General features: G+C 36.7%; 1 protein-coding gene across 1 annotated transcript; it reads right to left on the bottom strand.

The window, feature by feature from the left end:
* Nucleotides 1-71,919: 71,919 nt before the first annotated feature.
* Nucleotides 71,920-195,462, bottom strand: LOC306849133 (leucine-rich repeat transmembrane neuronal protein 4-like; the record flags this gene model as incomplete). The annotated part of the gene is made up of 2 exons (XM_079383976.1): nucleotides 71,920-72,141; nucleotides 193,885-195,462. 2 exons carry the CDS (start codon nucleotides 195,460-195,462, stop codon nucleotides 71,920-71,922), a joined length of 1,800 nt encoding a protein of 599 aa, XP_079240102.1.
* Nucleotides 195,463-288,358: the final 92,896 nt, after the last annotated feature.

Below are 288,358 nucleotides of genomic sequence, written 5' to 3'. Positions count from 1 at the left end.
GAATGAAACATTTTTGAAGTTTCAAAATAAGTGTCCTCTGTGGACTAGAAAAGTTTGTTTTGACTTCTGAATATTAGAGTATGTTTACATAGCTCATCATAACTCATTTATTTGAAAAGATCAACAGCAAAATCCTGAAAGGATATTCAAAATGATATTTTGTCATATGGCCTTATTCATGGCGATATACAGTAAGATGATTAATCAAATCCGGTACAAAGTACAGTATCAAACATTTACAAAACTTTGCAAAGAAATGTTTTGAAAATATACGTGTGGACTGACGTTAAAAGATGACGGCGTGTCAGAAGCGATGTGGGCCATGAGGGAAACTCTCACTTACAAGTGGAAACAGAGACCTATTTTTCAACTTCTGTCAAAAAAAGAAGAGAGAGGGAATAAAAAGTTGATGTTATAGTGCATGTCTCAACAGCGGAAAATGAAAGTGTGTGAGCTGTCAGGGCAGCATAAAGAAAATGGTTTGCCTGAAAAAGACTGTGATGTTTTTTTCTTTCTTTCTTTCGGTTTAGTTACACAAGAAACAACAGCAGAGGCACTGCTAGACTACAACTCTGTTTCTAAAGGTCTTTGTCTTATATTCACCTCTAGATTCTCAAACATATTTCAATACAGTGTCACTGACAGCTGTTGATGCGAACACATTTTTATGCAATTACAGTAGATACTTTTCTGGAACTAATGAGCGTAGCAACCATTACAACAGACTTTGGTGTTCTTCAGGTTTTTGAGTAATTGAGTAAGTGTCCTTATTGTTAGCTAAAACAAAATGATTAAAATAGTTAACTCAAATAACTTTGAAAACACAATGAAATCTAAATGATAAACAAATTGAATTTTAATATATTAGATTAAAAAAGAAAATTAAATAAGTTAAAGTGCTACAATTATTAAAACTAAAACTGACAATTAAAGCTAGAAAGAAAAATGAAAATGACAAATACATATAAAAACTAAAAGTAAAATTAAAAAGAAATAAAAAAATGGGGCACATCTTACTCTATTAATATGAAGGAATTTTCCATATTGATTTTTTTAAACAGGTGTTTTTCTCGTATTTTGAATTTTGCACTTCATTGCATTGTGTTTTAGAGCTAACAGAAATGTCTGTAAAATTAATGGATAATGCCCCTTTACAGCAATTAATTCTATAATAGAAACCAATAAATTATACTAAAATAACGCTAATAATTATTACATTTTAAAGGCTTTGTTTTGGCCGTAGTATGAAAAAATATTTTAAATGAATCGCAATTAATCACATTCATGTTGTTTATGTTCACATAATATATGTGTGTGTACTGTGTATATTTATTATGCATATATAAATGCAAACACATGCATGTATATATTTAAGAAAATATGTAATGTTTATATATTAAATATATTTATATATAATACAAATTACGTGAATATAAATATATACATTTAAATACATGTAAATATTTTCAAAATATATAATGTATATGTATTTATTTATATATACATAATACATACACACAGTACACACACATATATTGAGTAAGCGAAAACTTTTATTTTGGATGTGATTAAAAGTTTGACAGCACTAGTTTTAAAATATTTAAAAAAAAAATTAAATACAAAAAGTTACACTTTATTTTGTGTCCTTGTTACAGTGTAATTATACATTTAAGTACTGTGTAATACTAATTAACTACATGTACTTACTATATGAGTAGGGTTACGATGAGGGTTTGGCTTAGGGTTACTTGCATGTAATTATGCATAATTTATTGTTATTATAATAGTAAGTACATGTAACCTGTAAAAAAGACACCTTAAAATAAAGTGTTACCAAAAGTACTTTAAATTTAAACATATTTATTTTATTTATACATTGTATTTATAAACATTATTTATACATCATTCATGGAATTATTTTTTTTAGTTTTAGTTTTAGTAATGTTCCCATTATATTTTCAAAATTATGTAGTGAAATTTTACTTATATTACTTAAAAATTATATTATTTATACACTGTATTTATAAACATGCATCACTCATGGGTCATTTTTAGTAACATTTCTATAATGTTTGCAAAATGATGAAATAACCAATAAAAACATTTTTAAAACATTTAAAAAATGGACGATTTGAAAATTTAGAGAACATTTAGAAATCAAATTTTCATAACATGAATAAGAACGTTAGCAAAATGTTCTTTAAATATTTATATTTACACATTATATTACTTATACATTGTATTTGCAAACATTTATACATTGTTTAAAGAATGTTTTCTCTAAAACATTTTAACGTTTACTTATATTCAGTGAACATGAAAAAGTAACGTTATAATAATATTTGCAAAATAATGGAATGAAATGTTACCTTAACGTTTGCATAAACAAAAAGTTTTTAAAACATAAAAAAAAAAAAAAAATCCGGAAACTGAAACATTCAGAAAAAAAAAAAAAAAAAAAAAAAAAGCTAGCTAGGATTGTATGCCTCAATCCCAACAGTGGCTAAAACAGTTGCCTGGTGTTCCTATCACTTGCTATTTGCATCACTAGTCTCCAGGGGGCTGTAGTGAGTGTGTTAAGCATTCCTCACTTATGATTACCTGTATTTTAAATATATGCTCTCTGGTTTTGGCCCTATGCTGCAGTGTTGCTATTGTTGTCGTATATCTTCCGCGGGCGGCCCGCTGTAATTGATAGCATCACCTTAAGTTACACTCGCCATTTGCCTCAAATATATGTCCCTGTCCTCCTGCAGCCAGCGCCGTAAAGCGATTAAGGAGACTTAAGAAACACTTCCACAACATGCAGCCCAAACATATGAGGGGCGAGAAATTGCATCGAATAATACAAATAAAAGACATTGCTCTCTGTCCAGGAGAAGAGTGCTTAAGTTAATGCATTTTTGTATGCTGGGATGGGCTCGAATCCAACAACAGCAGCAGGTAAAATGAAATTGGACACCTTTTACAGATGGAAGCGAAGCAAACAGCAGTTTTCTCCGCTCACGGATACATTAAGAGACTGCAGCGCTCCGGTTTGGCCACGCTCTCCCGGAGAGCCGAGACAGATGCAGCGTTCTGTGACGGCGCTAGCATGCGGTCTCAATATTCAAAGTCACCAAACAACATAAACATGTCAACAACAGGAGCTTCTGAAAGACGACAGGCTGCACATTGTTCATTATTGTGTGTGTGTGGAATGAGATGTTGTTTAGAAAGGCTACAACTGAATCTCAACAGCATGTACATAATAGTATCTGCAGCCATTTCTAACAAAAGACTCTGTCTGGCATTGTTAGTGTGTTTACTAACAGAGCTATTAAAGGAAATGACATGATTGTCATCATTTACTCACCCTCGTGTTGTTCTGATGCCGTATTATTCACTTTCTTTGACTGGAACACAAAAGGAGATGGATGTGGTTTGGAGAATGGATGGGCGGATGCGGTTTAGAGAATGGATGTGCGGATGCGGTTTGGAGAATGGATGGGTGGATGCGGTTTGAAGAATGGATGGGTGGATGCGGTTTAGAGAATGGATGGGTGGATGCGGTTTGGAGAATGGATGGGTGGATGTGGTTTGAAGAATGGATGGGTGGATGCGGTTTAGAGAATGGATGGGTGGATGCGGTTTGGAGAATGGATGGGTGGATGCGGTTTGAAGAATGGATGGGTGGATGCGGTTTGGAGAATGGATGGGTGGATGCGGTTTGAAGAATGGATGGGTGGATGCGGTTTAGAGAATGGATGGGTGGATGCGGTTTGGAGAATGGATGGGTGGATGCGGTTTAGAGAATGGATGGGTGGATGCGGTTTGAAGAATGGATGGGTGGATGCGGTTTAGAGAATGGATGGGTTTATGCGGTTTGGAGAATGGATGGGTGGATGCGGTTTGGAGAATGGTTGGGTGGATGCGGTTTAGAGAATGGATGGGTTTATGCGGTTTGGAGAATGGATGGGTGGATGCGGTTTGGAGAATGGTTGGGTGGATGCGGTTTAGAGAATGGATGGGTTTATGCGGTTTGGAGAATGGATGGGTGGATGCGGTTTAGAGAATGGATGGGTTTATGCGGTTTGAAGAATGGATGGGTGGATGCGGTTTGGAGAATGGTTGGGTGGATGCGGTTTAGAGAATGGATGGGTTTATGCGGTTTGGAGAATGGTTGGGTGGATGCGGTTTAGAGAATGGATGGGTTTATGCGGTTTGGAGAATGGATGGGTGGATGCGGTTTGGAGAATGGTTGGGTGGATGCGGTTTAGAGAATGGATGGGTTTATGCGGTTTGGAGAATGGTTGGGTGGATGCGGTTTAGAGAATGGATGGGTTTATGCGGTTTGGAGAATGGTTGGGTGGATGCGGTTTAGAGAATGGATGGGTGGATGCGGTTTGGAGAATGGTTGGGTGGATGCGGTTTAGAGAATGGATGGGTGGATGCGGTTTGGAGAATAGATGGATGGATGCGGTTTGGAGAATGGATAGATAGAAAACAAACAAACATAAATAAATAACAGCAACTCTACAGATGACAAGTGGTTTGAAGAATAGATGGATAGATTAATTAATTAGTAAACAAATAAACCTAAAGAGACAAGCTATTTGCCAGTAAATAAATAAATAAACAAACAAACAACCCTATAGAGGTTAAGTGGATTGGAGGAAACAATAAACGTTTGGAACAATAAGAGGGTACGAAAATAACTTTGTTATTTCTTGAACTAAACAGACTACTTCAACTTAACCAGTTTAATGTAACCTACATTGCAGCAGTGGATGTGTGGAGAGCAGAAGCAGCAGCAGGTCTGTGTACAGTAGCTCAGGGAGCTCCGTCAGTCAGAGAGGTTGGGGTTTCGCAGCTGTTGGTCTGGAGGAGAGACGGCTGTGTGGAGGACGAGGTGAGATTGGGGCGTTTTCAGTGGCGCCTCCAGGCCTGTATTCCACTAATTTGTTCAGCACCACTGGCTTAATAATTACACCTGGGAAGGGCAGGTAATGGGTCGTATCCACGCAATTACGGCTCCACGCCAAAACACTCATTTATCTTTGTCATGTCGGGCCGCCTTAATTGGAGTCATCGGGGGCAGTGTTGGGTGGCGACTGGGGGTCTTCGGCTGACTATCCTATTGGAGCCTTTGACAGAGGTCACTTTCAGGGTCGCGCCTCTGCTACTGTACTCACGACTGTAGGCCGGCGGTGTGCTGGAGCTCAGCCGAAGGTCACTGGAAACAATACAGTAACATGAGGGCATAACAACACGTCAAAGTTATTGTGCTTACTGTCAAATCGGGTCACACGTGCCTCTGTTTCATTTATCGAAACTAGTGCTTCAGGGCATTTCCGGCTCCCTTATTTTTAAAAATCATTGTATGTTTTAACATTTGTTGCTGTCACAAATGAAGAAATTTCACACATTTCTATCATAAAATCATAATCAGTTTTGGAAAAGCTACTCAAATCAAATCAAATCAAATCACTTTTATTGTCACATCACCACAGCACATGTGCCTTCGTGAGTGAAATTCTTGAGAGCGTGCTCCAGACAGTGCAGAAACAATTTACATATAGACATTACCATACATACATACAGACTTATACAGATGACAATGTGTAATATACACATACATATACTCAGTACACACAGTGTACTATTAGACAGACATACAGTTACCGATACACATTATACACAGTATGTAGTACACATTCTACGTTATATACACACAGTAATATGCGAAGATGCAGCAGATTATATATAAACCGGATGTGCAAATGTCATGGATGTGCATTGGATGGTATCCAGTGCTGGCAAAAAGATTGTTGTATGTGTACTGGTAGTCCAGTTTGAACTGTATGGAATTAAAGTGCGGTGCGTGGTATACTGTAAGGTGGGAGTATTATATTTATTATACTCATAAATGAATTAAAATGAAAACGTAGTCAAACTAACCTAAAGCGCTATTAAATGTAGCTAAAAGGTAGCTACATTAATGCTATTAAAGGGAGAAATTTGGTCAAATTTAAAATCAGAGCAGTATTTAACAACAAGAATCACAAATAAGGTAACAGAAAGTGCTCAATAAAAATAAAATGATAAAAAAATACAGTGAACGAACAGAAACATAAATGCTGAGGTTAAATATGAAATGCAATTAAAATGTGTAATATTAAATCAGAACATGGACAAAAACTAAACTGAGCAATTCAAAAATGTGAATGAAATAATCATTATGGAAATGAGAAAAAAAAAAATGTTTACTTTACGTTCAATTTCTCAAAAAATATTGAACGTCTTAAAAGAAACTAAGTAAATACAGTATAGTTCAAAAGTTTGAGTTTGGTAAGATTTTTAATGTTTTAGAAATGCTTTATTGTAAAATATAACGAAAAAAGATCACATTTTGAGTTATTTTATTTAAAATGACTTTTTTTTGCAGTAATATAGTTTAAAATGTAAATTATTCCGTGATGCAAAGCTGAATTACTTAAGTCTGTGTCACATGATCTTTCAGAAATTTTAATATGCTGATTTGATGCACAATACATATTTATTTATTATAATTAGTCTTTTTTTCTAGTTTTTTTTCCTGCTTTGTATTTTTGTGGAAACCATGATGCGTGATGAATAGAAAGTCCAAAAGAACAGCATGTTTTTGAAATAGAAATCTTTTGTAGCATTATAAATGTCTTTAAATGTCTTTCGGGGTTCAGCTGCTTTCATATCCCTGCTCTAGATAAATACAGTAAGTGCAAAAATGACAGTTTAGAGAGCACAGATATTACAGATGTTACATGCTGATATACCAGCCATTATTCTCCCTAACGCTGCGGCTTTCATTCACACAACTTGTTTTTTTTTAAATTGGAGATATTCCTCATATAAATGATGGTGCTCATTTTGGCTGGCGTGCTAACTGTTATACATGAACAGTGCATGCTTTCTAAAAACGAATGGAGCCGCGGTAATGTTCAACATTTTATTTACAAGGCAATTGGCAGGACTTCATATTTTTCCCATAAAGACTGGTCTCGGCTGACTAATGCACGTACGCAGACACAACACGAGGAAACGCTGACCTGAGGTGAGGTTGCTCTTTTTCTGAAAATGAACTTTCGGGAGCAGGTGAGCTCTGTTGTCCATCAGAGAAGATGAAACGAAGCAGAAGAGATTGTTTTCAGACTTGATCTGGCCATGTCTGTCTGCCGTCGTGGTGTAAACATAACAGGAGTACTATTGTTTTTTGCCAGCAGGAAATCACTTTGTTGAGGATGTGTGGTTTACGGAAACTATAACCCAACATGGGGTCTATCTCCGAGGAGGTTTGTGCTGCTGCATACAGAGATCACACATTGGATCGTTGGGTGCTTTAAAGTGGTCATATCATATATTTTTATTTGGCTTTATTTATTTATGTTCCCCCTCTGGTCCACTTGGACTATTAGGCAAGGTTTATAGCACCAAAACAGAGCAGAAACAGATCATTTCCTGACCCTAAGGGCTCGTATCAAGGGGAATTATATTTTCCTTGCCCTTAAAAGTGTTCCTGAGGGTTTGAAGTACGATAAAACATGCGGTAACTTCCTCAAAACCGTAACCTCAGTCCAAAATAATCATTTATTGAAGCTAACCTGCAAAAACGACTCATTTCTGATGTCAAATTCATAAATTTATGTTGTTCCAAATTTGTATGCTGTTATTATTATTATTATTTTTTTTTTTTTTTACTGGAACACAAAATGAGATGCAGTGGATCAATAAACATCAATGTTAATGTGATAATAATAATAATAATACAGTTAATAAAAATGTGTAACATTACATGAGAACAGAACATTTAATAAAAAATTATGAAAGTGAATTTTTTTGTGATCGCTGATACTAGTACTCTACTGAAATCTAATACTCAAGTTAATCTGTTTTCACTAAAAATATTATTTGCATAGATATCATCTATTTGAACTTTTAGTCTAAAATTTATATTTTTAAATTATTATTTTGTAAAGATAATGTATCATTGCCTATATAGATATATACATATAAATAAAGAAAATAAGTGAAAAAAGACATTAAAAAATATTGATTGTTTATTTAAAGTTTTCTTTAAGACTTCCAGTAATTTTAAAGAATGAATCATATAGTAAATACACTATTGCCCACAAGTTTAGGACTGGTAAGACTTTTTAATATTTAAAAAAAAAAAAAAAAAATGTGTAATTATATTATAAATTATTATCATTTAAAACATCTGTTTTCCATTTGAATATATATTTTTATTTTATTATATAATTTATTCTTGTGATGCAAAGCTGAATTTTCAGCATCATTACTCCAGTCTTCAGTGTCACATCCTTCAGAGATCATTCAAATATTGCTGCTCAAGAAACATTTCTGATTATTATCAATGTCGAAAACAGTTGCTGCTTAATATTTTTGTTGAAATAGTTTCTTCAGAATTCTTTGGTGAATACAAAGTTCAGAAGCCACACGATAAAGCATCCAAATCATTCCAAAATAAAAACTTACTAAGCAAAACTACAAAAATGGCTAGTTCATGAAGTCGGAAACTCAAATTCATGAATCCATGTCATTCAAAATCCATATGCTGTTATTTTTTAGTGGAACACAAAATAAGATGCATCTTCATGCAGCTGTTTTCTATACTGACAACATCTGTCAAGCTGCAAAAATGACAAGAAAGCAGCAAAAATAATCTGGAATCTTATTGCATGGTGGTTACATCAGGTATAAATATCTTAAAACTTCTAGATACAGCAGAATGACAAATACAATCAGTTCACCTTAGTGTTAACATACCATCTTTCTTCATGCGGTGGTTCTGTCACTTCAGGGCAAAAACTTCCTTCCAGGTGACGGCCCAACTCTTTCTTTTCTCGGCTAAAGTCACCTTTCCTGTCGCGGCAGCATGGAGAGTCATCCAGTAACACGCTGCCAGGTATTAAGCTGTTTTAATCTCTCTTAATCTCCCTCGCGTTCGAACCAGCCCTTCAACTTCCAAGAGTTTAAACTTCCATGATTTGTGATTTGCATTTACGATACCGCTTTTATCCTGAATGTTCGCCACGGTCATAAAAATGCTCAATTTATTCATTAAAGGAATAGTTCACACAATATTGACAATTTGCTGAAAATATACTCCAAGATGTAGATGAGTTTATTTCTTCATGGGAACAGATTTAGGGAAATGTAGCATTACATCACTTGCTCACCAATGGATCCTCTGGAGTGAATGGGTGCCGTGAGAGTCCAAACAGCTGATAAAAACATCACAATAATCAACACCACTCTAGCCAATCAATGAATGTCTTTTGAAGTGTAAAGCTGTGCGTTTGTAAATAATCCATAATTTTTAAACTTCAAACCACCATTTGTGGCCAAAATAGTCCATAATCCATAATAACGCTTCCTCCATTGAAAAAGTCCATCTCTTGTTGTCCTTTCATATCAAAATACACCCACATATTTCTTTAGAGCTCTTTTAGATTGTTTTCGCTTGTAAATGGTCTTTTACTTGTGCAATTTTCCCTTTTGACTCAGACAAGATGATTTTTTGGATTATTGTGATGTTTTTAATCAGCTGTTTGGACTCTCATTCTGACGGTACCCATTCACAGCAGAGGATCCATGGGTGAGCAAGTGATGTAATGCTACATTTCTTCAAATCCCATGGATTTGGAAACTGGATGACCTAAAGGTGAGAAAATGTAATTTTTTTTTAAAGGGGTCATCGGGTGCCCATTTTCCACAAGTTGATATGATTCTTTAGGGTCTTAATGAAAAGTCTGTAACATAGTTTGGTTAAATTTTCTCAATGTGTAAAAAACACCTTTTTAAACCTGTCAAAACAGCTCTTGTCAGAGCAAGCCGTTTTGTAGCATTTTCCTTTATATGTTAATGAGCACTGCTGACCCCGCCCCTCTCTTCCCAGCCGCTCTCTGAGGGACTGTTTACTTTAGCTGCATTCATTGTGAAACTTGCTAATAAGCACAATATTAAGAAAGGCGATTTGCAAAGATTCATTAAAAACAGGGATCACATTCACAGTCAAGTGAAACTAGATCAGGGGGCACATTCCCTTCAAAAACAAACATAATCCACTGCGTCTTCATCGGCTCAGATGTCCGAAGTAAATGACGACTGCAATATTCATTATTACATCCAACAACAGAACGCCTCAATCGCTTAATCTTGTCTTCCCCTTCACCAGAGTCGTCACAATGGTGGACAGCTCACTCAGGGCGGGTCTAAGGTAAGATGGTCTTGTCAATCAGCTATCGTGGGAGCGGTCTGTAGAGAACTACGTCATTCTGACAGGAACCTCAGAACAGGCTGATTTGAGAAAGGAGATTTTAAAATACAATTTTATAAAAACAACTGGATGGATTTTTATCATTATAGGATGGATGTGTACATACACTTCCAACACTCAATTATGTTCAAACAACTTGTAAAGTGAATTTTGCATCCGATGACCCCTTTAAGAAGAACTATTAAAATAGGACAAGGAGGAAGTGCTGCTTTGACCTCAGGACACTGCTGGTTTCATGTTGGTTTGTCAGTGCTGGAATCCACATCTGTTTGGCACATGAATAAAATACAGCACTCAAAAATATATCCTTCAATTACAGCCCACTCCCTTGTCGACCTCAGTCACTTTGTTTGCTTTCATTGATCGGATTGCTATCTAATTGGATCTGAACTACTGTAGTATCAGTAAAAACACATGAAGTGGAAATACATGGAAGTGTTAAAACATGTAAAATAATAAATAAATTAAATGATATCTGGGAAATGTTGCTAGGAAACTGGGGATGTTGCTGTATATTAAAGCTCTGGATGTTTTTTCTCCTTATAAACCTCATTTGAAGGTCACAACCTACATCACCGTTGACCTTTGCTTTCACTGTTCATTCTGTGCGGTTTTTCTAAGACTGATTGCAAGAAAATGTTAATGTTTCTGGTCCAAGTTAAAGCATAATATAACATCAAGTATTCTTATTAAAATCAAGCATGTTTTATGTTTTTAAAAAAGATGGCTTACATGCACAGTAAGTGTAGAATTCTTAATATGCGGTGAATTATGCAACGTTCACATTATTATTTGGAATTAATTAAATTAGCACAGTTTGAAGAAGATTGTGAGCTCTGAGATGACATTATTAAAATGACATTGAACCTGATAAATAATACTTGGCCAGTTATGAATAGTAAATTTGCATGGATTACTAGACATATATTTATTTAAAAAACAAAACAAAACAAACAACAACAACAAAAAACCTTTATTTTAAATTACTGGATCAGCACAAATCACAATAACTGTGCATATACAAATATATCAAATGTATTAAAATCTTATTACATCATGTTAAACAGGTTCAATAAAAAATACAATTAAAATATGCAACATTAAATTCATCAGAATAGAATTTTTAATAAAAAAGGTTTAAGGAAATAACAAAATATGTTGCCTAATACTCTGAAGAGAACTAATAGTCAAGTGAAACTATTTCATGACAGAATTTAACTGCATAGCAATGTTGAGGAAAATCACATTTAGAAAAATATTGACACATTATTTACTACAGCTCTTAAAGGAAATTTTTAAAGGGGTCACCGGATACAAAATTCACTTTGCAAGTTGTTTGAATATAAATGTGTGTTGGAAGTGTGTGTACACATCCATCCTATAATGATAAAAATCCACCCAGTGTTTTTTTTTTAAAATCCCTATTTTAAAATCCCCTTTCTCAAATCAGCCTGTTGTGAGATTCCTGTCAGATTGATGTAGTTCTGCACAGGCCCCTCCCACGATAGTTGATTGACAAGACCATCTTACCTTAGACCCGCCCTGAGTGAGCTGAGAGCTGTCCGCCTCCGGTGCAGGTGAAGACAAGATGTCTCCGATTAAGTGATTGAGGTGTTTAGTTGTTGGATGTAATAATGAACATAGCAGTCATCATTTACTCCCGACACCTGAGCCGCTGAAGACGCAGAGTATTAACGTTACTTTCGTTTTGAAGGGAATGCACCGATCTACATAAATGCGTCTGTTCGCACGAATCATTAATGATCCAGCTTCATCTAGAAGAAGTGAGTATAAGGGTTATTTATGAATCTTTGCAAATCGCCTTTCCTAATAACGTGCTAGTTAGCCAGTTTCACGGCTAAAGTAAACAGTACTGCTCGTCACCCCACGGAAGAGAGGGGCGGGGTCAGCAGAGCTCATTAGCATTTAAAGCATCATGGACTAGAATGGCTTGCTAAAGACAGAGCTGATTTTGACATGGTACAAAAGGTGTTTTTTACACTGCCACTGAGAAATTTTAACCAAAGTATGTTATAGACTTTTCTTTAAGACCCTAAAGAATCTAGAGATGCATTTAGTGAAGAATACATACATAAAGTACATCAGGTTTTCAAGTGGTGTACATCAAAGTTCCATAATCAACATTTTGTTAAGGGCAAGCTTAACACAATAAATCAGCAATTTAGAAAAATAAATAAATAATGTTTGAAATAACATTAAGAAAATGTAGGTTAAATGTACACGGTTCAATGATTATCTAGGATGATCTGCGTAATGAAGGCTTAAGGCTGCCAGCTGGTGTTTCTTAATCACTGATCTGATTAAACACTGCTTTATTCTGCTTGTATATAATCATATAGTTAATTTTAGACTAACAATCATCAAGCTAGAGTCGGCCTGCCAGAGTATGACATCCGTGACATCATTCAATGGAAAGAAAAGTCTCTTTATGTGTATCATCAGCCATTTCCAGAAACACACTGAACTGCTGAAGTGTTAAATGTTCCAGAGTCAAGACAGAGAGATGAAAAGTTAAACAACACTCAACAAAACGTCCACGGTGAGTTTAAAAGTGTTTGGTTTGATCAACGATTGATGGCCTGTTGGATGGTCTGCAGTCAGAAGTCGTATTTGCTGAAGATCAACTATTTTCTTTTCATTTCGTGAGAGGAAGAGGGAACGAAAGGGTCTCAATCTTTCACCTTGTCAATATTTCACAAGTAAACAGTGACAGACAAGAAGTGACTTCCATTCAGAGCTTGGCCGGCTCCCCAGAAAACATTGCTTCTTTAGGAATGTTGAATCAACCTTTTCACGGCTTCCTTATTTTCCTCCGGTGATGCAGCATCAAGATGAAGTCAGAAATGGAAACTGAAAATAAGTGTGATTAAAAACTTTCTTGCTTTATTTGTTTCTTTCTCTGATCAATCGCAGGCCTTTAGGAAACCTGTTTGGAAACAGAAATGTGCACTTGATTTTCTTAATAAATAATAATTTTTGATAATTAAGCACATTTCTCCCCAATTCTTATTACCCTAACGCCATTTTTTGTTTTTGTTTTAGAATATTTAATTCAGAACATACCTGATATGAAACATTATTGTAGACCAATCATATTTCACTGAGGGTGGGGCTTGAGAAGAAATGTGTTAAGCTGGTCTTCAGCAGGAAAATTCAATTAAAAATACAATTAAATAAAAATAATTAATTATAAGTTATTACAGGTTTTGTGGGCCACAAATAACTGTTAAAATGTAATAAATAAAAAGTAATACATAAATATGTTCTTATTCATTAAAGGTGCGATAGAATGTATTAACACAATATTTGAAATTGTTCTCTTATATCTACATTGTAGATATTTTGTTCTTATTTTGAGGGAAATCCAGCCTTTACGCAGCGCGTCTTCTTCCAGAAACTAACAGTATAGCCGTGATGGGAAGAAGGGTCTGGCTGCAGACTTGCACTTGCACTCTCAGACACCTGCACTTCCGCAAGTGACATCACTTGCAGTATTTTTAAAATTTTATTTTGAATTATTTTTAAAATTGAATCTCTCAACATTTTACACAAGTAACCAGGTGGTGAAGACAAGAAAAAATAAACTAAACTACAATGTCACTTGCAATCGCCGCTTGCTCTTTTTGCTACCTGTGACGTCACTTGCAATCCACACAAACCGTGCGTGTTGCCAATGGAGACAAGACACCGTGGTGGTTAAACGATTAAAACTAATTTAATATCATATCATACAGGGTCCTGCAAGTCATCTGTAGGAGAAAAAGACAAGACCCACACATTCGCGGTCACAGAACAGCAGAATATGAATGAACGCAATGTGCAAAGTCTCTCGTTAAGTGCTTTTAAACCTCCCGTAGAAAACCATAAACACTTAATATGGCTTAATGTGTTAAGATTATTATTATTAATTACACAAGAACACATGAGTAACGCAATATTAGCACTCTAGTAACTAACAAGATACTCTGAGTAATGAATTAGTAAGTAATAGTGCTTAGTTGAATGTGGTAGTTCACTATTAGCTAATCAGTAACTATTATTTTTTCATACCTTTCTAAGAACTACTGTATGCAGGTTCATAATTAAAATGAATAATACATAATGTATAATTGATTCTAAAGTAAAGGTCATGGTAACCCACTAGTAACGACTGAAATCATTGTAAGCTTTTGTAAAGCATTGGACAGTAATTATTCAGGTGTTACTACATCCTTCTAAAGCAATTACACATTTTTTGGATCAGTATTGGGTCTTCAACCCTGTTCCTGGGGACCCACTATCCTGAAAAGTTTAGCTACAACCCTAATCAAACACACCTGATACGGCCAATCAAGCTTCTCAAGACTGCTTGAAAATTGCAGGCAGGTGTGCTGAAGCCGGTTGGAAATAAACTTTCCAGGAGAGTGGGTCCCCAGGAGCAGGGTTGAAGATCGTGATAACTCCCTAGTAATTACTGAAGTGATTGTAAACTTTTAAGGTTTTTGTAAGGTCCTGGTTAGTAATTAATTTAGCTAGATTTGGTAACACTTAAATCATTACTACTGGGTTACCATGAACTTCACTTTAGAATACTGATCCAAATAATTATTAGTTTCTTCAGAAGGATGTAACACTTGAGTCATTACTATCCAAAACCTAACATACATCTCAAAAGCTTAAAATGACGTCAGTCAATATTAGGGAGTTATGATGCTTTTCACTTTAGAATACTGATTCACGTAATTAGTAGTTCCTTTCTAATTCTTGAGTCATTACTAGTGGGTTACCATGATCTTCATTTTAGAATTAATTATACATTATGCATAATTCACATTAATTATGAACCTGTATACAGTAGTTCTTAGTAGTTCTCCAGGATATATGACAAAATAGAAGTTATTGATTAGCTAATAGTAAACTACCAGTTTCAACTGAGCGCTATTACTTACTAAATCAATAATCATAGTTTCTTGTTAGGTAATAGTAGTTACTACAATGTTAATAGTGCATTAGTGACTTGTTTCTGTGTAGTTATTCATTAACAAAGGATCAGTATTCTAAAGTGTTACCATTATTTTAAATTAATGTATTAAGTGCTATTAAAAGATCAAATTCAATATAAAGTTTATTAACATAATGCATAGTGTTTTCCTCCCATACCGCAAAACGTGGCATAACGGACTAAGATTATAAAGACCAAACTTAATATGCTCCTTTTCATTATTAAAACATGTAGGAAAAGTGACCGTTTGCTCATTGTGTTCACGGACATATGCTTGCCTTGTAGTACATTAAATTAATAAACTATATATTGAATTTGATCGTTTAATACAAAAAAAAAAAAAGTGCAAGCGGCGATTGCAAGTGACATTGTAATTTAGTTTTTTTTTTCTTGTCTTCACCACCTGGCTACTTGTGTAAAATGTTGAGAGATTAAATTTTAAAAATAATTAATATATACATTAAAATAAAAAAGACTGCAAGTGACGTCACTTGCGGAAGTGCAGGTGTCTGAGAGTGCAAGTGCAAGTCTGCAGCCAGACCCTATTGGCGATGGGCGACCTCCTGACTCTGTTTATGTTGGGCGTCTCCATGTGCGTGTGCCGCGAGGGGCACTCATGATTGTTGTAATCGTGAGTGTACACAAAAAAAGTAGACACTTAACAATTTCGATTGATGTATAACACTTATTTGTGTGACCAAAATTAACACAATATATTTAGTGTCTTTTGCACTGATCTTAAAAAAACCGAGCTGGTAAAAATCTCACTATCCACAGAATATCAAACAAGAAATATTTACACTTTATTTATCCCTAAATGGTATTAATACCTTAAAAGTATACATTATTATCTTTTGAAAGGGTACTGCCCCAGTGACAGATTTGTACTTTTTTTTATTTTTTCTCTTCCTGAGAGTGCATAATAGTATCTCAGTGATTCTAAAATAACACTGCTAGGGAGATGTACACAGTTAATGATAAACATTCAGCTGTACACATATAAAATGCATCACAGTTCTCACATTACTGGAGAATAAAAGCCGTTCAGCAGATTTGTGTGGTGACAGGTGTGTAAATGATCCTCTCTGTGTTTAATCATACACGTGGGATTGTACCCATTCTGTTAGGAGAGATTTACGAGAGAACAGAAGCAGAGCTCAGAGCCGCAGTAAACAGAGAACACAACAGGAGCGTGTCTTACGACCCTGATCTCCGGTCAGACCCTGATCCCTGCAGGACGAGTCCCAGTCAGCAGACGCCTCTGAGCTGCTTGCCGCTGTAATATGCTTTAATAAGTCCACTGATGTTAGAAAATACAGCCCGGCTGGTTTGTGTGTGTGTGTGTGTGTGTGTTTAGATCAGTGGTTCTCAACTGGTGGGTTGCAAAAACTGAAAATGGGTTGCTGTTTTCTTCTGGTAGGTTCACAGGAATTATAAATATGGTTGTTAATAATAATAATAATTCATTCATTTCATTGAATGCATTTTAGTCTTGAGAAATATATACAGATTATTAGTATTATTATTAACCATAATATATTAACAAATTTAAATTTTATAGTAGAATATAGTAAAAATGGAATGCAAATAATAATAATAAATAAATACAAATATTTTTTTCTGCTGTTTGTGAATATAAATAAAACATGCAAAAATAAATGTTAAATTGTGTAATATGAAATATATAGGTAGAACATGTAAAATAGCAATATTAAATATTTATGTAAAATATAAATGTAAATGTATTTACGTTTGATCAATTTAATGTGTCCTTGCTGAAAAAAGCATTAAAAGTAATAATTAATACAATTAAATTAAAGTATTATTTTCTCTAAAAAAAAATTCTTACTGACCTCAGATTATTACATTTTTGTGCATATTATGTATATATACATGTCAAGGTTTTAACCTATTTATTGTTTTATCTTTATTGCAGTAGAGGTGTTTGCTGTAAACATGTGCTCATATGCCTCTGTGCTTGCCCTCACTGCTACATCCTGTTGTAATTTTTCGCTCGGTAGATACGCCGTGCCAGACGACAGTACCCAGTTTTCTTTTTTTAGTAATGTCAGGGAAATTTGCAGCCGTGGCAAGGCGAGTTGTTTAATAAATCAAAAGTTTGTGGCAAGCCCTGCTGCCTCTGCCGTGCAGCTCAGCACATAAACAACATGTCGCAGCATCTGAATTTTGTCACTTACGGATGAGACAACAGCTCAGTGTTGGACGAATGCCTGTCCTGGACAGATGCTGCCTTTTCTGTAGCGATGACAATCACAAGGAATTTAAGTTCAGATTCCAATATAACACATAATTAATACATACTGTACAAATTTTCAGCAAGGATTAATTAAATTGATCAAAAGTATCAGTGAAGACATCAATAATCTTACAAAAGATTTCTATTTCAAATGAATAGGCAAATAAATGCAGATTTCTATGCATTCAAGAATCCTGAAAAATAAAATGATGATTGATGAAAATGATGATGAAAATTAATGATGCTGAAAATTCCGCTTTGATCACAGGAATAAATTACATTTTAAAATATATTTAAATATAAAACAGCTATTTTAAACTATAATTATATTTCACAATTTTTACTATGTTTTTGATCAAATAAATGCAGCCTTGGTGAGCAGAAGACAAATTATACCAACCCCAAACTTTTGAATGGTCACTCACACAAAACGCAGCATGTTTCCATTTGGAGTTGACAAAACTAATTATTTAAGGTTCAGTAAATAAGAACCACTCTGACTGATTCAGCGAGTCATTTGACCGAATCAAACAAATGCATTAATTCATTACATGGTTTGTGATTTTTTTCTGAAATCGTCAATCAAAAGTCAGACTGTGCGTTTTGTCCATTTGCAGAAGGTCAAGAACGTCATTTTATTCAAGTATTTTTCAGGCCAAATCTTTATTTCCAACCTTAAACCTGAATATTCATTATAGGTCCAAAAGCGCTTGTTATGTTCTCCCGCCTCTGAATGCCTAATTAATATTCCTTGTCTCATCAACGCAATAAAACTAAATTAATTCCCTTGTCATTAATGTAATAAAAGCAGGCGAGAACAAGTGACTGGCTAATCAGCGATTGAATCTAGCAGTGGTCTGCAGGGGAAAATTAATTCCTGTTTATATTTGTCATACAGTAATAGCGGCCTCTAAACTAACCACGGTATATTGAGAGGGACAGCTTGTGGAGATAACATGAGAGTTTACGTGAAAAGAGGAAACAATGAGGAATCAATATGGTGCTGGGACTATCGAATGTGTCCAGATGTCCCGTGAGGAGATTCATCACGCGTGCAATATATATGCAAGGCGTCACGTATGTGAGGCTCACACAGCCACTGGGTATTTATTTTTATACTAGAAACAGAAAAAGCTGATCAAAAACTCTGCTTTCCTTTTGTCGGGATTGCTATGGCAATGGCATTGTACATGCAAAATCAATTTTGATTCATGAAAATGTAGCCGGCTGAACAAGTGCTTTTGACATTGAGCAGAAAAAGCTGATGACAGAGTGTATTGTACGAGCATTTGCTTTCACAAAGACTGATCCAGACAGCACTAGCTCACGCTATACTTACAAACCACTATAGCTCTCAAGGTCTCTGCATTTTCCATGGGATGTCAAGTGGAAGAAACAAAACAAGAACAAAAAGAAAACACTTTGTGTTGTTTTGGCCTGCTAAATAATGCAGTGTAACATACAGTCCTCATGAGCCAGACTCAAAGCCGGCTGGGTCAGAGCATTGGCTGCTAGTTTTATGGTTGGCATTAATGATTTTCATGCCATGATACGATACTATTCTTTATGGGTGTGTGGAAAGAGCATACACTGTACATACTTTACACTGTAGTGTTATATACACTGTGCACAGTATGCAAATGCTCTGAATGCATGTTTGGGATTCAGAAATAAACTACTGCTCACTGCATACTGCACAGTATACACTAGTGCGGAGATATTTTGCATTTTTAATCCAGGTTGGTGTGAAAGCATGCAATTTTTGGAAGTAAAGTCATATAATGCATCAATTAGGTTTTAATATTTGCATACACAACTGAGTTTAAATTCAGCATGTGTATGCATGTCTGGGATGTAGTACTAACTGCATACTGCACAGCATATATTGGATAATACTGAATAGTCTTTACTACTCGTCAATTATTGCATCGATTATGTTATAATATTTGCATGCACAAATAAGTTTAAATATAGCATGCACACGAGTTTAAATACAGTATGTGGATGCATGTTTGGGATGCGATACTAACCTACCACTCACTGCATACTGCACATCATATACTATATAGTGCATACTACTTTTTAGGGTGGCTTATGTGAAACTAAATGAGTTATTTTGAATTTTTAATCCAAGTTTGCATAACATTGTGTAACTTTCGGAAGTCCAGTAAAATACTGCATTAATTATGTTTTAATATTTGCATGCACAAATGAGTTGAAATTCAATATGTGCTTGTTTGGGATGCAATACTAACCTACCGCATACTACTTGTTAAATATAGCATCAATTATGTTTACATTTTTGTATGCTCAAACAAGTTTAAATACAATATGTGCATCCATTTGCAAAGATGCAAAATAAAAATGGCATTTTTTTGTCCAAGTTTGTGTAAAAAGTGTTACTTTAGTTTTGTCTACTTTAATATCACATCATTTATGTTTTAATATTTGCATGAACAAATGTATTTAAATATAGTGCATGCTTGTTTGGGATAAAATACTAACGTACAGTTCCCTGCATACTGCATATATACGTGACCCTGGGCCACAATACCAGTTATAAGGCTCAATTTTTTGAAATTGAGATTTACACAACATACATACATAAATAACTTTCCATTGCTGTATAGTTTGTTAGGATAATATTTGGCCGAGATACAACTATTTGAAAATCTGGAATGTGAGGGTGAAAATAAAAAAAATAAAAAATAAAAACAAATATTGAGAAAATCGCCTTTAAAGTTCTTAGCAATGCATATTACTAATCAGCAATTCAGTTTTGATGTATTTACGGTGGGAAATTTGCAAAATATCTTCATGGAACATGATCTTTACTTAATATCCTAATGATTTTTGGCATAAAGGAAAAATCGATTATTTTGTCCCATACAATGTATTGTTGGCTACTGCTACAAATATAACCGTGCTACTTGTGACTGGTTTTGTGCTCCAGGGTCATATATAGTGCATACTACTTTTTTTTTTTTAGGTGGTCTATGTGCAATAGAATGCAGTAGGCAACAATACATGTTTTATAGTATGCTATCTTGTTAATCACATGATCAACACATCCAGTCAGATATTGAATCAATTATAATTGATTCAATGTGTAATATTTTCATGCACAAATGAGATTAATGGGTCGTCCACAGTATTTAGTTTTTAATATTTATTTTATTATAATATGTAGTTCCAACTCTGCCATTTTCTTTCTTCCAAAATTTAAAAACACAATACATTGGGGAAAAAATGGTGTGGGATTTACTTTGAAAATTTTTTCACTCAGAAATTGCTAGTAAATTTTACATAGAAACAAAATAACACATTGAATTAGACATGAAAGTTTTGATGTAAAAGACTGAAATACTATTTTCTTGTAAAACATACTTCAATAATCTTTGTTTTGTTATATTCGAAAAATAAATTTTACAATGTATAATGTGTAAATAGAAATCCTCCTTTTCTATATAATATCTCCTTTTGCCATACAGATTATTTTATCCTTAAAACATGCAACCTGCAACAATGTAAGACACTACTGTTTAAAACATTTGTAATTTTCTTTAAAAAATAGGCAGTATTAGTGCAGTATGTACTAAGCTGTATGCATTCATTCTGAACACATTCAGTGTCTCCCACATTTAACCTGGAAGGACAGACTGTGTGGACTGTCGAAGGTGCTTTGAATTCTCTCTCACCCACCTTGATGCCAGATGCATAGTGAAGCCGTGTCAGTCTGCATCTCCAGCCCGACACAATGACACTGTGTGTGTGTGTGCGAGGCCAACTGTCAGCAGGCGACACAAATATCAGCGTGACCAGAGAAGCCAGCATGTCCTCTACAACCTCTGAGTCCGCATGCCACGACGGCACCATGTGGGGTGGACCCCAGGGAACGAGGAGGATGCATATGGTAACAGGCTGGGACAAATTGCCTGGAGGAGTTTGAGTCTTATCCGAGTTGGTGCCATGACCCGGAGCAGCTGGGATCAGTCCAGCCGACACATACACACATTTAACATGTGTGCTGCTGCTACGACTCCTACCTGCTTGATGTGTTCAGTCCGGACTATGCTTTACGCCTTTGTGGTGGAGAAAGGTAATTGAAAATAAAATAAAAGAAAGAAAGGACGTGACATGTGGCCAAGTATGGTGTCCCATTCTTGGAATTTGTGCTCTGCATTTTAACCCATCCAAGTGCACAAACACAGCAGTGAGAAGTGAACAAACACACACACACACACACACACACACACACACTGTGAACTAGGGCTGTAGTACTCGAGTCCGGACTCGAGACGTTTTTCTGTCGTCTCGGACTGGTCTTGGACTCGTTGGTATTTGGACTCGGACTTGATCATTGGACTCGCCAAATGTTCTAGTTGGTTTCGACCGTCCAGCTATATATGCTTTTTTCTCTCTTTCAAAACAAAACCATTAATCTGGCTCGCTTGTTCGGAAAATGGGTAATTGGTTTAATTTACAATCCATCTAGAACGGGCATTGGTTGCCTGGTAAGTGCACGCTGTGTCATATGCCTGTGTGAGAGCTGCGCAGAGGCATGATTAATTTTTATTTTGGCCACAGACACAATGTCGGCAAGTTACATAAAACAGTTTGGTTTTACAAAGTTCATTGGAGTTTTCCCTCTCTTCCACCTGACTTTCCTTCGCTTTTATATATCTTATAAATGCCTGTGCGCATTTTACTTTCACTTTCAATAGCTCAATTCCACTTCAATTGCTTATCTATAACTTACAACGACAAATTTTCTGCAATAAACATGGGACTTTTATTAACAAAACGAATACACCATATGCTATAAGCCTAATATAAAATAACAAACTTACAAATGTTTAAAAGAAAAAAAAAAAAAAAAAAAAAAACGCTGTGGAACCAAATGAATAAGAAACAGAACGAATAAGAACAAAATGAATAAAGCCTGGAGGATCAAACACCCTGATGGAAAATAAAATAAATAAATGACACCAAATTTAAATAAAGTAAAAATAAGCAAACACTGGGGCTATGGCTGGGCGATTTTTCAGATTTTATGGATTAATTTGATCGAATTTAATGTTTTGCCACAAATGTATTTTTTATAAATCGAGGAACCGCGATTTTGAATAGAAATATCACCAAACGCTAGAATTAGACACTTTGACAATAACAGTAAAGAGAGAAGAACCATTCAGCGCACATGATTAACCGCTCTCTTGTGATGCTCTCTTATGCCATTCACACAGAATATGTGCTATTGTGTTGACAGATGCGACGCGGGCAGTGGAATAGGAAAAAATACAAGAAGATTGGAGTTAAACATCTTTTAATAACTAGAACGCCTCGTTTTTAGAAAGCCGTTTCATGCACGAGCCACTGCAAGAGACGCGAGCGCAACAGTCAAACACGTCCATGTTTACATAGACAAAACAATGAAAAACAGAATAATCGAATAAAAAACCTGTGAAGAACTACTACTGTATGTCTGATATTTCATGTTGGCATCAGGGTGACAGGCTGAAAACTACTGTTCATTGTTTTTACAGAGCATTTATAGTTAATAATAGCACTCTAGGTGTTATACCTTCAGTCATTTTGAATTTGAATAACTTGAGAATTTTTTCCTGTATTATTTCTGAACATATAATATGCATAAGAAAAGTTTGTACAAGATGTAGTTCATGCATATTATCTGCAAAGATATTTAGTGATTTGTTTGACATTTACATCATGATGACAACTTCATGTGTGTGGTGCACTTAGAATAGAATGTTCTTTAACTAGAGGTTTAATAAAGAGAAGTTGCTTGAATCATGTTGTAGTTTTCAAGTTGACTAGTTAAAATTGTACAAAATCGAGAATTGGTCAAATATTCTATGACAATCTTTTTTTTTTTGCCATATCGTCCAGCCTAGAAACAATAAAAAAACCTTCCAATTTTTAATTTCTTTAATTTTTCAATCTTTAATTGTCTGTTCTCTAACTGAACTAAATTATTTTTATTTCTACTATTAACAATGGCCTCAGCTTAACACCTGTAATACTGTCTATATCCCCCTATCTCCGGGGGATATATATTGCACTTATATTATATGGTCTAAAGTAAACAGCAAACAAATGCCTGCACGGCCACACACAGACACACAGAGCTGAAGGTGTTTATATGCTACACAGCCTTGCTTGGGAGGGTTACATTTTACTATGGTTTCTTTAGGACAGGGGTCTCAACTTGGTCCTGGAGGGCTGGTGTCCTGCAGAATTCAGCTCCAACCCTTATCAAACACACCTGAAACAGCTAATCTAAGCATACTAGAAACTTTCAGGCAGGTGTTTTGAGGCAAGTGGAGCTTCAATAAATAATTGAAAATTCACACAATTTAGAGACTCTTTATTTTGTAAGTGAAGCAGATTTAAAACAAACCATAATTACATTTAAAAACATAAGAAGACTAACAACAACAAAAAAGTAAAATTACAGAAGAAAATGAACAAAATGCACAGTTATTTTCTATATGCACTGCAATTAACATGTATTTTGAGTTTTTAAGGTACAAACACTATGCATCCATGTATATACACTGAAAAAAAATCATATTAAATTAAGATCTCAATCTTAGTCTTGTTTTGGATTAAAAAATATATCTGCATCCTTAAAGGAATAGTTCACCTAACAATATAAATGACTTACATTTTTCCCCATCCAGCCACATCTTTTCTTTTTCCCTGAATCATGAAAGATATTTTTAAATGTATGAAAAAGAGGCCACAATATGCATTCAAACAAATAACTTTAAAGAAGCCCTTTCTGAGGTCATATGGGAAAGAAAGCATCTTTTGTGTTTCATGAAGAAAAATAAGTCAATGTTTGGAAGAGCATGAGTAAATGACATTTTAATTTTGAGATGAACAAGTCCTTAAAAACATTATGAGATAGGTGATGTTTAAGGTTCAGAAAACAAAAGTCATGCAGATTTGGAATGAAATTAGGGCGAGTAAATAATGATGACAGAATTTACATTTACAAGACTTTGCAAAGTGAAAGTGACATGAGGCCAAGTATGGTAACCCATACTTAGAATTTGTGCTCTGCGTTTATCCCATCCAAAGTGCACACACACAGCAGTGAACACACACCTGGAGCAGTGGGCAGCAGTTCGGGGTTCGGTGCCTAGCTCAAGGGTCTCACCTCAGTCGTGGTGTTTAGGGTGGAGAGAGCGCTGTACATTCACTCCCCCACCTACAATTCCTGCCGGACCTGAGACTCGAACCCGTGACCTTTTGGTTACAAGTCCGACTCTCTAACCATTAGGCCACGACTGACCCTTAGATAGATAATGTATCTAGAATAAGTATATTTTGTCTGGCTCTTTTGGATGACAGTTTTGTTTTGTTTTTCCTCTTAAGTTTAGAGACATTTCTGTTTAACTTTAAAACAAGAAGCCAAATCTTCAAACACTTTGTCTAATGATAAATTTTTCTCATTGATGAGTTTTTCTCATATAAGCTCACTTCTGAAAATCTGGTTGTCAAAGTCCCCATGGGGTCCAGATCTATTTGTTTTTGGTGGAACAGTGAAAGTGATTGTCCTCTCATAAATTCTTTCCACCGTGGGTGACTGAACCTTTGGCTATTTTCTGAGTAGCTTTGAGCAGTTGTTGACCCAACACACGAAAACCTATTTCTTATATGTCACTGTGATTCGTGGAAAGCTCGGCCATACTATTACGATGGCCCAAGAGGACCACAACGCATAAATCAAATGACTCATTGGAAACAAGAATCTTTCTAGCTTGTGCTGCATTATTGTGTTGCATTATTCATAATATTGGACAGAGCAGACAACAGGATGGTGTTGTGTTCTAACCTGAGGGTCACATCAAATGAGAGAGCCATTTAGTTTAGTTTGTTACATACAATGTTAGTCATTAAACATGAATTACCGGTAATCTTTAATTAATTACGATAATGGCAATATAATCCAATCCAATCCAGAATCTAATCTAAAAAAAACATGTTGTTTGTTGGAATTCTATTGTTTTTATAAATATTGTTGTCCATATTCATATTTTAAAATGCGATGTTTGTGATTATTATTTTTAAGCTGCTTCCCTCACAAAATGTCTAAAGAGTCTAAATATATATAGAGAGGGACTATATATAGTCTTTAAGCTGCTTGCTACAATTTTGATTCGTTTTATTGTGTATTCATGTTTTTAAATGCAATTATGATGATGACTATTTTAATAAAATATGATTACATATATTTATGTACATATGACCTGAATGAACCTTGCCATGTCATAAAAGGGAACAAATGATGTATTGAGACTTTTTTTTTGTACTCTTACACATTCCTCATATAAAAATAAGTCTTTTGTTTTGTATGTATTACGACTGTAACGTATTCTGAATAAATGAAAAGATTCGAACTAATCATTACTAACCCAAAATCTTGTGTAAAGCCAACTAAAGTGACGTCAACAAAGCAAAAGCATGAAACAATCTTAAGAAATACTGTATGAAATCAAAGATTAAAAATAGCATTAAAAGCCATGGTAATTACATAAGAGCGGCTGACAGCAGGTGGTTTTGACTATGATGATAATAACTGGATAAGCGGCAGTTAACCATGTTTCCACCTGCAGACAGCAGGAGGGCTGTTTCCATTACATGGGGTTTAGGAGGACAAATCCCGCTGTGCTTGGGATGGCATGGGCGTTTTATGCATGAGTTCCACTCCGTTTCAGAGAATTCACCTTATGTGTGCTGATGCTCCAAAACCACAGAGCTGACGACAGAAAACAGAGCGGTCTGAACCTACGAGTGGAGATGTGCTCATAAATGTTGAAATATTCCCTCTTGGCTCTGAGAGGTTCTGGTTGGGCTGTGAATTCACTTATTCTCATATTGCAATGTCAGAATTCTTTATTTAAACTAATTTCAATATGGACAGTTTCTCAGAGGCCTGTTTAATAAAATCCAACATGCTGAGAACTCTGGCATTTGTTGCGTTTTGGATGCTGGATGTCATTATGGGATGTATGCTTCTCCAATGTTCATAATAGGTGTACAACCAACAGGAAACATCACAAATGTAATATCTTCAACAGCCTATCTTGAACCAAGAGAGATCTCAAAGTCTCACACTGTGCTCAGATTTGCCAAAACATCAAAAGTCCAAAATCTCATTATGAACCCATTTCTCATTCAACTCTTTGATCAAATGATCTGAGCTGCAATCCACATATCATTTTATAGCTCTTTACTCTTACAGCTACTCGTGTGATATTGCGTTTATACAACAGTTCGACAGCATGAGTGTGTAAAGTATGGAAATATCCTATTTCTCACTTGAAGTACTGTGTTGTCAGAAAGAATAAAATGTTGCATTCCAATGGTTGAAAATCACAAACATTCACCGCGCTAAATAGTCAACTTGCTTGACGATTCTGGAATTTCTGTCAAATACATGCTTATTTCACTGTTTATAATACATACAATACCCTTACAAAAATTAACCATGGTTTTATTGTAGTTTTTTGGCGTATTGATTACCATTGAAAACCACAGTTTTACTACAAATAGCATGGTTAATTTGTGGTTACCATGGTTTTTTGGTTCTACTTGGAGCTGTTCACACCCTTTGGCTCAGACCTGGAACTATCACACTATTAGTGCCTAAGCATAGCGCCTAATGAATCTGAGGTGGCCAGGTAGTACAAGTCGTATCTCTCAGAGAGCTCTCAGTTCACAGTTTGTAATTACAATTTCTACGAGGACGTGAACGCTTTTTACAAGTTGATACCACGTATTAACGGTAATTACAATATGGCGTGAACGCATCTTTATCTTAGAGTTTCCCAGTAATAAATAAGACTTGAGAGTCCGTCCATGTCTAATTTCCAATTAGGAAACTCGTATTTATGATAATTCCGATAGCACGTGAAGGCAGCATAAGAAACAACCAAGGAGTGCCTTGAACCCTTTTGTGTGCGGAACTACTTCCTTCCGCCACGAATTCAAATATAAAGTTGACAGTAACGTAGGCTTGGGCTCATCTGTTAAATTATGCTTCATTTAAATTATATTATAGGTATATTTTATTATGTATAGTAGAGAGAATTTGACTGAGCAAGTGTGATTACCTGTATGGGACACAGCATTTCTTTCTTTCTTTGAATGCCCGCTGAGAAAAGCGATATCTTTGTCATAGTATTCTTTCAGCTGTTAAGGGGATTTCTGATGATAACGCTGGTCAATAAATTTGTTAGCTGCATCTTACAAGGTGTTGTTGAAAGTAAAAATATCTTCCTTGTTTACAACCCTGTTTCAGTCACTTTAAATATAAAAGTCTTTACTGCTGACTCACTTACAAAAATGGTCTCTTGTGGCCTTTTAATGGCAGAACAATGTAACTAAATCACCATCACTAACATACAGACCACAACTCTCAATACCAATAAAATTTCTTAAAATATTATTGAACAATAATATTCAATAAACAACAATAACCATTATAAAAGTTGCTTAGCCCATTTAAACCCACTGGTAACTATAGTTGCCGCAGGTTATAGTTGTCATTTTCCTTTTGTAAGTATTTTTCTACATGACTAATCAAGGAACTTTGCAGGCACAATGATATTGTTAAGAGGCATGAGTCATAGGGATCCATTTGCAAGCTTTTATTGACAAACATGGTCAGTTAACAGGCTAGGTCAACAAGAGCAAACAGAGATGGCACAGGCAAGACACAAGGGTAAACCTAGGGCAAGCGTGGGTCGACGATCGGCGTACAGTATCCAAAGGGCTAGACTGAGGGGTAATCCAATAGCGGGAGAAATAATCCAAGCAAGGTGCGAACAGAGTCCAAACAGCAAGGTAAAGGAGTTGATCCAGGAAACGTGGGCAGGAATCAAAACACAGGAAAACAGGCTAGGCAAGACTGGGAATGGCTTGGTAAAGTAGCTATCGACAGAAACTGTGATAAATGCTGAATAATACTCGGCAGTGACAGAGAGGAAGCCCAAGGCTTATAAAGCATGTGTGATTGGGTGATAGTTCTCAGCTGTGTGTGTGTCGTCAGTGTAATGGATGATGGGAAATGGAGTCCAATGTGCTGTGTAGTGTGAAGGTCCATGTGGTGAGCGGGTGACCTCTGGTGGTGAACAAATGGAGGTTCATGGCCAGGATTCGTGACAGATATTACGCAGCGCCTGAAAGTAGTCCCCAGCTAGGTAACTAGTTATGATATAGCTGGGGACTACTTTCAGGTGCTGCGTAATATCATTGCGCCTGCTGCAGCCATGGTACGGCAGCAAAGTTCCTTGATTATTATGCCGGAATGAGAGTATAGTTCCTAGCCATATCGGCCTAGAAAATCACAACTTTTCATTTTCCATCGGTCTTAGTACACGATGTAACTACAGAGGGGGTAAGCTTTAAATATGAAAATTATCTTAACTCTTTGGTCATTTTTGAGCGAGGTGCTAATGGTCTAATCCGATTCAATGATCTATGCTAAGCTAAACCAAAAGTGCTATCGCCAGACCCGGAGATCGGCTGAATGGATTAAAAAATGGTAAAACTCAACTGTTTAACTCTAGGGGAGGTGTTCCTTTAAGGATTGTGTAATTTTCTTCTGTGAAACAAAAGTTAAATGTGTTCAGAAAAGTTATCATAATTTTAGTGACAATGACATAAATTATAAACAAAGTATGAAAAATGTCCAGAGTTTTCATGTTATTAGAATAAAAAAAAAATAATAAATTAAATTTGTACCAAGGGGGCGTTTTACACCCCCTATGGGGCAAAACGCCCCCATGGGTGGGGTAAAATGCCCCCCAGTCTGACAAAGCAATCTGCTTTAAACATTTAGCCTACAGGAAAATCAGAGTACATGCAGTTTTAGCTTAAAATTAAAAATAATATAATCAATAATTATGAATTATAAAATTATAATAGCCTATTTGAAACATTTTGTTAGCTGATGCTAACTGGCTAACTAACTAGCTACCTGATGCTAACTTGAGGTCATTTTTAAATATAAAATACAAATGTTTTTATTCAACCAACTAGTTAGAATACATTTGATATAAAAACGAAGGATTTGATGTTCAGAACAGAATAACTACCGTAATAACCCATTACCCCCTGGGGGCGTTTTACTCCACCTGACAGGAGGCGTTTTACCCCACAGTCGAGGAAAAAAATCATGTCATTCTGAAAATATAATTATATTTTTATTAGATAACACAAAATCCCTATATGCAGGCCCTACTGTTTTCATATCATATATACCTGTGATGTTATACAAAACAACAAGCTTTAGATCATTTACTGTGAAATCCATTTTCTCTCAGGTACATCACCAGTGTAAGCTTCATAGTGAATACTTTTTTTCAATGTAGTCCATAGGTACAATAAAAATTTATCTTGTGGTTATTTTGGGAAAAACAGTAAGGGGGTGTTTTACCCCACTCTACACTATGTTACAGCCACTGTAGTGCCGAGGTTGGAAATGTACATATCTATTTATTTTCATTTAACTTTTTGATGCACAATGCCCTGTTGGATGCATGTTCCACAGCTTTAAGACAAATGGATTTGTTGTTTGTTGGGTTTTCATATTCAAGAGATTATAAGCTAGATGCAGCTTTTTTGGGTTCGCATCGAATGTTCTTCGACTTTTATTCATAATATATTTGTTTATGAATAAAGAATGGTCTTTTGAAAGCAGTTATTTTGAGTTAGATTCCAAATGTTCTCCTCCTATTCAAATTTGATATTGAGGGGTGCATACAACATATTTGCCCACCGGCAACTATAGTTGCCACACATTCAAATACAATTTTCAAGAGAAAAAACTAAACAAAAAAACCTGGGGAAAATAAATGCAGAACATGTTCACATAGGACACTATTAACATGACTATATGCATGAAACCATTCAGAAAAATTTGGGCACAAATAGGTTAGTAATCTGGTTAAAAGTACAAAATCAGCACTCTACAGTGTTATATAAAAATATAAAGTTATGAAATTTTGCCCTCAGCCAAAACTATTTGCTCTGGAACAAATAACAGATTAATGAGACCAAAGACTGCCAGTTAGATTTACCCAAAACAAATGATCTTTCATGTTTAACCACTATAGAGACATCAGAGCCAGTGGCAAATTTCAGAATAGCTGGATGAGGTGAGGCTGCTCTCGGCAGGTTCATGAGCGCTGAATGACTGCTGATGACCTGGAAACATCAAATTGGCACCATCTCTATCAATAAACCTCATATTTGAAGTCTAATTAATTATATTCTCACCTAAAAACTTGTAAAGCTGCATTCCATTACACAACAACAGTAGTATTTATAATATTTTAGTTGGTTTGGGCATCCGCTGTGACGCTTGCTGTGAGAAATACCACAAGCGGAGTGATACAAACGGTGAAACGGTTCCCGCAGCGATACTCATAGAATACCTAATGGGGGGAAAGTCCTCTCAGCCAATCAGATTCGAGCACGAGAAAGAACTGTTGTATAAAATATAATTATGTATGCCTGTTTTTATTTTTCTGATTTTAGGTGTAACATCTAAGACAAAATTCACATAGATATAATATAATACTAAAAACAGGTGCTAAACACCAATTAACCTCTCCTGAGATATGAGAAAAATAATGTGGAATCTGGTAATGAAGGAATTATCTGTGTGATGGTGGAAAAGGCAAGATTTTGGCCTGATCATCTTTCAGTGCTGTTCTGGTTCCAGGTCATCTGCTATCATTGAGTCATGGGACAGCTTGCATTCCCCTCCCCTCCCTTTCTTACAGGTGTGCACACACAGGCTGCTGAAGCCGAGAGGATTTATCGATAGTGAGAGTGAAGCTGTCATGTCGCGCTGGTGTTTACCACCAGCACCATACTCTGAGCGCAGACCGGGTTTGTTTTGGAAGGGATCTCTATCGCATCCTAATGAGCTGCATCCAGCAGATGGGAGAGACCACACCACGCTTTCACACACACGGGACCGGAAAATTCAACAGACCACCAGCCCTGCCTTACTGCAGGCTGGAGAAACAGCCTCTCAGGGTCACATTAATGTCAGGAGCGGAGCAGCACTCTAGTGCTCATGAGAAACATTTTAAGATGAAAACACTGAGAAAAGTCATTATTCACCAGTATTCTGACTTGTATTCCAAAACCGTGTAAGATACTAAGACTTATTTTTAGAAAATATCTTATATATAAAATTTTCACTTTTTTGTATTTATCTTAATTGCCACATCAGCGTTTCCAGGTATGTATGTGTGTGTGTGTGTATGTGTGTGTGTATGTATGTATGTATGTATATATATATATATGGCAAATTGAAGCAAAACTGTATTTTATTTTGTATTTTGTATTGTATTTTTTTTTACTCAAGTAAATCAATAAATCTTTCTTAAATATGACCTTGGCACATATATTTTTGCTTCTCTCTCACTCTCTCACACACACAAATTAATATCAAATCTACACATTAATTTAATAATTAAAGTGTGTTAATCATATAACCACATAACACATTAATACATAAAATAAAATTATATTTTATATTATTATATATTTTTGTTAATCACACATACATGCACATTAATTTAATAAAATATTTTTTACATATTATATTATATAATTTTTAGTTGTATTACTCACATAATCACAAATGCATTACTAAACAACATATAATTAATATCTATCATATATTAAACTTTTTGTTAATCTCTAACATATATAATATTTTTTTATACAACATTTTTGCTGTATTAATCATACACAAAAGTATAAGCAATATTTCACACAGTTTTGCATATTGGGTAAATTTATCATGTTAGTAAATGAGGAAAATCTGAACATTATTTAATATTTTGATCAGAGCTCTTTATCAGGCCCAAAATTGATCAGATTTCTAGAATGTTTAAATGGTTTAACTGGAAAAAGTATTGATTATATATATATGAATAATATTAAGAACAGCTCTTCAAATCTCAAACTAATTTTTCTTGGCAAAGACTCTGGTTAGTTTAGGATTTTATCTATTATTCACTGTTAGCACTGGCGCATGCATTAAAAGCCCTCTCCATCTATATCAACTCGCAGCTTTTTGCCCAAGCCTCAAATAAAAGTGCACCCAGCCAGGCCGCCTCCATCAATCTGCTCATGCCATGTTGATTTACATTTCCCTGACAGAAAGCAATTTATGGCATGCAGAAATCCAGAATATTTAACCTCGCCTTCTTCTCTTTCCCTCTTGATTCTGAATACATCACAGGTGATGGGATCAAAATAAAGGCACGGGAAAACGAACTCAAAGAGAGCCATTGATCACAACACGTCACCCATCAGATCGTCTTTTAATCTAAACGGAATGATAATTTGCACTCAACTACATAAAATCTTTGACTTTGAGATTACTTTTTTTTTTTTAGAAGAAGAAGAAGAATCATCTGAGAAAGAGGAGATGCTAATAACAGTCTCTATTTGCTATTTCACAGGAAATGCATGAACTTGAACAACGGCATATCTTGAATGCAATGTAAGCTGCTTTGGATGAGTGCATTGGTGAATAAAGTGGTGATTTAGTTAAGCAGAGGACTTAAAGCAACAGTAATATGATAAAATATGTCTATAATTCATACAAGCATCACATTTCTGCTAAAAGTGTGATTTTTGTGTTTACATGTCAAAATAATTGTTTGTGGATCATTTTTAGAGATTTTCCTCAAATATTTTCACAAGTAATGTAACAAACATCTACAGATGCCATCTAGGCCTGACAGGGTAACGAAGCGATTTATAAGTGTATTTGTTAATAAATAAACTGCATAAATATTTGTTTGAAAAAGTACACTATCCTTAAAAAGGGTTTCTGCATGTGTATTGAAAGTAAATTTAAGACCAAGTTAACAACAACAACAAAACATGCTTAAATACATACATACATAAAAATATGCATACATTAAATTTACTTGAGAAACAAGGTGACTTAAAAAAAAAAGTGATCAAAATTAAGTGAGTTTACGATTAAAACAAGAACAAACATCTGTCAACAGGCTCAGAGAAATCTGTTTAATTCAAAGGAAAACCAGTTAATTCCCCATTGACAGATATTTGTTCTTGTTTTAAGAATAAACTCAATTCATTTTGTTCAATTTCTCAGAAAACAAGAAGAGCAGAAACCTTGATAAATGTTTGGAGTCAACATAACATTAAATATATTATTAATAATAATCACAATGCACAATTCTTCTATCAATATAGTACATAGCAGTATAGTAACATTCTGTATTATATCATCTAGCAGATAGATGGCACTGACTAAATTTGCTTAAATTACATTTTATAAAAATTTGTCCTTAATATTTTGGTAATGTAGCCACCATTTCATGTGAGCTTAAGGCAGTGCTGCATTGAGAATTTAATGACCGCTGAAGGCCTCTCTGCTGCTTAAATTAGCCTGACTTTGACTATCAATGCTTTTGAAACTTGTATAAATGTCTATAGACGTAACTACCAATATTTTGCTCATATCTCGCAAGAAAGCTGAAGGAGATGCTTTAATTGAAATAAACATTGTTTAACTGAGAAATTACTTCTAGGCTACCGTCCAAAAACCAGTACACAAAGATATAAGAAATGACAGATGCACTTTCCGAATGCTTTTAAGCTTTTTTATCCTCCTGAGCATTTACTCTCACTTTTTGCAAGTTCCAAAAGATTTGTGAACCAGTCATTTCAGAGAAATTGACGCACGCAGCTGGGCATCGTAACTGAACGCTCGCTTTGATAGAACTGTTTGAGTTTCGCATGCAGCGTATTTCACAGGGAAAATCTGGAGAACCATCTTTGAATTATTTAGGAGTCTGTTGATTTTAAAACGTCGCATATTTGGCAAACATGAGAAAACCCGAATACGGTTACAATTTTTGCTACTGTTCTCCTGAGAACAAACAGTGCCAAGAAACTGAAGGCATTAATATTGATATCAAAATCACACGCTCAATTCAAACACTCTCTATGATTGACTCCTGCTATCTGCCATATATAATCCTACCGTTTGCGGTAACTGAAACGCAAGACAGACAATAATTGTATTTCTACATAATTAACACATTACAATGAATTTGTTTTGAGCCATACATCAAAACAAAACTGTGTACTGAATGGATTTAGAGTTTAGTGAAATAGCTACATTCCAACCAAAGCACTGACATAAATCAAAAACACTGGATAAATACAAAGTTGTTCATTTTAAGTTGTTGGTTGTATCTACAGACACATATTTAAGTTCATTGCAAAATATGCATACATATAGCCTACAATTAAGGTATACTGAGAGCATAAATCATGGAGTGGATGGAGCTAAAGATCTCTTTTTCAGTGCTTTGTTCGCTGGGACTCTTGATTGGTGGAATTTTCTCTACAGCATCATGGGTAATGTAGTTTTGCCACCACAAATTCTGCTTTCAAACACAATTAAGTTGAACACAAAATAAGTTTAATTAATGTGAGCGGATGGCTTCAACAAAAGTATGTTTATCAACCTCGGAGCTCACAAGACAGGTCTGTCTCTAAAGTTTTATAAGTTATTGTTAAAAATCTATTTCCCTGTGGAGAAAATGAATTGAGTTTTTACTTCTGGCTACTTACAAACTTCTGGCTACTTACAAAGGTGGACATTTTGACATATAACACTATTTGTGTATCTGACTGTTTAGGTGCGTGCCTGGAACATGAACATGCGAAGTGTGGTTTCAGTGGTTTGCACCCATGTCCCACGTTGCACTCTTTCCTTTCTCATTCATTCATGTTTATTTATCACTAAACGTGTTGACTTTAAAAAGTCCTGCCTGAACATGATGACAAAATATGTTCACATATGGACATAAATAGACAGATTTTTTGAAAAGTACAATGGGGGGAAAATTATTTGATCCCCTGCTGATTTTGTACGTTTGCCCACTGACAAAGAAATGATAAGTCTATAATTTTAAAGGTAGGTTTATTTGTACAGTGAGAGACAGAATAACAACAAAAAAATCCAGAAAAATGCATTTCAAAAAAGTTATAAATTGATTTATATTTTAATGAGTGAAATAAGTATTTGATCCCTTTCAATCAGCAAGATTTCTGGCTCCCAGATGTCTTTTATACAGGTAACAAGATGAGATTAGGAGCACTCCCTTTAAGAGAGTGCTCCTAATCTCAGTTTGTTACCTGTATAAAAGACACCTGTCCACAAAAGCAATCAGTCAATCAGATTCCAAACTTTCCACCATGGCCAAGACCAAAGAGCTGTCCAAGTATGTCAGGGACAAGATTGTAGACCTACTCAAGGCTGGAATGGACTAAAAGACCATCGCAAGCAGCTTGGTGAGAAGGTGACAACAGTCTATGTGTTATTCACAAGATTATTCGCAAATTGAAGAAACACAAAATAACTATCAATCTCCCTCGGACTGGGGCTCCATGCAAAATCTCACCTTGTGAAGTTTCAATGATCATGAGAATGGTGAGGAATCAGCCCAGAACTACACGGGAGAATCTTGTTAATGATCTCAAGGCAGCTGGGACCATAGTCACCAAGAAAACAATTTGTTACACACTATGCCTTGAAGGACTGAAATCTTGCAGCGCCCGCAAGGTCCCCCTGCTCAAGAAACCACATGTACAGGACCTGTAGAACTGGGTGAAAGTGTTGTGGTCAGATGAGACCAAAATCAAGCTCTTTGGTATCAACTCAACTCGCCGTGTTTGGAGGAGGAAGAATGCTGCCTATGACCCTAAAAACACCATCCCCACCGTCAAACATGGAGGTGGAAACATTATGCTTTGAGGGTGTTTTTCTGCTAAGGGGACAGGACAACTGCTCCGCATCAAAGGGATGACACACGGGGCCAGGGCATTGAAAATGGGTCATGGATGGGTATTCCAGCATGACAATGACCCAAAACACACGGCCAAGGCAACAAAGGAGTGGCTCAAGAAGAAGCACATTAAGGTCCTGGAGTGGCCTAGCCAGTCTCCAGATCTTAATCCCATAGAAAATCTGTGGAGGGAGCTGAAGGTTCGAGTTGTCAAACGTCAGCCTCGAAAACTTAATGACTTGGAGAGGATCTGCAAAGAGGAGTGGGACAAAATCCCTGCTGAGATGTGTCCAAACCTGGTGGCCAACAAGAAATGTCTGACCTCTGTGATTGCCAACAAGGGTTTTGCCACCAAGTACTAAGTCATGTTTTGCGAAGGGGTCAAATACTTATTTCACACATTGAATGGCGAGAAGATGGCGCCTCTGATGTCCGCAGTTGTTTTTATGTTTTTGTTAGTTTGTCCTGTCTTTAGTCATATCCCTGAAATCAGTTTCACCAGAGAGGAATTGCTGGACATTTGGAAGTACACACCACCCGATTTTTTGACTGGTTTTCGTCTATTCTGATGTTTTGTTGGACATTATAGTCAGTGGAGCAGCGGTGCTGTTTAGACGCTTCAGGACGCGCAGACGGGGGAAGCGAGCCGGCGCGCTCGTGAAGCTCAGACAGTGTGGATTCTGGACAGCACTGCCTATCATCCATCTAGCGAATCTCCGTTCTCTACCCAACAAAATGGAAAAACTCCTTCTGTTTTCCCGATTAAACAAGGATTTTTCAAACTGTTTAACGGAAACCTGGCTAAATGGCGCCATTCCAGACAGCGCGCTTTATCTTCCAAACTTTCATCTGATCAGAGCAGATAGCGACGCAGAATCAACAGGGAAATCGTGCGGCGGCGGGACGTGCTTTTACATCAGTGAGAGTTGGTGTACAGATGTAACAGTGTTAAAGAAGATGTGCTGTTCTGATCTAGAAATGCTCTTCATCAACTGCAAGCCGTTCTACTCGCCGTGGGAGTTTTGCTCGTTCATTCTCTTGAGTGTCTGCATTCCTCCGCAAGCGCACGTGAGCTCAGCTTTACAGAAACTCGCTGATCTGATCACAGACACAGAACAACATCCAGACTCTGTTTTAATCATTCTTGGGGACTTTAATAAAGCAAATCTCTCCCGTTATTATTCTGACAAGCTAAGGATCCAATTCTCTTCCAGTGACTCAGCATCAGTGGTCAGTGGTCAGTGATTTCTGTGGTCATCAAGTCATTTGAAAAACTGGTGCTGGCCCACCTGAAGGACATCACTGGATCCTCTTCAGTTTGCCTACAGAGCAAACAGGTCTGTGGACGATGCAGTCAACAAGGGACTGCATTATGTTCTGCAACATCTAGACAGACCAGGGGCTTATGTGAGGATCCTGTTTGTGGACTTCAGCTCGGCCTTTAACACTATCATTCCAAACCTCCTCCTGCCCAAACTAACTCAGCTCTCCGTGTCCACCTCCGTCTGTCAGTGGGTCAACAGCTTCCTGACAGAGGCAGCAGCTAGTGAGGCTGGGAAAATACACATCCAGCACCCGCACCATCAGCACTGGAGCTCCTCAGGGCTGCATTCTCTCCCCACTGCTCTTCTCCCTCTACACCAACGACTGCACATCTAAAGACCCCTCTGTCAAGCTCCTGAAGTTTGCAGACGACACCACACTGATTAACCTCATCCAGGACGGTGATGAGTCTGCTTACAGACAGGAGGTTAAGGAGCTGGCTGTCTGGTGCAGTCTTAATAACCTGGAGCTCAACACACTCAGAACAGTGGAGATGATTGTGGACTTCAGGAGAAACCCCCTGCTCTCCTCCCACTCACCATCATGAACAGCACTGTGACTGCAGTGGAGTCATTCAGGTTCCTGGGCACCACCATCTCCCAGGACCTGAAGTGGGACAATCACATAGACTCCATTGTGAAAAAAGGCCCAGCAGAGGTTGTACTTCCTTCGCCAGCTGAGGAAGTTGAACCTGCCACAGGAGCTGCTGAAACAAATCTACTCTGCCATCATTGAATCCATCCTATTCACTTCAATAACTGTCTGGTTCAGCTCAGCTACCAAATCTGACCTCAGAAGACTACGGAGGGTAGTCCGGACTGCTGAGCGAATCATTGGTACAACCCTCCCCACTCTCCAATAACTGTTCTTATCCAGAATGAGCAAAAGGGCTGGCAAAATCACTCTGGACCCCTCACATCCAGCACACTCCCTCTTTGAACTGTTACCGTCTGGTCGACGCTACAGAGCTCTGAGCACCAGAATGACCAGACACAGAAACAGTTTCTTCCCTCAGGCAATCCATCTCATGAACACTTGACAATAATTATGGTAGACACACTATTTACACACTTATTTATCTAACACACATACTTAGTCTACATTTCAATTGCACATAATATACCTGTACATACAAAAGTGTCTACTGTTATATACCTGTACATACAATTGTCAATTTGTATATTGTTATTTTTTTGTTGTTATTCTGTGTCTCACTGTTCAGATAAACCTACCATTAAAATTATAGACTGATCATTTCTTTGTCAGTGGGCAAACGTACAAAATCAGCAGGGGATCAAATAATTTTTTTTCCCACTGTAGATTGGGAGCGTCTTCAAGATCAATCACGACACAAAATCGTCAGATCGCTCACCCCTAATCAGAATACACATCTACTTACAGTAATAGAATGGAACAGTATGGAGAACGGAAATAGTATATAGCTCTAGCGGAGAGAAAGTTCGGTTGTAATTGCACCACAGAGTGAAATACTACATTTACAGTTAAAAGTCAAGGCCGGAGAGCAGAGCTCGAGTTCTGTTTTAATGGCTTTCCTTACTGAAAAGTTGTGTGGTGAAAGCAGTAAATTGCCATCTCTACACAGCTCACTATTCAAAGCCTCACCGAGTGAAATAGACGACTTTTAAAACCGCTAAAAATCATAAACGCCGTGTTCAAGGTTTGATACCGGGAACACACAGTTTCTGATAGATATATTTGACATCACATTGTCTTCACATCTCTTACAGCCTGTAGAGTATAGTTATGCTCTTTGGAAGGAATGAAGCGGCTTTATTGAGAGGCATATGATTAGCACAGAAAATAATTCTCACTTGTCGCTTATCTTGTAAGTGTACAACCAGTTAATCTGCCCAAAACAGTAATAGTATCACTAAAAGGATACTTTAAACAACTTTACAGCTTAGATAACATGGTTCTGCTATGGAAAAAGACACTAATGAAAGTACAAGCATCACATCATTCTTCTTTTAATTCCTCTGGTTCATATGCGTGTAATTGTTGTTTGTGTTTACATCCAAAGGAAGAGCCAAAATTATTGTTTGCATTAATCATTTTTAGCAGTTTTTCTCAAAGATTTCCACAAAATTAGCTTATAAAATGTGAAAAAACATCCACGGATAACATCTGGGACTGAATATGTGCAAGAAAGAGATTTCATAAATAAGATTACATACACTACCCTTTAAAAGTTTGGAGTCAGTAAGATTTTTTTTTATAATAATAATGCTTTTATTCAGCAAGGATGCAATAAATCGATCAAAAGCGACATTAAAGATTTTTAATTTTTTTTTTACAAACAAATTACATTTCAAATAAATGCTGTTCTTTTGAACTATCTATTAATCTAACAATAAATAAACAAATGAAAGTCATGATTTCACAAATAAAAAAAATATGAAGCTGTTTCATAGTAAGAAATATTTCTTTGCAATCACAGGAATTCATTCAATTGTTTTTAATATATACAAATATAATTATTATTTTTTTTTTAATTGTAGTAATATTTCACAATATTACTATTTTATTTTTGACCAAATAAATCCAGTCTCATCCAAAACAACTTAAATTGCATTTCAGATACATATTAACAGTTTATGTATTTCCTGGGAAGCTAACCCATAACCTTGCTAGATGTTGCTGACCATGCTCTACTGTTCAGAACACTATTATGCTTTTTATTTATCAACACTTTATTTTACAAACGCATTACCTCTTACACTTGTCCTAGTAATTTCTGTTAGTCCTGCTGAAGCATCACGCGCTGAAGCATCTGAAAAAGCAAAAGGTGTGTGAGGATCAATGAAATCTCATCCCAGTGAAATTTTTTTAAGTTGCAGTATTTCCATTCATTCCAGAGAAAAAGCATCAAGGAGAAAATGTGATTCAACACAAATCCGCTAGCGTGCCAAGCACAGCTGGGTTACTCACGGCGGTCGCGGTCACGACAGCTGTTGACACACAGGTTCCATCCTTTAATCTGTTACTTCTCTCTGTGTTTATGCCATTAGATCAGATTTACACAGCTCTCCCAGCATCGCCTGCTGTATAAAATATATTTTTGTCAAGCAAACAGAATATTAGAGGCCATCAACACTGTAGCTAAGTGGATGTTTGTAATATTGAGTTAAATTAAGTGATGGCATAAGCATAAATTCTCTTATGCTTTAGTGCTCATCAAAGATGCATTTATTTGATCAAAACTGTTAAGTAATGATATAGTACTGGTACCTCAAGTACCAAAGAAGCACGTCAAACAAACAAACATGTTATAATCATGGTCATGATCTTTTGTAACATTATAAATGTCTCTATTGTCACTTTTGCTCAGTTTAGTGCGTCAAGATTACAAAGATTCCATCAATTCCATCAAGTTCAACTCATGGTCTTTATTTGAAATGGAAACCTTTTGTATAGGGTGACCATACGGGCCATTTTTACAGGACGCACCCTTGCCAGGATTTCTATATTGCCTAAAATATCCAAAGTAGTTTGACCAATAACATGCAGGTATTGTACATAATCGACCAATCATGGCACGTGAGAAGGTGAAAACGATCAAAGCGATGCAAATACATGCACGTGTTTGTTCGTTCGTTTCACTTGAAGCTGCACACCGATCATTGTATGACACCACCATGAGAGCGATTTGAAAGCATAAGTCTGTTCTGCTCTCTATAGCTCTCGTGAAATAATGTCATACAACGATCAATCTAAACGGTGCAAACAGCCAAATCCTGGATGTTTTAGGCAATATAGAAATCCTGGCAAGGGTGTGTCCTGTAAAAATGGCCCGTATGGTCACCCTACTTTTGTAACAATACAAATTTCTCTAAATCCTTGCTATATACCTTTTATTTAAATAGACAGTGGTGCTTGAAAGTTTGTGAACCCTTTAGAATGTTCTATATTTCTGCATAAATATGACCCAAAACATCATCAAATTTTTGCACAAGTCCTGAAAGTAGGCAAAGAGAACCCAACCAAACATATGAGAGAAAAATGTCATTTATTTATCGGAGTGTCTATTTACACTAAGTGCAAATAGCCGCTGCCTTTATTTATTGAGAAAAATTATCCAGTGTTACATATCTGTGCGTTACAAAAGTTTGTGAATCTTTGCTTTCGATATCTGGTGTGACCCCTTTTGCATCAATAACTGCAGGTAACGTTTCTTGTAACTGCTGATCAGTCATGTACAATGGCTTGTAGGAGCTTTAGCCCATTCTTCAGTACAGAACAGCTCTATGTGATGCTGGTGGATTTCCTCCTACGAACTGCTTGCTTCAGGTCCTTCCACAACATTTCAATTGGATTAAGGTCTGGATGTTGACTCAGCTAATCCATTACATTAACTTTATTGTTCTTTAACCATTCTTTTGGGAGAACGACTTGTGTGCTTGAGGTCATGTCTTGCTGCATGGCCCACTTTCTCTTGAGACTCAGTTCTCAGACAGATGTCCCGACATTTCTCCTTAGAAGTTGCAAAGTTTATCAACGATGGCAAGCCATCCTGGTCCAGATACAACCATGGTACAACCACCATGTTTCACAGATGGGATAAGGTTCTTATGCTGGAATGCAGTGTGTTATTTTTTCCAAACATAGCACTTCTCATTTAAACCAAAAAGTTTTATTTTGGTCTCAACCGTCCATTAACCTTTCTCCATTAGCCCTCTGGCTTGTCCACATGATCTTCAGCAATCTGCAGATGGGCAGCAATTGTATTTTTGGAGAGCAGTGGCTTTTCATTTATTCAGTGTTCTTTGAAACCTTGTGGACTATTACACGTCTTGTTTTTGAAGTGATCTTTGTTGGTCAACCACTTAAAGTGGTCTTGAATTTCCTCCATTTGTACACAATCTGTGGATTTGTGGAGCCCAAACACTTTAGAGATGACTTTGTAACCTTTTCCAGCTAGATGAGCAACATCAACTCTTTTTCTGAGGTCCTCAGAGATCTTCTTTGCTCGTGCCATGATTCACTTCCACAAACATGATCAGAGTTTGATAGATCCTTGTTCTTTGAATAAAACAGGGAAGGTTCTGACACCTGATAGTCATTACATTGACTCTCTGAACAGATGGACTCTACTTTCACCTTCAAATTAACTGCTAATCCTAGAGATTCACATCCTTTTGCCACTCACGGATATGTAATAATAGATCATTTTCCTGAATAAATAAATGACAGTGTCATTTGTTTGATTGGGTTCTCTTTGTCTACTTTCAGGGAAAAAAAATCTGATGATGTTTTGGGTCATATATATGCAGGGGAAAAAAATGGATTCACATATCTTTTTTTTTTGCATTTTTGTGTCAGTGGAATAACACTTGAGATGTTTTGAAATTGGTTGTGATATTACAAGAATCTTTTTCTCATAAAAAAAAAAATAAAAAAAAAAATTAAATTTAATCTCTGTACTACATTGAGAAAATATGGAGTTAATAAATTATTTTCAATAGGTGGTCTAATAATGTCCACAGTTAAAGCATGCACTGTTGTAATTGTTTTAACATATTATCTGTGTATGACTATTAGACGGAGACGCCTGACCACAGATTTGATGGGGAGTCAAAAGCATGTCGGTGCTAATTTTCCAGTTTTAATGCAGTCACAAATGCAGGCTGGCCTGATTTTTTTTGTTTTTGACACGTGTTGGAGTGACCTTGGAAAATCCAGCAAATGTTTAGTCACACTTTAATTCACACCGCTGTGTTCTTTGCTGCTTGTGTTGTGCTGCGTTTGCCCTCCGGAGGCCCAAAATGATGAAAGTGGAAGCCGTGCTTTCTCCTCATCAGAATAACAATGTCGGCTTTGTCTCGACGCCTTACCCGCAGTTTGTCAGAGATTGCGTCTGAAAACCCGGCGAGGCGGCGCTACACAGAACCGGTTTAAGTGATTTAAAATGGCCTTCCTTCAGGAACCAAAGAACGCTTGGCGTCAATAATGCAACAAACTCTGGAATGTGATAAAAGAGAGTTATGATACTGTCACACTGGCATCGAGCTAAAAAGCGAGATGAAATGGCCAGTTACTCTGCCTAGATTTGTAACTGGAAAAATATGATGACTTACCTTATGACAGATCACAACATTTCATATAATTCGAACTTGTTTTGCAGAGTTCTTCACTTCTAGTCACAGTTTCTCACTGCTTTATTTATACAAGGAACCTAGGAATTCTCTTTTCACTGGGTTCCCGTAAGGAGAATCATCAAAATAGACTGGAGTAAAGCGCTTTATATGATGGGAATTGGCGTTTAGTGCTTACCTTGGCACAAATCTGGTGTTCCTCCTGCTTTTTGTCTTTCCAAAGAGGAACATACTAACACTCTGAAGTATGTTTGCCTTCATAATTCATCTAAGCTGAATCTATTTGTTCTCATCCTGCTGGCACATGTAAACAATTATTCATGCATATATTTAAAGTCTTATGAATTCGGGTTTGGCAGGAGTAGAAACACAAAAGATTTCCAAGTCTTCCCGCATGCCGGAGATCAAATGCCAAGCTGTTTGTGCGATCAATCGAGCTCTACATTCAAGGGTGAATCTAGTAGTATGTTCTTATGTAAATGCCCTTAGCATCAGGGTTGTGTCACAGTGATAATGCCTTTGAAATTCCAGATTAGTGAACGTTAAGGCCTGAACTTGAATCAAATTGTTTGATCAAAAATACATAACACGATATTGTGAAATATTTTTACAAATCTAAAATAACTTTTTTGTTTGAATGTATTTTAAAATGTAACTTATTCCTGTGATCAAAGCTGATTTTTTATCATCATTACTCCAGTCTTCAGTGTTACATGATTTCTAGCTGTATACCATTTTTAATTGTAAATTATAATAAAAAAAAAATAACGCAAACTCAAATACAAACAGGTCTTACTCGAAGTCACAGACATTTGAGAATCAACTAAAAATAAATTAGCACATTTCACTAATAATATTAAATTCATTGTGTCATAGATTAAATAATTTTGCAGATTTTACATGATTTACACAATTTTTTTTATTTTTTTCAGGTAGATTCCATTAAAGAAATGAAGGCTTACAAACTCAAAAATATAATGGGTAATATTGTTACCATATTTTTTTTTTTTTTTTTAAGTAGATAGCACAACACATTTTTTACAGTGTAGAAGAACTATTTTTGGTTACCCAAAGAACTATTCAGTGAACAGTTCTAAAAAGAGCCATATTTTTCTTAGTGTGAAGAACATTTTAATAATCTAAAGAACCTAATTCTACTTTAAAGAACCTTTTGTGGAATAGAAAGATTCCATGGATGTTTTGGTTCTTTATGGAGCCATTGATGCCAATAAAGGTAAAAAAAAAAAAAAAAAAACGAGAGTGGAAAAATTGTTATTTGGTCATTTAAATGTTCTTCTCACTAAGCAAAAAATTGGTTCTTTTTAAGAACTAATCACTGAAAACAGAGATGGCTCTTCTATGGCATGTCTGGAAAAAAAAAAGACCCTGTAAAATTCATAACGTTTATTTTAAGTACATTAAAGTTTCTTCAAGGAACCATCAATGGCAGTAAAGGAACTGTATTTTTAATAGTGCATAGCACTTCAAAAGATCTGCTTAGCTTATAATTCTGTGCCATTTTTTACATTTTCAAATCTGAAAGCTAGCTTCCATTGCATTTTTGGATATGTTACAATCTCAGCAGATGACGATATTGCTCGCCTATACGGTTTCTTGAATACTGTGGATTCAGACATCCCGCTTATTTAACATACAGCATTTTGCATGCTTCACAGTAAAGAAAAGTGCATATTCAGACTTCCAACTTATGCATTAGACGAGAAACCAATTCTTCAATTATGAATTTTACCTGACCCCGTTCTGGATACTATTTTTATTAATAATAGGTCAAGAGGTCTGTATGCTAATAAGCGTGCTGGTAACAAGCTTTGATGTTGCAAATCAACTGTCAGATCAAAGCCTGGCCTCACAGACCCATGAGGGTTTGGCAGCCACAGTCTCCAAACTCCCTGTTTTCAGAGACCAATTAACACCTGCCTCCATCTAATTGCCTGATGCCCTCTACACAGCAAAAATGCTTAGCAGGTGATTAGCGTTGCAAAATAGGTGCTGGCGAGACCAGTCATCCAAAGCCTGCGTGTTTAAAAACTCCTCTAAAGTTGAGCCAATCATTCGGGCGGCTGTTCCTTGGGCAGAGCTCTCGGCGTGCTAAAAAGAGGTCAAGATGAAACCTGCCGAGTGGATTCTGAGACTCCACAAGCCAGCGTTTGGTGAATTAAGATGCAAAGGAACATGCACTGTGCACGACGGTGCAGTTTTGGACTATCGATTAACATCCTTTTAAAACAGCAGGTGTCGGGTGAGTTTTATTGCTATATCATGTAGAGATCTGAACATGTTTGAAAGTGTGTAGATTTACTTTGATTCATTTATTTGTGGGTTTGATTTTAGTTAAATGAATTAATTCATCATCATCATCATTTACTTAATTTCACGTAGCTCTTTTCCATACAAGTCAGCATAAAAGTTTTAAAAAGCAGCATGAAATTAGTCCAAACATCTTTTGAAGCCATGTGATACCTTTGTGCCAAACTTAAGGAAATCGTTCATCCAAAGAATTTCAGAGGTGTCATTTACTCACCTTCATGTTGTTCAGAAAACACAAAAAGATTGTTCAACAAATACATTTTTGGGTGAATTTAACCCTTGTGCTACATGCTAAAATTGTTCACCTAATTTAGTCAAAAATTGCATGTAAATATTATCACCAAAGCTTGGATTCAATCTCTTTGTCGACTTCTTCTCTTTCAATTAGCACAGGTTTTGAGTGAAAAAATATTTATGGATAAATTTACTTTACTTACTTTTACTTTTGTCATTTAGCAGACGCTTTTGTCCAAAGCGACTTACAAATAAGAAAAAGTAACTAAAACTAAAAAGTTACAACTCTATAAATACTATCTACCCACATATTTAAGAAAATAAAGAAATTAAATAAAATTAACACATGCATATAACAACAACATTTCAATAATAAACATATCAATGAAAAAATTAAATAAAAAGCTACTACTATCCCTTGCCGGTGTCCCTGCCCGGTGGAGTCGCACGGTAGAGTCGATGGTCTTTACACTCTTTACTTTTTTACTTTTGTCATTTAGCAGACGCTTTTGTCCAAAGCGACTTACAAATAAGAAAAAGTAACTAAAACTAAATTAAAAAAAAGTGGAAATTTTCACTCACATGATTATAAAGCACTTTGGGTGTACAGCAATGCACAAAGCGCTACATAAATGCTTCATTCATATATATATATATATATATATGGGATGGCATGAGGTTGGAAAGGATGAAGTTTCCTTTTAATCCCTTTTCCTGCAATTTTGTGTGTGTGTGTGTGTGTGTGTGTTCCGCTGTGCTGAATTTTAATTATCGCTGCACTATATGTGTTTGACCTGTGTCATTGCATTTTGTTTCGTTTTCTCCCTTTAACCAAATTTCTGTATATCTGTCAGAAAAAAAGCACTTCTACTTGAATACTTGAATACAATTTAAAGTAGTACTTTTTTACTTTTACTCAAGTATGTTGTTGGCCAGATCCTTGTACTTTTAATTGAGTAAAATTTGAGTACTTTTTACACCTGTGGATCTGTGTATATTTCTCTCCCAATTCAGATGAAACCACTTTTTCTCCGGAGAAAGCAATATTATGGATAGAGCACTACATTTTAGCCTGAAGCAATGGTTTAAAGTCAAAAACATCTTAACTGGATGGCCTGAGGGTGAATTCATTGTTCAGTAAATGTTGATTTTTTTTTTTTTGGTAAACTATTCCTTTAAATGAATGCAATGCTAATATTTCCATTAATTGTCACAAAAGACTGTTGTGATCTAGTTTTAAGTTCTCGTCGCATGAATCCAGCGCTGTTATAATGTCAAACGTGCTCTTGGTTCCTCAACCCGAGGTTGATTGAAGTCTTCTGTCATGGTAATTTAAACGAGCGATATAACTTAAGCTTTAATTAAATCTTCAGCAGATAGACCGAGAATGGAGAAGCTGTGCCATGTTTTCAGGTGGTGCGAGCGAACAGCCATTTAACTGCATGATTACAGTTCATAATTAGACACTGATATTGCAATTATGGGAGGAGCGTAAATCTCACACATCACAGATTCACTTCTGGATTTACGGCCTTCCCTCGCGGTGCTTTGCTTCAGCGTTAGCATTGATTGAGAAGAGAGGCTCCGTTATGAAAATGAGCCTTTTCATTTCTTTTTGAGGATGTTGTAAATCCGTTCCGGCAGTAACTCACTGACATCGTGCGTAAGTAAGCCTTTTAGGTGCGATTATGTAAATTGTGTCTCCGATTGTAGATTACGTACTGATATGTTATTGCTCTCCCCATGGGGACTAAAGCATCTAACCAGAAAGAAATCCTATCTGGAATTTCTCTGAATCTCATTATTGCTTAAGCAAACTTTTATCGGGTACTTCATCAAGGCTCAGATACCGGCTAATGCGTTACATTAATTAGAGATACATTTCATTAGTATCTATGGATTGCTGGTGGAGAGCAGATAATGGAGAAGGACACGATGTGTGTGTACGGGAAGCACGTTCAAACCGAGGAGGTCTGTAATACCTGGAGAAAGTGATCCGTCGGCATTGCCATCCATCTCGACTGGCACAGGACACATCTGCCAGATTCTCTCACAGGCAGCCGGGTCGTTTTGAGCCAATCACATGAGCTGTCAATACCATGTGACTAATCACTCTTGACCCGCAGCAAAAATGAAATTTCTTTTGGAGCTGTGACATCAAGGGCAACAGAAACAAAATATTAGTCATTTCACTACTTGAAGTCTTTGGTCACTAGTCAAAAATCTACAATTATATAATTACATATTTGTCTTTTACACTTTTACACAACAACAGCAATAATCAATCATGATGTTGTTGTTATTATCCATATAACAATTACAATTAATAATAATCAAAATTATTGTAATAAAAAAATTTGAATTACTATTTTATAACGATTATTATTAATATATTTTATAATATAATGTAATTATTTTATTAACTTATAACTTAATAATAATAACTTAAATATATTACTATTATTATATTATTAATTTATATAGTAGTAGTAGCCCTAAATGCAATTCTTAATACTGTTAATTTGTTATTTCATCAAATAATAATAATTATGAACACAGTAACAATAACAATTACACAATTTAATAATATAATAACAATTTAAAAACATTTTTGAAATAATAACATAATAATAATAATGACACAACCCTAAACCAATACACTTGCGTAAATAAATGAATGAATGAATGAATCTTCTTTCTCCTCTCCTCCTTTCTAATACAGGTGCATCTCAATTAATTAGAATGTCGTGGAAAAGTTAATTTATTTCAGTAATTCAACTCAAATTGTGAAACTCGTGTATTAAATAAATTCAATGCACACAGACTGAAGTAGTTTAAGTCTTTTGGTTCTTTTAATTGTGGTGATTTAGGCTCACATTGAACAAAAACCCACCAATTCACAATCTCAACAAATTAGAATACTTCATAAGACTAATAAAAAAAAAAACATTTTTAGTGAATTGTTGGCCTTCTGGGAAGTATGTTCATTTACTGTATATGTACTCAATACTTGGTAGGGGCTCCTTTTGCTTTAATTACTGCCTCAATGCGGTGTGGCATGGAGGCAATCAGCCTGTGGCACTGCTCAGGTGTAATGGAAGCCCAGGTTGCTTTGATAGCGGCCTTCAGGTCATCTGCATTATTGGGTCTGGTGTCTCTCATCTTCCTTTTGACAATACCCCATAGATTCTCTATGGGGTTCAGGTCAGGTGAGTTTGCTGGCCAATCAAGCACAGTAACACCATGGTCATTGAACCAGCTTTTGGTACCTTTGGCAGTGTGGGCAGGTGCCAAGTCCTGCTGGAAAATGAAATCAGCATCTCCATAAAGCTTGTCAGCAGAAGGAAGCATGAAGTGCTCTAAAATTTCCTGGTAGATGGCTGCATTGACTGTGGACTTAAGACAAAAACAGTGGACAAACACCAGCAGATGACATGGCAGCCCAAATCATCACTGACTGTGGAAACGTCACACTGGACTTCAAGCAACATGGATTCTGTGCCTCTCCACTCTTCCTCCAGACTCTGGGACCTTGATTTCCAAATGAAATGCAAAATTGACTTTCATCTGAAAAGAGGACTTTGGACCACTGAGCAACAGTCCAGTTCTTTTTCTCCACAGCCCAGGTAAGACGCTTCTGACGTTGTCTCTGGTTCAGAAGTGGCTTGGTAGCCCTTTTCCTGAAGACGTCTGAGCGTGGAGACTCTTGATGCACTGACTCCAGCTTCAGTCCACTCCTTGTGAAGCTCTCCCAAGTGTTTGAAACAGCTTTGCTTGACAGTATTCTCAAGCTTGCGGTCATCCCTGTTGCTTGTGCACTTTTTCCTACCCAAATTTTTCCTTCCAGTCAACTTTGCATTTAATATGCTTTGATACAGCACTCTGTAAACAGCCATACCTTTCAGTAATGACCCTCTGTGACTTACCCTCTTTGTGGAGGGCGTCAATGTTCGTCTTCTGGATCATTGCCAAGTCAGCAGTCTTCTCCATTATTGTGGTTTCAAAGAACAAGAGATACCCGGAATTTATACTGTAGGGATGGTCATTAATTGAAACTCAAATGTAAATATTCTAATATTTTGAGATACTGATTTTTGACTTTCATGAGCTGTAAGCTCTAATCATCAAAATTAAAACAAAAAACTTTTGAAGTGTTTTACTTTACATAATATATATAATGAATCTAGAATATATGAAAGTTTCACTTTTTGAAATAACTTACAAGAAAAAATGAACTTTTTCACGACATTCTAATTTATTGAGATGCACCTGTAAATGTGACACCGTTTACAGTGAATATTGTTGGCTCTGAGAAATTCCTTATTTTGATTATGCTCCTCTTATAGTCACTTTAGCTAAAAGCATCTGTCAAATGCATAAATGTAAATAATCATTTAGTCAAAATGCACATATACCTTATAATGGTCGTCAATAAAGAAATTCACTCTTTACAGTCAGATGTGTCAGTACCTCCAACAGCTACCAGCAGTAACATGAGTCCAACCTAAAACGAGAATGATGTTGACTGCCACTGACTAACAAATATTTCATGGCTGTGAAGTAAACAACAACAACCACAACAACAACAACAAAAACCGTAATAGCTTTGATATGTCATCTCAGCTTCCAGTTTCAATAGGATATGGATCAGTACAGGAAATACATATAAAAGTACACTTATCAAGCCAATGCATTGTTGAGTATTTACTCACCCTCAGGTCACCCAAGCTGTAGATGAGTTTGTTTCTTCATCAGAACACATTTGGGGAAATTTAGCGTTATATCACTTGCTCACCAATGGATCCTCTGCAGTGAATGGGTGCCGTCAGAATGAGAGCCCAAATAGTTGATAAAAACATCACAATAATCCACAAATATTCCACACCACTCCAGTCCATCAGTTAATGTCTTGTGAAATGAAAAGCTATGTGTTTCAAAGAAACAAATCCAGGATTCAGATGTTTTAACTTCTAACCAATCGCTTCTGGACAAAATAGAGTCCATAATCCACAATAACGCTTCCTTTCACATCAAAATCTACCCACATAGTTTAGAATTATGTTGGACTGTTTAGTAAATGGGAAGTCGTGGCCTAATGGTTAGAGAGTCGGACTCGTAATCGAAAGGTTGCGGGTTCGAGCCCCCGGCCGGCAGGAATTGTAGGTGGGGGGAGTGAATGTACAGCGCTCTCTCCACCCTCAATACCACGACTGAGGTGCCCTTGAGCAAGGCACCGAACCCCCAATTGCTCCCCGGGCGCTGCAGCATGGCTGCCCACTGCTCCGGGTGTGTGTTCACGGTGTGTGTGTGTGTGTGTGTGTGTGTGCATTTGTTCACTACTCACTGCTGTGTGTGTGCACTTGGATGGGTTAAACGCAGAGCACCAATTTCGAGTATGGGTCACCATACTTGACAATACGTCACAACTTTACTTTTTTACTTAAATGGTGATATGGACAGATGACTGTTTAACAGTTTGAAGTTGAACACGCCTTGATGGATTTGTTTCTTATAAAAACACACAGGTTTTCACTTTACAAGACGTTAACTGATGGACTGGAGTGTGGATTATTGAGATGTTTTTATCAGCTGTTTGGACTCTCATTCTGATGGCACCCATTCACTGCAGATGATCCATTGGTGAGCAAGTGATGTGATGCTACATTTTCCTAAATCTTTTCCCATGAAGAAACTAACTCATCTACATCTTGGATGGCTTGAGGGTGATTAGATTTTCAGATAAAATTCATTTTGGGGTGAGCTATTCCTTTAACTAGAAGTGATATCCACAACGTATGCTGCACCATTTCAATGCAAACTCAATTATCTTTCACAATTGACTTTCACTTGCTTTGAAAATCACCCTGCCGCTACAAACCTGTTGTCAAAGCAAATTTCAAACCGCTAGCGCGTGGCATCTAAATGACAGATGGCCGTGCGGCTCCCCATGTGTTCACATTAGCAGGGGAAAAGGCTTTGGCATTTACGCTCTTCACAGCTCTTCAAAGAGTCCCATGTGAAATTTTGTCCAACAGACATTAGCGGGGCTTTGTAAACCGAGAGCACGAGGGTGTCTCGCTCCCTATTGCACTAGCACACAGCAGGCGAACGGGACACAGGGCAAAGTGCTCTTGTGCTGATCCATCACAGATATAACAATAAAGCCTCAGTGCAAATACTGTACCTGCGCAGCATCTGACTTAATGTTCTCTTCTACTCTCATTTTCACTTTCCTCATATCAAGTCATCTGCTTTTCAAAGAGCCTCAAGAGGAACTCATAATCCCCCTGGGACCCACAATTCATTTTTGTCCTCTATAGAGGACATTCGTGTGAGTGAGTGTGTGAGAGAATTTCTCTGAGAGTTTTGTGCCATTTTCAGAGATACCCAACATTTAAAAAAAAAAAAAAGGGAGACATCACAATTTAAGTTCATGGAAAGAGGAACAGTGTGTCAATAGGGATGAGGTAAAAATATATTCGATATTGCAAAGTATTGTGTGATTGTATTTTATTATTTTTTTCTCCACATGAATATTTTTGGCCAAAAATAAAATAAAACATTGCAATGTATGTTTGTTTTTAATTATACTAAACAAACTGATTATAATTAAAAAATAATTCATACAAACACAAACACATAGTATATAATTTACTCATTAACCACACTATAATTTATTTAATCAAAAATACAGTAAATATGCAAAAAACTTAATGACTGTTTTCTATTTTAATATATAAAAAAATGTTTCAGATTTTTTTCTTAATATATGTTTAATGTTGAAAGCAGTTATGCTGCTTTTTTTCAGTGGCAACTGATAATGCGCACCCCCCCCCCCCCACACACACACACATTATATATATATATATATATATATATATATATTAATTTCAATGAAATGTAGCCATTAAATGGCTACTAAAACAGTGCTTGAAATAGCATATCAATATTACAGACATCATTTTATACACACACAGACACACACACACACACACACACACACACACACACAGTGTATATATAGCCCAAAAGGAAATGAATAAGTATTATCTTAATGATGTAATATAATTTAGTGGAGTGTTTCATGTGGCAAAATGCTGAAACACTCACATTATAATAAAATCATTACAGAGCCTGAAAGCAAAACAGATTTTTTAATAAAAAACATACTTACTTGAATAAAAAAAACATACTTTTTAGGTGTCTTCATTTTCAGGATAAATGTAAGTGGATGGTTACCACGAGGAGAGTTGTGGTCACGATTCCCTCTCACTGCATGGGTCTGGAACTGTTTGAGAGTGAATAAATGATGACAGAATTTTCATTTTAGGGTAAAAATCGATTTAAACACAAGCCTAAAACGGATGAAATTGCTGATCCTTCATACGGAGGCTCTGAGGGGCTCCTCAAACCTTTGGCTGGCCAGAAAATATTACAATTTCACAGCTTTATTTCATTTTGGTGACTCTTGGCATGCTTTAACAGAAGAGCCACTACACTGCTCTCTCCAGCTGATGGGGTTAGTGACTGTTTTTTTTTTGATGCTATACTCTGCAATCTGATTTAGGGGAAGGTCACTGAGCATCAGTGGCCATCTCCAGATAAGAGCCACAATGGAGGAAAGTTAGCATAATAAAGTGAGTGACTGCTGCACGCACTGCCAAGGACACGTATCTGCACCAGTGAGACGCGGTCCACGTAGAGCTTCATTAAGATTAATGCAATGCAAAGTTCTCGAATGAATGCGACAGACGAGAGAGATAAAGAGACAGATTCTCTGTCACGTATCCAGAATGATGTCCCGTGGTGCCAAACACTTCTTCAAAATAGATTTGAACCCTTTCTCTATACGAGCACCGCTTTGACCATGAGGTTTAAATGTAATAGGATATAATCCTCAATATTATGAAGGTGCTTAGCTATTAAACTGGAGCATTATTTCCTTGTGCATGACACATCCTTGACCCGCAGGGCTGCCTGTCTTTGTGGAGGAATAAGAATTAACATTTTTTAGGTTAATCTCTCTTGAGCTTGAGTTTCACGCAGAGCACAACAATAAAATCATGTTTAAAACCACCATAACAAATCGATATACAGTGATAACACATACTAATCCAGAAATGATTATGAAGCTATTTCATAGCAATAAGACATATGCTATGTAAGCTTGTTTCTGCCACAGGATTAAAAAAAGAGGAAATTAATGGAAATTATCTGTTTATATCTCACAATACAGACTTTTTTTCTAAGTCAAAGTTATGAGAAGAAGAGTCAGAATTGTGAGCTATATTAAAAAAGACAAATGTAACAAGGAAACTCAGAATTCAAAGAAAAATTAAAAAATTGTGAGATATAAACACAGAATTGCAAGATACAAATTCAGGATTGCAATATAATCTTGCAATTCTGAGAAGACTGGGATTGTGAGATATAAACTTGCGTACATTATGAGAGAAAAGTCAGAATTGTGAGATTAAGCGTCACAATTACATTTAAAAAAATTTATTCCATAGCGGGAAAAAAAATGTGATATGTAAATTTAGAATTGCAAGAAAGAAAATTTGAATTCTGAGTTTATATCGTGCAATTCAGATTTTTTTTTCCTTGTAATTTTGAGTTTATATTCCAAAATTCAGACTTTTCTTCTCAGAATTGCAACTTACAGTATACAGAGCAAGTAGTATTGCATGATAAAACATCGGAATTACCTGTTTTGTTTCTATTCCATAGCATAAATGGGCTTCCATATATATGCTTAGAAGACACAAGTATAATTTAATTACATTTTTTATTAAATAAAATAAATAATTTAAAAAATCTATATTGAAGCAGCACAGCAGCATTAGCTTAAATAATAGTGTAATTTCAAACAGGATGTTCTGTTTGTCTAACTAATGGCTCATGGGAAAATCTGTTCAAAAAATAATCATTATTAGTTCCATTTTGAGACACTATAGCGCTGAAAGAACACTTTAACTTTGATATATGTTTGTTTTTATTCCTCTCAGTATTCCTGCCATTTACTGGAATCCTTTCCTGTTACTCAGTCCTGGTATAAAGGATTTTCTTTGCCTTCGTCTGTCACTACGTTTCTTTTTTGCACATACGCAATTACATCTCAAAGATGCATTGTGTGTGAAAGAGAAGATGACTTTTACTAAATAGACACTTTTGCATTTCTAAAACGCATGCTAGACTCTGCCATTTGTTCTGTGAAAAGCTGTTTTTTTTTTTAACCTTTCTTTTTTTTAATACTTACATCTACTTCTCACTTTTGAAAGTTTCAGAGTGTGCATGTTATGTTGCGGGAAAGAAAATCAATTAATCTTGAAGAACATGAAGTAGTTTGTTTACAGGAACAAATCTATTGACGCATCAAGACATTCTTCTCGCTTTAAAGGATGAGTAATTTTCTGTGTCAGTATCACACCGTTTCACACCAGACACAAGGTCTTGATGGAACAAAACTCAACTTCAGATAAAAACACTAGTAGGAAGTGTCCACAAAAAAAAAAAAAATAATAATAAAAATAAAAATCTCTCAATCCATTCTTATTTTTCATTTTGGCACGCACTGTCCTTTTTCCTCCTACGGACACAGGGTCACCATCATAGAACCTTTAACATTATTTTATTGTTATTTATCGATTAATATTAATTAATATGTGTTTATTATTATTATTTATGTTATTTAATTGATTTATTTATTTAAGTCTACCAAGGGGTGGGATGGGTTTTCAATTTGTACAGCTGATTTTTGTTTTGTACTACTGTTCCACAAAATAAAACTCAAACAGTTGTTAACAAAAATAACTTTTAACTATTTACTGGGTCAACACTACTTCATAATACAGACCCATTATGGAAATTTTATAAGAATTTATCTCTCTAAAACATTTTTGGATAATATACATCATATAATTAACTTTTTTTTATGAAATGAAAAAGAAAATGTGTATATATATATATATATATATGTAGACGTATTTCTCGGGATTTTTTGTGTCATTGTCACCATTCTAAATAATTCTCATTAGATTGCTGTAATACAAATAATAAAAAAAAAACAATGACTATTTAAATTAGCATATTTTTGTTAATTTAAATAATTGTAATATTTAATATATTATGTATAAATCTTATCTGTAGTCATACATAAAAAAAAGATCACATTATACATATGCTCATTAGATTACTGTAATAAAGCAGTTTATTAATCAATGACTAAATGAGCATATATTAAACATTTTTTACTATCTAACTAAATAATTAAAATTCTTAATATATTGATTTTATATATGTACTGTATATATCTTACATGTAGTCATACATTTTGATGACTTCATGTATTTATACTAAGGGTGGAACGGTACACGGTTCTGTAAGCACCTCGGTTCGGGGGTCACATTTCAGTACAACAGGAAAAATAAAAACAAAAACAAATCTACTATGCTCTGTTTCTTTTCATTTGTTTTGAACAGACAGTAGTACAAATTCCATTTTTTTTTTTCACCTAGATGTGAAAATACTAAATATTATTACATTGTTATATAATTTGCAGTACATAAAGGAATAAATTCTTGTAATATATTTGATTTAGTTTACAGATAAACACGGGAAAAAAACTGTGCGACACGTATCGTAGCCTAAATATGGTGAGTTTCAATTTATACAGTGATGCATTATTGATAAGACAATAAGTGTTTAAAGTTGATTCTGCTGGTATAAGGAAACAGTTGAAGTGATCACGCTGGAGTACGGAAGTTCTAAGCGGCCATGCATTATTATAATTTTTCTGTCTTGTTTTCTTGTGATCACGACATAATGAAAGTTATTTTGTCGTTATCACGACTTAATTTTCTCATGATCTCGACATAACGAAAGTTGTTTTGTTGTTATCACGACTTAATTTTCTCGTGATCTCGACATAACGAAAGTTGTTTTGTCATTATCTCGACATAACGAAAGTTATTGATCTCAATGTAAAAACCGTTTTCTCACGACGTAATTGTAGCTATCATGAGAAAATCAGGGTCGCTATATTGTCTTCGACGATAAAGTTGCAGACCCGACAGCCTCCTTCTCAAGTGTCGAACACTTATGTGTAAGTCGTCAATCACTGACAGACACAGAGCTATTTCAGTTTGAGTGAGTCCCTGATCAAAGTAAAAGCGAATACGATCATCCATAATGCTGCAATGATGCTGCTTCTATAGCATTTTCTCATGCCGAATACACAGAGAAAATTAAGTCGTGATAACGACAAAACAACTTTCGTTATGTCGAGATCACGAGAAAACAAGACAGAAAAATTATAATAATGCATGGCCGCTTAGAACTTCCGTACTGGAGCGCACACACATACAAAATATATCAGTTCCAGCTTTGCTAACTTGACAGCGCAGTTGGTACTTTATCAAAATAAAATACAGTGAACCAAACATCAGTGCACCCCGCCTCTGTGTCACCGTTGGAACACGACTGAAGAACAAAGCAAAAGTCCCCGGATGGTCTACTATTTCAGTGTGGATCCGTGCACACTCTAATGGCTAAAATTGCCCACAATCAATTGCGCTTTAGCGAAGGATTCGATCCAGAGCTACAAACACATATAAAACGCGTTAGAAAAACTACAAACGTGGTGGATGCGCACGATCGACTGTTAGGTAGTGAGGTTTTCAAAAAGGGGTTTGAGTTACTAATAATCAACATTTAACCTGGTAAAAAAATATTTATTTATTGTTATCCATGTTATATTTCATCTGCAACCGCAATGTGAACTTTTATAAACATCCATTTGGTCGTTAACTTTTAAATGCATCATTATGCAGATGATATGAGCAAAGTACTCCGCAGGTGTGTAACAGGTGCGACAGAGGTCCGGTAAAGACGCAGTTGTGTGACGTGATAGTATGTCCCAAAGCTTGCCTACTCTTCTACTACACACTCAAAAGTGTGTACTTTTTCTTCACCAAAAGAGTACATACTTTAAGGGCGTAGTATAAGTAGGCACATTGGGATGCAGCAAACAGAAGGGGGCGGAGTCAGCAGAGCTCACTAGGATTTAAAGCAACATGGACTAAATCAGCGTGCTGAAAACGAAGCTGATTTTGACAGGTTTAAAAACGTGTATTTTCCACTACCATTGAGAAATTTTAACCAAAGTATGTTATAGACTTTTAATTAAGACCATAAAGAATCATATCAACTTGTGTAAAATGGGCATCCGATGACCCCTTTAAAAAACACGACTTATATTGCATTCAAGCTTCACGTCCTAAATATTTTGCTTAGTTTTTTTTTTTTTGGGAGGCAAAATGTTGCCGACAAGTTACATGAGACTTGTCCACTAACTAACCTTGGCTCTGAAAGGTATCCAGACAGTGACTCGGACAGAACGAGGAGCCTTTGAAAGAGGACAAGGGCCTGTTCAGATAAGTTTAAAAATAAACCTGATGGAAGTAGGACTAGTGCCATTCTGTAGGTCCACATCCTGTCTGACTACTGCCCTGCAGAGTAATCGGAGAGGTGCTTCTTTTAAATAAACTAGAACACTTTGTTGGCATTAGTGGAAGTGCATTAGCATGGTTCAAATCGTACTTATCTGAACGCCATCAGTTCGTAGTGGTGAATGAAGAGGTATCATATCGATCACAAGTGCAGTACGGAGTACCTCAAGGCTCAGTACTAGGGCCGTTACTTTTCACGCTTTACATGTTACCCTTGGGAGATATTATCAAGAGACATGGTGTTAGTTTTCACTGTTATGCTGATGATACTCAGCTCTATATTTCTTTGCGGCCCAGTGAAACACACCAAATTGAGAAACTAATGGAATGCATAGTCGATATAAAAAACTGGATGACGAGTAACTTCTTACTGCTAAATTCTGAAAAAAAACAGAGGTGTGAATTATCAGACCTAAAAACTCCACATGTAATAACCTAGAACACTATCTAACACTTGACGGCTGCTCTGTCAATTCTTCTTCATCAGTTAGGAACCTAGGTGTACTGTTTGATAGCAATCTTTCATTTGAAAGCCATGTTTCTAGCATCTGTAAAACTGCGTTTTTCCATCTGAAAAACATATCTAAATTGCGACCTATGCTCTCAACGTCAAATGCAGAAATACTAATTCATGCGTTTATGACCTCAAGGTTAAACTATTGTAATGTTTTATTGGGTGGTTGTTCTGCACGCTTGATCAACAAATTACAGTTGGTCCAAAATGCAGCAGCTAGAGTCCTTACTAGAACCAGGAAGTATGACCATATTAGCCCGGTTCTGTCAACACTGCATTGGCTCCCCATCAAACATCGTATAGATTTTAAAATCTTGTTAATTACTTAAAGCCCTGAATGGCTTAGCGCCTCGGTACTTGAGCGAGATCTTATCACATTATAGTTCTCCACGTCTGCTGCGTTCTCAAAACTCTGGCCATTTGATAATACCTAGAATATCAAAATCGACTGCGGGTGGCAGATCCTTTTCCTATTTAGCACCCAAACTCTGGAACAATCTACCTAATACTGTTCGGGAGGCAGACACACTCTGTCAGTTTAAATCTAAATTAAAGACACATTTCTTTAACCTGGCTTACACACTAATACAGTTCTATTATTCAAATCCGTTAAAGGATTGTTAGGCTGCATTAGATCAACCGGAACCGGGAACACTCCCCATAACACATGATGTACTCGTTACATCATAAGAAGAATGGCATCTACGCTAATATTTGTCTGTTTCTATTCTGTTTCTCAGTCCGTGTCCGGATCAGATGGTGGATCGGCACCGGGAGATGATGTATGTGGCCCTAATCGTCGGCGGAGGCCGGACACCTGGATGAGCCCCGGGGACATATCCCAGTCACCTTAGCCACCCGATCCAGTCTGTATCCAGATCAGATGGTGGATCAGCACCCAGAGATGACCTCTACAGCCCTGAACGTCAGCGGAGACCAGGACACCGAGATGAGCACCAGAGACAGATCCCCAGTGAGGACCCCGCCACTTAGACAGCCATCGGGAAAGACCACTGGAACCAGTTGAGCCCTTACAATCTGACTTTGCTGCAGTTGGAATTGAACTGCTGGTTCATTTGGCCAGAGGAGAACTGGCCCCCCGACTGAGCCTGGTTTCTCCCAAGGTTTTTTTCTCCATTCTGTCACCGATGGAGTTTTGGTTCCTTGCCGCTGTCGCCTCTGGTTTGCTTAGTTGGGGACACTTCATTTCCAGCGATATCATCGACCTGATTGCAAAGACACTATTTAAACTGAACTGAGCTGGATGATGACATCACTGAATTCAATAATGAAATGCCTTTAACTGAAAATCTTTTTTTTAATCTTTTAATTTTACAATTATTGACACACTATTTTCCTTTTTTGATATTGTGCAGTTGCTTTTACACAATTTACATGGTTAAAAGCGCTATATAAATAAAGGTAACTTGACTTGACTTGGCAAAGCATTCTTGCTCTGTCTTTTTTCCTTCAGCTTCCCCAGGGAAATCAGTGGCCCTGCCTGGAGTCCCGTCCCCGTGGCTGGCTGTGACAGGACCTCGAACCCAACCATGAGGCAGCAGAGACTGGGGAAGAGACAGCTGACTTCCACTGCAGACTGCAGTACACCATCTAAAAAAAACAGAGCACCATCCACCCGGAGCTGATCCGAGCCATCAGTCAATCTGTAGATGTGCACTGAGCTCTGAACCCATCAGACTCCAACTGCTGCATCCTAAATAACTCTCAACAGCTGTTTGCGATAAAGGTAGTTCAACCAAGAATTAAAAATTAGTCATCATTTACTCATGTAGTTTCAAACACAAGTATCTTCATTTGTTCAAACGTTTGAGGTCAATCAGATTTTTTTAATGCTTGCTTTTATTAAGCAAAAAATTGATTAAAAGAGATGTGAAGACAAAATTATATATATATATATATATATATATATAGAGAGAGAGAGAGAGAGAGAGAGAGAGTTTATTTGCAAAAACTTTTTATTTTATTTTCAAAAATCATGTTTTTTTTTGTTATCATGTTTTTATTGTGTTAGTTGTATTTTTTAGTTATTTTTAACCTAATCAAAATAACCCAACTGCAGTTTGATTGAGATTAATTGAAATGCACAATGAAAAAACATGATTTTTGAGAATTGTTCAAATCGGAGTTATCTGTTTTTGCAAATTAACATATATACAACCCGAATTCCGGAAATGTTGGGACGTTTTTTTTTTTTTAAATTTGAATAAAATGAAAACTAAAAGACTTTCAAATCACATGAGCCAATATTTTATTCACAATAGAACATAGAGAACACAACTGTTTGAACTGATAATTTTATGCACAAAATGAGCTCATTTCAAATTTTATGCCTGCTACAGGTCTCAAAAAAGTTGGGACGGGGGCATGTTTACCATGGAGTAGCATCTCCTCTTCTTTTCAAAACAGTTTGAAGACGTCTGGGCATCGAGGTTATGAGTTTCTGGAGTTTTGGTGTTGGAATTTGGTCCCATTCTTGCCTGATTTAGGACTCCAGCTGCTGAGGAGTTCATGGTCGTCTTTGACGTATTTTTCATTATGATGCGTCAAATGTTCTCTATAGGTGAAAGATCTGGACTGCAGGCAGGCCAATTCAGCAGCCGGACTCTTCTACTATGAAGCTATGCTGTTGTAATAGCTGCAGTATGTGGTTTTGCATTGTCCTGCTGAAATACACGTCAAATGGAGGGGAGCATATGTTGCTCTAAAACCTTTACATACCTTTCAGCATTCATAGTGTCTTCCAAAACATTCAAGCTGCCCTTGCCGTATGCACTTATAAACCCCCTTACTACGCGGGAAGGTCTCCCTCCTCTTTAGCCCGGAGGACATGGCGTCTGTGATTTCCAACAAGAATGTCAAATTTGGACTCGTCTGATCATAGAACACTTTTCCACTTTGAAACAGTCCATCTTAAATGAGCCTTGGCCCACAGGACACAATGGCGCTTCTGGACCATGTTCACATATGGCTTTGTTTTTGCATGATAGAGCTTTAGTTGGCATCTGCAGATGGCACGGCGGATTGTGTTTACCGACAGTGGTTTCTGGAAGTATTCCTGGGCCCATTTAGTAATGTCAATGACAGAATCATGCCGATGAGTGATGCAGTGTTGTCTGAGGGCCCGAAGACCACTGGCATCCAACAAAGGTTTTCGGCCTTGTCCCTTATTCACAGAGATTTCTCCAGTTTCTCTGAATCTTTTGACGATGTTATGCACTGTAGATGATGAGATTTGCAAAGCCTTTGTAATTTGACATTGAAGAACATTGTTTTTAAAGTATTCCACAATCTTTTTAGACACTCTTTCACAGATTGGAGAGCCTCTGCCCATCTTTACTTCTGAGAGACTCTGCTTCTCTAAGACATCCCTTTTATAGCTAATTATGTTACAGACCTGATGTCAATTAACTTAATTAGTTGCTAGATGTTCTCCCAGCTGAATCTTTTCAAAATTTCTTGCTTTTTCAGCCCTTTGTTGCCCCCGTGCCAACTTTTTTGAGACCTGTAGCAGGCATCAAATTTGAAATGAGCTCTTTTAGTTGATAAAAGTGTAAAATTTCTCTGTTCAAACAGTTATGTTATCTATGTTCTATTGTGAATAAAATATTGGCTCATGTGATTTGAAAGTCTTTTAGTTTTTATTTTATTCAAATTTAAAAAACGTCCCAACATTTCCAGAATTCGGGTTGTGCATTATATATACATAAATATAACCTTCTTAGAATAGTAAATATACACATTCAAATAACATTATATGTTGGGTAAAAATAAAGTTATTTAAATGTTGTAAGAAATGTTTTTATAACCTAAATTAGAATGATATCTGAAGGATCATGTGACACTGAAAACTGGAGTAATGATGCAGAAAATTCAGCTTTGCATCACAGGAATAAATCATATATACTTACTGATTTCACTGAATTTTTTAACAAATAAATGCAGCTTTAGAGAGCGGAAGAGACTTCTTTCAGAGACATAACAAAAACCTTACCAACCTCAAACTTTTAAATTTTAAGGTAAAGTTCTCTACAGCATCAGTCCAAAAAGGACTAAAAGCACCAAAAATGTAGTTCATGCACTTCAAGTATTCTGAAATATAGACTAAAAAATGTTGCTTATACTGTGATGCATGAGGTTTGACACAAAATACAATGCACTATTTATATGAAAAAAATTGGTCATACTGAGCTGTTCATCTTTATTATACAAAAAAAAAAAAGATATTGAAAATCTGTCATTTTGTGTTCCACAGAAGAAAGTCAGTCACAGGTTTGGAACAATATGAAGCTGAGGACATGATTAATCAACAGTTCCCAGGTTACATTCCGTGAACTATCCTGGAAATGCATTTACTCGTTTAATTTTCTGGAATATATGTACATTGGAAACTAACATCACACACCTGTAATCCAGAATATCCCGGTTTTGCTTGCCAAAGCAGCACTTGCCTCATCTGCCTAGCACATATGCGGCCCTGAGGCAAACCTCTGCCAGGAGGAATCTGTTTAAGAAATATGCAGGGGCCGTTGAGCCGTCTTACCTCCAGCGTCCTCGAATTATTCTTAGAAAACGTCCATATGACATGACATGTTCATAATAACATTACACACTCGCTATGCATAACTGGGGTAAAAGTGTCACACGTGCTTATGTGAATGCGATTAGATGAATAGCATCAGTATGGCCTAATTGTTCCATATACGAACACTTTAAATGTATGATAGTGCGACTGAAGAAACAGACAATGTTTGACACCATGTGGAAGGGAATCAACTTCAACCCAAGTCCAATTCATCTCACGGCAAGAGCCCGGAAACAAGTTAGCCTGCAAATTAGATCTGCTGCATTCATATCTCGTAATATCTTGTAATATGCATAATATAGACTCAAATAGCTTTCGCCTCACAATTACATGATAGAACGTGTCTGCCACGAGTGTGTAGCGGAAAGTCTCTCGTCTTCATTTATATCAGTTGAGCTTTCCAATTTAAGTTTTTCATATAATTACCTTGACTGATTGTAAAAAGGAGAATGTTCCAAGGCGCTGAATTAAACTATTTCTTATTGCGTTTATGGCAAATGTAGTCAATGATGCTGAAAAGCCAGTAAAGCATCTTGTGAAAAAGCTGTGCCCATTAAATTTCAGAACTCAAAGGAAAACAGCTGAGGCTTAATTTGGAGGTGATGAGAACAGCAGAACTTATGCAAGATAAAGGAAGTTTTGATCCTATTTTAACAAGTTAAGGGAATAGTTCACCCAAAAAAAGGAAAATTCAGTCATTATTTACTCACCTCTTGCCGTTCTAAACCACATGAGGGTTTTTTTTTTTTTTTTTGTGAAACAAAGAAATGCTGAACCATCTTTATATAGATTTTTTTTTTTTTCTGTTCAAAGACATTTTAATGAGTTACAAAAAACACATTAAAACAAACATAAAAATGGTTCAAATTACCTTTTTTAAAGTATAAGTTTGTGTTAAGAATAACACAAAACCCAAATAAATAAATAAAAAACTTATATACGTCATGCGTAAACCAGAGTAATTGTTATTAAAATAATATAGAATGTTACTTTAATAAATATGTTTTATTATCTCAGTTGTACTAAAATAACACAAACAATGACAGTTTTTAATTTTGTTTGAACTTTTCTTTTAAGATTTTGAAATGGTGTTCAAAGGGATCAAATATGCCTGAGTTTTCTCTATGCCGATATCTGGCATGAAACATTGCTTTTTAGCACAGTTATGAAGACATTTTACAAACAAACTCACTTCTAAACAGGCACACCAGGCTGTAATGAAAGAAACATTTTGTAAAACTGCAATGTGGTTTCGGAGTCATCTGGGGCAAAACCTGAGCTGTGTTGAAAGCCTTGACTATTGTATCAGCTCCATTCGGCTTGTGATCATCTCCACTCATACCGAAGCATTACAGACAGTGCTGAATTCAGATGAAAGTCTCAGGGTTTCAATCGCTAGCTCTCATAGTGAATAATTACTCTTGCTTTATGTTTTGCACGGTGCTGTGGGTCTAAATCCAGAAATGATAAACATGAAATGCAGCAATTATTAAAGGTGATATCTATGACATCAGTTATGGGAAAGCACCGATTTATGGGAAAATAAAAGTACCATGAGATAAGAGAGTTTCAATTATGATCAGTAAAAAAAAAACTGGTGTTCATGCATATGCAAGTAGGAACATAAGGGGAAAAATCCTACTGAATAAATTCAGAAAAGAGAAAGCCTTGATTTTTCCCTGTTTAATGTCATGTGAAGGGATAAACGAACAGAGAAATTGAACAGAACAAGAATGATCTTGTCCTATGCATGACCATTTTTTTTCCTGACCAAAATATATATTTTAAATACATGCGAAAAAGTGCAGCTCAAAGAAATATATTTTTGAAATGGAAAATATATTTAGTTTCAAAGTTTTGTATACCAAAATATAATTAAAAATGCATCTCAGGTGCAAGAAAATACATTTTCATTTAGGCTAGAGATCTATATATATCTACATCTATACATCTATAAATATCTATCCATCAATCTATATAGATAGATAGATAGATAAAACAATATAAAAATTATTTGATCCCCTGCTGATTTTGTACGTTTGCCCACTGACCAAGAAATTATCAGTCTGTAATTTTAATGGTAGGTTTATTTGAACAGTGAGAAACAGAAAAAAAAAACCATTTAAAAAAAGTTATAAATTGATTTGCATTTTAATGAGTGAACTAAGTATTTGACCCCTTCGCAAAACATGACTTAGTACTTGGTGGCAAACCCCTCGTTGGCAATCACAGAAGTCAGACATTTCTTGTAGTTGGCCACCAGATTTGCACACATCTCAGGAGGGATTCTGTCCCACTCCGCAGTTGTCCTGTCCCCTTAGCAGAAAAACACCTCCAAAGCATAATGTTTCCACCTCCATGTTTGACTGAGGGGATGGTGTTCTCGGGGTTATAGGCAGCATTCTTCCTCCTCCAAACACGGCGAGTTGAGTTGATACCAAAGAGCTTGATTTTGGTTTCATCTGACCACAACACTTTCACCCAGTTATCCTCTGAATCATTGGCAAACTTCAGACGGGCCTGTACATGTGCTTTCTTGAGCAGGGGGACCTTGCGGGCGCTGCAGGATTTCAGTCCTTCACGGTATAGTGTGTTACCAATTGTTTTCTTGGTGACTATGGTCCCAGCTGCCTTGAGATCATTGACAAGATCCTCCCGTGTAGCTCTGGGCTGATTCCTCACCGTTCTCATGATCATTGAAACTTCACGAGGTGAGATCTTGCATGGAGCCCCAGTCCGAGGGAGATTGATAGTTATTTTGTGTTTCTTCCATTTGCGATTAATCACACCAACTGTTGTCACATTCTCACCAAGCTGCTTGGCGATGGTCTTGTAGCCCATTCCAGCCTTGAGTAGGTCTGCAATCTTGTCCCTGACATACTTGGACAGCTCTTTGGTCTTGGCCATGGTGGAGAGTTTGGAATCTGATTGCTTCTGTGGACAGGTGTCTTGTTTTATACAGGTAACAAACTGAGATTAGGAGCACTCTCTTAAAGGGAGTGCTCCTAATCTCAGCTCCTTACCTGTATAAAAGACACCTGTGAGCCAGAAATCTCAAATACTCATTTGACTCATTAAAATGCAAATCAATTTATAACTTTTTTTTAAAATTCGTTTTTCTGTATTACCTTAAAATATCATATTCAGATGGTATACTGACTTCTGACAAGGCGAATGGCACATTTCTTCCCCAAATGTAAGTTTGGTGAGTGGGTACGAAATCTTGCAAAATGGCGGATTGCTTTACGGCAGCAAAAAATGCATGTGCAGAGCTATTGTCATGACAGATTACACTCGCTTAACGGCGGCTCCAAAGTCACAAAAATACACAAACCTACATACAATTGCTTTTATCGTTTGTTGAGTTTCAAAGCCGTTTCTCCCATCACTGCTGTACATGTGTTACATCAGTCGGGCTGCTAGTGTAAGTTTTATCTGAGTTTTGCTAAGCTCTTAAACTGAATGTTCTCTTCTTCTATCTGTTTTTCCTCATACATCACAAGGATTCACTGTGGCACAGCGGTCATGTTTTTGCAGAGATACAGACTCTTGAATTAGTCTCTGTCTTTTCATGAGATGGTGAATAACGGATCATTCTGCAAACACCATGACAAATATCCCTTGAGTTTTCATGAAATTTAAATGTTCAAGAAACTTCATAAAAGACACCATTATACAATAGCATTTTATTAAATTATATACAATGTTTGTATTCTATATTATGTTTATTGAATTGATTTAGCCTGGACTCTTAAAAAATAGCCTGGTTTCTTTCTATAGTTTCTATTTACAGTTATTGAGTATGTATTTGTGTATGTAACATATGTATTTAATTTTATTATTTTACTTTAATTTACCCATTTTCCCAGGATAGAATTAGTGTACAAACTTTACCGTGCATGCAAAAACCACACATAAATAATAATAATAATACTAATAGCTGTAAAAAAGGTTATTTTGTCATTATTTCTTGTAGCCTAATTAGTGTTAATGTTAAACATCTGTAGGCTATTTGGAGAATACAAGAAGTCCAAGCTTGTAAATATAGATTTTGTTAGTCAAAAGTGATCAAGATGGAAGTTATCAAATTAAATATGACACATATATGTATGAAAATTATTAAATAATAATTAATGAAATTATGTGCATAATCTAAAATGAATATTTACGAGCCAATTTCGTGATGTCATAAACTGTTTCCACAACTAAGTGACATCAGTGAGATGCTGTGAGTCGGTGGAGGACAGAAACTCCATTTGGCACGAATCTAACAATGCACTTGTTTGTCCGAACGCCTGAGAAAGACACTGATGAAACAATTTCTGCTGTGCCAGGATTCGGGAACTTTTTTCCAATTTCTCTTCAAAACTAGGTCCTGTGAATAAAGCAGAGGCAAATTGAAATCTAATAGTCAACAGGGACGAGGCGCTTACTGCCTATACAGTACAAAAGACATTTGTTAGCGTGCTGCTGTAAAGGCCTTTAGCATCTTTACAACATGGGTTCTTTTCTCTCCTGTCCTCTCCGCTTATGGACGCTTTGCACCATTGACGACTGCTTCCCTCAGGAATAAAACTTAATGGGCGAAGAATTTGAAGTCTCAGGGTGAGAGCCCAAATGTCAAATTGAGCGAGTACAAGCGTCCGTGATTGAAGGTGATCAAACTGACAGTACAAAGCCGAAGGTTTTGATGGATGCACACGCTATAATGAACTGTAATAGATGAAACGCCATACTGAAAAAGGAAGAATGCATAACCATTCATCACCGACATGCCGTTTATGCTTTTAACTTTACTGGAGCGTACTTCTGCTTCTTTAAGCTCCTTAATGTTCTGGATTGGTGCGTTTTTAGCTTGCTGTATTCATTTGCTAGTTGTATTTTTTCTTCCTTTTCTTTGCGGAACGAGTGAATGAATGAAAATATCTAAATTGGACAATGACATGTAAGGGGCTGTGCTAAAATTACATACAGATGTGCACAATAGACACATTAAAGGGATAGTTCACCCAAAAATTTAAATTATGACTTCTGTTGAAAAAACCAAACAAGCGAGGATATTTTGTAGTATAATTTGTAACCAAAAAGTTTTGGTTCCCATTAACTTCCACAGTGGAATATTTTAAAGTGGAATATAACTTCCAAATGAATATTTTACATAGTAAGTTTCTCTTTGAACTTGCTGTGGCATTCTAAAATATGGTGCTCACAAAAAAAACAACAACAACACAATGTAGACATGTAAACAATCTGTAAACAGCCAAAAGCCGTCTATATAATAGCATGTTGGCATGTTGTACATGGCACTAGCTCAATAGAAAATAAGACACAGTCAGACATATATAAAAAAAAACGAATTTACTCTTTATAACTGTTGAATAGACAAAATGAAATATTTTGACCTCATTGCTAAGATACAGGGAAACACAATCAAATTCTTAAAATAATTATCACAATCTTGGCATCATTCCGCTCCAAAGACGCAAGTATTGCATTGAAGGGGTCAGGAGAACGTAAAACGTAAAAGTATATACTGGTTATCATCTTTTTTCCCCACATAAATACTTGTATAAAAACATTTGGTTGGAAAATCACTGTAATCATTATTGGAGGACAGGTGTTTGATGCACCATCCCACCTGACAGATGCATCGAACATATGTTGCAATTATGTAAAATCGCAAAGGAAAGTAATTTTTTTTTTTAAAATCAAAGCTATTTTCAAACAGCAGGCTAATATTTTAACACAGCCATCTTCTCTGTCTTTTTCCATTCGCACTTTCATGCATCCACACACACACACACACACACACACACACACACACACACACACTCACATAGACACGCACACAAAAACACGCACTCACACACACACACACACACACACACACACACACACACGCACGCATCCAATGCATGTATGCTTCCTCCTGGATTAAAGATAAGGCTCTTCTTCTAGGTAACAAGATTGTGTTTCTGTAGAAGCAAAGACATCCTTGTTTTAATTTACATAATATGTACAAGACAGTTAGTCCAGTCTGGGAAGTCTTTCACTTTATAGTGTCTCTAAGTCACTCCCACTGTCTTTATTTGTACAGCTCCAGCTGGAATGTAAGTTGTGGCAAAACAGAAAAGGAATCCATTTCCATGTCATTTGATGGCGCATCCGAGAATCTCCTAAATACAGCACAATGTCCAATGGACGATGATACCAGGACAGAGGTGCAAGATGATGATGATAGTAGAGTTTATGGTACTAACGTAGTACACCACAACCTACATCCACTTTCTTAATGGGTATAAAAAGGTAGGGTATCCATATGTCCTCGTTTTCCATCCAGGATTTCTAAATTGCCAAACATGTGCTGGTTTTGGCTTTGTTTTCATGTTGACGTGCTCTCTACAGTTTTCATACATTATATGGACACATATTTGCATTGCTTTGACCATTCTCTGTACATCCTGCCTCTCGCACACCACGATTTGTCGATTATGTACAATGCCTGCACGCTATTGGACAAACTGCTCATTACCTTCAGCAACTATGAAAACAATAGCAAAACAAAGCCCATTTAAGGCAATGTAGAATAAAAAAAAAGAGGACGCATAGTGACCCTAATATAGGATACGGCCAATAGGCTTCAAGAACGAATGTGGGTCATTCCTGCTATGCTGGACATTTTCATGTCCTTGAAAAATGTTAATTGAGTCGTTGCTTTCAGTACTGTTGTTTGTGCATAAAATTCTTGTCATCATCCTCCAGGAAGTGACATCCTGCTTGACTGATCACAAAAACAGTGTAATATCAACAGTTTGAAAGAAAAAAAAATCTCCTCACATACAGTTTCTCTCCATAATCTTGCAATAATCATGTTATAATTAAGTTTAAGTGCCTGATGTCAATCTGAAAGTCTTCAAGACCATTTCATAGAAGTACTTTGTGAAATTTTAGCATATTCATATGTATTTTTAACAGTTCAACAAGGCCTAACAGGAATGACCCAGGTGTTAACATCCGAAAACTGAAAAGAAACTCAATATGAAAACTTCACCGATTGTGTCAGACATTTTCCACGGTCCGTGTAAAACAGCATAAATGATGTCACAGCTGTCAGTGATTTTCAGATTAAAATCGGCATTGCACGATGGGTTCTTTCATCGTAATACCGAATGATCAAGACTCATTTTAAAGATTCACAATAGAGAAACCGTCAAGTGAGGGTCATATTATCATTTACAATTAAAATTTGCCAGCTCACCTTGAGGAATTAAATTTGGGCAATTTCATATAAAGCAATTATCGCTGACTTCGCGGGGCAGGAGTCCTTCTGAAAGGCCTTATTAGAAAGAGATGAAAGAGATTTTTATGCTCAGAAATTCCTCAAATCCATTTAAGGGGCGCTGGTTTACGTTTAATTACTTCTGGATACGGAAGAACACCGAACTAGTGAGTATGCGTGCTGTTGAGTCAATAAAACTTGATATTTATTTCCCATTTGAGACGTTAGCATGATGCTTTTGAAACATTTAGAGGGTTGAGCTCACAAAAAGCCTGAAATACCAGAATAAATTTTTTTTTTTGCCCCCAAAAATATCCTGTTTGATTGAACACATCGATCGTACACTACAATGATGATTCTTGCGAATGACAAACTAGAGAGTGTTTAACCCACTTCACGACAAAGACAGAGTCCTCTTCTGAGAATCTGTAGTCCATCACGCTGTCCCATATATCTGTGATTCGGTCTGGCGAAGGGTTCATGTTGGGGATTGAGAGTACGCCCCCGGGGATGTTCGTGGACGGGGACGACTCCATCTCCGGCTCACTGCGGTAGGGTGCGGATGTCTGACAGAGGGGCTGCAGGCACGGAAGGAAGGAGGCCAGCGGATGGGACGGCGCAGCGTTCTCGTGCCCCCAGCCCCTCCAGGGCCTGGGATGGGGGCTCAAAGCTCCTGTTCATGTGCAGGGGCTGGTGAGCCTGGCAGTAGTCCACAATGGGCTGCTCGTACCTGTAGAACGCCAATGTGCCCATCTGTTGAGGGGCCTGAGAGAAAAAACACAGAGAGGAACATGGTTAGCATTAATGCTGGATTTCAGAAAGAGATTTTCTGTAGGATCAAGGACGACAGATGTATCTTGTGTGTGGTGCTGCAGATTGTTAATGAATTATTTCATCAGGCATTGCTTTGCAATCATTAATTTTTTTTCATAAATGATTTGTTTTATAATATATATATATTTTTTAGAAATTGTTGGTTGTTGCACACACAAACACACACACACACACACACACACACACACACACACATACACATATATATACACACTAAAAATAAGTTCTGCTGTCACCAATATAAAACAATCTAAATAAATAAAATCTAATACTCTAAATAATAATAATAAGTACACAGTGATTTCTGTTGTCATCAACATTTAAAGTTATTCAAAAAGTCTAATTAAAGTCTAAGTCTATTATTATTATTACTATCTAGGCCATTTGGTGGTAAATTGACTGTTATTAGGCTATGTATCTTGGTGTATTCATGTAAAAACTCAGTCATGCCTTGAAAGAAAGTATATCGACAGAAAAAACAGATATGGATCTGTGCCTTAGTGTAAATGCAACCTTAAAATGTGTCAATGTCCAAGCGAGTGCAGCGCGCAAGGATAAAACCTATCTAAAATGTGTGAAATGTATTTTCAGTGGAGTGCAAATGAGTTCCCCTCTCTCATAATAGGCCCATGAGCTCTGCAATCAACCCCATAAATACATTCTCCATTTGCAGCAACAGGCCAATCAAAAGTTTAACACACAGCAAATGGAATGAGATTGGCAAGCCGGCCACCCGCTCACTCTCCTCTACGGTGCCAATGCAACCAGCATTCGCAAATAACAGGAAACGCATCTGCCAGGTGGAAGACGGTGGGGAATGCTAATAATATTAGACATGGCATCAAGATCAGAAGATCACATTGAAAGGGTGTTACAGTTTCAGTAATTAACATCATATTCACATTCAGATTTTTTCCTTCCAACAACCTTCACAAAAGCACCGTAATTACTCCTTTGAGTCTAATTTGGCGGTAATTAGTACCTTTGGAATGTAGAATGTGATAACATCATTTAGAGTTCATCATTAGGGTAACCAGGGCTCACCAATGAACTCGCGCGAAGAGGTATTGTAACACGTCAAACATGCTTTTGTGATGCTGCAATAAAAACACTGAATGAAAATGATACGCCTACTCCAGCACAAAACAGCGGCTGAAAATGTGAGCTCGTTATTTTAAAGGGATGGTGCTCCCTTAATGAAAATTAGTGGAAAACAAAAGATGTTTTGTAAAACAAAAACAAACCAGCCCAAACGACTAGTGTGCTTTATTCAAGTCCAGTCACATTTATACAGATTGTTTCAGCAGCTTCACATTAAACAGAAAAAAAACAGTGTTCATGTTGTAAAATTCTGTATTAAAAATAATTCCAACTACAAATTAGCTCTACAGAAGACAGTAGTGTCATAACTCAGCTCAGTTCAGTTCAATATTGTTTCAATACAGTTCGGTATCAATGTTACAAAGTTTATTTCTAAATATAATAAAAAAAAAAACATAAACTAAATATCATAAAAATAAAATATAAAATGCAAGCAAAATAAAATAACACATACTATCATATTTATTGTCCTAAAATGAATAAAAGCATGAACATCAGTAAATAATTCTGATTTAAACATGAAAGTATAATTTTTCAATTAAAAAATTAATTTGAAAAAAAAAATAAAAATCAAATTTAAGAATTAAAAACAATATTATTTACAATATTATATTTTTAATTATAGTATTCATTTTTATTAAGAAATGATAATTATATAATAATATTAATAATACATATTATTATTATTATTATTATAAGTAGTAGCAGGAAAGTCGAGTCAATATTATTTGTTTAGTGATTTTAACAATGCAAATTGTGTCAAAGCAGCTTTACTTCGGCTTGATATAAAACTGGGTGGATTTATATCAGCTTTACAGTATTTAGTATAGTACAGGAAAGTACTATAAAATACTATAATATTAATATAAAAAAGATGGCATAATCATTCTTACATTTAAACAGCATTAACCCCCCCCCCCCTAAAAAAAAACAACAACAACAACAACAGCAAAAAACTAAAACAAAAAAACGAATAAAAAGTAAAAATTAATAAATAAATAAAACATAACATATAATAAATTAATAATAATAATAATAATAATAATTTATACGATTTAATAATAATTATTAAATCTATTTAAGATATTAATATTGTAAAAACACATTATAATCATATCAGAATTAACCAATTGGTAGGTGTCACCAAGTAAAGCAAAACATAAGTGTACTGCAAATTATATAAAAGTCATTGCTGAGTATTTGGCAGACTGTTTCCATTCTCCCCTGAGTGTATGTGTGTGTGTGTTGTTGCTGGGAAATCAAGGATAGCGGGCCGAACTGCAGTACGTTTGACATTTAAAGCACAGAAAACACGCCATAAACAGGGTTTAGCACACACACGGACATACGTCTGTGATGCACACATCTTCATAAGCAGCATCTAAACATGGCAGCGGTCGGCGGGCCGCTCTGAGCTGATTTATATGCAGTCCCGGGCTCCAGAGAGAAAGTGCTTGCATACCACTGCTTTTATTCTCTTAAATGGAGGGCTTGACTCCATTAAGTGGAGACCACTTATTGCATTACAGCCATTTTGCTGATACTGTGCGTTTGGCTTCCACCGTCCCAACCTCTGCCTCACCGCTGCTTTGAATTGTATATAATTATGTGCTAATTAAGTAATATTAGCTCCTGACTGTTTTAAAGGAAGCACACCCAGCAATAATGTACAATAATGTGTGAGATAAGCAGGTAAGTTTGTGAACATTCAACTGCACAGGCTGATGCTTAGTATCTTAGTTTATTAGGAACAAATGAACTCTGTTCTGAAAGAAAATAGCTGAAAACATTACGGAGATAAACGCAACCTGCAATTCAATGACTGGTGCAGCCTACCTAATGCACATCATGCTAATGACACAAACGCTGATATAATGGGTATTGTCAATTATAATTGTATTGTCAGTTACACCATTTATTGCCTTAAATTCCAACAGGTTTTATCATTTGCAAACACTATATAAAAACATAAAACTGTTTGGAATAATATATATATATATTTTTCCCCAATTTGTTTTTAAAGTAATCTCTCATGTTCAGTTCCGCCGCTCCCTATACGCAGGGTACACCGTTTGCGTAGGGCACTAACTCCAAGGGGGGCACCATCCCAGCTGCTCCAAAAATAAAATAAATAAATAAAACTTTAATTCTATATTAATATTAAAATGAACATAAATAAAAATATAAACATGAACACATATATATATGTGACTGTAGGCAGTAGGCTAAGCACAAGTGACCGTTCATGCATCCGCGCCTGTGACCGATCCACCTCATGTTTGCGGCTCAATGCAAATGATCATAATTGATGGGCAACTATGCATGTGAAAACGCATCAGCAATCTGGTGCCGAAAAAAAAAAGGAAGAAAAAAAAAAAAAAAAAAAAAAAAAAGATGAAGCCTGTGCATTACTTTCAGGTTCATAATCCTGTGAAACGTTTTTGGTTGTTGACTTTAATATTGTGTTTTAATGTCAGTAATAATTTAAACGCATCTAATATTCTCCCTTATGAAAATAGCCATGGCTTTACTTCGAATACAACCAAAAATCATGGTTATTGTAGCTAGGTAACTACAAATTAACCATGGTTTTGTTACTTCAAATAATAGTTTACAAAGAAGTATTAGGATAATATTTCTTGTGGTTATAAAATCAGCCAACAACAGCCTTTAAAATGACTTAAAATGCATTATATAAAAACGATGATGCAATAATGATTATTATTACAAATGCATGCAAAGGGAGCCAAAGTCCTGGTAATTGCTGCTGTTATATTTACAGGATGATCATATCCTTGTTTAATATTGACCAAACATTTCATTCAAATATCCACTTAATATTTCATTTTTGGCCACCTCACAACATCACACGACAACACAACCTTTACAAAAATGAACCATGGTAAAACTGCTTAATTTTCTTTTGTATGATTTCTGAATGCTTGAGACTATAAAATCAGACTGTATTAATACAATTAGAGCCATAGGTAACTACAATTGTGATTTGTAAATAATATAATTTAATTACAATTTATTTATTTATTTAGCCTACTTTTACACTCCATTAAAGTTCTATTTTGACCCCTATAGTAGGTGTTTTTTTTTTACGTCCATAATATTTGACGGAGGGGGCACAACAGTACAATTCTGCTAAGGGCACCTATTTGGCTAGCAGCGGCCCTGCTCATGTTTGCCAAGGTGGCATTTATTTGTTCGAAAATATAGTACATTTAAATTATGTTTAAAAGAACTGTTTTATATTTGAATATATATATATATAAAAAAAGTTATTTCAAAAGCTCATCATGAAGATCATGTGACACTGAAGACTGGAGTAATGATGCTGAAAATTCAGCACTTCATTACAGGAATAAATTGCATTTTAAAATATATGCAAATAGACAAAAATTATTTTAAATTGTAATAATATTTCACAATTTTCCCAATGCAATATTTATCATTTCATTTAGCTCATGTTAAAGTAAAAAGACTAAAAATGCTAAAATAAAAATAAACTGAAAAAAGCTATATAGGCCTAGACATATTAAAAATACAACTAATAAAAATGACAAAATCACAAAAAATTACTAAAACTTTAACTAAAATTAAAATGAAAACAGAAAATGTAAAAATAAAATCTGTAAAGAAATAAAATAAAAATATTACATTATTCATTATGGTTAATTGCATTGTAATTATTATTACTATTATTATTATTATTAGTTAAATACTGTAATATTAATATGTTAACAAAAATGATGTCATAAGCATGACTTTATTCAGACATTATTAAAATGTATAAAACATAATTTTCCAATAACTGATATACTGTATATATATATATATATATATATATATATATATATCAAAGTAATTTCACTGGATCATCTAAAAGCATCATTACACATAAACTATGAACTAAACTAAAAAAAACTATGGATAAATGCATCCTGCAATGCAGAGACTGGTGTGGCACATCAAATTCGCAACAAGCTAATGACACACACGCTAATGTGAACAGGGACTGATATAATGCTTTTGTCAATTACACCTTTAAATGTCTCAAAGGACATCACAGGAACAGGTTCCTCTGAGCGATTAAGAAAGACAGAGGAGCGTCTTTCCAGAGCTAAGAGAACTGAAACTCAATCTGCTGCGATTGATTAGCAGCACCATGGCCATCTGTGAACTCTCTAAACCGATTGTGTTAAACTCACGGATGCAAAACCAGGCAAACACTGCAGAGCCGAGACGCAGCATCCAGAGACATGCTGCATGTTCCATCAGCCCGCAATTGGATTGTGCTGCATTACCCAACAGAAGACAGATCGATTTACGATGAACGCTTGTCAGATTAAATACGGCCCTGCCGCCCAGTTGCAATGAAGGCCACTGAGATATGTTTATGAAATTGACTTTAGGAAGTGGGCAGAGGAGTGTGTGTGTCTGTAATGGCACTCCATTTGTGTGTTTGTTTCCGTTTCTCATTCTGATTCATACAGCATATGGCATTTGTAAGTGGAGCGGACCCAAAAAGTGTTTAAATACTTAAAAACGAATGGAGTGCATTAGTGTGAAGGCATACAGACATTGTGGGCGTGTTGTCAGGTCATTTTTAAATAAATTATATTTGCTTAAAATATTAAAATGGGGGCATGAAGTGTCTACAAGATGTCCTGCTCCAATGGAAAGGCATGTGGCGTCACACTTATCAGGATTTCAGATAAAGATATTGAAGTTTTAAATGACAGAAGAATAGATAAATTGTTCAAGATGTGAAGGCAAGATGTATTTGTTAAAGCCTCTTTGCTAACTTCACTTGTCTTTATTTTTGCTCATTGTCTTTGCATCAGCTGGTGTTTTGGTGATTTCTGGTGGGTGTATGAAGTCAGAGGAAGCACAGGTGCACAGAATCACATTAACTATCCACTTGTTCACTAACAAACAGAGTCACTCAATGCTTTTTGTTGTAATTTTCACCTGATTTATTGTTGTATCCTTTTCAACCTACAAAAAATCCCCCAAAAACAACAACCTTGCAAACACCTGGATAGTTGTGGGCAGGTGCGTAGGCCACAGTGAATTAAAACAAAACAGAAAAACTCCCACACGCTTGATTAACATTATGAAAAAATCAAGATAAATATTTTATTTAAGATTAATATCATTATTGTTGCTGTTATTGTTATTATTATTATTTAATTATATTTAATAATAACATATATATTTATTATATTATAAAATTAGATTTTTATGATGTCTGATGGCATCATATTTTTATGTTATAATATTAATGTTATAATATTTTATAGTACAACTAAAAACATAAATGTATAATATTCTTGAATAATATTAATTATTAATTCATTATTATTAGTTAAATAATTATTTTATTACATAACTATTATTCAATATTATGTAATATTTAATCATTGATACATATGATAATATTAAGTAAAATATATGTATTTTTAATATGTGTGAATCAACATTATACTCTATATAAAACTTGAAAATGTGCTTGTGCTATTGTATCTTTAAAATATTATTTTTTAATATTTATTTTTTTCTTTGCATCTAATTCAATGACTGCCATACATTTTTTTTGTGTAACTTACGTGCCCAAATACCTTTCAGGGCAACTGTATACTGTAAATGAAGAAAACGATTATGTAAATCTGCTAAGTAGGGGGTCCACATAAAAGGGCCTGTAGAACGACTTCAAGGCTCAGTTTGCCTAATTACTTCGATGGAAATAAAGAAGTGAAAATGTTGTCTTAGAAGCCTTTAAATGAGCATATGGCTCTATTGTGTTGAACAAATTACCACCTTTGAATGCTACCGCGCTCGTATGCATCTAATCGCATCTGATTGTTTGCATAGGTGCAGATCAGTGAAATCCACAAGGTTAGATTCATCCTCATGCAGGCGTATTCATCTGGGAACGAGGACTCAGAGTTAGTGATCATCGACCTTTGCTGGATACAAACCCCATTTATACAGCCTTGTCAATCCTATTTCTCTGTTTAATGGACTGCTTGAGCGATCATTTGGTATCCAGCTAAGCAATCAATTATCTATAAACGTAAATGGGATTAAAGCTTAACCGTTCCCTTTCCTTTTTAAAGAGCAAAGGGAATAACAGCCGACAAAAGAGAAGTGTAAACTGTACATTAAAACAGAATTTCTGATCACATTCCTACTGAAGTGTTTGACTATGGTGTTGTTTCCTTCACAAACACCCTTCTGCTCCCTTTCCTTCTGAAAACAGGATTAAAGATGCTTGGGAGTGATGAATATTTTAAAAATAAAAGGCTTTTTGGCTTCGCCGACCCGTTGTCCATCCCGGTTTAATCACAAATATTGGGCGCTTTTACTTTTGGCTGCTGCGGTTGGAGCTTTTAAAGATGTGACTCATAGCGGTTTGCGTCTGGGTTCCTGCCAGCGCTCTGTGTTAAGAGCTAAGTGCAGTTGATGCACAGGATCGCACGCCTTAGAAACTCCTCGTCTTCACAATACACAGCTTTGGAGTGCATATCCTCTATGCTTTCTATTGCATTTCTATTTGAGAGCTGAACGCACAACAAATAAAGGTTATGTATGGAATGGATCCTACTGCTTACTACTAGGAGTGATATGACTACAAGCTTATATCATGGCAATGAATATTGTTGCAGGAAACATTTTATATATGTAATATCTGGGTTGTTATCGATAACGAAAACTAAAACCATAAAAAACTGAACCTTTGTTGTCGTGAGACGCCACACGCACAGAAACTCAAAAAGGTCTGTTCATGACTGTTAAGGAAATAATAGCCATATAGTGAGGCATTTTTGGACAGTTTAATTCGGTTTTCTTGGAAAATGTCTCATGAAAATGAAATGATTAATTCAAGGACTTTCAGTAATAACTTTCTCTCTCTATGCTGCCCCTATCAGGCTGCCACATTCAACTTTTCAGCATTGCAAATGATAAATGTTAGAAAATCTACTTCAGCTGTGTGCGTCTCTTCAAATATCATTGGCCACTCTCTAATTACACAATGCAACCATTAACCAGCATTAGAGACCTGTAAGCATGTGATTGTGCTGTTAAATTAGTTAAAATATTAACTTCCTCAGAGATATTTCAAGTAGGGTTGCAAAAGGGCGGAAAATTTCCGGTAAATTTCTGTGCTTCTGTATGATAACAGAAAACTGGCTTGCAGAAAGAGCATCACAGCTTGAGCTAGCTAGCACATATATCATAATTGTCTAGCTACTGTATAAACACTTTTTGGTGTTTACTAGTTAAACTTGAATCCCATAGATCAAATATATTTAGATGTAGTCTTTGGGCTCAAATGCAGCAAGTGCTGCTTGGGAGAAAGCAGGTGACTAGGGGGGATTGTGTGTGGGGGAGGGTCATTTTTTTTAATTATTATCTCACCTAATTGTTTTTTCAGTGTATTTGTTTTTACAATGCTTTAGTTGCACAGTATATTACACACAGCACTAGGAAGTTTTAAACAAGTTTTTGTAATATTCATGTAATTTACATGAATACTTACCAAGATGGGCATTTTGTGTGCAGGATTTAAGAAATGATCTGTTCATGTTATGGAGGAAAGCACAGTGCATGTAGGGGGTGTGGCCTAAATAGCCTTGCACTAAGCAGCGTGCTGTGTGCGTGTGATTGAGCAATGTGCAGGGTAGAAATTCAACTGAAATTGCATTAAATCTGGTTGTTTTAACCAAGATTATGCTGCAAGATTTTGTTCTCAACAACATTTAAGTTTCCAGTTCCTGCAATTTTGCAAATTTCCAGTTTATTCCCATTAATCCCCATGGAAAGTTTCCAGTCTTGAAAATTCCCGGAATTTTGCAACCCTAATTTCAAGCAAATATTTGATTTAAAGGTGCTTGGCTGACACAAACATGTTTGGAAATCCCTGCATTGCATGACAAACATTAATAAACACCAAACAGCAATGACGTTCAATGCCCAAAGTCTTCCAGGTCTGAAATATTTTTGACTTTCAGAATCAACAGTTACTGAAGATAACTAGGATCATACGGTTTTTAGAAAGGGAAATGTAAAAGAGAAAAAAAATGTTGCATAATTTACTGCCATTGTGTGAATGTAATCCATAAAAAGTAATCTGTAATTTGATTATTAGCAAATTAAAAAATTTAATATACTCTAATTAGTACTTGATTCTGATCTGATAACGTAATCCATATTACATGTAATCAGTTACTACCCACACTGAACACCTCTCTTAGCAAGCACTACTAAAAATAGCATTCAGTAGGCCTACACATATAGTGCAGTGTGCTATTTCCATTTCAAACACAACTTGTGTACTCTATGTCAAATATTTGATATTTCTAAGCAGATGTCCGTGTTTCTGCTAACATTCCCTTTCAGATAACACCAGCTTCACCCTGGAAGCACCTTCATTCATTCAGAGCGCTCATCTCACAGCGTCAGACGGTCCTGTCTGAGTCATTAGTATGCCACGCTGCATGCTGGGACACATGATGGCCAGTGATTCTAATAGCAGGCTGTCCAAGTTTCCTCGCTGCTGCAGCGGACAGGCCCTACACATGCAGAATTCTCCCACCAACAAAGGTACGCCGCAGTGGACCGTTATGCCAGTGTGGCGGCCGCGGGAGAACTCGGATTCCTTTCTGCCTTTTTAGCCCGTCCTTTATTACCGATCTTCTTCCTTTAGCATTTCTCTTAATCACTAGGCATATGCTCACTGTCTCTCTCTCTCTATCTTCACCGCGGGAAAGGCGTTCAGCTGAGGCCTGACCCTTGATGCAGCGCAGAGGGAAACGATCTGAACGAGCAGTTTGATAAGCAATCTAAAACTAATAGCTCAGAAAATGGAATTAATTATGTTGCACAATGACATTAAAGTGTTGATCGCCTGTGGTCTCTCGGGTCCACATGCAAATCTACACATTGTTATTTTCCTTTTCCGCTACTGACACGTTGACAAATCTCTCTCTTCTGCTCACCAAGGCTGCATTTATTCGCTCAAAGTACAGTGAAATATTATTATAATTTATGATAGTGGTTTACCATTTGAATATACTGTAAAATTTTATTAATCTCTGTGATGCAAAGCTGAATTTTATCATCATTCAGAAAACATTCTAATATATATATATTTTTGTTGCTCCAAAAACATTTTGATTATGATTATTATCAATGTTAAACACAGTTGTGCTGCTTTTTATTTATTTTGTGGAAATCGTGATGTAAATTATTCGGAAAATTAATCTTTGCACCACAGGAATAAATTACATTTAACAATATATTTAAATAGAAAACAGTTCCTTTAAATTGCAATAATATTTCACAGTTTTGTTTTTACTATATTTTTGATTACTTAAATACAGCCTTGGTGAGCATAAGAGACTTCCTTCAAAAGCATAAAATCTCTTGATTATATAGTTTTGACCAGTATAACACTTCACTTCAGTAAGGTTTATATTGCAGTCAGCGTTTATTCACCATCATGTTGTTCTAAATCTGTATGATTTTCCTCTTTTCATGGAATACAAAAGGTGGATGTTGAGGATTTGTACTCAAATGCATATAATTTGCATAGAATTATAATGAATGAGGAAAACAAAAAAAAAGCATCATACTAGCATCATAAAATAGTCAATATGACAATGTGCACTGTATTTTAAGTCATCTGAATCCAAATGATAGCTTTGCGTGAGGAAATATTATAATTTATTTATTTTTTTCTGATGCTTTTGAATCCTCTTTTATGCCTTTTTCTAAAACAGTTAAATTTACCTAAAAATAGGGCTTAAAAAAAAACCAAACAAAAAAAAAACCTGACCTACACTTGTCTCAAACAGAGCATTCTGTTCTTGTCTTGAGCAAGATAGCATATGATAACCCTATCTCTAGTGTGTGTTTTCTGCACACTGAAGAACAGATGGACAAACATGCGTGTACAGATACTGGCCTCATGCTGGATTTGATAGTGGGACTGTATTTACAGTAGCTGATAACTCCATATAGCCCCATCACTGCAGGTTTCTGAAGGAAGCAGTTCACTCATAACTGAAAATTCTGTCATGATTTACTCAATCTGCATCATTCAAAATTAATTCAATATTTTTCCAACATCATCAATAAGAATTATTTTTATAATTACCATTATTATTGGAAAATGTATCATTTACAATAATTGATGTATGTATATAAAGTTAGTAGAGCTCCGGGAGGCAGTGGCATGGCTCGTGCAAAAAAAATGCAACGCTCAATATGGCTCCGCTATTGAACGAAGCAAAAGAGCCAATCAGAACACTGAGATGTGCGCTTTGGACTGCGCATGCGCACTGGCTGGTTTAGCCTGAAAAATAAGCTTTTTTTCGTTATTTGAGCAAAACAATCAACACAGTTCTTTGGTGATTTCAAATATGAAATTTACTCGTAAGCTTGAGGATGTTTCCCCATTCAAAGAGATAGGAGTTGCACTTGCATGCCTGAGAGGTGTTTCAAAGATGGCCACCGAGTGACATAACTTGCCTTAAAGGGACTTTGGTTGAAGTCAGGTCAACTTTATGGAAATGAGCTATGACGTGGTTCGGTGGCAACCAATCAGAATGTAGAAGTGCTCCGCTTGAGAGGATTCCAGAGAATGCAGTCCTGTAAACTTTGGTTCCAACCACATTAGTTCCCAAGCATTTTTGCACTAGAACGCTTGTTTTTCAACGGGAATGCAATTCATTTTCTCAAAACAGCACCGATTTGACCAATTAGGCTACACTTCAACCAGGTAAGTTTGTATAGTAGGCTTTGCACAAATTAATGTTAATTAAAGACAAAGGCTAGTAAACGTCTATAAACTGCATGTTGAAATTAGACTAGCACTTTACCATGAACACAAAAGCCACACCACACAAATGGCTTTTAATTGGTTTATACGGTGCCTGGGAGGGCCCGTCTTCGGTTAGTTTTGTCGTGGCCACGACATATTAAGTCGTGGGAACGTGATATTATGTCGTGGCCACAAGATCGTTTTGTCGAGGTAACAACATTCTTATGTCGTGGCCTCGAGATGCTATGTTGAGGGAACAACATCCATTTCTCTTGGCCACGACTTCTTACGACATATTTTTCTCGTGGCCACGAGTTTAATGTGTAAACAAACCTACGTGACCATAGCAAACTGGGATTATCAGAGATGGATAATTTTTTTTTATTAATATTAAACATTTCATTTAATATTTGTATATTATTATTATTAGGTTATATTAACTTGTTAGGGCTATATTTTATATTAATCGTGTATTGCTTTACCTAATTAACGTTCTGTATATTTATGCTATTTGCTACCATATATTTTGCAAATACTGTAAATACCTGACAATTATGCCAATGCTTTATGATTGTTGGTTATTTATGCCCGTGCATGATGATGAATGAGTGTGTGAATGATTCATTCCTCAACGAAACACTATAGGCAGTAGACTATATTATTAATCATTATTAATTCACAGAAAAAAAGAAAAGAAATATATATTAAATTCAACCTTTAAACTGCATTTCCAATAGGCTATAAATTCCAGTCAGCATAATCAAAGCTTTATGTCCAGCATTTACAGGCTTACAAAACTGCTCAAAACGTTATGTAAGAGATCGAGTGACCATTCTGTCAAGTTCAGATACAAAATGTGTAGTATGCACTACGTCATGCACTATATATTTTTGAAGAAATACATTTGTTTTGTGTGAAGAATAGAGGCACTGAAAATCCTGTCTTATGCATGGAAGAGAGCAGAGTGAACATGCATTAAAATATTTCATTTTGTGTTCGACATAAGAAAGCCACACAGGTTTGAAACCTGATTTTTAGTTTCAAATTGATGACAGAAAACCATTGCTTTGAAACTACCCAGCAGTGGCTGCATCTATGTTCCTGCCATGCTTAAATATTCAGGCAGTGAATGAGTAAGTCTGTGAAACCAAACAAAGAAGTGCCCACATTTGCCAAAGCCCCAGAGAGAGCATGTCATGTATACTCACGGCATGCCAGCAGAATGAAAATGCAGGTCTGAAAGCTGTTTTTTTTGTGTTTGTTTGCTTTATTCTTTACTGACAGTCTCCTTATTTTGCTCCTTATATTAATCAGGCAGATGGTTCAATATCTTTAAGTGGCTTTTTGTTATTTCCTAAGTAGATAAAGTGAAATATATTCCAATAAATCAGAAATCTCAGTAGAATACACTGAGGTGGCAAAATATCATCAGAAAACATTTGTAATTGGTCTTGCTACATGCATTGCTGTATCTGCAGATCTTGTTATGAAGTTTATTAGCCAAGATGCAGGCGGCAGCGTGAGGATATTTAGTTTTTTGTTGTTGTTGTTTTTCCCTCTATGGTAGTTATGAAAGTTTTTTTTTTGCTCTCGCTTTTGATGCATTTGTCCTGATATAATATGAAGGCAGAGGAAAAGTACACCAACTGATCATTTCATATGTTCTGTTTGACTTTCATATCCCACAGTAAATTGATTCCAGACTCATATTTTCTGTTCCATCTGCTTGGATTTGTCAATATCTATTACTTCATGTTGTGCAAAGGCCAGTGAACTTTTTTTTGGAAAGTTATTGTTAAAGTTAAAGTTGTATATATATATATATATATATATATATATATATATATATATATATATATATATATATATATATAATTACTATTTCATTTGAAATTCTGAAATTATCACACATTTTGTGCCATGGAAATGCAGGACTCAAAAATAAGGGTTTGTGTATGGTGTACAATAAAATTAGGAAAAATTATATCCATTTCCAGACTTTAAGATGATTGAGGATCACTTACATTCATTGGAAAATGAAGAAAAAAGAAAGAAAAAGAAAAAAGAAATTAAATAATAATAAAGAAGAAGAAGAAGAAACAAGTTTAAAATATGTAAGAAAAAATGTGATAAAGAAACAGTAGTAAACTACTTGGTTGTCACATGACCTCATTATCTTTCACATGACATCTCACAACTTAATTTGTAAAATACTCAAAATATTACTATGATAATATCAATTTCTGGTATAGGACTAGTATGTTTGTATGCCATTCAGAATACAGTCACTGTATGAGTGCACTGCTGACCATTAAGCACATGCAGCAATAGCTCCCTTGTTGCTAGGCAATAACATGAGATAATGAGAAGATAAATAACTTACACCTAAAATGTAAAGCAGGCTGCTGCTGGGGGGCCTCATTTCTATGATGAATATATACAGCATGCCCTTAGGTTCACTGATTATTGGAGGAACAGCAATCGATTGTAAAACACTGAATTATGAAACTTAATATCTGTAAAGATCTGTTTATATATATATATATATATATATGTGTGTGTGTGTGTGTGTGTGTGTGCATGAATACATTGCATTAAATATTTTATTTATTTTAAATTAATTAGTTAATTAATTGTATAATTAACCCTGTAACGCCCACTGTTGGAATATTACAACGTCAGTTTTAGCTCCACTAAATTAATAATTGTAATAATAAAAAAAAAAAAAAAAAAAAAAAAAAAATATATATATATATATATATTCTGAATATAATCATTAAAGTATTAAATTATCAATAATAATAAAATTATTATCTCAAATTATTATCCATATAAAATCATATTTAACAATCATTTAAATCTATTATTCAACACAGACAGATACAGTCTCCTCCTATACCCAAAACCTTTTAGTAAGCTTTTCCTCTTATTCGCCACAAGATTATAACAAACATATGATATGCTTTTTCCGTTTTTCTGCTTGTAGATTGCATCGGATTGAATGTAATGGACGTCAGACTCTATAAACTCAAAAACATGTGCCAGATAGCATCAACAGTTGACCTTTAACCACAATGAATATTGTCTTAAACTCATGGAGGTAAACAGCTGCGTCCTGCTCACAGCATGCGCTGCATTATTGCTGACATGGCTGCTTTTTTAATTCACAATTTGATTTGAAATGTCAAAGTGGCTTTAATCCGTCAGATGGGCAGGTTTATCTCCCTGTAATGCCGTTCATCCAATTTACAGCTCGCCAATGTCACCAAAGCGCAACCCTGCTTGACCGTGCATGCTGGTCCCACCGACACGGGATGTCATCCTCATATTTCAGCATCCCTTCAAATTAAATAATCCATTTTAAAAAGCCAAACGCTCATACTTTTAGAGATCAGGATTAAACTAATTTCTTCAGCTGAGTTTCTATCTATCTATCTATCTATCTATCTATCTATCTATCTATCTATCTATCTATCTATCTATCCATCTATCCATCTATCCATCTATCCATCTATCCATCTATCCGTCTATCTGTCTATCTGTCTGTCTGTCTAAACTGACTTGATGTTTTTCATTTGACTTTCCTTTGATCTAATAAAGAAAATATTTTATTCTTTTTATGCATATGCAAACGTTTTGTCAACTGTGTTACTAACCAAACACATTATTGTTTTGTATCATCTATCTATCTGCATTTATCTACATTCAAACTCAAACTGAAATTCTGCATTCAACTTTCTACCTCAATTAAAATTCATGAACTGAATTGTAATTTAAATGCCATTCTCAATTCATTCTGAATGTTGCACGGACACCCACACCCACACACATAAACACTTCAGTGTTTACGGCACGCACAAGGACACACACCCCCCTGTGCGCCCGACGCAAATGACACCGGCAAACGCTGACTGGCAAGACGCAGCCATTTCATAAATCTATATAGATGCCTCTTTAGCGAATGGTAATTAAAATAGCCCCAATCCACAAATCCCTGATAAATATTTCATTAAGCCGCTCTTGGTGGCTGTTATTGTTATGGTGCAACTATATTTCAAAGGCTCTCTCGCTAAAATAATTCCAAACGTTGGGTGGGCTAGAGGGGAATTAACTTTTGGGTGAATCGAGGGTGGGCGGCTGTGATTTATTCGGTGCTGGAGAAGGGAAAAATTCAGTTCGACCTCTTACAAAATAATGAATATTCACAGACCCTGGCAATATATTACCGACGGCCTAAAACCAATGAACAGAGCACAGACATTTATATATAAAAAACACTTTTGCATTATTTATTAAACATCTTGCCTTTAGTCCGATTCATGCAGTGGGCAGCTTTGCAGGGCCTGACTGATGCAAGAACTTTTTATCTGCATAAAACATGACAAATATAATACTATCTGTCCAGAGCATAACATTGTCCTCCCATCAAAGAGGTTCTTGTGTGTGTTTCTTATATTGTTCAGCTCTAAGAATGTACTTTTGTAATTCATAAATCTCCACTGCCCACTCATGACATTTTGCATACACACTAATGTTTTATGCACACTACTCATACACAAAAAAACAAAGAGACGGTCCTGACATTCAAAGCAGTTCTGGTTAACGAAAGCCTCCACGGTCTAAACTTTTAAAATATATCAAATACTCTCATGCATCAAGAATAAAAGCTTTTTGTTGAAATACAGTTGTGTTTCGTCTAATATTCTGGTGTCTATGTCCAGTGCTGGGTAGATTACTTACAAATTTTAATCCGTTACTGATTTCAAATTACATGACGAAAATTGTAGTTAGTAACATAATCTGGATTAGTCTGACAAATTTTGATTACTTTTAGATTTCATTTGAACTTGTTTTTAGGGGAAGTCGTGGCCTAATGGTTAGAGAGTCGGACTCGTAATCCAAAGGTTGCGGGTTCGAGTCTCGGGCCGGCAGGGATTGTAGGTGGGGGGAGTGAATGTCCAGCACTCTCTCCACCCTCAATACCACGACTGAGGTGCCCTTGAGCAAGGCACCGAACCCCCAACTGCTCCCCGGGCGCCGCAGCATAAATGGCTGCCCACTGCTCCGGGTGTGTGTTCACGGTGTGTGTGTGTGTGTGTGTGTGTGTGTGTGCATGGTGGATGGGTTAAATGCAGAGCACGAATTCTGAGTATGGGTCACCATACTTGGCCGTATGTCACTTCACTTCACACACTTATCACATAGACTTGAATGTGATATTGATACATGATTGTACCATACTGATTAAAAAAAGGAAATAAAAAATATTTAATTCTGTGTTATCAATATCATGAAATGCATTAAACATTACGTTACAGCAGGGTTTCTTAAACTGGGGTTCATGAAAAAACAAAAAAAGTGTAGGGTGTTGATGAAAAGCTAATAATGAATGAAATCATAAAAATGTCAAATTAAAATTTGTCAGTGCCAATGTGACAATGTGTCCACTGACATCAGCGAACTTTGAACATTGCAAATATGTTGTTAAATTATTGAAATCTCAGAGGCACATAAGCACAGTAAATATTTTAGGTCAGGAGCTCGGCACACAGACAAAAAAAGCTTGAGAATACCTACATTATAAAAAAATAAAAAATAAAAAAAATAATGAAAACATGATATTACATGGCTAAAGTCTTCCAGGTTTGAAATATTTTTGTCCAGGCTTCCGATAATAATTAGTAAATGTCACTGCTATTTCACAGCTATTTACTAACTAGCATAATTATTAATCTCATGTATATAAATGGTAGGTTTGTTTAGAAATGAAGAAAAAAAAAAAGAACTGGGGTGAATCAGCAAATTATAAATAATTTACTGCCATTATGTGAATAAAATGTAATCATGCAATCCATTAAAAAGGTAACTGCATCTGATTATGAGCATTTTAAAACTTAATATAATCTAATTACAAGTATTTCATTTTTGGAATCTGATTATCCAGATTATATGTACTCAGTTACTAGCCATGGTACATATAATCTGTATAATCAGCACAACACTCGTTATGACTAACTGAAAGTTTGTTTAGTCTGTTTTATTGTCTGCCAAGCGAAAATCAAGTTCAGTTGCTTAGAAAAGTAATAGCACACCTCTCCGCATGATTTGAGGTATCACTCAAGTTCACAGCAAAAATGGTGTGGGAAGTTCAACAGGGTTTTGTTGGAAATTGCATTAGTGCCTCAGCTACACTGCTTCAGTTTTCATATGCAGTTTTTGCACCGTTAGGACCGCTAAAACCCATGAATTACCCAGTGAGAACAGTGTTTATGGTAATGTTTGGATTCTCATGCAAATATGCTACAAAAGTACAAACTCCCAACAGAATGTTTAGTTCTTTGTTTTTTTGTTTCATTTCACATTCAGTTGGATTCTTTGATGCTTTTCCTCCATAGAGACGTGAACGCTTTCTGGAATATTTCAACTTGTTGTGGGAAACCACATCTGTAGATCAACCTCTTCCTACTGCATTCAAAATCTGAAATAATGCATAATATAAGATTTTGCAAACACTGTATGTCAACACAACAAATCTATTCAAATTATGATGTATACAAACTTTGTGACAAACATAAACTGCACATTTTGAGATTCTGTCACAGACAAAGAATGAACAATTCCTTACTTAAGCCATAAAGAGACATTAAAGAACCTGTCAGATTATTTTCTTTCCATACAGATGGTCTTAAAGCTAAAGCTGAAGTACTAAAAGCCACAAAACTTCACTTTTAATTTCATGGGATCTTTAGGATAACAAAAATAAGATGTGTAATGCATACATATTTACTATCCAACAGGCATGCTTCTTGCTCTCAGTACTAATATAAATCGGATTACACCAGTTATGAAAACTGGAAAATTGGCCCAACTTTCTATAATCTTTGCCCATTTCTACTTTGAAAGCATGAAAAACCGATGTGAACGCACAAACATTAGATTATGACTAATTGTTACAAATATTACTGATATAATATTTTTTTTTTACGCTTTCTGGACCAGTTGAGGATGCACAAGTGTTTACAGTGACACATGAGTGACAGTCAAACAAATGTTTGCATGATACAATCACATTCTTATACTGCAATATGAGTAATTTAATGTCAGAGATATTGTGTATATAACTAAATAGCTATTTGTACAGATATTTATATATCTAACCAAAGATATTTTGAGGGTATTTTAAAAGATTTTGAACAATGTTGGTAACCGAACAGTTAATACGAAAAAAAGTTGGTAACCAAAGAAGATATTTTAAAGAATGTTGGTAACCAAAGAAGATATTTTAACGAATGCTGATAACCAAACATTTGCCAGTAGCCACTGACTTCCATAGTATGGAAAAAATGGAAGCGAATGGCTATTGTCAATTGTTTTGTTTTTGTTTAGCAGAAGAAATAAATTAATTAGGAATGACATGAGGGTGAGTAATGATGTTTTTTTTTCCCTTTATGATGTCAATTTCAGTAACAACAAACATCTCACATTTTTAACTTATCATACTGGTTGTGGTGATTCACTTTCATCACACAAAAGGCTTATTTAAGGGTTCAAAATGTAATGCTTGACTGATTAGTCTCCTTGCACTAACACCATACCATTTAATTTGATGCTGTTATGTTTTATTCCGTTCTAAACCTCCAGCACTAAAGCTAGACACTATCTCTGAATTTCAACTAGACAGCAAGAGGAAGAATAACCAGTCTCCTCGGACAAGGCCAATGAATAACGCTCAGCATTCAGGGAATCGGAGTAGCTGTCCGTCTTGTCTGTTTTATCTTTGAAGGGCCCTTGTGAAGCAAATCGATAAATCTCGAAACCAATTTTGCAGGGATAATAATGTTGTACTTGAGTGCGCCTCATTTTCCACAAACACACATTATCCTTTGAGTAACTCTTTCACGGTAGGATCTTTGCATGCATGTCCTGAAAAGTTATTGCTTGAAGTTTCTGACTTGATCAAAACAAGGTTCTTGGCACGAGTAAAGAACACAAACCCCAGGCGAGCAAAAAACACACGCCGAGCTCTCTTCGTTCGCATTTCCGCACAGACAGAACAACGGCAACTCTGTAACTTTGTGCCGTTACTCAGAACGAGACGTCCTGGGTGAACCTGAGAGCTAACATCACATTACAAACTGCTAAAAACAGCAACAGTGAGAACCTTTGATTCTGCTTAAACGCTGTTAAAGTGCTGATGCATATGAAGGCGGCTGATTGCAGGAGAAGACTAGCATAAGGAGACACAGCGGGAAGCATCGGATCTCCCCAGACTCAATAAGCAGCTCAAGGGTAATGGAGATATCGCTCTGACACCATTATATGCACTCAGACTGCAGATTTCAGTGTTTATGTGGCCTGCAATGCTGTAAATGATAGCAATAATAGCAGCATGACAATTAAAATATATAAATATTAAGAATCAATAGAATATTATTTTACTAGTACATGTTTCAGTCTCAAATAAACTATTTCAATAATCGTGTGAAAATGATTCATATCAATTTCCAGTGAATGGGTGCCGTCAGAATGAGAGTCCAAACAGCTGGTGAAAACATCACACAAGTAATGCACACCACTCCAGTCCATCAGTTATGCCGGTGCATTTTGATATTAGAGGACAATAGACGATTGACTTTTTCTTGAACTCTCATTCACGGTTCAGTGGGGAAGTCGTGACCTAATGGTTAGAGAGTCGGACTCGTAATCGAAAGGTTGCGGGTTCGAGTCCCCGGCCGGCAGGGATTGTAGGTGGGGGGAGTGAATGTCCAGCGCTCTCTCCACCCTCAATACCACGACTGAGGTGCCCTTGAGCAAGGCACCGAACCCCCAATTGCTCCCCGGGCGCCGCAGCATGGCTGCCCACTGCTCCGGGTGTGTGTTCACGGTGTGTGTGTGTGTGTGTGTGTGCATTTGTTCACTACTCACTGCTGTGTGTGTGCACTTGGATGGGTTAAACGCAGAGCACCAATTTCGAGTATGGGTCACCATACTTGACAATACGTCACGACTTTCTTTCACTTTCATTCTGACGGCACCCATTCACTGCAGAGGATCCATTGGCTAGCGAGTGATGCAATGCTAATGCTGAAGCAACAAACTCATCTGGCCTGAGTGTGAGTATACATTTTTGGCAAAATTTCATTTTTGTGTGAACTATATTTGTTGGTTTAAAAAGATAAGAGATTAAAAAAAAAATGCTACAAATTGCATGTATGTCCACTGTTAGACATAATTATGGAAACTAATTGAACTAAAACTGTATTTTCTGAAAAAAGGCACAGAGCCAAAAGCGGCCATAGATAAAGAAACAGCCAATTAATGAAGCATTTATGAGAGTGGACCCAGTGAGATAATTGCAGGTTATGTTAAAATGCTCAGCATTAGTATACAACTCTTCATCTGCACAAAGTTTAGAAAGTTAACTGAAATGACATCATCTTAATTTGATTCACTTACTGTAAATACTAAGGCTCATGTTGTGCTTTTAGCGTTGAGACTTATCATTAAAATGTATAAACTTTTGGTTCATTCTTATGCAGTTTATATGAATGTTAAAAGCAACTAAAGCAAACAGAATAAGTAATTGTACTGTTTCTCAGGAAAAAAAAAAAAAATCGTATTTTGCCCATCAAGTGCACATATATTTAACACTTCTTTTTGCAAGTTTTTTTCCCCCTCATCAAAAACAATGTTATTTGAAGTTTTATATTACATTTTGCTCCTTCTCTCAGACCGTGGCAATAAAACAGGCTGTTTTTGCTAATCTACCCTTGAAACTTTTAATTCTAGTTTATTATAGTTAACTAAAACTGAAACTACAACTTTTAGCACTTCATATATATATATATATATATATATATATACATACTGTATTTATGTATATACAAACTGATTCAAAATATGAATTAAAAAACATAAATGAATGACAATATTTTTTTTTTTTTTTTTTTGCTTCATCATTTCACCCACCTCTGAATCCAAATGCTTTAGGTAAATGGAGGCAATTCGATTTCCAATGCATTGGCAATTAGCTTTAGCAAGTCAATTTGCAACCTAATGCAACATAAGCATCCTCCTCTGAGCTGCTCCGACCAGAAGGCACAGAAATCCAGCCAACAGAATCTCCATTAATGTCAAAGCAACATTGATAATGCAATAGGCCCAGTTCCATCTGAAAGAGCACTGACTGTCACTACACCACATTCATGCATAAAATGAAAAGGAAAAAGCCATGTTTCCAACATCAAAGCTTACAAAGGTGCAGCAGAGGAGTGCAAGGAACACGCTTTCCTCCTATACCTTTCATCCCTAGATATCTTTTTCATTACCACCTTTTTTAAAAAAAATAATAAGTGCGGACACATATATTTGCCTGTTCTTCTAGTCGACACTTGGTTTTGAAGTACTTTCAGCTGGGCAACGCTTTAGAAATAAGGGGAAAAAAGTGTTTCCGCCTTTTGCTTGCTAAATGCTCGATCGCTGCGTTACACATAAGACGTGACTTCCTTTGAAAAGGGCATTTTGTATTGAATCATGTTAAACAGCCCTTTGGAGCTGGTGATTATAGTACTTTAAAATGATGGCCGGGGTTGAAAGGCAGCTTTACACGTGTAACTCAGTACAGAAGCGCTTTACAAATGCCGTATTCACAAAACTATTTCACATCTATCGTGTCACTGGAGCAGCATTATGCTGCCATCATTGTGGACAGACTGATGTGTTTTCTTTACGTTCCAGCCGTCTGGTTTTCACAAGAAGCACAGGCAATCTCTGATCTAGCTTAGATAATCGCATCGCCCATTGTACACGAATACAATGTACATCTAAGTACATCTAAGATGTACTTCTTAAGAGGTTTGCGAGACATTTTAAAATGTCTTCTCGTCTGCAAAAAACACCAACAGTGACCATTTTGATGTCCAATTGAGTGAGTGACAATGTAATTCTTCTAATTTAAAGTTTTTTTTGCGTGTGTTTGTTGTGGACAAATATATTTTTGAGCTACAGAGTTTATCGAAACCTCCCTGAAGATAACTTCAAATGGTAGTTTTTAGCATTTTAGTCAATTCCTGCGAGTTCTGAGGTCATCTACAAAATGTAAACTTATAGCAGATATTCATAGATATATAGAGATATTTTTTTATTATAGGGAAGCCTAAATCAGCAAAGATACATTAAATTGATCAAACGTGACAGTAAAGCCTTTAACTTAAAAAAGATTTATATTTCAAATAAATGCTGCTTTTTTTTTTTGCTTTCTATGGATCAAAGAATCCTGCAATGAAAAATGTATCATGATTTCCACTAAATTATTAAGCAACACAAATGTGTTCAACATTGATAATAATCAGAAATGTTTCTTAAGCAGCAAATCAGCATATGATTTCTGAAGGATCATGAGACACTGAAGACTGGAGTAGTGATGCTGAAAATTCAGCTTTTAAATCACAGGAATAAATTAGATTGTAACACATATTTCCATAGAAAACACTTAATTTTGCTGTTTGTAGTGTGTATCTATCAAACAAATGCAGCCTTTGTGAGCATATTGCATATATATGATTGAATTGCATAAATTGTGTGGGCATACATTTGCTTTCTCAAAATATCAGTCAGTTTAGGATGAAACTGGTACGGAGCTGTATCATATATGATATACCATAAGAGTCTTTGAATGATTTCCAACCTTTTAGCATTGACATAAATAATTTAGGCCCCGCATCCTTAATTCCACAGCAAACCTCCCCTACGCCAGCGCCACAGCTTCATCCCGCAGTGCATCGTATTAAAGTGATGGAATGTCGCAGGTATACAGTGGGCTGAAATCAACTGGTTACGTTCCAAAACACGAACATTCAGTTTATATTTGCAGAAGCACACAGGAGAAACACATGTAGGAGGCTTGAATGCTGGCGCTTTGAAGAAGCACGCAGAATCACCTCATGCTGCTAGTTTAAGTGCTTCTGCGTTTTTGAGCTGTCAGGAATGTCTTTTGGCTATATTCATGCGTATGAAGTGTCCACAGGACATCTGATGCTGACAACCTCTGCATAAACTGCTTTAGTAAAACACATTCTCGAAGAAATAACACACACCAACACTTGTACATGCATAAATAGCCTAGAATTTGCGTTATGAGCTGTACACTCTTAGAAGAATAGGTTCTATATAGAACCTAAAAAAGGTTCTATCAGGCGCTTCATATATGGAACCCCTAAAAGGTTCCATATAGAACCCTTTAGGGGTTCCCATCATGGGATCATTCTTTGGATTTATTTTGGATTTATTACATTTTAAGGCTTAAGCAGCTCATATAACTAATTTATCAGTAGAAAAACTGAAATATCCATAAGCATAACCAGTGTTGGGTGTAACGCGATACTAAGTAACGCGTTACTGTAATTAAATTACTTATCCACTGAAAAAGTAAAGTAAGGGATTACTGTTCATTTTTAGGTAATTTAATTACAGTTACTTATAAAGTACTTGCATTACATACAGTAAATAATTTCAACAGTTCTAAAAGCAATATTGAATTTGAAATCTAAATTTACCGTCTAAATATTGAATGCAGCGGCTTTAACCCTCCGCGTGCGGGTGCGTTCACTTTCAGATTTTCCTGATTCACAGAGAAGCCTTAAATACTCAAATCAGGGCCGGCACCAAGAGGGGGCATTCGCGGGCAGAGTTACGGTGCCCCCCACTTTCCATCCTCTCCCCTTCTTGCTGAACGTGATCGTTTCGAAAGCGAAAGTGAAACCGGTAAAACAGCGCACATAAGAAAGCGATTGCACGCTTTAGCGAGCGTCAGAAACTGCACGCAATCACAGATTGCACGCTTCCCATCCCACCCCGACCCCCTCCCACACACACACACACACACACAAAACGTGATTTGTGCCCCCCCCCAGAAATTCAAATGCCCCTCTGATGGAGGTGCCCTGGCGCCGGCTCTGACTCAGATACATATAAGACTAAAATCAATAGAATCTAAAAATCTTGAAGTGTCTACTTGACACTTGAACGAATTCAAATTAAAAACTAATGTTTCTGATTATGCAACTAAAGCAAGGTACAGTCTTTCCCGTGTCTGAGCTCATTATATGCAGTCACCTGCGCGCATATGCCCTCACCTAGATACAAATTTTTTTTTAAAATATTAAGAAAAAAAAAAATCATCTAATTGTTACGGTGCTGTGCGGAACAACGGACGCACGACAAGTATAAACAATCAACTTCTCTTTTAATCAGAGATCCAGGAGCAGATACAGACACAGGAGTGCACACACATCATAATCGAAATAATAACCGACAATCAGACATACTAACACAGGAACTTATAAAGGGACAGATAACGAGGATGGACAGGTGCACACAATGACTAATTAAACTGAACTAGGACACAGGGGAAAACAGAAAACCCGACATGGAACAGTCACAAAAAAACCCAACATGTAACATATCGCCCCCTCCCCGCAAGGCGTGGCCTCACGCCGTAACGTAACAACTGAGGAGGGCGGGTGGGGGCTCTGGAGGAGGATGTGGAACAGGGGGGTGACAGAGAAAAGGCCTGGAGTCCAAACAATAAGTCCATGGGGGAGTGGAGGGTGGGAGGAGCCAAGGGGGAGCCAGGAACAGGAGGAGCCAGATGACGACCCAGGCCACAGTCCAGATGGTGGCCCACGGGGGAGCCGACGGAGGGAGGAGCCATGGTGGAGGAGGGACCGCCGACTCCATGGGGCCGACCAACGGCGGCGGAGCAGGTGGAGCCCGAGGTGGAGACGGAGAGTCGAAGAGCCAGGGTGACGCCGAAGATCCGGAGGTCCGAGGCGGAGCAGATGTCTTCGGCGACCTCGGCGCAGATCCGGAAGGCCGCGGCGGAGCCGGAGCGACAGAGGACATAGGTGGAGCAGGAGGGAAGGAGGAGCCCAACGGAGCCGGAGGGACGAAGGGACGGGGCGCAGCCCAAGGAGAGTAGTCCTGAGGTGCAGGTAGGGGGACGACTGACCAATGCGGAGCCGGAAGGACGAGGGAGCCCGGTGGAGCTGGTGGACAGACGGGATCCGGTGGAGCCGAGGGAGCTTGAAGGCATGGTGGAGCCGCAGGGTCGCCGGACTGAGGCGGAGTCTGGGTCTCGGAGGCTGAGGGCGGAGACGAGGGATCCTCCAGACTCAACGCCAACAGAGCTGGAGGTCGGCAGACCAGCGGCGAGCCCACGCCACAGATGGTGAGCTGAGGGTGAGCAGAGGGGCTGACGAACTCCAGTGATGAGGGTGTTGGAGTAGGAACCAGATCAATGAGAGGCGGTGGGAGAGGGAGGTCGGGTGGGATAATTTCCCAGAAGTTCAATACAGGAGCTGGCTTAAGGATGATCGTGTCAGAGTGGAAGTCAATGAGGTTACCCAGGTCCAGTTCATGCTCACCCTCAGCGGTGGCGTCGTGGGCGGGGCGTTCCATCGCCCCCGCGATCTCCACAACTTTCTCCACCGTCGGATGCACTGCCGGCTCTCGCACCTGGTCAGACGTTTGAGGCTCGGGCTCCGGGACGATCGGCAGCTCTGTCGCTCCTGATGGCGATGGCTCAACGACCGCGGCAGGCTCTGGCTCTCCGTCTGCGGTGGGCTCGGGCAGCTCCGCGCTGCGGGGTGGTAGTGGACTGGGCGCTGGGTCCCGAGTGGGGCTGGTGTCATTCTCTGCGAGGTCCACGGTGAGTTGCGATTTGCAAGACACCAGCACCCACTCGATAAAGGCGGCGAGGCTCTCTCGAGGACCGTCCCCGGACAACTGCCCACGTGTGGTGTTGTTCAGTCCAGCTTTGTAGAACGAGCAGAGGCAGTAGTCCGGGAAGTGTGTTAAGTTGGCCAGGAACAAAAAATCCTCTGTGTGGTCCTCGAGAGAGCGGTCCCCCTGCTCCAGCAGGATGACGAGGAAAGCGGGATCCATAATAACAAATAAAAAACTTGACAAAAAACGGGAAACAAAACAGGGAAAAAACACGCCGCAATCTTACTGTTTCGGTCGGTTATTATGTTACGGTGCTGTGCGGAACAACGGACGCACGACAAGTATAAACAATCAACTTCTCTTTTAATCAGAGATCCAGGAGCAGATACAGACACAGGAGTGCACACACATCATAATCGAAACAATAACCGACAATCAGACATACTAACACAGGAACTTATAAAGGGACAGATAACGAGGATGGACAGGTGCACACAATGACTAATTAAACTGAACTAGGACACAGGGGAAAACAGAAAACCCGACATGGAACAGTCACAAAAAAACCCAACATGTAACACTAATATTCATCATTTTTGAAAGAAGACCTGCTATGAGAAATTTACCTCATAAGAACAGCGCGATCTGACATTATTCAGCAGAGAAGATAATTTCTGTAATTTATTCTTACCTAAATTAGTTAACGTGTTATTTTGACATAAACCTGTACAGATTTTACTAGTTGGGCTTTTCCTGAACATCTTGCCAAACTGAAATGTGTATATTGTTTAACTTTTAAGCCTTTTTGTTATTCAGATATTTTGCAGAGTATTTCTATTTGTTAACCAAAGGTGGTTACATTTTTTTCATAAAAATGTTTAAGTATTACAGTTGTTTTAAAGCTAAAAGGCTAAACTATTCTATGTTTGACTCGAATTGAAAGAATATAGAGTTTAATTTCTATTAAGGTTTATAGGGATTTTAAGATGTAGCCTAATTAGCGATTTGAATAATTAAGTTACTTATTGAGTAACTAAGTTACTTTTCAGATAGAGTAATTAGTAAAGTAATTTAAATACAATATTGATGAAGTAATTAGTAACTGTAATTAATTACTTTTTGAAAGTAACTTACCCAACACTGAGCATAACACATCAAGGTTTTGTGTGATCATTTAAGACATTTTTATTAGCATTTACTGTGATAAGCAATATATAACACAACAATTCATAGTACACCAGTTACAGAGATTAACATAAATCCATGTTTCTTTATTTATTCATACTTTTTCAAATCATATTTACCTGTCTAAAATAGCACTCTCCATTTTAGAAATATTTTTTCAACCCCCTCCACCTTATCCACCTCACCCATCCAACATGTTAGTCACACCACAAAAAAAACAAAAATAAAATATTATTATTATTATTATTTTTGAAAATAAAGACATAAGTAAAGTTAGAATGAGAAAAGTTTGTCATCAAATACCGGTATATTAATGACACTCTTATTTTGCGTCTCACCACCAGGTCATTGCCCTTTACCTTAAATAAATGTCAAGCACTTACTCCACAATCTCCTATAAACTTATAAACCATGTAGTCTGACTTTTTTTTTTTTTTTTTTGTATGCTGCAACTTTCCCAAATTCTGTAACCCATGAAAGATGGTGAACCACATGTTTCTGAAAAGGGAGCTAAAAGACTAACTATAGTATTGTTTTTAAATTTATAAGCATTAAATATTATTTTTACATTCAGATAAGCATTTAAACAATAAAAACAAAGGACCCACGACAATTTGAGCACTGGGAAGGGCTAAATAGTGCTGACTGAAATTAACCGAGTGATGGCTTTTGGATGCTCCATACTGAACAAAAAGTAGACCGCAAACAGATACTTCTGGCATCTCTGTGTTATCGATCAGTGACTCATCCATCTTCATGCTAACTCTCCTTGCAATGATTAGGCTTGACATCCTAAGATACAAGTCAGAGAAACATTTATTAGACCTATGGAGAGTACAGTACAACGGGAAAAAGAAAGGAATCTCTCACAATTAAATCAAATCTTAAAACTTACTTGAATTAGATAGGAGTGTGGTGTTTTCATCTGTATGTTGATGAACAAACAAGTAATGCTGCTCTCCAGAGTCCAGACCTGCAGTGACAGTGCAAAATATTAATTTATTTATCAATCAATCATAAGAACCTGCATGATAAAAGGTGGAAAATAGAAGGAAAAAAAAAGTTATCAGTAACTTCAGATTAGCTGATTGATGAGTTTCAGATGGTACTGTGAGGAAAAATAAATAATGTACCTTTTGTGTTATTTGTGTTTGCAGCAGGTTGGCCATGTTTCCTCTGACTTCCACTTTTCAACCGTTTGATAAACTGGTGGTAAAACCTTTAAAAGTGCTCTCTGAGTTAGAAGAACATCTACAACAACCAAATACAGCGTGTTTAGAATAATATACAATTACTTCAGCAAAACAAATAATTACATTTTACTATACTATAACTGCAAATACTCACAGTTTTCCACAGAAAAATGGAAACAGCTGCTTCTCTGTTTGTTCTTCTTCGTCCTGAATTCATGTTTATAGGCAGTCTGACGTGATTTGACCGAAACTTTGTTTCATCTTTTCCTGCAACGTTATGTATAGGTCCAATACAGTCCACAGGGCAAAAAAATAAATAAAATAAAAATGACGTTAGACTATATCATGAACTCTCGCCAGCATTATTAATCAATTCACAACCGTTTTTAATCAAGATAATTTAGGGATTCATGATAAAAATGACAAACTTCCCGGAGGAGAATTGCGGAGGCCTAGACAATGCGATAAACCACCTTTCTTCTTTTAGCTTCTTGAAATAAACGTGTAACGTTAGGCTAACAAGTGTTTAGGTAAAAGTAATTAAAATAAGCTCAAATGAATAAATTTTCTCACTTACCAATGTAACCGTCGTTCTCCTGAGCGCAGTCAGCGCACCGTGAACTGTTGAAGTTTAAACAGCGGCGCCCGCGCGATTTTAAGTGGTTACTCTCGCGAGAGGCGCGCGACTGAAATACGACGCTGTGCAGACGGGACAAAACTGATCAGCGCATAGACACACGTTCAAGTTGTTTGCCGTTTATGTCAAAGATCGTTTCATGCATCTGTTTAGAGGGATGAGTAATAAGAAAAGCCTTAGAATCTAAATGAAACACTGAAACTCCATATGAGCATGTTGCTTGTCAATAAAAGAGCTGCACGGCATCTACTTGGGTAAAGTTGGTTTTATATTCGCACATTCGGACTTCTGCATTCAATTACTTTGTTAATCACACTGCACTGTGGACATTCGCAAGTAAATATGACATTAAAACAATACTTGCCCAATTTGATCGATTGTGAAAAAATGTCGTAGATTGACAATGATGTCGCTGATTAGAATTAGCAAAAAAACGAATTTACTGCACATGTAATTAGAAAGTTATTGAACGCGGAAATGTGTGAATGTTGTGAATGTGCGATTATAAAACCAACTTTACCCAAGTACGGCATCTTACATGACATGATAGCCAGAACTTGCATTCATGTTAGTGTGCTGATTAAATAGAAGACTATCCTGTACCTATTAATAAATAGATCAATCCGTCCAGATTGCTATACACTGGTAGAACACATGTATTGGAGATGTGCTGAAATCGTTTGGTCTCGTACTGTATCGCGTCCCTTGTCAGTGTCGGGCGCTTGCTTGGCCATTTGTTGTGGTAAACAGGAAAGTGTGTCCAGCTGAATTGGAGTAGTATTTTGTTAGATGGGTATAAAAAAGCTTAGTTTACCATGGCAGCCATCGTGTGAAGACTGAAGAGTAAAGACCATGGCTTTACCGTGTGATATAACTCAGAGAGCGCTTTTTATTTTTCCTCTTTCCTACTACTTGTTTCACTTCTGTTTCAGTTTTATTTTTATTTATTATTATTATTTTTTTACCATTTCTTACTGTGTAAGTAAGTTGTTGTTGTTGTTTTAAAACGTGTGTGCTTGGCTCAGTGTTGACGTCTGTATAGGTTGTATTTATTCAGTTTTAGTTATTTTAGGACTACATGGAAATGAAATAATATATATATATTTAATTTATTTTTATATGTATATGTATATGGCTATACATACACAGTTGTTTTTTGGTGTTTGGCTTAGTGTTATGTTAGAAGCATTATTATATGCATACCTTTTGTTGTTTTCATATTTTTAATTGTTTTTAGCTTATGTTTTTTTGTTTTCATTTAAATGTTTAGTATTGAAATGTACTGTAGTTGTATGCATTTGTCAATTTTATTAACAGTTCGTTTAAATGAACAGTTTCTTTGCTCTGTTAATCAAACAGTACATTCAAAACACCCGCATGGGAAATTTGTATGATTTCTCTCGTTCCAGGGATCCGACAGTCAAAAACTTCGTATTAACCTGGTCACACTTACATCTCTGAAGTGGCGGAGGATCTGAACAAGCTTCAGGCTTTCTGCTGCGAGCCTAAGCCTCTGAGTCAATATCAATACCTCTCTAATATTGAAGTGTTTTTATGAAATTCCTCTCACAATTCAGCAGCTGGAAATGAATTCTGCGGCGGGCTGAGATCGGCACAGGGCTCAAGGAGGAATTGCAGGTCTCTCATCCTGTCTAAGGCCTGTTTGGATGGGTTCCTCTCCTCTGAAATAGTGCTCTCTGAACCAGAACGCAGATCCAAAATTGAACTCTCAACATTTCCAATAACCCCTGCCATATTTAATCAGTCTATAGCGACCTGACGCCACCTGAGGAGGAATGGTCTTTCTCTCACGTGAAAACGATGCTTATTGTGCTTTGGGAAGACGTGGTAAATGACTAATCTAAATTTAGTTGTCTTTGTTTGTCCTGGGAGCCTGTCAGAGCGCTGGATGGAATTATAATAATGATAATCGATAGCAGGCAATGCCATCACCCACCCAACAAAACTACATTGTGACTCTTATTTTCCACATTTTTGATCATTTCAGAAGTCTAAAGTCTTAAATGATTTTAACTGTTGGTTAACAACTTTAATTATAGTTTTTAAACAACATATAGAACCATTCAAAAGTTTAAAATTGGTACGTTTTTTTAAGTTTTTGAAAGAGGAATCTTATGCTCACCAAGGCTGTATTTGTTGGATAAAAAAATCCAGTAAAAATAATGAAATATTACAATTTAAAATAACTGTTTTCTATTTGAATATATATTGAAATGGAATTTATTCCTGTGATGCAACGCTGAATTTTCAGCATCATTACTCCAGTCTTCAGTGTCACATTATCCTACAGAAAACATTTTAATAGGCCGATTTGCTGCTCAAGAAACATTTCTGATTATTATCAATGATGAAAACATGCTTAATAAATGATGCTTACTTTATTGGAAACATATATTTTATTTTTCAAGATTCACTTATGAACAGAAAGTTTAAAACAACAGCATCTATTCGAAATATAAATCTTATAGAAAAAAAAAAACTTTTTATGTGTACTGCGTTAGGCTGACCAAGACTTGTAATAGCACTTGCATGTTGTTGCTCTTTTGTTGGTTTTGATTGCTTCTAATGTGTAAATTTGTAAATCGCTTTGGATAAAAGCATCTGCTAAATGACTAAATTAATAAATAAAAACTAACAATGATGTTATGAACAAACAATGAACAAACAATGATGCATTTATTACACTATTTATTCATCTTTGTTAACGTTAGTTAATAAAAATACAGTCGTTTATTGTAAGCTCATGTTAGTTCATAGTGCATTAACTAATGTTAACAAACAGAACTTGTGATTTTAATAATGCATTAGTAAATGCTGAAATTAACATTAACTAATATTATTAAATGCTGTAGAAGTATTGTTCATTCTTAATTCACGTTAACTAATGTTAGCTACTGAACCTTATTGTAAAGGGTTACCATCATCTTAATATTATAATGTGTCTTTACTGTCACTTTTAATCAATTTGCATCCTTGCTAAATAAAATGATTCATTTCTTTCCAAAAAAATTTAAAAGTTTATCATTGGTAGCCATAAAATCTTTCAAATGAGCTCCTGCAGGAACATCAAACCACAAAATGATGATCTAGTTATAGTGAGCTGAGAACAATGCAGGTGTATTCATCTATGGAGTGAGAGACAGAGAGAAATCAAGCGAGATTTTGAGAGTGATTGGTGTGTAATTGAATGGTTGTTCTGGAAATTTCCTGAGCTGGCGCCATCATCACAGAGATTTCATTGTAATGCATTGCTAACTCCTGCCATAGCAGGACCTAATCAGAATTAATTCAAACATGGTGGCCTGCAGAAATGAAAGCTGCTAGAAACCATCAACATTTCTCTTTCGAGCAGAAGAGACAGCTGTCGAGAAAACAGGACGCTTTCTCCCATCAATATACGTGCTTCCTTGCCAAAAACTGTGGACCGTTCCACATGAACGGAATGGAAAAGAGCGCTAACATCTTCAGATTATTGATCTTACATTATGGCAGACATTGTGTGGGTTGCATTAATGACAGATAAAGTCCATCATATGTCAAATAACCATCTGTCCGATTAATTTTACGACTCAAAGTGCTTTGACGACCAGCTAAACTTGATCTGCCATCTGTATATATAAACAAAAAGCACGCTTATGTTCAGAGCTAGCGTACTGCTAATGACATACATTACTTTTAATGCCAATGAAGCAAAATTTAGCCCCAAATGCTCACACCATAATACATCAGGACCTTTTATTTTTAGGATGACTGACTCAACTAGTATAAATTACAGTACAACACATACCACGATGAAGTAGTTATGCCTATATGATATTATTATTATTATTAAATGTGTCAAATGGACAGGTTAATGAGATTCACCCATAATCGGTATACTGCAAAGCTTTATTTTAATATTTTATTTTACATAAAAATCAAAGATTAAAAACGAAACATATTACGGATTCAAAATACAATTGTTACTGTAAAATACATAATTACATACAATAAATAAAAAATATATTTCATTATCATGTAAATTATAAAATTAAACAGCTAAATAAAGAAATATATTACTATTGTGCTGTAACAAACAATTAATGTATAAATAAAATTAGGTAATTGTTATTATTACTTTATTTTTATATTATAAACATTAAACGTCAAAGAAAAATAAATATATTATGGTTTCAAAATAGAGTTGTACTGTAACATACATAACTACATTAAATTATAAAAAATAAATAAAGAAATATATTACAATTGTACTATAAAAATAAACAATACAATTAACATAAAATAAATAAAAATGAGGTTTTATTATTATTATTTACAATAATAACTTTATTTCTCAGAAGAACAGTAAAATTACAATACTAATATATTTGGCTGCCTTAATTTCTTTGCTTTCTAATGTTATTAGAATGTTATTTGTTTTTTTTGTTTTTTTTGGAAAACCAGATAATTTATTAAACCAAATATTTTTTAATACTTTTACTAGTGCTTAAAACATGACGTCTGACCTTTGGGTGTATCATTCTGAGGCTGAGAATGAGTGATATTAAAATATTTACATGATTGCCACAAATCATGTATTGTTTCAACATGTATCATAAAATGCCTCACATTTTAATATTTCATCAAACTCACACATTTGAGTTTTCATTGTCCAATGGCCCTCGAATCTCCCCTGATGCCCACTAAAAACAACACAGTAAGCAAAGGAAGCAATTAGCACACACTTGTGCAAAAATACAGTATGTACAATACCTTCCCACTGTCCCAGAACCAAACCAATGCTCCTAACCCGTCACTCTGTGTGTGTGGGAGGTTTGTCCACTGGTGTAGTGCAGGAAAGCGTCCCAGCAGGCAAAGGGAAGTGATCCGGGTGTCACTCTGTCAATATCTGACACGCGTCACACCGCCACTTTCCACCTCAGTTTCCATGGTGATGACAGCAGACTGAAGACTGTATGTCTAAATCTATGGCAATAACTCTCATAGAAATTAGTGCTGGGTGAGGGTGAAGGATTGAAGAGGAAGAGGAGAGAGGAGAGAGGAGAGGAGGGGCCCTGAACCGCCGCCAGCCTCTCTTGCTTCCTGCTCGGCTGCATTAATGGAGTGCCTTGTGCGCTCTGAGGAGGCTTATGGAAGCTTATATCCTAATGTATTTATCCTTCATGCAAACCGCAATATTTACGCAGGATTTTCACGCCAGGATCCCACTCCAAGCCTGCTTTACCCACTGTGCTCAGCTATTTAAGAGCTGATCCTCTGCGTTCCCACCTCTAATGAAAGACACTTCCTGTTCCATTACAACAACAGGGACTCCAAACAAAGTTTCATTCAAACTCTCCAGTCTTCAAGTTGACAGGAAACTGCATTCACGACGCCAACCCATTAACTGCCATAACGTGACGCACTTCAAGTGTATTACATTGAAAGAAAGAAAGAAAGAAAGAATAAATAATAATTAATTCAAGAATAAACTTGTAAAAAATATGTTTATAATAAAATAAGAATAAAATAAAAAATGAGAGAATTTAAATGATAATGTTGCAAGAGCAAAGATGTAAAATTATTCAATTCAATTATATTAATAATAATTTTGTATAGCAATTTTGACAATGCATATTGTTTCAAAGAAGCTTCATAAATACTAAATAAAATAAAAATAATTATTATTAACATTGCTATATTTTATTTTATAGATTAAATTACAATACAAATATTTTTGGCCGTGTTAACTGTTTTGTATTCAATAATTTCAAAGAAAAATAAAATCATCATTTTGTGCGAATAAAAATGGTGTTGCAAGAATAAGAACTTCAAATTAGGAGATTAAAGGCATACTATTACAATAATAAATAAGTTTTAAGAATAAAGATAACATAAACAACAAGATGACTCAGTTCAATATTAACATTACAATTCAATGAAATTTAATTTTGCATACATTTTTGTAGCACTTATTACGATGCATATCGTTTCAAAGCAGCTTTACAAAAATGTATGTTTTAAGACATGTCTAGTAATAATTTGTGGACAAAGTGAAAGTCATGAGAATAAAGGTTATTTATAATGTTATTATAATTACATTTTGAAGAAAACATTAAATATTAAAAGAACAATAAAAATAAAACAATAAATATTGAATAATAATACAAATCACAAAATGATATGGAAATTGGAGGATTTAATTATAATTCTATCATCATTATGATATTTAATTATTATATTAATTAAAGATTACTGTCAATGTCAAATAAGGCCTATAAGTCTCAAAACACTGACTTTCTCAAAAACTATTTTTTATTAATTTTTTTATTAAATAAATACCATTTTGACAAAACATCTGTTTTTAAGAATGACATGCACCATTGAATCATTGACTATGAGCAGGAAGGTGAATTGACTTTGGGTACCAATCAAAACGAACAGGGTTCAGCCTTAAGTCAGGAGGAAATATGGCGCTCACTGTGATGCACACATGGGCAAATGTTCTCAAAAGGGCACAAAAAGGTTGTACTTAAAAGCCAGGGACAGATGATTGTTGATGCGCCGTGTGAAATCTGCACCAAGCTGACGCAAATAAGAGAACGAGTTATTAATGTAAGTGAAGCGTCAATAAAAAGCCTGATCTGGAGTCTGAAGGTCAACACAGCTGTGCTTCATAATGAGCCAACGCTATCGAGCTGAGACTTTCCTACACTACTACAGCCAAATCCATACACCAGATCTCAGGGTTTTATGAAGGTACATTTAAAACTTTTTTTTTCTTTTCATGACCAATTTACATAACATGGAACACAACATATCGAGATGTTCTCTGGCAGTTCTCAAGATGGTCAGGGAGCAGACGGAGAGCGACGCTGCTTGAAAATATAACTTATTTTAGCATATTAAGATACTTTAACATTCTGAATTAGTATTTAATTTTTATACTTTGTTTTCATTTTAATTTTAGTTGTGTGTTTTAGTTTTATTTAAAAGACTTATTTTAGTGTATCAAGGTAAACTACCGAAGAAGAGAAATATTCTCTTGGCAGCTTTTAGTATTTTATTTTATTTTATTTTTTTATTTTTTTATTTTATTTTTATTTTTTATTTTATTTTATTTTATTTTATTTTATTTTTTTATTTTATTTTATTTTATTTTATTTCATTTTATTTCATTTCATTTTGTTTTATTTTTAATGTTTTATGTTTTTTATATTTAATTATATTATATTTATATTTATATTTATATCTTTATTTTATTTTATTTTATTTTATTCAGTTAATGTTTATTTTATTTTTAAAGGTTACATTTTAACTAATTTTACAAAAAACAAACAAACAAATTAAAGTTTAACTATACCTAAAAATAAATAAAAAGAAAGCAATTATAATTTATAAATAAATAAAATAATAGCTTCACTAGAGTTAACAAATGTCTGAAATTTCTTAAATCAAGACACATTGAGGGAGTTAAAATGACATAAATTTCTCATAAAACAAGACTTCTTATTTTATCAAAATTAAGTGATTTTATGATTAAAACAAGAACAAATATCTAATAACGGGCTCAAAAAACAACTTCATTCAAATAAAAAATAGATTTCCATGCCTCAATGACAGATTGTTCTTGTTTTAAGCACAAATTAATTTAATATTGTTCATTTTCAAAGGATGTTTATACATTATTGGAATATTGGAAATCAAGACAAAAAAATTGAGGAAGATACCATTTTTTTTTTTTAAATATATGAAACATTTAATACCATGGCTATGACTGCAAGACTTTCTGCTCTGATTTAACACCTCTTAAGGCCTTAAACTGTGGAAGGGTGAATGAAGAGCTTTTTAAGACCTACAGAAACCCCGATTTCTACAGTAAAGCCTCACACAGCTGTTTCTGCTGGACGGGAAGCGGCACCAGAACCCCCTTCATAATATTGATGTGGCCGAAAACCAGAGCAGACAGGAGATGAAGCAGCCAGATGTCCTTGTGTTATGATATTAGCACAGAAGAATGGGCCGCTGGAGTGGATTGTGATATGGACGCATGGATGCATGGATGGATGGGCTGCTGTGGGATTACTGTGAACAAAAAGCTTGTGTGAACAACACTGAGAGAATGATGGACCAATTGAGCTCCTTCTGGAAACACATTTACATTACGTCAGCGACACATTAGATAATTATGACCTATGCGATGTGGCACATGAGTCATGCTACCATTACATCCACCTACAAACCAGCAACACGCATGGGAAGCAGCATCTGACAAGCCTTCAAGAAAACAATGGGCTGCATATTTCCCTCTGGCATCATTTAATGGATGCTGTTTGAAGAGGCATGGAGAACATGATGCTGAATTCCTCTGCACCTTCACATTTAAGCCCACATAATGAAGCATCTACAGAAAACAACAGTGACTGACAACAGAACGTATTAAAGTGCTTTAGAATGTCTTAAATGTCCAATATCAACACATATAATTCTATTAATGATATCTGATGAAGCACTCCACTGATGGCCATTCAAAAGCAGCCATGTTTTCTGACTAAAAACATCATTTGCATGTATTTTTTTTCTTTGATATAAACCTCAGTAAATGTTCTAGTAATGCTATAAAATAACAGCTTAATGCATATATCTACACTGCCAATTTTTATTTAATAATGGCCCAAACATATGTTGTAAAAAAGCATCATATTGTGTTTTTCAAAACTGAAAATTACCTATATTTATAAATAAAGGATAGGAATATTTATTTTATGATAATATGGAGTTTCTAAGAAATCACAGGAGATAACTTATCGGTTCTATCGCTTGTGGGTGGAAAAGTTATTTTATAATAACTGCTATTATTATTTAATGTTCTCTCAGCCCTCAACACTTCATGCCGAGCTTCTTCAACTATAGCATTATTGATTCGACTCGACACAAATAGCTCTAGAGAGGAGATGAACTTTATAGAAACCGCCGATGTCTGGTAGAAAGAACTTTGTAACTGCTTTCTGTAACACTGTCTGCATAATTTCCTGCTGATGTGAGATTTTTGTTGTTGTTGTTTTGAAATGAAAGAGTTTGAGATGATACGTAGTCTACATATTGAAAATTTATTGAAACTAAACAACAAATATGCATTGAGTAGCAATCTTCATGGCAGGCCTAGTGAAATCACAACCATCAGCTTTTTAACATATGACCTCATATATTTACAAAACAACACCTATTGGAAAAACTCTAGAGAGATGGTAAAAAAAATAAAAATGAAACAACTAAATTACAACTGATTTATGAACAAAAAACTGAATAAGTGGGGAAATAAAAAGAGCAGAATGTGACCCTATTCAAGGCAAAGAGCAAATATTGTCTTTTTCATGCTTGACTGTATCTTCTGTATTAATCATAATACAGTGCACTGGTCATGATATGAGCCGCACACATCTGGTCATCCTCCCCCCGTCAGCTGCTGTTCTGGCCGCTGGCGTTTCACTGCAGCAACCTAAAGCACAGCCTGAAGGAAGCTCATGGAGAAAACACACCTGTACTGAGCTCAGAGTTCACACCACCGTCTCATACACAGCTCGTGTCCAACTCAATCATATCATACACACAGGTCACAATAGCAGCGACTGACAGACGCTGTGACGGTCTGGAGATTCTGTGCTGTTTGCCAGCTCTAAATGTTAGGCTTTATGTGTCAGAACCACAGCCAAGTGCTTAGTGCGTTATCTGACTCATCTCGTATTCAACATAGATATATACACTCACCGGTCACTTTATTAGGTACACCTGTTCAATTGCTTGGTAACATAAATTGCTAATCAGTCAATCACATGGCAGCAACTCAAAGCATTTAGGCATCTAGATGTGGTGAAGACGACTTGCTGAAGTTCAAACTGAGCATCAGAATGGGGAAGAAAGGGGATTTAAGTGACTTTGAACGAGGAATGTTTGTTGGTGCCAGACGGGCTGGTCTGAGTATTTCAAAGTTTACAGAGAATGGTCCGAAAAAGAGAAAATATCCAGTGAGCGGCAGTTGTGTGGACGAAAATGCCTTGTTGATGTCTGAGGTCAGAGGAGAATGGGCAGACTGGTTAGAGATGATAGAAAGGCATCAGTAACTCAAATAACCCCTCGTTACAACCAAAGAATGCAGAATACCATCTCTGAACACAAAACACATCGAACCCTGAAGCAGATGGGCTACAGCAGCAGAAGACCACACCGGGTGCCGCTCCTGTCAGCTAAGAAAAGGAAACGGAGGCTACAATTCACACAGGCTCACCAAAATTGGACAATAGAAGATTGGAAAAACGTTGCTTGGTCTGATGAGTCTCGATTTCTGCTGCAACATTCAGATGGTAGGGTCAGAATTGGACGTTAAGAACATGAAAGCATGGATCCATCCTGCCTTGTCTCAACAGTTCAGGCTGGTGGTGGTGGTGTAATGGTGTGGGGGATATTTTCTTGGAACACTTTGGGCCCCTTAGTACCAATTGAGCATCGTTTAAACGCCACAGCCTACCAGAGTATTGTTGCTGACCATGTCCATCCCTTTATGACTACAGTGTACCCATCTTCTGATGGCTACTTTCAGCAGGATAATGCACCATGTCACAAAGCTCAAATCATCTCAGACTGGTTTCTTGAACATGACAATGAGTTCACTTTACTCAAATGGCCTCCACAGTCACCAGATCTCAATCCAATAGAGCACCTTTGGGATGTGGTGGAACGGGAGATTCTCATCATGGATGTGCAGCCGACAAATCTGCAGCAACTGCGTGATGCTATCATGTCAATATGGACCAAAATCTCTGAGGAATGTTTCCAACACCTTGTTGAATCTATGCCTCGAAGAATTAAGGCAGCTCTGAAGGCAAAAGGGGGTCCAACCCGGTACTAGCAAGGTGTACCTAATAAAGTGGCCAGTGAGTGTATATGTATGTATGTATATATATATATATATATATATATATATATATATATATATATATATATATATATATATATACACACACATGCATACATATACACACTCACTGCACAATGCATTTTTATTTTTTTTTTTTAAGTTTCAATATATGTTCAAAGTCTGGACTATGCATCACCTCAAACTCTTCTGTTTCAATACAACAACACAAAAGGATTGATATCAACACAAAAGGATTGATATCAACACAAAAGGATTGATATCAAAATTATGCAGACAGTGTTACAGAAAGCAGTTACAAAGTTCTTTCTACCAGACATCGGCGGTTTCTATAAAGTTCATCTCCTCTCTAGAGCTGTTTGTGTCGAGTCAATTATGCTGTAGTTTGAGAAGCTCTGCATGAAGCATTGAGGATTGAATGAACATTAAATAATAATAGAAGCTATTATAAAATAACCATTCCACACACAAGAAGAACCAGTAACCTATCTCCTGTGTTTTCTTAGAAACTCCATTATAATAAAATAATAGAATAAAATGTTTCTGTTTTTTTGTTTATAAAAATGTATAATTTCCATTTTTGCACAAACACAATATTTTATTTACGTTTCTTTTTTTTTCTTCTTCTATTTTTCTCAGTCAGTACGAGCAAATGGGTCATTTTTAACAACATATTTGGGCCATTATGAAAAATGTATTTATAGTGACAATAATAATAATAACACTTTAATTTTATATTAATTCATTTATATTGTATGTATATTTATTTATATTGACAATAATAATAATATTTTTTTCATAATTTTAATGTAACCTGTGTGCCATTTAAAATTGTATTTAAAAACATAAAATTAAACAATTTAATTGAATACAAATAAACGTATAACTATTTAAACATACAAACAAATAAATAAATATAAATATATATTTATTTATTATTCTTGGTCTATGTATTAGGGATGGCCAGTGTCATACCAATCCAGCTAAACAGGCCGACTTAATGGAACATTAAAATAACGTCATTTCTGACATATCATTTTCGCCAACAGTGCAACTTTTGGTTAATTAACCTTTCCCTTTAATTAATTGATAGTATTCATATCAGTGACACACATGCAAATCATTAACGCTGATAAATGTCTCGAGTTGCATGGAAAGTCTGAACTAAGGCATGCATGATCCTGCACCTTTGATCAATGTTCACTTTATTCAATGCATCATCCTTCCTCTAATCTAAGACGTGGCCACAGTTCAGACTAATTTAGATGAAGGAGCAGGATGGATATTCTGTCAGGCCAATTCACTATTAGACAACGCTGGGAGTGGTCGACATCGATGGGCTAAAATAAAAGAGTCATAAACGTCCCGCCCACACAGTCCAAATCAAACCATGGTTGGCCACTTCACCTGTCAATCATACTGACTCACCCCACACTTACTAAACACAGCTACTTGTTCTCTTCGGCCACAGATGCGCTTCACTCTTTGGAGAGGCTCTTGATGCGGAGGGATGGCAGCTGAATCAGATTAATTAACCTCAGCCGTTTGATGGCCGGATCTGTCATTCTCACTGTGACAAACACCTGGCTATCTTTCGCCCCAGACTGGCAGTCCCATCGTGCAGATATGGTCCACCGAAAGGTCAACACGAGTGTAGCAAACATAAAATCTTCCGGCGTACTGTATGACACATCCGTATCTGTGTGTGTCTCTGTCGGGATACCTGCTATCAACACCAATGCAGCGATGCGTCAGTCTGACTTATAAATAGCCTCCAAATTTAACACAAACCAATGCGAGTAAAGGTGGCTTTGGCAAGTACATAAAAAGTTGCATTGTTAGAAACTGCAACAAAAGATCTGAAGATTTGTAAGAACACTAGTCTGATGTGAACAATTTGAACGAATCAAATCAAGCAATACAAACAGTCTACTGTTACTTCTAACACTTGCATTATTCATTTTTGCAATCAGAAGTTTATCCAGGATGATTAAAGGTTTTCATGTTCTCCAGAAATATTCAGAGTGACGCATATGTGGAAAATTTCACAAATTATGTCACCAAAACATACATGAATGGAGCAAAATCACGTTTTTTTAATGTGTAGATTCTCAGAGATGGAGACTGAGTCATATATGACACACACATATGAAAGGAAAATAGCTAGATAATTCAACTGTCATATGGACAGAAATATATTCTTTATATTGTAATAAAAGACACACACACAGAGACACACACACACACACACACACACACACACACACACACAGTACACATCATATTACAAACATGTTTGAAAAAATTATTTAATTTATTAATAATTAATTTATTCCTGTGATCCAAAGCTGAATTTTCAGCATCATTAAAGAAACATTTGCTCAAGCTGCTCAAGAAACATTTCTGATTATTAGCTATGTTGAAAACAGTTGTGCTTATTAATAATTTATGGAAACCACGATACAGTGTTGTTGTTTTTTCTTTTCCTTTCTTTTTTTGAAGGGCAAGAATGGCATTCATTCATTTGAAATATGAATCTTTTGCAACATTATAAATGGCTTACTGTCAGTTTTGATCAATCGAATGCGTCCTTTTTGAATAAAAGCATTGTGTTTCAAAATAAACAAATCTACATGTAAATAAAATAACAAAATATCAATTTTACTGACCCCAGACTTTTAAATGGTAGTCTGTTTGCTTATGTATTTATGTATTTATTTATTTCTAAAAACACAGCTCTTGTGCTTAGCAAGAAACATCATTGAGAGGTGAATCAAAATGTACATTTTTGTCCCTGCTTATAAAGTTATGCACTGAAAACCAACTTTCATGTACAAATACAATAGCATCTCTAAAATTGTGAATGGAAGATCAACTAAATCATGTAGTCTTTTGATTCATTAATAACTCTGCATATGTTTTCAAGCTTCATCAATAATAAATCAATGTATTATTAGTTTTTCGAGGCTCTACATAGTAGCTCAACCCATATTCATCCATTTTTAAAGATTTGCCATAGCCAAGTGCAAATGGCATGATTTGGGTTAGATCTTATTTCCAGTGTCAACTCTTTCCCTTTACGCTTCTCTTTGGCTTATTTCTCTCTTCAAAGACGATTTAACATTCTGACGCCCTGCAACAATGATGTTCATATGGCTTCTCAGTTTCTCATTTTCTGCTCCCGTCCTTGGAGAATTATTCCAACTATTCAAACCAATTTATAGGAGCTCAACTTGCATTTATTCTCAAACTAGTTTCACTATGATGAAATGAACACAAATTATCTCCTTTGACCTTATTTTCCCCCCAAAACCATCTTAGAAATATTAATTGAAACCCTATAATAGAGCATTCCATCCAGGAAAAAAAACCCTGCTGATGTAGGTCATTAGAAAACGTCTCGATAAATACGAATTATGCGAAGATTAATGTTTTTCATCCTGCGTTCTCAGGGAGGGTTTCATGCGGCGATAGAGCATTAATTGCAGTAAAAGCGGAAAAATGATACACCATAATTTCAATAATCACTGAAGTTTTCCTGCTTAAAAGAGCAGCCGATAAACGTAAGACAAAGCTGTTACAACAGAGTCCAAATAAGCTCTGACAAAATAAATTATTTCAGTGATGGAAGGCCAAAGATTAATTGAAATATGTGTATGTGTGAAGAAAGTCAATGTCGAAAAAATCTGGAGAATTAAGGCTCAGTGATAATTTAAAGAGTAAAGAGTAAAGAGACTTTATTGTCATTGTAGTTATACAACGAAATTTGTTTGGTAGCTCACAGAGGCCAGCAGCAGTAAAACAAGAAAGTAAAAAAAAAGTAAAAGTAAAGTCGTGACGTATTGTCAAGTATGGTGACCCATACTCGAAATTGGTGCTCTGCGTTTAACCCATCCAAGTGCACACACACAGCAGTGAGTAGTGATCAAATGCAACACACACACACACACACACACACACACACACACACCGTGAACACACACCCGGAGCAGTGGGCAGCCATGCTGCAGCGCCCGGGGAGCAGGTGGGGGTTCGGTGCCTTGCTCAAGGGCACCTCAGTCATGGTATTGAGGGTGGAGAGAGCGCTGGACATTCCCTCCCCCCACCTACAATCCCTGCCGGCCGGGGGCTCGAACCCGCAACCTTTCGATTACGAGTCCGACTCTCTAACCATTAGGCCACAACTTCCCCTGAAAGCAGCACACAGAACATAGTAAATGTAGTAAAAGTATAAAATTACTGTATAAAATAAAATAAAAGGCACTTAGTATAATAATAGACAAGATAAATTTAAGGATAGAAATGTAACAGTATTTACAGTATAGTAGTTGAGTGCAGACATGAATGTCCCATAGAGTGTCTAGATAATAAAATATAACACTATTTACAATGTGGTAATTTAGTGCAAACATTAATGTCCAATAAGTGTCTTACTTGGCAAATGCAAATGTCCTGAATTGTAAATATGGCTTTGGTTGCAAATAAATAGTTTATATAAATGCATTCCAAGTATTTTAATATTGTAGCCGGTGACTTTAAAAATGCTATATTTGTGTTAAAGCCAAGTGGAAATGGCTTGATTTGAGATAGATCTTATTTTTACAGTCAAATCTTTCCCTTATGCTTCTCTTTGGCTTATATCTCTCTTAAAAGACAATTTAACTTTCTGACGCCCTTCAACGACGATATTTTACTTCAGCTTCATACACTTCACTTAACCTTCTTGTAAGATCAGCATTACAATCTCAACAAATATGCAATGCAACAAAATAAATATAATTAAAAAAATAAAATAAAAAGTATTAAAATTATATAGTATAATACTGTGAAATAAATTCAAATTAAAAAAACTATGTAATGCAATAAAATGCGATGGAATGAATTAAGATATTAAAAAAATCTAAACAAATATTAAATTATGTAATACAGTACAGTGAAATAATATAATCTAATTACTTAATTTTTGGAATGTAGTTTTGTAATCCATAAAAATAAATGTAAATAAAATTATATCAGAACCAAATCTAAAATCATGTAATGCACTGCAAAAAAAAAAATAAAAATAAAAAAATACACATATATATATATATATATATATATATATATATATATATATATATATATATATATATATATAAAATGCAATACAATAAAATGAAAAAAAAAATCTAAAACTAATTAAAACAATAAATGCATCGCAAAGATATAAGATCAAGTAAAAAAAAAAAAGTTTAATACAATGCAATGCTCTATAATAAATTCAAATGTAACAAACTGAGAAATAAGGCTCAGTGACATTACTTGTCTTGGATTGTAAATACAGATTTGGTCACAGATGAAGAGCTGATAGAAATGCATCCCACTCAATTAAACAGCATTTCATTATTCCAGTCAGTGACCTTAAAAACGCTAACTTCTCATCTTGTACATCAGTGCATGATTACCGGCACTTCAAACACGAGCCGAAACTCCATTACGAGTGCCAGACAACATTGAGCATCGACATCAGTCCGAGACATGAACAGAAGGGGAGACGAGAGTGACAAGATGCCAGATCACTTTCAATTAATAATTTGCTTGGACAGCCGTGCGGGACGCTCTCCGCGGAGTTCAAACCGCAGCTGACACTGCAAAGATAGCAGAGGGGGACAAGGCCACATATCAAAATGTATCAAAGGAGAACAGCAGGAGATAATTGGCAGGGGACTGCGGTCAAATTGACAGCTTCCTTAAGTTTCAGATTAGGCTTTGCCTCTGTCACGGTGGCGTACCAGAGAGACAAGAGACAACTGTTTTATCGCGCTCCACCGGGAGGATGATCTGAGGGCCGCTTTGTCAAAGACGAGAAAAATAGTGTCTGCAACTTCTGGCTGAAACGCAGATAGAGGAAGGAGGGAAACAGACTGTGTTTGACCCAGAGTGCCACCGGTGTGATATTAGTGCCGATCATGGATCTTATGGGGTCCGAGTTGCTGCGGTTCTGCTTGACATTTCTCCATTTCTGTCAGTCCGCTGTGGGAGACGGGGTCAATCTACACTTCTGTCATGGCCCAGAAAGTGATTAATATTTTACTTCACACGAATGCAGAAAACATGTATTGGGTTTTTAGCAAGCTGGTGTCTTAGAGTGTCACTTTACTATACGTTGAGTTTAGTGACGTGAACTGCATGGACTGCTTACAAACTCATGACAAGGAGAAAACTGCAGTTTAACTGTAGTTATGTACTCTTTTAGAGTACACATCTTGAGTAATGTACTCTCACTACTATTTGATTACTTTTGGCCTAATTTAATACATTTCAAGTGAATGATTTTGCACCATGTTGATTTGAAAGACAAAGATAAAAATATATTCCATTCTCTGTTATCAACAACATCATCAGGGGTTCCCGAACTGGGGTTTGTGAAGGAACTGCAACAGCTTTGGGAGATGATAAAAAGCTAATTAAATGAATCATAAAAAAAAAAAAAAATTATATATATATGCTGCTGTTCTTCAGAAAAATCCTTCAGGTCCCACAAATTCTTTAGTTTTCCAGCATTTTTGTGTATTTGAACCCTTTCCAACAATGACTGTATGATTTTGAGATTCATCTTTCCACACTGAGGACAACTGAGGGACTCTATTACAACTATTACAGAAAGTTCAAACGCTCACTGATGCTCCAGAAGGAAAAACCAGCATGTCACACAAATGTCCCAAGATTCTCCAAACCTGCCCAAAAATACTACGCCCACCATTAAACATACAATCTTGTCCATGTAAGGGTATTGGATAGTAAATCTACAACAAAAACTAGCATTGTGCAATGTAATGCAATAAAATAAAAATTATGTAATACAATGCAATGAAATAAACAGATATAAAACAAACAAACAAACCAAAGAAAAAAATTAAGATTATACTTAATTACAGAAACTAAACTTATGCAAAATGCAAAAATAAATGCAATGCATTAAAATGAATTAAAAATAAACTGACTCAACAACTAACTTAAAATATTCAACACAAACAAATAATTATTTTAGTAGTCGTCAAGCACATGGTAGTATAGTCTGACCTTGCTGTTGAAGCCTCAGGCAGTCTGAGGGCCTGGGGCAGATGCCAGTAATCCTGCTCTGTCCATTGGAAAAGAAGGATACTATTACCCTTAGGACACCTGGAAGCTTGTTATATCAGTTTGCTTGTCTGTGCAATTTTCCAATGATTGTGATTTTGGCTTATGGTCTCGTGAAAAATCTTTCCATATCTTGCCACTGTAGGTTATGCCAGTGGTTCTCAGGGTAATACGTTTTATTAACAGAATGCAATCAAGCAAACTGCTGACAACTATGAATAGAATCACACAGTTGCATTTGGATATGAAAAATACCATAGTAAATGTAAATACCTACTGTATAACATCATATTTACTGGGAACCCCGTGCCTACATTTCTTCAGTAAGCAGTGGTTTAATTGCAATACAAACATCATTGTATCTTTTTAGTCAGTTGTGTGCATTTGTTTTTGATTTCAAACGGTTGACTGAATGCCAGACATTTTCATAGAGAAAACTTACTTTCTGACAGGAGCTCTGTGGTTTTTAGCCATGTTTTTTTAATCAAAGGAGTCAGTAACACAGGACACAGTCTTGCATTTAAAAACAGCTAGACGGACCGCAATGGAACAGAACACAAGGTCTAGAGACATGTTTTTAAAAGTTTAACTACTTTTAGTTTGACAGCATCTTAAAAAAAGAGACAAGCAGCAAAACGTGGCACGCAACCAAATAAGTTCATATGACTGCCACGGGGCAGTCGTGGCCTAATGGATAGACAGTCAGACTTGTAGTGCTTCAGTCTGTCCCTGTCTGTTGTGCTGCTGAGAGGTTTGCGTTTGTAGCTCTGCTTTTTTATTGAATCTTTACCTTACTTTCACTCTCTGTTGTTTAAAGTGATAATATATAACTTAATTCCCACCATATTTCTGGTATTATCTATCAAACTAATCTAACTAATTTGATCGTTCGCTTTTTAAAACTGCGAGTGCAGCGCATCAGCTGGTTAGCTTGTTACTCGCGGTTCCATTCGCGTTTCTATTCGCGCCTATTATTGTTTTCTTTTTGGAAAACAAAATGGAGGAAAACAAAACTAGGAGGTATTTCGTATAGCCTGGCGGGAAAGTACCTATCCTACAGAAAAGCATTAAAAACTGCTTCTGATTACTTTTCATCTCTTCTAGAAGAAAACAAACATCACCTCCGGTATTTGTTCAATATTGTCACTAAATTAACGAAAAATAACGCATCAACAGGTGTTGGCATTTCCCAAAAGCACAGCAGTAATGACTTTATGAACTACTTTACTTCCAAGATCGATACTATCAGAGATAAAATTGTAATCATGCAGCCGTCAGCTACAGTATAGCATCAGATAGTGCACTATAACAAGTCCACTCATTCTCTACTATAGAAGAGGAAGAATTGTATAAACTTGTTAAATCATCTAAACCAACAACATGTATGTTAGACCCTATTCCATCTAAACTACTAAAAGAGCTGCTTCCAGAAGTCATAGATCCTCTTTTGCCTGTTATTAATTCATCACTGTCATTAGGATATGTCCCCAAAACCTTCAAATTGGCTGTAATTAAGCCTTTCATTAAAAAAACACAACTTGACCCCAAAGATTTAGTTAATTACAGACCGATCTCAAATCTCCCTTTTCTGTCAAAGATACTAGAAAAGGTAGTATCCTCCAAATTATATTCCTTCTTAGAGAACAATTGTATTTGTGAGGAATTCCAGTCAGGATTTAAACCATATCATAGTACTGAGACTGTTCTCATTAGAGTTACAAATGACCTGCTTGTATCATCTGATCGTGGTTGTATATCTTTATTAGTTCTACTGGAGCTTAGCGCTGCGTTCGACACTATCGACCACAACATTCTTTTAAATAGACTAGAACACTTTGTTGGCATTAGTGGAAGTGCATTAGCATGGTTCAAATTGTACTTATCTGAACGCCATCAGTTCGTAGTAGTGAATGAAGAGGTATCATATCGATCACAAGTGCAGTATGGAGTACCTCAAGGCTCAGTACTAGGGCCGTTACTTTTCACACTTTACATGTTACCCTTGGGAGATATTATCAGGAGACATGGTGTTAGTTTTCACTGTTATGCTGATGATACTCAGCTCTATATTTCTTCGCAGCCCAGTGAAACACACCAAATTGAGAAACGGAATGCATAGTCGATATAAAAAACTGGATGACGAGTAACTTCTTACTGCTAAATTCTGAAAAAACAGAGGTGTTAATTATCCGACCTAAAAACCACACATGTAATAACCTAGAACACTATCTAACACTTGACGGCTGCTCTGTCAATTCTTCTTCATCAGTTAGGAACCTAGGTGTGCTGTTTGATAGCAATCTTTCATTTGAAAGCCATGTTTCTAGCATCTGCAAAACTGCGTTTTTCCATCTCAAAAACACAACTAAATTGCGACCTATGCTCTCAACGTCAAATGCAGAAATACTAATTCATGCGTTTATGACCTCAAGGTTAGACTACTGTAATGCTTTATTGGGAGGTTGTTCTGCACGCTTGATCAACAAACTACAGCTGGTCCAAAATGCAGCAGCTAGAGTCCTTACTAGAACCAGGAAGTATGACCATATTAGCCCGGTTCTGTCAACACTGCATTGGCTCCCCATCAAACATTGTATAGCTTTTAAAATCTTGTTAACTACTTATAAAGCCCTGAATGGCTTAGCGCCTCGGTACTTGAGCGAGACACAAATTCTGAGTATGGGTCGCCTCACTACACTTTATTAACAGTGCAACCTGAATGCATAGACACTACTGTCAAACGTTTGGGGTTAGTAAGATTTTTAAATGTTTTTGAAATAAGTATCTTATGCTCACCAAGGCTGCATTTATTTGTATCAAAAATACAGTCAAATTATTACAATTTAAAAGCACTGTTTATTCCTGTAATGCAAAGCTGAATTTTCAGCATCATTCCTCCAGTTTTCAGTGTCACATGATCCTTCAGAAATCATTCTAATATGATTTGCTGCTTAAGAAACATTTCTGATTGTAGTGAGTGGGGCGGGGCCGAGAGCCGTGGGAGCGGAACGAGGCCGGTGGAGTTAATGATAATGAGCGACACCTGCGCCACTCACCGGTCTCGAGTCCCACGGAGGAGCTCCGGAAGGATAAAAGGAGGAGTGACGACAGTGGAAGACGAGAGAGGATCAGGCCTGGACTTTATTTTGTGTTTTATGTGCGGCAGTCGTCCGTGAGGGGCTGCCGCTTTACTTTTGTGTTTGTTTATTTTGATTATTAAATTCTTTAAATGTTTGCCGGTTCCCGCCTCCTCCTTCCCGTTCTACGAACGTTGTTATACAGATTTTTTTTTTTTTTTTAATTGTATTTTTATTTTTAATTTTTATTTGAATGGCATTCATTTGAATTTTTTTTTTTTTAACATTACAAATATCTGAAGGTCAGATTTGAGCAATTTAATGCATTGAATAAAAGTATAATCTTTAAAAAAAAAAAAAAAAATAACCAATCAGTCATTCTAATATGCATATTAACTGCTCGACAACCTATTATTAATGTTGAAAACAGTTGTGCTGGATATTTTTGTGGAAACTGATACATTTTTCAGGATCCTTTGATGAATAGAAAGTTTAAAAGGTCAGCATTGAATAAAAGTATTGAATAAAAGTGAATACAGTAACTGTCTAAAGTTGTTACTGTACAAAGCACAGTAAACTATTTCTATAAAACATTGCACTACTGTTATTTTGCATAGAATACATTGTTCTATCAATACTTGCACACACTCATCCAGCTGTATTTATTTATTTATTACCACTGTTCTCACGTCTCTCCTGTTCATAATGTGTATATATAATCCCACATTGCTCTGTTCATAATGTACATACAATCCCTACATTGCATTCCTATTTATATTCTGTATATACTCTGCTCAATACTGTATATAGCAATTCCACTGTACATTCTGTAAATCATATCTTCACTTACTCTGCACTTATATGTATATAAAACACTATATTCTTGCACTTCTGGTTAGATGCTAACTGCATTTCATTAGCTCTGTACTTGTACTCTGCATAAATGACAATAAAGTTGAATCTAATCTAATCTAAAATTTATTTAAAGTATAAATCTTTTGTGAAATTATAAATGTCTTTATACTGAGACTTTTATTCTGCAAGGTTGCATTCAATTAATCAAAAGTATTAATGTATTACTGACCCCAAACTTTTTAATGGCAATGCGAAGGGTATTTTGCATATTTTGTTCCTATTTAATTTGACCTCTGGGTTGCCAAATCCTCAATAATGAGCGAATCCGCATATGCAGCTTTATTTCAAACAAGTCTGCAAAACCCCATAGTCTTGACTGCTGGGCTTATATTGCGCTTTGGAAATGTTCTGCATTAATGCAGCAGCAGGTTTTGCTCTCCACCTCACATTTTCATATGCCATGCTGTTGTTTCCCTTTACCCCGGGCTAAAGCCGCAGCCCTCCGTCGTACCTGTCCTACCTGATGTGAATTTCTTATTCCACCAAAAGCTTCATAAATATTGAATGTTGGCCACCACTACTGGAAAAAAGAAGATGTTTACTGAAATGGACTGCAGTGAGAAGTGTAACACAGCAGAGACCTGTGGTGCTTTTCCCAGTGCTGAGGCCATAGCACACTGAGATGTGAAGCATCCATTTTACTGATGGGGGATTTTATAATACACGCTGACCTTCATATCTTCGGAGGGCCGTGTGGCTGGAGTAATGGATTAGAGTGGGATATGTCACTCTGCCCTTCAGTTCAGATGTGTCACACTATCACTCATACTTTGCTTTCTTACACTGATGCACATCGCTAAAACATGCAATTGAATTGCACTTTTAAAATATGATTTACAATGCCGACAGTTCGCAATAAAAGTCTTCAGCAGCTTATAGATGATGCTATGTCTTATAATTTTCAGCTAGTTTTGTCCTAAAAAAAAAGATTTTTTTTTACCTAATTTGGTGTTCCTGATCAGAAATGACCTGGTTATTAAAAATTGCTTGTAAATCTCTAATTAACACCGAATCTTGGATTAAATCTCTGTCTCAACTTGTTTAGTTTCAATTAGCACAGGTTTTTAAAATATTGCTTGTCTCTCATAATGCTATATTATAACTAAAACGTGGATTAAGTATCTTTTTCAGCTTTTTTCAATTATCACGTTTTGTATTATTTTTATAACAGATTTATCATTGATTTAATTCTAAAATATGATTTACAATGTCGACAGTTCGCAGTAAAATGCTTCAGCAGCTTTTATTTGATGCTATATCTTAAAATATTCAGCTAGTTTTGTCCTAAAAAGATTTTTGTTGAAAATTCGTTGGCCGGGAAAAAAAAAAAAAAAGAAAAAAAGAAAATTCGTTGGTGTTCCTGGTCAAAAATGGCCTGGTTTTTTAAAAATAGCTTGAAAACTGATTGGTCTCATTGATCTGAGCTTATGCACCTTAGCTTTTTTGGCAATGTTCACAAAAAAAAAACTAAAGATTGAATCCAAAATTGGTGATAATATAGCATTTAGAGAGATTTAAAAAGCAATTTTTAGTAGAACCGGTCATTTTTGACCAGGAACACAACAAGACTTTTCCTGGAAAGTTGTTGTACCCTGTGTGATCAAAGTCAGTAAATTTTAGTCCAATTTGATAACCGTAACAAGCATTTTAGCAAAAAAGAAAATCCTCTCCAGGTCAAAATGTCCAGAACACAACATGAGGGTTAATGAGAAACTGCTGAGCGCATATGGCTTTTCAGCCTTCATATACTTTTTACCTCATTAGATTCATTAAAACATACATGTTCTAAATGGCACAAAATGATTAACTGTAGTAAAGACATCTTAGAAAGATATTTCATGCTCCTGTCTCATTTTCCCCAACTTTTTGCAAGGACATGGTAAGAAAATCAGAAATGTTAAAATTTAAACGACCAATTTTCTAGTTGTGAACAGCAGAAGCGATGTAAAAGCCAATGATGCACGACGGGCTGCTGTACCGTCTGCATAATTTGCCACTCTAATTAAAATGATTTCAAAATGAATTTCACAGTTGGGAGAATGGACAACAGTAGTTTCTGGAACATTACCTCTTGGGATGCATATTCCTCCTACGGACACGCTGCATTGGGAGACGTTCAAATACAAATACATGCACAGTTACATCATGAAACGCTCAGAATCCACCTACTCAAGAACACACACCCATCCACCTCCTCGCTCCGGCAGGGATTTGCCCAAGGCCAAGCGTCTACTAAGAGCGATAATCAGTTAAGTTAGCATGCCGTTGTGAACGCTGCAGCACATCTGACACGACAGCGCTCGCGACCGGTCATAAATCAAACCGTTTTTTCGCCCAAAGCTCAAGTGGCTCCGGTGAAGATTCTGCATGTGTACATCAACCTGCATTAGAGGTGAAGCGCTCAGAGTGTGATACCCCAGAGAACCTCTGCTGAAACTTCTCGTAACGTTTCGGGAGCTAAAAGCTGCTGCTTCTCGACACCCTGAGCCTGGTGCCACATCCAGACACACAGCCCTCCAGCGCTGCAATGACATACAAGGATTGTGACTGACAAATCCAACGCTTAGCTGTAGCACACTATTATTATTATTATACATACGTCATTGCAGTTGGTTTAGTATGCTTGTGAATGCACATCACCGTTTTATCAATGGGAATGCATATCAAGTTTTTGGTACAACCTGAAGTAAAGTAATATTTCACAAAATGAAAGTTTTGTCTTTATTTACGTACCCTTTTTCCCCCTCACACAATGCTATCATATAACTTGAAATTCAGTGCACATGTCATGTGGACTATGGTAATGTTGCTTTTTTTGTCCTTTTGGAGCTTGACAAAAAACACTGAGATGTTTAGTGCCTTAGCTGCTCCACACTATTATTATTATATACATAACTTACATATACATAGCATTGCAATTGGTTTAGTGATTCTGCAATGCACATCACTGGTTTAATAGTGCTGTTTGCATAACGCCATATAAGGCTATTGCTTATACAGCTTTTGGTGCAACCTAAACTTTGGTGCATAACTCATCCTACCTTACATATTCAGCAAACGTAACGTGCAAATATGTCATTTGAGTGTTATAAAGGAATATTTCACCCAAAAATGAAAGTACTGTCATATTTACGTACCAACACCATTTTCTTTCTTCTGTTAAACAAAAGTTTCTGAGCTTTGATGTAGATTTTAAGGGAAAAATGACTTCAATTTATGTTTTTTCTCAAACAATGCTATCAAATGACTCGAAATTCAGTGCACAAGCCATATGGACTACTGTAATGTTGCTTTTTTTGTCCTGTTGAAGCTTGGCAAAAAACAAAAAAAATGTTTTACAGACTTAGCTGCAGCACACTATTATTTACAAATACATGCACAGTTACATCATGAATATTATAACGTACAAAGGCATAATATTATAACGTACAAAGGCATTGCAATAGCTTTAGTGCAATAGTGCTGTTATCATATCTCATATTCAAATGGATTTTATTTTTTATAAAGTAAAATAATTTAATAAACACTTTACATGATACAGACAGAGTCACTGTTCTTTATTTATTCATTATTCTGTATTATTATTTCAATGAACATTATGTGAGATGTCAGTTTTTAACCTTGTAGAGCAAAAGTACATAACATTTATTTTTCTTTTTACAGTGTACCCTCATGTTCTAACAGTTTTTCCTTTCTTTCTTTCTTTCTTTCTTTCTTTCTTTCTTTCTTTCTTTCTTTCTTTCTTTCTTCAGTTAAACCCATAATGAGAAGTTTCTGAGCTCTGATGTAGATTATAGGTGAAAAATGGCTTGAATTGAGCTCTTTTCTTCACATAAATCTATCATATGACTTGAAACGAGTCATTATGCAGTTTTTTTTTTTTTTGTCCTTGTGCTTGGCAAAAAAAGTACCTTCCTCTTTCTTTGCATTGCAAAAAAACTCTGAATATTGTTCATAACATATCTTTTGTGTGTTACAGAAGAAAGACAGTCAGTTAGATTTGGAATGACATGAGAGTGAGTAAATGATGCCAGAATTTTTGGGTGAAAATCTTTTTATGATCTCTTTAACTAGCAGTCAGTCACGTGAGTCATGTCGACTTCTTGACAAATGACCACTAAACATCTGGAATTGTGAATCCCCACATGTACCTGAACTGAAATACTACCTGCAGTCATGCATATCAGTGTCAGATGTGTCCGCTGGCGTGGGAAGGGAAGGACAGGTGTTTGGAGAAACAAAGAAAGAGGGAGAGACAGAGAGAGAGAGACAGACAGACAGTAGCGGGGATTTGGTTTGGGGAAATCAAAGTTCTCCCTGATGAATTCGTAATTTTCTAGAGAATAAATTATTCATACATTGTGAGTGAAACAATTACATCCAAATCAGAGGCTGCAGGAGCAGAATTACACTGTCAAAAATGGGATTGAGAGATGGGGGAGAGGCGGAGGATTTGTTATGTAAGAAATTACATAAGATGACATCAGAAGAGGACATGGCTGGAAGCACAAAAATGGCAGAAAGAAGGTGTAGGTGAGTACAGATACAGAAAGTCTCGGTTATAAAGTTTGCACTGCAGCAGAAAACCATTCGTTTTCTCTGAAGAGTTTTCAAAACATTCTGCAGTAAAGAGTACTAAACCTTAAACCGAACCTAAATAAGTTCCAATATGACTCACGACTTTCAAGAAACAGGGGCAAAAGTATGTAGGAACAAGCCAAAAAGTGACAAAATCCACATTATAAATCTCTTCACGAGTAGCTGCCACGGATATATGAGACCAGTATTTAACAGCATGGAAATGACACTAAACCTGGCAAGTTTAATAAACAGACCTAAAGCACAGTTTCAACAACAGAGACTACATTTTCTCACAATTTTGACATGAAAAAACAAAAGAAAGAAAGAAAGCAAGCAATGGAAATATTTTATAAAGTCAAAAATGGAGATTTTACATAATAGATTGGTTAACTTCAACTAAGATAGTCACTGTTCTTAAATTATTATTATTAATATTAATAATAATAATAATAAAGACAAATTTTAACTTTATGGGACAAAAGGACAGACTTCAAGAAAGATACTATTTATTATTTTTTATTCCATTTAAAGAAAGAGAGATATTAAGATTCTATTAAGACACTGTTCTTAAATTATTATTTTTAAGAATAATAATATTTCTAATACATTATTTTAAATACCAGTTTTTAACCTTGTTGGGACAAACATACAGACTGACTTCAAAAACGATTTCTCTATTTATTATTCTATATTCATGTTTTGTTTGGTTGTGTTTTTGATTAAGCATTTCCAATTAGCACCTTGTAAACGTGACAGGGACTTTTAATTTGTCAAGTAAAGTAGTTGTGATCACAAGAAAATGTTTTCATGTTAAGTTGATGAGAATAATTAAAACTATTTGATCACAATAAAACAAGAAAATAAAATGATAATCGGCAACATTTTAGGACTTCCATATTTACATCTGTATAACCTTAACCAAATGATGCTTCAAACTATATCAGTAACTGTTTTTCTCAGACTGTTTTCCGTGTGACTTTGTGCAAACTGCTATCCTCGCTGGCTGCTGTAATGTGAGAAATCTCCTCAGAGAGCGACTTTGCGGTTGCTTTCCGCTAGTTATCTTCTGAGCTCCACGGTAGCCGAGACTTGGCTTTGATTCGGTGTTTGTCTACAGCGTACCTGGCTGCTGGCTAACTCCCCGCTATTACTATGAGCCCTACGGCATCCTATGCCAATATCCATGGGAACAGGAGGCTCTGGTTCTTCCTCGATTGTCTAACGGGTGTCTAGCTGTCGTTCACCATCTGTTACAGCACAAGCCACTCCGAATCCTCGGCTGACCTGGATGGGAAAAGGTGACTCAGCCTAGCATAGAAGCTAGTAGACTGCTTCATCTGTGTGATCTCTGCTCTCCCAGACCAACTTCAAGAAACAAAAAATTCATACAAAAAAAAAAAAAAACTGTTGACGCAGTATAGAGGTGTTAAGGCCTAAATTACAAGAACTGGAATAAAATTAGCATTTTCAGCAATTTCTATATTTTTAGAAAAATAGAACATAAACACAGTGCTTTAACAAAAAAATGATATTGCTAAAAAGTTGGCTGCACACATTTTTTCACAGTAAAAAAAAAAAAAAAAATCAAATACTTTTTCTGCTTTGCTACTTCAAAATTTCATGTTCAATTCAATGTGATACTTTCCTTTGCTTTGTAATTTGTGAAATGTACTAGCTATTTCTGAATAAAAACTGTTTCTACACCATTCTTTTTCATGAATACAGTACACTGGAAGATGATTAGGGCCAAGCAATAATAAAAAACAAAACTAAAAAAATTCAAAGTCATGACATTTCAAGAAAAAAGCCTAAATAAAATGTTGAGAATAAACTCATTAAATTACGAGAAAAAAGTTGTTAAATTGAGAAAAAATGCTAAATAAAATGTGGAGAATAAACTCATTAAATTATGAGAAAAAAAAGTTACATTTCGAGAAACAAACTCATAAAATGTTGAGAAAAAATGTGTAGAATAAGCACACTCGAGCCAGATTAATTTCATCTCATTGGACAGTGTCAAACATCATCTGCAGTGGAGTAGGTTGGAGTAATGCACATGGATGTAGCGTACAGTATGAAGCGGTTGACAAGGGTTCAAGTCTGTAGTTTGCCGAACTTGCTTTTCTTCCTTTTCTCATCACATATCAGATATCACACTGGAAAAATGGAAAACAACTGCCTAACGAGTCTTTAATAATAATGTATTAACTGGGTAGGATTTACTACAGTAAATCCATTGCAAATATTAATTTGTGGATTGAAAAGTATTGTGATTGTTGTCGCACAGTGTTTCTCCTGTTTTCTGCGTCAGCGCTGTTTCATCTGCCTTTAAACTAAATCACAGCAGAATCTGTGGTTTGATTGGGAGTAGGCAGGTTATAAGGAGAGCTTTGTTGTCCCAATAAGGCTATTTAATAATTATAATAAATCAAATTATTTACACTCTGTTATTACTTTTTTTCTTAGAATTTAATGACTTTAATCTCAAGATGGTTTTATCTTTTAGTATTATTGCTTGGCCCTAATCTTTTTACATGATGTTTTTACAGATGTCCCAATTCATCTTCCGTATGTTAGTAGACATTACAAAAGCTTAATCAATTGAATATAAGAAATATGTCATATAAATATTAATATATAATATATATAAAAACTTTACAAACTTTTACAAAATAGAGTATTAACTGTTATTAAGATACAGTCAGTGTTCTTAATTACATGATTTATTTATTTTAAAATGAACATTGCGTGAGACCTCAGTTCCTTACCTTGTTAACTTCAGAATTTCATGTTTAATTAAATGTGCTACTCTCGTTTTTTTAGTAATTTATTAAATTTACTAGCGATTTCTGAGTAAAACTGTTTCTACACCTTTAAATAATAATAATAAATAAATAAAGTACATTGATGTAAGTAGAAATTACAAAACCTTAATCAAAGCTTAATCAGAAATATGGAATAGTAAATAGTTTAAGTAAAAAAAAAAAAAAAAAAAATCCACAAAAATGTACAAAATAGAGCATTAACTTCTAGAAAGATACAGTCAGTTCTTTATTTATTTATGTTGTATTTATTCATTTAAAATATTATGTGAGATCTCAGATAATGACCTTTTGGGGATACTTTGGATACTTCAAAATTTCAGGTTGAATTCAATGCGTTTCTTGCTATTTCTTTGTAATTAATTGTGAGATTTACTATTAATATCTGAGTGAAAACTGTTTGTACACCAATGACTTGAATGGTTCATAGGTAACAAAGCTATTGGATGAAGAAGCACATTCAGGATGTACCCAAACCATAATTCCCTGCTCATGCATAATAATCCTACAAAGTCCTACATCCAGAACTCTAAGCAGAGTTGATTGGCAAAAGGCTGAGATTATCTATAAAGCAGTAAATGACACATAACCATACATTTACTGATCTACATTCAAACTGCACTGTTGTTGTTTTTTTGTATCACTCAGAGAGTTCTTATAATATTTTGAAATGATCTTACTTTGAAATAGTATTTTTTTTGTAGTTTTAGTCAAGGTTTTATTCGTTTTGTTTTTGTTGTGTGTTTTTGTCTTTTTTTTATATTATTTGTCTATATATAGTTTATAGTAACTAATTTAATTTATAGTTTCAGTAATTTTTATTTCAGTTTAACTTTAGTAATTTTCAGTACAAGTTAAACTAAATGAGAAAAGTTTAAGATTTTATTTTATTTCTGTATTTATTTCAAATAATGGAAATGTTTTTTTTTTTTTTTTTTTTTTTTATGGTTTTACTTTTAACTAAAGGGCAGTTTCTACACTCCAAAAAAATGCTGGGTTATTTATTTTTTTTTAACCCAAAAGCCTGGTGGGTCATTTAAAAAAAAAAAAAAAAATTTACCCAGGTGCTGGGTAGTTTTTCTGTAAACAATTTGCTGGGTCATTTTTAATGCTGTTTTTTTTAGTACTGTTTGTTGATGGGCAGGTTATGGAGTCAGTCACGGCATCTTTCAGCTGAGGTTACGAGTGAAATACAAGGCGGCGGTCTGAAGTCCACAGTTCTCCCGGCGAACAGCAGCCCATCACGGCTCAGCTTTCGGAGACACACCGGCACGAGAATTAGCACTACTTTGGTGAAAAGTGATTATAGAGAACGGTTGAATACACTTGAATTAAAATGCTACTTTTAAATGTTACATTTTTATGTCCAAAATGCTTGTTCAATATATTGATATGACAGTTCTTTCTCGTCCTCGAATCTGATTGGCTGATAAGACTGTGTTATTAGAGTGATATCAGAACTCCAACAGCCTTTCACAGTTTGTAATCGTATCACTCCGCTTGCGGTACTTCTTACAACGAGTGTCATGGCGGACGCCCAAATCCAATATCATTTCATAAATATTATTGATTTTGTGTCACAGAATGTAGTTTTAAGAGGTTTCAGGTGAAAATATACTTGTTTATAGTTCAGTTTGTTAATAAAAATAATGTCTATTTGAAAATTTGCTCCAACGTTTTCGGACATGTGAACTCCAGAGGGCTTTTAAAGACACTCTGTTGTTATGTTGTTCATGCATTTACATACTCGTGCCATCAAACTGTTTTATAAACGCTATATCACACTTGTAGACATGAGATATGGCTGTATATCGGCACGCTGTGATAACTACACTTGTGCCTACAGCCGAATCACAGCTGTGCCGATATACAGCCATATCTCACGTCTACTTGTGTGATATAGCTTATGTAATATTGTAAACTACGCTGTATTCACCTAAATAAATTCAATTTGTCTTATATTTTGTCAATGGGGATTCTTGCTTAATAATAAATATTTATCTTTTGATTGTTGTTGTTGCCTATAGTAAGTATGTGTGTGATTTTTAATTTCAAGCCCATTTTTTTTTTTAAATAGATGACTTAAGTGGTGAGGCTGGGAAGAGAAGGCACCAATAGGGATCTCAAAAAATGGTCAGAAACCCTTATTAAATATAATAACCCTGCTCTGGACACAGATTACACAATGAAATACTCATTAACAGTTTCTTGCACCATTTAAATACTGTACATATACAGATGCATGCTTTTAACTGTGTGTTTGCACCTGTGGAGCTTTAAATAATCCCACTGTCCAGCAGTTCTCCGCTTCATAGTACATTACTGTGCAGTATTTCTCTCAGACGTGTTTTCCCCAGACTCCCAGCTGTGTTTTTCAAGCTCTCGCTGTTTACATCTCACTTTTAAATATTTCAATCCAAATGCCACAAAATCCTGAATCATACATGAAGCTTTGGAGCTGATCGCTAATACACGTCCCTAAATCACTCTGGCACAAGCTCACCATCTGACCATCTGATTTTAAATCACATGTAATTGTATTTTTCAGTGTCGAAAGTGCCTAATATGCAACTTCGCTCCAATTCCCACCGGTGCATTGAAGATTTGTACTTGATATGGGTTTTGGAGCAGGATTATGGGTCCATTATAAAGGGTTAACCGTGGCGTAAAGTATGACGACAGTTTGATTACTCAGAATCTGGATTTGATCGAGCGTCTGGGAAGCAAATAAGAAAACACACACACATGCATTTATCAGAGCGGTGGTATTGTAGGCCCCACATATCATCGCTATCGCACGCTTTGATTAGTACTTAATGACACTCCGCAAAACTGAGCAAAGATTACACAGACCGTTTAGCCCATAGCAGACGTCTAATGAATGATTTTTGAATGACTGTCGAGTATCTTTAATAAGTCCGCGGGATATATAAGCTGTGCGCGTGCACATAAAATACAACCGTGGCCTAAACAAGCTCAAGACGAGAAGACTTGATGGGAAAAGCGTGTCAGAATAATCGATGACTCTTTTCCTCTATGAAAACAAATTACCCTGCGCTGTTTCTTTGGCTGATTAAACACCATCCCGAATGTCATCGTTCTTCTTTCGTTCCCTCTCCAGTGGTCATAAATAGCATTTATAAGAGATTTCACATGTTTCCAGGTTCTCGTTTCCCTATAAAAGCGCTCGAATCTCGACCGGTAACCTGTGGCCCGCGCTCAATGTCATTAAGAGCTGACCTTTGAGGGCGAACAACAAACATATAACATTAGTTAGAGAGCATGTCACATCTTTAATCATATCTTAAATGAATTTCAGCTGGGGATTTATGTGGTAGAGGCTTTGTGGGGTTTTAAATTCATTTTAAGAGGACACATCTGAATTTGTAAAAGCGGGATTTGTCAAGGGCTTTACAAACTCGTAAAGAAAGCTTAAAAATGCTGTAAGTGGTAAATTTTGGACGTTAAATAACCCAGTGCCTCTGAGGATGGGCGCTTTAAAAGACCGCCTCAGAATTTAAATGAGATTTATAATGTCTCAGCCAGTGTATAAAGCTTTAGTGGGATCCTTGAGATTAGTTTAAAAGGCAACAGAATTAAGATGTTAAACACAAGCTAGATTTTTGCATCTTATGAGGAAAACGTGTCAGACGGGAAAAGTAAGACCAAACTCATAAACACGTTGCACAACCGGAGTTATCGTTCATGTTTAATGGCAAAAATGCTGCTCGATGAATTAAAGGTATGTGTCAAAATTCACTCAAATCACTAACCCAAATATGAGCGATAGCAAGTGATACTACAAGTATATTAGTATAATAGTTATTATTTTTGGTAAACTACAAAAAAAAAAAAAATAAATAAATAAATAAATAAATATATATATATATTTGTGTTAATTGAAAATAAATATTAGCTGTATATAAATAAAATAAAACCTAAACAGTAATATAAAAAAAATAATAATAATAATAAAAGAATGACATAAGCACATAACAAAACTACTAAAACCTAAAACTGAAATAAAATACATTAAATCTAAATACTTACATTAAAAAGAATAAAAATGACAAAAGCACATAAAATGGCAAAAATAAAAAAATAAAATAAAACTGAAAACTAAAGCTGAAATAGAAAAGGAAACTCAAATAGTTAAAAAACAAATAAAATGACAAAAAAAGTCAAAGTTACAAAACCCATTAAACTCAAGTAAAAGTAAAAATGAAATAAAAATGCATTAAATATAAACAGTTATTAGTTAAGAAGAATAATAATAATGACAGAAGCACGTGAAACTGAACTAAACTGAAATGAAAGAAACTAAACCTAATATTTAGGTTTAAAATATTACTATAATTATTAAAAAAAGAAAAGAAAGAGCACATAACAAGCACATAAAATTACTAAAAATATTCATGATGAAGACAAAAGGCCATAAAATAATACCAATTAAACTAAATTTAAATGAAAATGGAAAGTTTTAAGAATATAATGAATTTAAATATAAAATAGATATAAAACAATAATATAACACTTAAAACTATGCATATATAAATTTATGTATTACAGTATATATACTTAATGTACTTAATAACAATGTACCACATGTAAGAAACACCAGTAATGATAATAATAAAAAAAAATAAGATTGGCTGACATCCTAAAAATGCAACCCAAATAAATTTCTTGAACTGAATGAATCTCAACAGACTGGAATGTAATTCCTACCATGATATAACATGAATAAATTCTTATAAAAAGGCAATATAAGGAATACGTATGTAAGTCATTTCAGCAGCGAGGACTCTGCGTGCCACTCACGTCTCGCCAGCGGCTTCTGATTCATATTTACACGATATTTACTGATGGATTACATTAATTCTCTGATTATGAAAAGTCATACAGTGGACCGCGTTTCATTTCCATACTCATTAACTGCTGAGTCGTGTCTTGACTAAATTACAGAGCGTAAAAGCGTTTCGACACTTTCCGGGTCTATAAACGGTCTAATAACGCTCTTAAACAGCTAATGCATTAACCCAATCCTGGCCTGGAAAGGCAAAGAGACAGAAAAACCCTCACATCTGGACCCCCACAGAAAAGAAAGGGTGAAGAAGTTATTTGCGTAAAATGAACGCTCTGTTTGCCCTTGCCACAGGTCTGCAGCATGGGACATGGGAAATAATCTAACAGTCCGAAATCACACACAAAGCCCTCCAAATGAAGGAGGAGGTGAAATTGATTGTGTGCTCGGGGCATCTCCCTCCGGACCATACAGCAGAGCCACTTTTTCCAGCTAGTCTGAGAAACAGAGCTCAGGAAAACACCCATTTCATGATAATAATAGTGGCGTGTCAAGTTTTGCATGGATATACTAGTAATTCTGCTTTATTTCCCATACAATGGACGAGACAAGGTAATACTATGGTATCTCTGAACTGCATTATACTGCCGTGAATAACAGTAATCAAAAAGTGCCATAGAGAAGCAGGTAAAGGTTCATGGGAAACATCCTGACAAATACTGCATCATCTCCAAAGGGCTCCTAAAGGACTTTAAACTACATAATGCATACAGGGGTGCCGCTACGGATTCTGGGCCCCCTGGACAGCATATTCACTTGGGCCCTCCTGCGGGGGGGTTGTTGGGGGCTAGGGCCTCAAATTTAGGCCCGTGTCCAAGCGCTTGACAGAATTACCAGCCTGAGCCCGTCTTTTTCCCCTTCTCCCAAATCAGATTATACTGTTTCAGCTGTTATAATAGTTCAGTTTTGTATGTAATGGCAAAGTGATTATATTTTGTTTAATTTTTTTTTCCAAGTTAATTTAGAAAAACGTTTGGAGCATTTTTTGTTCGTTATAGAAGTTATTTTCTTTCAGACCGGCAGGCTGATCATGACTTGCCTAAAATAAAATCTATAGATACACTAAAACAGTTCAAGCATATAACAATGTTTAAACGTTAAACCTATAAATGTGCACTGCATCCTAGTTTGTGCAGAGAGTGGAAGCTAAAGCGAAGGACATGGAAGCACCAGGACAATCAATTGCGATTTTTTTTCATTGGAAACAACTTACGCCGTAATTTTTGCTCATAAAAGTAAGAGTAATACATCATTCGTAACTGTAAAGGGTCTACTTTTATTTGTGTGCACTCACAATATCAACAAAACTAATAAAATTATTGTAGAAAAAAAAGAAAACAATGACGCGCCGTCTCGTCTTGAACAGGAGCGCTTCACAAAATTGAACCGAAAGTCAGCGAATAAATGCCTCACAGACATGATAAATATATCTATAGAAAGCTTTAAATTACCACTTGACGAAATAAATCTAATCGAAAACAAAAACTCTTTCATTATAATCCGTGTGTCAGAGAATCACAGTCACCTGCACCTTCATTAGCCAGATCCCAATCACCTGAGTACTGATTCCCCGCACCTGTCACCGGCTAATGAACAGCACTATATCCACTCACCACAAGCACTCCTTCCTCGTCCGGTCTACCGTTCACTACCCGAACCTAGCCTGACTACTAACCTTGTGTTACCTTCCTGCAGACCTCTAGATTCCCCCTGTTCCAAGTCTCCACCGCTCCTAGTCTCCACCGCTCCGGTTCTCCACCGCTCCTGGCTCTTCCTGGTCCTGTTCCTCCCCGCGGCAGTGCGCACCGCCGACTCCCCTTCCTGGATCCTGTTCCCGCTCCTCCACCCAGCATTCACCCTTGCACCTTTCCCAATAAACCCTGTATTGACCTTACTCCTCCGTGTCTCCTAGCCTGTTCGTGACAGAAGACCGGACCAACTACAGCACCGCGTGTCATGGAGTCCCGGCCACCCTCGGCCGTCGACACGCTGGAGGAGTTGGTCAATACTCTCCGGGCTTCCCTTCTTCCGCCACCTGTCCCACCACCTGCCTCTGAGAGTCCCGTGGCCATTCCATCCAAGTACGCGGGTGATGCGGCGGGGTGTGGCGGCTTCCTGCTCCAAGTGTCCTTGTACATCGCGGCACAACCCCGTAAGTTCACCACCGAGAGATCGAAGGTGGCTTTTCTTACCTCCCTCCTGTCCGGCAAGGCGTTGCTATGGGCGCAGGCTATCTGGGACGCGCAGAGCACCATCATCAACTCCTACGAAGCGTTCACCAGCCACTTCAAGGAGGTCTTCGGAGTCGCCGCGGGACGCATCTCTGTGCAGGATCGTCTTCTTCGCCTACGCCAAGGAGAGGCGTCCGTGGATGACTACACCTTGGAGTTTCGCACTCTAGCGGCCACAAGCGGCTGGAACGAAGCAGCTTTACTGAGTGCCTACCGCCTCGGCTTGAATCCCCGCCTGCGCGCCCAGATGGCCATCTACGATGACAGCGTAGGACTAGAAACCTTCATGCAACGCGCTTCTCGCATCTCTCAACGCCTCACCGCCTGCCTCGAGGATGAGTCCGCCCCCCCGTCAGCTTCACCCGCTGCAAGCTCCCCAGTACCAGAACCCATGCTCGTAGACACCGCCCGCCTCTCCCGCATAGAACGTGCGCGCCGCCTCGCGGCCAACCTATGCCTCTACTGCGCGAAACATGGACACTTCATCCGGGAATGCCCCGTCCGACCTCCACGCCCCGCGGTGAGTACCCTTCAACTTGAGCCAGATATTTCTTCATTATCACTGATGCCAGTACAACTCCTCACCCCAGACTCCTCTCTTACAGTCTCCGCCCTGGTCGACTCGGGCTCCTCGGGGAACTTCATTTCCCAAGCCCTACTAACCCACCTCAATCTCCCCCGGAGGCGGCAACCCCAGGAGCTCCGAGTCGAGACCATCCAGGGAAAACCGCTGGGGCGTGGTAGAGTGAGGTATCGCTCTCCTCCCGTAACACTCCGGGTCGGCTGTCTACACGAGGAGTCCATCACCTTTCTGGTACTGGAGGGGCCCACGGTGGATATCATCCTGGGACGCCCATGGCTCAATCTCCATTCTCCAGTAGTCAGATGGGATCCATGCGAAGTCACTCGCTGGAGCGAGTTTTGTTCCCAGTCCTGCCTGCAGTCAGTACAGAGGATCCCTACGAACCCCGCCCCCCTGACAGTCTGTTCCACGCTAGTAGAAAGTCCTGAGCCCCAGGTGAAGTGTACCGTCCCATCTGACTACCAGGCGTTCCAGGATGTATTCAGCAAACAGGCAGCCACTCGCCTACCACCGCACCGGCCATGGGACTGTGCCATTGACCTGCTGCCTGGGGCAAAACTTCCTAAGGGTAAGATTTACCCCCTGTCCATCCCGGAGCGCAAGGCAATGGAGGAGTACATCAAGGAGGCTCTTCAACAAGGCTTTATCCGGCAGTCAACATCCCCCGCCGCCTCGAGCTTCTTCTTCGTGGGCAAAAAGGACGGAGGCTTGAGGCCCTGTATAGATTACCGCACACTCAACGAGCAGACCGTCAAACTCCCATACCCGCTTCCCCTGGTCCCGGCCGCCCTCGAGGAACTCCGTGGGGCCCGCATCTTCTCCAAGTTGGACCTGCGAAGCGCGTACAACCTCGTGAGGATAAGGGCGGGCGATGAGTGGAAGACGGCGTTCCACACTCCATCTGGGCACTACGAGTACCGGGTTATGCCGTACGGCCTCTCCAACTCACCGTCCGTCTTTCAAGGCTTCATGAACGAGGTGTTCCGGGAGTTCCTCCACCAATTCGTGATCGTCTACATCGACGATATCCTGATTTACTCCCGGAACCTGGCCGAACACCGCCACCACGTTGAGCAGGTCCTCCAGCGGCTCAGAGAGCACCGGCTCTACCTTAAACTGGAGAAGTGCGAGTTCCATCGCTCCACGGTACAGTTCCTCGGCTATACCATCAGTCCCGAAGGAATCCAGATGGACCAGGGGAAGGTCCAAGCGATCCTGGACTGGCCCCTGCCACAGACGGTCAAGGAGCTACAGCGCTTCTTGGGCTTCGCCAACTTTTACAGACGTTTCATCTGCCAATTCAGTCGACTGTCGTCACCCCTCACCTCCATGCTCCGGGGTAAGCCCAAGTCTCTGTCCTGGAGCCCCGAAGCCCACGAAGCGTTCCAAAAGCTCAAGGAAGCCTTCAGCACGGCCCCTATCCTACGCCACCCGGATCCCCAGCTCCCCTTCGTCGTGGAAGTCGACGCCTCCACCACAGGAGTCGGGGCCGTGCTGTCCCAGCACCACGACGAGCCTCCCAGCCTCCATCCTTGCGCTTACTTCTCGCGGAAGCTGTCCCCTGCGGAGGTAAACTACGACATTGGCAATCGAGAGCTGCTGGCCATCAAACTAGCCTTGGAGGAGTGGCGTCACTGGCTGGAGGGAGCCGCCTGCCCCTTCACTGTCATCACGGACCATAAAAACCTCCAGTATCTAAGAGATGCCAAACGCCTAAACCCCCGTCAAGCACGCTGGGCCCTCTTCTTCACTCGGTTCTCCTTCACTATCACCTACCGCCCCGGAATCCGCAACACCAAGGCCGATGCTCTCTCCCGCTTGCATGCCCCAGAAACACCCACAGACCCCGAACCTATTCTCCCTCCAGCCCTCATAGTCAGCCCCATCCAGTGGACACTTGACGACAACATCCGTGACGCCACTCTCACCGAACCCGCCCCGCAGGGAGGCCCAGAAGGGAAAATTTATGTGCCCCGCTCCCAACGCCTCACCCTTCTGGGCTCAGCTCACGAATCAGGTACGTCCGAGGGTGCTCAGTCTGTGCCATGTCCCAGTCTCCTCGCCATCTGCCCGCGGGCAAACTGGTTCCCCTGCCCATTCCCCAGAGGCCCTGGTCCCATCTCGGTGTGGACTTCGTCACCGACCTCCCTGAGTCTGAGGGCCACACCTGTGTCCTAGTTGTGGTTGACCGCTTCTCCAAGGCCTGCAAACTCATCCCCCTCAGGGGCTTGCCCACGGCATTGGAGACCGCCGAATGCCTATTCCACCATGTGTTCCGCAATTTCGGCCTACCGGAAGACATCGTGTCGGACCGTGGCCCTCAGTTCGTGTCCCGGGTCTGGAGATCCTTCTTCCGCCTCTTGGGAATCACTGTCAGCCTGTCCTCGGGCTATCACCCCCAAACCAACGGCCAGACTGAGCGTAAGATCCAGGAGCTCGGACGCTACCTCCGGTCGTACTGCTCCCCCGATCAGCACAGCTGGAGCCGTTTTCTCCCCTGGGCCGAGTATGCACAGAACTCCCTTCGTCAATCCACCACCGGCCTCACCCCGTTCCAGTGCATGCTCGGCTACCAACCCCCACTATTCCCCTGGACGGAGGAACCCGCAGAAGTTCCAGCTGTGGACCACTGGTTCCGCGAGAGTGAGAGGGTTTGGGACTCAGCCCACATCCATCTCCAGCGGGCAGTGCGGAGACATAAACGCTTTGCGGACATTCGGAGATCCGAACCCCCCCAATACCAGCCAGGAGATCGGGTCTGGCTGTCGACCAAGGATATCCGTCTCCGCCTGCCCTGCAAGAAGCTGAGTCCCCGCTTCATTGGTCCATTTAAGATCCAGAGGCAGGTGAACGACGTCACCTATGAGCTTCAGCTCCCCCCCAGGTATCGCATCCACCCTACCTTCCACGTCTCACTACTCAAACCCTTCTCCCCCTCTACCCCAGGAACCACCGAACCGGACACGCCCCCTCCTCCGGAGATGATAGATGGCGCTGAGGTCTACCGGGTCCGCAACATCCTGGACTCGCGGCGACGGGGCGCCCGGCTCGAGTACCTGGTGGACTGGGAGGGGTATGGCCCAGAGGAAAGATCCTGGGTGGCCAGGGACGACATCCTCGACCCCTTGCTCCTCGAAGAGTTTCACCGCAACCACCCTAGTCGTCCCGCACCCAGAGGCCGAGGCCGCCCCCGTCGCCGTGGTAGGGCGTCAGGAGCCGCCCCTGGAGGGGGGGGTAATGTCAGAGAATCACAGTCACCTGCACCTTCATTAGCCAGATCCCAATCACCTGAGTACTGATTCCCCGCACCTGTCACCGGCTAATGAACAGCACTATATCCACTCACCACAAGCACTCCTTCCTCGTCCGGTCTACCGTTCACTACCCGAACCTAGCCTGACTACTAACCTTGTGTTACCTTCCTGCAGACCTCTAGATTCCCCCTGTTCCAAGTCTCCACCGCTCCTAGTCTCCACCGCTCCGGTTCTCCACCGCTCCTGGCTCTTCCTGGTCCTGTTCCTCCCCGCGGCAGTGCGCACCGCCGACTCCCCTTCCTGGATCCTGTTCCCGCTCCTCCACCCAGCATTCACCCTTGCACCTTTCCCAATAAACCCTGTATTGACCTTACTCCTCCGTGTCTCCTAGCCTGTTCGTGACACCGTGAAGATGCACTTTTCTCTAAAGGCGCATCTAATGAGGAGATGGTGAATCAGGATCATCATCTTCATCTTTGCGACACTGACATAGAAAACACTAGTTTATTAGTAAATAATTCAAATATCTCCTTACTATTTCCCCCCCACACATTCATGGTAATTACTTTTGCTGGGGCTTTGCAGCAAGCTTCAGCCTATTGCGTGCATTTGAACGCAGAACTCGCTGACAGCACTCGCTGCTGCTGTTGGACACTAAACACCGTCGAGTCGCTCTTGACAGTCGCGGCACGGTCTCGTGTTGTTTCCACCAGTGCGGCAACTTTTTTCATCACTAATTGATGGATGTCTAAAATATAAAAATAAGGAGAAGCCTAAAACAGGCCCGAGGCCCGGCCCGCGTCTGAACTATGACGGGAAAATTGGCCCGAAGCCCGGCCCTAGAGGTGTAAAAAAGTCGGGGCCCGGGCCGAAATGCAGGGCTCTAGCGTTCCCCTCTGTAGAAATCATGTTTCGCCCTCGGCCCCCCCCCCCCCATCGTCGGGCCCTTAGAATCGTCCTAACTGAAATTTATGAAAATGACTCAAACCTATATAGAAATTTTTAAAAGACTAATAAAAGCTAATAAAAAAAAGTAAAATAAAAAACTAATAGAAATGACAAAAACACTATACAATTACTAGAACTTAAAAAATTAAGATAAAGCAGAAAATTAAACAAACTAAAAATTCAAAATGTTATTATGATTATAAACAAACAAATACATAAAAATCTATTTGTTGCACCTCAGGTTCAAGAATACTTATTTCCTAGAATCATTTTTACGGTTCACGAGTTGTACAGTTTTCTTTGGAGATTTAAGTTTTGGATCAGTGTATTGGTTTCTGGGCTCTTTAAAGCACCAGAAGATTTTCTGAATAAACAGAATAAAAAGTGCTTGGTTCTAATTGAAGGTTTTATTTTTTAACCCCAAATTAATTAACACACACAATCAATTACATACTCATTGGATAAAGTAAATGTACTGTACTGTACTTGTTTGCATGTTTGTATAGTAAAACACATCTAAATTGGAATATTAATACCCCTATCTCCCATATGTGGGTCAAAAATGCTTTGCCATCTGTTATCCATATATCTAATTACATATAAGCACTGTTAAATATGTTCATGCTCAGATTTAGTAAATACATTTTAGAAAATAAATATCAAGCTGTCATTTAACAGATGCTTTGACACAAAGCCATTTATAGAAAACATATTGCAGTGACAGTGACCCGGGGTTAGGAGCGCGCACACACACACACACACACACACACACACACACACACACACACACACACACACGGGTTAGACGGCCTCATGTCCAGCATGCAGTCAGGGGGTCGTGTTGGTTTAGCGGATGCGCTCTCAGTGGGATTGTGTTGGAGATCTCTGTGTGGCTGAGTGTTCATGTCTTTGGCCATGTCTCTCACTGTTTGAAAACATTTGTACCAGCCATGCACAGTGACCCTCTGGATGTGGTTATGCCCTTGGGCATGTCCCCAAATGCCCATATGGTCAGCTGTTTTCTACAACGCAAGAAAGCCTGATTCACACAACACAGCTAAAATATGATTAAAATGTGTTTTCACTGACAAAACAAGATGTTATATAAACAACATGCATCTAATTATCTCCAACACACTGTTATTTTAGTATCATTGAGATACTATTTTAGGTTATACATATTAATATTTTTGCTTTAATTTTAGTTAACAGTTGTTGTGTTTATTTTTATATATCTGTATAGTTTTTATTAATTTCTATTTCAGTTTAAGTTATTTTAGCACATGAAGTTCAACTAAATAAAAAAGAAAAATGTTGCCTTGGAAACTATTTCATTTTATTATATTATATTTATTATATTAACTATATTATATTTTATTTCAAAGTTTAGTTTATGTTTATATTTATAGTCAAAGTCTAAGGGTTTTTACATTTTATTTAGTTTATGTTGACGTTTATGTCATTTCAGAATGGTTTTTTAATGGTTTTAATTAATTAATAAATTTTTTAGTTAACTAAAATGGGCAAAGCAATGGGAATAACTAAGATGAATTCCTATGTAATATGAATTTCTATGAATATATGCAACACACAATGCATATAAAGGATATCTATCAGTATCCAAAAGAGGATACTATTATTAATAAAACTAAAATTAAAACTAAAAACCATAAACTTGAAATAAAATAAATCTTAACGGAGACGTTTAATAATAATAATAATACAAAAAATACACACAAAACACAAAAATGATTAAAATGTTATCTGAAATTGAAATTGTGCATCAGTGATACCAATGCAGCATTCAACATATGCATATGCATATATATATATATATATATATATATATGCATATAATGCTTGTAATATCATGTACAAACACATTCCTAGATGCATTTGAGAGTAAATGTGAGAAAAATCCAACTAGTTAGCAGACAAATCGATCACAAAAAGCATGTTTTTATGCCATAAAAAAACGTATCCAATGCTATCCGATTAACAGCATTTCAATAATTCTCACCAAAACACAGACGAGGATGAGCTACAAAGCGATCGATGTCTAGAACAAACCACGAACACACAGCGCAGAAGAAACAACAACAACAGCACTTAACCTGGGGGACTTGTTAATAAATGACAGTCGATGGTGAGATAGAAAAAAGGCTGAAAAATTCATCAAAACCAGCCGCGTCACGAGAATCCCACAGGCGCTGGTTCTACACCATGTTAAAGCCATTTCTATCAGAGGTGAGGGATGAGACGTCTTCAGTGAGGATCAGCTTTGCCAGAAGCTCTCTCAGGATCATCTACGTCGCTCCATCACCTGAAGTACGCAACTCTCCCTTGGAGCCAAAATTGATTACAAGGCCTTAGCTACAGACAGCTTATTGTGCATTGTTCTCCATCACTCTCAACACGATAGTTCTGGGTAACGTCACTGGATTAGACGGCTGTTTTTCTTCTTGGTCTTTGGGTTTTTGAGGGATGTTTTCACTTGGAAACTTCATGTGCTTTCTACTATTTGGATAATGGAAACCACTTCCAAACTACACTACTTTTGAAAAGTTTGTGGTCATTGAGATTTTTGAAAGAAGACTACTGCTCACCAAGGCTGCGTTTATTTGATCAAAAATACAGTAAAAATGTGAAATATCGTTTAACTATTTCAATTAAGTGCTTTCTATTTGAATATATGTTAAAATGTAATTTATTCCTTTGATAACAATGTTGAAAAGCTAATAAAGATGATCAAAAAAGCAAAAAAAAAAAAAGCCAGTAAAGCTGTGTTGTGTGTGTGTTTTTTGGCACTTGCTTTTTGGTTGCTTTTTCCTCCAGAGTGCGAGACTTTGCTAAATGTATTAGAGGAGAGTATTTAATTTAATCATGCAAGGTGATTCATCATTTGTGGAAGTTTACTGGTATTTGCACCATTATTTATTTTCCCTCCTCCAAAAAATTTCGCAAAAATTTTCCCTCATTTCGCACCTGTGTTGTTAGTAAATTACCCACATATGATTAATTGATTTGCACTGCTCTTGGAAGATTTAAGGGATTTAAGTTTCACGTTAATTTGTGCTGTTTAGTAAATCTGGCCCTGAGTGTTGTAACCACAATAATCCAAATAGGTGAAACTTGCAATAAAGTCCTGTACACAAGGAAAGTTAAAAAACATAATCAAAAAAGCATGAGATAAAACATCTTCAGTAAAGCTTTGCTTTGTTATTCCGCACTTGTTTTTTATTTTTAAATTTTTTTTGGACACATCTAGTGTTTTGTGGACTTTTTCAGGTGCAGTGAATTTTGGGTGATTTTTATATACATTCAACATATGCATAAATGTAAAATATAGATTATTTAGTTCCTCTTCAGGAACTCAGCTGCGTTCGAGAACGCTAGGGGAACACCTTCAGCGTGACCGGCTCTGAATACAAGTGTAATACTGTATGTCCAGTGGATGGGCGGTATGACCAGCTGGTATAAAAGCATGTGCGGTGAAACCGGCGTCAGCTTTCTGTCATTCAGCCAGCGCTCTGTGTCTGAACTGTTTGTCTTATTTGGTGTTGTCTGTCGGGGTGGAGTTGGCACTCATGGGGTTCGCAGCTGGATCTGATGGAGGGATCGGAGACGAGCGAGTCTCTATCTCCGTCCTCACTCATCAGATCCGGTGACAGCTCCCCGCCATGCGAATACTTCCCCTCGGGCAGCGGGCTCGGCGCTTCTCCTCTCTTCCTCCGAGGAGGTTGACGTGGAGAGCGTCGAGAATGTTTTGCCCTCTCTTTTGCCCCAATATGAGGAGCTCGTGGAGGTGGTCACTCGTGCTGTGGCCAAATTAAATATTGATTGGCCAGCTGAGTGTCAGGTTGAACCGCAGAGTGGCAAGCTGGACGAACACTTTCTGCGGTTTAAAACCCCACCTCCACATCGGAGCCTGCCGTTCTTCCCCGACCTCCACACCGAGGTGTTGAGGTCGTGGGCTAGACTTTTTCGGCCCGCCTCTTCGTTCCCTCTTCCGATTACTACGGTAATGTGGTGGGGATGAGTGAGCATGGTTAAAGAGCGATCCCTCCGGTGGAACAGATGCTTGTGAGCTATCTGTCCCCCGACGCTGTGTCGTCTCTGAAGGCTCCGACTTTGCCCTCCAAGGGGTACGCGGCAGCAGGTCAGGCTGGTCCGTGTTTGCACACCATGGCGGTGCTGCTGGCGTACCAGGCTGACCTGCTCAAAGAGCTAGATGAGGGTGAGGGGATTAATGCGGAGGATATAAGAGAACTCTGCAAAACCACTAATTGACAAAAATGTTCACAAAAATGAACATTCTGCCACCATTTACTCACCCTTAAGTTGTTCCAAACCTATACTGTAAAAAAATGACTGTGATTTTAACGGTAAAAATCTGTGAAAATGCTACAATAAAAACCTGTTGATTGGTTAACGGTAAGTTCCTGTACAATTTACAGGGAAAAAACATAAAATGATTCCCCAGAATTCCCTGCATTACATTTCAAATTTAGTTTGAATTTGATGTTTTTTCTTTGAAATAACTGTTTCTTGCTTGTGATGATCTTTGGTTCATCATGTGACTTTCTCATCACCACCTGCATTTGGTGGTTATCAGTGTATTTCAAAGGTACAAAACAGATTTCAGAACTTTAATAGGTTGGTATATTAACATTATATCAGTTACTGAAATTACGGTATTTAACTGTAAATGTAAGCTAAAAGCGTAAAACCTAAAATGTTACTGTTTTTTTTTTTTACGGTATAATTCTGGCAACCACAACAGCCGTTTTTTTACCGTAAATTTTCCGGAATTTTTTTTACAGTGTATATGAGTTTCTTTTTTTCTGTTGACCACAAAGAAGATATTTTGAAGAATGTTGGTAACCAAACAGTTGACGGTAGCCAATGACTTCCATAGTGTTTTATTTATTTTTTTCTCCATACTATGGAAATCAATGGCTACCCTCTTCTGTACAGAATAAATAAACTCAGACAGGTCTGGAACAATTTGATGGTGAGTAAATTATTACAAATTTATATTTGAGGGTGAACTATCCCTTTAAATTGATCAAACGTGACAGTAAAGACATATATAATGGTACAAAACATTTCTATTTTCATTTCTGGGGGAACTATCACTTTAATGTTTTATTACTGAATAAAAGTATTAAAAAGAAAGAAACAAAAAAACCAACAACATTTGATACAGTTAACAATGTGATCGATCAGAATGCGAGTGTAAATGGCCTCTTTTTTGACTTAGTAAATGGATTTCCATGTAAATGTTGTATTTGTTGGCCCACGTCCACCTACCAGTGTTTAGAGCTCGGGTAAGCAGATTGATAGCCGGGTGTGGGCTTTATTTATCATTGTGCAGAGGTCCTACAGTGCATTTGATTAATGTGTCCTCCATACTATCAATCTCAGGGATTGATCTCTCAAATAGAAGCACCATGGGCTCTGGTTTCCAATCACTTGTGATTTTCATGATGCTGTTTATGAATCTGTGAAGACCGAAATAACAGCATTGCAGAGCATGAAAAAAGTTATGAGTTTTTCCTCTGACAGTGTAATTTTAAAGGCACGAGTACCTGCGGAACGGGAAATCAGCTTTAACATCTCGTTACAGATGGAGAGGAATGGTTCGAGAAGACGGCTCTTGTCATAATTAGCACTGGCAGCTCTTAAGCAGATACGGAAGACAAATGTCACACTAAAGACATCATTCCATGTTATTTGATGGAAAAAAAACCTGTCATACTTGCAAATCCAACTGTTCGAATTTTAAACAAGCTCCCACAGAATGAGCCATTAAGATGGTTCTAAATTCAATAATTTTGCCAGGCAAAACACGCTGCCATGATGCCAGAGTGGTGATATGATATGATTTGGATGGTTCATAGAAGGGCATGTAACTAAGTATTGTGAGGAGGAACCAGTGTCACTTGGTGGCCTATACTAAATAACTTCTTCACTTAGGGCAGTAAATAATCACGTAGTAACCAACAATGTCAAAAAGGCTATTCAAGCCAGCATGTGACCCCTAAAAAAAGAAAAAAAAAAGTCAAATAAATCAAAAGAATAAATAAACAAAAATAAAGTATAAATACATAAAAAATAAATAAATTAATAATACATAAACATTTTGTATTTAAACATTAAATACTAAAATTATATAAATACATCAACACACATTCATTCTTGCATGGATTCATTTTCATATTTCAAAGGAGCAAGAAAAACTACTACTACTACTAAATGGGACATAAAAACCTAAAATAAAACAAATTACAGTAATACAAGTTTTAGTCATGTTTAACCTTCAGGAAAATAAAGTCACAATGTTAAAATAAAATAAATGAATAAATGAATGAATATTTACTGTAAATGAATAAATGTCAATCAAGAAAAATCCTGTTTTTGTAAATCTTTTTAGTTTTTTCAAGAAAATACTGCTGCAATAAATAATAAATAAATTAAAAAAATGTCCCAGTTATTCTGAATCAATCACATATACAAATCAATAGTTTGGAATAATTACGTTTTTTTAAGATATAAAAAAAAGTAACAATCATATTTTTTAAACACGTGTCTTATGCTTACCAAGGCTGCATTTGTTTAGTTGCAAATCCACAGTACTATAGAGAAGGAAACTGTAACTGTAACCGTTTCCTATTTGAATGCCAAGCTGAATTATCAGCATCGTTCCTCCAGTCTTCAGAGTCCCATGTCTAGCAAGCAGCACTAATAAACCATGAGAAGCTGTGCATTACAGAGACCTTACTATGCTAACACAATTTCATCTACACAACAACCACAGAAGGAAAACTAGTGAAAACATGATGCGAGTAAAGTGATTATTCCTCTTCTACATAACTAGGCTGTTTATGAGGTCTTTGACCTGCAGGTAATGCTCCAGCATTCACTTAGGTAAAACATTGATTCATTGATGCGGCTATGACTTAAGGGGCGCAGAAGCGGCTGTTGGTTGACAGTCAATCAATGATATGCCTCGGCTCTCATAAAGAATCACGGTGCCAGGATATGCACGCCAGCACTTCCTCAGGAAACTCATTATAAAACGAGAAATGTGAAAAGAAAGAAAGCTCTGTGGTGATCTATGCCAAACCGAGAGTACATTTTGTTGTCTGGCGTGAAAACAAATGATGGGGTCCTAAATGGAAGTTTGCTTTAAGATTGCCGACACGATTCGGGACTTTTTAACGCTTCAGTCCAGTCATAAAGCTATCATTAGGAAGTATTTCATTTACTTCATCCTTTTAACAATATTACTGATTATAATTTATTTCGCTCTCTAAGTCCACTTATTATTTCAGTCAAGGCTTTGTGCACCACAAATTGTCATCATTTAGTTTATCGTGACCATCTTCAACCTTCTCAACCTTAGAATTAAATAGACTTTTAGCAACTGTATTGTTTAAATATTATCTGTATCTTATTAAATATAAAAATATGCATATGATGCACCATGCATATGCATACATCTATGCTGACTTAAAATTAAATAGAAAATGATACTAATCACTGGGAATAAACAAATAAATAAATAAAGCAGAAACACATATACGTATATACACATATATAGTAAGTTGAGAAATGAGATAAAACTTCTTGTACATTAGAATGTGTCATTCAGCGTAACAAGTTTATATAACCCCAATAAATAAATAAAAACAAACAGATAAATAAATAATTTAATAATACAATAATAATAAAAACTTGCCCCTTTTAGACTTGAATTTACTAACTGCTTGTTTTCTTAAAAAGAAAAGTAACACTAGCTTTTCTAATCTTTTTGTATTCTATCTATCTATTTGTTTTATTTTTTATTTATTAAACAATTAACAAAAGCCAAAAAGGCCTCTAACACTAGCTTGCTCTATTCTTTTTCTATTCTATCTGTTTTCTTTTTATTTATTATATAATAATAATAATAAAAACCTTGCTACGTGTACTGCATTTAGCTAACTGAGACTTGTCATAGCACTTGCATTTCATTGCTCTTTTGTTGATTTTGATTGCTTCCATTGTCCTCATGTGTAAGTCGCTTCGGATAAAAGCATGTAAATGTAAAAAAAAAAAAAATATATATATATATATATATATATATATATATATATATATATATATATATACACACACACACACATACACACACACACATACACACATACATATACAGTCATGGCCAAAAATATCGGCACTCTTGGTAAATATGATCAGAGAAGGCCGTGAAAATTAATCTGCACTGTTAATCCTTTTGATTTTTTATTTTGAAAAATTACAAAAAATCGAACCTTTAAATGGATAATAAAAATGTAAAATGGGGGGAAATATCATTATTAAATAAATGTTTTTCTCAAATACATGTTGGACACAATTATTGGCACCCCTAGAAATTCTTATGAGTAAAATATCTCTGAAGTATGTTCTCATTCATATTCACAATTTCGAGCACTACAGGGTGATTATGAACATGAAATTATCCAGCCATGGCTTCCTGTTTCACAGAAATATAAATAGGAGGGAAAGCAAAGCCCAAATTCTCTTAATCATCCATCACAATGAGAAAAAACAAAGAATATGTTTCTGATGTGCAGCAAAAGATAATTGAGCTTCACAAATTAGTGAAGTGGCTTTAAGAAAAGAGCTAGAGCAGTGAAAATTCCCATTTCCACCATCAGGGCAATAATTAAGAATTTCCAATCAACATAAAATGTTACGAAACTGCCTGGAAGAGGATGTGTGTCTATATCGTCCTAATGTACGGTGAGGAGGACCAGATATATTTTAAAATGTAGTTTATTCCTGTGATGCAAAGCTGAATTTTACTGCATACGGCATTACTGTTATTTTAATACATTTAATGTGTCCTTGCTGAATAAAATTAAATTCTTTAAAAATAAAATATTATTTTAATAAAAAAAAGTTTGAGTGGCTAAAAACTCTCCAAGGACCACAGCTGGAGAATTGTGGAGAAAGGTTGAGTTTCGGGGTCAGAAAACCTTAAAAAAAAAAAAGAAGTCAAACAGAACCTACATCACATGTTGTTTGGGAGGGTTTCAAGAAAAATTATCCTAGCTCATCCAAAAACAATCTCCAGCATATTCAGTTATCAGACACGACTGGAGCTTCAAATGGGACTGGTTTCTATGGTCAGATGAAACTAAAAAATTAGCTTTTTAGCAGCAAACACTCGAGATGGGTTTGGTGAACACAGGGATAAAAAGTACCCCATGTGTACAATGAAATATACTGCTGTATTTTTGATGTTGTGGGCCTATATTTCTGCTGGAGGTCCTGGACATCTTGTTTAGACACATGGCATCACTGATTCTATCAAATACCAACAGATAAAAAAATCAACAAGTGACTGATTCTGTTAGAAATCTTATAATGGGCCATGTTTGGATCTTCCAAACGGACAATAATCCAAACACAAACCTAAAAAACAACACAAAAAAATGGGTCACTGAGCACAAAACCAAGCTTCTGCTGGCCATTCCAGTCCTCTGACCTGAACCCTGTAGAAAATGAGTGAGTTGAACTGAAGAGAAGAAGCCCTGTCATGGAGCTGTGAATCTGAAGGATCTGGAGTGATTCTGGATGAAGGAATGGTCTCTGATCTCTTGTCAGGTGTTCTCTAACCTCATCAGGCATTATAGGAGAACATTTAGAGCTGTTAAACTGGCAAATGGAAGTTTCAAAAAGTATTGAATAAAAGGGTGCCGTTAACTGTGGCCAATGTGTATTAGAGAAAAACATTTATTTCATAATGATATTTCCCCCCATTATTATCCAATGAAAGGTTAGATTTTGGTGAATATTTAAAATAAAAGATCATAAGGATTAACAATGCAAATTAATTTTCACAGCCTTCTTTGATCATATTTACAGAGGGTGCCGATATTTTTGGCCATGATTGTACACACATATACATATACATTTACATATACACATATACATACATATATAGATAGATATACTGTATGTATATATTTATATATATATATATATATATATATATATATATATATATATATATATATATATATATATATATACTGTATATATGTGTACACAAACACAATGAATGGGAATTACAAAAAAAAATCTAAAATATTAAGAAATGCATTACTGTAATACTTTTTTTTGTTGTCTTTAAAGAAAGTAGTTGCAATATTAAAAGATAAATCAATTGTCCTAAAATTAAATAAATAAATTGCATAGTGCACATTCACATGTCAAAAGAGCAAGAAAAATCCTCTTTTCCTCTGATGTAAGGCCACAGATGTCTTTAATCTCTGTGTTGATGTTGGAGATTTGAAGGTTATTTTGCTTCTTTTGTTTTCTTCAGCTGAAGTGCTGAGTTTTTCACTGTGGAGGTAATGGGGCATTTGTTTTGGAAATGCAAAGACAGTGAAATGGAAAAGCCATTGAAAAGGCACACAAATAAATAAGGGCAAAAGTAATAAGGACAATGAATGACAAGCATTGTGCTTTCTCAGGCTAGTATGCCCTTATTTACAATCCAGTGAGCATTTCCTTAGTTATGAGATTTTTGAGATTATTATTTGGATCAAATATAATTATTAGGGCAAACTAATTATGCAAAATTAGATTCACATAAACAAAATACAATTCAACTTCCTATTGAAACTTGTTTCTGCCATGAAATAAAAAAGAGAAGATAAAAAACTCTTCTTTAAATTGTTTAGAGCATTAAAAAAATGTTAACAACTAAAAAAAATGATATTTCATTCAGAAGTTATGCTATGTCTACATCGGGACTCAATTTGAAAAAATAAATAAATACAAAGGCATGAATGAACATGCATAGGCAAAAACAATTGATTTTTTAAAATCACCAATACATTTTTAGTTTTCAAGATTTGTTTTTATTTTTTTTTTTTTAACCAAACTTTGTATAAAGATGATTCTCAACTATGTTCAAGAGAATGCTTTGATATACCATTTTTCTTTCTACAAAATGTGTGTAAAATGGCCATACATGGGTTTTCTCATTATATACAATATATCTATAAACTAAATTACATTTTTGCATATTAATGTGTTTTTGGGGCAACGTGTAATGAAAAAAAGAAGTGTAATAACGGGAGTAATAATTGACAAGATTTTCATATAATATATAATATTTCATATAATATTTAAATATAATTTCTTTCCCTATTCATTTGTTATGTCTCCCAAGGTGCGTAATAAACATGCTTTTAGTCCCGGTGTCCTCATATGAGGACATGTATGACGTAAACGTCCTGTTTCGTAACAGAAAGTCATATTTTTATTTGAAACCCCATAACATTTTCCAGGGAAGTTGATTTATGACACACAATTAAAAAATTGGACAGATTTAAGGGGAGACACTGCAGGCAAAAACAGTTTTTTCATGCACCTGTCAAATTTTTGGTTTTTCATAAAGTATTTTTTCAGACTAGTGGAAAGAAAACATCCAAAAGACACTGTTAAGTATTTCTTTTATAGCACTTTATCTATTTGTGTCAATAGATTTCAATTACAATACATATTTGTAAAGGCCGTTTTCTCAAAATGAGTTTTCTCTCCTACATTGAGTCATATATCTCCACTTCAGTAGCACTTACACACACCACACTTTACATCTTTATTCCTGTCTATATCCTGAAGGTTTCTACAGAGGGATTTGTTCATATATAATTTGCTTGATTATATACAACATTTTATTCCCTCAAAAAATGTGAAAATGTGTTGTTTTTTGTCTGTTCTAAGTATTTTCTGAATTATGGAGTGACAAAATGAGATACCCCAAATTCCCTCTGTAAAAACTTTTGACTCTAATATATCAATAAAATGAAATAAGAATTTTGAAACCAACTTCATCCAGTGTTTAGATTTTTGTTCTAGAAATGTATGCAAATTAGCGCATATTTCATTAAAGCAAACATTTTACAAAGCTTGTAATACAAAACATATTTGCAATTATCAATGTAATCAATCAACTAGGTAAGTAAGGTGATAACTATTAGTATTTTTTTACCCTATTCACCTGCAGTGTCTAGCCTTAAATGATAATTACAAAATATTACCGTATTTCCATAAGAGCGTCACTAAATTAATATCAGACATATCTGAAGACCAAGGAGAGGGAGTGGTCATAGTGAAACATCCAAACATTTAGTATCTCTAAAAATCCCTGAATGTGCTCTGTACAGGACATTCAGACGTAAAACTGTGGCATGTATAGTCTCACAGAAATTCACTAAAATATAATGTCCTCATATGAGTATGCAGGGTCTCAGGAGGTTAAAATGTCAGCATTACATGAAATAATCTCACAATTGGATGTCAAAGTCAGAATTAAATCGCAATTGACTTTTGTCATGTATATGTTGCAATTCAGTATTTTCTCGCAATTGCAATTCTAACCTTGTAACTTGCAATTGTGAGATGTAAACTCTCAATTAGGAGAAAAACGGAATTGAGAGATAAAAAGGCACAATTACCTTTTTTATTTTTTACTCAATTGCAAAAATGTGCTTCCTGATCACAATATTTTTGTGAATACATTCTATATAGGATTCTGTGCCCGTCTTGTCAATTCCTAGACTCGTTTAATTGCGTGAATTTTGAGACCAGAAGTCCATGAGAAGGATATTAATAACATTTGTGCCACAAGCCCAGCAGTTTATTTGTGCAGTGCTGAATTACAGATATGGGTCCCTAAAGTTTGGTCTTGACTGCTGAAATGTTTTGTCTATCAGCGGAGGCTTCATCGAGCTTCTCTCTGTCTATCTCCCTCCTCCAGCATCTTTAGACCCAGTCAGACATTAGTATTCCAGTGTGCGCTCCTCACAGCAGTAGCCGGTGCCAGCCACTTAATTTGTCATTTATTGCTCTACGACAACTGAAGTAATTGAACCTTTTGCCCACGGAACGTCACTGGCAACCTGGTGGCCATTTCTCCCAGCCAGCCTCACGGTGGCCACATTTCAGAGACCTTGGGTTGAAAATGGAGGGCAGGGATCTCATTTATAGAAAAGCCGAGATGGTTAGTGGGTATCCTCACCTCTCACCCTCCTCTGGACTGACCCGGACACCTCAGATGCCTAGCGGCACGGATAGGAACAGACAGGGATAGAGGAAGGTTATGACACTTCAGCTAGTTTAAAGACAGGGTGATATGTTCCTAATGAAACTCTGAAGCTCTGAATACTGCTCTGGATATGAGTGAATCTCATGAAAACCTCGCCAGGTCATATTTTAACGCAAAATCAAAAGAAAGAAATTGGAAATTTGAAGAAAACAAAGCCTATTTTCATGACAATTAAACAATAATGTTAGTAATAAATAAGATATTTTTTTTAATACATAATTACATTTACACAAAAATAAAACTATTTATTTATGCTGATTTAAAATTAATTAATAAAAATAATAATACTAATGAATGGAGGAAAAAAAAAACAAAAAAAAAAAACATTACTGTAATAAGAGTTTTACTTGTTTAACCTTCAAGAAAATGCCAAAAAGGTGGATGGGTGGCTAGATTGACAGATGGATAGATAGATATAATGTCTTCATATAATGTATTCAAAGTTTTAATTACTTTTAATTAATTAATTGTGCCTTCTAATGCACATTATAATGCATTATATGATCTCATGAATAACTTATCACAATTATAATACATTGTTACATCTAAAATAGTACAAGTAGTATGCTATTCCAAACCTAGCCTGGGGTTCCACAGAGCGTGCTTCATTTGTTTAGGTGATGCCGTTCTGGCTTCAGCACTACTGGTAAAACCATCTTTCAAAGCCGTGAAGGTAATTTACGTAAGCTGATGTAATGGACTGAAAACCTATATGTACGTAGGTGACTGTGACTTCAGAAGATCCGTGGAGCTCATGTGTTCTCTTGTTAACGGAAACTCACAAAGATTCAGCAGGCAGATGCCAGGTTTGAAATCAATCAGCCGTCAAAACTCGATATGATACGAGAACACAGATCAAACCCAAAGAATGGCCTTCTCTTTTAAATATCTCAACAATACCATGATTTATAAATAAAACATCTCACCTGGAGCTTTCTCACTGAGATTATGTACATATTGAAAAATACATGAAAAATGCATGCACATCTACATACTGTATGATGAATGCGCTTCATACGCTGGAGAACAATCAATGGAATATCAATGCAAACACTCTCACTGCTGAGTTTCATCTAAATCGTTGACTCCAGAAATCAATCCCTGCTAATTATTGCATTGCATTCATGATGCATTTACTGCATTAACTTGAAAACAATCAATCTGCATTAAAATGAATCAAGTCCTTGGTAAAATCCAAATACATTTGCACTCACAATTAAAGATGTTACAAGTTGCATTTGATCCTTTTGTGTCACATAAACGCTCATCGGTTAATTTTTGTTTTCATGTCACGTCACAGTGTCACAAACATGTTAGGACTGAGAGCCAGTGAGCGCGTGATGCATACTTGAAAGGTGTAACAAATATTAATATAAGATGTCAGTGGTTTCTAGCGCTCCTCAATCGGATTTTATGCAAAGCAGACATGAGCGTCATCCAAAACTATGTTCAAATAAATTGTAGGAGACATGCCATAACTTGCAAATAACTCCCTGTGGCAAACAACAAGAAATAGTGTGCTACGTCAAGAATATCAATAACAAACCTATATATCCTCTCATGAGGGTAGAGAGGCAGTCTGTCACCACCGGGAGGGAGAGCAGATCATATTCTTTTGCTTTTTACCTGGAAAGATGGCAGCCATCCTCATGTCTAATTCAGGAGGTGCATCTATAGTACGTTTCTCTCTCTCTTTCTCTCTTTTTCATCAGCATGCGCCATGCACCCTTCACGTTGCAGGCTGCTTTTTGCCCACACAGCACTTATTTGATTTGATTCGTTCCCAAGAAATTGATGGATGCAGCATCATTGTAAAAATAACTCATAGAAAGAGCCTATCACCTCTCCACCCCTGAAAATGTCAGAGGGCCCGCTGCGCCGGCTCTTTATCATGGAGGATGAAGGTTTTTGGATGGATCTCATCTCTGGTGTTTACAGGGCAACTATGAGCAAAAGATCAACACACGGTTTTCGTTATTGGCCAATGTTCGTCACACTAATTGTGTTTAAAGGTAGCATTAAAATGTGAATAAAAACTTCAGGTTCAGGTTTAAAATGATAGAAAGATATATAGATAGACTGATTGATGGATAGATCAATACATGGAATGATAGAATGATAATTAGAAATATAAACAGATGATAGATAGATAGATGATATAAATAATAAAAGATTACTGGGGCCTTTTTCTCAGGAGAAAGATCTGACAAGCAGGAAAATTAAGCAGAATTCTCCATCTGCCCTTGACTCAATCTTATTGTGGTCTAGGAAATATAATAGACATATTAAAGAGACCTCATTTGCGATTTTTCTTTTCTTTCGGTTGGGTTTCAGCATGACAGACGTCAGATTGCCATCCTGCCTTTCTAAAGATGCCTGCCTGTAGATCAAGTCTTGGCTGACAGCACAGCATGAGCACAGAGGTCCGTTTTATGTGCTGCTGCTCAGGATGTGACTGCTGTGAGGACGGAGAAGCAGAAACAGGATGGAGATTACATTTCTCCACAGTGTTGTACAGCTTTTAAAAATTATTTAAACATATTCAGTAGTTGATTTATCAGACTCTATGAATGTTTTCAAAAAATGTTACCCATAAACAATGATTTGAATACCTTGTCTAAGATGAACATGCTTTCAGTTTCTGAGTTAAAATTAATTTGGATATTTTTATGGAACTTAATAAAAAAAAGTCTATTCTGAGATTATGATACATACAGTAGAATGATCAATAGATTGGAATGATAGAACGTTAATGTTAGAACAATAGATACATGAGAGACAGAAAGACTGATCAACAGACTGACAGACAGAATGATACATCGATATACAGATGGATAGAACAGATAGAAAACGATGGACAGAATATGAATACGCATTTAAAAAATGAAATTCACACAGACAAATGTGAATGTTAAATACCTCCTGCTTTCAATTTCTGAGTTAAAATTCATTTGGATATTTTTGTGGGACAAAAAGTAAAAGATGTTAAGTCTGTATAACGATGCACAATCTTTTATTATTAAAAGTAGTGAAGACATTTGTAATGATATATGAATACCTTTAGAAGTCTGTGTGAAGCCAACATGAATCCTAATATTACTTTTCCTAGAAGCTGGTGCGTGTTTTTTAAACAAGATCATTTGTCACGCTTTACATTTCAGCGTGTGAGCTGTAGTTGTCAGTATAGATTTATTACGCTATAGAGAAAGCGTCTACTACAAAGCAGGCTCGTCTCCAGGGTTAAAAACGACGGCTTTGTGTATTTGTCGAGCTCATGTAAATCCTCCACTCTGACAGATATAGAGCTACTGTGACGAGAAACGTCGGAAAGCTTCACTGATTCCGCATGGAAAACAAAGGCCGATCGCTCGCTTCCTTCTGGTCTAAACTGACTTTGAAACAGAACGAACAGGTATAGACGATGCCTTGAGGGGAGAAAATAAAGAAATACACAATAAGCATATTTGTTGCAGCTGAGGCGCTGAATGCCGGTAAACCGATCTATCTTGGGACGGGGCCGACTTTGCATTTCAGAGAGGCTGTCCATTTGCACTTCTGAGCTCAAACATGTTGAAGGCATTTCTCTCCGCCGGTCCCCAAACTAATTGCTATTGCTTCTGCTCAGCCACGGAGCACTTGGAAGAAAAATACGAGGAATCAGGAAATGTCAGTCCAGTTCTAAAGCTCAGTTTGCTAAAATACACGGAAGTATATAAAGCCCCTTCCACTCGGGGAGATTCACTCCGGGTTTGCTTAAGCGTCCAAGGTTATGCTGCGTAAGAGCACATAAACAAAGACTCGAATGCATCTCAGCGCTCCGTGATAAACAACAGGCAAAGCTGCACTCAGTATGCAGAATGTTTGACTGAAAACACACAGGATATTGGCAGTTGTCAAGCGAAAAGTGTGAAGTTGAGAACAACCACATAATAACATCCAAGCCTCTGAGCTTCATGCAGCAGCCACACAAACTGGATTTGGACATTTTCTGAATAAGCAAGAGATGATTGCCTGTGCAAAACCTGCATTGCTATGCAGCTGTTGATAGAATGTAGGCCCTAAATGTAGCTTTGAATGTAAATGTTCATTTCATCTCGACCTCGAGTCAACTATATCACATCCCATCAGAATTAAAGTAAAGTAAAAGTCGTGACGTATTGTCAAGTATGGTGACCCATACTCGAAATTGGTGCTCTGCGTTTAACCCATCCAAGTGCACACACACAGCAGTGAGTAGTGAACAAATGCACACACACACACACACACACACCGTGAACACACACCCGGAGCAGTGGGCAGTCATTTATGCTGCGGCGCCCGGGGAGCAGTTGTGGGTTCGGTGCCTTGCTCAAGGGCACCTCAGTCGTGGTATTAAGGGTGGAGAGAGCGCTGGACTCACTCCCCCCACCTACAATTCCTGCCGGCCCAAGACTCGAACCCGCAACCTTTCGATTACGAGTCCGACTCTCTAACCATTAGGCCACGACTTCCCGGAGGACACACGGAGGACACAACAACACTCATTCAAAACACAATTTGAGAAGACAAATGTAAATCCTGTGCAGACATGATCAGGGTTATGTGGATTAAAGGATCTTGATGTGGGTCTTTCCTTTTATTTCCTTTGTGTTTTAAAAGAAAGACAGAAAAGAATAATCAAATAGATAGGCTACGTAGGATGTAAAATTGACTGATAGGTTCTGTATGGCTGCTATGGATCATATCATTGTATTACTACAAATACGTTCTGAAATTTGTCTGATTTATGATCGGATGAGCCATTTTAGTTGTCTTATTCATAGAAAAATCACTTTGACACTTGGCCCTCTTGCTTTATTAATTACATAATGAAAGATATTTAAAGTGTTTCCAGAGACAGAATTGAAATTGTAACTATTATTATGTAATGACATTAACAAACATTCTTACATAATCATAAATCAATTGAAACCTATTGATTTTCTTTCAGATGTTTTTTTTTTCCAGATGAAACACTTTAATATGTAACTTTCATTATGTAATGATATTAAGAAACATTCTTACTTTATATAATGATAAACCAATTGATAAATGAATCAGATAGTCAGAAATGTTTCAGATATATTTAGATATCTGAAGGGAGGAAGAACGGAAAGGAGTGAAAAACAGGCAGAGGAAAGTGTGTGTGTGTGTGTGTGTGAAATGTATTTTGCATTTTTAGTATACATGTGACTGTTAAAAAGTTTGGCGCCAGTAAGCTTTTTAGAAATAATACATTTATTCCACGAGGACACATTCAATTTTTATTTCAAATAAATGCTCTTCTTTTGAACTTTCTATTCATCAAAGAATCCTGAAACAAATGTCCACAAAAATATGAAGCGGCACAACTGTTCTCAACACTGATAAGAATCAGAAATGTTTCTTGAGCATCAAATCAGCATATTAGAATGATTTCTCAAGGATCATGTGACACTGAAGACCATGATGCTGAAAATTCAGCTTTGCTTCACAGGAATAAATTATATATTTTTTATAAATTCAAATAGAAAAGAGTTACTTTAAACTATTTTACAATATTACTGATTTTACTGTATTTCTGATTAAATAAATGCAGTTTTGGTGAGCAGAAGAATGCAGAGAATATACGTTAACTACAATCCCCGAAGCTTTAGAGATTTTATCAATGTTATTTTATTGCTGACACATTAATGAAGTTAATACAAAGTGTTACAGAAAGTAAGGAATCAAGAAAGAAGAAATAAGGAGCAGACAGCAGCACAATGCCGCTCTCTATTTCACAGCTGTGCTCTCCGTGCCAATCCAATAACCCAGCAGCACATGAGGGCTCATCCGGCGTGCTCAGCGGGTGACATGTTTACGGTGTGACGCCCGCTGGTCCGGCGAGCTGCCGTTACAGCGCAGAGCCGCGTCGCCATCATTGCCCGGCAAACTTCAAGTGCTGATTCACTGGGCCTGACCTTCAGAGAGACTGGGCCAAAGCCAGTGTCTGTGCGCCGTGATTAATGAGAGAGGCTGAGTCCAGACAGAACCAAGTTTATGTGTGTGAGACGAGTGTGGCAAAGAGAGACGGGAGTGAGACAAAAAAAAGCAAAACAGAGAGTTATAACTCAACTGCTCTCTCCTGGTGAGGTTTCTAAATCACTGGTACTCACAGACAGATAGTCAATTCTCGAAGCAGCCCCTGGATCTCAGTAACTGTGCGCTGCTTTCATTAGGGTCCAATATTACCCTTAAATCTAGCCTTCATATTTTTCCCATATTCGTGCTTCTCTCGTTTAATGCTGAATTCCCTATACCAAAACTCTCAGAACATCACAAGCCACCTCATCACAAACTCTTTTATTAAAGGTACAGAAAATAGGCTACATTATGAAGCCCATTACTATCTATAGTGTTAATTTTGTTAACTATGGCGAAACTTCATAAACTATGATGAAAACTGAAGATTTTTTCCATGAGACAAAACTGACATTAATTGCTGATTCTGACTATATCAACAATGATGAGACTAAAATGCGGTTCATAATATTCAATAATTAAAATTCTCTATATTTCCTTAAATAAATAAATAAAATAATTCATGCATGCGGATGCCAGATGTCATCGTTTAAATCCCTCTATCCGAGCTACTTCCTTAAAAGGACTTATTTTTTCCCCATGTGTTTTACTTTATTTGCACAACCTTTGCACAACTTCACCTCGCATGCATTATTTCTGCATAAACAAAGGCTGATGAGCAGTAAATATCGACAAACATGTAAGTTGGAGTTTAGCAATCTATGTCGAGATATTCTGCTCAAACTAAAGTCTATTAAAGCCAGTCTGCATGTGTTTCTTCATGTGGTCGTTTGCGTTGTTTGCTGCAAGTAAATCTGCCATCAAACAGTGTCGAAATATAATAAATTGTATTTAATAAATGCACTTATGCAACCTCTGTGCCACAATACAAAGATGTCACCATACAATGTCAGTTGCTGTGTGCATTTAAACTTGATTTGAACTCAGTGACAGTGAAATAAAACTATCTGAATCAAAAGATGCTGTCTGTCTCTACTTTTCCAGCTGCAATCTCCTCTACTAATCAATGCTGAAACAGAGGGTTTCATGATGACTCTTTAAAGTATATATATGAACAGACAATCTGTGAAAAACACCCATTTTGATACCACAAAGACTTGCGTTTCATAAAACAGTCACCTGTTGGTCGTGCCACGAGGGAATTATCGGATTCCTTGGATTCAATGCAGGTACTCCAGGCTATTCAATTAGTTCAAATTAATTTCACACATTTTTTCATAGCTTTTGAGCCCCAGTGGACCCGCTCTACATAATTCATTAAACAAACACCAGAATATTTGTTCTTCCATTTCTAATGAAAAATATGAGCCTGTTTATTCTTTCACTCCTGGCAAAAGACTTCAGAAGTTCCTGTTGCTTCTCGCGTTTATGCCTTCATTCGGACGCTCAGAGGGAAAACCGGAAAGCAAACACAGTCCAGATTGCAGTTTTTCCCCTATTGGTTCACACAGCCAAAGCAAGTCGTAATACATTACATAACAAGTATATATATATATATATGTATGTGTGTGTGTGTCCTTTGATGATAATCCATTAACACATACTGTTTTTCAGTTTGCTTGGAATTGCATTTATGTCCTTTAAATTATTGTTTGCAATTTCTGCTTTTGAGTCTATAGAGTTCTAAATAATGAATATTAATTAAAAACCAATAATGAATATTTAATTATTTATTATAAAAAAAAAGTTAACATCAAGATGATCTATAAAAAAAATATTTCTACAATACAAATAACTTCAATCAAATTCGATCAAATTTAAATTATATATTTTATTAAATATATATATACTGTATATAAAAAAATAAAAATAAAAATGATAAAATAAAATAAAATAAAATATATTAGATTAAAAAAATATTTAATTTTAATCATGTCCGGAAAAATACTGTCAACTACTAACCAAACACTCCCTGAAAACTAAACATCAAAAAAAGGTGATATCGTGTGATGTCATTTTCTTCTGTGTATTCGTCAAGGAGTATATTAATTGCCTGTCAGCTTCGATAAGTTATTATGGTTTGCAACATTTTTAAGATTTTAATTCAAATGCATAATAAAAATTAAAAGTTAAGCTGAACATGAAAATAACTTTTGGTCTGGCCTGATAAGGCCATGCAAAGTAAAAATGCATGAATCTTGATGCTTTTTTACCCAATTGAGAGTGAAATAAAACTGATGCACACAGCACTCCAAATCGCATCCCAGACGGCTGTTTTTCCCCTTACTAGATCACACTGCCACATAATAGCATGTGATCTACAGTCATAAGAGGAAAAAAAATCACAGTTCAGAGCGCTGCACATCTGCTGCAGCGCAGCTTTCCAGTCGTCCCTCCGTTGCAGCCCACGACTGCTGGAAGCAGCGGGTTGACACGGATAATAAAGATGAGTTTTCCAAAAATTCAGAGGGGAGCTTGAATGGCAGCTGCTGCAGGACGCTATGCCAGGAAATATGGGGTGGCAACTGTAGCTCAAGGTCCCTCTCTCGATTTTTGGAGGCAAAGTCAACGGCGAAGCAACTTAACCGAACAGACTTGAGCCCCACCTGAGGGTTTTCTGATTAAAGCGTGTTCGAAACGGCCACCTGTCTCCCCACGATGAAATCAATCCAGCCCTCCGAGAGCCCCCGTGCCTAAATCTAAAGTTTGCTCTTTGCCATCAATCAGCAGAGGGGCATCTGACAGCCCTTTGAGTGGCATCTGGTGTCTGTGCACATTTTTATGAGCATCAAGGCCATTATTTGCCTGTTCGTGGGTCCTTGCCTGCACTCGGCTCACCTTGTGCTCTGCTAATTTGGCATTGCTGAGCAACGTTGACATCAATCACTTGAGAACAACCAATTAGCCTCCTAGCCTTGGCTCTCCCCTGCTCCCATTACGTCTCGGTGGAGAAGCGCCGTGCCAATCAGCGACAATAGATTTCAATCAAATGTGCTCAAGAGTTACCCGAACAAGCTTTGGGGATATGTTGACTCAAAAATCTGGCCCTTACTAGGATGAGGAGCACCCAATAACCGAGTGGGGGTTATTACAGCCGTTGAAGTGCTGAGTTTAAACAATATGATCAGCTACTTCGGGATGCACACAAAATGCACAAGTTGCAGTCCCGGCAGGATAAGACATTTAGTAGTTCTTGCTTTAGAAGATGAATTAGTTTCAATTAGCATGGGTTCAAATCCATTTGAAGTTTATTTTCCCCACCTTTGGAACACATCAGGAGTTAATAAAATAATACAATAAAATACTTATTTTATTATAAAAAAAATATATATACAATAAAATAATTGGCCTGAAACATAAAAGGAGTTATCAAAAAAAAAAGAAAAAAAAAAAGAAATAATAATAATAATACAAAAAAAACAAAATTACCAGATGTTTTCAAATAGCCTGGGTGCAAATGTGTGTGCCATTTGCCCACGTTTGGTCCAGTTTTCAAATAAATAAATAATAATAATAATAATAATAATAAATAAATTAAATAAAAAGTAAAGTAAAATAAAATAAAATAAAATAAAGTAACTGAAATAAGATGAGATGAGATAAATTAGTGTAGGAGGTTTCAATTAACATTAGTTCAAATCTGCTTGAATTTTCCACACATTTCAAACACAAAAAGATTTATCAAATAAAATGGATTTTTGGATGGTATCAGCATAAATCATTTTGTGATGGAATTGCAGTAACAAGAGACAACAAGCTGTTAACAAGTTATAACAATGTTACAGTTATTTGTAAATCATCTCTAAATTGTGCTCTAATTGGTCTGTTGTGCATTAACCTTCATTGACAATCAGTCAGTGAAGCTATAAATGTCTGCTGACTTGCGGATTCAAGGTGTGCACAATCAAAAATGAAACCCAGTCCAAGTTTAATCCAGTAATCAGGCATCACAGATACCAAAGCAACACCTGACTGTACAGTACACTTCCTGGTTTTCAAATGCAAGGATGTATGCTGTTTATATCCAGCTAGACAGCCAGTGATTGTCATGCATTTTTGTTGTATGGAAAAGCAGAAATGACATTGTTAACTCCTTTTGTGTTCCACGGGGAAAGAGTTTTCATAAGATTTTCAAGTAAAACGAAGATGGGTAAATGACAGATTTCACACTTAACATGATCTGTGAAAGGTGCAACGTGATTGGACTGACAAATGTCTTCTTGTTTTCTTGAGCATTCAAAATCCTTTGCTCAAAAATCAGAGCGGGGGCTTTTGTCGATCCCTGTTGATTTATTCAAGACAATTCAATTACCTGTTTATCGCCTCATAATTTATGCTGTCACTTTAATGTTTACACAGTTGAATGAGCGTCTATCATTGTGGTACAAATCTTTAACTCGGGGGCTCTCGCGGGGATATGGAGGTTCCTGCCAAAGACAAACACAAACAAAACACCACTGAACCTCACTGCTAGAATGAGTCTTTGATCAAATGCATGAACACGGTGTGAATTCAGTAAAGGCGCGTCAAACTGTGTATGCGGTGCATTGAGCTGTTTTTGGTAGGACATAACAGCTCAGATCATAACACTGTTTGATGTCTTGATCAGAACAGTCTTCTTTAAGATGCTCCCAGTCCTACAAACACGTCTTTGGATTTCTGAGATCAGATTGACACTGAGATCATCTTAAATGTCGGAAAGAAATACTTCATCACAAAATGAAAATGCTCTCATCATTAACTCACCCTCGTTTCGCTCCAAAGCCATATGTGAAGCACAAAAGAAGATATTTCGAAAAACCTTGGTGTCCAAACATGGTTAAATTTCACTGTTCTTCATTCAGGTGCACAGAAGAAAGTCAGTCATACAGGAGGAGAAAACAATGGCAGATATTTATTTTTTCTATTTTTTTTTTATGGGGGTGAACAAAAGTATAGAAATGAGAAACATGATGAATGAATTAATTAATTCATTGACAAAAAAATAAACAAACAAAGTATATAACGCAGCACTTTTGATATATTTAAGACTTGACATTGGCTTTCCCATCAGCCAATATTCATAGAGATGGCATGACAGGGACGAGTCAGGCGCATCTCAGTGGACTTCCAAAAAGCACAGCGGTGGTCATCAACTGCATGTGAACATACCTGCCACTGGACAGGATTAGGACAGCAGAAGAGAGGAGACTGAATTTGGGAATATCAAAAACACACGCCTCTTGAGACATCACGAATAAACGATGTGGAATCACAGCCTGGGGTGCCACCTCAGGATCTGCCGTCTCCAGCCAGCCAGCTAATGACTTTCCACAAAGAGAAACCCTCCTGCGCTCTTCTCTGGGATGATGGCTTTCAATCTCCCATCACAGAAAAGAAAACCGCCGCGTCTCAACAGGTCCCGGTTGATAACCGTTGGAGAGGAGGAAGAAGAAAAGATGGATGGATGAGGTGGAACAAGTATACGACTCAGATCAGCTACCTCTGCTGATGGCCTTGGATCATAATAGACTTTTGGAGGGTTTGACGTGGCACCTAATGCGACTGGCGGTTATTTATAGCGTTTCAGAGCCATGCCTCTGGAAGAAAAATTAGAGTTGGGTACAATTTATCAGGGTCCTCATTAGATATTGGACCGGTGGGGCAAACAGCACAGCCAAGACTTTGCATTCACAAGAGCTACATTTACATGGACCCGAATAATACAAAATGATGGCTCAACTGGATTGAAAAGCTTCATGTAAATGCTGCAATAAATCCAAATGAGCTTGATCCAAATTACGTACAGCATATGGTGTAGACCTGAAATAACAAAATAAGCTTGTAAATGCTTGAATCTTCTCAAATGGATTCCAAAATTGTGCAAATGTGCAATGCTGCATGCATGTTTATCAGAGCAATTTTATAATAAAATCTCTGATGCTTACAAGTTTTACATCTCACCAATATGCATATGTTAATTTACATCTTATAAACTGGTTCATAATACTGGTATATAATATTTATAAAACTAAATAATAAAAATAACTTAAAATAGATAATATATAATATATAATGTTTGAATTATTATAAATATGAATAAAAAAATATATAAATACTTGGAAAAACCAGGTTTAAATCATGTTACAAGCAAAATAACAGAATTTTGAAGTACAATACAATTATTTTTTTATTCAAATATTTCAAATTATTACATTTATTATAAAAATATATCATTAATATAATGCTTGCAAGGACCAGGTGCGTGTCCTGTTAAAAGCTGATTAAAAAAAAAACTATATTTATACTTTGATAAAAAATAAATATATTTTAAATATTTAAATTTAAATAATATACACATCTTAATATTACAAAATATAAAAATGCTTGCAAGGACCAGGATCAAGTCCAGTTAAAAAACAATTAAAAAAAATATGTTAAATATGAGAAAAAAGTAGTATTTTTATTTTACATATTTACAATTGTAACATTTATAACTAAATGACACTTTAAATGACAAATAATGAAACACACACAGTAGCTCCAGTGGCATTATTTCTGTGGATTTCTCATTCTGAACACGCTGACTGGACACCGTGCATGCATTGAAGTTTTGTTCGGAATACATGTAATGCATGTGTAAACGATTATATGAATCAGATTTCAAAATCTAGATATAAACAGAACTTACAAAACCTGCAATTGGACTGCATTTATTGACACAAATTAGTGTATATAAACATGCTTTTCATGGAAAGACACTTATTCTCATCTCATTTTCTGAGGCTTCTTTTCTGCAAAGTTTGAATTAGGCCATTTTTCTTCGATTTGTCTACAAAGAGCCGGTTCCTTTTGTGGTTATGCAGATGCTTGCTCCACTGGCTGGTTAAAAATGCAACAAAGTTACTATCGTTTCACAAGCAAAGTGAATATGAAGCCCTCGGGTCTCCTTTACCGTTAACGGGAATCTCTAGCAGGAAGGAATATCTCGAAAACAGTACTCCAGGCAAACAATGAAAAGCACAGCGCCTCGTGAGACACCCAGGAACATGGCGGATCTGGGACTCGATTTCATAAAATCTGCCTCTGTGCACCAACAATAAGCAAAAGTGAGGGGAAAGAGAGTATTTTAAAACAATCATAAAACACCAGAGGTTTCATGGGTCTCTTCGCGCAGCTCGGCGGCTGTTATTACGCGTGTGTGTCGGTATACGCAGAGGGAAGGCTTGCAGAAGGCCAGACGATAAATAAACGAGTTTGAAAATGAAACAGTCACTGCAGCAGAATTGGAATTTGAAGCAGCGCATTAAAAGATGTCAGACACATACGTTTCCATCCCTCTGGCCTTACAGAAGGACGAGTGTTCAATATTCAATTTAGACTAGCAGTATAGCTTCTCTCTTCTTTTATTCAGTAATTATGCTCTAGGAATCCTAAAAGAAAATCTTCCATTACCATGGTAAAAAACCCCGCAGTTTAGACTCTGAAACATAAATACTAGAAAGGAGGTCTATAATACCAGGAGAGTTAGTATTTCCATTCATCTTAATGGCAGCACACAATCTGAACTTTGCAATCTTAGCACACTCGCTTTAGTTTGGATGCTGTTTTTGAGCCAATAAACTTGCCATGTGACTAATTACTCTGTAGCTGCAGGATGATGATGTCACACACACACACACACACACACACACACTTTACTTATGACTTTCTGGAGCTGTGATGTCAAAGACAGCAGACAGGGAAAAAAAAAAACTTCATGCTTTTAAGAACTGAACAGAAATCAGAAAGAGCTTTCGTGCCAAGTATGTTTGCACACACAAGGAATTTGTTTTGGTGACAGGAGCCAACAACAACAACAATACAGTTATTAAAAAAAATATATGTGAACAAAATACCCATATGTATATAATATTATTTAATATAATATCATATAAATTATAATATAATATGAAGAATATTCTTTCATTATATAAAACAAATATTCATTATATAAAAAAATATATAAGATTTGTATATTGACTGACAAAACTCTGTATCTGCAATAAATGATCTTGATTTTTGTTATATATCATGCAATATATAATATCTGTGCAATATATAACACACTAAGGCAATTGCCATTTCTCTTCAATAAATATGTGACCCTGGACCACAAAACCAGTCTTAATTTTTCGAAATTGAGATTAATACATAATCTGAAACTGAATAAATAAGCTTTCCATTGATGCATGGTTTGTTATGATAGGACAATATTCCAATAGCATCTGGCTGCAGACTTGCACTTGCACTCTCAGACTTGCACACTTAGACTTGCACGCTTGCGCTTCCGCGGGTGACGTCACTTGCAGTCTTTTTTATTTTGTTATATTTATTGATTCTTTTTTGTTTTAATCTCTCAACATTTTACAACAGTAGCCAGGTGGTGAAGACAAGAAAATATAAACTAAATTACAATGTCACTTGCAATCGCCGCTTACACTCTCCACTACCTGAGACATCACTTGCATTCGACACGAATCGTGTGTGTTGCCAATGGAGACGAGATGCTGTGGAGGTTAAACGACTAAAACTAATTTAATACAATAACGAACAGGGTCCTGCAAGTCATCTGTAGGAGAAAAAGAAAAGCCCTGCAAATCCGTGGCTACAGAACAGCAGAATATGTTGCTCGTTAAGCGTTTTCCTCCCGTGGAAAACCATAAACACTTAATATGGCTTAATGTATTAAGAAACATTAAGTGCAATTAAAAGGTAAAATTCGATGTATAGTTATTATTAAATGTACTACAAGACAAGCAGACAGCCATGAACACAATACGCAAATTTTAACTTGTCCTCCCATTCAGCAAAACACTTAATGTGTGAAGTGAAGTGACATACTGCCAAGTATGGTGACCCATACTCAGAATTCATGCTCTGCATTTAACCCATCCAACGTGCACACACACAGCAGTGAACACACACACACCGTGAACACACACCCGGAGCAGTGGGCAGCCATTTATGCTGCGGCGCCCCGGGGAGCAGTTGGGGGTTCGGTGCCTTGCTCAAGGGCACCTCAGTCGTGGTATTGAGGGTGGAGAGAGCGCTGGACATTCACTCCCCCCACCTACAATTCCTGCCGGCCAGAGACTCGAACCCGCAACCTTCGGATTACGAGTCCTACTCTCTAACCATTAGGCCACGACTTCCCCACTAAAAAATGGAAAAGACTTTTCAACGACGTCCCCACTAAAAAATTGAATGTGGCATAATGGACTAAATTTAATATAATAATAATAATAAGGGACTTAAGGGTATTCCGTAGTCTTGGCCGAAGATAATAAAGACAATTCATAAGCCTATAAGTCTTGTTGACACAAAGACACAGACCAGCAGATATGAACGTGCATTATGAAATACATTAAGTGATATTAAAAGGACGCAATGTCGTTAAACGTTTTCCTCCAATAGAAAATCATTTTAAATACAACACGTAATATAGCTTATGGACAAAGACAATGTGTAGACCGTTTATTCTATTTGGAAAAAAATATATAATAATGCGAAACTTTCAATGTTGCGTTTATTCTGGGTTCACCTGCCTGTACATTAGTTATGTATATTTTAATAATGATGAGGAGCATATTGAGTTTGCTCTTTATCAGCTTACTCCATTATGCTACATTATCCCATGTTTTGCGTTATAGGAGGAAAATACTGTATACATATTCATTATATTAATAAACTGTATATTGAATTTGATATTTTAACACATTAAGCCATATTAAGTGTTTATGGTTTATGGAAAATGCGTAACGAGAAACCCTGCGCATTGCATTCATATTCTGCTGTTCTGTAGCCACGGATTTGCAGGTCTTTTCTTTTTCTCCTACAGATGACTTGCAGGACCCTGTTCGTTATTGTATTAAATTAGTTTTAATCGTTTAACCTCCACAGCATCTCGTCTCCATTGGCAACACACACGATTCGTGTCGAATGCAAGTGATGTCTCAGGTAGTGGAGAGTGTCTTTTTTCTTGTCTTCACCACCTGGCTACTGTTGTAAAATGTTGAGAGATTAAAACAAAAAAGAATCAATAAATAGAACAAAACAAATAAATAAAAAAAGACTGCAAGTGACGTCACTCATGGAAGCACAAGCGTCTGAGCGTGCAAGTCTGAGAGTGCAAGTGCAAGTCTGCAGCCAGACCCTTCTCCAATATTTGGCCGAGATACAACTATTTGAACATCTGGAATATGAGGGTGCAAAAAAAATCTAAATATTGAGAAAATCGCCTTTAAAGTTATCCAAATTAAGTTTTTAGTAATGCATATTACGTCTTATAAAAAAATAGGTTTTGATATATTTACGGTAAGAAATGTATTAAATATCTTCACATGATCATAATATTTACTTAATATCCTAATGATTTTTGGCATAAAAGAAAAATAGATCATTTGTACCCATGCAGTGTATTTTTGGCTATTGCTACAAATATACCCCAGCGACTTAAGACTGGTTTTGTTGTCCAGGGTCACAACCCCAGAAAGTCTTTAAAAAGATTGCAATAAAAGAGGTGTGTTGTTCTAAATGATAAAACTACAGATTGAACACTTTCTGACTATCAAGCATTACAATGTTATGATGACCATGTTTCTCCAGAGAAAAGCTTTGGCATCATTTGTTTGCAGATGCCGCTATAAAAATGTTGACAGATCACGAAATTTAAATGGTTTCTATGCAAATGTTGATATTTCACCAAATGTAAATTAAGTTACCATTATAAGTTGTTGCATTATGCTGCAAAATGTGGCATACACTCTTAAAAATAAAGGTGCTTCATGATGCCATAGAATAGCCATTTTGTCTAAATGGTTCCATAAAGAACCTTTAACAGCTGAAGAAGCTTTCTGTTTCACAAAAGGTCCTTGGTAACACGTTACAATAAGGTTCATTAGTTAACATTAGTTAATAGCATTAGTAAATATGAACTAAGAACGAACAATACTTCTACAGCATCTATTCATGTTAGTTAATGTTAATTTCAGCATTTACTAATGCATTATTAAAATCTCAAGTTGTGTTTGTTAACATTAGTTAATGCACTGTGAACTAACATGAATAAACAATGAACAGCTGTATTTTCATGAACTAAGATTAACAAAGATGAATAAATAGAGTAATAAATGCATTGTTCATGTTAGTTAATACATTAATGTTAACAAATGACGCCTTATTGTAAAGTGTTACAAGGTTCTTTGTGGTGAAAGAAGGTTTTCAGATTATAAAAAGGTAAGCAAGAGATGGTTCTTTAAAGAACCTTTGACTGAAACCAAAAACAGTTCTTCTATGGCATCGCTTGAAGAACCTTTTGAAGCACCTTTATTTTTAAGAGTGTAATATTGGAATCAGTCGATCATTTGAGTTCAGTGTCACTTTTATCCTGTCAAAAAAAGTCAAAGATAAATAGATAGATAGATAGATAGATAGATAGATAGATAGATAGATAGATAGATAGATAGATAGATAGATAGATAGATAGATAGATAGATAGATAGATAGATAGATAGTTTTATTAAATCTAAAAATGTTAATGAATGCAAAATACATAAACAGCTGTACTGCATTCTGATATGCTTAAAGCAACGGAAGTGTGAACCAAAGGGAACATAAAAACGTTTATGCTTCAATCAAAGCTGAATGTAAAATGAGCTGTTATTCATTCATCTCTGCTGTTGTGCCTAATAGTGACAAGATGTTGTGCATTGACTTGGTCTTGACCCTGACTACACTGTCACTACTCTGACTAGTGGACAAATTTGACATGACAGGCGTGCAATGTGATCTGAGTGTCAAGTAAAGTGCTTCGGACAGAGATGTCCACCTATGTCCTAATTAAGACTGGCAGTTTGAACTGTCACGGCTTCCGGCATAAATACACAGTTTTTACAACGCATGTTTGAAAGCATTGATCATCTAATCAAACTGAACGACAGTTGGCTCTTTCTCCGCTCGGCGTGAAAGCTGATTGTTCAATCTCTGATGTGATGGACGTATGCAGCGTCGCTCTAATAAGGACATCTACTCTCGTGCATTTGCTTAAACAATCCTTAATCAACTCCTGATTGGCAAAAGGCTCAGCGGCTTCAAATGCCATTGGCAGAAAAGACCTAAATCAGCCAGCTCTCCTTCAGTCTTTTATTTAACGCAATTTCAATCAGCTGAGCGGGATGCGGGTGAATGCCAAATGAATTGCGCGAAGCCGAGAGATGCAGCCGGTGTCAAACATGCGGCACAGCCGTGGAGATCGATACCTGCTCCTGATCTGCAATTGATGAAAAGCTTCTGCTCTCCGCTCTTGTATAATCTCAGATCCTGATTTATCTGTGTAGGGAATGTTTTACCGAACATGCGATATCGATTCGCTGTCCCATCAGCCTGTGTCTCTCATCCCTGGGTTTTTCTCACATATCTATTACTCTTCTTTGGTCCATCTTTTAGTTGAATTCTCTTTTCTATTGCTTCCTTTTGCATTTGAATTTTCCATTATGCTGTAGGGTCTATAATGTCCAGAAAGAGCCGTTAGCATTCACATTCATCTGCTTACCAAATTTATAAATCTATGAAATCGCGTTTGGTCTCGTAATGTATAGCATATCTTGTCAGTGTCTGCGCTTGCTTGGCCATTTGTTGTGATTAACCGGAAAGTGTGTTCAAGCACTAGCAGAAGACAGTGTAAAGAAATAGTCTTTGAGAGAAGCAGTCTATCAGCGGAAGTTAAAAGCAGCTCGTAAGTGTATTTACTTGTCTCAGTAGTGTTTAGCGCAGTTGCCGTTGCTAGGAAACGCTTGTTTTGTTTACTGTGTTGAGGACTTGCTGAAATCGCGTTTGGTCTCGTACTGTATCGCGTATCTTGTCAGTGTCTGCGCTTGCATGGCCATTTGTTGTGATGAACAAGAAAGTGTGTTGAATTTCAATTCAGCTGAACTCCAATAGTGATTTGTTAGACGGGTATAAAAAAAGGTTATTAAACCGTGGCAGCCGTCGTGTGAAGTCCTCCTTGTGTGATGACCGAAGAGTGTAAAGACCATCGACTCTACGGTGTGACTCCACCGGGCAGGGACACCGGCAAGGGATATAAGTATCGCTTTTTAGTTCTCCTCTTTCCTACTAATTGTTTCACTTCTGTTTTAGTTTTTATAACCAATTCTTACTATGTGTTTTCAGATCAAAACTATCACTACCACTCGCAAACCACGCATCACACACCGTAGACAGCGCAATCCTAACAACCTGCGCACTTTGCCTGTGTCTGTTAATACATTACTTTCTTTTTCTATTGGTCTCTGGAATTGTCAGTCTGCTGTCAACAAAGCTGATTTCATTACTTCCATTACTATTCATTCAAGGTTAAACCTCATGGCCCTGACAGAGACAATGTTACACCAATGTTACACCAGAGGACAATGTTACACCTGCAGCACTCTCCAATAATGTATCCTTTTCCCACACCCCCTGTTTGACTGGAAGAGGTGGAGGTACTGGTCTACTCATCTCTAATAATTAGAAATTTACTCCTTTACCATCTCTGAGTATCAACAGCTCCTTTGAATCACATTCGGTTACTATTTCCTACCCTCTAAAAATCCATTTTGTAGTTGTTTATCATCCTCCAGGACTACTAGGTAACTTTGGAAGAATTAGATTTATTGCTCTCAACCTTTCCTGAGGATGGTACTCCCTTAGTTTTACTTGGAGACTTCAACATCCACCTAGACAAACCTCAGGCTGCTGACTTCCACACTCTACTTGCCTCTTTTGATCTCAAAAGAGTGTTAACTACAGCTACTCACAAATCAGTCAACCAACTGGACCTTATTTACACAAGACAATGCTCCACTGATCATGTACTGGTTACTCCACTGCACACCTCGGATCACTTTGCACACCCTCCTTCATCAACTCTAACAGCTGACGACCACATTCTTCATTAATAAAATTACAAACCTCACTGCACAATTTATTTTTCCCTCAGCATTTAAACAGGCTCGTATAACTCCACTTCTTAAAAAAAAACCCACTCTTAACCGAACTCTTTTAGGGAACTATAGACTGGTTTCCCTTCTACCTTTCATTGCAAAAACACTTGAACGAGTTGTGTTCAACCAAGTATCTGTCTTTCTCACACAGAACAACCTCCTGGACAGTAACCAATCTGGCTTCAGAAGTGGACATTCAACCGAAACTGCCTTGCTCTATGTTGCTGAAGCCCTAAGACTTGAAAGAGCTGCTTCCAAGTCTTCATTACTTATCTTGCTGGATCTGTCTGCTGCTTTTGATACGGTTAACCTCTTGTCGACCCTATTGAGAAAGGGCATCTCAGGAACCACACTCCAGTGGTTTGAGTCTTACCTCTCAGATAGGTTCTTCAAAGTATCTTGGAGAGGTGAGGTATCCAAGTCGCAACATCTCGCTACTGGGGTGCCTCAGGGCTCAGTTCTTGGACCACTTCTCTTTTCTCTCTATATGGCATCACTAGGTTCTGTCATTCAAAAACATGGCTTTTCATATCACTGTTATGCTGATGACACTCAACTATACCTCTCATTCCATCCTGATGATCCGATGATAGCTGCTCGCATCTCAGCATGTCTAACAGACATTTCTTGCTGGATGAAGGACCATCATCTTCAACTCAACCTAGCTAAGACAGAACTGCTTGTAGTTTCAGCTAACCCATTACTTCATCAAAATTTCACCTTCCAGTTAAGCTCATCAACCATAACTCCTTTAAAAACAGCCAGAAAACTTGGAGTTGTGATTGATGATAAGCTGACTTTCTCAGACCACATTGTTAAATCTGCCCGGTCTTGCAGATTTGCATTATACAATATTAAGATCAGGCCCTTTCTCTAGGAACATGCAACACAACTCCTTGTTCAGGCTCTTGTTCTGTCCAGATTTGACTATTGCAATGCTCTCTTGGCAGGTCTTCCAGACAATTCCATCAAACCTCTACAATTAATCCAAAATGCCATTGTAAGATTAATCATTAATGAGCCGAAAAGAACGCACGTCTCGCCTCTGTTCATCAGTTTGCACTGGCAATAGCTGCTTGCATTAAATTCAAGGCATTAATGTTTGCCTACAGAACCACCACTGGCTCTGCACCCCTTTACCTAAATTCATTACTTCAGACTTATGTGCCCTCTAGAAGCTTGCGTTCTGCAAGTGAACGATGCATTATTGTGCCATCCCAAAGAGGCACGAAATCACTTTCACAGACTTTTTCATTAACTGTTCCCATTTGGTGGAATGACCTGCTCAACTCAATCAGAGCAGCTGAATCCTTACCCATCTTCAAGAAACGCTAAAACCTCATCTCTTTCATCTTTATTTGACCCTATAACTCTAGCACTCTCTATTCTTATTTTATCTATTCTTTTTATGAAAACAACACACGTTTGACCTATCAATTGCATATTTATTCTCTAACTGCTAGCTTTTCTTGTAAAACTAACATTAGCTTTATTTATTTCTATTCTATCCTCTTGTTTCTTATAAAAAAAAAAAAACAGTAGGTTTCTTTTTTCTATATTCTATCTATTCGTTTTCTTTATATATAAAAAAAAAAAAACAACTTGTGTACTGCGTTAGGCTAACCAAGGCTTGTAATAGCACTTGCATGTTGTTGCTCTTTTGTTGGTTTTGATTGCTTCTAATGTCCTCATTTGTAAGTCGCTTTGGATAAAAGCATCTGCTAAATGGCTAAATTAATAAATGAAAACGACAAACTGCAAAAACGGATGAACCACTGAAGAAGCTTTATTTTCAAGAATTAAATTGTTGCCACCTGCCACTCTCTTTAGATGTATAGCATCCGTTTTGTATTTTTAAGCAGATTTCTCCAGAAAGTGCTCTTACTGTTCCTCTAGATAGTAGAGAAGGAAGAAAACGGTCAAAATGCAAAGGCTTGTTTGAGTCTCTCTCTATTTACACAGCAGCTGCTGGCAGATGGGCTGTAAGTATGTCCTATCCCTTACTAAATTGCTTTTACCGTGATATAGCACTTCTGGGTATCATTTTCACTAGCTTTGAAGTCTTTTTACTTTTTCACTTGGCAGCAACCTGTTACACTTCTTCTTGAACCCTGGTCTCAAATCAAGTGTTATCAGCGGAGAATATTCTCAGTTAAATTCAGCACTTTCAATCTAGCCAAAGCCTCTTTTATATGCTATGGTTAGTGGAGTATTTATTTATATTGCAGAATGCCTTAGAGGAGCATTCAAAGCCTCAATGTAGCATTAAATTCTTTTTTCCCCCTGATATTTGAAAGGATTTATTTTGTTATTCCACAAACTTTTAAATATAGAGCAAAAAAGGAATTTATATATATATATATATATATATATATAAAAATCTAATAAATATAAACAAATACACTCACTGTGTGTTTAATTTTATATATACTACATATAATCAAATAAAAATCATAATATTTATATTGTTATAAAAACCTTTTAAATCAGTTCTCTGATTTTATAAAGTTTTTTTGTTATTCCACAACTTACATATTTTGCTTGTGCATACTGTATATATTTTAATATATATAGTATATCGTCTAGACTCCAAACCTAAAATCTAAGCAAAACTCAAAAACAGAAATAGTATAAGGAAATGTTGGCAGAAAAAAAAAAAAGAAAAAAAAAAAAAAGTTTTTTGCAAAATAAATAATTTTAAGTGCTGCAGCTGAATTTATTTTAATGCAAGATTGTTAGAAAAAAAATAAAATAATAATAATAATAATAATGTGTAATATGCCATTTGTGTTGCAGAAGATAATTCACTCAAACTCAACTTGCTAATAATAACATGTTTTCTAGATAAAAACTCTGCACAAAAATGTAATTATGTTCATAGACAGCTGGAAGATGCTAAAATGACATAATATCAAAAAAATAAAAGTTAAAGTAAAATAAAAATGGGTACAAAAATATTCAAGTGTTTGCTTGTCAGAGAGTGTTCGCTACATCAAAACAACCGTATTTTTGGTTGTCTCTCAAAACTGAGCGAAAAAAAGAAAAAAAAAAAAGAGCAGACTTGTGAGAGAAGCTTCAGAGAGGCCAAAGATGACTTTGAAGGCACTACAGAGTCCAGAAACTGAGCGGATGAAGGTGGACCAGTCAACCATATACAGAGTTCTGTATAATACTGCTCTATATGAAGGACACAAAAGCAGCCATTACTCAAAAAGTGTGTGAATGCACCTCTAGAGTTTACCCGAAAGCATAACAGTGACCCAGTGGCACTGTGGGAAAATATTTGTGCTCACATGAGACCAGGATAGAGCTTATTTTAGCCGAAGATTCAAAGCTATATGTGCAGTGCAACTGCAGTGCTGCCCACACAGAAAAACAGCATCCGCACAGTGAAGTATGGAGCTGTTAGCATCCTGCTGTGGGGCGACTTTTCATCAGCAGGGACTGGACATCTTGTTAAAGTGGAAGGAAGAATGGGTAGTGCAAACTTCGTGGAGCTATTGCATGAGAATCCATGTCAGTCTGCAAAAAAAAAAAAAAAAAAAAAAATATCTTTCAGTGGGATACACGAGGCCAAATTAACATTGGAGATGCTATAGCCTATAGTCCTCTCAGTCCACTTGAGTACATGCAGCACTGTTTAGAAATCAATGTGCACAATTTTTATACAACCTAAAATAAATCTCCCTGGAAGAGTGTCAAAATGTAGTATGCAAATGTATTGCATACTCTGTACATACCCAAAAAACTGCCTATAATGCATAACCAAAATATAAGAGACAGCTATTACAGACTAACGTTTACACTGAGTTTTAAAATACGTAAAGGAAAAATACAAAAGGTCTGTAAAGTGCATCACAATCAAAAGACGAGAATTTACACAGTATTAAAATATTAAAATATTTTTATAAAACAAAATAGATATTATATTGAATACATATATTACATATGGACACACAAGTTAATATTTGTGAATATCTGTGCATTATATAACAGAATATCAAGTCAACTTATTTTCAATAAGCCCAAACACTTTAAAACCACGCACTTGCAATAAAAAAGGTTTGTTGGGTTCTAAATGATAAAAATTCAGTTATAGTTTTGAACACGAAAAAAATAAATATTTTTTTTTAAATCAGACTGTCAAACATTATAATAAACACGTTTGTTCTGAGAAAAGCATTGGCACCGTTTGTTTGCAGCTGCCACCTGTATTGATATTTTGTTTCTAATGCACTGACACGCATACATCTGTAAGAGTGTAAATACTTGTTGTGGCTCCTGTATATAAAGCTTCATGAATTTAATATGAATATAAGGTATATGAGCCTCAAGGTATGAAAAATAGTCTCATGTTTTATATTCTATTCATTGCCCTGCTTTCCACACGAAGGGTTTTCCTTCAGAAAATTCATATTTATCATGCAGCCTGTCAAGCAATCTCACAAATTATACGGCGGCATGTACTGTAGGAATGCTCAGCGCTGACATGTCCCTCTCATGAACCGACACACTCATTCTTAAATACACCCTCTGGCTGAGGGAATCTGGTAACCACAGTAACTGATCTTCTCGGCGGTACTCGATGATCTGTGCGCCATTGTCTGTGCTGGCACTGATGTTCTCGCAGCTGCCAGGAGGAATCAGTTTACCGAGAAGCCCGCCAGACAGAGTCCCTTAAAGCCGGCCTGTCACCAAAACTTAGAATCCTCCCCAAATGGAGGAAAAAAAGCCTAAAAAATCTTCTGAAAAGATGCCTGTGGTGTGATTCCTGCAATTTAAGTGATACCCTGCATGGCGTCCTCTTTGGTGTGTGATTTTTACAACGCTAAAGGGATGGAAATTAATGGACTTCATCTTCCTACGGCGTGTTTGAAAACGGCGAGCAAATAAATGCTCAGAGTGTTTTCACCACTGATTGTGTCGAGTGTTTTCTAGGGTCACTGGCTGCGTTCGGAGCTGGTGTAATGCTTAATGAATATTGTCCAGTACATACTGTAAACTGCCAACTGTCTTTGTGATACAGAAAGCATCATAACAATAAACATTTCAAACAGCAGCATGCTGCATTGCCATAAAGAGATTCAATATTTTGACTGATATTACTTCCAGTTCATTCATCACACTTAAAATGGCTGCATGCATACATTTTTTCATAGATATATAGATTGATTGATGGATGGATGCAATTAAAAACAATTGTATACAAGCTGTAGTTTGAAAAAAAAGCAAATAAATAAATAATTGTCTTGTACTTGTCTTGTAAATTGCAATCAGATTAATATATCAAATGTAAATATTTGAAAATAAATGTATAAATATAATTGAATAATAATTAATTTACTTAAGCAAGAAAAAAACTCTCTTCTGTGTTCAGAATGTCATGATTTTTCTGCAGTATAGACAGTATTCATATAGTCTGCACTTTTTTTGAGCATAACATACTGTGTTACTGTGTACTACATTAACTATAAATATATATATGTGCAATATTGTAAATGACAACACTATGGAGGAAAATGATAGGGTACAGACCAATATAACCAATTTACATCTAACTATGTATGAATACAACTAATAGTAAAAAATAGTGGTGTGCAAATGAATTCTATAGTTAAAGGTATATGTGCTGGAATGGACAAATATAAACTGTGGCATAGATTTCCACTTCAGCCACTCAACATGCGACATATTTCATAAAATTCATAATATTAGTGAAGCATAATGGCCATTACTTTACGAACACTAAGCATTTTTACAATAATCTCAAGTGTTTTGTGTGGGGTGTGTGGCGGTTGTGATTTGTTTGTTTTCACAGAGCACAATAGGCTCTCAATTGTGCCGTGTGGTTTAAACGCCGGTGGCCAAAACTGACTGTAATGAAGAGCTTCGCCTCTTGTCTCCACTTCCAGGCACTCGTGATATCCGGTGCGCCGCTGCTCCACGCCAAGAAGCGGCACAATGAGAGCATGCGAAGTATCCTCACCTCTGGAGAGGTGCAAAGATGAAGTGGAGCAGACGTTGAATTGTTTTGTCAGAATGCTTGGCAGCACATAAAAACAAGTGAGGCGTTTACAGCATGCAAAATGCTCACGGAGCGCTCAGAAGGAACACAGGTTTGAGCAAAGTAGGCCATGTAATTACTCTTTTGCGCTTCGGGCTTGAAGCAAACGTCAGGTGCTTCATCAGATTTTTGCTTTGTGTCTCGGACAGATCTAATTACAGCAAGAATATTTTTTGTCGGTGAGAGACAAAACAACTTAATTGGGGCCGTTGTTCCACATTCTTTTTGCTTTCTTTGAAAAATTAGTTGATGGAATATTCCATTTCCAAACTTTAGCCATGTTTTTGAAGATAAGTTTGTTTTTTGGGGGGAGGGGGTGATATCAGGATAAATATTATTATTTTACATTATTGTATTTATTTATTTATTTTTATTATTATTATTGCAAGAAAGAAAACACAACAAGAAACAGCACTGCATTGAAATACAATAACAAAGGAAAGGGGGAAAAACAAACAAACAAAAACAAAAACACCTGTTACTGTTAAACAATGGATTACTAACAACGGTAGTCTAAAACAAATGACAAAAAAGCCAGTTGGTTATTGGTTAACATATTAACTAGTAGCCCACATGTCCGAGGTTACGTCAGTCAAAAAAGAAAATTGTTTCAGACGCAAAAAAATTTGGATTATGATGAAATCTGTATACAATATGATGCATTAAAAATGTAAAAAGGGTCAATTTTGATGTTATACCGACTAAATAATTAAATAAATACTATTGACTGTATTGAAGATATACGGACTGCCCAAGCTCTTTGAAAATGAAATAAAATTAAAAATAACATAAAACAACATAACATAAATGACATGACATAACATGACATAAAACACAACAACACAACATAACATATGTCCAGAGATGTTATCTTAGGTTTTACTTTTAAGGCCAGCAGAAACAGTGGTGCTATTCCTTTTGTGCTGGAAGATCTGATTAAAATACATAAATTCCTAAAGAAAAGTCACCAAAAACATTTATTTAATAAAAGGGGTCCATTTTGATGTCATGATGATGAAAAATATAATAAATATACTAAAATAAATACATAATAAACATTAAATTAAATTAAAATAAACTGTCCAGAGATGTCTTAAGTTCTGACGGAAGAAAACTTAAGGTTAGCAGAAACTCCTACTACCCCATTTGTGCCCAGATCTGATTAAAATAGATAAATTCCTAAAGAAAAGTGAATAAAAGCTTGAAAAGCTGAACTAGTTAAATAATTCAGAGACAAGTCCATGAATCACTCTCTCTGACTGAGGTGAAAGAAGGACAGAAATGTTCACCTAAAAAAAAACAGAGAAGCAGAGAAAGGAATAAAAGGCAGAAGGGACTCTTGCAGCGAGCCTAGCTGCCCCGCTTCGGGTCGCATCATTAAATGCGCTCGGGTGCAAAGTGACTCATCACTCGTTGACATTCGACGGCGGTTCTGAGCCACAGCCTGTTGTTTTTTTACAGCCAGAAGATGTGGGAGCAGGAACGGGTGGGCCGAAGAGAGTGGAAAGGTGGGACTGTTGACAAGAAGTCAGTCCATCTGACAGTCACGCATGCATAAAGCGCTGTTAAAACTTTAATCTTCTCATTTCCAGGGCAAAACCAACACGAATGCCTCCATTTTACAGCCAGACCAGTGAGAGTTGCTTCAAGCACACAGGATAAAAAAAAGATCATATTAGGTTTTAACGGCCCCTTAAGAAGGCGTAAGGCCATTAGATCACAGAAAAAGGAAAAGATGTAAAAAACACGGAGATATTAGTCATTCTAGCCAGAAGGAATACGATTAGGGTCTCATGTTATAAACAAATAAACAAACAAATAAAAAAATGTTCATTGGTCCCATACTGCATTCCCAAAAGAAAGTCCAGATTGATAGATGCTCAACTTTCTCACCGAAAACTCTTCTGGATAGACTCAACACGTTGCATCCCATTTGATGGTTGCCGTGCTGCCTACATGCTAAATCATTTATGATATTGCTGAGAAACATCTTTATCACATTTGTGCTGGTTTCTGCATTGGAATAAAAGTGCGCTTGATGCTTCATGACATAATCATGTGGCTTTGAAATTGTTGAGAGAGATGTTTCTTTAAGAAAGCAAAATGAAATATTACTCAATAGGAATATCACTGCATGAATAAATAATATTGTCATCAAATTGTCTGTATCACACATGCATATTCTCTTTCAAAACGGAAAAATCTGATACATTCAATGTGATAGACGCTGCACAGGCAGAGAATGAGTGCGAGCAGAAACATGTCAAGACTCGCCGTGGTTAGTAGGGCGAGAGGCTGTTAACGCTTGACTTGCTCTGGTCAGAACTGGATCAACTGGGGGTTTGGGCCCTAAATTAAAATGAAATCACCTTTCTGTCAATCAAGCCGGTGGACCTCGGCAGAGAACCGTATGTGGAGCTGATGTAAGAGGGAAAATGACATGAGAGAGCATTTGAGAAGAGAGTCCAAGAAAGATGTCTTGTATGAAGAGAACCAGAACCTAATTTGTACCAGAACAAGCCCGATCCAGATCCAGATCCAGATCCAGATCCTGATGTATCTTTTATGGCATAATCTGCATAATATGTATGGTATAAATAATCTGTGCATATGTTTATGAAAAATATAGGCCTAGTATAATAGTTCAGGGTGATAAACAGCATGAGAAATAGCATGTTCTTGAGTGTAACAGGAAGTTGTGGCCTAATGGTTAGAGAGTTGGACTCGTAATCCAAAGGTTGCGTGTTCAAGTCTCGGGCCGGCAGGGATTGTAGGTGGGGGGAGTGAATGTCCAGCGCTCTCTCCACCCTCAATACCACGACTGAGGTGAGACCCTTGAGCAAGGCACCGAACCCCCAACTGCTCCCCGGGCGCCGCAGCATAAATGGCTTCCCACTGCTCCGGGTGTGTGTTCACGGTGTGTGTGTGTGTTCACTGCTGTGTGTGTGCACGTTGGATGGGTTAAATGCAGAGAACGAATTCCGAGTCACCATACTTGGCAGTATGTCACTTCACTTCACTAAGACTCAGTAGGGTAGGTTTAGGGTTAGAATAAGTTGAGTCGTGACGTATTGTCAAGCATGGTGACCCATACTCGAAATTGGTGCTCTGCGTTTAACCCATCCAAGTGCACACACACAGCAGTGAGTAGTGAACAAATGCACACACACACACGCACACACACACCGTGAACACACACCCGGAGCAGTGGGCAGCCATTTATGTTGACATATGTTGACATATACAGTCCTTGCTAAATTTCTTATAGTCAGCATGTTGTGTGTTGTGGACCCATCAAAATAAAGTGTTAGAAGATATTAAGCAGACAGTCTACTAATACTCTAATGACTGCTAGTTGACATGTAGTTGCAAAGTTACTTACTATTAGTAGAATGTCTAAAGTGGACTATCAAAATAAAGTGTAACCAATTTCACAAATAATTACAAAGGCACACTGAGGAAGGCTTTGAGCCGAAACGTTTGTATCTTTTCCTCATCAGTGATGAATGTTAAATAAAAGAAGACTGTTCTCGTGAGTGCGGATCATAATTTCTTATAACAAATAATTACAAAGAAACAGCACGTAACACATTGAATTAAATTTATATTTTTGAAATAGGAAATAGTATTTTGTTAGTATAATTTTTGTTTTTATTTACAACTTTTCATTAAAATAACTTTTACAGTGTAGGTCATGATACCTAATACAGCTGTTAACAAATTGAAACGTATTGTAAAGTGCTACCCATATATAATTTCAAATCATGCATCGAATATGTTGGGACTGAATCTTGCACGACACTGGATTTGTCATCCAGTCTGTTTCCAGTCAACTGGAAAATGTACAAATTCCACACTAAAGAGAACAGACCTTCCCAAATGCAAATGCCCGCTGGTTCAATTGACATCCTCTACACTGCACTTGAAGGGTAGTTAGGAGATTGCTGCTGAATAGTTATTTTCTAATCAGAGTATACCCAACTAGTTTCCATCAAAGCGTGCTAAAAAAATAATCGGTTCCAGAAGAGGTGCTCTTGAGCTGCTTTATGCGTACAGCTGCGAGTCTGGATTCAATCCCACGCTCAATAAAGGCACCTGAGCTGTGTGGCCAGCCAAAACAAAGCTTTTACACTCAACTGCAACAATGGAGGCTAAAGCGATGCCCTCCTCACAGCTGTGTGCCTCTCTGCCAGCAAAGACAGCACAGACAGACAAAGGTGCAGCTCCACCACACTGTCTGCCACGATGTGTGTGTCTCACACACTGTTTATCACACTCCAAAAACACTGCCAAAACCAGGACAGGCGCAGGAGAGAAGCGACAGTGATTGGAGGGGGTGTTTTTACCTTCTTATCCCATCCCTTGTGCATTAATGGGTCTTTAAAGGGGGCCACGCAATAAGTTTCCCTTGCTATTTTGAAGTAAACTAGTTCAATCTAGTATGTAGATGTGTACTAAATTAAATATTCACAATGCAATCCTCTCTTCCCAGTCCATCCAGACTGTTTACTGTAAATTAACTGTAAAACCAACTTTATGGCATCACAACCACGTATGCATGTCAATATGGTCTCCTTTTACATTCTTAATTTACATTTTTGGTCTTATTATGAATGGTTTATCAGTGCATGTTGCTTTAATGAAAAAAGTCTGTTTTTGTTTGTTTTCATCAAAATATAATCCCATACTCTTTGAGAGTATTTTCAACCTTTCCAACCACCTGCCATATTGAGCCGTTCACAATCCAATCAATTCCCAATGCATTATTTTAAATCCTTGCCATTTTTTTCCCACCCAATATTCTTTCACTCAGAAATGGAAGTAGCCTAACATTAGCTGCAATAATTAAAATCAGGCTAAACCCATAAGTGAAAATCCAAGAGTATAAAAAAAGGTCCAGAGAAATTATCCTAAAACATTTGTCAGTTTGTTATCTAATGCAATGCAATGAAATTTAGGCAATTTTAAGAGCGACTCAAGTGCCTTTGCACCATTATATTCTATAACTAAGTTTTCTGATTATGAGATTCAGAGAAGATAATTATGTAAATCACTTATGTAGTAAAGAGGAAAACAAACTAAATGAGAACAGAAGGATTTCATTTTATTAGGCGTATCTGTAGAGTTTGGTGAAGTATAACCAATCCACCAGAATCAAGTCAATGGTGAAATCTCTCATGGACTCACCTAGAATCAATATCACAAGCGCTTTCATCCTGGTTCAACCATCTTTCTGACAGTAACAACAGTGTTCCAGTCATCTGGGGTCAAGGCTTACGACAACCGCTTGAATGATACCTTTTGTCCCGAGCGCTTGCCTGAATGGAACTGTATAATTGAATTTCATTATCAATTCATTAATTCACTAGAGCTCTGGCTTTGCCTGAGAGCCACTGCTAAAGCTTGGGCTTTAACCCTCTGGGGCCCGCCGTATCGCCGGCGATACGAACTCGGTTTTTTTACGATAAGTGCAAAAGACATTAAAAGTACTCTGTTGATTTTGGTCACACAAATAAGTGTTATACATCAATTGAAACTGTTAAGTGTCTACTTTTTTTTGAGTACACTCACGATTACAACAAAACTTTGTGGTTTTGGAAAAAAAAAGAAAACCAACAGGATGCGCTCTCTGTCTTCTCCGTCTCCGCGATATGTTTATAGTAACGCGTCACTAAAATGAAGTGTAACTCAGCGAATACTCAACACAGAAACATGAGAGTTATATCTATAGAAAGCCTAAAGTGTCTGCTTTCAAACAAAGTAAGTGGTATCGAAAACAAATGTTCTGTGATAAAGTAATCAGTATGAAACCGACACGATGTTCAGTCTGTCCAGTCTAACTCATTATTTCTAATGAGATCCCGCCCCCTCGTGTTCACATGTAAATAACCACGTGACGCGCGCGCGCTTGGAGACGCCCAACAACAAACAATCACGAGACTCTGTTGCTGCTCGTTTCTGGAAGGAGACGCGCTGAGTAAAGGCTGGATTCACCTCAGAATAAGTGCAAGAGTTCATACAGAAGATCGATCTGAGTAAGTAATGCTTTTTTGCATTAGTTAGCGTGTTATTGTGACAAACTTGAACGCGTTTAGTTGGGGTTTTCCCAACCGACAACATGATGAATGCTACGCATCTAAGAATGTTTAGAAGAATATTTAATGTTCACAAATAGATTTAATAGCGTGCTAAACAATAACAATTAGTTTCTCCCATCAGTGACTTTTATTTGATCTGACCTGACAGGTCAGTGCTATAAAACGCTCCGTTCCCTTACTTTATAGAACAATAGAAAGAGAAAAGAAAAAGTAAGTGAAACTCTAATGCTGTTGTGTAGTCAAGAGTAGTAGACCAAAACTGACTTTCGTGGTTTTATTGTACGCAATTCATCAGTGTATGCTATTCTAAAAATGACATGAATATGCATCAAGAGCTTATAAAGAGCAACACTGACTATAATAAATGTTCCTGGTCTCATTATACACGATTCATCAGTATATGTTATTCTAGCAAATAAACTTAAATAAAATGAAATAATCTAATCAAAATCTAGTACATAAAATTAGGTCCTGCTGTACATTACATCAACTGCATAACATCCAGACACACACATTCAGCCTGAGGATGCATTATGCCTATACCCTGCATTGCTTTTACAATCAAGGTCAGTGACTAAGGCCTAAATGATTCTGCTTTCGATTTCTTGGCAATTTGTTCTTGCAATCCACAGGAAAGCAGCCTTCAGCATCCTTCATTGGCATGTTTCATTTAACAAGACACTAACAACCCAAGCTGCATCGCCTCCAGGTTATATTTTGTTACCTTGCGGCCTAGTTTCGTTAAAGTTTGTGAAATTTAAGACATCTGTTTAGATGCTTCCTTCCAACTTTTCCACTGCAGCAGGATCACTCTCACTTCTTGTCCATAAAGGACTGTTTGTAGCTGACATATGTTCATTTAGCACTGCATCCCAGATGTCAAATGAATGAACATACTCTTTATGCATTCATATGTCATCTCTTGCCTGAGAATTTCACTTTTATTATAAATACACATCAGCTCTGTTCCAAATCCTGCTGTCTGCTGCCTACTCAAGCAGATGTCCAACTCAATTGGAAGCTTATAAATGTATGATTAGCAGTGCACAACACGTGCACAGGACACTAAACTAGAGTTTGGTATTAGCATGTTGCTAATTTAACATTTAATTGATATTATTAATTTAATTGTTATTAGTATTCCAAGCATAGCATGCACAAATAATTTTGTAGTCTTAATATGAGACATCATGATACTTTAACTCATCAAATTAATTAAACCTAGATTCAACTCCAAGTCAGTTTCATATAATTTAAGTTGAACTGTATTGTGCAGCCAATTTGAAAAAAATCTAATTAATACTTTAATTCAGCAATAAAAATTAATCAAAGTGGCAGTAAAGACATTTATAATGTTACAAAATATTTGTGTTATAAAATAAATACTTTTCTTTTGAACTTTCCATTAATCAAAGAATCATGGGGAAAAAAGTATCACAGTTTCCACAAAAATATGAAGTAGCACAACTGTTTTCAACATTGATAATAATAAGAACAATAATAATTTAAAAGAAATCATTATATTAGAATGATTTCTGAAGGATCATTAGACACTGAAAATTGGAGTACTGATGCTGAAAATTCATAAATAATTCATAAAATAAATACATTTTAATAGATATTCAAATATAAAACAGTTTTTAAATTGTAATAATATTTCACAATATTACAGATTTTTCTGCCCTTTTGATCAAATAGATACAGCCTTGGTTTAGAGACCTTTAAAAAAAAAAAAAAAAAAAAAAAACAATCTGATTCATTCCAAACGTTTGACCGGTAATGTGCATGTATGAATATGTATATATATATATATATATATATATAATTTGAAAATGCTGTCCAGGTAATAAGCTTGCTAGGTAGTTCTTGGAACAGAGCTGTTTTGTTGCCTGAAATCCCTAGAATCACATTCAGACTGAATATTCATAGCAAATGTCCTTGAAAAAGAGATGCACAACCACACCGATACAAACACACGCATTAATCTCTAAGTCTCAGCTCTGTGTTTGTATAATACAACCATTGAGTAAAGGTTGGGTTGCCCGGGACAGTTGCGGTAGAAAAGGTGAAGCACCGCTGCTTGGGCCAGAAACACCGGGAAGCCGTCCAGAACTCAAGGACGAAGCCTTCGCCATTTGGAGCAAAAGGAGCTGACCCAACAGAGAGCTCTGGGAGGGTCCTGTTCTGCTAAAGAGGACATTTGTAGTTTCAGGGAAGCTGTTGTTCATTTTAATACGCTGAAACAATGCTGCCAAAGCCCACTGGCTTTTTACAGTAGCTCTGCTTCTGGAGAAACGCCAAAACACGGTCACAATGATTAAGCAGGGAGTTTACAGCGGCGTTACATGCAAATCGCTCATTAATACATCTGCACTGACAGATAGGAAGTTGTAGAATCAAACTATTTTCTCATCCCCAGATTTTTTTGATCTGATCGAAGAGTTATCATAGTGGAAGCTTCTAGTTAGTCATTTATGAAACTTACATCATTACCAAAAGTGTCAATGGAATATCACAGCATTTCTGCAAAGAAACTGCACACGAAAATTCAAATTATGTCATCATTTGGTCATTCTGATGTCGTATTAATTCTGTATGAGTGTCTTTCTTTCTTTAGTGGAACATGAAAGGAGATCGCAAAACATAGTGACCAGGGGCTATAAAGCTCCCCATTTCTGCTAAACTACAACTGAAATATAAACCACCAATTTACAAAAGACATGAAAACTCATATTTCTAAATACTGACTGTGCCAAGCATCCGTTTCAAAATGAAAGAAGTGCGTTCATTTGTTATTCTCTGTCCATCGCTGTGAGTGTAGAAGACAGTCCGGTCCACAATCACACTATATTATCAGCCCGACGTTATTCTATACCTCTTCTGTTCTGCGGATCTGTGCGTATGAGCAATGCCACTGACCGCGGTCACAGGAGGTCACAGGTTATCACCGTTCGATAAAAATTGCTTTCTGACAGCCATAGCTTTATGCTTCTGATCTCGCTCTTTGACACTTCCAATTTTCCGAGATAGAATCACCGTCCTTCTCGCTGTAAATATGGCCAGCCTGACTGCTCACAACATCAAGGGGCTTCAGTAATGGCCCACTGCCTGGACTTCCTGTGGTTCTGCCTTGTCAACAAAAAGCTGTCAGGGACTCATCTAACTCAAGCAGGAGAGCAACTGTACGATTAAAGAGAGAGATGGAGAGTCAGGCAGACTATAAAACCTTGTAGTTGAAGATATATTCCCATAGTACAAGGATGCAACCAAATATTAAAGATTGAGGGGGAACCAACTTGCATCCCAATTATATAGAATCTCAAACTTTAGATATAATGTGCTAAAATGATCTGAATTTAGTCAGATTTAGGAAAAAGGAAGTATTTGTGTGCCTGTCACTGTGTATAGATCTTATTTTAAACTATAGGTGGGAAGTTCACTGTGATGCTTCATAAAGCCTAATTTGCAATAGACAGTGTTAATATAAATAGGTTTATAGTGCATTTCACATATTTTCTGATGTTTAGCACGCCACGCACCAAGTTAGAGCATCCTAGCATTATATAGAATACATAATGCTGTAAATTAAATGATATGCTTTTGCTTTTGGGTTCATAGCAACAGGGAAAACATGTTTCACATAAGGTCATACACACATATTATCCACTATCACTGTGTTACACATTAGCAGTAAGGGTTACTTGATGAAATGCAGGGTTCAGTTCTACATTTACTGAAAAATATGTGTAATTGTCAAAAGATAGAAAAACACAACATGAGGAGCAACAAAGGGGCAAAGGACATGATGGATGCTAACACCAGAAAGACCATAAAGCAAATGAATCAACACGGTAACAATACACAAGCAGAAAAGCACAGCACCTTGTTTACAATGCAGATTAAACCACTAAAATGAAATATTACCTTTTACTGGTGCGAAAGCAAAGACAATCACCATAGCACTTCCAAACAAATCGCTAAGCCTCTTAGTCAAACACTTGTAAATTCTAACCATTTGTGAATTTCATTAATTCACCTTAATAAGTATTTAATCTGACCTTGTTTTACGGGACATACTTCCTGTTATTACTTCCTGTGCAAAGCTGAAATCAAACCAGCTTTATTATGTTTAAAGCTGTTGAAATGCATCCCTTGGGCTTGCTCATTACTTACAATGAGAATATAACTGCCAGGCGGATTTACCTACAATCCACTGAATCAACAAAACAGAACAAAATGATGGCTGTCCTGTAAGTTAGACTCCCTATAGATCTCACACTTGTTCTAACACTTCCGGCAATGTGATGGAGGTAATACTCAAGATGACCTTTACTGAAAGCCATGCATAATTAGACTCATGAACATTGAATTTATTTCTTCCAGGAAGATTGCCTTTGCTTTTGCTGTTCTACAGCCTGAATAGAAATGTAATTTGTAATGTATGTGTACTTTGACTCCCCTGAGTAGCCGCTTTGTGGCAAAAGGCTTTACACTTATTTTCTCAAGCTCCTCTATGTCTGGACCTGGGCCTTGTCATATTTCATGGGGAGAACCTATGCCACTGCATAAATTATGGGATGCAATGACCATGTGGGGGAATTATTTACAAAGATAAGCAATGTGTATCTTTAATTACGTCCTGAATTGACGATTTGTCTGACAAAGTGCATGATTAAGGGAAATCTCTCCAACCCCTCAATAAGCCGGTCACTGCTACCTTGAATACAAAATGAGGCAAATATTTATCTTGGAACCAGACCAATATATTAGCTCTCACATTTCATCAATGTCTTTTTTCGGTCTCTTTCCTTTAAACAAGCAGGCCACCGCAATTTATTTGACTCAACAACCATTTGCCTGGGGTGTTGCATGTTGATAATAATGCAAAAACACACAGAGGATAGGAAAGGAGCAATGCACAGAGACTTGACCCAGTATTTGAAGCTACACAAATTTTTTTGTAGCCAATCAGTAGTGTATTTTAAAAGCAGTACTCAATGTTTTGCTAAAAGCCAGCAGAGAGTAAAAAATCCCCAAACCGGTGTTGCTGTTTGATATATAACAAGGTGTTTTTGGCTCGAGGATGTTTTATCTTACAATACCTGAGGTAAAAGGAGGAAACAAAACCTTGATTACAAGCCTGAGAACATATGACTCAAGTTGCCATGCACTGACCCATGTTTCCTACCCATTACAGCAGCTAGCAGCGGAAAAGGGGGGGAGACAACACAATTTTTTCGCCTCACATCGACTGGTCATTTACCTCTTGTTCCCCGCAGTGGTAATGGATTTTAGGAGGGCGACGGATCATACCTCACATTCTCGGGAGCCGGAGATGGTGTAGGTACAGGGTCCTGTCCCATTGACCAGTACGTCCATGGTCTCAGAGTTTGTGGGTTTGTAGTCCACATAATATTCCTGAAGCGGGGAGCTGAGGGTTCGCTCTGTCTCCCTCGCCTTTTTCCGGCGTTTTCTCACCATTGAATGCTGCTGCAGTTGCTTCATGCTGCTGGGATAACGCTTCCAGGAGACGTAAATGACTAGCAAGATCATGGTCACGGATAGGAAAAGGGCGACGCTGCCGGCAATTATCTTGTGGAAGGAAACATGCTCAAAGTCCTGCTCAGGGATGGGTGGGGACACAACCGTCGGGGAAGGCGCAACAGCGTTGTTGCGTGTTATTTTCTCATTCACCCTGAACATGGTGGGCAAGGGGAAACGTCCAGGTTTGGATGGGGAGCTTACGGTGGAGGAGATCAGCTGGTAAGGAGTTGGGGTCATCTTACAGATTCCATGTGTGTCAACAGCCTCAATGACTTTCTCACCCTGAACCTCCTTTGGTCCAGCACAAATCATGGTGGTCTCCTTGTTCCCCTTGAAGTTCCTCAGCCAAGCTACAAGGGGGCATAAGCTGGGGCTGCATTCCCAAATGTTACCAGCAAGACTGATGGTAGTAAGAGACATCCAAGCTGATATGGCCTCTTGAGACACGTTGCTTAGCTTATTGGAGTCCAGATTAAGAGTCTGCAAGTTAGGGAGACACTGGAAGATGCTTGAATCCAACACCTGCAGGTCATTTCCAGAAAGATCCAGCTTTTGCAAAGAGGTCCAGGTCCATGTAATTCCCTGGGTTATTGACTTTACCCGATTCCACTGCAGATACAAAGCGCGGAGGTTGTTCAGCCTTGGGAAATGAGAAAAATTTATCTTTGAGAATTGGTTGTGCTCCAAGTGTAACTCAGTCAGTTTGAGAAGTCCCGCAAATGCGTTACGGGTAAGACTCCGCAGTCGATTGTAGCCCAAATCAAGGAACTCTAGGTTTCGACAATCCTGGAACACTCGCATGGGCACCGTCTTGAGGGAATTCGATCTGATGTGGAGACTCAACAGTTTGCGCAAGCCCTGGAACTGATTCGGCTGCAGAACTTGAAGTTTGTTGTAGGAAAGGTCCAGATTGCGTAGGTTGGGAATTGAATGGAACGTGCTGTTTTCCAAATGTGTGATCTTGTTGGAGCTGAGGATCAATTCCTTCAGTCTTCGAACACCCTGAAAGGCTTGTTTGTCCACTGCATTAATGTAGTTGTGGTCCAGGTACAGCCAGACCAACTGGCCGAGGCTGGCAAATTGGCCAGCCCTGAGGTTCACCAAGCTGTTGTACCGCAGTGAGAGGCCCTGGCATCCCACGGAAACATTTTTTGGCACATCACGGAAGGCATTTGACTCGCAATACACTATTTTGCCATCACAGCGGCAGCTTCGGGGGCACGGTTTCTCTCGGACTCTGCCTTGAGAAGCCAAGAGCCAGGCCTGCACGAGCAGGGGGATCATCAGCCAACGGGATCTCACCAGGGATCCTGCATTAAACACAAAGAGAAAGAAGGGATAAGCCATGATTCGGTCAATGCTGAATGCTAGTCTTTTGCATTTAGTCAAAAACTGATGATAACTTACTTACAAGGATTAGTACATACTTAATTAGTCCCGCTGCACAGTTTGCACAAAGTAGGTTATCAAATTACATAGCCAATATTTACTGAATAAAATCCTGAATGTAGGAGGAAAGTAAGAACTTATTTGTGTTGCTTCAAATCAGAATTTTATTTACTTTCTCTTCATTTCCCATTAATGTGATTACTATATGCAAATTGTTGTTCTAGACTAGACTTTGGCATTCTTAAAGTATGCCGATGTCAATTGACTTTCCTAGTTCATGTACTTTAATTAAAAATGAAAGCAAATATACACCTTTACCTTGAAGCAACCAAAATAACTCAATAGGCAAGTGTAACTTTATTCAAATAAGGGAGTAAAAACATCCCCCTTAAGGTTTCTTAATAACCATAATTACACACTGGCTCCAATAAACTGTCTCTGTGGCAGAGAAACCAGACTAGTTTACTTAGAAGAATACTTTTCTCTACATGCTTATGGTTCACAGTATGAAATCAAAAGATACTATAAAAAAAAAAGAACTTGGAAATTTTTCGGATAAAGAAGACTACAGTACCAAGCAAGATAAGATACAGATGAAAAATAGAGACACAAGTATCACAACAATACGGAAGAGAGAGAGAGAATTGAGTGATGTCCAGATGTCCTTGTGATTGTTTTGCTTTCTAAATGAAAAAGAGTGGAATCAAATATCTGTTGCTACAAAATACAAACTCTGATCAATTGTGCTTGGTTCATGAGCGAATCATTCTTTTGAGTCTGATGAATCGATTAATCCACTTCACAACTGAATGATCTGAATAATTCGGGATTCAAATGATTAGTTCACAAATTGGACTGGTTCTCAAGCTCAACTAACTGACTCAATGAGCCGGTCGCAGAGGTTAACAGCTCACTGGAGAAGATGATAATTAGTGAATAATGATGTAAATCTAGGTCTTTTTATTACACAAAGTTATCAATTGGCTTCAGAAGACTTGGAATATAGTGCATGAGTCAGACTACTTTTGTGATACGTTTTTATGGTGCTTTTGTGTTCTTTATAAAGCTTGAAAGCTTCAGCCCCATTCACTGTAATTGCATGGAAAACAGCAACCAGCAGAGTGTTTCTCCTTTTGTATTCCCTTTAAAAAATATGGGTTTCATACTGTAAATAAACTACAAAAAGATGACTAAATTACTATTTTAAGAAAAAAAAAAAGGAAAATATTTTGAATCAATGAAAACATCTTTGCCAATCAATCAAGTACAGTGAATATTTCCATTTCCTCTTTGGCTGGCTCAGTGTCTCTTTGTGCTTTGTTATCTGATTGAGCTTTTTCCTCAGTTTGGGCAGAGATGAGGTTTTTTTTTTGCTTTTCTCTCGAGCTAAGGGTGTGCCAAAATTGATAACAGTCCTTTGTCTGCTGGAGCAAAAACAGGAAATTATTGGTTTATCTTGAGTGGCCAGCACAAAGGTTTACCATCTGAACCTTTAATCATATTACAACTATTGAGTAAATATAAAAGTAATTGTATAAATGTACAATGGTGAGCAGCAATGCGTTTGAATCATTCAACCCAACCACTGTTTACCAGCCTCCAGATCTAGATCTAATCGAAACATTTTGTGTAGGTCAATTGAATGAAACGGGCTAATCTAATAGTCTTGAAGACAGAGAGTAGGCCGATGGTTCAATGTGGCATTGCAAATTTCCTTTGAATTAATTTAAAATAATGAGAGAAAAACACAGTCCCTAATCTTCCTGTGAAGAGTCTGAAGTAAATGTGTTACAGTGCAAAGTAGCCAAAGTTTATGGTTATAAAACTTAAGGTCTGTTTCCCAGTGAATGTACTTGAAAGTAAAAGTTTTCCTAGTAAAAGTCCATGTTACCGCTGCTTGTAAATCCAAAGTATGAGAATATAGTGCTTCATACAGTACAATATAGCCTGTTTTGAGCACTGAGGCTTATAAAACTTTACACTTGGACACGATAAGTAGCTTTTCTAGACCCATTTCACATTGTAAGGCAATGATGGTTATTTGCTCATATGAAAAATAAAAATACATTAGAACAATTATCTTAACTAGATTTGTATATGTTCTAAAGAAACTGAGGTGTTTGTCACTGAAAATAAATAAATTAAATAAAATAAAAACAGTGCTAGGTACTAACAAATCGTAGTCCATACATTACAACAAAAAGTATTTTAACACAATTAAAATACCATGTGAATAATATGTAATCATGTAATCAATAAAAACGTAACTGTAGTTTGATTAAGAGTATTGTAAAATGTAATATAATCTAATTACAAGCAGTGTTGGGGAAAGTTACTTTTAAAAGTAATGCATTACAATACTGCATTACTCCCTTAGAAAAATAACTAATTGCATTACTTAGTTACCTTTTACAGAAAGTAATGCGTTACGTTACTTTTGTGTTATTTTTTCCCCATCTGGCCTGGGATGGTTTGTAATTGTAATTAAATACATAAAGGATATTTGTGTTATTCAGCATATTTTATTATTGCAGGTTTTTGATCATTTTGAGGAATATTCAATCTGTTTCTGTGCAAGTGAGATGTGTAAATGCATGTTCACGTTTAGTCTAGAACTACAGTTTACACTGTGCACACAATGCCTCTGCACTTTCTCCTAATTTCTCCTAACATGAGGACAGGAGAGCTATCTGTCAATACAAGAGAAAACAAAGTATCTGGCGTTGCTTATTTGAAAAAAAAAAAGTAACAGATTTTTTCTTGTAAATTAAAAAGTAATGCATTACTTTACTAGTTATTTGAAAAAGTAATCTGATTACATAACTTGTGTAATGAGCTACCCCAAACACTGATTACAAGAATTTAATTTTTGGAATCTGATTACGTAATCCAGATTACATGTAATCGTTTACTACCCAGCACTGTGAAAAACTCACCACCTAAATACTGTAGGTGGTTGCCAGGCCATTTCTATGTGGTTCTGACATGTGAAAAATCCCACAGACCACCCAGAACACCCTTTTTAGACTAATGTAAAGCATTCTAGCCCTTAAAATTGTCCACACGTCACTTGGGAAGGCCAGACCAGCCTAATTAGAAAAAGAGAGACGGGTAAATCAATTTTGTCTCTGCAATATTACCAGCTACACAGAACACCTTGGGCAAGATCACACGAAGTTATGCAAAGGTACACAAGGACACAAGGAGCAACTGTACAACCCAATATAGTTCGCATGCAAATTCTCAAAGTTTTAATTAACTCTCACAGCGTAGCGGCTGGAGTCACCCTCATGAGTCACGCTTTAAGCACAAAAAGAGCCAACCCAAAAACCTCCATTTAATTTGTCTTTCTCCGCATATATGCATGATAACATAAGTGCACCTTGCCCTCCCCCACCTTCCTACATCCAATTCATCACGATAAAGGAACGGCAGCCAAGATGCAGTCAAATAGTGCGTGTAAACCAGCCCTTGATCTTAAAACTCATTCATCATGCCACCAACATTAAAACACGTCCACATCCAGGTCTCAGAACCGCAGTTTCTACAAAGCCTTTCTTGTGGTAAAAGCAATCTCTCCGACTCGATGCTAGATACCCATGGGAAAGAAAAATCTAAATGAGATCCCTTTAATATCGCAATTGTTTTTCCTACACAGCAAAGGGTTGGAATGGTGAGCAAAGAGACACTTTTAGTGTCTCTGGCTGAGAAAAAGCCTCAGTAATCTCACGTATGTCTCTTTTATGTCTCAACATCTTAAGATATAAAAGATGTCTGTGATCAAAAGTCAAACACAAGCATTTCCAGGGAAATTCTCCCAAGGTCAAATGATCTGAGCTTCTATCCACATCCATTTTATAGCTTGATATCCTTACAGTATGACAAGTGTTAACTCATTTATGTCAGTTTTTATTTCCAATAATCAATTTTAAGAGAAAGCAATGAAAAAACAAAATGGACTTTTAATTGACTTCTGATGGTAGACTTTTGCTGAGATCTCATCTGAAAGTCTAGAGGAAACACATGAGAGGTGTTACACTCTGGCATTATGGTTCCATGAAAAACCGTCAGTAGAACCATTACATTGGACAAAGACATTCTTTCTAGAGGAAAAAGGTTCTTTAGATTAATAAAATGTTCTTCACACTAAAAAAAGTAATGGTACTTTTGAGTGCTGCTCACTGAGAGATTTTTTAGGGAACCCAAAATGGCTCTTCACTCTTAGAAATAAAGGTTCAAAAAGTGGGGTTTTGCAGCAAAGCCAAAGAATAATTATTTTTGGCTCCCCAAAGAACATTTGAGTGAACAGTTCTTAAAAAAACATTATATGCTCAGTGTGAAGAACATTTTTTTTAATCTTTTTCCACTAAAGAACCTTTTGTCTAATGGAAATGGTAAAGGGTCTTCATGGAACCATTGATGCCAATAAAGAACCTTTATTTTTAGTAGTGCAATCTCTGGAGACACATATGAGATCATCATGAGCATTCATCAAAAGTCTTCAGTTGCTTTCCAATTCATGCCATTGCTGTCTAAGTGAAACAAGTGAGATACAACAGCGATCTCGTTTTGACCAACCTTGCATTACAGATACAAACATAAAACTAAAGATTCTTTATTGGCATCAATGGTTCCAGGAAGAACCTTTAACATCCATGGAATCTTTCCATTCCACAAAAGGTTCTTTACAGTGGAAAAAGGTTCTTTTGATTATTAAAATGTTCTTCAAACAAAAAACTAAATTATTCTTTGGGGAACCAAAAATGGTTATTTTAAGGCATCGCTGCCAAAACACCTTATTGTTAATGATGTAGTGAAAAAAAAAAAAACTATTATATATATATATATATATATATATATTATTAAAATGTTCTTTACACTAACAACAAAATAGTTATTTTGAGAACTGTTTACCGAAACGTTCTTTGTGGAACACAAAATGTTGTTTGTTGAGCAATTTCTGAGCAACACAATTTTCCTCTTGGTCGATGGATTGATTTTTATGTCTTGATTATGTACTTCCTCGTGCAATTTCTTTCACTGCATAGCGCATACAATAAACTACAAGCATAATTTAAAGCACATACAGCATCACCAGAGCCCTGCGAAAAATCTCCCTGTAGCGGTGGCCAACGTTTTCAGCGCTAATCCCATCTGTGATTTGTTTCTGTGTGAGCAGGAAAAGCATAATCCCAAAACAGCAGTGCTAATCTCACACAAAGATAATCTGACACAAAATTGAACAGCTCTGAAGTAATCCCATCACATGCAAAGAGGAGCCCACATGCAACAGTCACAAAAGAGATTTCACATCTACAGTTTTTTTTTTTCTATATTCCTCCTATCAAACTTAATGATATTTCCATTACCCACATTTTAATTTCCCCTGACGGAACAGGTCATAACCGAGAATCTGTCTTCACAGTTTAAGCAATCAAACCCGAGAAACAGATATGGCTACTTCCTGTGTCCATTTCTCACTGGCTGACATATTTTCCATCTCTCTACCCAGTTATCCGTTTTGACACCCTCTCCACTCTATTACCTGGAAAAGCTCTTAGACGTTTAATAAGGGACACTTGATGTGTCCAGATGTCTTTCGGTGGGATACGGTAACGCGAGACAGGTAGCAAGAACGAGAGGGGGGGGGGGGGGGGTTGAAGAATTAGCTTCGGATCTTATCCTTTCTGTAGCGCTGTAATATCGCACTGAGGTACTTAACAGGAATATGACAGTAAGTAGTTGTTCTTCATGCTGTGCTATTATCATATAGCTTTACAGCTTGTTTGAGCGTGCCAGCGTGGGACAATGGTATCATCGTCACAGAGTGACAGACACGGCAACATTGCATGCTACTGACATGACAGTTCAATTCTGGTAAATATTATGGCATGCATTTCACTTCCACACAATGCATTTGCAGTGCAAATGACATATAAACAAAAAATATACCACAATGAATAAGTAAGTGAACGAACCAATGAATGAATGAATTATTATACACGTGATTCTCACACTCTCAAGAAATGCATAAACCATATTTCACCCCAAAATCTAGAGGGAAATAAACAATATAGAAAATATTTTAAAACTTATTAAATTAATCATAAACATTAATTTGATTAATTACTGAATTATTTAATATATAATATTTTTTTATTGAATAAATAAAATAGATTGATTACTTTTTCCATTGTATATTTTAATATTTTTTTTATTTATTGTGACATTTTTATGCATAATCACTAGCCTACTGTTAGATGAAATCATCATTACTGTAATAGTAATAATAATACATTATTTAGATAGTAAAGTGCTATTTTAATTGTTGGATAACATTTTAGTTATGCTGATTATTGAAAATAAAATAATCGTGTGCACACAGGATGATTTTCATTACTGTATTACAGTAATGAGAAGGTTTTTATTTATTTTTTATTATTGTTTTATTTTTATTTATTTAGTTAATTTGCACATACAAATAGGATGGGGCTGCTTAATTGTCATGCAATACGTTTTAATGTCCTCAAAAATATCTAAAAATATATATTTTCTTTATGCAACAACTATTTTGTGACTTGGAGGTTCACCCAAACATTTACATCTTCTATTGTTTTTTCAAGCTTTATTCTTAATAGACAGCATAAGAAATGCCACAGAATGATTGTGAGCTAGTAGAGCAAACAGCACACCTGTGAGGCACAGAAGTGAACATCCACCTACATCATCTGCTCAGTAAACAGCCACAAAGACACTTCGACACCCAGCCATTATGATGACAATACTCATATTCTGAACACAATAGTTATATTTGTTTCATCTGTTCGCTCTTTCACACTTCCAGCACCATTTCATTAAGTCATACTTGAATGAATGACTTTTACCATACATTAGGGCGATCACTGGAAAAGGAAAGGGGGCGGGGTGTTATTTATGATCTGATAATGATTATTTATGATGGGGACAACCATCTGTGCTCTCAATAATTACAGAATGATTTTAAAGGCATCTGAAGGGACGATATTCCCTCAATCCTCAAATTTCAACATCAAAAAAGGACCAACAACACAAGCAACAGTTAAGAGACTACAACAAGACCTCTGCACTCCAAGCAACATGAATGACTGCATAAAATCAAACAGTAAATCACAGCTTTCTGCTATGACAGCATCGTTTGCTCTGAAGCATCAACCAAAATCAGAAGGTTTTTTTTTTTTTTTTCCTCTTGAAGGATGCAAGAACTGACACAGCATTCTTGGTGCATAACTGCAGGATTTACCTGTCCTTCACAAAATGCATAGTTATTTGGGTCCCATATAGTGAAGTATGAAAATGCAGTGCATACGCCTAGAATTCCTTAAATGAAATCTGCAAGGACAGATATGATGATATGAGGCAGCACAGATGTGAGTTAGAAGAATCTACCAGCATCAGAGAATTCAATCAGGACAGCAAAACATCAGAGAGAAAGACAGCCTGTTGATCACACAACACTCGTGCAAAATCTAATATATGCCAATAAATTCCGTTATATGATGTCTGCATGTATGCGTGATGAAAGTTGCACGCTATCAAGGGAAACTCAAAGATGCTTCATTCATTTGACACATGCAACGCACTTATAAATCCCACAGCAATGCTATTTTAAGAAATGATCTTAGGGTTTCGATACACCTCATATCTTAACTGTATCCAAAGAGCCAACAGACAACACTGATTTATTTCGACTCGTGCAAATCAACGGAAACATACCCATTTCTGCGTAAATGTCGCGTTTCCGGCAGATTTCACAGTCCTTCGATGTGCGGTTCCAGATTCCGCATGGCACCGTCTTCAAACACACTCAGAAAGGAGCACCTGCCCAAAGATGCGGTACCCGAGATGTTGGCGAGGTTCGGGAAACTCCGGCAACGGCAGCGCTATTTCAATCCCGCAGCTGCGCCGCTGCGCAACATGTCCAAGTGAACAACAGAGAAATCCTAAGAGCTCTTCCTGGCGTAAAAGACAAACGTTAAGGGTTTACTTAACGGGAATGTCCACAAAAGAACATTTCCAGAGAGTACGTGCGTGTATCGGCTATATCCGTCGCATCAAAATATCCTCCAATTGGTTGGAAAGTTTGGAGAGATTTGCGCAAAAGCGCACCATCGGATGCTCGCCAAGGTGCGCAGCTATGAAGAAAGCCAAGCGAGTGATGCAAACATCTTTCTTATGTCCTGTAAAAAAACTGTACTGTGCGTAGGATGAGTGATGTATTCCAAATATCTGCAGATCTCACAGGAGCGCAGAGCTGGTGCTGTAAGCCACATTCAGGGCGCTTTTCTTTCCCCGAACATCTGTCAAAAACAGAAGGCGGCTTTAAGAGGAGCGTGCGAGTGTGATTGCACTCAGCACTGGTGCAGTCATTGCTTAACCTTCTTTTGCAAGTGCTATGCATCGGATTGCCCTCTTCTGGTGGGAAAAGGCGACATGCATTGCCCATTCAGAGCATTTGCCCGTAAATAGCGAGGCTAAGTATTCTTGAGCGCGTCTTTGAAATTACGGCATAAAATATTAACATGCGGTAATTGCATTTATTGGGCTACGCATGATTCATCATGCCTTAGAGGCGTAAATGTAAGGTTTAAAGGTCCTAATATAATTAATTCTGCACTGCTTCTTTTAAACTGATTAATTAATATTATTGTGTATATTCTGACATAATTACTTGAAGGTATATGCATTACATGCTTCCATACTAAATTTATTGCTGTATATCAAGTGGATCTCAAATAATATTTGAACACTGCATTTTCACAAAAACAAGCATCTTATGTTTCAAATTATAGATATTATTTTCAGAGTTTAGACAAAAATCAAAATCAACATGAAATCAAATGATCCCTTTACTTTCAATAAACTATTAAGTATTGTATATGCTTTTGGCCTTATTATAAATGCAGTGCATTTTATTCATATATATTAGTCATATACACTTCTGGTCAAAACAAAAAAAAAAAGTTTGGAACAAAGAATTGTCTATTTATTTGTTTGTGTTGTGAATGAAGACTCTTTTGCTCACAAATGTTGCATTTATTTGCTAAAAATGCAGTAAAAACAGTAATATGTTTAGATATCATTGCAATTTACAATTTTAAAATACAATTTTTTATTGTGATACAAAGCTGAATATTCAGCATCATTACTCCAGTCTTCAGTGTCACATGATCCTTCAGAAATGATTCTAATATGCTGATTTGCTGCTCAGTTATATCATTAGAAATAGTTTTTATTATAAATAAATAAATAAATTATATATACACTTTTTAGACTAATCATTTTTCACAATATTACTGTTTTTGCTTTATTTTTGATCAAATAAATGCAGTCTTACATTTAAAACTTCTTATTTAAAAAAATATATAATAATTATTACTATAATTTTAAACTTTTGACCAGTAGTGTGTATAATATATGTGTTTTCCTGATCATTCATTTAAAAAAAAAAAAAGTTTAGCTGTCATCACCAGTCTCTCTTCTTTTTCAAATACAATAAAAATATAAAGTTGAATTTTCACCATGCAGTTGGTTTGATATTTCATTATCCAATGCAATGACATTTAGACATTTTCAAGTGTGTCCAAATGTGTTTTGTGGCCACTGTAGATTTAACCAAACTGCTGAGAACAAGGATGCATCAGTCTGTAAGGACGGAAACTATTGCCAAGCAACACTGAGACCTTTATACATTGTGACATCAGCTTGCACAGCAGAGCAGGAGGTCTGGATTCACAAAGACTGTCCAGCTTTAACATAAAAGGTATTAATCTAACAGTCCTTTATTATAAAAACCCTTTTAGAAGCAAATAATGGAAATGCAAGTAAGCTAAATATGGGAAATTAATTTTTAAAGGGTGCTGTGGTTTACATAAACAGTTCATTTCTGTTTGTAAGCCACTTTAACAAACATCTCACTCACCTTATGAAATCGTTCAAGAGAATATGACCTCCTAATGTCATTGTGTATCAGGGTCAACACCATCATTTCCAAAGTGGCTGTCTGTATCTGCTCTGTACGGTCCATCTAATTAGAGATAATGGACACTTGAGCTCATATCTGTAATATGCTGAATTTGGCTCCAGAAAATACAGCTGGGAAGCACCAATCACGCCAAATCCAGCACTCAGCAACAGGCTGGACGGAGAGGGAATCTGTCCATCGCTACTGAGTATACAGATGATCAAGGACAATAAGGCGACAGCAGGTTCAGACCTCGGTGGAACAGAGTGTTTGTTTTGTGCTTCTGTTGTTTGTGCATTCAGCCTCACAGAAGCCCGATCTCTGTTGTGATGATGAGCTCAGGACACACTGCGGTGATGCATGGAAAACAAATGCAAATGAGTGCCAAATCCATATCTTCACGGGTGGTATGCACAACTAGAGGTGTTTAAGAAGAACAAGAAGGGAACTTGCAGCATTCGGTATTATGGTATAAATTAGACAACAACCTAAAGTGAAAACTTACTGAAAATGTACACCCCCTCAGGCCATACAAGATGTAGATGAGTTTGTTTCTTCATCAGAATAAATTTGAAGAACTTGTGCATGCCATCACTTGGTCACCAGTGGATCCAATGGGTACCGTCAGAGTGAGAGTCCAAACAGCTGATAAAAACATCACAATAATCCACACCACTCCAGTCCATCAGTTAATGATTCGTGAAGCGAAAAGCTGTATGTTTGTTCGAAACAAATCCACCATTATAACGTTTTTAGCTTCAAACCATTGCCTTCAGGCTAAAATATGAGTCTTCTATCCAATATTATTGCTTTCTCAACATGTGAAAGTTTTACATATATTATCTATACATACAATTGTTAATTTGTGTATTGCAATTCCTTATTTACTTGGTCTATTTTTTATTCTTTTATTGTCTGTTTTTGTTCTGTCACTGTCATTCGGTTGCACTTTGGAAGCTTCTGTCACGAAAACAAACTCGTCGTATGTGTGAACATACCTGGCAATAAATCTCATTCTGATTCTGATTCTGATTTCTTAGGTGAAAAAGTTGTCTTGTCTGAATCAGGAGAGGAATATGAGCAGATTAAGCACCGTTTACAAGGCGAAAACTGGCCAAAACAAGTTCTAAACCAATATGTGGGTTGATTTGGATGTGAGAGAACAACAATTAATGGACTTTTTCAATAGAGGAAGTGTCATTATGCATTATGAACTAAGACCAGAAGTGATGGTTAGAAGTTAAAACGCTTTAATGATTGATTTGTTTCTTACAAAAATGCAGCTTTTCACTCCACAAGACATTAATTGATGGACTGACGTATTTATCAGCTGTCTGGACTCTCATTCTGACGGCACCCATTCACTTCAGAGGATCCATTGGTGAGCAAGTGATGTCATGCTATATTTTTTCCAAATTTGGTTCCATGAAGAAACATAATCTTCTTGCATGGCCTAAAGTTGAGCAAAATTTATTTCGCTGTCTATTTTTTTTTTTTGGAGATCTGTTTCTTTAAAAAGTTACACTGTAAACCCTAATTGGAAGTTTAGTTCTTACGAGTTTGTTTAAATTGTAGAAACCTCTTTCATGAGCGTCTATGAAAGATGAGGATGTTTTGATTTGAAGAAAAATCTTGTCAGCTTTAACACTTTATATTCAAATCCAAATATAAAGGATATATTGCATGCTTTTTTAAATATTTGTTTTGAAGCTACAAGACAGAATGTGAAAGTACAGATTATTCATAGCAAACTTGCCTGAACCGTCATGAATAATGAAGTTGCTGTATTCACAGAGGATGAAGTGAAATCTGGCTGTTTTCCACAGTGATATCTGTATTTCAATACATATCCCAATGACCTCAATTGCATTTATGCTTCTTCAAGCACTTCACAAGCTGATCATTGCATCTGCTTTCATTCAGCCGGATAAAAGAATCCACACTGAAGAAAAAACAAAGAAGAAAAAACGAAGATGCAAATAAGGCTTCTAGTTTGTTCAAACCAACAAATGTCATAGTTTTGTATTGTGCAGATGGTTTATCTGGAAATAATGGAAAAAATATTGTGTCCAAATTGCAAGTAAAGAAGTCTTTTTTCACTCCTATCTGCAGAACAAAAATGGAAAATTGAAAAGACGTCCACTAACGCTCGCACTATTTTCCAGACAGACAGATTCTTTTTTTGTTACGAACATCTCTAGTAATTTCAAATCAGATTTATGATTATACCTTTGCACTGACTTGTTCAGCTCCGGTATTCAGTCATCAGCGTGACATGTCCATTTTGTGAGCTGCATGAAAAATCCTCCAAGGTTACAACAGAAAATGGAATTTGCTTAATGGCATCGCACACTAATTAACCTTATTGTACTAATAAGGAAGAATTCCTCCACCCATGAAGCCGGCGCAGCAAAGCTACCAGTCATTAAGAAAGGTGGCAAAAAGGCCAGTGGACATTTAAGTTATAAAATAGCCACTGGCAGGTTAGGTTGGAAAAATTAGTTTAATAGCTTAACTATCTGCCATAGTCTTGCAAAAGCAGAGTAATGAAGGCCGGTTATCCATTTCTTTTCTATTCTCAAATATTAGCATTCTTGGATGAGAAGTTTAATTGTGATACTTTAGATAGGAATGAATATAAGCTATTAGTTGGAAATGTTATGCACAGACATAAGATAATAACAAACAGCCTTTCCCATATGGCAAAAAAATATATATTTTCTAGCCAAAATCTATTTTAAATATATCCTAAATGCATGTTTTCAAAGCTTAAGCTCAATGAAATAAACTTTTGAAATTAATATATATTTTTTGATAATTATACATACATATATATATATATATATACACACACAGACAGACAGACAGATATTTTAGCAAACACATTTTGTTTGTCATTTAAAAAAAAAAAAATATATATATATATATATATATATATATATATATATATATATATATATATATATTTATTTTTTTTATTTTTATTTTTTTTTTGGCCAAATGGTAATTTACTGTGCACTGAAAAGAAAATCTATATTTGTAAACCAAGACTTCTGGGGTTTTAGACTTTTCAGCATGAAAATAGCTGTTCAAGTCTTTCAATTAGCAGATGTTTCCTTTCATTTCAGTCTGAAGGTCGGACAGGCAAAAGGACACTATTTATAAGTAAGGTCCAAAAGGCCATTTCAAGAGACCGGTTTTTAGTAAATCCCATGCAAACCTCATTCCGGAGAAACAATCGCCATTTCTGTCCAGGTGTGTTATCTGTGTTTGTATATGCCTGACAAGTAAATGCCAAAATATGGTTCTGCTCAGCAGGCATCGGATCCACCGTGGCAGCCATTTAACGCTCCCTCCCCTTCCTACCAGCTGCCAGAAAGACTCCCTCAGTCGTGAAGATACATTCAGAATAAGAGGAGTGTTTGCGCGAGGTTAAAATGAGCACTCGGCTGTCAGAGTGCAGGGCTCCGTGAGGGAGTTCTGGGTGAAATGCTTTGCTCTGCTGTATTCCTCTCCATCGGGCCCCAAAACAGCTCTTCCTCCTGCTGTCATTCTGCGTCCGATGGGTCTGTCAGGGGGGGACTGACATCTCACAAACATTAACAAGCAAAGGATGATGCTGATAATCGACAGCAAGCAGAGAGAAGGAATAAAACCACTGCAAAATACATATTCTAATTGTGCCTTTCTTCAACTGTATTTAGTGTATGCATTTGGCAGACGTGTTTATCTAAAGTGGCATTCAAGTTTTATTTATTAGTTCATGCATTCAGAATCAAATCATGACCTCGCTCTACTGTTTGAGCTACTATGTCACATGGATTGATTTTTATTCAATCTAACAGATTTTCCATTTTCATCATTTTGATTATGTTGAATGAAAATATTCTTGGAAACATTTAACTTTTTATAATTTACTTTTTGTTTCTTTTTAAATGCATTTTATTTGCCTCAATTTTGTCACTATTTTCTTTTTTTTTTTTAGAAAATTTTGTACTCTTTCAGACAGATTATATATTAAAATAAAATTAAAAAAAATTATTAAATTAAATTAATTAAAATAATTAGCTTGATATGTTGAAATTAACTTGATATGAAGAAATATGAGAATGAAAATGAATAAATTAGACTATGAAAATAAAGGTAAAATAACTTTAGCTGAAAATTTCTGTGCATCATTTCCCAGCTTGCAAGCTGCAAGTTTATACAATTTTATAAAATTGTGACAATATATTTGAATTGTTTGGATTTATGGTAAAATACTATGATAAAATACTTTGATGATGCAATACATAAAATAGCTATGGAATTCTTATTAGCAACAGTCCAAAGAAAAATGAAATTTCCACCAGAAAAGTGATTTTTCTCTTCCTCATGACATTTTAGAAGAAAATACCGAAAAACAGTACTAGACATTAAAATATTATTTACATTTTATTGATTGAATTTTGGAACAAAATATTATACTTTATATTAAAGCTAAAATACTAGCATGATACATAAAATACCAGCTATTATACAATACTACCATGATGCATAAAATAATAGTTGTGAAATTAGCCTTAGTCAAAATTCTAAAGTCACACAGAGATATAGTGATGTTTCAATTACATTTATATTGGACACACACAAATGTGTTTTAAGTGGATTCAGTGTATATTAAAAAAAAGATTACAAGTTTATTAAATTACAAGTTTATATGTTGTGTAATCACAGCCACTTGACTGCGAATCCATACATTTATCCACTGACCTGCAAGCTCCAAGACTAGCGGATGACCGATGTAGTGATAAAGTGGTCAATTGAATAATGTTAGACATTAAATGTGCTTCTGACACTGTTGTTAAAAAGATTTTTGGACATTTTTAACTGGAATGTTAAAATTTTATTTGGGAGTGAGCGAATTCTCTAGTACAGACTAAACACTAGATCAATAAAATGCACAAACTTTTTATCAAGCAGTAAAATATCACATTCAGTTGTCAACAGCAAAATCAGCACGCCTGCAAACACCCACTCTGCTGGACTTTTTAAAACACAGTGACTCCCATGGTTTCCGGCCTTCTGCTTTGCACAGGAAGCTGTCACCGGCCGAGGCTAATGGAGCATGAGGACTGAGACGGCTTCACGGCCGTGTGTTGGCTCACATGCTGCACAGAAATGGAGAGCAGGAGAAACAGGTGCACTGTGATCATGTTCAAATGTGAAGATAATTGTGGAATATGATAGGTGTAAACAAATGCTGTGAAATGCAGTTTTCTTTATAGGTGAGATGTGTGCGGTGTGCTTTACAGAGCATCAGTTACATTTACAGCAGCTCCAGCTCACAGTAAATGAAAACGTACACATTATGAACAAATGAGACACTGTAGCTGCTGTCTGTCTGCCTACTACTCTAAAAAAATACAGAATAGGAGGAAATTGATCTTCAAACTTTCCATTAAAATTAGCAGGTGGATGATTTTGTTTTGTTGAAGCACAAGAAAGAAAAAAGAGATTTTCTACTCACATCTTCCTCTACACACTAGAATTAAACTGCCAAGGAGAAACATCTAAAACTACCAATCCACTGAATGCAATGGGGATGGACAGACACCAGTTTTCAACACATTTTACACATCAAATGGCCAATCAGAGCCTTCTCTCCAAAGTCTCTTGCTTTTCAGATGCTTCTTCTCCAGTTCCTCCAAGACAAACTCATCTGAGCTACACTAACCATTTTAAAGCTCATTTTACAAAATATTTTGGTTCTGGTTTTGTCTCTTTTAAAAGAAAAGTTCTCGCAACTCTAAAAATTTGCTGAAAAATTTGTAGATGAGTTTGCTTCTTCATCTGAACAGATTTGGAGAAATGTAGCATTCCATCACTTGCTCACCAATGGATGCTCTGCAATGAATGGGTGCCGTCAGAATGAGAGTCCAAACAGCTGATAAAAACATCACAAGAATCCACAAGCAATCTACACCACTCCAGTCCATCAGTTAATGTTTTGTTTGAGGTGTTTTAACTTTAAACTGTTGCTTCTGGCAACAATTATCAATAATCCATAATAACACTCTGAAAATGTCCATCCACTGTTGTTCTCTCACATCAAAATCCAACCACATGTTTATTTAGATCTCTTTTGGAGGTTTGTTTTTTTTTTTTAGTAAATGGTGCTTAATGTGTGCATATTTCGCTCCTGATACAGACAAGATAACTTTTTCACTGGAAAAGCAATATTATACATTGCATATACATGTTTTAGTCTGAAAAACAATAGTTTGAAGCTAAAAATGTCTTTTTGTTGGATTTGTTTCTTACAAACATGCAGCTTTTCGCTTCATAAGACATTAATTGATGCCCTGGAGGGATGTGGATTACTTGTGGATTATTGTGATGTTGTTATCAGCTGTTTGGACTCTCATTCTGACGGCACCCATTCACTGCAGAGGATCCATTGGTGAGCAAGTGATGCAATGCTACATTTCTCCAAATCTGTTCCCACAAAGAAACAAACTCTACCTCTTGGCCTGAGGGTGAGTACATATTTATGTTTTTTTTTTTTTTTTTGAGTGAACTATTCTTTTACAGGATTTTAAAAGAATCATCTGAGACTTAACATTAAAATTGATACTTAATGAAATTAACCAACCTGGTCTCATGGCATAAACGTACCCGGGGGCACTTTTTAGCGAGACCTTTTTTACGTACCTTACTGCACGTTTGCCGCAGTTTCAAAGAGGAATGGCCACTGAATGACACGGGTTCAATAGGTAAATCCTGGCACGTTGTTTTATTAAGTTGATATAGGTACGTATTGCTGTGTGTTTTCTTTTACGTTGCTTCAGGTACGTGTTGCGGTGGTTCAGAATTCAAATATTCGGGGGCCGTCGCTAAAAATTAATGCTCTATCCTGTTGGAAATATGCCCTACATCAAACCCAACCCTAAACCTACCCGATAGTGTTGACAAATGCAAAACTGATATAAAAATGCATTTGTTGATGCAACCATGCTAATTGAACTTCCTTATATGCAGATTAGAACTGTTTTGTCGAACCGTAGTTACACAGAGCTCCTCATCTCTAAAGTACGCCTCCATACTCCGTGAGCTATTGAACAAACCTACCATCTATGATAATCCATAGATATAAAGCGGGATATGTGTGATGCTAAAGTTCAAAAGCATCAGTTTTCAAATCTCCCAGCATATTGTTTGGAAGTCATAACATGATATTCATCAAGTACTTGTGCAAAAATTACGCTTTATTAATCGAAACTCTGTAAATCTGTGTGAAAAGGATTAAAAGGCTTTGGAGTTTTACTGCCTCTAGTGTTCATTTCTTTTGGAAACTGCATATATACTTATTGGTACATATTTCGTGTGTCGCTAAAAAATGCTCCCCGGTACGTTTATGCCAGCAACCTCTGAGCAATAAGTGCAGATCAGCTTTGCAGAATAATATGGACTTTTTTCTCTCATACTTCAAATGCTGTTCTGCTCTTGTTCATGCCATACAATCAATAAATGTGACTGTAACTTTAAAATACATCACCAGTGTGCCATGAAGATCAAGATTAATGTTAAGCACGCATAAAACACGCGCCCTCATGAACTCATTGGCTTTGTTGATTTTCCGCACGGCCCCTAAACATTGTGGGATATTTAGAGATTTCTGCATCATGTGTCTAATCAAACGACCCATCTAGTCTATTGACCTCTGGAGGGCTGCCATCTGCTCAAGGATAATTAGACCCCTCCAATCCATCGCATCCTCTTAAACCCCTTCATTCATTTATCAACATGAATCATGACATAACAAATAATTGCATATGAGCTATTATTCAATAAGGACAAATCTTATGTTTTGATGTGTTTAAAGGTTAAGACCTAACACTTTCAACAGAGCAATTAACTGAGTATTTGGAAATCATGTAGTCATGCTAAAAAAAAAATAACAGTATTGAAAGAGACCAGCACTGCAAAACATTATCTTTGTTTCTCAGAAAACATATCTAAACATCCTTCAGTCAAGATTAATATACTTGAGAATTTGCATCAGAAACATGTAAGAAATACATAGAAAATGTAAAAAAAAATATTTATTTATTTTTTAACCACTGGATTTAGTTACATGAAATCGAGGTTATGAAGAATATGAAGAGGAATGCTAAGAAGAATATGAAAATTAATACAAGAAAGACTAAGAACATGAAGAATACAAATAAATCATTTTATACCTAAACAAGAACAACAATTTGCCAGTGTGGTAAGGAAATAAACCTAATTCCCACTATATTCTCAGAAGCAATTCTTACCCAGTTTTGCTTCTCAAGTGAATGTATTTTGTTTTTAAAAGCAAAATGTTATTTTAGGTTAGATTTATATATATATATGTGTGTGTTTATATATTTTTACTTGAAAAACAGAAAAAAATCTGCCACCATGTGTGAAATGTGCCCATAAATAAGCCTGCCTAATGATTTCCAGTCATTATTTATGAATTGTATGAGCATTACAGTACACGTGTATCTGAATCATCTGGCAGTAAAGGAATGAAATCATACCATCCCTACAGCACCCTCAACTGAGTCAAACCCAAAGAAAAGCGCCACTGTAGCGGCATAATGCTGTGTTTCTCTGCCCTCTGTGATTTCAGCGTTGTTCTAGCATGCGGGAACATCACATCCTTGATTACTGCCAGCCACGTTTCTACGGGGACTATCAATCTCCCTGGCAACAGCACTAATGTGAGTATGTTTCTGTGTTGCTCCTTGAACATTGCTGTAGCTGCACACCTCCTACAGCGGCAACACTCCCCTGGCGTCTCTGGCTTTCCTGTGCGATCCGAGAAACCCCCAAAAAACAATGCATTACAAATAAACAGAATACAAGTGACATGCATAATTCACTGCGAAAATAATGCTTTGTTTTGATTGCTTGAGGAGGCGTTTTAAAGCGTAAAAAGGTGCTGCTTTCACTTACTAATAAAGTTTCTTTACAAATACAAATACAATGCACATTCCTGGTTGTAAAAACATCCATTTCATTCAATTTAGAAACTAAAACGAATGGTTACCTACTGCATAAATTGACTATCATTGTGAGTAGCAACAGCTGAAAAATACCAAAGTGGTCAGAATAGTGAGGGATCACCGCTGTTCTACTAGTAGGACTGGGCGATAAACAATATTGCATAGAGATACAAATTTATATCAGTAGCGATAAGCTTTAGACATTTTAATTTGATATGAATTATTCTAACAGCCTATCATACATCAGAAGTAATGTGAAAGTAGCCAGTCAATGCGTTGCTAATATGTCTGCATGTCTCTGTGTGAATGAATGGTGCAGTTTCAGCTAAAATAATAACAACCCGAGGCAAAAGTAGGCCAATTACTCGGTTAAAGGGTGGACTTGGCAACACTGGTCACAAACCCAAACACACGTGACACTCGCTGTGTTTCCAGCATCTGCATTTCAATAATTGAGGACATGAACTTCATCTCCAGAGCTGTTCTGAGAGTCACTTCATCAGCGTTTTACAGGTTCTTGTGAGAAAACTACTGTCAAATGTAAACTGAAAGCAAAGGCACATCCTCAAAGATCTTCATGACAAACTGCCAATATAAAAGGAAATTAAAAGGTTACTACTGTGTGGAGTTTAACTGTGAACAAGTTATCTTTACATTCATTCTCAAGGTCTAACAAACATGTGGAAAATATTTTCTTCCCATTAAAACATTTTTAAATTTACAAATGAGATTACTTGCAGGATTACTGGACTATGGTTTCCAAACAAACAAACAAATAAATAACATTTAATACAATAGATCAATTTATGAGTTAAATATGTTCACCATATTCATATTTTTCTTTTTCTAAAAATCTCCCAATTGGGATTCCACATAACAGGCCAAAAACAAGGAACATGGCAAAATATTCTGCATTTCCTTTCAAACTAAAGTCTTTGTGATCAATTAAGATAGTAACTATGGTGCGTTTACGCGCCCTGAGTGCAGGTTTATAACCCAGCTGAGGGGTGACGAGGCATGGTCTTAGCACAAAGAAGTAGTAATGTATGTAGATTCGGAGGTAGAGGCCATTCTTCATCGACGTGTGTTCAGATGGGGCACACCTGCTCACATCAACCTAAATTATCGGCTTTGCTCTGTAGACTCATGCTAATTACACCCTGGTGATACATCAATGCGGATTGATTTAGCTTTGCTCCATAGAGCACAAAAAGCCCTTTTAATCATTTCCCCATCTACCCCAAACGGAGGGCCGCAGTCTTCAACAAGGCCACAGGAATGAGGTACAGCAGTCCCAGAGTAATTACATGGAGGCTCCAGGACTGATTAGACGTGTCTCAACAGCACTCACTGTGTTTTCAGTCTCTAGCACTGCCGTCATGGTTAAGGGTTTGTTATGAAAAGCTTTCATGGTCACAGATTTGAAACTGACCTTTAAGAAGAGCGGCTCGAACGAGTGCCATTTTTCTTCCGCCTGCGATAAGAAATATCTGAAATTACATACAGTAAGCCTATAAGACAGAACGCAATTCTGTTATTCAGATGGATTATAGATAGACGGTCAGACTCTTTATTGAACTGCTCATTTATCTTTGGCATCTCAAACCAACTTGAGAACAGAAAAAGAGACTGCAAATAATTGAATTTGTTTTATTTCAAAAATAAAATATAAAACATAAAATAATTACATTATCATTAACACATTTTAATATAATTGATATCATTAACATGATTATTTATAAATTTGAAATAGCATTAGTTGAAGAATGCATTGTTAGTACAAAAGAGCACAAAAGGTTGCCTATATGCACATATATATACATACACACACACACACACACACACACACACACGCACACACACATATATATATATATATATATATGTGTGTGTGTGTGTGTGTGTGTGTGTGTGTGTGTATAGTATACATTTAGAAAATATTAATATGTATTTACATGTATATATTTATTTTCATATCATTTATATTACACATGTGTGGTGTGTGTATTTATATAATAATATATGTACACAGTATATCTCTCTTTACAGCTTAAAAATCATCTTAAAAGTCCAAATTGCATCTGAGCTGCAGAACCGCAGTGCACTTCAACTTCCCATTTATCATTAGCAGTGAAAGATGCTCTCTTCAAGAAGAATTAACTCACAGAACTTCTCTAGTGGCATTTCACTGAAGTCATCATCATTGCTTTCATGATTTACCTTTCCTTAATAATTACAGTGTTGGGGCAGTAAAATCAGGCCTCATAACTTCATGTTCTGCATCATAAAACAAAGTTAATCTTGCCGCACAGGCCCATTATTGGGCATCAAAGCTCGCGGCAAGGCATTGCCGGCTGATAATTGTATTTGTTGCATGGACTCGGTAAAGGCCGCCGAGCTGTAAGGTGCGAGAAACAGATGCCTGCTCCAGTGTGCCGAGATGCAGCGGAATTTGTTTTCTCCCCCGTGGCCATGATTTGTCAGCTTCTGTGTGGTTTTTAAATAAGAAGTGTGAAAGTGAAACATCTTAGTCTGGCGAGTGTGTGGTCATTGGAGTGCAGGGTGGAAAAATGTGCTGCTCAAACTCTTTAGGGACCTGTATGCTTTTTCAAGGGCTTCCCTGGAGTTTTTGTTGATTGTATGGCTCTCTACAGCACGCAACAACATCGTTGTCTCCATCCATTTAACTTTTTCTATTATTTTTACTCAATTTTCTGCATCAATAACTAAATTCATCATGGTTAAAACATGCGATACACTTATTACTGCAGGTTGTTACCACTTCTCACCTATTAATTTGAGTTGTTTAGTGAGCTCAAAATATTTACAGTGTGCATTAAAGGAATAGTTCACCCATAATGTACATTTTCTGTAAATTAATTCACCCTCAGGCCATCCAAGATGTAAATGAGTTCCCTATCTGTCGGTCACTACGAGTTATGTCGTGACGACATTAGGGGGGATTTACTTGAGAGCCCCGACTGCCTCTGATAAGAGAAAACGCCAATGAAATTTGGCTAGTGGATTTTGCATACCTGAGCCACTCCCCGTGCATACGGGTATAAAAGGGCGACAGGTGCATCCACTCATCAGATTTTTGCTTCGGAGCCGAGTGGATGAGAAATCTTCAAAACAGATCAGATCTCCACAAAGCCGTCTGCCTCGAAGTTTGTTCCTGGGTGGCGTTACGGTGCAGACAGCGGTGTCCCTGCAGCAGCGATTCCCCTGGGCACTTCACCTGAAAGAGCAAATTTCTAAAACACTGGGCGGTTCGCGTCTTTTTAAAGATGCCGTTCCGTCCGTGTTCTCTTGGTTGCGGTCGCTTCCTGTCCTCGGATGACGGTCACGAGCGCTGTCTTCAGTGTCTGGGCATCCAGCACGCTGAAGATGCGTTTGTGGATGAGTCATGCGCCTGTTGTGGGCGTATGAACATGGCAACGCTGCGTTCTCGCCTTTCCTTTCTGAAAGGATTGGCACCCTCTGCCGCCACCCGTCCCGGTCTCTCTGGCTCGAGCAGAGGACCGCCGGCTGGCGCTCTGGGAGATCTGAGGGTGACGGTAAGAGCTTCTCCGCCGGGCACGTCCCCGCGGACCTCTTACTCCTCCCGCAGCGCTTGTTCCGTCCGGTTCCCGAGTGATTTCGCTGGTTCGCCTCACGGGGCCGCCAGCATTTCATTCGGTGCGCCGCCCGAGGATCAGATGTCGATCGCGGCATCGGGGGATGGGCTTTCGTCCTCTGAGGATGAACGATCGGCGGGGCTGCCCCCCTCGGGTGTTGTCGCCACTGCCGATCCGGACCCAGAGCTGACGGCCATGCTTGCCCGGGCAGCCGTGAGTATCGGGCTGGAGGTCAACAGACCGCCCAGTCCCGAGCCCTCGCGGCTGGATGATTGGTTCATCGGCGCAAAACGCGACCAGCGGCCGCACTTTGCCCCGGTGCCTTTCTTCCCGGAGGTGCATGAGGAGCTGACGAAGTCGTGGACGGCCCCTTTCTCGGCCAGAAGCCGCTCGTCTCCCTCCTCCGTCCTCACTACCCTCGATGGCGGGGCGGCCAGGGGGTACGTGGATATTCCCCAGGTGGAGAGAGCGGTTGCGGTGCACCTGTGCCCGCAAAACGCCGCCACCTGGAGGAATCGTCCGCGTCTCCCGTCCAAAGCCTGTAAGCTGACGGCCGCACTCGCCGCCAAGGCCTACAGCGCTGCGGGCCAGGCCGCCTCTGCCCTGCATGCCATGGCCATCCTGCAAGTTCACCAGGCCAAGGCACTAAAACAAATGCACGAGGGTAGTCCCGACCCGGGGTTGATGCAGGAGCTGCGCACGGCGACTGACTTCGCTCTCCGGGCGACGAAAGTCACGGCGCGGTCCCTCGGGAAGGCGATGTCCACGTTAGTGGTCCAAGAGCGCCATCTCTGGCTCAATCTGGCCGAGATGAAGGACGTCGACAAAGTACGCTTTCTCGACGCCTCCATCTCCCAGACGGGGCTATTTGGCGACACTGTCGAGGGTTTTGCCCAGCAATTCTCGGCAGTACAAAAGCAGACGGAGGCAATTCAGCACATCCTCCCTAAACGGCGGGATGCTCCAGCTGCCACCGCTGGCCCAAGGGCCAGGCCCCAGTCTGCTGGTCGCCGTGGGCGCCCTCCTGCGTCCTCCAGAGCTGCTCCGCCCCGTGCTGAGTCGTCACCTAGGCCGGTGCGTCGAGCCTCTCGCAGGAGTGCGGCGCCCCCTGCGCCTCAGCCGGCCGCCAAGTCCTCCAGGAAGACGACAAAGCGGCCCTGACGCGCACAACCCGGAGATGGAGGAATTTGCTCTTTCCCAGGAGACGACGAGGCTAGCGTCGCTCCTTCCCCCGGAGGAGGGCCGGGTGGAGAATCCTGTGTTTTCTTTTCTTTCTGTTCCGCCACTGGCTCAAGGGCCAGTGGTACCCACATTGTCAAAGAAAGAGCAATTTCCCTTCCCTCCGGGTTCCCAGGTCTGCGGGCTGACAGTGTGCGACGCAATGCCTCCTCACTCTCACCCGAGACCATTTTGCCAGTGGCCAAGAGAGTGCGGTCTGGGGACGCGATGCCTCCCCGCGCACCTCTAGCCAGTCCCCCCGGGGACTTAGGGAGTTTTGTGGGGATGAGTCAGAACGCACTGCCTTCTGTTCCATCCAACCTTACTCCCCCTCGCTGCACCACTGCGGGCACGTCGATTGGGCCTTTGGTGCCGCTTGCACGGTATCTGGGGGCGTGGCTTGCGCTACCCAGCCCGTCTCGCTGGCTCATTCGCACAGTTCGACTCGGCTATGCGATTCAGTTCGCCAGGCGGCCGCCCAGGTTCAGCGGCATCCTCGAGACTTCGGTGGCAGTCCGAGATGCACCTGTCCTGCGCGAGGAGATTGCTGTCCTTCTGGCAAAGGGTGCAATCGAGCCGGTCCCTCCAGCCGAGATGAGGCAGGGGTTTTACAGCCCCTACTTCATCGTGCCCAAGAAAGGCGGTGGCCTTCGGCCAATCCTGGACCTGCGAGTCTTGAATCGGGCCCTACACAAGCTCCCGTTCAAGATGTTGACGCAGATGAGTTCACTCCGTGGATTGGTTTGCAGCGATCGACCTGAAGGACGCTTACTCTCATGTCTCGATTCGCCCTCGACACAGGCCGTTCCTACGGTTTGCGTTCGAGGGGCGGGCATGGCAGTACAGGGTCCTCCCCTTCGGGCTCTCCCTGTCTCCCCGTGCCTTCACGAAGGTGGCGGAGGGCGCCCTTGCCCCGTTACGGGAAGTGGGCGTCAGGATCCTCAACTATCTCGATGATTGGCTCATCCTGGCCCGATCGCGAGAACAGTTGGGTGGTCACAGGGACCTGGTGCTCCGGCACCTCAGCCAGTTGGGGCTTCGGGTCAACTGGGAAAAGAGCAAGCTCTCCCCTGTGCAGAGAATCTCTTTTCTCGGTGTGGAGTTAGACTCTGTGAGTATGATGGCACGTCTCTCGGACGAGCGTGCCCAATCAGTGCTGAACTGCCTGAGTTCCTTCAGAGGCAGGACAGTGGTTCCGCTGAAACAGTTTCAGCAGCTCCTGGGGCATATGGCATCCGTAGCCGCAGTCACGCCGCTCGGGTTGCTTCATATGAGACCACTTCAGCACTGGTTACACTCACGGGTCCCGAGATGGGCATGGCGCCGCGGGACACGTCGTGTCACCATCACGCTATCGTGTCGCCGCTCTTTCAGCCCCTGGTCGGACCTTGCCTTCCTACGGGCCGGGGTGCCCTTAGGACAAGTGTCCCGGCATGTTGTTGTCACAACAGATGCCTCCAGCACGGGCTGGGGCGCTATATGCAACGGGCAGGCAGCCTCGGGGCTCTGGATGGGGCCTCGACTGCTTTGGCACTTCAACTGCCTAGAGCTGTTGGCAGTGCATCTGGCCTTAAAGCAGTTCCGGCCACTGCTCCTAGGCCAGCACGTGTTGGTCCGCACGGACAACACTGCGGCTGTTTCGTACATCAACCGGCAGGGAGGTCTACGGTCACGCCGCATGTCACAGCTCGCCCGCCATCTCCTCCTCTGGAGTCAGTCACAGCTCAAATCGCTGCGCGCCGTCCACATTCCGGGGGAGCTCAATCGTGCAGCCGACGCGCTCTCACGACAGCTCACTTCCCCGGAGAATGGCGACTCCATCCCGAGACGATCCGGCTGATTTGGAGTCGATTCGGGGAAGCTCAGGTAGACCTGTTTGCTTCCCGCAAGTCCTCCCACTGCCAGCTGTATTCCCCTTGGCCGAGGCCCCCCCCCGGCACGGACGCACTGGCACACAGCTGGCCTCGGGCTCTGCGCAAGTATGCGTTTCCCCCAGTGAGCCTGATCGCACAGACACTGTGCAAGGTCAGGGAGGACGAGGAGCAGGTCTTGTTGGTTGCGCCATATTGGCCCACCCGGACCTGATTTCCGGAACTCACCCTCCTCGCGACAGCCCCTCCCTGGCGCATCCCTCTGAGGAAGGACCTTCTTTCTCAGGGGCTCGGCACCATACGGCACCCGCGTCCGGCTCTGTGGAACCGCCATGTGCGGCTCCTGGATGGGACGCGGCAGACTTGAGTGGCCTGCCACAGGCTGAAGTGGAGTCTGTTCGCGGACTGGTGTTCTTCTCGGCGGGAGGACCCCCGAAGATGCACGATTGGAGTGGTGCTTTCTTTCCTGCAAGAGAGGTTGGAGCGCAGGCTGTCGCCCTCCACCTTGAAAGTGTACGTGGCTGCTATTGCGGCCCATCACGATGCAGTGGACGGCCGGTCCCTGGGGAAGCACGATCTCGTCGTGAGGTTCCTGAGGGGTGCCAGAAGGTTAAATCCTCCTAGGCCACCCCTGATGCCCTCCCGGGATCTCTCTATTGTCCTGGCTGGACTTCAGAGAGGTCCCTTTGAGCCGCTGGACTCAGTCGAGCTGAAATTCCTGTCGGCCAAGACAGCGCTCCTGACCGCGCTCACTTCCATCAAGAGGGTCGGGGACCTTCAAGCATTTTCGGTAAGCGAAGAGTGCCTTGTGTTTGGGCCGGCCTACTCTCACGTTGTCCTGAGACCCCGGCCTGGATACGTGCCTAAGGTTCCCACCACGCCTTTCCGCGATCAGGGGGTGAACCTGCAAGCACTGCCCTCGGAGGAGGCAGACCCAGCCTTGGCGTTGCTGTGTCCCGTAAGAGCGCTGCGCATATACGTGGACCGCACCCGGAGCTTCAGAAGCTCTGAGCAGCTCTTTGTCTGCCACGGAGGTCAGCAGAAAGGGAAGGCTGTCTCCAAGCAGAGGTTGGCCCACTGGATAGTGGATGCCATCGCCTTGGCGTACCAATCCCAAGGCGAGCCGTGCCCCCTCGGGGTGAGGGCTCACTCCACACGGAGTGTTGCCTCCTCCTATGCGCTGGCGCACGGCGCCTCTTTGGCAGACATCTGTAGAGCTGCGGGCTGGGCGACACCGAACACCTTCGCGAGATTTTACAGTCTCCGCGTTGAGCCAGTCTCTTCCCGTGTGTTGGGTAACAGGTAAGTGGCGGGAAGAGTTGGCCGGTGTCACGCTTGCTGCGCCATTCCCCCTTACCCGGGGATACGAGCGCCTATTCTCTCCTCCAGTTAGTTCCCCGAACGGCGAACCCTGGCGGAGTTCCTCCAGCACCCCCGGCAGTCAGGCTGGGCGGAGCAGTCTGACGCCAGGCCCAGTACCGGTGTTAGCTTGCCCGGGTCTCCGGTCAGCCCCTGTACTCGGCTAGGTGCCCGTGCGGCCTGATTCCCTTCGGGTGATCCCACACGTGTATTCATCCACGGTACGGTTTCCCTCATGGTAAACCCGTGTCTTCCCTTTGACAGAGCTCTGTCAGGCCCTGCTGGCAGCCTTCCTCCCTTCTCCTAGGTAGGATCTGCCCCAGGGTCCAGGCGTATGTAGCACTGCCCCAGGCTTGGGCCAGTCCATACCAGTGTCTCCACACGTTACCTCCCTTCGGGCAGGGTGTGGCCTCCGTAGCGCCCTTCTCCGGAAGGCTCGCTTCCCCGTCGTTACTGCCGGGCTGTAACAACAAACAGGAAAGACTTGAAGCAATCTTTCATAGAAGGTCGAAATCCCTTCCGATTTCTGGGGAAAGGAACAGCGGCTTGGCTATCTCCAGCAGCAATGTACTCAGTGGTCCCTGCGGGCACCAAGGTTAGCGAATTTGCGCTGGGGCGACGGGAAGGTTGCGACCTTCGCATCGCATTTGTCTGTCACGCGCTAGCTTGTCAACATCTGCATGCCACAAGGTCGTGACGGGGTTCAGGTTGTGGCGCTTTCCATAGACCCCTAATGTCGTCACGACATAACTCGTAGTGACCGACAGATAGGGAACGTCTCGGTTACGTACGTAACCCTCGTTCCCTGATGGAGGGAACGGAGACGTTATGTCCCCATGCCACAATCTTGAACCATCGCTGGTTGCCAGGGACACGTTCTCGGCTCCTCAGCGGAAAACCTGATGAGTGGATGCACCTGTCGCCCTTTTATACCCGTATGCACGGGGAGTGGCTCAGGTATGCAAAATCCACTAGCCAAATTTCATTGGCGTTTTCTCTTATCAGAGGCAGTCGGGGCTCTCAAGTAAATCCCCCCTAATGTCGTCACGACATAACGTCTCCGTTCCCTCCATCAGGGAACGAGGGTTACGTACGTAACCGAGACGTTTCTTTTGTTAATATGAACAGAGAAATTTAGCATTCCATCACTTGCTCACCGGTAGATCCTCTGCAGTGAATGGGTGCCGTCAGAATGAGAGTCCAAACAGCTGCTAAAAACAAGTAATCAACACCACTCCAGTCCATCAATTAAGGTCCTGTGAAGTGAAAAGCATGTAACTAATCCATCATTAAGAGATTTTTAAATTTAAACCATTGCTTCTGGCCAGTCATTTTCAATATTAAGATTTTCACCAGTGAAAAAACACCCATCCTCTCTTGTTCTCTCACGTCAAAATCCATCAACATATTTGTTTAGAACAGATTTAGATAGCTTTGGATTGTAAACAGTAATTGATCTGTGCATATTTATCTCCAAATTGTGATTTAGTTTTTTATTATTATTGAAGAAAGCAATATTATGGATTATGGTTGTCTATTTTGATTGGAAGCAAAAGTTAAAAATGTCTTGATGGATTTGTTTCTTTCAAACATGCAGCTTTTCACTTCACAAGATGTTAACTGATGAACTGGAGCGGTGTGGATTATTTTTATATTTTCATCAGCTGTTTGGACTCTCGTTATGATGGCACCCATTCACAGCAGAGGATCCACTGGTGAACAAGTAATGTAATGGTACATTTCTCCAAGTCTGTTCAATTTATCCAAACTCATCTACATCTTGGATGGCCTGAGGGTGAGTAAATTTTCAGCAATTTTTTTGGGGGTGAACTGTTCCCTTAACAAACGGTTAATGTTGCTGAAATTGCAATCCTTATTTGCAAAGATTGAAAAAGCTGGTTCAAATTGTATTCCTGCTAACACATTTCTTCCTGAAGCTGTGGCCGGAGTCACCACGCACAGCTGTGGTTTTCTGCAGGGACCTGATTAGGACCAAGTCTCTGCTCCTGTGGCATCATGGGACTGCTGTGAAAATGACTAGACCAACATTATTTCCCAACTTTTCAATTCAGTTACAGTTACCACTTACCCAGTAAGAAAACAAGGCCGTCCAAACCTTTAGACATTCATTAAGGCCAGCTAATGGGCTTGCTTCTTAAATACTTTTTCTTTGTTGTTGTACAGTATGTGCTTTATTTTGAAAGTTGAATGAGACCAACAGAAACTCCAGATCAACATTCTCCTCATCTCTGTTTCTCAGTGTTACATTGGAAGCTTTATTGATTGGGTCGGTGCATAAAAGCTCAATGGCCTAAATGCAACTGGAAATTAATCCAGTTTTCATGAATATTTAAACAACTAAAGAAGTTAAACTTATATAATGATTTTTTTCTTATTACATATATTAAACTATCTATCCATCCATGTCTTATTTTCTACTCTTGTCACATAGCATTAACAGCAGGTCTGCTCTCCAATTATTAACCTTCATTTGGCCTGTTATTTCCTGCAAGCATCCCATCATGCCTTCCTGCAGAGAGCCAGGGAACCTCCTGTTGGGTGAAAGTGTGTGACCATCATCTGTCACACAATATTTTTAACAGCAAGCTCTGACCCATATCCTCTCTTTCTTCACATGTTACACATTTCAATCTGATATTGCTGGTATCTTGACAGTTTTTAGAATTAATTTCTGTTTTTTTTTTTTTCCAGTAGATGAAATGCGAAATATCATTTGGCTTCGATATGTCACATCTCATAATAGGTGAGATGTCAGAATAACTGTGCCAGATGTAAATTGTGAGTTCGACTGGAAGTGACATCTATTAAACTGGACTGCAAATGTGGTCAGGAACAGATTCAAAAGCTGCTGTGGTGCAAACCAGATTTTAATATTTTCTGCCAGTACAAACCTCACCACTACACATATACATATATATATATATACATATATATACACATACAGTATATATGTACATATACACACACACATATAGTAAGGTACGTAATATTGGTGTTGCAGTAACGTCACCACAAGTGAGCCTGGATTGGGAAAAATTGTGTAGGATTTACAATTTTCACTCAGGTATTGCTAGTAAATTTCACAAATAATTTGAAAGAAACATAAATGAACAAATTGAATTAAATACAAAATTTTGAAATTTTAAGACTGAATAAATATTTTCGGTGACACTTTACAATAAAGTTCCATTATTAACCATTAAAGGATTAACTAACATGAACTAACGATGGAGCAATACATCTTTAGTGTACTTGTAAAAATACAACTGCTCATTGTTATCTCATGTCCATTAAATAATAACAGATACAACTGTTGATGTCACCAAAGTATTAGTAAATGCTAAAATGAACATTTACTAAAATTATTAAATACTTTAGAAGTATTTCTTAACATTAGTTCATGTTAACTTAAGAAATGGAACCTTGTTGTAAAGTGTTGCCATATTACAAATAATTTACAGATTATTTATCTAAATATACTAAAGCATAACACCTTATGAAAAATAGATTACATTTACAAATAGGTAGCTATTAAGAAAGTGTTTTTTTGTTGTTTTGTGAATGAATGTGTCCGTCACAATTCTGTGAAAGTCGTGCCAATTCCTCCAAGCGTCCCATATCATGCACATGCTTCAAGGTTCAGTTCTTATCACTGATGCATCATCTGTCCTTGAACTGACCCATCCATTACTGCAGAAAAGTGCTAGCGTTTGGAGAAAGAAGTGACCTCTCTGCTTAGTGGCAAACCCTGGCTCTGCCTCTCTTGACTGCGTCGCAGCGTTAAGCCTGTCATTAATTCTTATTAACTGCCAACTGAAGGGCCCATTAGACATGCAAGGAATTATCATATTCCTGGTGCATTTGCCTGCTTATCTCCAAAATCAAGGAAAGGCTGGAAACATGGATAAATGGTCAACACATTTCCCCTTTCAAAGTGTCAAATAACTCATTTGTGACTGTTACTACAGAGAAAGGAAGCATGATTTATAATGGCCTCGACATTTCATTCTCCCGTGACGTTTTTTAAAGCAGTGCAACAGATTCCAAGAAAGAAGCCTCTTTATTCCAACTTGCATTTAGATAATAGCCGTTAAAAGCAATTAGAGATGTCATGAATCTTCATTAAAAAGCGATTTGTGTGAATTGCATTGTTAGCTGTACTTCGCAGGAATAAAGTGCTTGTTTCAGGATGCAGCAAAGCAGATGAACATGCTGTCCAGCATGTGAGACGAAACAGAGAGATTTATCAGGATTTGCCAGATTTCATATTCAAGAGTTGAAATTTGAACTGCATTTCACAAGATTCTGAATTGGAACTGAATTTGAATGATGCAAAGACTAAACAGTCCGAGATATATCATTAGATATTATTGGCAACAAATAATTAAATTGTTCATTTTGACTAATTTTATCAATTAACCTGAAAGTTAAGTAAACAGAACTGCAAACTAGATTTTTTGATTTTCTGAGTGGTGTTTGCCGATAGAAAACCCACCGTGCTTTGTGTTGTGTGTCCAAACATTGGCTCAATACGGTTTTTTTTTCATGTCTTTAAAGTTAAAATGTTGCATGGAATAAAATAGTTTTTTCTAAGAGGAAAATGCCTTACGTAGATTATTTCTAAATGTCATTAAATTTCATGCATTTTACACAGAACACTCAGGAATTGCTAATAAATTTCAGGACACAGGAGAAATTTACTGAATTGAGTCAAAGAAATGTGTTTAATTATTACCCAACAAAATTAAATCATTTTTGCACATTTATTTTTTCCTCCTCTTATTTGACATATTTCACAAACCTATGTTCAGTGCTATCAAATATATAGCAATCATTACCACAAAAACATGACTTAATAATCAGTGACAAGCATTTATTCTGTTGATTATATATATATATATATATATTGACATTTGGCTTGTTGAGATAAATCAGAGAATTTTAAATGAAATACTATATTATCGACACTAATATATAAATAATAATAATCAAGGATTTACTTTGAAACAACTACTTTTTACTTAGTTGTTATTTACTTTTAACTTGCGAGTAGATCAAGCAAGTCACAAATAATTGCAACGGAATAAAAAGTAACATTGAATGAAACATTTTGAAAGAAAGACTAAAAAGGCACTTTCTTGTGAAACATACTGAAATACTATTAGTTCTATTTACAATGTCCAAAAAAAAGCAGTAATGAACATGTCAGAAAATAACTAATGGGAGAGTTTGAGGCTTCCAGCAGGGACTAAACATATGATAATACCTGTATTTATTTTTATTTATTTATTTGTTAAAAGATACAAGATCAAGAAAATATCATTTTACTGTAGTAGACTTCAAAATTTGATGCTCAGTGCATCACTTGTCATTTCTTTGTAATTAATTGTGAAGTCTACTAGCAATTTCTGAGCGAATGTTCTTTCTACACCAATTATTTTTCAGTGAATCAGTGACTAACTTGTTAAAACGAGGTAACCAACACAGCACTTCCAATATCTCATGACATGATTCTCTCCCTCACCCTGTCACACACACAAACACATCGTTTTAGTTGAGAAAGTGCTGCTTGCCTGTTATCTTTATCTTAAGCTTGAGCCTAAAACATGCATCTCTAAAATCACAACAGCAACAAGTGCAATTCTGCCCTCAATCAAATTCAGAAGTTGAACTAAGAGTGAAAAGCGTTCACAATTCAACCCTGACATTGACGCACAATGTCCTTTCTGTGTCACAAACATCTTCAAAATCCACTCCCCACAATCTCTTAATTACATCACTTCCAATTACAGGCTTAAAAAGATGCAATCTGTATGAATAAATGAGGTTATTTACTGCTCACGCTATTTATGTCATATAAGCACTCCAGTGTTCATCTGAACGACAAGAGATTAGGAGCCATCAGAATATAGAGTGACTGTGGCATTTCTCTGGATTCACGCATACAGACACATACAGTTGGATACGGATTTGTAGGTCAAAGGAGAATCAATGAGTGACCTGAGAGAAAAATAACCCACTGGTCAATGAAGTGGCATTAGATGCCCCACTGCAGGACATCCTGTGATTATAATGCATATAACCCTTATTTACTCAAGAGAAACAAATCAATAAGTCAAGCTATTCCCTCCCCCACTGAAAAGGACAAAGCTCTGTTTCTAGTGAGTCAGAGTTGCCAGATCTGTGAAAGTAAACCAGCCTAATTGCTTAACAAACTAGCCCAAAATCAACCAAATCACTTTTTTTCAGAAGAAACTGCTTTAACCCATGGACTCAAAAAACACACGTGCAACACTATAAAAGTCGACCAATTATGCAGGGAAACCGTAGGCTTGGCAACACTGAAGTGAGCTGCCAATTTAAAAAAAAAGTTCAATTTTCACTTAGAAATTGCTAGTAAATATCACAAAGAACAGCCAGTAACACATTGAATTAAACAAGAAAATCGAACGCTGAAAAGGGACTCCAATAATCTATATTTACAATTCAGGGGGCAAAAAAAAAAATTATACAGTGTACAATGGGAAAATAAAGTGTAATTAAGAATTAAGTAAAACGTGAAAATTTAAAGTAGAAAAAGTGAAATGTATTTCTGTATTTACAATTAAAAAAAAAAAATATATACAGTGTACACTGAAAAAAATAAAAAAAAGTCTTTAGAAACAATTTTAACTGAGACATTGCTGGTAAATACATTGATTTAAATGTTAAATTCTAAGGTAGACTAAAACAGTATTTTGTGTATAATGTACTCCAAAAATATGTATTTTTACATAACAAAATGTACACTGTAATATATATGTATATATACATATAATATGCAATGTAAAAAATGTATAGGATAAATGGTGGATAACTGAAAACAAGTGTTGATGTTATATTTCTATCGCAGTTAATACTGAAAGGTATTAATAAAATACTAAAATCTGATCAAAATGAACAAATAAATGTGTTATTTTGCAACATTATTACACTTGGAAACGTGCAACTTGATCCATTGCGAGACAGTTTTGCATTCGCTATTTAACAGTTCATGTCTTCTTTACATGATCAATCGTTTTAAGTTGTCCATAAAAAAAGTAAATAGTGTATCAAAATAATATCCTATATGTTATATTATATCATAATATTATATTATATTATAATACATGTTATGTGCTCATGTATACAATGTTGAACGTGTAAAGAGCAATTACAACCTGTGAGTGATTACAATAGAATAATAATATTTATGTCATTCCAAAGTTGGCATTATCTGAGGTCTTCGCAAGTGTTATTATTCTTAAAAAGTGAATCTAACATTGATGCAATGATCAAAGGCCACTAGAGAACAAGGTCATACTGAAGCCTCTCTCACTTCTGCTGAAAGATTGCCATCAGCATCCAGGGACACTGGATTATATTTGCAAAAACTATTTCATTTCTAAGCAAATGCCCTGACGTCGTATTGAAGAGATTAGTCCGTTCTAATCTTAATGGGAACAAGCAAAAATATTTAATTATATCACAAAGACATGCAAACACATGGAAACTTTTATTTTTATTTTTTTTTACACAACCTGTTTGACTTTCTACTATAAAAGTTCTAAGATGCTGTGATGGTTCCCATACTCTCCATAAGGTGCCCAAGGCTGTCATTTGTTTTTAAAGGTGAAGCGTGTCATTTCTATGCCACTGAACAGAAGCGCAAGAATAATGACTGTTTGCAAATAAAAGTTTCTTATAAACTCCCCACGGTCTTCAACAGGTCAGCCAAATCTACTGTTTTTCTTTAGATAAATAGTTAAATGACACAGCAGTGTGATTAAACCTGCCACAAACTGAGAATCAGAATCTCTCCGTCAAAAAGAGCCCAACAGTGTCAGTGAACAAGACGTTTTACCAGCATAATGATACTTTGAACTCTTTATTTTACCTCTACTGTGACCTGTATCAATGTTAAAATACATTAACTTTAAGAGATTGAAATTAACATTTATTTTAGAGCAAATGTAGGGGGGGGTTTACTGGAAAAGAGGGCCAACAGAGTTTAATTTAGTGTGTGTGTGTGTGTGTGTGTGTACATACAATACATTCATACATACATATAATCTCCAGATGTCCCATTTCGGTGTCTGCATCAAATTAAATGTACAAAAGTGGTTTTACATATGCATGTTAAATGCAAGTGAATTGTCTATTTTAATGTTTTAAATAGGTTTTCTGAAAATAAAATGTCAAAATATGGGTGAAATAATCTTCATTCAGCATGATGGATATATTTATGTAAAAATGAGAGAGAGAACAAATATCCTATTCTGACCTGTTAAAATACATACAAATACAACTAAATGTTATTATATTTTAAATTATAAAAACCTCTTGATGACAAATGAGAAAAACAGTGGTTTGAAGTGGGAAATATTGGTAAAAATTTTAAATTAGAATGAATTAGTAATTAATTAATTAGTAATTATTAACATTGGCAGTTATCAGTATTTTAACAATTAACTAGTAAAAAAAAAAAAAAAGAAAAAGAAAGATTAAACATTAAGTCAGGACAAAAAATAAAGCTATAATAAACTTTTGAAAAAAAAATTAAAAATAATAATTCAAAATTCATTGTAAAACACATGCACACACTATGCTTAGTAGAAAGTTGAGTTGAAAGACTTAAAAGTCAGAGACAATTAAAAGCCGACCTGATTTTTATAAAATAATATTCACCCAGTTTTAGGGCAATGCCTCAGAAATGATTTGTTTTAGGCCGGTTATTTGACCTTGGCTCTGACAGGCCAGTCATATTTTTTTCTGCAGAGGGAATGAAAGCTGCTCAGATGTTAATAAAGCTCTGCGAATACAAACAGTGAGTCTGTGAGTTCATTTGGGGGCCAAATCATCCGCCCTCTGCACATTACTACTGCCCTTTATTCCATACTCTGCTCATTTCAGAACTGGATTGGTGGACATCTTGATACCAGGCATGAGCTCATAATGGTTTCTGGATGTGGTCCAGTCCCGCTGAGTCCTAACATAAGATGCTAGTGACATGTTTGATTGACACTGGATTTGCATAACTCAAGCATGTCCTTGAAACACAGGCTCACAGCAAATGGAGATGCATGCTTTTCTGAAGAACATGTGAGTGCTGCAAAATTAGCGTCACAATTCTAGATATTCAGTGTGATTTCACACTGGTCTCAAGTCTTTACTACACTGAAATCTCTGTGATATTCTGATCTCTAGATGTGGCATTCAATGTCAGTCAAGGTCCTTTTTTGCCCATTTTGTCGGTTTGCTTTTCTTTGTTTTCTAATGGATACAACCTGAGGGAAACCTAAACACCACAAATGAGATCATTTTAATGCATTGCTATTTTATTCAACGCATTGATAAACTATTATAGTTTTTATTAATATTTTGACTCATATTCTGAACTAGTTTTTAATATTTCTTTCTTCATTCATTCAAGTTGAAGTTTTAGTTAAAGGGCCCCTATCATGGATTATTGAAAATGACTTTTCATGCAGTGTGTAACACAGCTCTAAGTGAATGAAAACATCCTGCAAAGTTTTAAATCGGAAAGTGCACCGTGTATAAAGTTATTGTCTCTCAAAAGAAAGAGTCGACTATGAATCATTTAAAAGAGTCGTTTTTAAAATGAATCCCAAGCCATTACATGTTGACGTCAACATGAAACATTAGCATATTGCCTGCTCACTTGTTGGTCTTTTTAAGGTAAAAATAAATACATATTATAAGACATTGAAAGTGTTGACCTTGCATGCATATCAACCTGCTGTTGGGGACTCCCAAAACCAAAATATGAACCTTTCATAATACGGGCACTTTAATATTAATAACTTTCCCCTAAAATACTTTTTTTTTTCTCAAAAACAGCAATGAGACTGAATGCAAATGAAGTTTCAGAAAATATCTTAATGTCTCAACCTGCACACAGATTTGCCAAAATATCAGTCACAACCAGCAGAAGTTGCAAATGAAAGACAATTGGAGTTTGTTTTAAATATTATTTCAGTTTTTACTACTACAAAATTACATTTTTGGCATTTACTAGCAATTTCAGTAAAAATTGTTTCTACACCCAATGTTTTGGTATAAGGACATTATAAGACTTTTAGTCTGCTGAGCTATGAAAGAGCAACATCTGAGCAATAAAACTCAGTTGAGAAGTGAATCAGATTTATCTTCTGGTGTACTTCTGCAAAAGCAACACAACATTTCCCAGAATTTAGATCATTCATATATTTATTCATCTCGATCTGCCTCTTTATTTGTGTGTGTTTGTGCATGTTATGGAAATAAATTGAGCTTCCCTGCGTCTGCAGATGGACTGAGAAGTAAAGGTGCTGTGGGTGGGAGTTATTTGTTCGGGCAAACGCTGTTAGTCGGCCCACACAGCCTGATTCATGCCACTCTTTTCCATTCTGAAAGCAGGAGGAATGCAGCACGGAGGGCGTGATTGCAGAGCGTTTGTTACGTCCTTGAATGAAGGGGAATCTTCTGTCTGGAGACCAAAAAAACGACGAGAAACCCATCCAGCAAACCCAAAGCAAAACTTGACATCGCAAGAACTATAAAAAGAAAGTTAACATGTTTTCTGTGAAACATGGTTTAATGGAGGATCAGTGCAAGTTTGACAAGAATGTCATTGAATGGGACGATATAATGAACATTTAATACTGTATGATATTGCAAATGACTTTCCTTTTCTGCTGACATCATCAAGCCGACAACTCCTCTCGTCCAACTAACTGTCATTTAATCAATTCCTGAAGGACAGCCCAGCATTACTGAATATCCCGTTTTACGTGTTAAATGCGTCACATTAAGGAAGAAAAATGGTTTGCAAACACTGTTTCTTGATCACTTTCAACTCTGAATTTGCAAGTGTTTTCATTTCCATAAATTAGCTTAACCTGTTAATTACATTCAATTCATAAGTTTGATACAAAATGTCCATCTAAACCCCCAATCTGGTCAAAGACCAAAACAAATTATTAGGCTATTTATCAGCATGTATTTATTTATTTTTACAAAATATGGTTTTATTTATTTATCTATTTATTCACAGAAATTTACATAGAATTTACAACAATTGGGTATCAAATAAAGTAAAATAGTTGTTTTGTGGAAAGCTTACCAAAAATCGTATTAAAAATTAAATATATTATATATTCATATTTATATATATTATGATATAATATTAATATTATATATTATTATAAATGCACACAATACATAAATGCATTGTAAATACTTGAAATCTCTTTTAATAGACCTTCAATAAATAATTGAATAATATAATATCAAAATGTATTTTGATAACATTCATTCAGTTTACACATAATGAAATCCTCAATCAAATCAAATAAAATAGTTGTTTTGGTAAAAAAAAAAAAAAAAATCTTAATGTAATATAAATATAAAAATAAGTTTATTGATGATATTTCAGATATATGCACATATAATCAATCACTTACTGTATTGCATTATTGTTGTGCACTTATTTATTGCATTTGTAAGTTGCTTTGGATAAAAGCATCTGCTGAATGAATGCATGGAAATGAGATATACAAAAACATATGTAGCTAAAATAGCATCAAAATACTTTTTTAATATATATATATATATATATTTTAGGTGTATTAAAAATACATTTCAAGTATGTAGTGCAGTCGTTGGTTTATCGACTTACAACAGAAGAAAGAATAAACAAGAAGAAAAATAAAATCCCACCCACGACTCGAGTGAAGCCTAGCTCTATCCGGCGAAAAACCTCCCTCTTTCCAGATGAGAAGCACATCTGACTCACAAGCAGACATATTTTCAGTCAAGCGATCGCTCATCTTTTGTGGGGCTGTGATGTCAGCGGTGGATTTTTTTATTTATTTAATTGTTTATTTTCAGTGCCTGCAGAGGTGGGTGGAAGAATTGGCTGTAAAAGCTCACACACGTACCATGATTCTCACTCCCAGCTTCAGACATCATTGCCTCCGCTCGCTGCCACAGGCGTACAAGTGCCAAGACATGGAGAACACTTGTCAGGTCGGGAGGTGTTATCTATTTTTCTCAACATGCCAGAGCGCGTCTCAGGCCGTCAGACATGGTCCTGGCACAGACATCCAGCACACGTACCTCACTGCAGGCCTGACTCTACCTCCAAATTGCCACCCATGAAAGTTTAATGGTTGTCTGTGACTGCATAGTGAATAATTGAACAAGGGAAAAACCTGATTATTTCCTGGATAACGAAGCACACAGTAAACCTTAGTGTGAGGGAAGGGAAAATGAGGGGGAAAGATATTAAGTACCAAAAAGTAGAAATGCCAGAATTTGGTGCCTGGTTTTGCTCTGCTGGTATGGCTTTAGGATCCAGATTTTACATTGACCTAGCACCCATGCAGATATATCATTTGAATGTAATTGATAATAATAATAATAATAATAATAATAATAATAATAATAATAATAATAATAATAAATAAGTCTGTACATCAGTGTACATACTTTTATGCTATAGACTTATAATTGATTTTCTATTAGATTAATAATCAGATTTACACTGCTTTAATCTCCTCATTTATGTATATTTATTATATACTTAATTAGATTATAAAATAAATGTTACACTTTATTATTTAGCAGTAATATCATTTATATTTTCTATCAAATTAATAATCAGATTTAGACTACTGTAATCCACTCATATATGTGTATATTTATCATTAAAAATAATAATTAAATACTTGTCTACTATTACGTTATACAATTACAATGTATTATGTTATATTATATTATATTATATTATATTATATTATTTCTACAGCAGATGATTATTCACAATTTCACATTTAATAAATTAAGAATAAAATATATTGAAACAATTCATCAATTAAACATCAACCTAAATACTTTTATAATATAAGGTAAGTTATTAATCACAATAACACATTTAATATGTAGAATTAAATTATTATTATTATTCAAAATAAAAATATTTTATATTTTGTATTATATTATACTATTTTTAGTGCTGTCAAATGATTAATGGCATCCAAAATAAGTTTGTTTACATAATATATGTGTGTTTGCTGTGTATATATTTTTTAGTATATACACACACACACACATGCATGTATTTCAGAACAAATGTTATTTTTATATATTAAATATATTTAGAATATAAATTATATGAATAAAGACATGTAAACACGTAGATATTTTCAAAATATATACTGTATGTGTGTGTATTTATACAGTATATACATAAATATACACAGAACACACATACATTATTCAAACAAAAACATTTTTGTATGCGATTAATCGTTTGACAGCACTGATTATATTATATTAATCTGTCAGGTGTGGGTGAAGGGATGAGAGCGAGGACTCAACTGCAGGAGGAAATAGGGCTTTATTAATAATACAAATTAAATAAACAACAAAAACTACCCCATAGGGGAAAAACAGACTGGCAAGGCTGGACAAGGCAAGGCTGGACAGGACTTCACATAGGGTAAGATCAACTACGAAACACAAGGAGATTATAAAGGGAGCAATTGAGGAGGGTAATGAGTAAACACAGGTGGGGCAAATTAACCAATAATCAGGAAACAAGGTGGGTGGGGTCAAGACAATTGACATGAGAGCACATGGCACATCGAACCAAACAAGTCAAGCCATGTGCTCACACAAAACAAAAACACAAGCACATGGCCAACAAAACAAAATCACTAGCCACGTGCAAAACAGGACACGAACACGCAGCTAATGAGCTGTGTGCCGAACAAAACACACACACAGAGGACAGAAGAGCGCATGGCCCGAGCAAACTCGAAATCGCACGCTCCCACAGCGAGAACAAACCTGGAGCGTGAGGACCAAAGTGAACAAAAGCCAGAGATCTCAATATGAACTCATTTCTCTTCAAAGATCAAGCGATTTGAGCTGCTATCTATCCACACTCGTTTTAGAGCTCTTTACTCTTACTGTATGACAACTATTGTTATTTCTCCCAAGCATGTTTAGGAGAAACATCTGAGAATGACACTTTAATGAAATGAGCTCTGGAAAGGTAAATCCCTGACCAATAAAACCTCCCTGTGGGTCAGACAGGAAACAATGCAGCCACCGGCTTTATAAGACCTTCACGTCAAGCCTGTATTTAGGTTTAATTACAGCTTCCTGTCTTTCAGTCCCATGGGATGTGACTAGCAGCTTAAGGGTTTGATGATAAACTTCAGACTGTTTGCCTTATATACAAACAATACCTTCAAACCATCACCACCAGCTTAGGAATTTCTTTAAGAAGGAAATCCTGCCAAGAAAAAAGGCAATATGATGCATTTTCCTTTGATTAATTGTTTCAACAAGCCTGTGTTCACCTCTATTTTAATGACCTGAGAAAACAGTGACACGGCATTATAATATTCATGAGATTCCAGGCCTCATTATAGTGACAAGATTTGCATTTTAACTTTGCATTTTCTGCCTTTTGTGACTAAACAGCAAAGATGCATTAATAACTTCTACAGCTGTTTTCTGAGGAGGCGTACGGCAGCTGTACACAATCCATTTTATTATTATAGGAATGTGCTGTGAGGCAAAATACATTTACGGTCATTTTAATTGTCTCTTACATTTATTGCTTCTCGGATTTTATCCTGTGATAAAAGCCCCTGATAATCTGACATGTGCCTCCTCTAGAGTTTTTAGAAAAAAGATTTTTAATAATGTCTCAAAGTCAAAGTCAAAGATAATCTTAATATTATGAGCTTCAAACATTCTCATCAAATTAGATCAATAAGATCAAACCCAATACTGGCTTGCTGAGACAAAAAAAGAGAGAAAAGAAAGAAAGAAAATAATATTTTTTAAAAGTTCAAAGTGAAACACCTGTACAAGCTTAAGATCTTCTAACACTTTATTTTGATGGGTCCACAACAAACCACATACTGACTATGAGGAACTTTGCAAGTATGTGTCAACTTATTCTACTAACCCTAAACCTACCCTAACAGTCTACTCTGAGAGTTAGTAGACAAGTAGTTGACAAACTAATGAGAATTAGTTGACATGTAGTTACAAAGTTACTTACAGTTAGTAGAATATCTAAAGTGGACTAGCAAAATAAAGTGTAACCTGAGATATTGTTCTTTTCTCTTTTTTTGTGGGAATCATCAATAAGAGCTTTAGGTTTCTTCTAAGATTATACCTAGGGCTGCTCGATTAATCGAAATGAAATCGCAATCTCGCGATTAGGCAAAAGCTGCGATTGTCATGCGCATCTTGTCAGTGAAGCAAGGTTCTGTGATCAGTAGTAAATCTCCATCCAAAGGCCAGAGGGCGCTCTCGTGCAGAAACTCCAAATATACCCTGCAGAAGAAATCCAGAAAATAATGATTACTGCAGCTGAATAAACAGAAGATTGAACTGCTTTCATTGATTCAATGAGACTAATAAGTACAGGACTACAACAATATATGATTTATCTGAGTTCTTATAAGTATTATAATTTTCATTTCATATTGCAATGATAATTGACATAGCCTTTATCACTGCTTAGAATACTATGAAATATGTTGCATGCCTTATTCTGTGCAAGAAGCCACATCATCTCACACAAGGATTTATTTCAAACACTCGACTGACGTTATGAAGTGAGTTTGGAGTAAATACGTTATTAAAATATGGTATTTTCACGTGCTTTCAGATGGAGCAGTATTTGTTATTAAATTAAATTAAGTCGATTAAGTCAGGTCTGCAATTACGAATGCGATATTGCGTAGCTTGTCAGTGAACTATGGCTCTGTGTAGTAAATGCTGCTCCATCTGAAAGTACGTTTTGGAGATTTACTACTAATTACAGAACCAATTTAATGACATGATGCGCATGACTAATCACATTTGATTAATCAAGCAGCCCTAATTATACCCAATACTGGCTTGTAGAGACAAACATTTTCCACCTGGCAGATAATGAAACTGGGTTAAACTAAACTACTTAGGCCCTGTCCACACGAACGTGGTTGTTATTTTTAAAATCACACCTTTTTCTATGCGGTTTGGCTTATGACGTCGGAGCACGCATTGTTATCTCTGCCTTAACATGTGCTGGCAGCGTGTGTGCACATCAACCCATAATAAAAATCCAACCAGTGTTTCTTTTTTCCTTTTTTTATTTTTTAAATCACCACAAATCATAAGCACTTTCTCAGATCAAGCTGTTTACACTTCACATATTCTCGGCAAAGTGACGTAGTTCTGCACAGGCCCCTCCTACAACTGTTGACTGACATGACCGTTTTATCACAGCTCCGCCCTGAGGGAGCTGTAGACAGTCCGCCATTGTTTGACACCAGAGCAGATGTAGACAAGAATGTCTTCTAGGTGATTGAAGTGCTTTGTTGTTGGAAATAATAATGAACATAGCAGTCGTCATTTTCTCCCGACATCTGAGCCGCTGAAGATGCAGAGGATTACTTTTGTTTTGTATGGAATGCACCCCCGATCTACCTAAATGTGTCTAAGTTCACGCAAATCATTTGTGATCCAGCCTCAACCAATGGTAGACGTAAGTATGATTGTTACAATTTTAACACTCATTTGGAACCTTATGAGACTACATAAGGATGCAGATTTTAAGGCTATAAAGCCTTCAGTAGAAATCACCAATATCAATCCTTTTCAAGTTCAAAGAGAAAATCAAAGACATACTCACTAATGTATATGATCTCCTAACACTTCTGAGATCATACAATAGATTATTTTGTTTTGTAAAATCTCTCATAATATGCACATATCCTGGTCTTTAGCCATATGGATATTGTGTCGTGGCTGCCTGTCAGGCCGAGCGTCATCACATCTTTGATCTAATTTCTGTTGTCCTGAGCATCCGACTTTGATTTTTCAGCGTGCTCCCTTCTGTTCTCACCCGATACTTCCTTCACCTTTTCTCTTTGCTTTTTTCTTATAGAAGAGATAATAACCATCGGTGAAAGATGCCCTTTTGACCGGCCGTATGAGGGCAGAGTTTTGCACTTTGGGCCGTATTTCAAGATATGACATTTATGTTGACATTTTTGTGTTATGAAGGATTAATAAGTGAGTCAGCTATCCACTGTTCTCCTCTCACAGAAAGGTTGAAAGATTTTCTTTTCAGCAAAATAGTTCTCATCTCATCACGGTGTAACAGCACACTGCCTCTCTCCTCTCATGATATCATCACACTTGCAGTATGAACGAAGAGATGCTTTCAATTGCAACAGGCTGCAGATATCTTAAACACTCAATGCTCTGTAAAACAGAGGGCAAGGAGGGCAGTGTTCTGAAAGGAAGGGTCCAGGTAAGGGGCGAAGTCCGGCGGTCGCACGCGCTCCCCTCTTGGGACCGGGGCGCCAGTGGCTTCTTTTAGCGGCTTCGTCCTTCTTCGGCCCGCGGCGCTTCCGGGGGATAGTATGGCCCGGCATCCTGGCCGGTCAGTCGTCGTACGGGTGCAGAACTCGACCCATTCTCGACGTTCCCTTCCTGGACCCACGAGGACACCAGCGTGCATGCACGGTGAAGAAACCGGTCTCTCGAGGAGAGGCGCGCTCGGCATTTAAACAGCGGCGGTGATGAGGCTCTATTCACATCAGGTGCGCCTCATCACACGCCGCCAGCCCTGTCTGTTTCAGCACCCCTCCTCTCTCGCACACCCACTCCCGTCGGGAGCCTGGTGAAGGGCGGCGAATACAGGACGGGGTGGTGATGATAATAAGGGGGGAGGCAGCAGACTCATCACAATATATATATATATATATATATATATATATATATATAGCCATGGCCAAAAATATCAGCACCCTTGGTAAATTAACCTTTTGATCTTTTATTTTAAAAAAATCACGGAAATCTAGCCTTTCATTGGATAATAAGAATTTAAAATGGGGGAAAATATCATTATAAAATACATGTTTTTCTCTAATACACAATTAACGGCACCCTTTTATTCAATACTTTTTGAATCCTCCATTTGCCAGTTTAAAAGCTCAAAATGTTGGTTCTTCTTCTCTTCAGTTCACCTCACTCATTTTCTACAGCGTTCAGGTCAGAGGACTGGAATGGCCAGCAGAAGCTTGGTTTTGTGCTCAGTGACCCATTTTTTGTGTTGTTTTTGAGGTTTGTGTTTGGATTATTGTATGGTTGGAAGATCCAAACATGGCCCATTATAATATTTCTAACAGAGTCAGTCACTTATTGATTTTTTATCTTGTTGGTATTTGATAGAATCAGTGATGTCATGTGTTTAAACAAGATGTCCAGGACCTCCAGCAGAAATATAGGCCCACAACATAAAAAATACAGCAGTATATTCCATTGTACACATGGGGTACTTTTTATCCCTGTGTTCACCAAACCCATCTTGAGTGTTTGCTGCTAAAAAGCTCATTTTTTAGTTTCATCTGACCATAGAAGCCAGTCCCATTTGAAGTTCCAGTTGTGTCTGATAACTGAATATGCTGGAGATTGCTTTTGGTAGAGTGAGGATAATTTTTCTTGAAACCCTCCCAAACAACATCTGGTGATGTAGGGGCTGTTTGACAATTTTTTTTTTTAAGGTTCTCTGACCCCGAGACTCAACTATTTTCCGCAATTCTCCAGCTGTGGTCCTTGGAGAGTCTTTAGCCACTCAAACTCTCCTCCTCACCGTGCATTAGGACGATATACACACACGTCCTCTTCCAGGCAGTTTCGTAACATTTTCTGTTGATTGGAAATTCTTAATTATTGCCCTGATGGTGGAAATGGGAATTTTCAGCTCTAGCTCTAGCAAATTTGCTCTAGCTCTTTTCTTAAAGCCACTTCACTAATTTTTGAAGCTAAATTATCTTTTGTTGCACATCAGAAATATATTCTTTGGTTTTTCTCATTGTGATGATGATTAAAGGAATTTGGCCTTTGTTTTCCCCTCCAATTTATATTTCTGTGAAACAGGAAGCCATGGCTGGATAATTTCATGTTCATAATCACCCTGGAGTGCTCAAAATTGTGAATATGAATGGGAATATGCTTCAGAAATATTTTACTCATAAGAATTTCTAGGGGTGCCAATAATTGTGTCCAACGTGTATTTGAGAAAAACATTTATTTCATAATGAGATTTCCCCCATTTTAAATTCTTATTATCCAATGAAAGGTTAGATTTTTGGGATTATTATTTTTTTTTTATAAAAGATCAAAAGGATTAACAATGCAAATTAATTTTCACAGCCTTCTTTGATCATATTTACCAAGGGTGCCGATATTTTTGGCCATGACTGTATGTATATATATATATATATATATATATATATATATATATATATATATATATAATACACAGTATACACACACATATAAATGTAAAGAAAAACTTTCATTTTGGATGCGATTAAATCGCAATTAATTATTTTGACAGCACTAAGAAAAAAACAAAACCTTTTTACTAGCATACTTTTGGAATCCTGTACAAAAACACATTGAAACCAAAACAGTCCTTTTCCTTTCAATTTGTCCCTCACAGACGACACACAACACTGAGAAAGCTTGCTTGCTTGAGATGTAAATGACATTTTACACAACGTGACCTTTTTCAAGACTCAACGCTATCTATTAAACCTCTCTCTTGCTCTCCAGCGACGGACCTGCCAATGAGGTCAGCCTATTGTGACCCAGCTCACACACCCCTGCATTGTTTTACAAGGTTTTGTTTATCCATCTGGATCCACCCCAACTCAAGCTATAAAACAAAGAGGGCTGCAGGACTGCCTTCCCATTTGGATGATTTAATTTAGCTCTGGTCACCGTAGAACGATTCCACTGTTTGAGATTGTCACACGCGCACGAGACGCTTCCTGAAAGAAAAACCTGATGCTGCATGTTAATAAGACCGGAGACCCTGAATATCTCCATGCTAGATGAAGTGTAAAGATTGAAGCCTCCACTCAATTACCGGCGGTGAGGTGCGACTCTTGCGTGCATTTTTAATTTACTGCACCGCTTTCTTCCCATTCGGCCCCGTCCTCAAAGGCAGTAGTGATGAGAGTCAATTGGCTTTGTTTGGGAATAAATCCAGAGGAAGCAGTTTGAACACTCCGTTCGCGTCGCAGATAAATGTTTGTCATTGGCGTCCCCCCGTCTGTCTCAAAGAAATCCGATAAGGCTGTGAAGACACATGATAATTGTGCACTGATGTAACAAATGTGACATTTAACAAACAAACACTGCATAAACAGATGAGCCGACTGATAGCGGGTAACGGATAGCGCCGGAAGGTTACGGGCCGCTGAATAATCCTCGTATCAAACGCAGAGGTCAGCGAACGAACACTGCGGCGTATTTGTAGGTGATGAGATGGCGAGATTTGTGTCGGTTTAAACACGACGGCTTATCTGCTCAAACTAAGGATTTGTACGAACGGATCAGCTGGTAAAGGGGTAAATGTTTTTTTATTTAAAAGGACAGGATTTAAGCCTTCAGGATACAAGGATCTAATGGCGCACTCGTCGGAGAGAGAAGGCGAGAAGAGGACTCTTCTGTCAAATCTGTACCTGTCATAACCAACTCATTATTGCTTTTCTGGAGCTCATCAATGAACCTTTCACGTTTCCGGGTTTCTCGGCAGAGGAAGTCATCACAGTTGGGTTAACTTTGACAGCAGTGAATGGGAGATTACCACAAATATATGTTTTGCATTCCCATTTGCTCAAATAGCAAAAACAAACTCTACAATAATGTTCTCATGACTTTAAATCAAAGGAAACAAATTGAGAGAGACTGATAACAGAAGTCAGAAGAGAGAACAATGTCAAATTTTTCATCTGTAATTTAAAAATATAAAAAACTTTAGAGGATTTACGATGCTGATGACCGTTAAATGTGTCATCACAGTCTTGTGAAAAGGGTCCAATAAACTATTATTAAAAGTTTATTTACAATATCATTAAGGTCCCATATAGCACTTTCAAAGCATGGTTCTTTATGGAACCTTATAAAAAAGGGATCTATTTAGCACCAAAAAGGGTTCTGCTATTGTAATAAGTCAAGGCAAGTCAAGTCAAGTTACTGTTATTTATATAGTGCTTTTTATAAAACAGATTGTGTCAAAGCAGCTTTACAGTATTAAACAAGCTGAAGAACCCCAGTTTGGTACTATTTAGAACCAATTTTCTTAAGCATGCACGGACAAAAACAATGAAGATGCTTTCAAACTGTACAAATTCCAGCCAGTGCATTTGTTGTGGATGTCAAAGGCTGAGCTTCCAGTCAAACTCTGCAGTATTTTGACACAAATCCATCTGTCACTTGGTAGAACTAGTCAGCATGACATCGTGCCCTCATCCTTGACAACCGTGAACAAAACTATGAAAGGTAAGAGAAAATATATAACCCAAACTGCATTAACCCTGTAAAGCCTGACATATAAAATAATTTAGAAAAATATAGCTATACATATTGCATCTGTTTTGGGTTGAGCATCATGATACAGGCGTTTAATATTATTATACACTATATTGCCAAAAGTATTGGGTCACCCCCTTCTAATGAACAGGTTTGACTTTAGTAATTTCCATGAGAGCAAATATTAATGTTTAAGCATATAATGATATTCTAGGGAACTGTGTGCTTCTAATTTTATCACCAAACACCAATGATTTGTACATACACTATATGGACAAAAGTATTGGGACACCCCCTTCTTTAGAACAGAAGAAGGCACTTCCAAAACTGTGGCAACAAAGAAGGAAGCATAATTCACGTATTTAAAAACTGTATTTCCATCTCTGTTGCAACAGTTTTGAAAGTGTCTAAAATGACTGTACCCATATACAAGTCATTGGTGTTTGGTGATGAGTTTTTGGCTCAAGGTCTGCATTTAAAGTCACACCAGAGGAGTTCAGCTGGGATCAGGACTTTGCTTTCTGCAGACCAGTCAAGTTCTTCCACACTGACTCAATCAATCATTTATTTTTGAACCTTGCCTTAAACAAAGAGGCACTGTCATGTTAGACTAGAAAAGGGTTCTGTCCAAACTGTTGCTATAAAATTAAAAACACACAATTCCCTAGAATATCTTTATATGCTTAAACATTAAGATTTGTACTCATGGAAATTACTAAAGTAGTCAAACCTGTTCATTAGAAGGGGGTGATCCAATACTTTTGTCAATATAGTGTATATTGAGAATATAGAGCTCATACTTAAGGAAGAAAAACACCATTTTCTCAAACTGAGCAAAATAAGTAATTTAATGCAGTATGCATGATTGATATTCGTGATTCAAATCAATGAGATCTTTATAACAGCATAGCAGACTACTAACACAGCATACAAATTTCAGTCGTCATTCTATATGTTTCCAAATAATGTTTTAGTGAGATGATATTTAAATGCTTAGTTTTATGAGCTCTGTAGTTTCAAAACATGTAATGCAATGCAATGATGATTGAGAGATGAACAAATAAACATTCCTCTAAAGCCTGAAGATCACATTTGATGCTCACATATTAACAATATTTTTTTAATTGATAATCAAGCAAACCTAAGTTATTCAGCTCAGTAAGTGTTAATATTGAAATATTATTAACAATATAAAAGTTTTGCAAATGTTCACATATAAAAATAAGTAAACACATATAAAAAAAAAAGATGTGTCAACCATAACTTGAAGGTGGACATTTTTACAATTATACTAAAATTATACTAACCTAACTCTACTTGCTAAATCAGATGACAGAAGGCATGTGGTAGATTGTGTACAGCAGGTTTCCAGCAAAGTTTTGATTATGTTAATAATCTAGAGGTGCATATAAAATATGATACAGAAGGCTTTATGGGTTTAAACATGAGATCATGTAGCAAGCATAAACATGCTGGCCACAATGTATTTGATTCTGTAAAATATCTGCTGAAATCCAATACATTTGTTAATATTTCAGTTCTGCTTGTTAAAATCTTTGCAGCTTGTGTCATATTATTTTATTGCATTGTGAGAATTTATTGACATTTTGTAACTTTTGCCCAAAAACAATGACGTTCTACATAAAAGCTGGGTTGTTAAGCTAAAGATTACCTCAAAGCTAAGAGAAGAACAAAATGCTAACAAACCTCTATTGTAAATATTGCGAAATAACAGGATCTATTGGTTCAGCACCAGCGTGAGGAATCAGCACCACGGACAGCAGCCCTACTCACATTCAGCTTGCCTCGTCTCATGCTGATATACGGCAACTCTTTGCCCTTAAAGGGAAATCTGAGGTCAGCTCTTTTAATTACTCTAAAATCTTAATCATAAAACATCTCGGCTAACTCTAAATCAGTAGAAAAGGCCAAATGGAGGTTAATAAGAGACAGAAGAGTCTGTATGCATCCATGAACTATGCAACCAAACTGCCGCCTTCATAAAATCTAGTCTGAACATAAAAAAAAAATATTGTATATCTTCCAAAACATTGTACTCTATTAAACTGAACAGATCACACTTTCTTTACACTGTTCACTGGTTCAGTTTACACTGTTCATTAGTGCAATTAAAAGCATATTTATTTACTTTGTGTAAGCATGCTAAAGTGAGTCGATAAGGTTGGCTTACTCCAAAAAGTCCTGAAGTTGAATCTTGTACACAAGGTCTAGAGAAGTTTGGAAAATGTAAAAAAAATTTATGCTTGAGAGAATTTAAATTTGGGGCCTTTAAGAGTCCTTGACATCTATATGTATGTGATCAGCGGACCGGACTAAATTTACGAGGGGTTGGGCAGGCATTGATTCCTTGACCTCGCTCGCTTTGCCAGAATAATACAAACTTCTATGTCTCTGCTTTATTCTGTTTACAAACCATTATTTATTTAGTTTGGCAAGTTATTTTTCTGAGAGTTACAATATATCAAGGTTGGGTCTGATTCCTGAGCTGCCACATTTCTCCACTTCATTCTTCTTCAAAGCAACTTTCTCTTTTCTCTCATTCTTTCTCTTTCCCCCCTTTTTTGTATGCATAAATGAATACGAAAGCAAAAATATTAAATGTCATGGATACATGTTTATTGAGTAATACACTATTTTGTCGGAGGTGTGTGGGGGGTATCTTTCATAAAAATAATAATAATAATAATGATTTTATTATTACGGACAGATTGGTGGGTATCTTTATTGAAAATGGGTCAAATTTGGTCATTTGGACATGAAGCTGCATTGAGATCCCCATAACTATAGGACTGAACCATATAGGTCCTTAAAAATAAAGATTACAAAAATAAATGAGAATCTAAAAGGATGAGAGTACAATTTAACAATTTACTCCTGGAGCCATATTGAGGTCCCAATATCTCTGGAATTGAGCCATATAGGGCCTTAAAACTAAAGATACCAAAAGAAAAGCTTGTCAAGAACCAACATCTTGGATAATAAACCTGCAGTTTGTAACTTTTGGAACTCTAGAAGTTAATAAACAGAACTTTGTGTGTCTTGTGGAAGACAATTGGAGCCGGAGCTACCTCTCTCTGTTTGTATCTATGATAAATCACACAGTTACTGGGCTACTCCGCAGCAGTTCCACTAGGACCAGTCTGTTAGAAGATAAAACTTATTATAGGTGCATCAAAGTGATTTAGGATAAGCCAAAAACACCGTTTGGAAAATGGATTCATGATGTATTCGCTTATATTAATTTTGTAAATTTTGAACACAAAAGTTACGGGCTGTAGCTTTAATACTGTACTTCTTGAGTTAGTGCATCCATGCAAACTTTGGGTGAAAAAGTGTAAAGTGCTTTCTCCCATTTTTGAATCGTCACCATTGGCAAACAATGCAACAAAGATTGCTGAAGTCAACAGATTTTACCAATAGACATACCAATCTCTGTGTAAAAATACCCCCCCCCCCCAAATCTCAGATGAAAATTGTCATTTTGACCTTCTTCTAAAAAATAGTGCATTACTCAGTAAATATTCATCCATGACATTTAATGTTTTTGATTTCATTGCTATTTATTAACATGGAATGACCCTTTCTGTATTTATTTAGTAATCTGCCATGTAATAAGTGAGATAATGTACAGCCAGTTGGTCATTACTGAAAGCAGGCCCCTACAGGGTGATAAAGTAATCCTACGTTTCAAGTGTATTTTGCGATAATGAGAGTCTTACTATAAATTATGCCTTACATAACTTATGCAATTATTTGTAAGAAAAAAACTAAATGCACATGAACACAGCACAGAAAAGATAATCGGACCACACACACGTGCTAATATTTGCTTGAACTACTTTTGACCCTTGCTTTAGTCCACACAGAAAGTGTTGAGAGCCATTAAGCAGCTGAATGAGTTTCGTTCTCATGCTGTGTGGTAGATTGACCTACTCTCCAATTTGTTTTATCACAGTGTATACTGAGACTTTTTGGCACTGAGGTTCACATAATAGAAGTATAAATTAAATAGTATGATGGTCCAGAACCTGTAACTAGACCATTAAGAAGAAAACCAAGAACTTCACACAGTAACAGCTCTACGGAAGTGTTTTCAACAACTCAGATGCTATTAAAATATTAAAAAGATTATTTTAAAAGGATAAATTATAAATATCCATCCAGTATAATGTATTATTCTCACCAAATCTTGCAATTTATCAATAATGCTGTTATTAAACAAACAATTGAATTTAGCGTTAACAAGAATATCTAATATATACTGTATATACACACAAACACACACTAAAATTACAATATCAACACATTAAAAGCTTCTGAAATGTAAACGTTAGACTAACAGAGTTGTCACAAAAATGTGCGTGTCCAAGGATACTAATGGATATGAATGTAATTATTTGATTCAGTAAACAAAAATGTATGCCTTTACTGTATATGTATATATGCCATTACCACTGAGATCATGCACATGCAGAAATCACTGTAAAAATGTCAAGATATGGTATAAATGGTCCACTGGATTTAATGTTGGAGTGCTTACATCAAACTACCTTCCTTAACCTTTGCAGTGGCCTTGTAACATGAGGTCTTGTGAGTGTTGCAAGCCTTGCGTCACCTCTCTCTCTCATAATGTGAAAATGGTCTTCAGGAGATCAATGCTTCCCTTGAACTGCATAAAAAGCTTTAATGGTTTATCAGTGCAAGATAAAGTAATCAATAGCACTGGAGTTAAATGGAGGCCGTATATTCATTTGTTTGATCACAGGTGATGAGAAGGTCTTGTGTCCGTATAATCACACCTCTTGAGATATTCTCTAAGGACCCCATTAACTTCTCCATGCTCCATGCTCTTTAACATTTTCATAAGCTGCTCAAAAAGTTGCTGACGAAGCTTTGCCATTTAAAGAATCGGTGGCTTTCCCTGTAACAAAGTCAAACACGCCATCAATTCCCAACTGTTACATTTGCAGAGCAGACAAAATGTTTGAATTGGCACAAAAGTGGGTGGTCTGAAAAATTATCATGTTTACATACGATTACAATACGCAATATGTCAAAGTATTTACAGCATATTTTCTCCTACATCAGTTTAAATAATAAAAGACATCTGCATCCATCCATATCCATCCGGTACACTTTTCACAGAAGTGGTAATGTTTTGTAAAAAAAAAAAAAAAAAATGTATAATGCTCCAGTAGGCTACAATTTACACACACACACAACAAAGAAAAATAAATAAATAAAAAATAATCATGTTCATTTATATGGCACTGTCACAAACAAATCTTTGATCAAAAAAAAAAAGAAAGAAATTCACTGAAACAGATTCAAAAGAAATGAATCAAATTTAACGACTTTACCACCAATGCCACTATGTTATTTAAACATCACTATCAAATCAAATTTTTTTCAATTCACATGTTTCAGATATATAAATTAGTCTAATGGTACATTCATTCCCATGGAATCTCTGAAATGTGCATTTCAAAACCACAACATGATTAGACAGCAAATCTCATATCAAAAATCCCATATCAAAGGCTTATTATTTAGCAGCTGATATTTTGAGAAAATAATCACACAACAACAGCTGATCATGTTCTTAAATAATTACTGCATATAAACAAAATAAGTGTGAAAATATTCAAAGATGGGATTCCCGAAGCAATGATGATTTTGCAGCAAGCGTGAAGACAATATCACCCCTAAATAAACGCTAATTCAATATCATACAATATTTATGCAAATGAGTGCATGTGTGAGACCTGCTGAAAGATGATGAGGGCTTGAATCATACAAACGAGGCTTTTGTTGAATGAGAGATAGTTCTTCCCAGAATCACTGAACTGTCTAATTGCATTAGCCCCTTAAATGCTGAAATCTAAACAAGAGCGCTGAACGCCTCGTTTGGCAGATAGAACTAGTACAGCACCCATGTTCAAACGAGGGCAGTGAGTCAGCGAACGACAGACCAACCCACACCGATAGAGTCAAGCTGCCTCCACAACAACAGATCTGCCACGAGCCTTTGAAGATTATGGGCAGTTTGTGCACATTTTCCTCACAAACTACTGCAAATCTACCTGCCGTGATAAATGTGAGTCAGCCAACAGGAATGTTACCATTACGTCTTTATCACACCGATAAAGACCAGATCATGATATTGGATTTAATACAAAATTGCTTTCAATATGGAACATCTAATTAAAACATACAACAAAGGGTCGGTTGTAACTAAAAAATAAACTGGTGTAGAACAGGTCTATTACTAAAAAAAAAAAAAAAAAAAAAATTATTAATTACTTGAAATAATAATAATAATAAATAATAATAATAATGTACATTAAATAAAAATACATTAACAATTAATAAAAATGCTGTAATAAAATAACTAAAACTGAAAGAAGAAAAACTATGGCCACATACATAAAGAAAAGCAAAACAAAAACATGCAACAAAATTGCTAAAATTTTAAAATTAAAATAGAAAATGATTCAAAATATTCATAAAAATTATAACTCATTGGGGGAAACTGTAAAACAGATATTGACTCAAAGTAAATTATTAAATGTACTAATATTTTAATATTAAAATATGGTCAGTAATATCATTGAATATTGAATATTATAGATGTTTAAGCAGGGAGATAACTTGACTGAGAATGTGCTTGAATTGAAGAAATTCAGAGTCCATCTGGAATATTGCGTCTGGAATTAAAACCATGAGCATTTCTATGGAATAGTTTATATTTATTCTCTTAATTTGGACTTTATATCTCATCTCATCTCAATCTAAATCTTATTTCTCACAATTGCGACTTAAAAAACAAAAAGTCACATTATTACTGATAACTTGACACTTTATTTTTTATAATTTTGACAGTACATAATCTCATAATCACAACTTTATTTTACATAATGTGACATGGTAACTCACAATATAACTTTAAATCTCACAATTGCAAGTTTATTTATCATAATTGTGACGCTATATCTCATAATCATAACTTTACCCTACATAATGTGACCTTATAACTCTCAATATGACTTGAAATCTCACAATTGCAACTTTATTTCTCATTAATGTGAATTTAAATGAAAGATTTTGCCTTCATTTCTCACAAATGTGACTATAGATCTTGCAATGATTTTGTAGCTCACAACTGTAACTATTTTGTAGCTATATTGCAGTTTCTTCTTTCATATTCCAGTTGCACTCCATCCAATGCCAAGCTCTATAGAATGCTGGAATGTTAAAGATTTACATGCTTGGGTGGAGTTTCAGAAATAAAACTTTAATAGAGTTCTCACTAAGTGCCTCAACGGCAGTAAAACGCGTCCGTCTTGCGGGCTCATAAGGCCTTTTTGTTAACCCACTTACATTAGACAATCTTTTTTTATCCCAACATTTTAGCGAATTTGTACTTTCGCCGTCCCGGGAGCACAATGAATCACAGCACTTTATGACTTACTGGCCCGGGTTATACATCCGAATCAATTTTCATGGAAGTGCCGAAGAGATTAGTAATGATGTGCGGTGCAAGTCTATTGTGAAGATTTAATACATCAGTCATAGATCTGGAATATCCTAAAGACTTTACGGGACTTAAAAAGATCTGCTTTGATTTTTGCATGTTACCTGTTTCAGCTTCAACTGCTTAAACTGCATCTTACAACACACACTTTATATATGCTGTTATCATAAATAATAGAGCAACGTGTCAAAAGTTAAGACAAAACCACAGTATACTGAGTATATAGTGCAGTGCAGTACTAGACTGTCAGCATAAAATCTGGAGCACTTTAGGATTTATTCTGACTAAGAAATTCCTGCTTATATACTCAAACATCATTCTGACAAAAGAAACCATGCTAGTTGTAGTTGGTATCATAGTATTGCATGTGATTCAGTAAAACGCTGTAGGTAATAACTGTAGGAAACATATTCATATTTAGTTACAAAATTCTATGCAGTCCGATTTATGAACAAATGACTTTTACTGAGTGTTGACAATATGATTCTCAAGTGAACAACTTATGAGCCAGTTCTTCTTCCAGATACTGAAATAGCATTTTATTTTCTTTCTTTTCTTAATGAATTAATTTATTTATTATATAATAAATATATTATTTATAATATATTTTTTTACATTTAAATATTTATTTTTGCATTGTAGTGTTTTTACAATGTAAAATAACTAAGTACTAGAGTAATTATTATATGATAATTGATCATTGATATAATTTAATATTTTATACCTGATTACTAAACTAATTATTTTAGCTGTTAAAACAAAACAAAACAAAAATAATAAATGGAAAATATAAATAAATAAAAATATATTTATTTTACCAAAAAAGGATTGAAATGAAATAGAAAGATTATCTCTTTATTTGATTGTTTGTTGTTGTTGTTATTATTATCCCCCAAAACTAAAAGTAAAATAAAAATAATGATGATATCCAGTATGTTTGCTGCCAGAGAAGCTATTATCATTCCTATAACCTCTTAACCATCAGCCTAGATGGCTCAAGTAACTATTTATATTTTCCGCCTCCTAAAATTAGTGTTACTGTGAAATCCTGTATGCTGGCTACTAAAGAAACTGAAATCATTGAATCAACAACCTAGATAAAAAGCAGATGATATGACTGTATCTGAACCAGGGCTTCTAGATCTAGTTTTGTGGCCTGGTTTGTGATGAATTTGAAACTTTTCTATAAATAAGCAGCGGAGAGGAAGGACTGGAGTGTCCCCAGACCCCAGCATCTGCAGAACTAATACGCAGCGGTGGGTGGCCAGCAGCGCCAGGCTAACGTGACGGACTCCGAGCGGCTGATTAACATGCTCGCGCAGCGGGGAGTGAGATTCGAGCCTCAGGCGCTGAGCTCCCGTCAGTGGGGGATCCACAGAAGAGGGTCTGTAGATTAAGAACACCCCACCTCCTCGCTTTGAGCCCAATATTGACAGATCTGAACAGTACTAGCTCAGGTCTCCAGTTTGGACTCCAAGAGTTGCTGCTCAAAACGGCCATGGGAGATTTGCTGATCTATTAAGCATGCACAATCATGAGTCAATAAGGAGAGCAGAAATTAACAATGAAATATTTCAAGCATATTATGTGGACATAAAATGAATAGCAAAATATGTTGCTAATTATCTCTGGCTTTAGTATTCTAATTAGCACATAAGATTGTATGTGCTAATGTATTCAGGATTTGAGCATAATATCAATTGTTTAATGATTAATGTATCAGTTTTATAAATGCATTAGGTCATAGTATGAACTTTGCATCTCATCGAGCCATATTAAAAATCAGGTACCCGTGTAATCCAAAAAGTCACGGATTACATCTAATTCCAGATTTTGATTCAAAATCTAGGATTAAAAAGCCCAGAGGACATGTAAATCCATCCACAACATCAGCTCCTTTCTACGGTTTATTTATTTTTAAGAATTAATCCCAAAAATCTACTGGGAAATTATGGCACTAGGGTAGAAGGACATTGTGTTTTAAGTTGTTGAAAAAAAAAATGAATCATCATAATACAAACTAGATTTTTACATTGTAATACCAAATAAATAAATAAAAATAATAAATGATAAATACGAATCAGTTGCTACCTTAAATGTTTAAGTATAAACAAATTGACTGTACATTGCAACTTAAATTATATTAAATTGACTTAAAAGTTGAAAGTTGAAAAATAATTGAATCTCAAAAGTCATAACTTAAAATAAGCTTGTTAAAATATTTTGATAAGTTAAAGTAATTGTAAAAAAAAAGTTGTTTCAACTTAAAATATATTAATATTTATTAATATAATATATATATATAATAATTTGTTACCCTGCTGACTTAAAATTTTTAGTTTAGTCAACTTGAATTTTTAAGATACTCAATGTTTATTTAAGGGACAACTGGAATATTTTAGTTGACTAAACAAAAAAAATTAAGTCAGCGGTGTAACAAATTATTTTAAGATTTTTTGTTTTACAGTGATTATAGCAGTTAGCTACAGCCCCCAAATTCGGCATTCAAGGAGTGCAGATATTTGCCCCAAACACAATGAAATATTTAACTTTTGTGAAACTTTGCTTGTTTTACTCTGTTTGAGTCTGCGTGCTGCTTGATGACACACAATATTTCATAAATAGGCTTCTTATCACTGTTAAAAGTGCTAAGTTGACTTAACTTAAAAAAAATTGAGGAAACCTGTTGCCTTAAAATTATTAAGTAATTAATAATAAAAAAAGATATAAGTTAAGTGAATTGTCAATTGTCACTTTTTATTATTATTATTCACTTAATTTTAAGGCAACGGGTTTCCTAATTTTTTCAGCATCACTTTTTACAGTGTGGGGAAAAACAACAATACATTGCCATGAGAAAGAAAGAAAGAAAGAAAGAAAGAAAGAAAGAAAGAAAGAAAGAAAGAAAGAAAGAAAGAAAGAAAGAAAGAAAGATCATCCAGAAGACAAAAAACTTGTAAGGCTGCTCACATAGAAAAGCGTGAGCAAACATAATTATATTTTATTTTTAATAGGTTTCATTTTTAATGTGCAAAATGTAGCTGTAAATATAATTTAAACATAAAATATGAGGCAATATTAGTGGAATGTGTATATGCTGTTTCACTGATACAGCTCTTCATTAAGGAGGGTCAGTGTCTTACTGTGAGACGAATTTAAGTAAATTAAAATCCAGGCCATATACATTTTCATTACTAGGTCAATTCATAATGTCTGTGTAATTTATTGTGCTGTAAATAATGCATTTGTTTGCGTGTGTGTGTCTCTGTGTGTGTGTGTGTGTGTGCCTCTGTGTGTGTGTGTGTGTATAAGAGTGTGAGTGTGTGGGAGTAGAAAATAAACAGTAAATGTCTGTAGATTTACAATAGTAAAATAAAGCATATTTTATGAGGCCTTGAACAATGACCAAATGAAACCTGAAATATACTCATATTCGCTTCCAGAAAGCCATTATAAATTGAAAAAAGAATAATAAAGTAATACATTTCTTTCATTCACCCTTATGTTTTCACTATCAGACAGCGTGAGTTGAATATAAACGCTTTGTGGAATATGAATACAATAATCAGGCATGACATTGTCAGCACACAGTTTATTCAGATGCTCAATAGAGATGAAACATCAAGTATGTGTCAACCGACTTGACAAAGTGCCTATTATTGAGTGTAAAATTTCAGTTTTCTCTCTCTTTCTATGTAAAGCTTTTAGCTCTGACTGAAGACTAAAAGCATGTGCCGTGGAAGAATGTTTTCAGCTTTTGGGCTTTGATGAGTTGTATAGACATTTTATACGCTTTCTTACACTGAGCAGGTGCATTTGGGGTCGACGCACAATGACAACATGCTGAATTTGAAAGAGCTATTGAATACAAGTATTGACCATGATATTTCTTCACTAATGGCAGCTTAAGATTGTGCTCCTTTTGTAGAATTTCTCGAGATAAAAAGCAGAGGATAAAAATTGTGTGCAGAGGCCACAAAATGCATTTGGACACGTAAATCACAATTAAAAAATGTCTGAAGGTCTGTGCATTATTTGATAAATTAGACATACAAGCAACCAATTATGTCAGGCCTTTTCGCTGAATTTATTTCACTTTGCATAGTTATAATAATATCATTTTTCTCTTTATTGATTCAATAAAATCCATATTATTTCTAAAAGCATTAAACTGTAAAACGGATTTTCTCAGAAGATGTAAATTAAACAAAGATCGTGATACATTTTCAATTTTTCTTCTGCTCTTCAAAACTTCACATTTAATTAAATGTTACTTGTTTCTTTTATTTTTACAATCATAAATATTTTAATAGCAATTTGTGTAAATCCTACAACTATTTTTATCAGTGTAGTTTTGAGAATCTGTATATTTCAGTTTATGATAGTTTTTAGTTGGTATTTTGAATGCGTTTTTATTTATATATATATATATATATATATATATATATATATTTTTTTTTTTTTTTTTTTTTTTTTTAATTGTAGTTATGCTTTCACTTTTTAAATATAAAATCCTATAAAGTATTTATTAGCTAGTTTATTTTATATTTTGTTTTTAATCGTAGTTATTTTTGTACATCAATTTGAACTACATTTAAGTGAGAAATTTAGCCTTCACAACTAGCTAAACTAAATAAATATACTTTATTTCAGTTAACAATTATTTTAAGTTACAAAAATGTTGTTTTTTATGGTTTGAATTTTAGATTTAGTTTTAACACTGCTACTCACGGTCAATGATTGAATGAATAGATACATATATTACATACATTTTCCAAATATAATTCATAATAACATGAATATAGACTAATTTTTACTGTATTACTGTTTTACTTATAGAAACACTATCTTTTGTATTACGGGGGAAGAGATTCATCATTTCTCTACGCTAAAGTCCTTCACACCAGCATGACACAACACATTATCTCAAAGCATTTGGTCATCACTGAAAGCTGAGTGTTAACGGTTGTGACACACTCAGAATGTGGACATAACGCCTTTGGGCCGAGATTGACTTCTTTGATGACGTCAGTCATGTCCAAGATTCACAACACATCTCTGGATGTTCAACATCACACAAATTGAAGAAGGCAGCGAGCATAAAGTATCACAAAGACCCAGTGCGGTCTGAGCCACGAGATAAATTAGACCTCTTTTGCCATCATATTCTAAGAAAAAGTAAAGCTTCTCTGAAAACACATTGACAGACGTTCAACGCAAAGTTCAGAGTACAAAATCTACTAACTTAAAGGTGAATTCTGTCATATAAAACGTTTAATGAGCCATATAAGTAGCCTAAAAAATGTACACACCCTCAGGCCTTTCAAGATGTAGATGAGTTTGTTTCTTCATCAGAACAGCTTTGGAGAAATGTAGCATTACATCAATTGCTCACCTATGGATCCTTTGTAGTGAATGGGTGCCATCATCTTGTCTAAATCAGGAGAGAAATATGCACAAATCAAGCATAGTTTACACTCAGAAACAGTTTAAAACAAATATGTGGGTGGATTTTGATGTGAGAGGACAACAGGGGATGGACGTTTTCACTGGATGAAGCATTATTATAGATTATATACTCATATTTTGACTCATATATAAATATGGTGGATTTGTTTCTCACAAAAAAAAAAAAAGAATACTTTTCACTTCACAAGACATTAATTGCTGGACTGGAATGGTTTGGATTACTTGTGATGTTTTTAACAGCTGTTTGGACTCTCATTCTGATGGCACCCATTCACTGCAGAAGATCCATCGGTGAGCAAATGATGGATGGCCTGAGGGTGAGTACATTCTCAGCAAATTTTCATTTTTGGGTGAACACTTACTTTATGCATTTACCATCACAACGATGAGTTACACATGGACAAACACCACTCACATTTTCTAGCCTCAACAGCTGCATTAAACAACATGCCATTATAACTGCTGTATGCAGCAGAGATTATGCAGATGTGCACATTATCATATAAATATAACACAGCAGTGACGTGGCATGACCCTCCACCTTCAGAAGAGCACACAGAGCACTGACTCCCACACACAGACGCCTACAGGGAGCAAGGGTATTAATAAAGGGGCATGAATATGTTTGAGAATCATAAATCCAATAGACTGGGAGCTCTCGAGACCTGCGGAGCCTGTAAATCTAATGATGGATGCACAGAGAGAGTTTTCACTCCCTTCAGCCCCTGAGTCAGCAGCTGCTCAGCCTCACAAGGCAAATCCGAACGAGAGCGGGACATACATCAAAACTAAGGTCACCCCGTGTGACTGAAGCACTCCATGTCATTTCAAGCGAGACGGCCTTAGACTCTGGAAAGAGCCGGTGGGTTCTGAAGAAGCGGATGACACTGGCAAATCAGCCTGTGAAAGACATCCCTGGGATTTTAGGACCAAATTTCAGGTGGGGAGAGAAAAGGAAGAGAGAAACAATGTTCAAAAACCTAGTGATCCACTTACTTACACTGTATTTTAAAGCCACTATAAGCAACGCTAGCCATTCTGGAACTTCTACCATGCATTGCCAACCGTTGTGCAGTAGCAAGCAGCATAACAAAAAAAGCAACCAAGGTTTATTTAGATAAATGTCTGCAAATGTATAGGGCCCCATTCTTGCCTGGGCCAGAGTTTAAGTTAAATTACTAAAACTACTCCTCCTCATCCTCCTCCTACTACTACATAATAATAATAATAATAATAAATAAAAGTTGATTAAAGATATGTAGAAACACAAATAAATAATAATAATAATAAATACAAGTTGATTAAAGCTATATAGAAATATAAAAATAAAATGTTAATTCAAATTAAATATAAATATTAGATGAAAAACTTTTTAAAATAACTTCAGTTTAAATTGAATTACTAAAATTTCTAAAATACAAAAAGTTGGTTAAAGCTGTAAATAAATAAATGACAAAAGCACATAATTTTTAAAACTTAAACTAAAAATAAATTAATTAATTAAACAACAACTACAAAAACTGTAAATATAAAATAAAAGCCAACTAAAAATATTAAATACTAAAACAATATATAAATAATGCTAAAAATCACAATACCAATCTCTATTGAATCAACTCAATAGCATTAATAAAATTTTTATATTAGAATATAAAGGATGCACAAGCAGTGTCCTTCATGTAGAAATCAATGCATTGTGATGAACTTCGAGAAAGAAAGAAAAAAACAGTCAAGATGGAAGACGAGTGACGAGAAATGTTGATTACAAATATATAATGTTTAGAATTTACTCAATGCCAAAAGATAGCCAAACATAGCTCAATCCAATTAAAAATGGACGATTTTAGTTGTGTGCACTACATAATTAGAAGAGTGTTAGTTTAGCAACATCCATATCTGAGTCTGCAGAAGACAGCTGCCTATATAGATGTAGCTCACTGTGTTTTAGAGCTGCACTATAGAGTCAGTGGCAGCGTGTCACAGAGAGTGTATGGAAGTGAACGAGACAGAGGGCTGACATTAACGATGTAATTAACACAGATAACCACAAGCTTCGCTCTGGAGAACCGTGTGTTGTTTGTTGAATCCGGACTTCTGCTCGGGAGCTAAAAATATCCTCGGCAGCAGGGTAGAAGGGACATACAGTATGTCAGAGCAATGAAGCCGCACTCCTGCTCGCCGTCTGCAGTCCCACATGTCAACTCATGCCTGCTTCACAGACGGGATGTGTGACATCAGTGACTGAGTGAATCAGACAATGAGCGTCATGAGTCAGGCAGAACTCGTCAGACGCTGCACAGATGCACGGACAAGCGCTCCTGAAATATCACCAAGACAAGCCACAAACAAATATCCTCAAATGCATTCAGAACTGTCAGCTAGACATGCAGCTGATTCCAAAAGACACACAGTACACATAGACTTTATCGGCATCTAAGGTTCAATGAATCCGCGGAACCTTTCCACTGCACAAAATGTTCTTACAGTGAAAAAAAAGTTCTGTACACTAAGAAATACCTTTTTGTTTTGAAGAAGAAGAAGAAGAAGAAGAAGAAGAAGAAGAAGAAAGATTGAAGACCAGATCCAGTATGGCAAATTTGCCCAATATATACATTGTCAACAGTGAAGCTCAATGAAAAGTATTTTTTTCAAAATGTATTTCAGGCACAAGAAAACATTTCTAATCTTACAGAAGCCTTATATGCAAGTGATAAAAACTAGATTCATAACAAATTAAAAATGTTGAATGAAATAAAATAAAATAAAATAAAATAAAATAAAATAAAATAAAATAAAATAAAATAAAATAAAATAAAATAAAATAAAATAAAATAAAATAAAATAAAATTAAATTAAATTAAATTAAATTAAATTAAATTAAATTAAATTAAATTTTTATGAACATTGCAAAATACGTTCCTTGCTGATTTTTATTCACATTTCTTAAATGTTCTAACATGTTATAGACAACAGTTTTTTTTTCTTCAAATGTGACATATGAATTATATGTATTTTCTTGGATTGAAATTTATGGAGAGCAAAATATTTTTTTAAATGCTTTAAACATATACAATTGTAAAAAGATATATTAATACAAAAAATATATTTTACAGAAAATTAATTAATTAATTCATTTATTTTCCCCTGAGGTCGAGAAAATCTTATTCAAGTTTTCCTGCAGTAAAAGCAGTCATCATTTATTTTTTCATGCTCAGAAAATTATTTTCAAAAAGACAAAGGCAGAATGGAGATGGTATTGAAACCGCTAGTGCACCACATCGCAGCAGATTTAACAGATTTCATGTGTCCTTGTCCAATCAGGGGTGATTTACTTCACAAACAATGACATTTTATTTACAATATATACAAGTTTTGGCTCTATGAGGGACTGTAAATTCGAAAAACCTTGAATTTGAACTCTATGTACAAATGAACCAACTTCATCCTCATTACCAAACCATAAATGGGAAAGATGGGTTATGAAACACTGAATTAGAACACTGTGGACAAAGTTCACAAGTTCACAACCGTTTTTAAAACTTCTGTTCTGCAACCTAGAGGTTTTCAAAGTATATTGAACTTCTATTCCCCAAGACCAATAACAAGTCTGCTTTTTGCATGAAATTACCTCTTTAATATTACTGACATTAATATTTTGAGGAAAACTGGGTCAGAGATTGTTTTTGTAGCCGTGCTGTGCTATAATATAACTCGGTTCCCCTGCTGGCAGTGTAGGCTGGCCTTTTCCTTCCCTGATCATTAGATACATTTACTTACACTGGGTCACTAGTGCTTGAGCAGCGTGAGACGCGGCTTAATGTAGCCAGCTGGCACTGCGGCATTAGAAAAATGATACAGAGCAAAGAAGCATGAACTAGACTGCTGTTTAGAACATATAAAAGTAATCAAAGAAAACAAACACGTGCCATTTAAATGACAGTGATGGATGAAATTGATTTCTCTATAATGAGGCCATAATGTGTATTAGCTATTTGTTGTGGAGTGTATTTGATCTCCATGTGTCCAGTGTGTCTACTGCTTCCATGTGCTTTATGTCCACTTAATTAAAATATATTATTATTGCTGCCTTATTTTTTTTAACTCTTTGATCCATCCATCAGTGACACTGAAGACTGGAAAATGCTGCTGAAAATTCAGCTTCGTCTCACAGGAATAAATTACATTTTGAAAAATATTAAAATAAAATGAAAAAAAAATCTGTTGTTGTTTTAAATTGTAATAATGTTTCTCAACACTGCTGTTTTTACTGCATTTTCAGAGTAAAAAAAACAACAAAATTATTTAGCATTGCATCACTTGCTCACTAATGAATCCTCTGCAGTGAATGGGTGCCGTCAGAATGAGAGTCCAAACAGCTGATAAAAACATCACAATAATCCACAAGTAATCCAGACCGCTCCAAACAATCAGTTAATGTCTTGTGAAGTGCAAAGTTGCATGTTTGTATGAAAAATTTACATCAAGATGTTTTTATTTTCAAAATCTGAGTCGTCTATCCATAATATTTCTTCCTCCAGTGAAAAAGTCTGACTTAGAAGAGAAATATGCACATACGAAGCATTTTTCACCCCCCCAAAAAAAATAAAAATAAAAAATTAAACTGTACAAAACACTTCTAAACAAATATATTGGTAGATTTTGATTTGAGAGGACAATAGGGAGATAGCAGTTTTCATTGAAGGAAGTGTTAATATGGATTATGGACGCTTGTTTCTTACAAACACACAGCTTTTCTGTTGACAAGACATTAATTGATGGACTGGAGTGGTGTGGATTATTGAGATGTTTTTTATCAGCAGTTTGGACTCTCGTTCTGACGGCACCCATTCACTACAGAGAATCCATTGGTGATCTAAAATTCACAAAATATATTGCAATGAAGAAACTGATTTTTATCAAATTTTCATTTTTAGGTGAACTATTCCTTTCACAGGTCAGATAGTCAATATGAGTCAAATCTATGTCACGTAGGCCTACGCATGCATTCGCAAATAATACAAATGTAATATAATTTTATTTTTAATCAGTATAGTGGATGACTCATTACCTAAGGGAATAATGAGCTCACTTCCCCTTCACTAATTTCATAATAGGTCATCTAAGAGTAGAACAGACTGGCAGATACTTCAGGAAAGTAGGATACTTTCCCCCTGCATTTCCATGCTGTTCCCTTGGGATTTAACAAGGTGGAAGATCTTCTAAAGTGTGAGGAGAAAACAGCACTTCTGGACTCATTAATCACGAAACACAAAAATAGCCGCTTTGATCTATTAGGTGTTGATATATATACATATATATATATATATATATATATATATATATGCACCTTTACAGCCTCAAGTCTTTTTTTGTTTGATGCGACAAGCTTTGCACATCAGCATTTGGCAATTATCTGCTATTCTTCTTCTCACCTCTTCACCTCTCAAGCTCTGTCAGGCTGGATGGGGGCAGACGCACATTTTCAGGTTTCTCCAGAAATATTTGATTGGGTTCAAGCGCAGGCTGTGGCTGGACCACTCAAGGACATTTACAGCGTTGTCTATAAGCCACTCTTGCTGTGTGTTTAGGTCCATTGTCCTGTTGGAAGGTAAACATTCTGTCCGTCTGAGGTTCTGAATGCTCTGGACTAGGTTTTCATTAAGGCTCAATATTAATATTAATATTGGCTTAATCTCAATATTTTGGCGCATTGAGCTTTTCTTCTACTCTCATAAGTCCCTCAGTCCCTGCCGCTGAAAAACAGTCCCACAGCATGAGGCTGCTACCAGCACTTTACTTTTGGGATGGTACTCTGCATGTGATGAGCAGTGCCTGCTTTCCTTCAAACATGATGCTTGGAATTGAGGTTCATCAGACCAGATAATATTATTTATCACAGCCTGAGGGTCCGTTAGGTGCTTTTTTGCAAATTCTAAGTGTGTTTTCATGTGTCTACACTGAAGAGAGGATTGAGTCTTGCCACACTGCCATAAAGCCCAGATCGGTGCAGTGTTGCAGTGATGTTTGTCCTTCTGTAGATTTCTCCTGTCTGTATATATGACCATGGAGCTCAACTAGAGTGACCATCAAGTTCTTCTTCACCACTCTAACCAAAGCCCTTCTCCATTAATTGCTCAGTTTGGCCAGGAGGTCAACTCTAAGAAGAATCCTTGTTGTTTCAGACTTCTTCCATTAAGGGTAACAGAGACTACATGCTTCTGTGACTCTTCAATGAAGCAGAATTATTTTCTGAACTCTTCCCCAGATGTGTGGCTTGACGCAAACCTGTTTCTGAGCTCTACAGACTGTTCTTTTGACCACAGGGCTTGGTTTTTGCTCTGATATGCATGATCAGTTGTTGGACCTTTTATTAAGACGTGTGTGCCTTTCCAAATCATGCCCATTCAATTGAATTTGCCACAGGTTACCTTCACTCAAATTCTAGTAACACCTACAAGCAATATGAATGCTCCTGAGCTAAATTCCAACTGTCCCAGATAAGGGTATGAGTACTTATGTAATTGAATAATTTAAGTTTTTTATTTTTAAAAAATTTACAAAGATGTTAAAAACCTTTTTTTTTTTTTTGCTTTACCATTACAGTGTATGCAGTGTAGACTGACGTGGAAAAAAAGTAATTTAAATCAGTTTAACAGAAGGCAGCAACATAAAACGTGAAAAAAATGAAGGGGTGTGAATACTTTTGCAAGGCATTGTATGTGCACACACACACAACACCACACTTTCAAATATATATATACAGTCATTGCCAAAAATATTGGCACCCTTGGTAAATATGATCAAAGGCGGCTGAGAAAATGAATCTGCATTGCTTATCCTTTTGACCTTTTATTTTAAAAAAAATCACAAAAATCTAACCTTTCATTGGATAATAAGAATTTAAAATGGGGGGGAAATATCATTATGAAATAATAAATGTTTTTCTCAAATACATGTTGGACACAATTATTGGCAACCCTAGAAATTCTTATGAGTAAATCATCTCTGAAGTATATTCCCATTCATATTCACAATTTTGAGCACTCCAGGGAGATTATGAACATGAAATTATCCAGCCATGGCTTCCTGTTACAACAATTTATAATAGGAGGGAATTCCCTTAATCATCCATCACAATGAGAAAAAACAAATAATGTATTTCTGATGTACAGCAAAAGATAATTGAGCTTTACAAATTAGTGAAGTGGCTTTAAGAAAAGAGCTAGAGCAGTGGAAATTTCCATTTCCACCATCAGGGCAATAATTAAGAATTTCCAATCAACATAAAATGTTACGAAACTGCCTGGAAGAGGACGTGTGTCTATATCGTCCTAATGCACGGTGAGGAGGAGAGTTTGAGTGGCTAAAGACCCTCCAAGGACCACAGCTGGAGAATTGCGGAAAATAGTCTCGGGGTCAGAAAACCTTAAAAAAAAAAGGTCAAACAGCCTCTACATCACCACGTAGTTTGGGAAGGTTTCAAGAAAAAATCTCCTAACTCATCCAAAAACAATCTCCAGCATATTCAGTTATCAGACACAGCTGGAACTTCAAATGGGACTGGCTTCTATGGTCAGATGAAACTAAAAAATGAGCTTTTTAGCAGCAAACACTCGAGATGGGTTTGGTGAACACAGGGATAAAAAGTACCCCATGTGTACAATGAAATATACTGCTGTATTCTTGATGTTGTGGGCCTATATTTCTGCTGGAGGTCCTGGGCATCTTGTTTAGACACATGGCATCATGGATTCTATCAAATACCAACAAGATAAAAAATCAACAAGTGACTGACTCTGTTAGAAATCTTATAATGGGCCATGTTTGGATCTTCCAACCGTACAATAATCCAAACACAAACCTCAAAACCAACACAAAAAATGGGTCACTGAGCACAAAACCAAGCTTCTGCTGGCCATTCCAGTCCTCTGACCTGAACGCTGTAGAAAATGAGTGAGGTGAACTGAAGCGAAGAAGCACCAACATGGAGCTGGGAATCTCTGGGAATTATAGGAGAACATTTAGAGCTGTTAAACGGCAAATGGAGGTTTCAAAAAGTATTGAATAAAAGGGTACCATTAATTGTGGCCAGTGTGTATTCGAGAAAAAAACATTTATTTCATAATGATATTTTCCCCCATTTTTAAATTCTTATTATCCAATGAAAGTTTAGATTTTTGTAATTTTTTAAAATAAAAGATCAAAAGGATTAACAATGCAGATTAATTTTCACAGCCTTCTTTGATCATATTTACCAAGGGTGCAGATATTTTTGGCCATGACTGTATATATGTTATAATTTTTATTTTTTATTTTTTCTGTGATGCAAAGCTGAATTTTCAGCATCATTACTCCAGTCTTTAGTATTACATTTACACCTTCAGAAATCATTCTAATGTACTGATTTGCTGGTCAAGAAACTGCTTATTATTAATGTTGAAAACAGGTGTGCAACTTAATATTTTTGTGGAAACGGTGATATGTTTTTATTTTATTAATTTTTTTTCCAGGATACTTTGATGAATATAAATTTCAAAAGAATTAATTCGAAATAGAAATCTTCTCATAAACTTGTAAATAATTTGTGAATTATTTTAGGTCCTAGAATTTCACAATTCAGAATTGGAAGTTTATGTCTCACAATTATGCCTTTGTGTGTGTGTGTGTGTGTGTGTGTGTGTCTGTGTGTGTGTGTGTGTGTGTGTGCATGTTTATGTGGTTTATGAGGACACAAATTTGTATAATGACATGGGTATGACAGAGGTATTACAATATGAAGGTGGTTTATGAGGACACTGCCTGTGTCCCCGTAATTCAAAAGGCTTAAAAAACATACTAAATGGTGTTTTTTTTGAAAATCTAAAAATGCACAAAGTCTCCTGTGAGGGCTAAGTTTAGGTGTAGGGCAATAGCACACACAGTTTGTTCAGTATAAAAACCATTACGCCTATGGAGAGTCCCCATAAACCACAAAAACCAACATGTGTGTGTGTGTGTGTGTGTGTGTGTGTTTTCTCTCTCTCTGAAATATAAATACAAAGTCAGAATTGAGAGAATGGGTCAGAATTGTGAAAAAAAAGTTGCAAAAATAAATATTTATTTACTTTTTTTTATCCCATGGCAGAAACAGGCTTCTATATTCAACAGTTTATCTATGCAGCATAAATGTTTCAAACTAGGAAGTCCCTGTCAGGCTTTATAGGCACAAGTGAAGATCACTGCTGACTTGAATGACTAAAAAGGCTCAATACTGGCAGACGTAAAGACTTCTCATCCCTGATTAACTTCATCCGGTCCACTTCCACCAGTGCCGTAGGCCACCAGCTAATGAGTGATCTGGCACAGGCCTGTCTCACGATAGAACAGGCTAATAAACCTGTTGATGAGCAGATACGTGGCAGATGTGGAGGGGGGACACGGGTCTTTTGAGGGCACTGAAGTTGGCCGGCGTAGAAACAAGGCTAATGAAATGCAAATCAAAACGCAAAATATTGGCTTGTCACCTCTGCTTTCGTGAATAATTCACCAGGGCCCAGAGTTTAGTTATTAATTGCGTTAATTAAAGCATAGGAGCCACTGTAGATATATTTTACAGTGCGTGTTGGGAGATGGGGACGCCCTCGAGATAAATTAAGGGAAAAATAATGCATAAATAAAAGTAAATAATTATTTTAACTTAAAAAAGCAAAAGGTTTCTTTCAGGGATGTGCTTAGCATTCGAATTACATCCATTTACACCTTTTGCAACGTACAAAACAACCTGAGCTCATTGGTTTTTAACATGGGCAGCTGAGTTCCAGTGACAAAAGTCACAAAAAGTGTTGGAAACAGGAGTTAGATGTGTTTAGCAACTCAAATAAAAAAAATGCTGATTTTTAAAAGTCATACAATTATTTGATGCCATATGTACTGCTATTTTAGCAGTCTACAACAACCAGAACTAGGAACATCTACTAGCAATCAAGCAGTTCATGAACTGTACTGCTCAAATGCAGAGAGAAAATCACTAGTTTATCTGTAATAATTAATGATGCAAAAATGATTTTCTTACTCGGTATGTTTGTCTTGTTTTCCAGTACAAATATCTAAACATCAAGACACATTTGCTTGAGAAACAAAGTGACAGGATATTAAGTCTTGTTTGCTGAAAAATGCATCAAAATTGAGTTTTTGAAAATCAACAAGAAAACAAGAGGAAGAAATAAAATCTGAAACATAATCTGGTTTCTCTTTGAATTAAGTTTATTTTTCAGATCCCACTGGCAGATTGTTTTCTTTTTTCTTGTTTTAGGCATAAACTCACTAACTTTTGATACTTTTTTTCTCAGAAAAGAGGGCTTAATACTATCTTATATCAGTTTGCTTCTCAAGTAAATGTGTCTTGATTTTAGAATGTTTAGATATTTGTACTGCACTTGAAGACAAAACAAATATTAATTGATTGATTGATTTGTTGTGCTGTGTATAAATATGTTTATTTACATATTAACACAATGAATGTCCTTGCTTGGATAACTAATTGTAATGGAGTTTGCGGTCAAAATGTTCTCATTTCAAATAAATGCTGTTAATAGAACATCAAGGAATCCTGAAAAAAAGGGTAAGCAGCATAACTGTTTTCAACACTGATAATCATAAATGTTTGTTGAGCAGCAAATCAGCATATTAGAATGATTTGTGAAGGATCATGTGACACTGAAGACTGGAGTAATGATGCTGAATATTCAGTTTTGGTCACAGAAATAAATTACATTTTAACATATACTCAAATAGAAAACTGTTATTCTAAATTGTTATACTATTTCACAATATTACAGATTTTACTGTATTTCTAATCAAATAAATGCAGCCTTGGTGAGCAGAAGCTTTCAAAAACATTTAAAAATCTTACCGACCCCAAACTTTTGAACAGACTTTGTGCAACAAATATTATTTGGATGGATGGAAGAGTTTATTTGCAAAAACAGATAACACTGTTTTTTTTTAATCATATTTTTTATTATGCTATCATGTTTTTATTGTGTTTTATTGTGTTAGTTAGGATTTTTTTTTTTTTTTGTAATTTTGTACCTAATCAAAAGAACCAAACTGCAGTTTGATTTAAATTAATTGGAATGCACAGTGAAAAAACTTGAGTTATCTGTTTTTGCAAATGAAATCTTCATATATATATGAAACTTTTTGTTTTAAGCCTACATTACTGTTCAAAAGCCTGGGGTCGATACAATTTTTATATATATAAAAAAAATATATATATATATAGGCTATATATATATTTTTTTTTCAATCTCCTCAGTTGAAAAAAAAATATATGCAAATGCAAATGTGAAACACATACACAGAGACTGACTGATTATGGCTAACTTACAGACACGCCGGTAATGCATTATGAATGCTGGCATGAAGGTTAAATCACCTCGCTTCCTTCAATCAATAGAATTGACTGCAGAAGATAACAACAGACGCAGATGGGGATGGTTTGACTCTTTTGTGATGAGATCCCAATAAAAAGGCACATTAACGCACTCTTAAATTTATTCAACATGCTCAAAACAAAATTAATTATTTGCAAATTCCTGTTATATTGCTAACAGCATTAGATAATGTGCACTGGATTTGCAAACATCATTTTTTTTCTGGCTAAATCAAATTTTTTTTTTTTTTTTTTATAAATCACAGAGAATTGAGTCAGAGCCTTTGCCAAGCAGTTAGCATACATATGTTGAGCTCCAGTTTATGCCAGTTCCTGATCCTTTCAGAAGCAAATATAACCTTCGCAAGCACTACTAACATGAGAATTGTGGTGAGAGAGAAAGCGGAAACGAGGGAAAGCTATTTAAGTGTCTCAACACAGCTGTTTGACATTACACCCCCATCAGTGTCTTTTTGTTTTACAGTATTTTGCAGATTCAGCAGCAGGCACGTGAGGGGGTGAGTCAGCAAGACCGAGTTGCACGGAGGACAAATCTCAATATCTGTCACTGTTACGCCTCCACTATCACTAACACACATCTGCTGTCCTCCCACAGCCAGACTGCACTTCACCTAACATCCCCTCGCAAAATACACCACACTAACTAGAGTTTCCACTTGTGTCAGTGAAAAAAAACAAAACAATTTAATTTAGTATAACTTCAGAGGATATACATCAATAATTTTAGTAGAAAATGTTAGATTTACCCTAGATTTGAGATACAGTTATGCCTGTATCTCCTCTTAATTTCATTCGATTTAATATACAATATGATTTAATTATTCTGGATTTAATATTTCCCACAAATTACTCTTTTTTTTGTCTAAATGGTTCCATAAAGAACCTTTAACATCTGAAGAACCTTTCTGTTTCACAAAATGTCCTTTGTGGCGAAAGAAGGTTCTTCAGATTATAAAAAGGTAAGAAAGAGATGGTTTCCTCTCATCCAAAAATAAATAAATAAATAAATAAAAATTATTAACAGAGAACAAGTGAGTCCGGTCAGCAGTGCAGGTCTCTAGTGAGGATCCTTGTGTGTGTTAGTACTTGGAGAAACTCACAGATCAGGTCCTGAGAGTACTGAACGAACATAACATCTCAATAAGATGTCCATTTGGGCAGAACCCAGAAACCTACATCAAAAAAGTGGGAATTGAAAAAGACACAGGTGGTAAAACTTCATTATATGATGACATGCTGTACAGTGGCTTTAGTGCAGGATATGATGCGTCCATCATTCCTACGATCACTGACATTTTCCTAGTTAACTCGTTTTTGGGTTAAGTATGCATGTTATTTGTTGACTGGAATTGTGATTAAAATGTTACTTATTTATTTATATTTATTATTATTTTTTATTTATTATCATTATTATTATTATTTATTTTAATTTTAATTTGACCTGTTTCGGAGTTAAATACATATTTTATTTGCAGACTGGATTTATTTTATTTTATTTTAATGTTTTTTTTTTTTTTCATCTTGATGTTAACCTGTTTTTTTGTTTGTTTTTTTTTTTTTTTTTTTTTTTTTTTGTAGAATGCATTTTTATTTCATTATATTTAAATGTAATTTTAAGGCTTGAGCAAATACATACATTTTTATTCATTTATTTACTTACTATAACGTAATAAAAAAACGTAATATTCATATTTAAAGCAAATAGTTTAATTTTGTTCAAAGGGAATCATTTATGATTTTATAAGGAATTTGAACACTGATCAAGCCATATAACATCAACTCTGCACTGGATATTAAAATCCAAAATATAGTGAAAACACTATTTAATAGCACAGTAACAAGATCGGCAGATTAAGGCATTAACTTGTGAGCACAAAACACAAGATACTTCTCTTTTAAAAATAAATAAGACTTTATTCGATAAACCTAAGACATGTAAACTAATCTAACACATGAACACAAGCATTCACACATTGCAGAAAGAGAGAAAGTAAGGAAAGGATGAGTTTAAGAGAATGGAAATGTGAAATCCCAAGTTTACAGCAATATGTTCAATTGCATAACAACCATCAATCACTTATTTAACCCTCGCTTTGAGTTTCTCAATGAGGCTAAAATTTATATTAAATACATCAATTCAATTAGAACCTGGAGGTGTTACTTGCCTGTGTTAAGGGGCAATTTTAATAAATTGAATCACAAGCCACAATCCATTAACCATTTTTGACCTCGTTCTCAGATATCACTGCTTGACTTCTGATATCCCCAATGGAAAAGAAACCGTGGCCTTGGTGTCAAAGGCATTGCACACTGACGCCATGTTCCTAATGTTTAGATTAAAAAACATTTAATCACACTACCAGCCCACAATCTGTTCCTGAGAGGAGAAACTGTGCTAGTCCTGTGATTTTCAGCATTAGGGAAGATCTCAAGATTTATAATATTGACCATTTCTGTCTCCCGCTCATAAATCCCTGCCTGCGTATCCCTCTCAGTGACGGACGCATTAGAATGAAGATTTCATTAGGTCTTAAAGGCAGAGCTCCTCTGACAGAAATCTTTCCCATCTAGCACTGTGACACATGACCACACACTTCCCCTGTCTGTCTGTCTGTCTGTCTGCGTGTCTCGCCCTCACACACACACACACGTGTGTGTATGTAGACTGCACTTACACTGCGTGGCCTAATGCACAGGCACATATTGCATCTTTTATCCCATAATTTTACATTCACTTTAGACAACACTGATGGTGTTTGCACTAAAGCCGACTGCACTGCCAGAATAGTTTTGCGCCACATTACTGAATAAATCATGCAAGTAAATAGATTTGCTTTTGAAGCAAACTTGATTTTTGCTTCAAAACAGTTCACACAGTTCACACAGAAATAAAAATTGGCTGAAAATATAGTCAAGATGCCAAAATTTAGATGAGTTTGTTTCTTCCTCAGAATAGACTTGGAGAAATGTGGCATTCCATCTCTTGCTCACCAATGGATCCTCTTCAGGGAATGAGTGCCGTCAGAATGATAGTCCAAAAAAATCAAAGAGTCAAAAAAATAAGTAATCTCCTGTTTTCCTCTCACATCAAAATTTTTGTTTCCGCTTGTAAACGGTGCTTGATCTGTGCATTCTTCTCTCCTGATTCAGACAAGACAACTTTTTCACTGGAGAAAGCAATATTATGGGTAGAGGATTTGGATTTTAATGATGGAAGTTATTGATGTATTTTCTATCTTTTTTTTTTTTAATAAACACATCATTTTGCATTACAAGACATCAATTAATGGACAGGAGTCATGTTACTTGTGGATTATTATGACTGTTTGGACTCATTCTAATGGCACCCATTCATAGGATCCATTGGCGAGCAAGTGATGTTTCTCCAAATATTATCCAAAGAAGACACAGACTCATCTGCATCTTAAATGACCAGAGAGTGAGTGAAGTTTCAGCAAATGTTCGTTTTTGGGTGAACTATTTCTTTCCAAAATATCGTTTCTCCTCAGCAATCCACATGATTGAATGTATGATTCATTTAACACATATTGTCCAGGTTAAATTTAGGGGTTTAGAACAAACCTCATTCCTTGCATGAGCCATAGAAAGAATAATGTTGGCCTTAGCTCCACTAAAAGGTGCCACTCTGTACAAGAACAGGTTCTGTCTTCCTTGTAAAAATTCTGACTTCAATTTACTACAGAGGATCTATTGGTGAGCAAGTGATGTAATGCTAAATTTCTTTAAATTGTTCCCATGAAGAAACATTTTGGATGATCTGAGAGAGAATACACTTTCGGCAAATTTTCATTTTTTGGGTGAACTATCCCTTTAAATCATCAAAATAATTTAAGCAATTGTAACTTAATTTCTTAAATTATACTAATATATATATATATATATATATATATGTATATATATTCTTTTATTAGTTTAATATAATTTAAGTTGAAATGACTTGCAGAGCACCGCTTGAACAAATAATTGCAATAGACTCAATTAGGATGCAACTGATGGAGTTACTTTATTCTGTGAGTGTGTTTTTGCCACAGAAAGCATGTGTTGAGGCACAGCTTGCTGGTGAATGGTCAGCTGTACAGAATAATAAAAATGCCTCTATGTCCACATGTGGAAGATAAACTTCCAGCATGAATCTTCTTCGTATTGGCTAAATGTTTAGTCTATCAATATTTACCAAAGACAATGGCTTTGACGTAAAAAGATAAAAAGATGACATATTAGGAGTACACCTCAAACCTATTTTGAAAAATAAACTTCAGAGGCAGACTTGATCTTACTAATGTGTAAGATTTTAGTGTGCAGATTGCATCATGTCGTGCAAGTTCTAATTGATGCCAGATATCTGTGACAAAAATATCAGATGTGACTGACAGGGTTTTTAAGCATCAAAACAAAAATTTAAAACAGCTCTTTTTCCCACCTATATTGTGTCCTGTTTAATTTGTTTGGGTTTTTTTCTTGACCATCATACATTTTTACCACGATTTACAGAAGACACCCACTAAACTGCCATTCAGTGTAACAATAGTTCATTTACCAAAAAATCTTGTCAAGCATATAGAGCAAAATAGACTCAATTTAAGCACCCACTGCAGCCCCAAAAACTATTAATTTAAAATAATTTACAATCTTTGCCACTAGGTTTATCAACAAGAAATACAATAAAATTTACAAACACTTTTATTGTATACATTTTAATAAGTACAGTTCAGAATAAATACATTGCTTTATTTTTACATAAATATGTGTTACGCTGAATGATGATGGAACATTATTTCACCCTTATTTTGACATTTTATTTTCACAAAAGTTATTTGAAACATTAAAGTAGACACTTGTTTTAATATGCTATTTGTGTATATAAAATAATTTGGGGGGCGCTTCATCTTTAATCTGGCTATACGGCAAACACTTAAGGTCTTTTCAGACCAAGGATGATAATTATTATGATAAAAGACACAGTTCTCATTTTTTCATTTATTTTTCTCCCAGCATATGAACGATAAAAACATGACAGTTAATCAGAATCCATCATGCTTTGTAGAGTGCGAGCATTTAAAGCAACAGACCACAAAACTGTACTGCATGCTTATACTAAACAGATTGTAATACAGTTACCTTTATCTGGTTTACACCATGAAACTCAGGCGCCAAATCATATGTAGGTCACAGACGTGTGTGGAGGGAAATGGCCAAGGTCACTGTTACATCCAGTAAGTTGTAGAGCACAGAGGGATTCTTCAGGCTAATAATAGAAAATATGACTGGCCTTATTAGTGTTACAAACCATCACGCAGGTCTTGAAGAAGTCTCGCCTCTTCTTTATTAACCTGCGGACACTGAGCAGAAATGAGCCAGAACAGAAGTAAGGTGAGAGTGAGCGTTCTGTCGGCCTGGTAATTGCAGACGGTCCTTGATTAATGATTTCGCATGGACGCGAGTTTGAATTAGAGCTTCTTGGCAAGGGAAGTCTGTTAAATTAGCTGAACTTGCACTCGAGCTCATTATTATCCATCCAGCAGCAGAACAATATTCTTTGTGAGGGGGAAAAAAATGGCATACTGATTTTGTTAGGAAATGTTACCATCATTAGCTTGTTGTAAAACGGTGTGCTGCAGAGACCATCTCTGCTCAACCTGAAGTCACTGACCAAATACACACTACGGCGTCAATGTTGACTCTCGCTCTTTCTGTGATCTTCAGCTCTGATTATCCGACGTGAATGTCCGGTTCTGTTCAGCCTTCTCGTTTTGGCTTCAAACTCTGATCTTTTGATATTATGATGCCGGGGTTTGTGCTTTCATCTTCTTGGCTTTAATGGAGTAACCACGGCTTATGTGTTGAAGACGAGACATGTTAGCTTTATCAGTATTATATGGTCAAAAGAGGCTTATTAATGGTCCTTGAGACATAAGTGCTATTTTGCTTAAATATACTGCACTATAATTGTATATTTCCAGAGGAAAACAGTACTTGCTTTCAGACTTAATGAAATTGAGTTAAGTGCTGGCTTTGAATTGGATGTTTCCCATGAAATAGATACAAATTAGTCAATAGTTCACATATAGAAAGAGTATAGAGCTATAAAATAAATATGGATAATGGCTCCATTCATTTGACTTAAGCAATATTTTGCTTGCAGACAAATCTGAGCAAGGTTTGAGGAATTGTTGAGATCACTTATGAAGCCCTAGAGGATAAATTACTGTGGCATTTGTCTCAGGAGAAACATCTGAGAAGTTGCATGCAACTGTTACAATTTGCTCTCCATTTAATCCCTTTGTGTCACTTTATTGTTTATAATTTTTCTCTCATATTTTCTACAAACATGGAATCATTGCAGATAACTAGTTTTACATGCAAGTTTTTGGGTCTTTTTAACATATACAGTCATGGCCAAAAATATCGGCACCCTTGGTAAATCTGCATTATTAATCCTTTTGATATTTTATTAAAAAAATCACAAAAATCAAACCTTTCATTGGATAATAAGAATTTAAAATGAGGGGAAATATCATTATGAAATAATTGTTTTTCTCTAATACACACTGGCCACAATAAACAGCATCCTTTTATTCAATACTTTTTGAAACCTCCATTTGCCAGTTGGCAAAATAAATGTTCTCCTATAATGCCTGATGAGGTTAGAGAACACCTGACAAGAGATCAGAGACCATTCCTTCATCCAGAATCTCTCCAGATCCCTCAGATTCCCAGCTACATGTTGGTGCTTCTTCTCTTCAGTTCACCTCACTCATTTTCTACAGGGTTCAGGTCAGAGGACTGGAATGGCCATAGCAGAAGCTTGGTTTTGTGCTCAGTGACCCATTTTTGTGCTGTTTTTGAGGTTTGTGTTTGGATTATTGTCCGGTTGGAAGATCCAAATATGGCCCATTATAAGATTTTTAACAGAGTCAGTCACTTGTTGATTTTTTATCTGTTGGTATTTGATAGAATCAGTGATGTCATGTGTCTAAACAAGATGTCCAGGACCTCCAACAGAAATATAGGCCCACAACATCACAAATACAGCAGTATATTTAATTGTACACATGGGGTACTTTTTATCCCTGTGTTCACCAAACCCATCTTGAGTGTTTGCTGCTAAAAAGCTATTTTTTTAGTTTCATCTGACCATAGAAGCCAGTCCCATTTGAAGTTCCAGTCGTGTCTGACAACTGAATATGCTGGAGTTTGTTTTTGGATGAGCTAGGATAATTTTTCTTGAAGCCCTCCCAAACAACATGTGGTGATGTAGGTGCTGTTTGACAATTTTTTTAAGACTTTCTGACCCAGAGACTCAACTATTTTCTGCAATTCTCCAGCTGTGGTCCTTGGAGAGTCTTTAGCCACTCAAACTCTCCTTCTCACCATGCATTAGGACGATATAGACACACGTCCTCTTCCAGGCAGTTTCGTAACATTTTATGTCTAAGGGCATTGATTACTGGAACCATGTCCTGTGGTCTGATGAGACCAATATAAACTTATTTGGTTCAGATGGTGTCAAGCGTGTGTGGCGGCAACCCGGTGAGGAGTACAAAGACAAGTGTGTCTTGCCTACAGTCAAGCATGGTGGTGGGAGTGTCATGGTCTGGGGCTGCATGAGTGCTGCCGGCACTGGGGAGCTACAGTTCATTGAGGGAACTATGAATGCCAACATGTACTGTAACATACTGAACCAGAGACTGGGCCGCAGGACAATATTCCAGAATGATAACGACCCCAAACTAGGGCTGTGCCAAAAATTGTGTCCAACGTGTATTTGAGAAAAACATTTATTCCATAATGATATTTCCCCGCATTTTAAATGATTATTATCCAATGATTTTTTAAATAAAACTGACTGTAAATATCCAGAGTCAACTGATATGGTACCAATATATTGTGCATCAAGTTCAATATAGAAACAAGAAGAAACAAGATCAATATAATGTTATCAATCTTCTAGTTAGACCACGAAGTGCATTAGACTTTTCATGTGCACTTTAAAAATTAGCAAACAAATAACTTGTATATAGGTATTGCTTACATAAGAAAACATGGCTTTCGGTTGTGGCTCAAACATTTACCATCGACTCCCTATGGCATTTCTTTTGAAATTGTAGGATTTGGTTTACGTTTGTTTGATATTCATGGTTTACGTTTGTTTGATATTCAAGGCCTAATGTCCGATATGACTCAATGATTGGAAGAAACTTCCTTCAAACAGCTTATAGACACCATAAAATATATATAAAAAATTCTTCCCACCATAAGACTGGTTGCACAGCAAATAAGCTAACTTCCAGCTATCAAAACATAATTGCAAAAGACATAACACTGAATATTCACTTTGCTGTTCATCTTAAAGCACTGTTTCCAGTTAAGCCCTTTTACCACAATTGAAGAAAGGAATTAAATTTCTTTGAAAAGACCTGCAGATTTAGAAAAGTGAACACTCTACATAGATTTTCATTGACAATTGCAAAACTAACTGTAAAAGAATACGTATCATAATGTAACTCAGTATTTAAATCCCAATGATGAATTGTATTTCTCAGGAGAGAACTACTTCTTGAATCAAATCTCGATTGAACTTCAAACACATATTAGTCTGACATTCCATCTAATTTTATAAATCGATTTACAGAAGGCACCTAGTGATATAATGAAAAAGTTGAATCACATTCTCTCTTTTTTATTTTTTTGGATAGGACACAGCCTGATACAAAATAATATGACAATGACTAGCAGGGCTCAGCAATAACAATGTTTTTCAATCCATTCCAACTAAAGCTTCATTCTTGTAAACTCAAAGAACCCTCATCAATGTCAGCCAGCCAGATAATGTTACCACTGTGACACATTTAAATCAGGAGACATTGCAAAACAACAGTGCAAAAACAGCAGAGAAAAACAAATGTTAGGTTTGCAAGGCATAAAACTGCAAGGCAAAAATGATGATTCATAAATGCAATAACATTGGAAATAAAGGCACTGGACCAATGGGACAAATGACACATCAGAGTCGTGCCAACTGGGCCAAACTTCTCAAATAATGGCAAATCAATTAAAAAAATTGAAAAATATCAACACAATATAAATCAATGAAACCATGTAATAAGCCAGCTGTCTTGTACCAATTCAAAATAAGTTTGCTATTGATATAAAAGACCTTTTGGTTATTTTAATACTTTGTAATTTTCATTTAATGACTTAATTATAATTTAATATCATTATGTAACATCTTTCTGTGATTTGACTCAGCCGGCTAACTAAATAGCTAGCTAACGACTTGTTAAGAGAGAATGGGAACACAATCCTAAAAGATGACAAGATCATAATGTACTTGACCCTGTGGTGTGTTGTATGTACTCTTGATTGTACTGTGACACTGGCATGGACAAGCCTGCCTTTTCTCTTTTCAAAACATGTTTGGTTTTTCCAATTGCTGCAGGTGAGGTAATGCTGTGAATGGTGATAAAGCCATACTCTGAACACAAAGTATGGCATACATTTTAGCCGTGCCTATAACAGTCAAGTTTGGTTTAGCTGGTTAGCATGACCCAGTTAGGCCTACTGATTGCAATTCATAAATAGTTGTATATTCAGACAATTTTTGCATGTATTATTATTGCAAGCATAATGTCAAACATAAATAGTGTATGCTTTGAAAGTATGTATATATGTAGTTATTTATTTATGCAAAGAATTGCAAAAGTGGTAATCAGCATAACGTTAGAGAGGAAAATAGATTTTTGTTTGCTCAGAATGAATTATCCTTTGCAATAATTTTTTTATTTTTTTTTTCTACAAAACTGAGCTCGTGTCCATGTCATTTTCACATAATAAAATGTATTTTTTCTAGTCAATATTATGTGTGTCAAGTATGGAAGCCTGTTTTTCACCATGGAATTAAAAATAAAAATAACGTTTTATACAGATGTGGTCAGAATTATTGGAACCCTTGGTAAATATGATCAAAGAAGACTGTGAAAATTAACCTGCTTTGTTAATCCTTTTGATCTTTTATTTAAAAAAAATCACAAAAAGCTAACCTTTCATTGGATAATAAGAATTTAAAATGGGGGGAAATATCATTATGAAATAAATATTTTTCTCAAACACACGTTGGACACAATTATTGGCACCTTTTTATTCAATACTTTTTGAAACCTCCATTTGTCAGTTTAACAGCTCTAAATCTTCTCCTATAATGCCTGATGAGGTTAGAGAACACCTGACAAGAGATCAGAGACCATTCCTTCATCCAGAATCACTCCAGATCCGTTAGATTCACAGCTCCATGACGGTGCTTCTTCTCTTCAGTTCACCTCACTCATTTTCTACAGGGTTCAGGTCAGAGGACTGGAATGGCCAGCAGAAGCTTGGTTTTGTGCTCAGTGACCCATTTTTGTGTTGTTTTTGAGGTTTGTGTTTGGATTATTGTACGGTTGGAAGATCCAAACATGGCCCATTATAAGATTTCTAATAGAATCAGTCACTTATTGATTTTTTATCTGTTGGTATTTGATAGAATCCATGATGCCATGTGTCTAAACAAGATGTCCAGGACCTCCAGCAGAAATATAGGCCCACAACATCACAAATACAGCAGTATATTTCATTGTACACATGGGGTACTTTTTTATCCCTGTGTTCACCAAACCCATCTTGAGTGTTTGCTGCTAAAAAGCTCATTTTTTAGTTTCATCTGACCATAGAAGCCAGTCCCATTTGAAGTGCCAGTCCTGTCTGATAACTGAATATGCTGGAGTTTGTTTTTGGATGAGCTTGGAGAATTTTTCTTGAAATCCTCCCAAACAACATGTGGTGATGTAGGGGCTGTTTGACAATTTTTTTTAAGGTTTTCTGACCCCGAGACTCAACTATTTTCTGCAATTCTCCAGCTGTGATCCTTGAAGAGTCTATAGCCACTCAAACTCTCCTCCTCACCGTGCATTAGGACGATATAGACACACGTCCTCTTCCAGGCAGTTTCATTACATTTTCTGTTGATTGTAAATTCTTAATTATTGCCCTGATGGTGGAAATGGGGATTTTCACTGCTCTAGCTCTTTTCTTAAAGCCACTTCACTAATTTGTGAAGCTCAATTATCTTTTGCTGCACATCAGAAATATATTCTTTGTTTTTTCTCATTGTGATGGATAATTAAGGGAATTTGGGCTTTGTTTTCCCTCCTATTTATATTTCTGTGAAACAGGAAGCCATGGCTGGATAATTTCATGTTCATAATCACCCTAGAGTGCTCAAAATTGTGAATATGAATGGGAGTATACTTCAGAGATATTTTACTCTTAAGAATTTCTAGGGGTGCCAATAATTGTGTCCAACGTGTATTTGAGAAAAACATTTATTTCATAATGATATTTCCCCCATTTTAAATTCTTATTATCCAATGAAAGGTTAGCTTTTTGTGAATTTTTTAAATAAAAGATCAAAAGGATTAACAAAGCAGGTTAATTTTCACAGTCTTCTTTGATCATATTTACCAAGGGTTCCAATAATTCTGACCACAACTGTATCACTATTCTGAAATTTTTAACAATTCTGACAAAAATGGTGAGATATAAACTAAAATTAAATACATACATAGATAAATAAATAGATAAATAAATAAATAAATCTGATTTGGGAGATTAACTAAGAAGTGTGAGATATAAATATGCAATTATGACTGAATATTTTGACAGATTTCTCAGAATTGCAAGTTTATATCTCTCAATTCTGACTTTATATCATGCAATTCTGAGTTAATGACCCCCATTTCTTGAGACTTTTTTTCTCAGAAGTTTATAAATATTTATATTATTATTATTATTAAGAATAATTCTGTGGCTGAAACAGGCTTTCATAAAGCCATGCTGTTGGCTACAAGGAAAAAATCATGCCACTTGAAGCTGTTCATGACCACATGCAGGTTTTGCAGTGTTTGGCCAGGTGGCAGACGCATCAGGTCACCCAACGTTGGCCCTTTTACTCTCAGGTTTTGGCCAATAATGAGTTAATAATGCATCCTCCAGAGCGGACGCAGCTTTTCGGTGCACGCATTTCGATAAATAACAGTTTACACCGTGCTTTTATGCCCATAAAATAAATTGCTGGCAGAGGTCAAACAGCAGAACAAATAGTGCATTCATCATTATCAGTGGATAATCCAGCGGGCTGCACCACCAGCTATTGGCGCACATGCACGGAAATGTACAAATACACAACCAAAACATTTTGGCTGGAAATTGCTCTATGAGTTGGAATTACAAGACAGATGAGTTTGGCCTCAAGTCTGTGTCTGATATGGAAAAACATTCATCAAAGGAAGACCGGGGAAACGGCATCTATTATGGCGCAATAGACTTCTGCGAAGTTCGCTCGCACTCCTAGTTCCACTTTCTTCTAAGGATCATATAAATCTTACATGTCATTGCATCATAAGAACAAATATCATAGAGAGTAACCGTAAGCGACATTTATATTCAAATCTAAAAATAATCTCCTGAGGTAAAACAAAGGGAACTTGGACTGAGGCGCAGTTGTGGGTCTTTTAACATTTTAACACACATCCCACAGTCAAATTCAATAAGCAGTCCATCAGTCAGTCAATCAATACAAAGAGGTTGAGTAACTTTTATATCAAATTAACAATTAAAAAGCATGACACAATCATACAGTTTTATCAACCGTCATTTCAGAGGCTATCATGAACTATTTAAGATTGTATGTTTCCAGCTCCGCAAATAAAACAGTACTTGTGCTCGAGCGTAAATAAAATATAAAACTCTACTTTCCTAATGTGATTGAAAACCCACAAGTTAAATTTTCCAGTCTGGGTAGATTAATCTGTGCGTTACGCTGGATCAGGAAGAATTACTGCAAGAGTGATTTGATTATGGTAAGGGGGAAAAATGAAAATCTGACATTGTTTATTGATATGCCTATGATATTTATGAGGCTCCATAAATAAAGCATAGGAATCATGCCAGGACAGACGCAGCCATGGCCGGTTCTCACTGAAAGTGATGAGAAATGTGCTCCACCTGCTCACCACTGTCCTCATCACACATTAATTGCACGATCCAGAAGTACATGTGCAGTCCAGCTCTTCGGAAGTTGTTTGACAGGTTAGCATGAGTTGAAGCTGCTCCAGACTTTGCATGAGTGATCAAAATCAAGCGCTTTAAAAGTGTAATGCATCCAGGAACATGTCCGGACGGATTCTATCCACATTTGACAAAAGTGTGCATTTTAATACATTTTCTGTCAATGATCTTAAAATTAATTAAACACACACAATTTTGGTTAATGCTACTGTAATGCAGACTGTCTATATCCAGAATCTGATACAATATAAACAAAACTCATATTAATGTTATAGTGCATATAAATGACAGTGTGGAAGACAGAAAGGTCAAAAGCATAATGGATACATTCACATGCAGACAGTCTTTGACTAGTTTACCCCTGATAAATGAAATAATAGTCAGATAGAAATATATTTTGAACCTTTAAAGAAAATATTGAAACAAACAAACAAAATCTGTTTTTGTTGAGTATCATATTTGGTACATTAGACTTTTATGGCATGAGATGTGAAAATATGGAGCTCATACTCGAGGAGAAGAAACAGCTCAGTTTTATTCAGAGGCTCAAACTGAGCAGATGCTTATATTTATATGGATATGCACATAAATATCAGCCGTCACTCTATATCTCCCAAATAATATGTCTTAGAAAGATTATATTTAAATGCTTACTTTTATAACCAAAGCTCTGTATAGGTTCAAAACATATAATGCAATACAATAATGATTGAGAGATTAACAAATAACGTTCCTCAAAAGCATGAAGATCATATTTGATACTCACATTTCTAAAAAAAATGATATACTGTATGGAAAATCAAGTAAACCTGCTGCGTCAGTCCAATAAGTGTTCATCTTGAAATATCGCTAACAATATACAAGTTATTCCTGTTTACTTAATACAAATCTGAAAAGATTTCACAGCAAATAGACTTGTCAACCACAAGCAGGAGGTGAAAGTTTTTACATCAATAATAAAAGGACTTTTATTTGTTAAAAAGTATAAACTATCAATCAGATGACAGAAAGCATGCAATAAATTGTGTACAACAGGCAAAAGTTTGAGAAATTTGCATATCAAATATAATACAGTAAGCTTTACAGAGTTCGATTTACTGAGTGAGTGGGTTCAGTTGAATCTGTGCTGTATGAACGAAACGGTGAATGCCATTAGTTGTCTGTCACATCACTGACGTGTATGCTTTGCGAGTTATTTTCTTGCTGTCAGTCATTAATGCTAGAGCTGTCAGTCTCTCTCGGGTGATGAAAAAAGAGGTACTGTGTGATTGTGTGATTGCAGAGTGAGACAAAACTCCTGTTAAGTCTTTGAGGAGGAGAAAGAATCGGAGCTGGAGTTTGGCTGCACATCTGAGAGGATGAAAACAGCAGGAGGCGTCCCAAATAGTTCAGAATACAAATTAAATCCTTGGAAACGAGATAAAAAAAAAAAAAAAAAAGGGATATCATTTTGTCATTGTTGCTTGTTGAAAAATTTTCTTTTTTAGTGAATATTTTCTCATGTCAAGTCAGTTTTAGTCTGACTGAGATAGCATGTAATTGTAGTTGACAAACATAATATTAAGGTTGAAGATAATATGCAAAATGATGGAACAGTCAGTCAAACTTAAGCCAATTTTTGTAATATTTTGCAAAACATATACACATTCATTCAGTTAAACAAAGTGAACATGTACAATATTTCTGAATATAAAATGACATGTGAAATGTGTCCCTGTGAGAGCTGAAGCTTAGGTTTATGTTGTAAATTTGATTGTTTCTGTGTTTTAGACTATTTATGATTTTGCATACGTGCAGCATGTTTATTTAAAGGGGTCATATGATGCGATTTCAAGTTTTCCTTTCTCTTTGGAGTGTTACAAGCTGATTGTGCATAAATAAGATCCCTGAAGTTGCAAAGACTAAAGTCTCAAAACCAAAGAGATATTCTTTATCAAAGTTAAGACCTGTCTTTACTTTTATTTTGAAAGCTGAAGCTTATGGAAAGGGGCGTTACATTTCGATGAGTGCTTGTGGTGCTCGGCCAATCACAATGCACTGTGCCAGTTGGCCAATCAGAGCAGACTGTGCTTGTCGGAAGGAGGGACTTTGTAGAAAACCATCCGTTTGAGAGAGGCGGGGCATAGAGGACCAACAATAATGTACAGTATTTGAAAAATAATGTGTTTTTTGAACATTAAAGCAAGTCAACATATTCTGTTACACCAAATACACAAAATAATGATCTTTTAAAAATGCATCATATGACCCCTTTAAGTTACTTATAACTTTCCCTACATCATTTTCTAAACATGTCCTACTTGCCTCAATGTATATGGCTAAGGTCACAATTACTTCATTTCTACTTGTGTCTCATATTCCTCAGTTTTATGTTCCATAATTAGAAGAAGTATGAAAGTATGCTCTACTCCAGCATAAGCAATATCCATACTGAGAGAGAGAGAGAGAGCTGGAAAGTGTCTCTTGGGAGAAGGCGACAACCAGCTGTGTGCTACATAACGGTGGAGAGCAGTTTACGACTCCCACAATTAACACTGTTTAATTAAGGTGGGCCGCTCCTGCAGTCTGAGGAGGGTGCCATTAGTAGGGTGGAGAGGAGAGGACTCAGGAGAGATGGAGCTGAGAGCGGAAACCATCTGCTGTGTTGGTTTAGCTGGAGCTCAGAGAAGGCTTTCAATGCCGGTCGAGTTCTTTTTTTTTTTCTTGATACTGTACAAAAACAAAGAGCGGGATTAGAAAAAATTGCACTGTGTTCGCATTCATTTTCTTGGCCGTTCACATGGCTATATCATTAGTGAGAAAGTGTTATGTGACAAGTGTTTTTTATATCCCGCTAATTTGTCACCTGATGGTATATGAGGTAACTGGAACGCACGAGGGAATATTTGCAGGAACTAACGACAGGCTTCAAGCATGTTTGCACCAGGTAAACAGGAGTATACTAAAGATTTAATAGCTTAAAGATTGTCTAGAATTGAAGACTTAGAGGAGGTGTTACAGTAAATGGATAACTGGCTGGAAACACAAAGGCTGTAGATCTTACAGAGGCAGATTTTTGATTATCGCTATAAATTCTCGTTGCAGTGTATTCTGGCCAAAATACACCCCAGCTGGACAGGAAAATGCTTTAGTGACATGGAAAGCGGCCAATCGTGGTTCTCTGGGACTCTGCATAAAAAGATCCACATGACAGCCTGTACCCACAGTTTCTGACCAATGCATTGCACTGATTAATGGTCAGTGAAGTTTTTGGCATGACTTTTGCAGAGACCACACTCATAAAGAATAATTTCTGGCTGAATAAATACTTCAGAACTACGGAGCCCCTTAGAGCTCATGGTGGTGGAATGATTTCGGGGTGGGTGAAAAAAATTCGGGGTGGGAGGAAAAAATATTTTTCAAATCTTTCGCGTTCTCTCGAAAATGCAAAAGTTTTTTTGCCATTGAGTGTTTCAAATTTTTTGTCAGTTTAATTAAGTTCAAATTTTGGCAATTTTGATGTGTGTTTTGTCGTTTTTTTGTCATTTTTTTATGTCTATAGTTTATTTTTTTCTCAATTTGATTTCAGTTTTTGTTTTAGTTTTAGTTATTGTAGTACATCAAGTTAATTAAATTAAAATGAGAAATTTTGAAAATGTTTTTATAATTAATGAAAATGTCTATTATTATTATTATTATTCAAATATGCAAATTGGAATAGGCCTCACTGACTTTTACTGCATGGAACAAAAACATATCTTCTTTTGTGCAATACATGAAAGAAACCTTTACAAATTTGCAATGACATTGAAAGGAAATGTATAGATGTATGTACATCTAACCATGCAACAGATACTGTAGCTCACCTTCAAAAATCTTTCCAGAAAAAGCTAGAAAGCTCAGATCATTTCAGTGCTATTTCCCACAGTTCCCTCATTCTCTTCACTTTGCAGTGAACACAATGTATTTTTTATAACACTCACTGTTTTACTCAGTCTTCGGTGGGTTACTTCAGGTGATGGTTTAAAGTAAGAACAGCAGGCTGTCGTCTCTAGAAGGGCAACTAGGACACGGACACATTATTACCGAGCCGGCGGGTTGAAGGAGGAGTGTCACGTAAATGTTTGAGAATGATGACAAAAATGAGCCTATTCATCAAAATCTGACATACCTTTCCCCTTATTATCAAGCCCCGTTCAGCCCACGCCAATCACTCGCTAAAGGCAATTGAAATGTCTTCTGTCCTAATCAGGCTCATTTCAGATACAAATCAGAGGCGGAGGGTATTAACACTCATTTTCCCTCCGGCGTCCCAGTTTCAGAACATAAATGTGTTAGATGGCTTGATTGAGCCAGACAATGAATTTTCATCTGATGCTGGTTGACGTGTAATTTTGCTTTTTTTATCTTCCCTTGTTCAATTCCATCTATAACTAGTTCAGGACATCATCTTGACCAGTATGGATCGATATGATCAAGTGACTGTTACATGAAGGGTGTTTCAAGGTCAACATGCTCATTTTCTGCAAATCAGAGAGGTGGATCCAAACAGAATAATATGCTGCATGCATGAGCTGGACATCTGAAGCTATTGACCCAAGTAAATGTAGAGATAAGAAATTAAATAAGTGTGTACGATTGGATAGATTTAACAAACTAGTTTAACAGGTTTCACAGGTTCATTTGAGTCATCACTCACTCAATAGTGTTCACGTTCAAACATCTGTGACACTAATGGCACCAAAAGCAATCATATTTTGTTCATAGATTGCTTATGTGTTGGTGCCATTTTTCAGACCTTGTTGGTAAAACTAAGGTCTAAAAAAAGTTTTAAAAATATAACATTAATTTATGTAATCCATCTGAGGATTCTAACATTTGAATGTTTTTACAGTTCCCTGAAGTATTCATTATTTTCAAAAAAATTAATAAATAAATAAAATGTCTTAGAAAGCCATGTTAAGGGAATAATATCTAAAAAGACAAATATGGCTGCTGGCCTCGTAGGAGTTGGTAGATACATAGACAATTTCGTTCTCCTCAAATGATGTGGGGGGGGGGGGGGGGGGGGGGTGTGTGATGTGGGTGGTTTGAGGGACTTAAAAGTCCAAATGTTTTTTGATCCTAAAACATAAGCTTTGACTGATTTTGTCAATTTTGTATAAATTTGTACAGTATACATGTGAGCATGTTATTATCTGCAATAAACAAGAGTGATCAATTTGTGTGGGTTTGAATAAATGAACAGATTAACTAGCAAACAAAAACAAACAAGCGATCAATGTGTATGTTTGAATGAATGAATGAATGAATTAATTAATACATGTTTTAGATTACCAAAAATAGTGAGTGAATGAGTGAGTGAGTGAATGATTGAGTGAGTCAGTGAGTGAGTGAGAGAGAGAGAGAGAGAGAGAGAGAGAGAGAGTGTGTGTGTGTGAGTGAGTGAGTGAGTGAGAGTGAATGAGAGTGTGAGTGAGTGAATGAGTGAGTGTGTGTGTGTGAGTGAGTGAGAGTGTGTGTGTGTGTGTGTGTGTGAGTGAGTGAGTGAGTCTGAGTGAGTGAATTAATGAGGGAGTGAATGAGTGATTGAGTGAGTAAATGAGTGAGAGAGTGAGTGAGTGACTGACTGAATGAATGAGTGACTGAATAAATTAATAAGTGAGAGAGTGAGTGTGTGAATGAGTGAGTGACAATGAATAATGAGTGAGTGATTGAGCGATTGTGAGCTAATGAATGAATGCATAAATGAATGAATATTTTAGATCAGTTAGTGAATAAGTGAGTGAGTGAGTGAGTGAGCGAGTGAATAAGTAAGTGAATAAGTGAGCGAGTGAGTGAATTAAGGAATGAATAAATAAATGAGTGAGTGAGTGAGTGAGTGAATTAATTATTTTCACCAAATATTCTTGCAAAAAATAACAGGGGTCATTGTGTTGTTTTGAATGAATGAATGAATGAATGAATGAACGAATGAGCGAATAAACAATGGGAGATTAAGATTTATCCATGTTATCATCCACCTAACAGCTTAACTCCTAAACATGGTTTGCTTTGGAAACTGGTTAGAGCGAATCATTAGAAGCAACCTTTTCAAACTAACAGTTGGTGTGGGATGTAACAAATGTAAGATGTACCATAAATAGCAATGTATGACATATGTGTCAAAAAAGATCCATGTCTTTGAGGTCTGAACTTGCCATAATGCACCCGCTGAACTTGCTTGTCACCTCCATGCTCAGAACATCTCCAATCTCACACTGCTATTGATTTCCTTCAGCACCTTGTCCTCCTTGTTTCTCGGGCTGTGTAGGACACTTCTCAGGGAGCTGTAGGGGGGAGTATTTGTCTTATTCATGCACCTCACATTACAGAGTATTCGGTCTTAACTTCTCTTTGAGTCTCTGTAGTCCATGTTTCCGACCTACAGAAACTGCTGACCCATCCAGAAATTTGGTAACAGATGCTTCTCTTCGTCCTCCTCTCCAGTGTACCTGCTGCCTGAGTCTGTTTCTTCTACCCCATTGCCCTGGTTCTTCTCTGATTTCCCAGGCCTTGGGTCCAGACATCTGCTAACCAATTCCCAAGCCTCTATAATACATCTGTGTATCACACACATTAGTTCTTGGTTACAGTAACCTTCAGCTGCATAAACTGAAGTTCTGGCTACTCATTGGTCAGCTCCAGTAGATGCTAAATCTACCACATTACTTGGTCAAAAAGCATGGATGGGAGCGTCCAGATTGTGTACTTCCAGAACCCAAAT

This window comes from Barbus barbus (assembly GCF_936440315.1).
Source record: "Barbus barbus genome assembly, chromosome: 29".
NCBI classification, from domain to species: domain Eukaryota; kingdom Metazoa; phylum Chordata; class Actinopteri; order Cypriniformes; family Cyprinidae; genus Barbus; species Barbus barbus.
Note: the sequence above shows the minus strand (reverse complement) of the source record. Positions and strands in the feature narration are given on the sequence as shown.